General features: G+C 37.9%; 14 protein-coding genes and 2 pseudogenes across 20 annotated transcripts; 14 read left to right on the forward strand and 2 right to left on the reverse strand.

The window, feature by feature from the left end:
• The first annotated feature begins 29,812 nt into the window (after nt 1-29,812).
• On the forward strand, nt 29,813-31,626 carry LOC104436063. The gene is made up of 4 exons (XM_010048789.3): nt 29,813-30,195; nt 30,277-30,400; nt 30,544-30,926; nt 31,067-31,626. Exons 1-4 carry the CDS (start codon nt 30,161-30,163, stop codon nt 31,338-31,340), a joined length of 816 nt encoding a protein of 271 aa, XP_010047091.1. The 5' UTR covers nt 29,813-30,160; the 3' UTR covers nt 31,341-31,626.
• A 4,512-nt stretch (nt 31,627-36,138) lies between these two features.
• On the forward strand, nt 36,139-38,436 carry LOC104436046 (probable protein phosphatase 2C 38). The gene is made up of 4 exons (XM_010048782.3): nt 36,139-36,480; nt 36,838-37,205; nt 37,353-37,589; nt 37,799-38,436. Exons 1-4 carry the CDS (start codon nt 36,180-36,182, stop codon nt 38,030-38,032), a joined length of 1,140 nt encoding a protein of 379 aa, XP_010047084.2. The 5' UTR covers nt 36,139-36,179; the 3' UTR covers nt 38,033-38,436.
• A 636-nt stretch (nt 38,437-39,072) lies between these two features.
• Nucleotides 39,073-42,801, reverse strand: LOC104436040 (protein MODIFIER OF SNC1 11). Its single transcript, XM_010048778.3, has 5 exons — nt 42,284-42,801; nt 41,018-41,098; nt 40,810-40,938; nt 40,525-40,653; nt 39,073-40,390 (listed from the first exon to the last, which is right to left on the reverse strand). The coding sequence occupies exons 1-4, from the start codon at nt 42,661-42,663 to the stop codon at nt 40,572-40,574; spliced, it is 672 nt and encodes a 223-aa protein (XP_010047080.2). The 5' UTR covers nt 42,664-42,801; the 3' UTR covers nt 39,073-40,390; nt 40,525-40,571.
• A 9,055-nt stretch (nt 42,802-51,856) lies between these two features.
• Nucleotides 51,857-54,391, forward strand: LOC104455035 (annotated as a pseudogene).
• An 11,233-nt stretch (nt 54,392-65,624) lies between these two features.
• On the forward strand, nt 65,625-68,559 carry LOC104435983 (glutathione S-transferase L3). The gene is made up of 10 exons (XM_010048714.3): nt 65,625-65,863; nt 65,975-66,049; nt 66,198-66,258; nt 66,371-66,457; nt 66,795-66,893; nt 66,979-67,081; nt 67,155-67,231; nt 67,415-67,522; nt 68,121-68,201; nt 68,324-68,559. The coding sequence occupies exons 1-10, from the start codon at nt 65,853-65,855 to the stop codon at nt 68,333-68,335; spliced, it is 714 nt and encodes a 237-aa protein (XP_010047016.1). The 5' UTR covers nt 65,625-65,852; the 3' UTR covers nt 68,336-68,559.
• An 18,489-nt stretch (nt 68,560-87,048) lies between these two features.
• Nucleotides 87,049-89,986, forward strand: LOC104436032 (glutathione S-transferase L3). The gene is made up of 10 exons (XM_010048768.3): nt 87,049-87,287; nt 87,400-87,474; nt 87,625-87,685; nt 87,798-87,884; nt 88,223-88,321; nt 88,406-88,508; nt 88,582-88,658; nt 88,842-88,949; nt 89,548-89,628; nt 89,751-89,986. The coding sequence occupies exons 1-10, from the start codon at nt 87,277-87,279 to the stop codon at nt 89,760-89,762; spliced, it is 714 nt and encodes a 237-aa protein (XP_010047070.1). The 5' UTR covers nt 87,049-87,276; the 3' UTR covers nt 89,763-89,986.
• Nucleotides 89,987-108,386: 18,400 nt separating this feature from the next.
• On the forward strand, nt 108,387-118,714 carry LOC120290879 (glutathione S-transferase L3-like). Of its 4 annotated transcripts, none has more exons than XM_039307524.1 (10): nt 108,387-108,636; nt 108,748-108,822; nt 108,971-109,031; nt 109,144-109,230; nt 109,565-109,663; nt 109,749-109,854; nt 109,924-110,000; nt 110,185-110,292; nt 110,891-110,971; nt 111,094-111,329. In XM_039307524.1, the coding sequence occupies exons 1-10, from the start codon at nt 108,626-108,628 to the stop codon at nt 111,103-111,105; spliced, it is 717 nt and encodes a 238-aa protein (XP_039163458.1). In that variant the 5' UTR covers nt 108,387-108,625; the 3' UTR covers nt 111,106-111,329. The 4 variants fall into 4 exon arrangements, 3 of the variants coding, with proteins under 3 accessions (XP_039163458.1, XP_039163453.1, XP_039163456.1); XR_005548605.1 differs by having other exon boundaries at nt 108,389-108,636; nt 109,749-109,850; XM_039307519.1 differs by lacking the exons at nt 110,185-110,292; nt 110,891-110,971; nt 111,094-111,329 and adding exons at nt 117,144-117,251; nt 118,646-118,714 and having other exon boundaries at nt 109,749-109,850.
• A 7,217-nt stretch (nt 118,715-125,931) lies between these two features.
• LOC104436010 (glutathione S-transferase L3) lies at nt 125,932-128,959 on the forward strand. The gene is made up of 10 exons (XM_010048749.3): nt 125,932-126,090; nt 126,204-126,278; nt 126,411-126,471; nt 126,586-126,672; nt 127,053-127,151; nt 127,230-127,332; nt 127,406-127,482; nt 127,681-127,788; nt 128,383-128,463; nt 128,582-128,959. Exons 1-10 carry the CDS (start codon nt 126,080-126,082, stop codon nt 128,591-128,593), a joined length of 714 nt encoding a protein of 237 aa, XP_010047051.1. The 5' UTR covers nt 125,932-126,079; the 3' UTR covers nt 128,594-128,959.
• A 3,898-nt stretch (nt 128,960-132,857) lies between these two features.
• On the forward strand, nt 132,858-142,836 carry LOC104436021 (glutathione S-transferase L3-like). The gene is made up of 9 exons (XM_039317991.1): nt 132,858-133,201; nt 140,608-140,668; nt 140,800-140,886; nt 141,224-141,322; nt 141,408-141,510; nt 141,564-141,658; nt 141,865-141,972; nt 142,570-142,667; nt 142,770-142,836. The coding sequence occupies exons 1-9, from the start codon at nt 132,858-132,860 to the stop codon at nt 142,834-142,836; spliced, it is 1,062 nt and encodes a 353-aa protein (XP_039173925.1).
• Nucleotides 142,837-151,773: 8,937 nt separating this feature from the next.
• Nucleotides 151,774-154,523, forward strand: LOC104435964 (glutathione S-transferase L3). The gene is made up of 10 exons (XM_010048692.3): nt 151,774-151,916; nt 151,997-152,071; nt 152,200-152,260; nt 152,394-152,480; nt 152,827-152,925; nt 153,004-153,106; nt 153,179-153,255; nt 153,450-153,557; nt 154,084-154,170; nt 154,291-154,523. The coding sequence occupies exons 1-10, from the start codon at nt 151,906-151,908 to the stop codon at nt 154,300-154,302; spliced, it is 720 nt and encodes a 239-aa protein (XP_010046994.1). The 5' UTR covers nt 151,774-151,905; the 3' UTR covers nt 154,303-154,523.
• Nucleotides 154,524-157,046: 2,523 nt separating this feature from the next.
• On the forward strand, nt 157,047-166,915 carry LOC120296253 (annotated as a pseudogene).
• A 9,705-nt stretch (nt 166,916-176,620) lies between these two features.
• LOC104435974 (glutathione S-transferase L3-like) lies at nt 176,621-182,858 on the forward strand. The gene is made up of 10 exons (XM_010048702.3): nt 176,621-176,856; nt 176,965-177,039; nt 177,166-177,226; nt 177,360-177,446; nt 177,837-177,935; nt 178,014-178,109; nt 181,545-181,622; nt 181,830-181,937; nt 182,464-182,544; nt 182,665-182,858. Exons 1-10 carry the CDS (start codon nt 176,846-176,848, stop codon nt 182,674-182,676), a joined length of 708 nt encoding a protein of 235 aa, XP_010047004.1. The 5' UTR covers nt 176,621-176,845; the 3' UTR covers nt 182,677-182,858.
• Nucleotides 178,666-181,112, forward strand: LOC120291138. The gene is made up of 2 exons (XM_039308111.1): nt 178,666-179,158; nt 179,303-181,112. The coding sequence occupies exons 1-2, from the start codon at nt 179,099-179,101 to the stop codon at nt 180,764-180,766; spliced, it is 1,524 nt and encodes a 507-aa protein (XP_039164045.1). The 5' UTR covers nt 178,666-179,098; the 3' UTR covers nt 180,767-181,112.
• Nucleotides 182,859-201,159: 18,301 nt separating the features above from the next.
• Nucleotides 201,160-216,695, forward strand: LOC104435948 (TBC1 domain family member 10B). Of its 2 annotated transcripts, XM_010048672.3 has the most exons (18): nt 201,160-201,313; nt 202,025-202,094; nt 202,415-202,999; nt 203,112-203,258; nt 203,380-203,493; nt 206,099-206,157; nt 206,681-206,747; nt 206,901-206,952; nt 207,053-207,145; nt 207,282-207,365; nt 207,463-207,884; nt 210,394-210,455; nt 211,170-211,239; nt 213,670-213,750; nt 213,835-213,936; nt 215,199-215,323; nt 215,995-216,079; nt 216,515-216,695. In XM_010048672.3, exons 1-18 carry the CDS (start codon nt 201,267-201,269, stop codon nt 216,587-216,589), a joined length of 2,340 nt encoding a protein of 779 aa, XP_010046974.2. In that variant the 5' UTR covers nt 201,160-201,266; the 3' UTR covers nt 216,590-216,695. The 2 variants fall into 2 exon arrangements, with proteins under 2 accessions (XP_010046974.2, XP_039167385.1); XM_039311451.1 differs by lacking the exons at nt 215,199-215,323; nt 215,995-216,079; nt 216,515-216,695 and having other exon boundaries at nt 213,823-213,937.
• Nucleotides 216,696-218,066: 1,371 nt separating this feature from the next.
• Nucleotides 218,067-223,225, reverse strand: LOC104435925 (WRKY transcription factor 44). 3 transcript variants are annotated; one of them, XM_010048642.3, is made up of 7 exons: nt 222,899-223,222; nt 222,744-222,802; nt 220,479-220,762; nt 220,261-220,392; nt 219,436-220,145; nt 219,126-219,281; nt 218,067-218,652 (listed from the first exon to the last, which is right to left on the reverse strand). In XM_010048642.3, the coding sequence occupies exons 3-7, from the start codon at nt 220,695-220,697 to the stop codon at nt 218,466-218,468; spliced, it is 1,404 nt and encodes a 467-aa protein (XP_010046944.1). In that variant the 5' UTR covers nt 220,698-220,762; nt 222,744-222,802; nt 222,899-223,222; the 3' UTR covers nt 218,067-218,465. The 3 variants fall into 3 exon arrangements, with proteins under 3 accessions (XP_010046944.1, XP_010046937.1, XP_010046954.1); XM_010048635.3 differs by having other exon boundaries at nt 222,744-222,807; XM_010048652.3 differs by having other exon boundaries at nt 218,596-218,730; nt 222,744-222,807; nt 222,899-223,225.
• Nucleotides 223,226-238,246: 15,021 nt separating this feature from the next.
• LOC104435918 (zinc finger CCCH domain-containing protein 11-like) lies at nt 238,247-241,634 on the forward strand. The gene is made up of 8 exons (XM_039304854.1): nt 238,247-238,592; nt 239,064-239,148; nt 239,243-239,383; nt 239,515-239,603; nt 240,055-240,243; nt 240,338-240,468; nt 240,699-240,801; nt 241,079-241,634. Exons 1-8 carry the CDS (start codon nt 238,419-238,421, stop codon nt 241,250-241,252), a joined length of 1,086 nt encoding a protein of 361 aa, XP_039160788.1. The 5' UTR covers nt 238,247-238,418; the 3' UTR covers nt 241,253-241,634.
• Nucleotides 241,635-288,358: the final 46,724 nt, after the last annotated feature.

Here is a 288,358-nt window from a genome sequence, read left to right on the forward strand (position 1 = left end):
TTATAGTAGAGCTACCCCACCAGACATTGCCCAAGAAGAATTATCGCAAAAAATACAAAATAAATACTCTCCTGACGCCATCTATAAATGGAACATTGATGGTGTTGCAGAAACCAATATTATGAACATTCTTAACAACATGGTCATGCTTGCTAATGCTTACAAAACACAGCAAGATGTTTCGACCATGCTGTTGCTAATCTTTTAGTAGCCGGATTTATTGGACAACTAAAAGATTGGTGGGATAACTACCTGACAAATGAACAAAAGACACAAATTTTAACTGCTTATAAGGTAGATGATTTTGGTCAATGCATGGATGATGATCAATACCCTTATCTATTCTATTTCACAACACTTTGTAGGAGATCCTTCACACATTAGGGATAGAAACCAAGATCTCCTTTCCAATATGCGTTGCAAATCCTTAGGAAGATTTAGAGAATACAAAGAGCTTTTCTTTCAAAGGGTTCTTATTAGACCCGACTGCAATCAACCCTTTTGGAAAGAAAATTCTTAGCCGGTTTACCTCAGATTATAGGTGACCAAGTTAGAGATAAAATTAGAGAAGATTATAGCGGTCAAATTCCTTATGATCTCCTTTCTTATGGAGAAATAGTCTCTTATGTTTATAAACAAGGAACCCAAATGTGTAATACAATCAAATTACAAAGACAACTCAAGGAAGAACAATCCCTCACCAATAGAAGTCTAGGAGATTTTTGTGCTCAATACGATCCCTCTTATAATGAAAAACAAAATCAAAATGTAAGGGAACTTGTCCTCCCGAGAAAGAAACAAAGAAACATCACAAAAAACCCCCATTTCGTAGAAACAAACAAAGACAAGAGAATAACCAAAATAGACCTCAATCTGATAGAAAAAATTTTAAAGACATTAAATGCTATTCTTGTGGTAGAAGAGGTCATATTTCAAAATATTGTAGGATTAACAAAAAATTGAATGAACTTTCTTTAGATGACAATACTCTTAATCAGTTAAATAACATCTTCATAGAAAATGATGATACTTCTTCTGATGAACTTCTTGAGGAAGAAGGTCTCAGATTAATGAGATAGAATCCTCTTCTGATTCCGAATACGAAGATGCTTCATCAGGAAAACCCATTCCCGAAGTAAACGTCTTAACAAAAGAAGAAGAATTCATTCTCAGCACTGCTGACAAAATACTTGACCCTGAAGCCAAAAAAGAATACTTAGATAGACTACACTCTTCTATGAATATTACTTCCAAGCCTAATACTTCTTACAATCTTAGAGACATTCTTAATAGAAACAAAAACCCCAATCTAGACCCATAAATATTAATGACCTTCAAAACGAAATAAAACAACAAAAATTGGAAATACAAGCCTTAAAAGAAACCCAATCAGAAATGAAACAAGAAATTTCTGATATAAAATCTCTTGTCATAAAAAGGAAAAACAAATATTGATGACCAAAATGAAATCACTAGTACCCCAAATACTTCTGATCCAGCCTTTCTTATGTTGTTAACAGAAATCACATCTAGGAAATGGATAATAAATATTAAAATAAAAATCAATAATGAGTATATTATTGAAACAACGGCACTCTTTGATACAGGGGCTGACCTCAATTGTATCAAGGAAGGCCTTGTTCCAACAAGATACTTTGATAAAACATCTGAATCCTTAAAATCAGCCTCAGGAGACAAACTGAATATACAATACAAGTTACCCGAAGCTCTAATAATAAAAGACCAAATGTCTTATAAAACCTCTTTTCTTTTAGTTAAAAATATGAGGCAACAAGTAATTCTTGGAACTCATTTCATACAACTAATACAACCTTTTACAGTTACTAACGAAGGTATTGAAACCCATGCTCTAAACAGAAAAATCACCTTCAACTTCATAACAAAACCACAAAAGAGAAGCCTAAATATTTTACAAGAACATTCTATTTCAGAAATAAATTGCCTCATAAAAGACAAAGAAAATCAACTCGAATTCTTAAAAGAAGATTTAGAATTCAAAAGAATAGAAGAAAATCTTATAAAACCAAACATCATAGAAAAAATAGCTTCCCTACAAAAACACATAGAAAAAACTATATGTTCTACTCTACCCAATGCCTTTTGGGAAAGAAAAAAGCATATCGTTGATTTACCTTATGAACATGACTTTTCTGAAAACAAAATACCTACCAAAGCTCGCCCAACACAAATGAACCAAGAAGTTTTGAAATTCTGTCAAGCAGAAATACAAGATCTCTTAGATAAAAAACTCATAAGAAAAAGCCAATCACCTTGGAGCTGTTCTGCTTTTTATGTCAATAAAAATACTGAACTTGAAAGAGGAGTTCCCAGATTAGTCATTAATTATAAACCTCTTAATACAGCCCTTAGGTGGATAAGATATCCTACACCCAATAAAAGATTTGTTAAACAGACTTTGTAGATCAAAAATATTTTCAAAATTTGACATGAAGTCGGGATTCCTCGCAAATACTGGTCGCGATAAGGATAAATACAAGACAGCCTTTACAGTCCCTTTTGGCCAATATGAATGGAATGTTATGCCATTCGGCCTAAAAAATGCCCCTTTAGAATTCCAAAGAATTATGAATGAGATTTTCAACCCGTATTCAGAATACATCATAGTTTATATAGATGATGTTCTAGTATTTTCTTCCAATATAGAACAACATTTCAAACATTTATCTACTTTCATAAAAATAATAATACAAAATGGTCTTATAGTTTCTCCCACTAAAATTGCACTCTTCAAAACCAAGATTAGATTCTTAGGTCATTACATTCATTTAAATACTATAACCCCCATTGAAAGATCAATCTCTTTTACCAATAAATTCCCGATGAAATCAAAGACAAAACTCAATTACAAAGGTTTTGGGTAGTCTCAATTATATTTTAGATTTCTTTCCAAATATAAATATCCTTTGTAAACCTTTACACCAAAGGTTACGAAAGGATCCTTCACCCTGGACCTCTGTCCATACAGACATTGTCAAACAAATTAAAATACATGTAAAAGATATACCATGCTTACACCTTGCTGACCCTTCCACTTTCAAAATAGTTGAAACAGATGCCTCGTAATTAGGATATGGTGGTATTCTCAAACAAGTCAATAACAACAAAGAACAAGTTGTTCAGTTCATTTCAAAACATTGGAATTCCACTCAACAAAATTATTCGACAATCAAAAAAGAAATACTTGCTATAGTTTTATCTATATCAAAATTCCAAGGAGATTTATTAAATCAAAAATTTCTCTTGAGGATTGATTGCAAATCAGCCAAAGACGTTTTACAAAAAGACGTTTTAAACATTGCATCAAAACAGATTTTTGCCAGATGGCAAGCCATACTTTCAGTATTCGATTTTGACATTGAATTTATAAATGGTTCTTCAAATTCATTACCTGATTTTCTCACAAGAGAATTTTTACGGGGGATACAATCATGCCAAGATCCAAAAAGACAAAGATAAAGGCAAAGGCAAAGCCACCGCCGAACCCTCCAATACACCACCAAAGCCAAAAGGCTTAACATCCGTCAAGACATGGCTCCAAATGGTAGAAAACAACCAAACATTCTTACAGCAAACACCTTTGACAACACAACCCATATCATCTGAACCCATGCTAGCCCTTAATCAGTTAGCCAACATACTACCAAAAGAAACAATATTGTTACTTGCCCAGTCTTTTCTGAACGTAAAAAAGAGCCATCCAAAGGCCATAGAGGTAAGTAACAATCCTTCCCGCTTGCTACACAAAAACAAGCGGAATACAAAAGAATTTCGAATGAGGTGGTCATTAAGCCTCGAGGGCAACCCCTCCTTCTCAAAGATCAAAATTTTTCCTCAAAACATCTTTTCAAAAATATTGACTGTGGAAGATGGATTCTTTGACAAAGATCCAATCAAATTTGCAGAAAACATATTTCCAAAAAATTGGCTTTTCAAACCTCACAATACAAACAAAACCCTTGCTTATTATGAGCAAATTTTAGTGGAAACAGAATCAGCAAGGTTCACTCACTTTGCTGACAAAACCAATACAGAAAATATCCTTTATTCCACTATATCCATCAGTAAAGTCATACACCCCTCACATTGGGGAGCCTCACCCCATACACCCAGAAAATTCCAAACCAGACTTACCCAAAGCCTGCCATACTCCTTCTCTTATACATACTGGGACTACCAACAAGCTTGGTGGAACGTCTTTTCAGACATTTAATACAAATTTCCAACACACCTGGTTATTATTCTTCAAAGACAATTTCCCAAGACAAAGCTTACCAAACTGGTTTGACTCGTGTGGGATCTCTTTGGTCCTTTGGACATAATATTACACCCCACAGTCAAACAAGGATACAAGATTTTCAGTGAACAATTCATACCAACACCTCATGATATAAGGTTCCCATGCCTTATGCATTTCTTTATAATATTCAGAATTTCTTGGGTAACACGGGAATTTGAATACAATACATCCAATAAACCAGGTGTAAAGTATTTGTCCGAAAATACAAGACAAAATGGTGGGATGGATTCAGATTTCTTGATCAAAGATCCGAAGCTGCGGTTAAAACATGGCTAAATAGCCAGAAAACACAAATAATCGCATCCCCATCAAATACATCGTTCCTATAGGAAAAATCCATGGCAAGTGCAGCACTCGCTGCAGTCCACGTAGAGGAATACCTGTAACATCCTCAGGACAATGCTATCGGAAGCGGAAGAATCACAATGTGGATCTTCCAAATATCAAGACAGTCAAGACGGATTCTCCCAGTCACATCACAGTGGAAACACTAATGAAGACGACTGCTATGGGATCAATCTGGACAGAGATTAACTCAAGACATCACATGCCAACACTATTATGAACGGCGCAAAGGCTATACACCGTAGCGTAATAGACATACACTATTCACTATTCACTATTCACTTTACACTGTTCACTCAGTACTGTTCACTTTACACTGTTCAGCACTGTAGCACCCACTATAAATACACCCTCTCAACATAGAAGAAGGGGCTCGAAATTTTCCAGATTTCTCTCTTCTTCTTCTTCTCTCTCTCTCTCACTTATAACCCATCACCCCTTCCATCTCCATCCTCATCTCTTCCATCTCCAAGCTTTCTTACCTTGTATCCCTGGTTTCAAAGTAAGTTAGTTTTCACATACATAGTTTTATACGGGGTTACCAACTTACATGATAGTTGGTTAACCATTTCTTGTAATACACATCAATACTCCCCGGAGTGCGGATTACCGCCCTAGTGGATGACTTGATGTTTTAAGTCTCGCATCTTTCAATACATGTAATTTCAGCTTTTCAGCTTTATTTAATACAAGTTCGACCACCTTCATGGTTGGTTTTTGTTTATGCATACTTTTACTTTATATCTTATATATTGCTTTCGGTCTTTACATTATTTTTAATTCTCGCGATTTTATTTAAGTCATTTACTTTCCTGTTCTAATACATCATTCTCCTTTCTTATACATCCCTCTACTTTCATATAGATCTGCTAATCTCTATACTTCCTTGTTCTCTCATATAGTACTCCGATCCTAACCCCTTTATGTATATATATATATATATATATATATATATATATATATATATATATATATATATATTTCTGTCTCGTAATTGAAGAAAGTTGTTTCAAACCAGTGTTTGATTGATCTCGTTAAAAACATGAATATCATACAAATTTTTATTTAGTTAAAATTTGCATGTGGGTAAATATTCATCATTCATTATCCACGAATTAAATGTATGGTCAAAGGATTGGGTGGGGAAAATATGGCTCAAGGAAAATAACAACTATTGATATGTACTCACTTATACTCTATCATTAAACCCAAACCATTCTCAAACCATACACTTGATTGGTCGATTATAAATTATGAATATCATCCATATGCAAACTTTAACTAAATGTAAATGCGTTTGATATCAATATTTGCAACTCACCAGTAAAAAAGTCGTCAAAGAACCGTCCATGAATCACCAATGGAGGAAAACATGATCTTTTTCCATTTTTTCATAGTCAAACTCGTTTGTCTTACCAAAAAAAAAAAAACTCGTTTGTGCGCAACAATAAAATCGGTTGGATCAACGAAATAATGAAAAGTTGTTGTTCCTATTTTTCTGAAGTGCTTATCCCCAAAACACAATGAAACTAGCTTAGTGTAAGTGCTTCTTGCAATTTTTCATTTGACAAAACCAGAAAAGTTAATGCAAGCAAGTACTCATTAAAGGTATAAACTTACTGGACGGAATTATGAAAATATGCCTTGAACAACAATGAACTGATGACTTCGCTTTTGCCAAAGGAAAAAGTAATATGATGAAAAAACTAGATAATCCATATTTTCCATACTTTATGTAAATTATATTGGAAACAAATGCTTCAACTAAAAACAGACGCCCTCTTAAAAATGTACATGTTTCTTTTTCAAATTTAAATCAAGCACCAAATTAGTGAGTGTTTGGTTTCGCTTTCGGCTTTTGACTTTTATCATTCATTTTACAACATTTTTTTCCTCGAAACACCCAAATTCCTTGAAAATATATAATTATTATCATATAGACATGCAAAGAATTTTGAAAATTTATATTAAAGCGAAATATTATTGTATTATTAGGATAAATTGTTTGTGGTCGTTTTGAATGGCTTTTAGCCCAACCAAATGAACCCTTAATCACTTGGTCTTTCCTATTTTGCGTCGAAGAGTGGGCCAAAACAGCACATGAGTCTATCACAAGGAATAGTACACAGGCACTACCCTCGACAAGGCTTTGAGCTTTGGCCCACTGTCCTACATGTACACCTGCCCCCTCTCTCTCTCTCTCTCTCTCTCTCGCGGGATGGTTATTCGACCATAAGGATTGGCCGTGGGATGATCACATACCATCATGGATTGACGAATGATTATGGCTTGATTTCGTTCGATCATTGCACCAATTGCGGGTGATTTTGCCTGATCGTTATGCCGATCATGGACGACCATGCATCAATCTAATGTGATTGTGAATTGGGATGGATTGATCGATTCCATGCAATTACATGACAACCGATAATTAATCATTGATCGAAAAAACTCAACATGGTTCAATTTCGAACTGATCATGATGTGTGGTATAGGACCTTGGACTAGTCACAAGACTGGTTATAGGATTGGTCGACTAGCCTAGGAATTGACCATGGACTGGCCCATGAACTAGTTAGAAGATCCACCAACTAGGCCAAGACCTGTAGAGCCCTTTTCTCAATAAAAGGGAGCTTAAGTTCGGTTTGGTCAATCGAGCCTGATTGCGTCCGGCCCCATTTGAGCATGGCTTAGGCATGAACCTTAGGCCAATTAAGGTGGTCGATCATGTTCGAACTCGATTAGTCCTTATCCAATGATAAGGCCTTGATAAACTTAGATATTTTTCCAAGTTGCATTTAAAATTTGCATCACGTAGTAAATTAAGAGGCATGGACACTTGGCACGTTGGGACTTTACCTTAAAGGATAAGATTAGACTTGGACTTAGAGCCATCAATGAAAGAGACACCTAAGTCTTGGCTAGTCAAAATTTCTTGGAAAAATCAATGTGAACAAATGTTAACAAATGTTAACGTCTTAAAGGAAAGTGTGGAAAAAGAAGTTCCTAAAGTCTATGCCTATTACTACCCTAAAACCTAGGCAAAAGATCGCTTCAAGTGTCAAAAGTTGGCACAAAGGGACACTTAAGTGTCAAAAGTTACGAAAGTAGGACACTTGAGTGCCACCTCTGGCGAAGCCGGCCGGAAATCATACGTAGCAATTAAATATTAATATTGCTCACCTACGTGGCTTGTCGGAGAGCCGACTCAGCTCTAATTCACCCAAAACGACGCCGTTTCTATAATTGACCAAAATAGAGCCCTTAAATCGGCCAAAACGACGTCATTTTGACATTATTTGAATTTTAATATAATATAAAATTAATTAAATTAAATTTAAAACAAAATAATAATAATTTATTTTTATTTTTATTTTTAAAAAATGGAGGAGGATGAAGAGGAGGAAGGCAACCAACGGCGAGGGTTGAGCCCTTGCCGCCGCCTGCCTCCCCACCGTCGCCGGAAGGTGGCGGCCCAAAGAACCGGCGGTGAGGGCCGCATGCCCTCCCCTTAGATCCGGGTGAGGGTCGCCTTTGGTTGGCTGGGGTCGCCGGCCCTCAATCAAGGCTCGGCTGCCCCGGCCAACCCTCCCTCACCTCTTTGGCGATGGTGGCGAGGGCTGAGCCCTCGGCCGTTGACTCGCTTTCCTCCTCCTCCTTCCCCCTGTTTTTTTTTTAATAAATAAATAAATAAATTTTAATTTAATTAATTATTATATTAAATTCGAATTTTATTAAAACGACGTCATTTTGACACTGTTTAGCCACATCAGCATGCAAAATGACATCGTTTTGCACACAGTTTCTTGAAAAATTGCCACGTCAGCGTTTTGACAAGATTTTTTTGCTTGTGACACTTACGTGATTCATTTTGCTCTGATTTTGGCACTTAAATATCACTTTCGTAAATTTTGACACTTAACTGTCCCTTTATGCCAACTTTTGGCACTCTAGGGGTCCAGGTGTCCTAAAACCTAAGTGTGATATGTGGAAATGTGAGCCCACAAGAAAGGGCCACACGCCCAAAGAAAAAGAGAAAAAGAAAAGCCAAGTCAAGTTCAAATTTGAACCTAAAGTATAAGGGCCTATTTGGTTCAGCTTTGCCAAGTAGCTTTGGGCTCCCAAACTCCCTCCAAACTCCCTTGGGGAAACATTTGAGTGTTTGGACAACCATTTTGGGACTTATTTGGCCAAATGTTGGCCTTCCTAATGCTAAACCAACCTTCAGCATTTCAGCATTCTCGAAATGCTCTCCACCCATTAATGAAAAATTGCCAAATGGTTTTTGGTCATCCAAATTTAATTAAAAGTCCATTTTTTCCCTTGTTAAAAAACAATACCCCACCTTTTCTTCTCTTTCTTCCACACTCAGTCACCTCCTCTGTACCCCTTTTTCACCTCCTCTAAACACCCACAACCACTTCCGTAGGCGAAGCTACTCCATCCTTTGAACCCTTGCTCGCTCACCTCCCTTGCTGGCCTCCCTCACCCGCCCTGCTTGCCTCGCCTCCCCTCGCATCACTCACTCACTGGTCTCGAGTCTTGCCCGCCTCGCTCACCTCCCATTGTCTTGCTCTTTTGCTCGCCTCACCTCGCCTTGCTCACTGGTCTTGGGTTTCGCTTGCTCGCTCGCCTCGCGTTGCTTTGTTCTCTTGCTTGCCTTGCTCGTTGGTCTTGGGTCTTGCTTGTTTGCTCACCTTGCGTTGCCTTGCTCTCTCACTCGCCTCGCTTGCTAACTCACCTTGCGTTGCTTCACTTGCTCGCTCGCCTCGCGTCGCCTTTCTCTCTTGCTTGCCTCGCCCACCTCGGCTTTGGTCTTAGGTCTTGCTTCCTCGCTCGCTTGCTCGCCTCGACTGCTCTTTCCTTTTGCAGGTTCCTCGCCTTCTCTCTCTCTCTCTCTCTCTCTCTCTCTCTCTCTCTCTCTCTCATGGATCTGCTTTTGCTTTGCTTTGGTCTTTCATTCTTATTTCTTTGATTTTCTGCTTAGTGTTAAGAAATGTTGCTGATTAACTGAAAATCATTGTAAAGATTAGCAATATTTTAGCAATAGTTGGAGAAATTGTTGTAAGGACTGTTCATCGAGAATGCTCCACGAATGTGCTTGCTTTTTAGCTTTAGAATGACTTGACAAGGCACAGAGTTTTAAGGCATGTTTGGTAACCATTATGTTCCCACGAATAATTTATGGTCAGAAATGATTCATTTTTACTCTATTCCTGGGAACAATTTCTGAGCCAAAAAACGCATTTGGTAACTATACAAAATTTATGATTCTAGAATAAAAAAAGAACATAAATGCGTTTGGTAACTATATAAAATTTCTATTTCAATTCGTTTTCAATTACTTTTTTAGATGAGTGTAAATTTGATATTGAATTCTTGTAAACCACTCACCAATATAATTGTCTTCTTATGAGTGAAGAAATCATATTATATTTTATTATATTTTCAATTTCAAAAGAATTCGAATTTAGAATTCTATTCCATTCTAAAATTATATCAAATCATAGAAATTCTATTGATTAATTATATTTATATTAAGTAATAAAAATATTAACTAATCAAATTTTTATTATATAGTAAATAATAAACCATAGTATAAAGTATATAATATACCTAAAATATGTAATAAATATAAATAATAAATAATAAATTAAAATAGAAAATTAAATATGTATTCTATATATAGCAAATATATATTTTAGAATAGGAAGAAATTAAAATAGAATATATAAATAAAAATAGATAAAAATAAAAAGGAAAATTGTTGTTATTTTAAATTTTGTTTTCTTATTAGAATTTCAATATTATTTATATTAAATAAATTTTTTTATCATGGTGATTTCTCATTTTCAATTAATATTTACTTTTATATGATTAAATATCTAATCTATTTTGAATTTAATATGGATGGATGTTAATTTTAATTTAGCCAAGATTCTTCTCTCTCTCTCTCTCTCTCTCTCTCTATTCCCTTCCCCAAAACCGGACACCCAACATTTAAGAAGATAAGTCTTCAAACCAACATGACTCTTTGAAACAAAGAAAATGCTTTAACGAGAAACTCATCACTGCAATTATCCATAAATGAATAATGAAGTAACTTAGTCCATTGTTCGACTTTGAAATATTGGCTTTGATAAGTCAATAATTAAAAACAATATTACAAAAGTCAGAAACATAAAGTTATGGAGTCCTGGGCATATTGTAATCCCTTACTATTTTATTTGTAATACTTCTCTGAAGCACCTTTTATCTCCATTGTCTGCTCATTTGATGTATCATCTACAACCTTCACTTCTCTAGGTTCAAATGGGTACTTCGGATCTCCATATAGGGAAATTTTTTTGTCCATCCTATTTTGGTCATGAATATAATTATAAAGAGCACAACATGCAATTATAATAATTGCTTGCTTTTTAATTGTAAATGGAGGCATGTGTCTCAAAATGGTGAAGCAGTTCTTTAATGCCCCAAATGACCTCTCAATGACATTTTTTAAAGAAAAATGTCTATAGTTGAATAATTCTCTTGCTGTCCTTAGCCGTCTTCCATTCTCCCTATAATCGTTCAGATAATACCGTTCACCTTTAAACAAAGTTAAATATCCCGGGAGTGTTGCATAACCAAAATTAGTTATGATATGCAACGATGAAACAATCATAAAATGATTTTCTCCTTATAAACAAATCAAATACTTGGTGGCGGTCGAGGAAATTGCAATCGAGGAGTCTTAAGTGATGTCGAAAGCACTCGACAATTGTTGGCAAATCCTTCCCACTCAGAATACACGAAGGTAAATTTCATATCAAACGAACAAACACATAACACATTCTGAGTGGTATTTCCTTTTTTGTCTCTAAATGGGATTTGCTGAGATGTGGGGACAGTAGCATTTATATGGGTGCCATCAATAGCACTTACGCAACCCTATGAATTTATTTAAAAAAAAATCATGTGAATTTATTAAAATTCAAAGATTATCAACTACATGTATTTGATGATGTAAAATTGATATGAAAACTATACCTTGAAATAGCGTTCATGATTAGGATCTATAAGAATTTCCTGTGGAACAACATCAAAGGATGGTGGTTTGATAACTTCTTTTGCAAGTTTGAGAACTGCTTTCAACACTAAATTAAAATACTTGCTGATTGTTTCTCCTAAACGTTCGAATCTCTCACATAAATCTTTAGTTAAGTTATTATGACCAACCAAAGATAAGAAGATCTCAACTTGTTTATCTATCCTAACATATCAACTATCTTTCAACCAATCTCTTATCATCATCAAATCACTAGGTACAGAAAAACATGTCTTTACATCTTGAAGGCTTCATATATTCTATCTGAATGTCCACAAATAATTTATTTTATCCATTCAGGTCCCGATAGTTTGCTGTCCCTAATAACCATGCTATCAATATGTCAAGATCATTGTCTTCTAAGAATTGGTCAACTGTATCTACCTGCTCATTAGACATATTATTTTATCATTCTTTCATAGTACCTATATCATCACACAAATACAATCACATCAATAAAGATATCTGAAAAGAATTCAATAACGATCAACAATATAAGTTGTAAAGTAAAAGCAAATCAAATATAAAAATCTTAAACAATCCATTGTATTCATACAACCACACAAAAGAGTTTCAACAATTAAATCACACAATTAAGTGAAACCACATGCAATCCGCAAAACATATCTCAGCATCTACTAAAGACATTGAAGAAGCCCATGTCTCTTTTCAGCTGGTAATTTGATGAAAGCCTCTCTTCATGGGCACTAATACATGCTCATTCCACTGTTTTTTTTTTTTTTTTTGTAAAGGTCTTGCTCTAACTCATTCTTACTAACAAGGACATCAATTATAACTGATACAGAGAAGGAGTCTACAGGTGGTGGTGTGACTTGTGAGGTAATAGAGCCACTCTCAAATTAACTTAACCTAGCTTTGAGCAGGTCTTATATAGCTTTGCACGTGTTTGCAATGCCAAATGAGCTACTTTTTCTTCTCCTCTTGACATTTGAAGTCATATTCAACTTGCGCTTGTTATGAATAGGAGTTGAAGTATAGCCGGGTGTAAAAACTTCCTCATCAATATGGTGTTCATTTAAGTCCTCTGGATCATCGGTTGCATTGCCACCACCGTTGTCATCTTCTTATGACATTGTCAAATCATCGGCATTTCTTGTGGCATGCTCTCTAGTAGCATATGTATCACCAAATACAATGCACAGTTCAGGATATTGAGGAAATCTATCATTCTTGAATTTTGCCCACCCATTATTGTCCTGCAATTTTCACAATAATGACACATGTCAATAACATAATCAAATCTTCTAAAATTTACATTTACAATAATATCAAAATGATCAAAACTTAAAACATATCTTGATGTGAGAGTCCCAAATACTTGGATTGTCGACAACAACTGTCTTATTCACATTATCCCAGCCAAAGCCGAATTGTGAAATGAGCTTCTTAAAACTACCATACCGTCTTCTCAGTTTGTTCACCTTGTTCTTCTACTACAATAGATTATATTGGTATCCCGACTATTTAATGAATTCAGCTTGTATGTTATTCCACCCTACTTTGTTAAAAGTAGAAGTTGTGCGATTTCCTTTTTTCACCTCCTCTACCAACAAACTTACAAACAAGTTGGTTAAAGGCTTGGTTCATTTTGCATTGAATATCTCTTTCTGGGATGTCATTTAACCTTGATTGAGCATCATATAAGATAATTGAGATGAGACTTAAAACTATCATGGAAGAGAAAGTGTAATCGGGTAAGTAGGGGAAAAGAAAAAGATGCTCCAATGAAACTCACTTGAGGTGGCTTATTGTTCAAACGCAAACCCACAGCTTCCAGCTCCCTTGTCAATATTTGCCGATGGCCCTCACTCTGTCAAAGTTTTGAGAAATATCAAAGAAGTGCAATGAGACCACAATAAACAAAGATCAAGAGGCAAGCTGCAAGTTAAAAATGTGAAGCATGAATTGCAAAGCACAGTCCAACCAACTAAAATTGCTCGCAAGGTAAGACAACAAGCATGAGGTACAACAGAGAACAAATTCTGATAGCCTGAATAGTGGTACACTACAACAGGAGATTCAGAAACACACAACCCAAAAGAAGATAGCACAATGGCCACAAAGAAAGTAAAAAATGTTCTGTGACTAAAATCAGCATCCCGGTGGCTAAAGATTTCGACTCAGTTGAAGCTATCATAATATCACCAAGTGATTGTTGTGGTGCAATATGGGCCACTAAACAAAAAGAATAATTGCAAAGAAACAAACTATCTGGTCACAAGAAGACGAACATGGACATATAACTCCCGAAATCATGCTGTTGTCTCAACAATCCTAGCCTGAAAGACCGACCCAGTAGCACCAATCTAGGACTTAAGATCACTAATCCAAAATGTGTTGCAAGAATTCAGATTATAGTCTACATGCTTTAAGAGACGGAACAAATCAGATTTACCAATTATAATCGGACAAGTGATAATTCATCCTCTTTTTTTTTAAATGAATGAATTGCACAGCAAAAGATCTAGATTGACTTAGAGAAGGCACCAAAAGCATAGCTCCTAAAGTAGTTCACAACACTGATATGCTTTAATTAGAACATATTCATAAACATCTGATCAAGACGTGTACCAACTTACCCTCATACATTACTACGGAGAAATATAAAGAAACAATATCCAACACTACACCCACCACCCTCTCACATAGGAAATTAGAACCTTTGTACACTGCCATCATCGAGAACAAAGGATCACATATCCCTTATTTCACTTATCATTAAGTGACTAATCCACTTCAGTAGCCATTTCAAAAATAATCCAAATAAAGAGATCATATGACATAGTTAAGCAACATATTCTAGTGCTCATTACTTTGCACTAAAATTGCATTGACTTTAGAAAGGATGAGAAGCATCCTCGTTGATCTAGCCGAGGGGTCACTCATCGAGCAAAAACCCAAGAAGTGCCACAATCACAGCCACGATCCATCACCAACCCAATAAACTAAATGAAGAACCGTCACAGACCCAGCATCAACATCGAGAAAATCACGTGAGAGAGAGAGAGAGGATGGCTAGATCAGTGCGAGCGCCCGTCGATTTGGGCCTAAGGCTCGCTCGGTAAGTGGCCCCTCGGCTAGATCGGTGAGGGCGCCTGCTAATTCAGGCCTAGGGCTCACTTGAGCAAGCAAGCCCTTAGCCAAATCGGCGAGGGCACCCATTGACTCAAGCCCGGGTGTGCTCCTGCCAACTGTTGCGGACGACAAATGACGGTGATGGTGAGTGAGCCGTCACCTAGATCAGCCGACGACCACCCATAGTTGCGAGTGAAGGGAACTCACCTTGAACGAGCAGCTTCAACTAATGAAGAAGCAGTAGTCACCGTCGCCATTCTTGAGGAGAGAATGAACGAGAGAATGAGTTTTGTGATGTAAGAAGAAAAGGAATGGGTTTGAGTAGAGGAAGAGAGAACGTAGGGTTGTGAAATTTGTTTCACTTTTTTTTATTCTTTTTTTGTTCCTAGGAACAAGAATCAACTTTTTTTAAATTTTTTTTTTTGATTCTACTCCAAATCTGTTCCTAGGAACAAAAATTTTACCAAACACGATTCTGTTCCAAAACTACTCCCGGGAACAAAATAGAAATTTTTACTATTTGACCGGTTACCAAACAAAGCCTGTGTCATTTCTTCTTTCTCTTTGTAAGTTTCCGTGTCAACTTCCCATTAGAGAAAGCTATTTGCCCGAGATTTTTGTTAATGTACATAGACACACACTTCATTTGAAATAATCCTGAAAAATTCAGTGGAAGAGAAGCTAAAGCTCAAGCTTAATAATGGTAATGGCTAGCATTAATATGTCTTAAAAGAATTTGCTTGAAAAATTCATGGTTGAGAAGATTATTATGGCATAACCCCTATTTGTGGTTAATGTGTGATGCAATTATTCATCCTTCGAGGTGCAAGCAATCATAGTTCATGCCACATGTAACTACTTCACAATAGCATATCTCGATAATACATCGTGCTTTTATGAATTTTCAACTAGTTTATGTCTTACTTAGTTTTCAAAACTCTCTCTCTCTCTCTCTCTCTCTCTCTCTCTCTCTCTAAGAGGGCATGAGTGCATGCAATTTTACATGAACATTAACATCAGACATATGTTTGTTGTATTATTTGTTATGGTTGTTTAGGCAAAAAAAAAAAAAAAATACATATAATGATTGAGTAGAAAAAGTGCCAGGCTCCTGCAAAAACTGCATTTGCTTTGCGCTTATGGTGCTTTTTCAACTCATATATACATATTAACGCATATTATAGTTTTTTTTAAAAAAAAAAGGCTAATGACTTCTGGTTACATCATGATGTTTCTTGCTTAAATGCTTTTCAATTTCAATTCATACGGAAGTAAGAATTGTCCTAAAACAGATTGCTATGCGGGGTTGTTAAATTCTCTAGCTTTTTGTTGCTTGATAAATCTATTATGCCGGGTTGATGGTTTGAAAGAGCATTTGTTGATTGAATAAAAGAACATATTAGTATGTGGGTTTACTTGTTTTATTGTTTTGTTTTATTGTTGTCAATTTCTCTATGATGGATTGAGATGTATAAATAACACCCAATGAATTCACAAACCATTTTAATTTTGGATGGACTTTTCAAGCTTCTAGTATCTTTTCTCTCCACGTTGCCATGATGAAGAAAGTCGATAATCTTTATTAGTTGAATGAATTGAGATATTTCTCCCTCTCAAAATTGTTCATGTCATTTTACTAGTAGATTTGGAACTCGGAAAATGTAGAAACATTTTGTAAATTGTGTGTTGAACAACTTGAACAAGGCAATAATCTACCAAATAACAAAAGGGATGGATGGACAGTCATTATGAGCAAGTTTGAGGAGCTAACAAGTAAAAAGTATGGTAAAAATCAAATGAAGAGTAACTAGGATAATCTTAAGGAAGAACAGAAGAGATGTAGGACATTGGTTTATATTGAAACAAGGCTAGGATGGAATTCAAGGAAGACAACCGTTGATGTGAGTGATGAATGGTGGGAGAAAAAAATTTAGGTTTTAAGAGTGTCGACTTAGAAAGTTGTAAGTGGAATCTCTAACTCTTAGTTAGGGAAATAGTCTACATCATCGAGTTTGGCAGTGTGCTCACTGGTGTATGCCATGTGTATGTTGTAGTATTTTTTTGTATGGTTTTGTTCATGATTGTGTTTGAATGTGTGCTTAAGTCATTCATGCCTGGAATGAAGATGATGTTAGCTTGGGTTGAGTTTGTCACAAGGCAAGGTTGCCCTAAGGCCATGAGGCCTTGGATCAACATTAAAGCATGTTAATTCCAAGTCTCATTCGGTGCGAATATCGCCCAAGGCCATAAGGTCTTGGATCGGCATTGAGGCATGCCGGTTGTAAGTCTTGATTGGTATGGGGATCAACCCACGAGGTTTTGGTAAAGCACTAAAGCATACCAGTTCTATGCGTTGATTGGTATGGGGACTTTCCGCTTGGCATTTGAATTAAGCTACGAACTAAGGGTCATTCACAGCACGAAGTATGTTCACGATGGGTCAAAGTCGAGGTCCATTGAGTTTAGGATCTTCATGAAGCAAGGTGTACCCAAACCTTAAGGTCTTGGATTAGCATTGAGGCATGTCATTTCCGAGCCTTGTCCGATGTGAGAATTGATGTTAGGTAATCAATTCAAATCACGAACCAAGGATTGTTCCTAACATGTTATATAATATAATACTAGGATTCATGGCTCCGGGTCATGTACAAGTTTGCTAAGAAGAAGAGATAAAAACCAGCTTATGTGATGCACTTGTGTGTGTACTTAAAGAGGAAAATGGACCCATCATTACATAGAGTTGGCAGCGATGCCTCGTTCATTAAATGGGGATGCTCTAGTTGAGTCAGGATGCTTGGGTCTTAAACCTAGAAGTCTCAGGAAGCTAACTCTAAGAAGCCTGGGTTGACCAAAGATGCCCTAGTTGAGTCAGGAAGCCTAATAAGAATTTGGAAGGTTTGGTCAACCCGAGAGAGCCTGGTCGAGCTAGGACGACGGTAAAATAATCATTGTATGTGTGCTAGTATATGCATAAGCATAATATGTGAATGTGCTCATTGTTAAGTCAATGGTAATTTTACATGGTCATCATGTATATAATCAAGACATGACAAGTAATTTGCTATTGATCCGTCATCAACATTGTATTGCGACTGTTGTACCTACTAAATTTTAATGATGAGATGTCATCATAGTAAAGAATTAGGAGTTTTACTTACTAAGTTCATGACTCACCCCGTTATTATTATTATTATTATTATTATTTTAAACTATAGGCATAGTAGTTTCACATCAATCCTAAAGTTGGAGTTTCGCTAGAAGAGCTAAGATTTACCCCGGCCTTTTGAGCGTAGAACTTGTAGTGGTTATAAATATAATGGCTCATGATAGAGAGACTTATAAATGTAATTGATGTACTTGTAAATAGTTGTTTTCCTAGCTGTTTATTATTATCGGGTGTTGTATGTACACTTCCGCATGTGGTTAATGAAAAGATAAAAAGAAATGGGATGGCGACGCATCTGGGACGTCGCAAAAATAACCCTTCCCATTCGAGACCCTAGGGATGGAGTCGGGCTTGTTACAGCTATTTTTGGTATCAGAGCGAGGTTATTATCTAAAGTAATAAGGTGCGTTGGGATTTAGGATGGTTAGCTAGGAAAATACCCCTTGTAAGTGATTGTTGCTTGATTGGTTTTCTAGTAAAAAGTTTTGATCATTAACCCCTTATTGTGTTGTAGAAAGCCTTTCTAAAATTCTTGTGGTTACAATATGAGTACTCGGGATCAAGTGTTCACTAAATCTTATCATGTTGGCTATGTACCATTTTGACATCATAGTAAAAAAAATAATAACTAGAGTGCGCAGCGGAAAGGTGAAGGAAAATGAAGCCTAAGGTAAATATGACCTTTTGAAATTCTTGAAAGAATAGGGAATTTAATCAATCGGCTGACTTTATTGCCGAGACTTGTTCAAGTACATGATGTATTCCATATATCAATATTGATAAAATATGAGCCCGATTCGACACACGTGTTGAACTTCAAGGAGATTGAAGTAGATGATCAAGTGTCGTACGTTGAGGGGCTTGTGCGAAGTGTGGATCGAAAAGAGTAATAAAGTTATTCCCTTGGTAAAGGTCTTATGGCGACACCATGGTACTGAAGAAGTAACTTGGGAAAATAAAGAAGTTATGAAGCACCAGTATTCACATCTTTTTGGATGATCAAGTATGCATTTAAAATTTTGGGGATGAAAACTTTTTTGGGGGAAGAGTTGTAACATCCTTGACTTTGATCATTATTTTAGCCGTGACTAGTATGCTAATGATCGGTACGCCAATGGCAAGACTAGGCCATGAGCTTGGTCAAGGGTCGGTCATGAACCAATTGGCCCAATCGGGACTTAGCAACCAAGGGTTTGGATATGGAGTATTCGACCATGGGATAGTTATTCGACCCTAAAGATTGATCGTGGAATGATCATGTACCATCATGAATTGGAGGACGGTTATGGCTCAATTCTACCCGGTCAGGTCATTGCACTGGTCGTGGGTGATTCCGCCCGATCGTTACGCTAGTCATGGATAACCATGAATCAATCTAATATGACCATGAGCTGGGGCGGATTGATCAATCCTACACAATTACATAACAACTAATAATTGACCATAGATCAAATAAACTCAACGTGGTGCAATTTCGAACTGACAATGATTTGTGGGTGCGGGACCTTGAACTAGTCACAAGATCGGCTACAGGACTAGTCGACTAGCCCAAGAATTGACCACAGGAATGGCCAAGAAAAACTAACCTATGGATTGGCCCACAAACTAGCAAGAGGACTGACCAACTTGGCCAAAACCTAACCAACAAACCAAGCTACAACCCCTTTTCTTGGTAAAAGGGAGCTCAAGCTTGATTTAGTCGATCGAGCCCAATTGCGTCTAGCCCCATTTTGGGATGGCTTAGGCATGAACCTCGGACCAAATAAGATGGTCAGTCATGGTCGAACTCAATTAGTCCCTACCCAATGACAAGGCCTTCACAAACTAAGAAGCATGGACACTTGGCGCGTTAGGACTTTACCTTAAAGTGTCATAAATAAAAGAGACATCCAAGTCTTGGTTAGTCAAAATTTCTTGGAAAAATCAATGTCAACAAATGTGACTGTCTTAACGGAAGTGTGAAAAAGGAAGTCCCTAAAACCTAGGCCTAATACTACCCTAAAACCTAAGTGTGAAATGTGTAAATAAGAACCACAAAAAGGGGCCACACGCCCAGAGAGAGAGAGAGAGAGAGAGAGAGAGAGAGAGAGAGAGAGAGAGAGAGAGAGAGAGAGAGAGAGAGAGAGAGAGAGAGAGAGAGAGAGAGAGAGAGAGAGAGAAACCAACTCAAATTCAACTCTTTGAACCTAAAGAATAAGTCTACATTTATCTCTTTTAGACCTTAGCCATTCAATAACCGGGATGAGGTGTCCAAGCTAGCTTAAGGCCTAATTGGAATCTTGGAAGATAAGGTTATCCAATCATTGATGACCCTTGACTTAAGACAACGTGGGGATGCCTCCTTTTTCCAACTAAGATTGCCACATTTGATTTTTGAAATTACTGGATCTCCACCATTTGCCAATTTTACAAAGCTTTTCTTTTGTTTCATGTTTTTCTAAGGCGAAATGGTAAGGACAAAAGCCTAATCATTTACCATTTGAACCTATCCCGTATAGAAAAATGGTGATCAAATTATTTTCTAGAATTTTTATAAAATTTTCCCTTTCAAATTTGAACGTACTTCATTCATAAAAGTTTTAAAGGACATTTATGTCTACAACATTTAAAATTTTTAAAGAGTTTTGAAAAGAATTAAATTTCAAAATGGGTCCTTTGCGGATGTTGGATTTGCTAGACTACCAGATTTGTGGGTTATGTTTGGCGATTTGTTACTCTTTCCACATCATGAATTGGACTTAGGTTCTTTTTATGAAAAGTGTTATTAAAATCTATGTAGCACGAGTACACTCTCCGGAAGCCTTCGTGTCGTGTCCGACACTCCGACACGTGTTCGACACGCTCCGACACGTCTCGACACGCGGTCAACGAGTGTCGAAAAATCCGACACGTGGTCAACTCTCTCCGACACGCTCCGACACGCGAGTCCAGAATTCCAACACGCGATTTCGACACGCACGGGGTCAATTTTAAAAATTTCTAATACTTGAGGGGTCAAAATATAAATATACACAAAAGAAGTAATAAAAGAAGTAATAAAATTGCTATAAATATATATGCATGGGGTCAATTTTTTTTTCAGTTTTTTTTTTTTAAAGTCTTTTACTATGAAAGAAGTAATAAAAAAAAAATGCTATATATGATAAATAAATAAATTTAAAAATATCATTTCAGCATTTTTCTTTAAACAATGTTTTTTCCTCTAAGTTTTGTGTATTATTGTAACAAATTAAAATAATGAATGATATTATTTAATATTTTTCGTGTAAATTAATTCTAGGTTATTTTTATTATTATTATTATTATTTATTTATGTATTTATATATAAAATAATATATAACGTATCGGAACGTGTCGAAATTCTCTATTTTTAAGAAAAGAGGTGTCGGCGTGTCGTGTCGTGTTGCGTCGCGTGTCGCATATCCGTGTCGGTGCTACATAGATTAAGATCTTCTCTACAATATATTAAAATTTCATAATTTTTTTATTATGTTTGATGGGGTAATAACATTGATTTTGAAAATTACTCAAAACTATTTTTATCACCTAGGAGGTGTGAGTCACGCCTAAGAACCAGTCAATTTAACAAGCCAAGTCAAGGTGCAACAATCAAGTATATGAAATAGGCCACTTCAAATTCAAAAGTCAAAGGTCAAGCCAAAGTACAAGACCAACTCAAACAAACATAAATAAAACCTGAGTCAAGAATAACAAATCAAGCATTGACTCATTACAAGCTTGGACCAGCGTAACACAATGTCCTAACCAAACGTTAATAAGTCTACTTACTACTTGCTAAGCTGGCAATCTCGAAACGGGGTGATGAACTAGCAGGAAAAAAAAAGCCACCCTTAACAAGAAAGGTCCATTAGTCTCACAGTATCATTTGTTATGCCCACGCAAAATTTTTACAAATATTTATAAGTAATTCATATTCTATCATCGGTTTTTCTCACACCAGAATTTGTAGAATCCATTGTGGAAATGGAGAAAGCTACATGATTTCCAAGTTAAATGCAATCATGAAATCAATCAGAAAATAAGAGAACTTCATAGGGATGCCTCGGTCCATTGTTCGAGCAAGTTGTACCCAGTTGATGTCATGACTCGAAGCAAACTGGAACGGATTCTGGTTTAATTAAAATACTGAAGGTAGTTTTGTACTACTAGGAAACAGATGTTCAGCTTCAACAGACAAACGAGGAGTAGCTTCAGTGATATTTCTGAAAGAATGATCCTTCAAATTTGGTGGAAACTGATTGCCGAACTTTGTTGATTCGGGGAAGGAGTCTAACACAGCCAATTTCTTGGGCCAATCACTTGGGCCTTTCCATGGCCATCCAGTCAACAATCCTGAGGCCCACTTTAGGTCCATCTTGTATTTGTTCATCCCAATTACAGCCCACGGCCCATTACATGTTGCTTAACCTAACATAGAAAATGTGCCCACAAAAGCACAAGACCGTTCTCTCCCATTTACCATCTACCTACATAGGCTTTGGGCCACACCACTTCAGTGAAGGTACTGCACCATGCTTTGTTCATTTAGAATCTATCATACTTTCGTTTTGGCCGCACTATCCTTTTATTTCATGGGATGATTTTGATTGCTTAGGTTCTATTGATTGAAGTCGTCCATCGTTTTCTAACATAATCATAGAGTTAATTCTTTATAGCTTAAAAGTAGGCCTATCAAATTGGTGGGTTTTAAAGGGTCGAAAATGATCCAATTTAAATTGATCAATTTAATTCATTTTGACTAATTTCCATTCAATAAAAATTTTGCGACCCATACTCAACCCAATTCATGTCCGACCCAACCCTTATTGATAAGACATTACCATATGTAACACAATCTAGAAAATTTTATTTCTTATGAATTTAAAATAATAATAATAATATTGCTTAAACACTTTCATACAATACGAATTTAGTGGACAATTTTTATAATTTATAAAATAATCAATTATTTATTTTTCTTTTTCTTTTTTTATTCTAAGTCCAACAACAGTTGTTGGCCAACCCTCGCCACCGCGGGCAACCATTGGGCCCTTGCCAAATGTTGGCAAGGGTAGGTTGGCCCTCGCCCATGATCAGCAAGGGTTAGTCGGTGACCAAATTTCATAGAAAAGAAAAGAAAACTTAATAAAAATAGAAAATTAAAAATAAAGCTGATTCACTTAAGCTTGTTAGGTAATCCATTTATAACCCATTTAAGTTATTAAGTAACCTATTTATGATCCATTTAATCTTTTTTTTTCAAAATTTAAGGTAACTCATTTATGACTCATATATATGAATTATATTATAGGTTCAAGACCTATTTTACCACCCATACTTAAGGGTGAGAGCTCTGCTTCAATAGCTAATAGGAGTACAAAGTTAAAAGAGTCGAGATTAAGGCAAAAAATGAATTAGCGAGGGATATCTCTTGAACCTTGGCCGTATAGGTTCTAAAATTTCACGCACGACATATGGAAAAAGCTGTCTCGGATTCAATTTGCATTGAGAAAGGCCTCACTTACTGACAATTTTTAAAAGTAATGCCCATGCCTCCACCGTTTATGCGTATTTTTTTTTTTAAAGGAAATTATACATTCAAGTGAAAAAAGGAAATTGAAACAGGTGGTGCCAGAGCATTCAAGAGGAGAAACTAAAGTTCGAGGGAGTCGACTCACCAATATTCCTATGAGTATCTTATATTATTAAAGTTATTGTCTCTTTGTATGCATTTGTTTGATTAAGTCTTGCTCACAAACTAGGAGCTAATTAATCTGTCTTTGACTAGGAGTTAATCAAACTCTCTTTTGATTAAATTGATTCTTTTATTAAGAAAAGAGCTTCTCAAAACCATGCTGAATCACTTAATCGAGAATGTTCAACTCATGATGAGAACCTTTATCGTTCAGAAACTTCAACTCCTCGAGGTGTGTCTTCTTAGATTGAATCTCCTACTACCTACTACCAAAGTAGAAAAAGGCAGACAACGATGCCTGATCCCCGGACTACTTCAGCTTGTATCAGTTTATCCGGTGCATCATCGAGATAAGATATATCAAGTAATCTAAAAGCGCGAAAATCATTTAAAAAGTCATAAATTTATTATATATATTAATTTAGTTCTAAATATTTCAATTTAGTCAATTTAGTCCTAAACACTTTTAACAATTTGTTAATATAATCTATCCAACCAATTTTAACTAAAAATTATTGACATAGAAGCCGACATCTTTCGTGGCAAGCACTACTGTGAACCTTTTGTTTTAAATTTCTTTTTTACCCTTTTCTCTATTGTGAGGGTTGCTGGCAAGGGTCACAACTCTTGCCCAGATTTAGGCAAGGCTATCGAGTTGCCAGCAAGGCCACCTATCCATGGCTTTGCCTAAATATGAGCAAGGCTAGCCTTGCCGATTATGGGTGAGGCCAAGCGAGGGCCATTGCCCTCACTAATGGCTGGTGAGAGCACAAAGAGCGAGGCTACAATGAAAAACAACCGAAAAAAAAAAAAGGAAAAGAGAAGAAAAGGAAAATTAAAAAAAAAAAAATTAAAAAAAATTGATGTCAATAGCCATCATGTCACATAGGACAGTTTAGTATTTACATCAGTAATTTTTAACCAAAATTTACCGGATAAACTACATAGGTAAATTATCAAAAAATTTAGGATTAAATTGATTAAATTAAAATATTTAGAATTGAATTGACATAGTTATAATAGATTTATGATCAATTTGATAATTTTCCCATCTAAAAGCCGGACCGCACCAGCCCATTCCGTTGAACTCTCCGAAATATGCGGACGAGAATGTTTTCTTGCTTCTCGGTACCAGCTGTTTCCTAAAAGGTTATGCTCTCCAACCAATAATGCCTCCTTTTTTCTGCCGTGCTTTCGATATAACAAGCCATTGGAACGTTGCGGAGAAAGAGCTCAATGCTTTTACAGTTGATGGATTTGACTGGGGGAAGAACATGCGTGGGGAATGGAATGGTTTGCAAGCTCTATGTACTTATTTCATCAGTTGTCTAGCTCATCGACTTCAATTGACACTGGCTGCGGCTACAAAAGAGGTTATTCCAATTAATCAATTCTTCTCTTGTTTGACTCTTATTGTTAATTTGGTTGCTTGTTCTGATGAAAGACATGATTGAAAAATGCTCAAACGGCTAAAGTTGCATCATAGGGCCATGGAATTTTAAAAATTGTAAATCACCTAATTAACTCAAGAATATATTCGGGAAAATCGTCTCAAAAGTTTAAAATCTATTATGTAGTGGCCAATTCAATTCTAAATCTTTCGATGATGGTAATTTAATTCTAAAACTTTTTGATAACTTTCCAATTCACTTTTCAACTTCTTAATTGTACCAATATAGTGATAAACCTTTTTGATGATTTGTTAATTTATTCCTAAACATTTTTGCCAATTTTAACCAAAAATCGTTGGCGTAAATGTTGACCATTCTATACGTGATGGCCGAAACCGATGTAGATAATTTTTGAATTTTTTTTTCTTATTTTATACTTTTTTGTCCTTTTCTTTTCCCTTTAGTTTGTGGCAAGTACTCTCTCTTGTAAGATGAGGGCAGCCTTGGAGGTTATATGCAAATGTGGATTGCCTTCTTCCAAGCGATATGAGACTTTCTTTAGAATGGTTCTCAAAGTATGCCTTTTAAACCAAACTTATTGCAAGATAAAATGATACACTTGCTGATTTCTTATCATAACCACAAGAATTTGTAATTACTACATCTAGCGAGGGTCTCCCTCACTGGATCTGGTAAGGGTACACTTTCGTGGCCTAGGTGAGGGCAACCCTTGCTTGTGGGGACAAGGCCACAATGCCCTCATCATGCTTTGCCTATGGTGATAGCTGAGTATTGACCAAAAGCCAAAAAGAAAGAAAAAGGAAAAAAGTTTAAAATGTAAAAAAAGAAAGAAAAAGAAATCTACATTAGCACCGACCACGCCACATAAGATAGTGGGTGGCCGGGCGAAGTCCATGTTAGTGAATATGTGGTCAAAATTGACTAAAAGTATTAACTCGATAAGTCATTAAAAAATTTAATACTACATTGGTATAATTGAAAAATTTATGACTAAATTGATAAAATATCAAAATGTCTATAATTACATTGATACAGTTGAAAAATTTATAATTAAATTGACCGTTGTATAATAAATTTTAAATTTTAAATAATTATTAGAAAACATTTCATTGTCTTATTTCGTTCGCTTTAAAATGGAAAGAACATTTGACTATCATGTGCTAACTCAACCGTCAAGACAAGGTACTGCATGTGATTGTTCTTTTTCTTTTGGGAAGCATTTAGGCCCCGTTTGTTTGTGTTTCTTTTTTGTGTTTTTAAACACTTTTTCTCGTTTTTTTTGTTCCCGGGAACAAAAAAAGAAAAGAAAACAAGAAACACAAATTTTGTGTTTCTTGTTTCAAACACTTTTGAGAAACACTTATTTTGTTTTTTTTTTTATTTTTTCTCTTATTTTCTTGTTCTTTTTCTTTTGGCCGGTCGCCGGCCTCGGCCATGGCCGGCGACCGGCCGACGAGGGGGCCGGCCTCGCTCGCCACCACGGCGAGGCTCGCCGGCCCCGGCGAGGCCGAGGCTCGCCGTCCCCGGCGAGGCCAAGGCTCGCGGCCGGGCGAGGTCGGCCTCGCCGGATCCGGGCGAGCTCGAGCTCGCCCGACCATGGCGAGGCCGACCTCGCGCCGGCCCGGGCGACCTCGATCTTGCCCAGATCCGGCGAGGCCGACCTCGCCCGGCCGGCGAGCCTCGGCCTCGCCCGGGTGGTGGCCGGCGAGGCCGACCTCGCGCCGGCCGGGCGACCTCGATCTTGCCCAGATCCGGCGAGGCCGAGCTCGCCCTGGGGCGGCGGCGAGCCTCGGCCTCGCCGGATCCGGGGCAAGTCGGCGTCGCTTGGCGGTGGCCGGCGAGGCCGTGCCTCGCCCGCCGGCGGGCGAGCTCGGCCTCGCCGGATCAAGGCGAGGCCGACCCTCGCCGGCCGGTCGCCGGCCAAGGCCTTGGCCGCAATCGGCCAAAAGAAGAAAAAAAAATGAAAAAGAAAATAAGAAAAAAGGAAAATAAGAAAAAAATAGAAAAAATAAAAGAAATAAAAAAATTATCCAAATTTACTAAACATGTTTTCGTTTATTTTTTATTCCCTGGAACAAGTTTACCAAACGCGTTGTTTTGTTCAAAAATTGTTCTAATGTAAAACACTTTTTTCTATTTCTGTTCCCCTGGAACAATTTTTAAACAAAAATGCAAACAAACGCACCATTAATGCCTTATCACAATGACTCTATAGATGTCTGACCAAAAGATAAAAAAAAACAATGACTCTATAGATGTCTGTGCGCTGCTCATCTACGCAAAGTTTTATGCACAAGACCCCACAATGTCATATCATGTCCTACTTTATAACTCTATTTTAGTAGACTGTATTTAAGGTACTCTTGCTCCCCAGCTTGATGAAGGAACTTTCTAAGAAAATAGAAAACTTTGAGTTTTCATTTGAAACACAGGAATATCTACTTGTTACGGTTAATATAATTTATCTACAAAATGAAATATTTCTACATCTAATGATGTTTCATAATAGTTTATCAACATAGGATTCTCCAAACAAATCTGTGCAACGGATTATTAAACTAGTTATGATCGAAACCCTAGCTCGAATGACTTGATCTTTATTCTACTATTGTTATATGATTAGCATGAGTGCTTGGTCAAGCGTTACAGGCCGATTTGGTGGTCCCACTCTTGCTAATTACACAAAAAGAGATGAGGTGGTCCATCGAAATAGTGATGGCTTACTGTTGAAACTCCCTGAGTATTCTAAGAGCTCTTGCTTCTCCTTCAATGCCCCGGTATGGCCTTGTGAGAAGCTTTTTGTAGGTGGATGTGTTGATTATGGTTCAAACTTTGAGGGCACAATAAAAAAAACTGGGAGAAAAAAGACAGAAAGTAGTGAAATCTTCAAGTGCAAGTCAAGACAACTCTCAATCATATGTTTTTTATTTAAAAAAAAAAAAAGATGCTACTTAATGTTCTTAATCATTTACACATTGATACGGTGCAATTTAAATCACGCAAAACGATGCAAACTTTCTCTAAAGAAGTTGTTTAAAGGGTTGACATCAAGGACTCTAAGGCTGCGCATGACAACGCTTCGTTCCTAGGAAGAGTTTTTTTTTTTTGAAATGGTTCTTTTCTATTTTCGCTCCAGGGAACAATTTCGAGTAAAAGAACCCATTTAATAACGACACAAAATTTCTACTCTTGAAATAGAAAAAGAATAGAAATGCGTTTGGTAACGCAACAATTTCTTTTTTGTATTTATTCATTTTTTAATCTTGTCGACGGATTCCAGCGGCGCCTGGCGGTGACGGTCGGCAGCCGGCGGTCATGCGGCGACGTCGGTTGGCGGGCCAGCAGCGGCGACTGGCGGCGGGAGGCGGCGGTGGACGGCGGCGGGGATCGGCGGCGGTGGCGGCGGTGGGTGGTGGCTCGAGCGGTTGACGGTGGTCGCGGCAAGAAAATGAAATAAAAGAAAATTAAAAAAGAAAATCAGCTTATTTCTATAAATTGTTCCCGGGAACAAGAAGCAATTTTTTTTTGCTTCTAGTTTCTGTTCCCAAACCATTCTCGGGCTAAGTTTTTGTTTAGAACAAAAAAACAATGCGACGTTATTAAACGGGTTTCGTTTTTTTTGTTAGAACAAAAGAAGAAACCATGAGAAATAGAAACGTTCTCATGCAGAGCCTAAGAATGCGTTCCAATGCACTTATCCATTTTTTGTAATAATTTAAAAGACAATCATCCTTCCAACTAGGATTGCTGCTCACCTATTTTTATACCATGAAACTCGTTACCAAAAAATGTTAGTTGTAATGAGTTCTGATGTTGCAATTAGCAATTAGCAATTATCAAAGATTTTTAACATCTATAATTCTTCTTATAAATTATTTCCTTAGAAGATCCTTATCATTGTTCTTTCAATATGACAGAATGTTGTTGATTACATGTAAAATAATTCTATAGTATAAGAACGACATTAAGAACTTTCTAATTGCAATCGAGTTCTAGTAGAGGACATAATTCTTAGTTTAAATTATGTAGCGCTATAAACTAAGAATTCTGCATTTCTTTTGTCCAAAAGAGGTAAAATCAATATGAAGTTTGGTTGCTTATAGTCGGAATAATTTTCGATTGCCAAAATGAAATAATGGAACTTTATTTTGGGTTGCCGCTGCTGTCTTTGGTCCCCTTATCTAAGCCCTATTCGAAATAGGCAAGAGCAAGCTGAAAGGAAGGAGAGAGAGAGAGAGAGAGAGAGAGAGAGAGAGAGACAGAGACAGCTCACGGCATCACGTGAAAGCAGCAGCCAAAATTGATAATTTATTTTGCTGCCCTCTGGGCCGACCAAAATTTGAAACACAAAAAGAAAAAGAACAAAAATGGAAAATATGTCCTCGTATTTTCAAAATTCAAATCCGCGCAAGAACCGGGATTGTCTCCCAAAGCTCAATCTCATCATTTTTCTTTTACTATGAAGGATCTATTATACGGAATAAATCTTGGAAGAATGATAAATTTGGCAAAATTTTCAAAATGTCGTGGCGAATTATAAATGGATATTCAAACGAGTGAGCTTAAATCAGTATCCAATAAGGGTCCACCACCTTATTTACAAAATTATTATTGAATACCAGTCTAGTTAATTCAGCATTTCCGAAATTCTTTATGGGATTGCTGTCTTGCAAAGTAAAGGAAAGTACACGACTCCCATGGAGCGCATTGCAGCACAGGACAATTCTTATTAATCAACGACAAAACGAATGATCACACTTGCCAACGCGCTGATTAGCTTTCGTAAGATGGTCTTCGCATGATCGCTAACGTGAGATCAGAGGTTGATGACAAGACAGGACGGCTCCGAAGCTGTCGTTTGATGGCGAATTCACGTGGATTGCTGCATAGACATGTGTCCGCAGATGCCCAGGCTCTCCACTGAAGCGACTCTGCTTCAGCATCATTGCTCTTGAGTAAAGGAGAAGCCACTTCTCCTTCTGAAGTTCTCTGACCCAGCTTTTCAGATTTCTTGGAGAAGATGATGCCCGTCGACAAAGAAGAAAGCTCACTGAGGTTGGTTATCTCTCTCTCTCTCTCTCTCTCTCTGCCTCATACACAGACATTCATTTTGGGTTATGAATTGCTGTTCTACAGCATCAAAGAAATTAGAGGAACGGAGGAGGGTTTGAGAACAGTGGAGTGCCTCAGAGGAAGGCTCCTTGCAGAGAGACAGGCTTCCAGATTCGCTAGAGAGCAAGCTCAGCTCATGGCCAACAGGGTCTACTCTTCGTGCTTTCTTTTCCTTTCGCTTTTTCCTTTCTTGTCCCTTTTGCTTAACCGAGTATGAAGTAGACGCTGCTCAAGATTTGTTGGGTTTGATCTTCGTCCCCTCAATTTCCAACGTCTCTTCGGCTGTTGCAGTTGGTGGAACTGGAGAACCAGCTGAGAGAAGAGACCAGATTGAGGACGAAAACAGAGAAAAAGCTCAAGTGCCTGAAGAAGAAGCTCGAGACCCTGCTAATCTCACCTGCATTGCCCGAACCAGAGCAATCCGGCGCCTGCGAAGCCGGCATCGCCTCATCGGATTCGTCTTCCACAGTCACAATCGCCTCAGAAACCAAAATTACTGAAGAAGCAGAAGTAGAATCCAAGTCCCATTTTGAGAACATGGACGCATCGCTCCATCTGGAGCTTTATGCTTCTGAAAAATCTCTCGCCGGAGATAAGCGCGATTCCAACGCCGGAGATTTTTCCTCCGAGAAGGCGGGCCCCAAATACGATGAATTCAAGACCGATGGCCATAGGTAAACCATTCAATTCGAATTGATTCAAGCGGCCAACTCCTTTTTCATCTTAGTTGCGTTCCTTTAATATTTTTTCCATCTGGGTTTTGCTTATCTCGATCAAAGTTGATTCCTTTTTTCCCACTATCTTCTTTCTCCAGCCACACAAGCGCGAGGGATTTGGCGACGGAGAACGAGAACAGTTTCGATGGTGATGACCAGGTGGACGATTCGTTAGCATTAGTTCCGGTCACCTTGCCTGAAGCAGAACCAGAGAGCAAAGAGCCGAACGCGAAGATGACGATAACGAGTGCGAGCGTCAGTGAAGTGCTCGATGCACTGAGGCACGCGAGAGAGAACATCCAGAGATCGATGGAGAAGCGAAGTTGCATGATTAGAGTCGGCCCACCTCATCGAGCTGCCCAGCTCTGTTAAGCGATTTCATGATTGTCTAGGTGGCGAAAGGGCCCTCGCTGACGGTCTCTGTTTTTTCTCTTTTCCTTTTGGAGCTTTCTTGATGTGGGACGAAGAATGTCAGTGCAGTGATTCTTCATTGCTTTTCAGATGATGCATGCCAGAGAATGGGACAATGTAGGGAGAGTGATGATGATGATGATGATGATTCATGGTGTGTTTTGTCAGATGTCTGTCCTCAGTGGGAGCTGAACAGAGGTGAAGAAAAGAAATTTACATTGCAATTTGTCTCTTGGGGTTTGTCTTACCACAGATCGCCTCAGCAGATTACATGAGCAAAATCGAAAACATGAGCTACTTCAATCGATCGCCAAGCACACGAATGTTCTTCGTTGGTTTTTTCCCTTGTGCAATATGAACAATCGTTTATCTCGATAAAATTCACAAAAACATAAGGCAGCATCGGACGTAGAGAGTTTGAACTCATATGATCATGCAGTAGAAGAGACAGGACCACTGGGGATGGTGCCACCCCTCTTTGCCCGTACCTCGTCGGCCCGGCGAGGACAGGCGACCCTCGCCTGTCCTCGATGCAAGAGACGGCTGCGCTCAATGCGACCCCAGCAAGGGTCATGGACCCTTCCCGATGGGTGGCATGCTGCCTCTGCCCCATCCTTTCTTGTTCTTTCTTGCTGGATTCTTGTTTTCGACTGCATCTTCAATTTTGTGATTATTATTTATAATTTTTTTTTGATACGGCATCATATAATGATGTCGATTCATGTTCACGGATTAAAAAAAATTGCATAAAGGGTCACGTAGTATTGGAAAAATCATTGAAAATGCGACGTAGGATTCTTTGTTTACTTAAAACCACCTAGATTAACGAAAAGAATCGAGTACGTCATAGGGCGACATAGCTCATCATCGTAAATTCGTAACAGAAGTCCCATTTTATAAAGGCATAAGACATGACATCATTCACTCACAAAGTGAGACTTCTATTATTATGATCTGAGTACAAGTCGCTCGTATTCTAGGCCAAAATCGAGTATGGCACTTTTTAGTATAATACGACATTTAAACAGAAAGCACAATGTTTCGTCATACTCAAGCCCAATCGTGTTGTACTTTTTCTTTTTTTAGCTGTTTTGCCTTGGAATGTTCGTGATAAAAGATAAATAAGGAGAAAAAGATAACATACCAAATTGGTATGATTTGTTTCGTTAAAAGTACATTCATGGGGAGAACGATGAGGGATTTCTGAAATCATGAATATTAAAAACTATACTCAAATTCTCATGAAATCTCAAAGTGTTTTCCAGCCCCAATTATGTTTTGATGTCCCTCGGCGTGATCTTAACAATCTCTCGCTAAGGACACTAGTGGAGAAAACCTAAATATTGTCTTTGATGGCCAGGAAGTGTATCTTCCAATGAAATTGCAGAAAGATAGGTTAAATAGCAATTGAAGTCGGCTCACGCGATTCCTATGTGTCGTGATCCGGGTGCTTGGCACATGGCCAATAGCCTGGCCATTCCAGGCCAGTGGTCGGTAGCCCGGGCGCCCGCCCAGCCGGGGCCTCCAACTTCTTAACAACAGCACCGCGAGGTTTGAACCGAACCCGCAATCGCCGGAACCTTTCAGGAGCCCATTTTCTGTTTTTCACAATAATCCTCGGCAAAAATTCAAGACACATTTTCGACAGGCACAGTACAATAGTCACGCCTAACGGACAGAGAGGGAGACTGAAATCAATATGCTTTTAAAAGGGGTTTCCATGTTCAACTTATCAAAACTAGAGTCTCATTGCATGGTAAGTTTTCATCTGGCTTGAAATGGTAACACCCAACCAACCATGTGAGCTGACTGTAGAGCAAATGATGACAGAGAGCATGTGAAGTGGGGTTAGGAGTTCCCTTTTTGGTACCATGACCAGGGCCCAAAGGCTTGGACATATGCACTTTTGCTCTCAGCCTACTACCTATGATTGTCCCTGATTCTGATTGAACACTGCATTGTGAGTTTTCTGTTTAGCTGAATAGAACACACCAATCGGATTAGGAGTGCTTTATTTTGTTCTCGTGATTTCCATGAACTGGCTTCTTGTTCTCTCAAACTCATCATCTGAAGCTCTCTTGCATGGATCAAACATGCTGCTGCTTAATCTCATGTTTTAAACTATTTTTTTCTTGGTACGTAGTCTCCAGGTATATCAGTATTGAAATTGAAAGAGAGTTCCACCTCATCCTTTTTGTTGCTGGCAAGTTTAAGTGAAATTGGAAAACCAATGACACATTGGTTTAGATGACAAGGAAGACTGTTCCTCTCCTTATGGTCTCGGTTCAAACTTGAGTAAAATCCTAAATGCACCTTACCAACGTAGGAAGGTGTGTCAGTTGAGGTGTGTGAAAACTAGACCAGGTACCACCAAACTAGTAAACCACACCGCCATCCCCGCCCGTGGGGGAAAGAAAAGCAGAAGATGATACTTTCTCAATGATCACGTGCATGAATTACATGCACGACGCTCTTAATTTCACTTTTAGATAATTCTTTTCTCAGGATGTCTATAAGGACAGTTTCACATATCAAGCTTGTCTGGTAAACTGCTTCTGCAAAAAGTTCTCACAACACTCCTTATCCACCTGCTTCAGCTAAGTCTTGATGCAGACCTCCTCTCACAGACACAGCTTTTCTAGTCTATTCATCAGATTTATTTTATCTTATTTTCATGCCAATAAGATAAATTTTGCAATGACAAAAAATGTGATGAATCACCGGCATATTCCCAGAGACCTTGCGTTGTTCAATCTGTCTGTCTAGCTGGAGTTAAATGCAGCCCATCTCATGTTTCCTTGCAAGATAGGATAAACACAGCAGTACTTTCAGAGCATCAAAAACCGAGAAATCAGTTCATGCTTGCCTTTTTTTTTTTTTTTAAATCTGATGAATTAATTAACAAAAAGAATTTTGACTCTTCTGAGCTCAATAGGTCTAGAAGGATCTGATGTTAAGAGTCCACATTGAGAAACTTGGTAAACCTTCATAAATTATACACTTTGCACCCTTTAGCAGGAAAGCCCATCCTTTTCAGATGGACCTGCATTTTTGTTTTGACAGTCCGAGAACTATATGACAGGATCACAGTCAGACGGGTCCATGATATATAAGTTCACTATCGAGTAGGCAAAGTTATTCGGATAGTCTAATCAATCTCGTGTTTATTGAAGCTTAATTTGTTAAAATTTGTTTAGCAAAAGAGAACGTCTAGATAATGGGAGAATCATAGTCAGCCATTTAGGAATGGGAAATGTGCTGAAGTCTGAGCAGTTTATGGCTGAAATGTTTCTGAAAAATGAAATATTCTCATTTATTTGGAACTTCTTATTTCAATTGTCTCTTGTCATGGCTGCTGTAAATGAATCTGCTTCATTGCTAGAGAGAGCCAACGTTTAAGCAAGAGTTTGTCTAAATTGAAACGATGAGTTTGTCTGTAAAAAGGTGAAATCTGGCCTATATAGAATGTTTATAGACAAATTTTGAATTCAAACGGAACATTGAATTGTCTGTTCTTCACAGACTTGTATAAATGACGTTGATTAATTTAGGCTCAAAATTTATTACATGCTCATCTCATTCAACCTTTTTTATAAAATTAATTACAGATCAAAATATGAGAGTATTATTCAATTTCCTAGGGATCCTCTCCAACACCTAATTGAACTTCCTATCATCTACCTTCATCGAAAGAACACTCTCAGACACAGAGAGAGCATTGAAGAAAATGCAAACTGAAGTAGAGAAAATAGAGTAGTGATTGGCGGGCAAATTATAGGTCATTGATCTCGGATCAAGTGCAGGGGAGATGCTACCACGTTGTCTTGACCACCACACTTTTTAGACTTGATAAATAAGAAAGATTTTAATTTCTAAAACAGGTCTACTCTTTGAAATGGAGATAAACAGAAGAGTCATTTGGCAATGAGGAAGTTCAATTGGAGAAAACTGTCTAGAAAGAAAAGGGCAAGAAGAAGAATTTTGGGTACAAGTCTCGTGTGTGCAAAAAAGATGGTCTCCCATTTCCACTTGATTAATAACTTCTTTGTCTCAGAAAGAAGAAGAAGAAGAAGAAGAAGAAGAGAGAATGTGTACTCAAATGGTCATACTTCAAAAAAGCAAGAATTGCTCATGAATGTTTTGGGTTTTATTTGCTTTTCAAGGACATGAAACTCAAAATCTCAGCCCCTTCTGTTTGGGGTATTCTAAGTGCCTTGGTAACAACATTTACATCAAAAGGACAAACTAAAATGCACAAAACAAGAGAGAACAACAATGTCAGACTTTGTAATATAATCCTTAAAAATATAATTTTCCTATATCAGAATATAGAATTTTATCAGATCTCTCGTCTGACAGTGATCTGAAAGATTTTCTGCCAAGGAGCACCAGACCAAGAAAACGAAAACCCCCTTATCCAGTTACTCTTTTGATCTCTGACCCTGGACCAACAAGCTCTGCCAATTTCTTGATCTTATATGCTCGGACAGCTAAGTGTCTTCTTGAAAGATGGCAAAATACAGAGGCAGAAACAAACCCAACCCAGATTCAAGGTACATTGCAACAGCAACCTACTCCTGCTCTGAACTAAAATAAAAACTATTGCCTTCTTGTCTGAGGGAGACAATTTTTCAGTTTATCTAGCCCATACCCTTTTGGTCTTACTCGAAATCTTGCTTGTATAAACGGGTAGCAGGTTGATGGACTATATAAGTTCAGGAGTCCCCGGGTGTTTCATGGCTTGAAGCATAGGAAAAGATTTGAAACTTGCTTGTGAATATCGAGTCTTTATCCAAGGAAATGGTCAGCTCATGCTGGAGACCGTCTTTTGAAGGACAGGAAAGCCGTAAGCATGGGGAAGTTGGAGGGAGATTCGATGGGTTAATGTGGAGCAAAAGCTTAGGGAATCATGCCCAGGGGGAATACTCCATGGCGGTTATTCAGGCCAACAATTTGTTGGAGGATCAAAGCCAGCTTGAATCGGGACAGCTGAGTTTCACCGATTCTGGGCCCTTCGGAACGTTTGTTGGCATCTATGATGGCCATGGTGGGTCTGAGGCTTCACAGTTTGTCCGCGACAATCTGTTCTGCAACATGAAGAGTATGTCTCACTTTGCTTGAGAACTTTCTGCCCCTTGTAGATTCACTAAGGAATTTCCTGGTCTAAAATTATGCATAATCTCGACTGGACAATAAGACTTTGGTCCTACATCATAAGACGAGACACATATCACCACAGATAGAATAGTTGTTTTCATCTTCAATACACTTGTTTGGACTATAAAATGTTCACTTCTTTTGTGATCACTCAAAATCAGAGCTAAAATTGTAGCTTGCTTGTAGGTGGTAGTCATCATAGCTTTTTAATCATGCTCGGATCAAGTGCTTGTTACGCATATCTAATTTTTTGGTCCTTATCACGGCTACTACTGATAGAAAAAGTTCATTTCTGATGCAGAATTGGTGTCCGAGCATCAAGAGGTCAGCGCAAATGTCATTAAGAAGGCTTTCTCGGCAACCGAAGAGGGTTTTCTCTCTATGGTAAAGAAACATTGGCGTAGCAGACCACACATTGCGGCTGCCGGATCATGTTGTCTGGTTGGCGTCATAAGCAACGGGACTCTAATTGTCGGAAATGCTGGGGACTCCAGGGCGGTACTAGGGAGAGCAGAGAAGAACTCCAAAAGAATAACACCCATCCAGTTATCGGAAGAGCACAATGTGAATATCGATGCCGTGAGAGAGGAAGTCCAATCCCTACATCCCCATGATCAACAGATCGTGACGCTCAAACATAGAGTTTGGCGTGTTAAGGGACTCATACAGGTAATCCTCTTTGCCTTGTATCATTTTTTTACCTGTTCTTTCAAAAGAACAGGTGCACTTCACTTGACCCTTCTCAATGAATTTTAGTTCTAGGGAAGAATTTTTCCACTTACAATGGGCTGGTTATGATCTGGTTTTGCCCTTCAGGTCTCAAGATCGATTGGAGATGCATACCTGAAAAGGACAGAGTTCAATCGAGAGCCTTTGCCTAACAAGTTCAGACTGCCTGAGCCGTTTCTCAAGCCAATCTTGAATTCAGAGCCGTCGGTATCGGTGCACCAACTCCAGCCTGAAGACCACTTCCTCATTTTCGCATCTGATGGTCTTTGGGAGCATTTGAGCAATCAAGATGCCGTCGACATTGTCAAGAACTACCCTCGCAAGGTGCGATCCATACGTTCCTATCCTATTCTCAGAGCTTTATTAAATACAGAAGTATGTTTTCGCAAGGGCATGTACTCGGAGTGCAAATGTATGTTAGTAGTTTTGCTTGCCGATTATAGGACTATTCCTCATTCAGCGAGCACTAGCATAATAGAGCACTAAAGGCAGCACGTCGGAACTTAGTTAACATCCTTTATTATTTGAAGCAGGGAATTGCAAGGAGGCTGATTGAAGAGGCACTGAAAGAAGCAGCAAAGAAGAGGGAAATGAGGTACTCGGACATGAAAAGGATCGAGAGCGGAGTGAGGAGGCACTTCCATGACGATATAAGCGTCGTCGTTCTGTTTCTCGATCCACGGTTAGTTAGTGCTAAGAGCTCATTACAACGATCCGTGTCGATACAGGGAGCAGGATGGGCCTCTGCACCTGCTGCTGACTCCTAGGACTCGGCAAACGGCCAGGGTCTATCCCTTGCCAACGAGTCTCACCTCTCACTTCCTTAATGATGGGTTGGATTTCCTTGAGGACCATTAAGAGGAGCCCTCAAGGACCAAATCCCAAAGCTAAAACCTTGTCATGCAAATTAATATGATTGGAAAAGAGAACAGCATTGCAATCCAACACCGAAAAAGAGACAAAAACAGAGAAAAGTTTGTTTGATTGATATTCATCCGATCAATACATATGGGAGAAATCCCGGGGGAACGATTTGTCGACAAACGCCTCCAATCTCTTAGTTGAAAGTATGTTGGGATCTACCGACAAATGTAGATAAAGATCGTATCCGATTTCCTCAACACGTTTTGATTGCTTGATAAATTAAGCTCGGAGATTGAAATTTGAAGATCAGCTCCATCACTTGATTTGATGCAAAAGTTACTTTCAGTTGATTTCGTACAAAGGAAAGGGCAATGCCAAGGAGACCATAAACCAATGCATATGCTTTTTGGTTCACTGGCGTCTTCAACTCCTATGCGGTGAAACTATGTTATTACCCAGTACCTCGAGACTACTGGGACTCTCTTGCCCAGCATTCCGTTGATGCTGGAAAGTCACTTAAAGAGGAAAAATAAAATTCACCGGTCATAAGTGGTAAAACTTTCTGAACATACTTTCGAGCACGAGGCTAAAAATACCTACTTTCACATCCAGAGCTTTCTAAATGGCTTCTAACTTTCAGCAATCAACTGTTAGAAGTGGACAACAAAAACTGCCCTAGAAAGAACTCCTCGTCCTTTGTTTTTTTTTTTTTTTTTTGGGTCGGAAAACAGTATTCTCAGTCCATAACTCCACAAACAACACCCAAGGCAGTCCTCAGCTGTCGTTTCAATTCCACTGACGATACAGATGACAGTTGTCTAGAGGTGGGAAAAAAGGTATGGAAGAGCTTTCCATGCGTTGAACAGACAACAAGAGACTGTTGTCTCAGGGCACGATGCCTGTCCTAAGAGGACACAGGATAGCAACCATAAGGAGGAGACAATGAAAAACAATATCCAGCAATTTACTCCAATACAAAACGAATATCACAGTAAAATTACAATAACTATCATCTTAATTAACCGCTAAAGAGAAGTTTCATAACTCAAAACATCATTACATGCCAAATTATCCCAAGTCGAATGGACAATCCTACCTCACAGACTGCAATCCACCAAGTGAAGCCCCGCAGAAATCAAGAAACCTCCTCCACATGCTAACTTTTCCCCAAGAGACAGAAGTATATCAGAAATTCCTATTTCACAGCCATGATTGAAAGATTTCATTTCTTTGTATCATATATGCCAAACTGTCCACATTTTAAGATGTCCTACTTGAGTTTTGCACCAAAAATAAAAAATAAAAAAAATCCTACCTTTAACTCATTCCAACAAGATCTACAATGCGCTCACTATCAAGAGAGAGTAATGCTGACTCTCAATAAACAAGAAATGCTTGATACCTTTTTGAGATGCAGCCTAGATTATTCACCACTGGTAAAATCAATCAGATCTCACAAGCATTCATCCCATGAAGTGCATGATATGAAGCAGCAAAAGACCCCCGAGACGTACTAACATGAAATACAGAACCCAAAACCCACCCAAAAAAATGCCCAAACCTTGTTCGGGGAATTTTAGCATGGACTAGACTGAGAGTCTGTTTCAAAATCACGAATTCTAAAATAAAATGCACACATCACATCTTAATAACTACAGCATTTCCATATGCTTAACAGCAAGTCAAGGAGAAACAAACATGTGGCAACAAGCAATGAAGCACACATCTGAATTGACAGCTAAGGGCCATTGCCATCAACCCCTTCACCGGCAGACTAAGATTAAAAAACTGACAGCAATTCTGAGCTCAGGTTTCTTCTCGTCTGTCAAATCTACTTCATCAGCAAATGAATAACAATCTACTACATCAACAAATGCCACAAGATACCCCACTAAGGAATATTCTATCCAAAATATCTAAGATGAAAATCATTCAATTCAGTCAAAAGGGGAAAAAAAAATCATGTCCACACAAAACACACATTCCAACAAAGAATGCTGATTACTGGGGCTGTATAGGAATTTCTGATGATCTTGATAAGATTAAGATTTGTTAACACATGGAGGGAGGTTTCATCATTGAGGCCCCACAAGGTGAATTTAAGACCAATGCAGACCAATATTCTCCTGCTTTAGAATCCTGTTCAATGACCTGGTGCAGCTACTCAACTAAGCATAAACTTGGTTCTGAATATTCATGCATCCGGAACAAGCGTGGCTTTATAGATTGCTGGTAGATAAGAGTAAGTTAGAGAACTCTACCTGCAAAAAAAAAAAAAACAAAGCCCCATGTATAAGTATCATTGCAATTAATGGGCAAGAAACCAATTATTTAGCAAGCGCTAGCAGCAAAAAGTAACAATAACTGCCACAGAAAATTAAAACACAGAACTTACTATGCAAAGGAAAAAAAGAAGAAGGAAAATATATAGAAGTTTGCTCCTCAAGACCCCTCGCTGGCCTTGCCTGCAATTGCTTCCTTGCCATTGACCTGTGACAGAGACCCCAATGGAGGATTTGAAAACCTAGCAAGACAAATTCCAGTCAGATCATAACATCGAAGGTACAGTAAACAACTTTCCACTGACCTCGCTTTAGGACTAAAATGCTCTAATGGGGTACAAATTGAAGAAGATAAAAAATAAGGATGAACATGGGAGAAAACTAGCACAGATAAGAACCTGATCGCCCTTGCTTTTCTCTTTTCTTCCTCCTCCGGATCAACTTTCGAGCCTGATGTGAACCTGGCAAGACGAGCTTTCTTTTTTGCGTCCTCATCAGCATCAGCAGGTGCTGCAATGACACCAAACCTGAATAACAAAAAATAATGAGCACAAGATATAGATTTTTAAGGTGAAGTCACCAGTTAATGAAAACCTAAAAGCATACCTCTCTGCCCTAGCCTTTCTCTTTAACTCCTCCGACTTAGTCAGTTCTTCAGATTTGTTTGGACCAGATTTTGTGCCAAACCTACAATAAAGAGAATCCAGACATTGCAATAATCAAAGAAGGAAAAACGGTAGAAAAGGGAAAGAAATTGCAAGCCCGTGAAAAGTTCCATTGACAGCAAAGATCAGCAGCATCGACGATATAATGTAAATAATTCTACCCATGCTTCTTTTCCCCTCCCATTGGCCTCACAAATCAAGTCCACTATGCCCAGGAACCATAATGTATTTGATGGGCATGGGCATGGGATCCAATAGAGACTAACCTTTCCTATAATATTAGACTCTGAGAGTCGAAATACATTTGGTCACATTACAAATAAATCAAGCACCTATGGGTTCATCTAATGCCCCAATTCTCTCTCCTTGGCACAACAAATGCAAAAACAAACAACATTGATCAGATCAACTACTACTACATCAAACCAGATACACCACCTAATAGCAAACCATAAGTTTACCTCAGAGATGGAGGGGAGCAAGAGGGGAAAAGGGAAGGAGAGGCAGAAGTAAGACAATCTCAAAGGTAACCATGATGTTCAGCAGAAAACAGTTTTCCAGTGTGGGTAAGATGATTATTGGTCCTTCACTAGGATTTCCCAAACAAAATTTGTCGGAGAAGTGCTCAGTCGAGATGTCACGCATGCAATGGTTCCTGCACCTTATTATAGCGACACCTTCCATGAAAGTCCACAGATTGTCCCAAAACTTTCCTAAGGCCATCCGAACCCAAAGAACTCCACAATTATGTTACTCAGTGTGCCAAACATGAGGTTCTGGCAACCAATTAATTATGCATGAGGATGCCAACAAGTCCCACTCCAGCAGTAATTAGCATTAGCTCATCCAGTGGGTTAAAAGGAACATCCACAAAACGTGCAATCAAAGCCCTAGAAACACTCGATAAAAGAGGCAGAGATGCCCACATTTTGAAACCATCGACCATATCCCCCCAGCCAAGCATCATAACCAGAAAGCTCAAGTGGACTACAATGCGAAACGAGAAAGATTTGCTGAAGAGAGTTCTCTGAAACTAACTGCCCAATGCTACGAAATTAAACTCTTCCCACTACTGCTATCCACCAATTTCACAGCAGCAACAACATACACATATATTTAAAGCAAAAAAAAAAAACCCTAACAACCCTAAAAGCTCCGTACCACATTCAACGAAGAAAAGAGAGAACGTCAACACGAACTCGCAAACCTTTCAGCACGGGAGTTGCGCTTCTCTTGCTCGGAGCGCTGCACCGGCACACCGAACCTCTCCGCTCGGCGGATCTTCTTCTGGACGTCGTCGGCCAGCTCGCCGCCCTTCCCCGCCTGCGAGTCCGCGGGAGGATCGGCGGCGGCGGCGTCGACCGCGGCGGCCTCCTCCTTCACTTCGCCGTCCTCCTCCTTGGACGGCTCGTCCGCGGCGGCACCGGGGCCGGACGACGGCGGGGGGAGGCCGGAGCCGTTGGCCGGGCGGCCCGGCTGGGCGTCCGGCGAGGGGTCGGCGGGATCTAGGGTTTCGACGGGGTTGTTGTCCACCTCCTCCTCCTGGGGGATCTTCTCGTTCAGGTTGATGGCGGTCTTGTTCGCCATCGTCGCGAAGTGTAGAGAGAGAAAGAGAGAGAGAGAGAGAGAGAGAGAGAGATGAGAGAGAAGCGAGGGCGAGAAGAGGATGAAGGCGGCGTTGATTTTTCCCTTTCTGCTTTGCTTCCGTTCGGAGCTTCCTCTTGCGATGCGAAGATATTTTACGTGGCGAGGTCGAGAGGACCGAGGGCTTCTTCAGTAAAATTGGGCATGGACGATGGGCCCGTGGGCCCCCGAAATTCCGAAAAGCCACAATCGGAAAGCCCACTGAGATGTGATCCGATTACCTCCTCATTGGTTCCCTCATTTTGCCAACATCTTTTATTAATCGATCCAAAGAATTAGTGCGTTAGAGGTCATAAAATTTATCACGAAAGTATAATTAAATCATAAAATATTCTAAAAGTATAACTAAGTCTTAAAACCTGTCACAAAAGTGCAATTGAGTCTTAAAACTTCCAAAAGTACAATTAAATCCTAAATCTTGTCAAATTGGTCTAAGCTCTTTTAGTGAATGTACTTTTTGAAAGTTTAAAAATTTGATTAAAGTTTTAGAATTTAATTATATTTTTGTGATAAGTTTTAAACTTTCATTGCGCATATTGAAGTGACATTGAGTTATTTTCTCCCTAACCTTTAATAGTAATTTTTTCCTGCTTTTTTCTTTGAATCTTATATTTGCCTACCCTTTCTAGATTTATAATTTGGCTAATATTCTTTTGTATTTTACTCCCTTTTCTTACGTCCGTTCTTCGTTACTTTACACTAGAGACAGATCCGTCTTCTGTTAACTTTGTAAGGTTTATGACACATTTAATTGTAGAAGTCAACATGCTATTTGCGTCAACATATCACATTTAAATTTATTTTAAGTAGGTCTGTACATTTTCTTTTCTTTTTGGTCCGATAGCAGATCTGCACATGTCCAAACACAGTTTTACGCACTTATAAGCTAGAGTTCTTTTGTTAGAAGTGCCAAGCGTGTTAAATTGGGTAACCCGCATAGATATGTTGTGCTTTGGTCTCTGAATTACGACAAGATTAATAAATGCTTCCTATTCAAGTTAGACTTAGTTTTATATGGTTTTATTACGATACATATGCATAAATTGTCGGTCCAAGTATGATTCTATCAATAATATGTCTAAAAGCGTTGAGTGGGATCCCTTGAGAAAAGTATCTTGAGAGCTTTTTAAAAGTGCTCATTGTATCACGTGGAAGAACTTTTAGTAAAAGATTTGCACACCATAGAGATAACACCAAATTTATAAATTCCCTTTCCTTAGTCACTAAGTTACTTACCTGTGTTTAAACTTTAAACTTGAAATGAATTTCAAAGAAATTATAACTAGGGGTGAGCATTGGCGAAGTTGGGCTAGTCCAGCACCTAATATAGGGATCAACCCACGCAATATTGGTCTTCAATTTTTAGGATAAGGGACTAATCCCGTTGAGTCTGGGACCAATGATCGGATTGACCCTATGAGTTTGGTCTAATTTTAATGTCAACTTGAAATCAAATGATGATTGTTGTTGTTATTATTATTATTATTATTATTATTATTATTATTATTATTATTATTATTATTATTATTATTATTATTATTATTATTATTATTATTATTATTATTATTATTATTATTATTATTATTATTATTATTATTATTATTATTATTATTATTATTATTATTATTATTATTATTATTATTATTATTATTATTATTATTATTATTATTATTATTATTATTATTATTATTATTATTATTATTATTATTATTATTATTATTATTATTATTATTATTATTATTATTATTATTATTATTATTATTATTATTATTATTATTATTATTATTATTATTATTATTATTATTATTATTATTATTATTATTATTATTATTATTATTATTATTATTATTATTATTATTATTATTATTATTATTATTATTATTATTATTATTATTATTATTATTATTATTATTATTATTTTGTATTCCTTAAAATAACAAACTTACTCTTTCAAATTATATATACATCAACAATATGACATTGAGTAGCTAAATTATGAACACCGGTATATATCAAATATAATATAAGATAATGCAACAACGGAAATCTGGGCTGGGTTTCTACTTTCCAATTACATGGCCAAACTGCATATAACAGAATAGAAGCAGGGCGCAAGGGTTTAGAGTAGACAAAAATATAACATATATTATACATTATATAATACATATGATATGTAATATATATGATATAATATTATATAATATATGCAGGGTTGATCCAACACGCACCAAAAGTCTTAGGATTAAAAACCAACGCGCATAATGCAAAGTTTAGGGATCCCAAGACCAAAGATCGGCCCAATCCTCTTGGGAATCGAACATGCCTTAATTATAACACAAAATTTGTTATGATAACCTATCATTGTGATCCCTCACTTAAATGTGAATTTCTTAGGGTAGAAATCAAACCCACAATGATGGATACTTAAGCCGAAGGTATTGGAATGCATGGCTATTAGGACAATCCAAACCACACACGACTAATCATATTGTGATTTTTAAAATCTTTATAGAATGGTTTCATCATTTAGCACCTTGACGTTACATTTTCTTTTCAACTTTCCTATGGATGTTGCGACTTTCCTAATAGAGTGAACCACTAAAGGGAAAACTAATAGATTACTAAACTCAAAGACTAGCACCAACTCGTTCTAGTCTATATTAGCCACAACTTTCAAGATTTTAGTTTGATTATCTTAGGCTCCGTTCGTTTCACGGAAAATAACTTTCAGAAAAATATTTTCCAGATTTTCCGGTGTTCGTTTCACGGAAAATCAACTACTCAAGGAAAATGTTTTCCATCAATGGAAAAACTACCTTCAAAGATAAGGAAAATGTTTTCCACTTTTGAAAAGTGGAAAACATTTTCCATAACTTCTTCTACCTTATATATTTTCACCAACACATTTTTGTTTTATTTTTATGCTTGTTTTATTTTTTTATTTTTTTCCTTTTCATCTTTCTTCCTTAGCTTGGCCGGCGGCCGGCCCCGACGGCGGCCGGCGACCAGCCGCGGTCGCGAGCCAGCTCAAGCTCCGCCCCAGGCCGGCGAGGCTTCGCCTAGCCCGATCCGTGGAAGCCGAGCTCGGGCCTTGCCGGCTTGGGGCGGAGCTCGGCCTCGCCGGAGGTCCGGCGAGCCGCGAGCTCGCCGGATCGGCGACGGAGCTCGGGCTTGCCCGGATCAAGAGCTGAGCTCCGCCGCCATTCGGCGAGCTCACGGCTCGCCCAGCTCGACGAACCTCCGCGAGCTCGGGCGAGATCAGCCCGAGCCTTGATCTCGCCGGATCTAGTGACAAGATCTTGGTCGGTCGCCGGGCGTCGCCATCGTCGGGCGTGCAACGGCGAAGGAAGGAGGAAGGAGGAGGAAGAAGGAGGAGGAAGGAGGAAGGAGAAGGAGGAAGGAGAAGGAAAAGAAAAGGAACAAATAAAAAAAATAAAATTTTTGATTTTTTAAAATATAAATAATTAAAATTTTATTTTTTAAAAAATATAAAAAAATAAAACTAATGAACGGTGGAAAATAATAAAAAATTGTATTTTTAAAATACAAATTTTTTTGTCAATTAAAAATATTAAAATTCAATTTTTTGATAATTTTTCCTAAACAATTAAATTAGTTAACGAACAGTGGAAAATATTTTCCACTCAAAATTTAAGTTTCAACCGAACACCGGAAAATATAGTCATTTTCCTAGAAAATGACTTTTGGGAAAATGTTTTCCGGAGATGGCCCATTTTTCGAAATGAACGGAGCCTTAATAGGCAAAACAGTTTATCTAGGAGTCTTCCCTAATTAGTTATTGGTAAGTTAATTAGACACTTTACTTCCACGAACCAAAGAATCATGAATTCTGGGACTTAATTACGCTAGATAAATCTAAAGGCATATTGGTGTTTTTTTCTCTTTAATTTAAAAATATTTTGTAGACGGTTTTAGTTAATTTTAACTAAAGCTACTAGCATGCAAGAGATAATTACACGAGTGTGCAGACAATAATTTAACTACCAATAATCAAAGCAGTAAATAAATTGCAAGAGACAAGGCATAAATTAAGCAAGCAAAGCCCATCGATTGCAATGCATCGAAAGTTCTCTAAGATATTAACTAAAAAGCGCATGCATGCATGTACTAAACATGATTTTATACATATAACGACATCTAATCCTTTTTTTTTGTTATAAATATTAAACTATACGCAATTTCAACCTTCGTTTAACATGCATGAATTATTAACCTAATGACATGTGACATGAATTATCAATATGTATCATAATTCTAATGGTGGGCAAAAGAATTTAGGGAAATTTCCAAATAAGGATCCGGAGTGAATCTATTTTCTCAAATTAGGACCTAAAGTGAACCAATTGTTTCAAATAAAGACTCGAAGTGAATTTTGTGTCAAATAAGGATCCGGAGTGATCAAGTTAATATCTATTAAGGACCTTAGCTCACCAGTAGACATTTTCCAGCGATTAAAATATTGGCAATTTTGTTAGAAATTTGTCATTGGAAAAAAAAGGGAAAATTCTAAATTAATTAAGTTTAGGTTATTCGTTTAGATGTTTATGTTTTCTTATTTCTTCTCCATCAATGCTCCTCAACCAAATCGCTGCCTAGTCATTATTGTGACTCGATTCTCGTCGCTCCTCGCCTTGCTTGATTGGCGGAGAATTTGGGTCTCTGCAAACAAAGAAAGAAGCATCTGGTTTTTTTTTTCTTCTTGTTTTTGAATTCGTGCCTCAACCGGTGGAGAATTTGGATCCTCAACTTTGCGGAGGATGGGTATAAGGAATGGGGAAACTATAGAAAACCTAGGGTTTTTTTTTTTTTTTTTTGTTTTTGTTTTAGGATTTGTTAATTTTCCCTAGATTTTTTTTTGGACAAAATTGCCCAAACTCCGATTGTTAGAATGTCACATGCTTGATAGCTAGTGAATATTTGGCTGACCAACAAGCTCAAGTCCTTATTTGGAATTGATTCAACCACTTCGGATCCTTATTTGAGACAATAGGTCAATTTTTGGTCTTTATCTGACACAAAGTTTATTTCGAGTCCTTATTTGAGAAAATTGGTTCACTTCGAGTCCTTATTTGGAATTTTCCCAAGAATTTATATGAGCCTAAACATAAAATAATTAAATGATATATAAAATATGACATGGCAACGATGATATGGCAATTATGCAACTAACTTATATGATATGCATGCTACTTTTAGAAAAAAATCACAAAAAACTAAACTATGTACACTGTAACACTTTTACCCTTAACCTATTTTTGTGACATCAAAAACCCCGAATCATACCCACTATGACACATTTACCCTTTTTTTTTGGTGATATAAAAAATCCCAAACTTGTACAAACGAGATACATTGACCATCCGTCAAAGTTCCATAAAACATTTTTCAATGAAAACAAGCTCTTTTTTATTTTAACTAAGCCATCTAGCGCTTTTCGATGTTTATGTAGGTGGATTTTGAACGGTGCTTTTTGATGGAATCTTGATGGAGGATAAATGTATTACACAAGTATAAATTTGGAACTTTTTATGTCACAGACTAAAGTTCAGGGTAATTGTGTTACAATGGGCATAATTTGAGTTTTAGGTGGCCTTTTTCCTTTTTTTAAAAATGATTTTCTTTTAGATTAAAAAGAAAACTAATTAAAACATGGGATGACCTAATTTAGACTATGGAATAATTTAGGTTAAATCCTATTCTAAATTAGGTATGATAATTAACTACATGGTTCCTAGATATGTAGTTCTAACTAGGAAACTTATATGAATGCAAGTTATCATCACATGCAATACAACAATACTTTTGTATTTTTCAAAATTTGATAATTTACCAAATTAATGGCAGATATTCAAGCCCACATAATCGAAATCCACCATGACCAAAAATAGGAAACAAAAAGATAGTCGGGGATGCGAACTTAGGCCCTAAAGAACAAAACCTCAATTATTATGCACGACTCACCAAAGGAAATTTCCTAATTGGGATGCACCTAAATCTCAAATCTGTTAGGAACCACAATTTAGGTAATTGAATATTTGAATCAAACATAACTTAGAAAATTATTTGAATTGGATTACCAACTGAAACAAAGACCAAAGCGAGGGGGTTGCAAGGAAAATTTATGGTGGCAGAAATCGGCGAAGAATGGCACGAGGCAAAAACAACGATTGGGACTGTGAACATCACCAAGGGATCTCTAGATCTTTGATGCTCGCTTCCTTTGGTGAAGTTTAAGGACTAGGTGTTGTGGAGGTCTTCTTAAAATTTCATTGTATTTCGACTTAGAATGAACACATACTCATCATTTCTACGAGATCGCACCCGGAGCTCTCTAGTCTTGATCAATAAGTCCTACTTATTCGGTTTGCTCTTTCAAATATGTACTCTAGATATTTTCTCATTGATCCCACCAGAAAAACACAAGAACAATGTCTTAATGTACTCCTCACAAGGGGTGAGCATAGTTCAAGTAGGTAATTCACACCTTGTTCCCACTCACTAAGGACCAGTTCTTAGAAATGGGAAATGAGAAACGTCAATTGGTTTCATGGATCCACTCAAAAATAGGGCTATCGGTCCGGTCCGATTCTCAAATGGGTCAATGGAACTACTCCCCAATTCCTACAAAATTGCATTCATCAATTAATATCATGGTGAACCTAATTTCTATGTAGAGCATTGAAGCCTATTTAGCCTTAGATTTGAATTGAATTAAAAGCCATTGGTTTTGATTAAAGATTAAAAACCATGGTGTGGAACTAATTGACAATACTCATTAGCTGGGAACTTAATTTTCGAAGTCATGATGTGGTCCTCTTAGGGTTTCCTAACACCACAAACATATGGAGAATTAGACTCTACATTAAAAGTTTTAACCTCCATAGAAGTCAAAATCTATATTTTTTCAATGTCAACCTAATTTAATCACGAGAATGGCTGAGGAGAGACTTAATTATGCTCTTAAAACGAGTCATTGGCTCTTAATTTTGTATTATGATGACAAAGCATCGCAACACTCATAAACATCTCCAATTGGTCTCCCCCATCCTTTTTGTTTGTTTATTTTATTTTGATGAGAAAGTAAGTAAATGGATTATTAGAATGAACAAAAAGTAGGGGGTTAATCCTAGTACACATCCAAAAGACAAAATTAGTCAATAATATCCAATACTATAAATATAAATGTACAAATATATATTAGTAGAATAACTTCAAAATAATTGAGTAATTGAGTTGAAATTTCTTTTCTTAGATATATATGTATTGGTCCGGTCCGAGTGGGTGGGTGAGCGGTTCCACAGTCAGAACCAAAAACTAGACTGGTACTCACCAGTTCTAATAAGTTGGAATCGAAAACTGCATCGGTCTCCATGAAAACTGCTCGTTCTAGGCTAGTCTAGTCCAATTCCGAGCAGTTCAAACGGTTTCCAGGCGGTTCGAACGGTTTCCGATTCCTTTGCACACTCCTATTTCCCACGAAAATTTGATCGGGATTTGACGGTTAACGAATGATAACTTATTGATTTCGTGAAACTACGCTCTATGTATCTTTCTGTGTTCTCTTGTATCCTTTTTCTTTGCTATTGTATACTGCCAACCCGTTTTGTGAACCTCCAAAGTACATATTTATAGGCGTAAGGCCATGGTTTTTTAAAAAAAAAAAAACTCAAAATCCCTTACTTTCTTATCTTGGACTCTAGGAGATATACCCTAGCTTTAACCATAAGAAACTCTCTTGTTATCTGATATGATTTAAATTATGATAATATCAAGTTTAAGTTTATTTCTAATTAATCAATTTTCCAACTCGGCATCCCCAAACTATAGATTTCATCCATTCAAGGGACAATTGGCTTGGCCAAATTCTCATCTACGCAGACTTAGTCCAATTAATATAATTAAGTTCAGCATCTCCTTAAACCAACCCGTTAACTCTAATGCAATGTTATATGGGCTTAATTAAAATGCTCATAATATATATTGCAATTTAACTAATATTTTTATTTAGGGTTTGGGATCAAATTTTATATAATTAATTATTAAATGGGTAGTAAAAATTTAGGTGTCAATAATTGAAGGGATTGTCTTAAGTAAAGGGCAAGGCATTAATGACCCATGCAAGAATACGGAAGAAGAAGACTACTGAATGGTTTAGATTAAGTGTACCTGAGAGGAGATGTGATGTGTGGATGTGATATAATGTGAAGAAAAAAGAGGACAAGGAAATATAAACGTTCAGAGACTAATTTATATATTTGACCGATAAAAAATGATAATAATTTTTGCTATTAAGTTCGGGAAAAAAGTGATTAAAAGTAAAAGACGGACCTAAACAATTATCGGAGAAGAAGAGACAAGAGGATTGATTAACAATTATGTTCGGATGATAGCAAGAGCAATTTTTCTTTTAAATGTAATATAATATATATGTCCTAATACTCAAATCCCTAAAAAGCTCGCCATATTTGGAGAGATTAAATGTATATAAAAAATGAATAGACCAATTCCTCAAAATATTTTTCCCAATCACTCGCAATTATTTCTCAAACATGAGTGTGATTTTAGTATTCTTTATCTTTCTTCCAAATCTTTGTCCCTGAGTACTCTAGAATATCCTTAAAAGGCAATTTTAAAAACATTCTAAAATATTCTCTGCCATAAAATGTGAAATATACCTTGATCCAAGGAACTTTTTATCAATTTTCACCGATCTAATTAATGACAGATTGTGTTTTTATGGAGGTCTCTTTCCATCACCATGTAGGAAATCCAAGACTTGTCTCTACAATTTTAGGCATATACGGAAAGAAAACCTGGAGGCACACACGGGTGAGGAAAGCCTAATGATCAGGCCTACAACTTTAGGCTGACATGAAAAGAAATCCTGAAGGCACACGCGGGTGAGGCCAACTCCATCATCCAGACAAATATGAAGAAGAGCATCGCGTAAGCACTCTCTCGTTTTGTCACTGCTTGCAACAGCACTGCCTCAACCTCCAAAGCACTCCTCCTTCTTAGATACCTTCGCACCTGGACGCCATTCTCGTTCGCATTGAGATCGACACTGATACACACAAACACAAACATCTCGCATTTCTCTCCGGAAACTGCGCTAATGGCTCCTCCGTAAGAATCTCTAGCTCATGCGTTTTCGCTCTCTATCCTGCGAAACTAGAGCCGTTGTTCTTTTTTCACGATCCCTTGCTTGATCTTTTGTTTCGGTTCTGTGGCAGTGCCGTGGTTGAGAACTTGCCTCCTCCGTTGAACTCCAGCGCCTAGCAACCTCCTCTTTTCGATGGAACAACAAGGTTCGATTCTTCCTTTTTCCTTTAAGCGTCGTTCGAGTTGATTTGGTGTGTGTGATCACTGTTTAAATTGGAAAACAAGAGTTTGTGTTATGGTCTGCTTATGTTTGTATTCTCCGAATTTCCTGAAGGTTGTACATCTCTTACGTATGCCCATATGCTCAGCGCGTCTGGATCACGAGGAACTATGAGGTGAGTTCATTTTCTGTGATCATGTGCAATTTAACAAAAATCATACACGTTTTGTCCTTTTATATGTCCTTTAGTTCATTTTGATTTGCTTCGTGATTAGTTTCTGAATTGGGTTTATACCTGTGAGTTGCAAGGACTGCAGGACAAGATCAAGTTAGTTCCTCTTAATCTTCCGGACAGGCCTGCTTGGTACAAGGAGAAAGTCTACCCCGTAAATAAGGTGATTCTTCTTTCACTTTAGTGTCTGTCGTATGTTTTCAGATTAGTGCCGCGGATTCTCCACTTGACAGTGACTGTCGAAAGCCAAATTGGTTTAATTTAGGATTCCAAACAATTGCCGCAGGATTCCGGATTTTAGGGATTGGCTCCTTGTGCTACTAGTTTTCACGTATTCTTTAACGAAGCGTGGCTCAATTGTGATGTTTATTCTAGAAAATTTTGACTCCTAAGGGCAGCTGAATTTAGTTTATAGGAACTAAATTGGCTCCCGACTTGGTTTATTTGGCCTTTTTGATCTTTAAATTAAATGAAAAGGATAAGTTTTAGCCATTGATGATTTGATGGGTAGATATTGCTTTTCTCCTGCTGTAACTTATGATTAGGTCCCGGCGTTGGAGCACAACGGGAAAATCACTGGAGAGAGCCTAGATCTCATCAAATACGTGGACAGCAACTTTGAAGGGCCTTCTGTTTTCCCTGAGGTGAGCACTGGATAGCAAATGGGCATTTCTTTTCTTGCACATGACAACAGAACTAAGGGGCCGCTCTTTGTTACGTAGGGTCCAGAAAAGAAGAAGTTTGGTGACGAAATGTGGTCTTATGTTGATGAATTCTTGAAGATGGTCTACACTTCATTCAAGGGAGAAGGACCAAAAGAAAGTGGTAAGTCCTCTAAGCATTTTCTTTGATGATAGGTATCTCCATTACCATTAGTGAACTTCATCTCCTGCATCAGGATCTGCTTTCGATCATTTGGAGAGTGCTCTTGGCAAATTTGAGGATGGACCATTCTTTCTCGGACAATTCAGTGGGTATGTTGGCATTATCGCATTTGATAAGGGGCTCTTCACTTGGTTTTCCTTTTCTAGATGGGTTAAACAAGAGATCCGTTGATCCATGCAATTCATATGATGTGCCAACCAATCTTGGAGAAATAAATTTTTGCCTGATATGGGGCTATCAACATGTAATTCTTTTTGTGGTTGACTATTATTTAAGGTCTAATTTTGTGACTTCAGGTGGACATTGCCTACATCCCTTTTGTTGAAAGATTCCAAATCTTCTTATCTGAAGTGTGGAAGGATGTCATCACTGCCGGCAGACCTAAGCTAGCGGCATGGATTGAGGTATGGGAAGTAATCTAGTCTCTGGCCAGTGCTTGTTTTAAGTTCATTTCTATTCCATTTTGGACAAAATTCTTTCTTCCCACGAACAAAAGAAAGCCAAATTCCAAGAGTGATGCTGAGTAAAATGGTGAATCAGCGATAATAGTTCCAGGAAGTGTCTAGAGCAAACCTTTGGCCATGTTGAACCATTGTAGTGTGGAAGCATGTCTCCGGAGAGATTATTACCTGCGGAGAGGCAATTGTTATCTAAAGTCATCAAACGTGCTGTGTGGGATTTTCATTAATAGTCTCCATAGTTTTCTTGTAGAACCATATATAGAATAAGAGAGTCCTCATTCTCCACCGACCTTCAAATCGTTCACTGGTTGTGGTGACTACATTTTCTATGTAAATTGCATCCTCTCATGAGAGAAAACATGAATAAGTTACCTTTAGAGACCAATTAGTCTTACAGAACCTTGGTATCTAGTGTGCTTATACTACTTGGAAAATGGAAGGTCATATTGTTACTAGTTGCAGATTCAGCAGCTCTTCTCAATTTCATCTTACTCAAAAAATTATGCATTGATATTTCCTCTTACATCATCCCATGCAGGAAATGAACAAGATTGATGCTTACAAGCAGACAAAGACTGATCCTAAAGAACTTGCTGAATTCTACAAGAAGCACTTCACTGTAATGCTTCTAACCCAGATTCAATTTCATGTCACGAATTTTTCTTAACAACTTTCTTTCCTCTCTCAGGGACAGTGAGATTGTTTCTAGTCGCTAATCAGTTTTTTATTCAAATGCAGGCTCAGCAGTAAATGGAGTCATGACCATGCTAGGCTATTTATGAAGTAATAAGGGGAGTAAGAAGAGTTGAATGGCTTGATAATTGTTATACCTTATTTTGATGTTTCTCTAAGGCTAGTTGTGTTGTGTATCCTCTCTAGATGCAGCGGTGCTTCTTTTACAGCTTGGAAATGTAATCGGGATAGTACTTGCAATTTCACAAATAAAACAGATCATTTTTGAATCCTTTGCATTACAGTCTATCTTCTTATTGATGTTTCTTTTTCTATGGATCCTCGTCATCCTCTTCTTATGGAGGGGTTAGAATTCGCTCTGGCATTGTAGATTCCAAAAGCAATGACCTATGTGAGGATCTCTAAAGTACACAAGAGTATGCCCCTCAGAGTTGAAAGAGTCTGTTTCGAGCCTTTTTCCTTCACTTTCATCTTCTGGAATGTGCAATTGTATCAGCAAAATGGTAGGAAAAATAGAGGGAGAACGGTTTTCTTCCTCTTCCTTTGACCGGTCAAATTTAACAACCATATTGTCCTTCTTCTCGGTGAATTTGGACTCTAAAGATTTGATAGGCCAAACATTCTCCTGATCTTCTCATAGGTAGTCACTCAGGTAAAAGAAGTTCAACTAACTCCGACCGAGGAATCTGCCTTGGCACATGGATGCACGAAATTGTAATCCACTAAACAAAAACAGCATCCTTTGGGTGAAGAGTTACTACAATAGAGTCTAGAGTCTGGGAAGCTTCAGTAATTCACAACTAGAACTTTAAAGCAGTGAGCAAATAGGGGTCTACAAGAGCCACGTTCAAGTTGGGGAAAAGTTTTACAAACGCAGTTCTAGCATTGAAAGTGGTCTTGACTATCCTAATACAAGCATGTTGGTAGTCTAGGAACCGAGTATCGAGAAGTGTTGTGCGGGCTATTATTGAGACCTTTTCAACCATGAAAGATTCATTTGTCCTTGTAGTCATTTATAAAGAAATTCAAGAGGAATCCATAAACTGACAAAGTGTCCCCATTGAGTAGTTGGGATGGGGTGTTGGTCAAAGCGGGTTGAACGTATTCCTCGAGGCACTTTGACATATGGTGGATACGTTTTTTAATGGATGGGTGAAAAATAAGTGGGCTTAGCAAAGACAAAATATTGATTTAGGGTGATGAGTATTGGAGATTTTCTCATCTTCATTGTGGGAAGAAACTTTATAAAGAAATCAACCTTGGAGGTATTACATTTAAGGAAAGGAATAGGAGATTCTAGGGTAATAGGGACATTGATACATACAAGAGTGCAAGTTCAGACATGATGGAATGGATCTTCTCTTAAAACTAACGCATTACAAGGGATGCGGGAGTGTCGAGCTTTATCGATTACTTCTCAAGTTCAACCCCGAACTCCTCAATTGGTCTGATTAGCTTGTTTGGCTCTTTCATTTTGCCAACATCTTCTATAATTGATTGAATATTGAATTGACATGAGTTACCTTCTCTCTAACCTTCTCTACTCACTATTCTGTGAATTTTTTATTTGCCTATCATTTCTAAATTCCAAATTTTCTCTTGTATTTTTCTCCCTTTCTTCCATCCATTCTTTGTTACTATAGGGGTGTGCAACTGGATTGGGTATACCCGAGAACCGAACCGGCCTACTTTGAAAACATTATTGGGAATTGGTTCTCATTAAAATTAGTCTGGGACCGATTCCCAAAATTTGGAACCGATTTGAACCGGTTTGAGAACCGATTTTGAGTAATTACCCACCCAGGAACCGGTTCTTAGACCAATTTTGGAACTAGTTTAAGAACCGGTTTGGTACGTAAAAGTCCAAAACCCTATTTAGTCACACGGTGTTTTTCCTTTTAGCCCTCTTAGACACGCACGGCCCTCCTCCTTGATCATTCCTCTTCCTCGCTTGCTTCCCTCCCCCACCAACTCACTGTCGCACTGTCCATCGCCTGTTCATCGTCGCATCGTCCATCGTCAGCTCCCTCTCGCACCGTCCATCACCGCCAAATTCCTGTGATCCGATTCACACTATTGCAAAACCAACGGGGCGAGACCTGCCTCGCCAAGTACTGCTCCCCCTCAAGGATTCCAAGAAGCACAAGGTCGAGTACGAGATAGCCCCCCATTTGCTCAATTTTCCATTTGTTCCCCATTTCTCGGGGCCGAGTTGGCGTTTTACTTGGCTCTAATCTTTGTCTTCTCTTGTGTGCATGGTTTGATGGATTTCTAGGTACATCGGTTGGTGGTCAACATAGATTCCAAGTTCACCAATTTTGTCGAGGTTAGGAATCTTCAATCTTTTTTATCTCAAATTTGTTAGGCTCTTTTGTGCAAATGCGCTCCTTTGATAGGTTCTTCTTTCAGTTTTGTCGGTGGTGTCGACTGTTGCGATTGTTTATTTTTCTTTTTATCTTTAAGAATTATCTTAGCGTACTAAGTGAGCACGATGGAGTGTAGAATTTGGTGTGGGGGGAGGGAGCGGGGCCCTGAAATTTGCTGCTGACAGCCTCGAGCAGCAAGTTCGCAATTCTGCATTGTTGATTGACATCTAACTGTAGTTAAAGGGATTACGTTGTTTGGCATTTTGCCTATGTTGCATTTGCTTGTTTTTCCTCTTGTATTTTCCTTTTACTACAGTTCCATTATGGCGTGTTCTTCGCATATATGAGGCTAAGGGAGCAGGAGATAAGGAATCTGATGTGGATATCTGAATGTGTGGCTCAGAACCAGAAGTCGAGGGTTCATGACAGTGTTGTGTTCATATTTTAATTCATTTGGTAAGCAATTCATAAAGTGTCATTGGGGCTTGAGTGTGATCTTCTGTAAATTTCTTTCTATGTCACTTCCCATCCATGATTTTGAGCTGCAGAGGTTGGAAGAAAGCAATTACTACTACTGCTTACCTAAAAGACAGATGAATTACCATTGTCATTTTAGAGGATAGAACCTTGTGGATAGATGAACCGGTAATAAGTCTCGAATGCGTTGATTAGTTATTTGCTTGTGCCGCTAGTGATTGTTTCCTTTTCTCTGAGTTTACAGATCCCTTGTTCAAGTTTTGCTTGTTATCCTTTCGGAAGGGAAACATTTCAAGATATCCTTAGACTATAGTATCGGCAAAAGGGTATAGAGGAAATGCAACTTTTTAACTAATATTTTTAACAAGCTATAATGCTAGGATTAGCTATGTGTCTTGAAGGAAGATCTAGGCAATGCTTGAGTTGCAGCTGGTTTTGTTCACTATGTTGCGTGTTTCTAGGATCTTTTAGTAGGAGTTGAATTGAACTGAAACGATATGATGTTTGTGGTTAGAGTTGAGTCCAGTCTTATAATTATTAAATTCTCATACAACACATCGAACAGTAAGGAGGAGATTTAATAGAATGAAGATACATTCTTCCTCGGGTAAGAAGTTGGCCGAAAAAAAAGGAAAAAAGAAAACCGGTTTGATTCGCAATTGAGGCGAGTTGTTCATGGTTTCTTCATTGTAACATTAGTAGTTTCAATAAATAAAAAATAAAAATAAAAATGTAAAGAGTCCGTTTGTCTATAGAAAAATTGTTTTTAAAAATTATTTTTAAAAATTTTTGGTATTTGAACACGGAAAATTAGCAATTTTTTAAAAAAAAAAATGTTTTCAAATGGCTAAAAATATTAGACAAGGGGAAACCCTTCTACTAAAGGAAATATATGCGCAATGAGCTTTAAAAGTGTCGAGAATCATTTTCTCCCGTTGTCGGACCATCGGTTGGGATCACCGGGAGATAGGTCGCACCGAGAGTTTTTCGACGAGCCGAAAAATGGACCCGCCTCAATGGTGTTGCTTATTGCTGGCTGAGAAACAGGTCATTGGTTTTATTTCACGATGAAGCTGATACAAGAAATGTTGAACTTCTCTGAATTTTTAAGGCTCATTGGAGTCAAACTAGATGAAAAACTAGTACTCTATGCTGATATTCGCGTTGCTAGATTTGCCGATGAAGGCATGTAATATAGTAACCTTTTACCAATTCTTTCTTTAAGGAATTATTGGACTATGCCAACATCCTCTTACATTTAGTCTTTCTTCCGTATTCTTTTCCTTTTGTTTTGGCTAGTTCTTTTCTCCCTACTCATGTATGATTATATGCTTAATCCGATCTTTAATTCATTTGTGGCCCCTTTTTCTTTTTTTCGTTAGATTTATTGACTATTAGTTTGGTATGTCTGTGACATTATTTTGGGGCTTATTATTTAGTTTTTTTTTTTTGTCGGTTCTACTCTACTTCTATTCTAACTCTCGCTATCAGATTTTTGCCTTGTCTCATTGCAGGGTGTGGTAGTCGAAACCCACACTTAAAATTAATTCGTTCCCACCCCATGTGACAGCTTGAAAGACGGTCCTCGGACGTGCGCAAGGAAAGGGTTCCTCTCTTGTCCCACATCGCCTGGGGAGGGAGTTTTGGGCTAGCTTATAAGGTTTGGGTCCCTCTAACTATATATACGCATTTTCTTGGGGTAGTATGGGCTGCCCTGAGAGGAACAAAACCGTGAGGACTTAGTGTCCAAAGCGGACAATATGTGTACAGTGGAGACCCGGGACATTACAAGTGGTATTAGAGCCAACTCTTGACCGCGTCGACTCCCGACTGTGTGTGGGGCCATAGCAAGAATGTTGTTCCGACTCCCGACCTTGTGTGGGGCCACGACGAGGACGCTCTTCTATTAAGAGGTAGAGAGTGTGACAACCCGAGCGATGGTCCTCGGACGTGCGCAAAGAAAGAGGTCCCTCTCTTGTCCCACATCACATAGGGAGGGAGTCCTAGGCTAGCTTATAAGGTTTGGGTCCCTCTAACTATACATACACGTTTTCTTGGGGAAATATGGGCTGCCTTGAGAGGAACAAAACCGTGAGAACTTAGTGTCTAAAGCGGACAATATGTGTACAGTGGAGACCCGGGACATTACACCTCAACCCCCCCTGAGAAGGTGGGGATTCGAACCCCCCACCTCTCCCTTCCATGTTGGAAGGGTAGCCACTTGGGGTAAATCCCAGTGGTTGGCTTATTTAGCTGCAGTAATTTTTCCTTTTTAAGTTAGAATTATCTACAAATTCTTTGGTATGCTTGTAACGTTATTTCAAGGCTCCACCTCAAAGTTCCTTTTTTCTTTTCATGTATATAGAATTGACTAAACCAATGAAGAAGTAATTAATGATGTGAAAAGTGCTCCATTGTCCTCACTTGTAAATGAGAAAATTTGTTTCATGTGCTTTTATATTGTTTTGTGTTTATTTTCGTTTTGCTTAACTAAAAAAGAAAAAAAAGAAAAAAGAAAAAAGAAAACCTCTTAGACTTCGGAATTAACCTTGAAACCCCTGAGAGTTTCTTTATGGCGTTGTGAAATCAATAGCAAATCTAGATTAATTTATTAGAAGGAATTTTATATTCTTTAAGTGCAACCATTTGTTTCGTGTATAATTTGTTTTTAGTAAAATCTCGACATTGTTGTATAATTTGTTTTCAATTGATGGATCAAATCAAAAACATATTAACAGAAGTGGATGGACATAATGAAATGAGTTTGCTTATGGAATTATCATTCCATGGAGCTAATGAAGTAGAGTTTGTGATTGTGGGTGCGATAAACAAGGTGAGATAACCTAACTCTCATCCTCATTTGAGTAAAAAGCGAGCTAATTAATCAGAGGTTTGGGATAATTTTTCTAGAATCATAGATGAGAAAACACAGAAAACAATTAGGGTGAAGTGCATTCACTGTTGGATTGAGTATGTGTATAATGTTGATCATGAAACGTTCGGAAGCACTTGAGAAAGTGCAAAAAGTATCCTCATACAGATAAAAAAAACAAATGTTGTTTGCACCATGGAACAAAGATGTGGCTGGTGAGGCAGGGGAAAATACTACTAGTGGTGATAGCGTCTTAATGATGTGGAAGTTTTATCAAGAACGTTGTAGGCACATGCTTGCTTAGATGATTATTATTGATGAACAACCATTTTCCATGGTTGAATGTGTTAGGTTTTGCAATTTTGTTATTGAATTACAACATTTTTTCCAATATCTTTCACGATTTACAGTGATTAAAGATTGCATGGAGTTATATCTGAGTGAAATAATTTGTTTGAAAGCTTATTTTGGTAAGCTTAAATCTGGGATTGCACTCATGACAAATATGTGGAGTTTCATTCAAAACTTGAATGATTTATGTCTCACTGCACATTTTATGGATGAAAACTAGTAGTTACATAAAAAAAGAAAAATCAATAATTTTTTGGTGATGCATAGTTACAAGGGTATGGAGATTATGAAAATGGTGGAGGAATGCATTTGTGACTGGTAAATAGAAAAAGAGATGTTTACAATAACTGTGGATAATGCTAGTTAAAATGATATGGTCATTGGTTATTTGAATAAAAAAATTTCAAGAGAAGGTTTTTTGATTTTGAATGGCGATATTTTACATATGAGGTGCACTACATATATACTTAACTTGATAGTAAGAGACGGATTAAATGAGGTGCGTGATTCTATTACACATATTAGAAACATACTTTGGTATGTGGGGAGTTCTCCGGCGAGAGCTAAGACATTCCAATTTTGTATTAAGAGTGATAGATGTTCATTCTATCTTGATGTTGCCATTAGATGGAACTTCACTTACATGATGGAAGAAGATGATTTATCTTTCCTAAGGGAGATTGGTAATGATTCTCCTCAAAATGAAGATTAGGAAAATGCCATCATTCTTTCTAAATCTCTGAAATGGTTTTATGATGCAACCGAAATGATGTCAGGAAGTTCATATATTACTTCAAATGTTTATTTTGATGGATAGTTATATTGTATAAATATTTGAACAATGCGTCGAATTCTTTGGACCCCAAAGCTTCAAGCTATGGGCATAGAAATGAAAGAGAAGTTTGATAAATATTATGGGAGTCTAGATAAAATAAATATGATGGTGTTAATTGTGGTTACGTTGGATCCTACAAAGAAGTTGAATTATATGAAATCCTGTTTTGAACAAATTTATGATGATGAAGCGAAAATTGATGAAATGTATCATAACGTGAAGGTTGCCTTGGAGCGTTTGTATAAATTTTATGAGCAATCCTTGTTGGTACTTCTCGTAAAGAAAATTTTGATGGTTCAAGTGTGAGTAATAGTAGTAGTGCTTCCAATGCCGATATCTATGATAATGAGTGTGAAATCCATGCTTGGCATAAAAGTTTTCTTCACGCGAAGAATAGTGTTGGATGAAAACAAATCTGAGCTTGATTGGTATGTTGAAGCTGAAAGTGAAGATGTCTTTAATCTCGACTTTTTGATGTGATGGAAGAATACTTGGTCAAAGTATAAAATCTTATCTTTGATAGTTCGGGATGCTTTGTATATTCCCATGACTATTGTTACTTTGGAGTCGACTTTTAATACATCGGGACGTGTATTTGATGGCTCTCGAAATTCTTTGACTCCTAGAGTGGTGGAAAGGTTGATTTGTACTCAAGATTTGTTGAAAGTTGCTCGTGTGCCAATTAATGTTGAAAAGTGCATTGAGAATGCAGAAAAGTTTGAGACAGGTAAGTCATATATATTTCTTTCTATCTTGTAATTCATTATAACTATCTATTGAGTGAACCTTTTATTTAATTGCTTTTTCGATTTTTAGATTTGGATTGTCTAACCAAAGATATTATCATTGGAAAATAGACTTCATTTTATGGAAACTCCGATTTTGTGATAAGTAAATAGATTTTACCAAACCATAACTTTTGCATATGTCTCTAGAGCATGATTGTTTGTTGATTTTTCTTTATGTATGAATTTCAGGTCTTTGTTAGAGATTTTGAATCACGTGGATTGACTCACAAAATTTCACTTTTGGAGGAGTAGTTATGCTTGCAGCAAATATTTGTTAACCATTTGTTTGTTGCTGATGTTTATGCAATGTTAGGATTTTTGTTTTGCTCTATGTTTTTGTTTATGATAATTAGCCTTGTGGATTATTAGTTTTTTGTTTAGTCAAAAAGTTATTGTACTTATTGATTACGAGTGCTTAATGTTTCAATACAAATTAGGAGGATTATGTTATTTTCTTGCGTATTAATGTAAAATTCGAAACCGTATAAGATATTGGACGATTGCTCTAGCGAAAATAGGGTTGACTTTGGAATCATATCGGAAAAACATAGTGGTTTGGGTACAGGGTCGAGTACAAGATCTAAGTTCATAACTTACCCACCCTGGATCTGATCACTCCTACTTCACATCAGAGATGGATTCGTTTTCTATTTGTTTTATTTTGTTTATGACATGTTTAAACATGTTAAGTTGTACGGGTCAAACATGCCATTTGTGTCAACACATCACATTTAAAAATATTTAAGTCTATACATGTCTAAACACAATTTTACCTATTTATATGCTAGAATTCTTTTCTTAGACGTAAGCATGTCATATTGGGTGACCTGCAGTAAATATGTTGTGCTTGGGTTTCAAAATTACAACAAGATTAATAAACGCTTCCTATTCAAGCTAGACTTAATTTGGGATGACTTTATCACTATATATATACAAAAATTGTCGGTCCAAGTATGATTCGATCACTAAGGGGCTGTTTGTTTAAATTTGTTTCTGTTCCTCGTAGCACAAATTTTTGTTCTTTTGTTCTGGGGAACAAAAAAAGAACATAAATGCATTTGTTTACACTTTTGTTCCTGGGAACAGATTTGAAACATAAACAAGAAGTAGAAAAAAATTATTTCTTGTTCCTGGGAACAATTATGAGAAACACTTCTTCTTTTTTTTCTCCTTTTTCTTTTTCTTTTTTCTTCTTTTTTGTTCTTTGGCCGGTCGCCGGCCATGGATGATGACCGACGACCGGTTATCGAGGGTTGGCGACCCACCGAGGCGTCGCCTAGACAATGGCGAGGCTTGGCTGTCGGCCCTCGTTAGCCGATCGCTAGCCATGGTCGAGGCTGGCGATCGGCCAAAAGGAAGAAAGCAAAAAAAAAAAAAAAAAAAAAAAAGAAGAAAAAGGAAAAAGGAAAAATAAAAAAATTATTAAAAAATAAAAGAAACAAAAAAAATTATACAAGTTTACCAAACATGTTTCTATTTTTTTTTTTTTTTTCTATTCTAGGAACAGAAATTTTGTGCAATTACCAAACGTGTTCTTTTATTCAAAAATTGTTTTTGGGAACATAAATAGAAAAAACAATTTATGTTCCGGAAAACAATTTTTGAACAGAAATGTTACCAAATGCGCCCTAATATGTCAAAGAGGGTTGAGTGGGGTCCCTTGAGAAAAGTATCTTCCTTCGAAAGCTTTTTAAAAGTGCTCGTTGTATCCTGAGGGCAAGCTTATAGAAAAAGATTTGCACACCTTAGGGCTAACATCAAATCCGCAAGTTCCCTTTCACTAATTACTAATTCGCTTGCCCCCTGTTTAAACTTTGAACTCGAAAATGAATTTCAAGGAAATTATAACATAAAATTCATTTAGCATAACCCATCATCGCTATCTCCAACTTAAATCTGAATTTCTTACGGAAGAAATTGAACCTACAACCGCCGATACTCGGAGTTGAAAGTATGAGAATGCTAGGTTATTAGAACAATCCAATTCTGCATGACTAATCATACTGTGATTTTTTAAAACCTTTTATAGAATGTTTTCATTTCATCATTATCACCTTAACATTGCATTTTTTTTTTCAATTTGAAGGAATTATTTTGTGTAAAGGGGCAAGCCATTATTGACCTAATATATGGATTGACTCAACAACCTTGACTAGGCAAACATTTTGGAAGAAGGTGATGACAAAATGGCCCAGATGAAGTGTCTCTTGAGCTGAGAGAAGATATGTGGATGTGATAGTATGCAAAGAAAAAACGAAGAAAAAAACCGATCAGAAAAGGAGAGGGAAATAATAACGTACAGAGACTGATTTATATAATTGACCGACCAAATATGATAATTATCATTAACACTAGGTTTGGAAAGAGTGATTAAAAAAGAAAAGAACGGGCATAGACAATTATGATAGGAAAAAGGGAAAGGAGAATTGATTTATAATTGATAGGAAAAACGAAAGTTATTGTTATGTTTTTTGTTATTTTGAATTTTATTTTTACATTAGAATTCAAATATTATTTATATTTAATTATTTATAATTTTAAGAAGTTTGTTATTGGAGTAAAATAGTTTTTATATCATGGATATATCGCCTCTATCACACCTTCCCCATGTGATATTATAATCTAGATCATATCCATTTTTATCCAACTTTATTCTTTCTTAGATAAGAACCAAACATAAGATAAATTTTATCTTATAATGATTTTTATCCTAACAAACAAACATAGCCTAAGGGTCTATTTGTTTCACTTAAAAAAATTCAGAAAATTATTTTCCTTATTTCAGGTGTTTGGTTCGCTTAGAAAAATGAGTTAACGAAAAATTATTTTCCTACCAAAGCTTAAATTCAAGAAAAATATTTCCATTTTGAAAAAACTAGAAAAACATTTTTCAAAATGTTTTCCTAGTATTAGCTATTAGGTAGGGTCTCTAATTAATAAAACGTTTATTCTTATAGACATACATATATTTTTCATAACAAAAATATGAATTTTTAATTACTTTTTGTTATTTATGTTGTCTTTTTGTTTTTTCTTTTCTTTTCCTTTCTACTTCTTCCTCCACCAACGGTGTGCCTTGGTGACCGGCCATGATGCGAGCCAACAAGCTTGAGGCTTGAGGCTTGGCTAATTTAGGTGAGCCCGAGCTTGCCCAGGCGGCCGAGCTTGGGGCTTGCCAAATCCTAGCAAGCTCATGACTCGGCCAAGGCCAACGAGCTCATAGCTTGCTAGATCTAGGCAAGCTCGGGGCCTGTCCAATCTTAGTGAGCTCAAGCTTGTCTATGTCTATTACTGGCTAGTCGCAGCAAAGGAAAGGGAAAAAGAAAATGAAAGAAAAGAAAAAAGAAAAAAAATTAAAAATTCGATTTTTTTTAAAGTTATGAGATTGAAGTTTTTCAATGAGATCCAACTATCAGAATATATTTTGGATCATATATTACTAAATAAAGGAAAATTGTCAAGGATGTATCCAGCCTTTAATAATTCCAACTTAGGACTTCATTTTCTCATCCGATGACTTTCTAGAATAAGCCATCGCCACCCATTCAGCAAGGCCATACTTCCGGACATATCCATCTCGGACGCACTGGCCAGCACTTTACGGGAACATACAGAGATTTTGTTCGATTTTGCTTTCTCCCTATCCACCTCCGCTTCGTCGCTGCCCGCGGCACCGCGCCCTCCTCCCGGCCCCACGCTCCTCCCTCTTAAGTAGCTTCGTGATTGGAGGCCATTCTCGTTCACATTAGCATCGACACTGACACCGACACCGACCCGCACGAACATAGACATCTCGCACAGACTTCCTCTGCAGGAACTACGTACTCTGATGGCTTCTCCGTAAGGATCTCTCGCGATCTTGCGCTTTCGTTCTCTTTCCTGCGAAATTCGTGCCATTGTTTCTATTTTTGACGATCCCTTGCTTGGTTTTTCGTTTCGATTCTGTTGCAGCGCCGTGGTAGAGAACTTGCCTCCTTCGTTGAACTCCAGCGCCGAGCAACCTCCTCTTTTCGATGGAACGACGAAGTTCGATTCTTCTCTTATTCTTTTCTTTCTTTTTTTTTTTGGTCGTTGACCGTCGTTCGAGTCGATTCAGTGCGATTAATGATTAAATCGTTGAACAAGAGATTGTCGTATCGTCTGATTATGTTTGTATTCTCCGAATTGTCTGAAGGTTGTACACCTGTTATACATGCCCATTTGCTCAGCGTGTCTGGATCGCGAGGAACTATAAGGTGAGTTCATTCTCTGTGATCTTGTGAAATTTAACAATATTAAGCGTCCTTTAGTTCATTTTGATTGGGTTCGTGATTAGTTTCTGAAATGGGATTGTGTTTCCGAGATCAGGGACTGCAGGACAAGATTAAGTTAGTTCCTCTTATTCTTGAGGACAGGCCTGCTTGGTACAAGGAAAAAGTCTACTCCGTGAATAAGGTGATTCTTCTTTCGCTTGTCTTTAGCCTGTCACCGGCTGTTTTAATTCTTGCTGTGCGTTTCAAGTTAGTAGCCCGGATTTTTTGCTGGAAACTGATTGTCAAAGCCCAAATTGGATTAATTTAGGATTCCAAGCGATTGCTGCTGGATTCCGGATTTTAAAGATTGGCTCAATTGTGATTTTTATTTCAGAAAGTTTAGACTCTTAAGGGTAGCTGATTTTAGTTTATAGGAACTAAATTGGCCTTTTTCACCTTTAAAATTAAAAGAATAATGTTTAGCCAGTATTGATTTGATGGGTACATTTTGTTTTTCTACCGCTGTAACTTACGATTAGGTCCCGGCATTGGAGCACAACGGGAAAATCATTGGAGAGAGCCTAGACCTCATCAAATACGTGGACAGCAACTTTGAAGGGCCTTCTCTTTTCCCTGATGTGAGCACTGGATAGCAAATGTGTATTTCTTTTTTCTGCGGCTTGCACATAACAACATAACTGAGTGGCCTCTTGTTGTTGCTAGGATCCTGAAAAGAAGAAGTTTGTTGAAGAACTGTGGTCTTATGTTGATGAATTCATAAAGATAGTCTACACTTCATTCAAGGGAGAAGGACCAAAAGAATGTGGTAAGTACTCTGAGCACTTTCTTTGATGATAGGTATCTCCATTACCATTATTGAACTTCATCTTCTGTGTCAGGTCCTGCTTTCGATCATTTGGAGAGTGCTCTTGGCAAATTTGAGGATGGACCATTCTTTCTCGGCCAATTCAGTGGGGTATGTTGGCATTCTCGCATTTGATAAGGGGCTCTTCACTTGGTTTTCCTTTTCTAGATGGGTTAAACAAGAGATCCATGCACTTCATATGATGTGCAAACCAATCTTGGAAAAAGAAATTTGGCCTGATATGTGGCTATCAAGATGTAATTCTTTCTGTGCTTGACTATTTTGTGATTTCAGGTGGACATTGCCTACATCACATTTGTTGAAAGATTCCAGATCTTCTTATCTGAAGCATTTAAGTATGACATCACTGCAGGCAGACCTAAGCTAGCAGCATGGATTGAGGTATGGGAAGTAATCTAGTCTCTGGCCAATGCTTGTTTTAAGTTCATTTCCGTTCCATTTTGGACAAAATTCTTTCTTCCCACGAACAAAAGAAAGCCAAATTCCAAGATTGATGCTGAGTAAAATGGTGAATCAGCGATAATAGTTTCAGGATAGTGTCTAGAGCAAACCTTTGGCCATGTTGAACCATTGTAGCGTGGAAGCATGTCTCCGGAGAGATTATTACCTGCGGAGAGGCAATTGTTATCTAAAGTCATCAAACGTGCTGTGTGGGATTTTCATTAATAGTCTCCATAGTTTTCTTGTAGAACCATCTATAGAATAAGAGAGTCCTCATTCTCCACCGACCTCCACATCGTTCACTGTTGTGGTGACTACGTTTTCTATGTAAATCGCATCCTCTCATGAGAGGAAAACATGAATAAGTTACCTTTAGAGACCAATTAGTCTTACAGAACCTTGGAATCTAGTGTGCTTATACTACTTGGACAACGAAGGTCATATTGTTACTAGATGCAGATTAAGCAGCTCTGCTCAATTTCATCTTGCTCAAAAGAATATTATGCATTGACGTTTCCTCTCACATCATCCCATGCAGGAAATGAACAAGATCGATGCTTACAAGCAGACAAAGACTGATCCTAAAGAACTTGTTGAATTCTACAAGAAGCGCTTCACTGTAATGCTTCTTACCCAGATTCAATTTCATGTCATGAATTTTTCTGAACAACTTTCTTTTCTCTCTCAGCTCCAGTGAGATTGTTTCTAGTCGCTAATCAGTTTTTTTTTATTCAAATGCAGGCTCAGCAGTAAATGGAGTCATGACCATGCTAGGCTATATATGAAGTAATAAGGGGAGTAAGAAGAGTTGAATGGCTTGATAATTGTTATACCTTATTTTGATGTTTCTCTAAGGCTAGTTGTGTTGTGTCTCCGCTCTAGATGCAGCGATGCTTCTTTTACAGCTTGGAAATGTAATAGGGATAGTACTTGAAATTTCACAAATAAAACAGATCATTTACGACTCCTTTGCATTACAGTCTATCTTCTTATTGATGTTTCTTTTTTGATGGGAAAACAGTAACAATTCAAATAATATCAAATTAACGCAGTGGAATAAAATAATCTCCCCTCTTGTGTAAACCTAATAGGAATTGATATAGTAGAGTAAAATAAATATCAAGCACACAAACACAAGACGGTTTTTTACATGGAAAACCTCCTCGATGTGAGGAGATCAAAAACCATGGGACCAGAGTCCACCCAAAAATCTTCACTATCAACAAAATTAGGTGAACAATGTTCTTCTCTAGCAAATATTAGAGGTACATAGCAGCAAAGACTTCAAGAACATAATTCTTGGCAATACACATGAACTTCACAAGAGATCAATGATAAATCTGCCAAAAAACGTAGGTTTTGATCAATCCACAAAAAACCTAATGTATGGAGCTTCAAACAAAAATGAAACCGTTCAGATTCAAGAAGATTGCGCCACAAACATGTTGAGATAATTTCAGCTCAATCAGACCACGAATTGACCTCCGATACTAGCTTGATGTAAATCAGACTTTGCCCTTACCCCAGATTTTCTACTTTCTCTTTTTCTCTTGTTACTATGTCTTTTTGTGGCTACCACTCTAAAGATAGTGAGAAACCCTATTTCTCCATATGACTTATCATATGTGCTCAAGCCCTTTTTGGGTTTGCAACTCATTGGGCCTCCTCCACATAGGAGTGAATCCAGCTAACAAATCTTCTCCTCACGACAATGTGGAGGGATTCACCATCCCTGCTATCAATTGGCAATGTTCAAGTTTCTCTCTTGGTAGAGCCTTCGTCATCATATCAGAGCCATTATGATCTGTATGAATTTTCTCAAGTTTCAACAACTTTTCATCTAGAACATTCCTTATCCAATGATATCTAATATCAATATGTTTCTCTCTAAAATGAAAAGATGAATTCTTACCAAGATGAATTGCGCTTTGATTATCACAAAATAGCACATACTTCTTTTGCTTGAATCCAAGTTCTTCTAAGAACTTCTTCATCCATAACATCTCTTTACTAGCTTTAGTCGCTACAATAAATTCAGCTTCGGTTGTAGAAAGTGCAACATACTCTTACAATCTTGACTTCCATGACACAGCTTCACAAGCAAAAGAAATCAAATAACCAGAAGTAGATTTACGCGTATCAATATCCCCTGCCAAGTCGAAATCTATGTATCCAACTAACTCAAGTTTTCCGATCCCGAAATTGAGTTTCAAATTTGAAGTTTCCCGAATGTACCTCATAATCCACTTCACTGCATTCCAGTGCTCTCTGCCTAGATTTGACAAATAGCGACTAACAACGCCAACTGCGTGCGCCAAGTCTGGGCGTGTACATATCATCGCATACATTAAGCTTCCTACAAGTGAGGCATATGGAACACTTTTCATATATTGCTTCTCTTTATCAGTCGTAGGACTTTGCTTGATATTTAACTTAAAATGGGCAGTAAGAGGAGTACTAACCACTTTAGCCTTGTCCATGTAAAATTTCTGAAGGATTTTTTCGATATATCTCTCTTGCGACAAAAACAACTTCTTAGCATCTCTGTCTCGGGTAATTCTAATGCCAAGAATCTGCTTCGCCGAGCCCAGGTCTTTCATGGCAAAAGACTTGCTCAGTTGTTTCTTCAATAACTCAATTCTTGAAGCATTCCTGTTAACAATTAACACATCATCAACATAAAGCAAGAGAATAATAAAGTCATTATCAGAAAATTTTTGGACAAACACACAGTTATCCGAGGAAGTCTTCTTATAGCCATGTTCTGTTATAACTGACGCAAATTTTTTGTACCACTGCCTCGGTGCTTGTTTCAGGCCATAGAGACTTTTTTTCAATTTGCACACATAATTCTCTTTCCCTTTCACTTTAAAACCCTAAGATTGTTCCATGTATATCTCTTCCCCCAAGTCACCATGTAGGAAGGCTGTTTTGACGTCCATTCGCTCAATTTCCAAATCTAGGGTAGCTGCCAAGCCTAGTACCATACGGATAGAAGACATTTTCACTACTGGAGAAAATATATCATCAAAGTCAATACCCTTTCTTTGACCGAATCCCTTAACAACTAATCTAGCTTTGTACCGTGGTTGTGAAGTATGTTCATCTTGCTTCAACCTATATATCCATTTGTTCTTCAAAGCTCTTTTACCTTTAGGTAACTTCACCAACTCAAAAGTATGATTATCATAAAGTGACTGCATCTCATCTCGCATAGCATCAAACCAATTGATTTTGTACTCATCTTCTATTGCTTCTGGATAGCACTCTAGTTCACCTGTATCAGTCAATAATACATACTCATCTTCAAAATACCTAGTGGAAGGTCGTCAGTCTCTAATGGATCTCCAGACTGGAACATCCAGTGGAACATCTAATTGAGCCTCTGGTTCAGGAATAGTATTATCTGTTTCAACATGTTCAAAAACATGTGCGTTATTTGGAACATTGACTTCCTGCTGCTCTTCATCAACCTGTATAGAAATATTTGCAAGAGGAACTGGATCTAAATCAACCAAATTATCACTAACCTGTGGTGCTGAAATCATCTTTGCTTTCTCGATATCCTCTATTATTTGATCTTCCATAAACACAATGTCTTTGCTTCTTACAATTTTCTTTTCAACCGAATCATAAAATTTGTAGCCAAGTATATCCTGTCCATGACCAATAAATATGCACTGTCGTGTTTTCACATCAAGTTTAGATCTCTCATCTTTGGGAATATGCATAAATGCTTTGCAACCAAAGACACGCAAATAATCATAAGAAACATATTTGCCTGTCCAAACTCTATTAGGAACATCAAATTCTAAAGGAACGCATGGAGTAAGATTTAATACATGCACAACTATACTTAAAGCCTCACCCCAGAAGGATCCAAGTAGCTTTGACTGTAAAAGTAAGAATCTTACATTTTCAACCGGTGTTCTGTTCATTTTCTCATCTAAACCATTTAACTGAGGTGTCTTGGGAGGTGTTTTTTGATGTCAAATACCTTATTGTCTGCAATATTCATTAAAAGATCCAATATACTCTCCCCCGTTATCAGTTCTAATGCATTTCAATTTCTTTCCAGTTTGTCTCTCAACTAAAGCCTGAAATTGCTTAAAAGCATCTGATACTTGATCTTTAGTTTTCAAGGTATGAATCCAAATTTTCCTTAAAAAATCATCTATGAAGGTAACAAAATAAAGAGAGCCACCAAGTGATTTTGTTTTCATAGGACTGCAAACATCATAATGCACTAAATCCAGTATACCTGACTTTCTTGAAGTAATGGAGCTTTTAAATGCAACTATGTTATGTTTTTCTGCTAAACATTAAGCACACTTCTTTAACGCCAAACTTTTCAATCCTGAAAGGAGCTTCTTCTTGGCCAATATTGACAAATCCTTTTCACTGATGTGACTGAGCCTCTTATGCTATAACTCAAAGCATCTTCGTTGTCTACTGCATTAATTTTGTTTGTGGACAACTTTGCCTACATAATGTACAACGAATAATATTTTTCACCTCTAGCCACAACAAGAGAACCTTTGGTGAGCTTCCATTAATCATTACGGAAGATGCTACAATACCCCTCATCATCCAACTTGCCTGTAGAAATCAAATTCAAGCAGATATTAGGTATATGTTTAACATTATTCAATACTAACCTTGTGCCATTGCTGGTTTCTAGGCACATATCACCGATGCCTACAGCTTGAGCTAGCCCATTGTTTTCCATCTTCAGAGATTTGAAGTCACCTGACATGTATGATGTAAAGAAATCCCTATGAGACGTAGCATGAACAGATGCACTACTATCAATTACCCAATTGGTCTCAGGAGATACAAAATTCACCACATCACCATAAAAAATGATGAGAAAGTCTTCTTTAAGTGTAGTAACATGATTGTCATCAATGTCATTATCACTTTTATTTTCTTTACCTTTTCTCCTTTTGTTTCTTCCTTTTTAACTGGCAACAAAACCTCCGATTATGTCCCTTCTGATGACAATAATGGCACTCAACATTAGCAAATTTATTATACTTACCTCTGCTTTTATCTCGACTTTTATCTCTATTTCTCGGACCTCGAGACTCACTTCTTCTCATTTTCTCAACAACCAAGGTATCAAAATGTGAAGAGGACGATCCTTGTGTCTTCTTTCTCATCTCTTCATTCAAAATACTACTCTTGACCAAATCTATGGTAATCGTACCATCCGGGGCAGAATTAGATAAAGATGTTCAAAACGTCTCCCATGAGTCTGGCAAAGTACCAAGCAATCATAGTGCTTGTATCTCATCATCAAACTTGATTCCTATCTCAGCCAACTGATTTATAATTCCTTGAAAAGAATTTAAATGATCAGTTAAACGAGTACCATCTTGATATCTCAGAACCATCATCTATTTTATAAAAAATAACTTATTATTCTCAGTCTTTCGAGCATATAATTGTTTGAGCTTATCCCATAAACTGTGTGTATGTGTTTCCTCAATAATATGGTTCAAAACATTATCATCCACCCACTGTCTAATATAACCACACACTGGACGATGAAATATAGACCATTTAGGAGCAGTTTTATTCTCCGGTTTCTCTTTGGTAAATACATGCAAATAAAAATCTTTCACATATAAAAGGTCTTCCATCTTCCCTTTCCAAATATGATAATTCAAACCATTCAATGTAACCATTCTACTCGTATTCGTATGCATTGTTTAACATAAAGTAGAAAAATCAAGTAATAACCGTAAGCTCCGATACCACTCTGATGGGAGAACAGTAACAATTCGAACAATATCGAATTAACGCATCGGAATAAAATAATCTCCCCTCTCATGTAAACCTAATTGGAATCGATATAATAGAGTAAAATAAATATCAAGTACGTAAACACAAGACGGTTTTTTACGTGGAAAACCTCATCGATGTGAGGAGATCAAAAACCACGGGACCGGAGTCCACCCAAAAATCTTCACTATCAACAAAATTGGGTGAACAATATTCTTCTCTAGCAAATATTAGAGGTACATAGCAGCAAAGACCTCAAGAACATAATTCTTGGCAATACACATGAACTTCACAAGAGATCAATGATAAATCTGACAAAAAACGTAGGTTTTGATCAATCCATGAAAAACCTGATGTAGGGAGCTTCAAATGAAAATCAAACCGTTTAGATTCAAGAAGATTGTGCCACAAACACACTGACAAAATTTCAGCTCAATCGGACCATGAATCGACCTCCGATGCCAGCTTAATGTAAATCAGACTTTGCCCAAATCCCAAATTTTCTGCTTTCTTTTTTTCTCTTGTTACCATGTCTTTTTGCGGCTACCACTCTAAAGATAGGAAGAAACCCTATTTCTCCATATGACTTATCATATGGGCTCAAGCCCTTTTTGGGTTTGCAACTCATTGGGTCTCCTCCACATATGAGTAAACCCAGCTAACATCTTTTTCCATGAAGGCTCGTCATCCTCTTCTAATGGAGGGGTTATAATTCGCTCTGGCAATGTAGATTCCAAAAGCAATGACCTATGTGAGGATCTCTAAAGTACACAAGAGTATTCCCCTCAGAGTTGAAAGAGTCCATTTCGAGCCTTTTTCCTTCACTTTCATCTTCCGGAATGTGCAATTGTATCAGCAAAATGGTAGGAAAAATAGAGGGAGAACGGTTTTCTTCCTCTTGCTTTGACTGATCAAATTTAACAACCACATTGTCCTTCTTCTCGGTGAATTTGGACTCTAAAGATTGGATAGGCCAAACATTCTCCTGGATCTCCTCATAGCTAGTCACTCAAGTAAAAGAAGTTCAACTAACTCCGACCGAGGAATCTGCCTTGGCACATGGACGCACAAAATTGTAATCCACTAAACAAAAAGAGCATCCTTTGGGTGAAGAGTTACTACAATAGAGTCTAGAGTTTGGGAAGCTTCAGTGATTCACAACTAGAACTTCAAAGCAATGAGCATGTAGGATCTACAAGAGCCACGTTCAAGTTGGGGAACAGTTTTACAAACGCAGTTGTAGCATTGAAAGTGGTCTTGATTATCCTAATACAAGCATGTTGGTAGTTTAGGAATTGAGTATCGAGAAGTGTCGTGCGGGCTATTATTGAGAGACCTTTTCAACCATGAAAGATACATTTGTCCTTGTAGTCATTTATAAAGAAATTCAAGAGGAATCTGTAAATTGACAAAGTGTCCCCATTGAGTAGTTGGGATGGGTGGGATGGGGTGTTGGTCAAAGCGGGTTGAACGTATTCCTCGAAGCACTTTGGCATATGGTGGATACGTTTTTTAATGGATGGGTGAAAAATAAGTGGGCTTAGCAAAGACAAAATATTGATTTTGGGTGATGAGTATTGGAGATCTTCTCATCTTCATTGTGGGAAGAAACTTTATAACGAAATCAATCTTGGAGGTATTACATTTACGGAAAGGAATTGGAGAGTCTAGGGTAATAGGGACATTGATACATACAAGAGTGCAAGTTCAGACATGATGGAATGGATCTTCTCTTAGAACTAAAGCATTAGAAGGGATGCGGGAGTATCAAGCTTTATCGATCACTTCTCAAGTTCAACCCTGAACTCCTCAATTGATCTGATTAGCTTGTTTGGTTCTTTCATTTTGCCAACATCTTCTATAATTGATTGAATATTGAATTGACATGAGTTACCTTCTCTCTAACCTTCTTTACTCACTTTTCTGTGAATTTTTTATTTGCATATGCTTTCTAAATTCCAAATTTTCTCTTGTATTTTTCTCTCGTTCTTCCATCCATTCTTCATTGCTACAAGGGTGTGCAACCAAATTGGGTATACCCAAGAAATGGAAAGGGACCAGCCTACTTGAAAAGCAGGGTCGGGAACTGGTACTGGTTCCCAAAATTTGGCCCTCTCAGACATGCACGGCCCTCCTCCTTGATCGTTCCTTTTCCTCGATTGCTTCCCTTCCCCACCGGCTCACCGTTGCACTATCCATCACTAGTTCACCATTGCATCGTCCATCGCCGGCTCCCTCTCACACCGTCCATCACCGCCAAATTCCTATGATCTGATTCACACTATTGCAAAACCAACGGAGTGAGACCCGCTTCACCAAGTACTACTCCCCCTAGAGGACTCTAAGAAGCACAAGGTCGAGTACGAGGTAGCCCACTGTTCACTCGATTTTCTATCTGTTCCCCATTTCTCGAGGCTGAGTTGGCATTTTGCTTGGCTCTAATTTTTGTCTTCTCTTGTGTGCATGGTTTGATGGATTTCTAGGTACATCGGTTGGTGGTCAACAAAGATCCCAAGTTCACCAATTTTGTCGAGGTTAGGAATCTTCAATCTTTTTTTTATCTGGAATTCGTTTGGCTCTTTTGTGCGAATGCGCTCCTTTGATGGGCTGTTTTTTCAGATTTGTTGGCGATGTCGACTGTTGCAGTTTTTTTTTTTTTTTTCCCTTTAAGAGTTATCTTAGCGTACTAAGTGAGCACGGTGGAGTGTAGAATTTGGTGTGGGGGGAGGGGGCGGGGCCTTGAAATTTGCTGCTGACAGCCTCGAGCAGCAGGTTCGCAATTCTGCATTGTCGATTGACATCTAATTGTAGTTAAAGGGATTACGTTGTTTGGCATTTTGCCTATGTTGCATTTGCTTGTTTTTCCTCTTGTATTTTCCTTTTACTTTAGTTCCATTATGGCGTGTTCTTCGCATATATGAGGTTAAGGGAGCAGGAGATAAGGAATCTAATGTGGATATTTGAATGTGTGGCTCAGAACCGGAAGTCGAGGGTTCATGACAGTGTCGTGTTCATATTTTAATTCGTTTGGGAAGCAATTCATAAAGTGTCATTGGGGCTTTAGTGTGATCTTCTGTAAATTTCTTTCTATGTCACTTCCTATCCATGATTTTGAGCTGCAGAGCTTGGAAGGGAGCAATTACTACTATCGCTTACCTAAAAGACAGATGAATTATCATTGTCATTTTAGAGGATAGAACCTTGTGGATAGATGAACCGGTAATAAGTCTCGAATGCGTTGATTAGTTATTTGCTTGTGCCGCTAGTGATTGTTTCCTTTTCTCTCGAGTTTACAGATCCCTTGTTCAAGTTTTGCTTGTTATCCTTTCGGAAGGGAAACATTTCAAGATATCCTTAGATTATAGTATCGGCAAAAGGGTATAGAGGAAATGCAACTTTTTAACTAATATTTTTAACAAGCTATGATGCTAGGATTAGCTATGTGTCTTGAAGGAAGATCTAGGCAATGCTTGAGTTGCAGCTGGTTTTGTTCACTATGTTGCGTGTTTCTAGGATCTTTTAGTAGGAGCTGAATTGAACTGAAACGATATGATGTTTGTGGTTAGAGTTGAGTCCAGTCTTATAATTATTAAATTCTCATACAACATATCGAACATTAAGGAGGAGATTTAATAGAATGAAGATACATTCTTCATTGGGTAAGAAGTTGGCCGAAAAAAAAACCGGTTTGATTCGCAATTGAGGCGAGTTGTTCATGGTTTCTTCATTGTAACATTAGTAGTTTCAATAAATAAATAAATAAAATGTAAAGAGTCCGTTTGTCTATAGACAAATTGTTTTAAAAAAAATCATTTTTTAAAATTTTTGGTACTTGAACATGGAAAATTAGCAATTTTTTTAAAATGTTTTGAAATGGCTAAAAATATTAGACGAGGGGAAACCCTTCTACTAAAGGAAAGATATGCGCAACGAGCTTTAAAAGCGTTGAGAATCATTTTCTTCCGTCGTCGGACCGTTGGTCGGGATCACCAGGAGATAGGTCGCACCAAGAGTTTGCTGACGAAGCCGAAAAATGGACCCGCCTCAATGGTGTTGCTTATTGCTGGCTGAGAAACAGGTCATTGGTTTTATTTCATGACGAAGTTGATATAAGAAATGTTGAACTTCTCTGAATTTTTAAGACTCATTGGAGTCAAACTAGATGAAAAACTAGTACTCTATGCTGATATTCGCATTGCTAGATTTGCCAATGAAGGCATGTAATACAGTAACCTTTTACCAATTCTTTCTTTAAGGAATTATTGGACTATGTCAACATCCTCTTACATTTAGTCTTTTCTTCCGTATTCTTTTCCTTTTGTTTTGGCTAGGTCTTTTCTCCCTACTCATTTCTGACTATATGCTTAATCCGATCTATAATTCATCTGTGATCCCTTTTTCTTTTTCTTTTTTTCGTTAGATTTATTGACTATTAATTTTGTATGTCCGTGACATTATTTTGGGGCTGATTCTTTAGTTTTTTATTTTATTTTTATTGATCCTACTCTACTCCTATTCTAACTCTCACTCTCAGACTTTTGCTTTGCCTCATTGCAGGGTGTGGGAGTCAAAATCCACACCTAAAACTAATTTGTTTCCACCCCAACCTCCCTGAGAAGGTGGGGATTTGAACCCTCCACCTCTCATTTCCATGTTAGAAGGGTGGCCACTGGGGTAAACCCCAATGGTTGGCTTATTCAGCTGTAGTAATTTTTCCTTTTTAAGTTAGAATCATCTACAAATTCTTTGGTATGCTTGTGACGTTATTTCAAGGCTCCACCTCAAAGTTCATTTTTCTTTTCATGTATATAGAATTGAGTGAACCAATGAAGAAGTAATTAATGATGTGTAAAGTGCTCCATTGTCCTCACTTGTAAATGAGAAAATCTGTTTCATGTGCTTTTAGATTATTTTGCATTTATTTTCATTTTGCTTAACTAAAAAAAGAAAAAAAAAAGAAAAAAACCTCTTAGACCTCGGAATTGACCTTGAAACCCGTGAGATTTTCTTTATGGCATTGTGAAATCAATAGCAAATCCAGATTGATTTATTAGAAGGAATTTTATATTCTTTAAGTGCGACCATTTGTTTCGTGTATAATTCATTTTAGTAAAATCTTGACATTGTTGTATAATTTGTTTTCAGTTGATGGATCAAGACAAAAATATATTAACGGAAGTGGATGGACATATTGAAATGAATTTGCTCATGGAATTACCATTCCATGGAGCTAATGAAGTAGAGTCTGCGATTGTGGGTGTGACAAACAAGGTGAGAGTACCTAACTCTCATCCTTCTTTGAGTAAAAACGAGCTAATTAATCAGAGGTTTGGGATAATTTTTCTAGAATCATAGATGAGAAAATATAGAAAAAAATTAGGATGAAGTGCATTCATTGTTGGATTGAGTATGTGTATAATGTTGATCATGGAACGTTTGGAAGCACTTGAGAAAGTGTAAAAAGTATCATCATACAGATAAAAAAACAAATGTTGTTTGCACCACGTAACAAAGATATGGCTGGCGAGGTAGGGGAAAATATTATTAGTGGTGATAGCGTCTTAACGACGTGGAAGTTTTATCAAGAACATTGTAGGCACATGCTCTTAGATGATTATTATTGATGAACAACCATTTTCCACGGTTCAATGTGTTAGGTTTCGTGATTTTGTTACTGAATTACAACACCTTTTTCAATATCTTTCATGATTTTATAGTGGCTAGAGATTACATGGAGTTATATTTTAGTGAAATAATTTGTTTGAAAGCTTACTTTGGTAAGCTTAAATCTGGGATTGAACTCATGACAGATATGTGGAGTTTCATTCAAAACTTGAATTATATATATCTCACTGCACATTTAATTGATGGAAACCAGTAGTTACATTAAAAAAAAAAAAATCATCAATTTTATGGTGATGCATAATCACAAGGGTATGGAGACTACGAAAATGGTGGAGAAATGCATTTGTGACTGATGAATAGAAAAAAAAATGTCCATAGTAACTGTGGATAATGCTAGTTTAAATGATGTGGTCATTGGTTATTTGAAGGAAAAATTTCAAGGGAAGGCTTTTTGATTTTGAGCGTCGTGCCTTTTCCTGTAATAACCTTCTACTAAAGGAAAGATATGCGCAATGAGCTTTAAAAGCGTCGAGAATCATTTTCTCCCGTTGTTGGACCATCGGTTGGGATCACCAGGAGATAGGTCGCACCGAGAGTTTTCTGACAGAGCCGAAAAATGGACCCGCCTCAATGGTGTTGCTTATTGCTGGCTGAGAAACAGGTCATTGGTTTTATTTCACGATGAAGCTGATACAAGAAATGTTGAACTTCTCTGAATTTTTAAGGCTCATTGGAGTCAAACTAGATGAAAACTAGTACTCTATGCTGATATTCGCGTTGCTAGATTTGCCGATGAAGGCATGTAATATAGTAACCTTTTACCAATTCTTTCTTTAAGGAATTATTGGACTATGCCAACATCCTCTTACATTTAGTCTTTCTTCCGTATTCTTTTCCTTTTGTTTTGGCTAGGTCTTTTCTCCCTACTCATGTATGATTATATGCTTAATCCGATCTTTAATTTATTTGTGATCCCTTTTTCTTTTTTTCGTTAGATTTATTGACTATTAGTTTGGTATGTATGTGACATTATTTTGGGGCTTATTCTTTAGTTTTTTTTTTTTTTTTTTATCGGTCCTACTCTACTCCTATTCTAACTCTCACTCTCAGACTTTTGCCTTGCCTCATTATAGAGTGTGGTAGTCGAAACTCACACTTGAAATTAATTCATTCCCACCCCATGTGACAGCCCGAAAGACGGTCCTCGGACGTGCGCAAGGAAGGGGTCCCTCTCTTGTCCCATATCGCCTAGGGAGGGAGTCCTGGGCTAGCTTATAAGATTTGGGTTCCTCTAACTGTATATACGCATTTTCTTGGGGTAGTATGGGCTGCCTTGAGAGGAACAAAACCGTGAGGACTTAGTGTCCAAAGCGGACAATATGTGTACAAAGTGGAGACCCGGGACATTACAAGTGGGTATCAGAGCCAACTCCTGACCGCGTCGACTCCCGACTGCGTGTGGCGCCATAGCAAGAATGTTGTTCTAACTCCCGACCTTGTGTGAGGCCACAGCGAGGATGCGCAAAGAAGAAGTTCCTCTCTTGTCCCACATCGCATAGGGAGGGAGTCCTAGGCTAGCTTATAAGACTTGGGTCCCTCTAACTGTACATACACGTTTTCTTGGGGTAATATGGGCTGCCCTGAGAGGAACAAAACCGTGAGGACTTAGTGTCCAAAGCGGACAATATGTGTACAGTGGAGACTCGGGACATTACACCTCAACCCCCCATAAGAAGGTGGGGATTCGAACCTCCCACCTCTCCATTCCATGTTGGAAGGATAGCCACTAAGGTAAACCCCAGTGGTTGGCTTATTTAGCTACAGTAATTTTTCCTTTTCAAGTTAGAATCATCTACAAATTCTTTGGTATGCTTGTAACGTTATTTCAAGGCTCCACCTCAAAGTTCCTTTTTCTTTTCATGTATATAGAATTGATTGAATCAATGAAGAAGTAATTAATGAAGTGTAAAGTGCTCCATTGTCCTCACTTGTAAATGAGAAAATCTATTTCATGTGCTTTTAGATTGTTTTGCGTTTATTTTCGTTTTGCTTAACCAAAAAAGAAAAAAAAAAGAAAAGAAAAAAGAAAAGAAAAAAGAAAACCTCTTAGACTTCGGAATTAACCTTGAAACCCCTGAGAGTTTCTTTATGGCATTGTGAAATCAATAGCAAATCTAGATTGATTTATTAGAAGGAATTTTATATTCTTTAAGTGCAACCATTTGTTTCGTGTATAATTTGTTTTTAGTAAAATCTCGACATTGTTGTATAATTTGTTTTCAATTGATGGATCAAGACAAAAACATATTAACGGAAGTGGATGGACATAATGAAATGAGTCTGCTTATGGAATTACCATTCCATGGAGCTAATGAAGTAGAGTTTGTGACTGTGGGTGCGATAAACAAGGTGAGAGAACCTAACTCTCATCCTCATTCGAGTAAAAAGGGAGCTAATTAATAAGAGGTTTGGGATAATTTTTTTAGAATCATAGATGAGAAAACACAGAAAACAGTTAGGGTGAAGTGCATTCATTGTTGGATTGAGTATGTGTATAATGTTGATCATGGAACGTTTGGAAGCACTTGAGAAAGTGTTGAGAAAGTGCAAAAAGTATCCTCACACAGATAAAAAAAAAACAAATGTTGTTTGCACCATGGAACAAAGATGTGGCTGGCGAGGCAGGGGAAAATACTAGTAGTGGTGATAGCGTCTTAACGATGTGGAAGTTTTATGAAGAACGTTGTAGGCACATGCTTGCTTGGATGATTATTATTGATGAACAACCATTTTCCATGGTTGAACGTGTTAGGTTTTGCGATTTTGTTACTGAATTACAATATTTTTTCCAATATCTTTCACGATTTACAGTGGCTAAAGATTGCATGGAGTTATATCTGAGTGAAATAATTTGTTTGAAAGCTTACTTTGGTAAGCTTAAATCTGGGATTGCACTCACGACAGATATGTGGAGTTTCATTCAAAACTTGAATGATTTATGTCTCACTACACATTTTATGGATGAAAACTAGTAGTTACATAAAAAAAAAAATCATTAATTTTTTGGTGATGCATAGTTATAAGGGTATGGAGATTACGAAAATGGTGGAGGAATGCATTTGTGACTGGTAAATAGAAAAAGAGATGTCCACAATAACTGTGGATAATGCTGATTCAAATGATATGGTCGTTGGTTATTTGAAAGAAAAAATTTCAAGAGAAGGCTTTTTGATTTTGAATGGCGATACTTTACATATGAGGTGCACTACACATATATTTAACTTGATAGTAAGAGACAGATTGAATGAGGTGCGCGATTCTATTACACATTAAAAACATACTTTGGTATGTGGGGAGTTCTCCGGCGAGAGCTAAGACATTCCAATTTTGTACTGAGAGTGATAGGGGTTCATTCTGTCTTGATGTTGCCATTAGATGGAACTCCACTTACATGATGGAAGAAGATGATTTATCTTTCATAAATGCCATCATTCTTTCTAAATCTCTGAAATGGTTTTATGATGCAACCGAAAGGATGTCAGGAAGTTCATATATTACTTCAAATGTTTATTTTGATGGATAGTTATGTTGTATAAATATTTGAACAATGCGACGAATTCTTTGGACCCAAAGCTTCAAGCTATGGGTATAAAAATGAAAGAGAAGTTTGATAAATATTATGGGAGTCTAGATAAAGTAAATATGATGGTGTTAATTATGGTTATGTTGGATCCTACAAAGAAGTTGAATTATATGAAATCATGTTTTGAACAAATTTATGATGATGGAGTGAAAATTGATGAAATGTATCATAACGTGAAGGTTGCTTTGGAGCGTTTGTATAAATTTTATGAGCAATCTCTTGTTGGTCCTTCTCGTAAAGAAAATTTTGATGGTTCAAGTGTGAGTAATAGTAGTAGTGCTTCCAATGCCGATATCTATGATAATGAGTGTGAAATCCATGCTTGGCATAAAAGTTATCTTCACGCGAAGAATAGTGTTGGATGAAAACAAATCTGAGCTTGATTGGTATGTTGAAGTTGAAAGTGAAGATGTCTTTAATCTCGACTTTTTGATGTGATGGAAGAATACTTGGTCAAAGTATAAAATCTTATCTTTGATAGTTCGGGATGCTTTGTATATTCTCATGACTATTGTTACTTCGGAGTCGACTTTTAATACATCGGGACGTGTACTTGATGGCTTTCGAAATTCTTTGACTCCTAGAGTGGTGGAAGGGTTGATTTGTACTCAAGATTTGTTGAAAGCTGCTTGTGTGCCAATTAATGTTGAAGAGTGCATCGAGAATGCAGAAAAGTTTGAGATAGGTAAGTCATATATATTTCTTTCTATCTTGTAATTCATTAATATAACTATCTATTGAGTGAACCTTTTATTTAAATGCTTTTTCGATTTTTAGATTTGGATTGTCTAACCAAGGATATTATCATTGGAAAATAGACTTCATTTTGTGGAAACTCCGATTTTGTGATAAGTAAATAGATTTTACCAAACCATAACTTTTGCATATGTCTCTAGAGCATGACTTCTTGTTGATTTTTCTTTATGTATGAATTTCAGGTCTTTGTCAGAGATTTTGAATCACGTGGATTGACTCACAAAATTTCACTTTTGGAGGAGTAGTTATGCTTGTAGCAAATATTTGTTAACCATTTGTTTGTTGCTGATGTTTATGCAGTGTTAGGATTTTTGTTTTGCTCTATGTTTTTGTTTATGATAATTAGCCTTGTGGATTATTAGTTTTTTGTTTAGTCAAAAAGTTATTGTACTTATTGATTACGAGTGCTTAATGTTTCAATACAAATTAGGAGGATTATGTTATTTTCTTGCGTATTAATGTAAAATGCGAAACCGTATAAGATATTGGACGATTGCTCTAGTGAAAATAGGGTTAACTTTGGAATCATATGGGAAAAACATGGTGGTTTGGGTACAGGGTCTAGTGTAAGCAGGGTCGAGTACAAGATCTAAGTTCATAACTTACCCACCCTGGATCTGATCACTCCTACTTTACATCAGAGATGGATTCGTTTTCTATTTGTTTTATTTTGTTTATGACATGTTTAAACATGTTAAGTTGTACAGGTCAAACATGCCATTTGTGTCAACACATCACATTTAAAAATATTTAAGTCTATACATGTCTAAACACAATTTTACCTATTTATATGCTGGAATTCTTTTCTTAGACGTGCTAAGCATGTCATATTGGGTGACCTGTAGTAAATATGCTGTGCTTGGGTTTCAAAATTACAACAAGATTAATAAACTCCTATTCAAGCTAGACTTAATTTGGGATGACTTTATCACTATATATATACAAAAATTGTTGGTCCAAGTATGATTGGATCACTAAGGGGTTATCTGTTTAAATTTGTTTCTGTTCCTTGTAGCACAAATTTTTGTTCTTTTGTTCTGGGGAACAAAAAAAGAACATAAATGCATTTGTTTATACTTTTGTTCCTGTGAACAGATTTGGAACATAAACAAGAAGTAGAAAAAACTTATTTCTTGTTCCTGGGAATAATTCTGAGAAACACTTCTTCTTCTTTTTTCTCATTTTTCTTTTTCTTTTTCTTCTTTTTTTGTTCTTTGGCCAGTCGCCGGCCATGGCTGATGACCGACGATCGGTTGTCAAGGGTTGGCGACCTCACCAGAGCATTGCCGGCCCCCAGCGAGGCCGAGCTCGCCTAGACAATGGCGAGGCTTGGCCTTGCCAGGGGCCAACGGGCCTCGCCGTGACTGGGCGAGGCCGTTGGCCCTCGTTAGCCGGTCGCTAGCCATGGTTGAGGCTGGCGATCGGCCAAAAGGAAGAAAGCAAAAAAAAAAAAAAGGAAAAATAAAATAAAAATATTAAAAAATTAATAAAACAAAAAAATTATACAAGTTTACCAAACGTGTTTCTATTTTTTTTTTTTTTTTTTCTATTCTAGGAACATAAATTTTGTGCAATTACCAAATGTGTTCTTCTATTCAAAAATTGTTCTTGGGAACATAAAGAGAAAAACTATTTATGTTCCGGAAAACAATTTTGAACAGAAATGTTACCAAACGCGCCCTAATATGTCAAAGAGGGTTGAGTGGGGTCCCTTGAGAAAAGTATCTTCCTTCGAAAGCTTTTTAAAAGTGCTCATTGTATCCCGAGGGCAAGCTTATAGAAAAGATTTGCACACCTTAGGGCTAACATCAAATCCGCAAGTTCCCTTTCACTAATTACTAATTCGCTTGCCCCTGTTTAAACTTTGAACTCGAAAATGAATTTCAAGGAAATTATAACATAAAATTCATTTAGCATAACCCATCATCGCTATCTCCAACTTAAATCTGAATTTCTTACGGAAGAAATTGAACCTACAACCGCTGATACTGGAGTTGAAAGTATGAGAATGCTAGGTTATTAGAACAATCCAATTCTGCATGACTAATCATACTGTGATTTTTTAAAACCTTTTATAGAATGTTTTCATTTCATCATTAGCACCTTAACATTGCATTTTTTTTTTTTTTTTCAATTTGAAGGAATTATTTTGTGTAAAGGGGCAAGCCATTATTGACCTAATATATGGATTGACTCAACAACCTTGACTAGGCAAACATTTTGGAAGAAGGTGATGACAAAATGGCCCAGATGAAGTGTCTCTTGAGCTGAGAGAAGATATGTGGATGTGATAGTATGCAAAGAAAAAACGAAGACAAAAACCGATCAGAAAAAGAGAGGGAAATAATAACGTACAGAGACTGATTTATATAATTGACCGACCAAATATGATAATTATCATTAACACTAGGTTTGGAAAGAGTGATTAAAAAAGAAAAGAACGGGCATAGACAATTATGATAGGAAAAAGGGAAAGGAGAATTGATTTATAATTGATAGGAAAACGAAAGTTATTGTTATGTTTTTTGTTATTTTGAATTTTATTTTTACATTAGAATTCAAATATTATTTATATTTAATTATTTATAATTTTAAGAAGTTTGTTATTGGAGTAAAATAGTTTTTATATCATGGATATATCGCCTCTATCACACCTTCCCCATGTGATATTATAATCTAGATCATATCCATTTTTATCCAACTTTATTCTTTCTTAGATAAGAACCAAACATAAGATAAATTTTATCTTATAATGATTTTTATCCTAACAAACAAACATAGCCTAAGGGTCTATTTGTTTCACTTAAAAAAATTCAGAAAATTATTTTCCTTATTTCAGGTGTTTGGTTCGCTTAGAAAAATGAGTTAACGAAAAATTATTTTCCTACCAAAGCTTAAATTCAAGAAAAATATTTCCATTTTGAAAAAACTAGAAAAACATTTTTCAAAATGTTTTCCTAGTATTAGCTATTAGGTAGGGTCTCTAATTAATAAAACGTTTATTCTTATAGACATACATATATTTTTCATAACAAAAAATATGAATTTTTAATTACTTTTTGTTATTTATGTTGTCTTTTTGTTTTTTCTTTTCTTTTCCTTTCTACTTCTTCCTCCACCAACGGTGTGCCTTGGCGACCGGCCATGATGCGAGCCAACAAGCTCGAGGCTTGAGGCTTGGCTAATTTAGGTGAGCCTGAGCTTGCCCAGGCCGCCGAGCTTGGGGCTTGCCAAATCCTAGCAAGCTCATGACTCGGCCAAGGCCAACGAGCTCATAGCTTGCTAGATCTAGGCAAGCTCGGGGCCTGTCCAATCTTAGTGAGCTCAAGCTTGTCTATGTCTATTACTGGCTAGTCGCAGCAAAGGAAAGGGAAAAAGAAAATGAAAGAAAAGAAAAAGAAAAAAATTAAAAATTCGATTTTTTTTTAAAGTTATGAGATTGAAGTTTTTCAATGAGATCCAACTATCAGAATATATTTTGGATCATATATTACTAAATAAAGGAAAATTGTCAAGGATGTATCCAGCCTTTAATAATTCCAACTTAGGACTTCATTTTCTCATCCGATGACTTTCTAGAATAAGCCATCGCCACCCATTCAGCAAGGCCATACTTCCGGACATATCCATCTCGGACGCACTGGCCAGCACTTTACGGGAACATACAGAGATTTTGTTCGATTTTGCTTTCTCCCTATCCACCTCCGCTTCGTCGCTGCCCGCGGCACCGCGCCCTCCTCCCGGCCCCACGCTCCTCCCTCTTAAGTAGCTTCGTGATTGGAGGCCATTCTCGTTCACATTAGCATCGACACTGACACCGACACCGACCCGCACGAACATAGACATCTCGCACAGACTTCCTCTGCAGGAACTACGTACTCTGATGGCTTCTCCGTAAGGATCTCTCGCGATCTTGCGCTTTCGTTCTCTTTCCTGCGAAATTCGTGCCATTGTTTCTATTTTTTGACGATCCCTTGCTTGGTTTTTCGTTTCGATTCTGTTGCAGCGCCGTGGTAGAGAACTTGCCTCCTTCGTTGAACTCCAGCGCCGAGCAACCTCCTCTTTTCGATGGAACGACGAAGTTCGATTCTTCTCTTATTCTTTTCTTTCTTTTTTTTTTTTTGGTCGTTGACCGTCGTTCGAGTCGATTCAGTGCGATTAATGATTAAATCGTTGAACAAGAGATTGTCGTATCGTCTGATTATGTTTGTATTCTCCGAATTGTCTGAAGGTTGTACACCTGTTATACATGCCCATTTGCTCAGCGTGTCTGGATCGCGAGGAACTATAAGGTGAGTTCATTCTCTGTGATCTTGTGAAATTTAACAATATTAAGCGTCCTTTAGTTCATTTTGATTGGGTTCGTGATTAGTTTCTGAAATGGGATTGTGTTTCCGAGATCAGGGACTGCAGGACAAGATTAAGTTAGTTCCTCTTATTCTTGAGGACAGGCCTGCTTGGTACAAGGAAAAAGTCTACTCCGTGAATAAGGTGATTCTTCTTTCGCTTGTCTTTAGCCTGTCACCGGCTGTTTTAATTCTTGCTGTGCGTTTCAAGTTAGTAGCCCGAATTTTTTTGCTCGACACTAATTGTCAAAGCCCAACTTGGATTAAATTAGGATTCCAAGCGATTGCTGCTGGATTCCGGATTTTAAAGATTGGCTCAATTGTGATTTTTATTTCAGAAAGTTTAGACTCTTAAGGGTAGCTGATTTTAGTTTATAGGAACTAAATTGGCCTTTTTCACCTTTAAAATTAAAAGAATAATGTTTAGCCAGTATTGATTTGATGGGTACATTTTGTTTTTCTACCGCTGTAACTTACGATTAGGTCCCGGCATTGGAGCACAACGGGAAAATCATTGGAGAGAGCCTAGACCTCATCAAATACGTGGACAGCAACTTTGAAGGGCCTTCTCTTTTCCCTGATGTGAGCACTGGATAGCAAATGTGTATTTCTTTTTCTGCGGCTTGCACATAACAACATAACTGAGTGGCCTCTTGTTGTTGCTAGGATCCTGAAAAGAAGAAGTTTGTTGAAGAACTGTGGTCTTATGTTGATGAATTCATAAAGATAGTCTACACTTCATTCAAGGGAGAAGGACCAAAAGAATGTGGTAAGTACTCTGAGCACTTTCTTTGATGATAGGTATCTCCATTACCATTATTGAACTTCATCTTCTGTGTCAGGTCCTGCTTTCGATCATTTGGAGAGTGCTCTTGGCAAATTTGAGGATGGACCATTCTTTCTCGGCCAATTCAGTGGGGTATGTTGGCATTCTCGCATTTGATAAGGGGCTCTTCACTTGGTTTTCCTTTTCTAGATGGGTTAAACAAGAGATCCATGCACTTCATATGATGTGCAAACCAATCTTGGAAAAAGAAATTTGGCCTGATATGTGGCTATCAAGATGTAATTCTTTCTGTGCTTGACTATTTTGTGATTTCAGGTGGACATTGCCTACATCACATTTGTTGAAAGATTCCAGATCTTCTTATCTGAAGCATTTAAGTATGACATCACTGCAGGCAGACCTAAGCTAGCAGCATGGATTGAGGTATGGGAAGTAATCTAGTCTCTGGCCAATGCTTGTTTTAAGTTCATTTCCGTTCCATTTTGGACAAAATTCTTTCTTCCCACGAACAAAAGAAAGCCAAATTCCAAGATTGATGCTGAGTAAAATGGTGAATCAGCGATAATAGTTTCAGGATAGTGTCTAGAGCAAACCTTTGGCCATGTTGAACCATTGTAGCGTGGAAGCATGTCTCCGGAGAGATTATTACCTGCGGAGAGGCAATTGTTATCTAAAGTCATCAAACGTGCTGTGTGGGATTTTCATTAATAGTCTCCATAGTTTTCTTGTAGAACCATCTATAGAATAAGAGAGTCCTCATTCTCCACCGACCTCCACATCGTTCACTGTTGTGGTGACTACGTTTTCTATGTAAATCGCATCCTCTCATGAGAGGAAAACATGAATAAGTTACCTTTAGAGACCAATTAGTCTTACAGAACCTTGGAATCTAGTGTGCTTATACTACTTGGACAACGAAGGTCATATTGTTACTAGATGCAGATTAAGCAGCTCTGCTCAATTTCATCTTGCTCAAAAGAATATTATGCATTGACGTTTCCTCTCACATCATCCCATGCAGGAAATGAACAAGATCGATGCTTACAAGCAGACAAAGACTGATCCTAAAGAACTTGTTGAATTCTACAAGAAGCGCTTCACTGTAATGCTTCTTACCCAGATTCAATTTCATGTCATGAATTTTTCTGAACAACTTTCTTTTCTCTCTCAGCTCCAGTGAGATTGTTTCTAGTCGCTAATCAGTTTTTTTTTATTCAAATGCAGGCTCAGCAGTAAATGGAGTCATGACCATGCTAGGCTATATATGAAGTAATAAGGGGAGTAAGAAGAGTTGAATGGCTTGATAATTGTTATACCTTATTTTGATGTTTCTCTAAGGCTAGTTGTGTTGTGTCTCCGCTCTAGATGCAGCGATGCTTCTTTTACAGCTTGGAAATGTAATAGGGATAGTACTTGAAATTTCACAAATAAAACAGATCATTTACGACTCCTTTGCATTACAGTCTATCTTCTTATTGATGTTTCTTTTTTGATGGGAAAACAGTAACAATTCAAATAATATCAAATTAACGCAGTGGAATAAAATAATCTCCCCTCTTGTGTAAACCTAATAGGAATTGATATAGTAGAGTAAAATAAATATCAAGCACACAAACACAAGACGGTTTTTTACATGGAAAACCTCCTCGATGTGAGGAGATCAAAAACCATGGGACCAGAGTCCACCCAAAAATCTTCACTATCAACAAAATTAGGTGAACAATGTTCTTCTCTAGCAAATATTAGAGGTACATAGCAGCAAAGACTTCAAGAACATAATTCTTGGCAATACACATGAACTTCACAAGAGATCAATGATAAATCTGCCAAAAAACGTAGGTTTTGATCAATCCACAAAAAACCTAATGTATGGAGCTTCAAACAAAAATGAAACCGTTCAGATTCAAGAAGATTGCGCCACAAACATGTTGAGATAATTTCAGCTCAATCAGACCACGAATTGACCTCCGATACTAGCTTGATGTAAATCAGACTTTGCCCTTACCCCAGATTTTCTACTTTCTCTTTTTCTCTTGTTACTATGTCTTTTGTGGCTACCACTCTAAAGATAGTGAGAAACCCTATTTCTCCATATGACTTATCATATGTGCTCAAGCCCTTTTTGGGTTTGCAACTCATTGGGCCTCCTCCACATAGGAGTGAATCCAGCTAACAAATCTTCTCCTCACGACAATGTGGAGGGATTCACCATCCCCTGCTATCAATTGGCAATGTTCAAGTTTCTCTCTTGGTAGAGCCTTCGTCATCATATCAGAGCCATTATGATCTGTATGAATTTTCTCAAGTTTCAACAACTTTTCATCTAGAACATTCCTTATCCAATGATATCTAATATCAATATGTTTCGCTCTAAAATGAAAAGATGAATTCTTACCAAGATGAATTGCGCTTTGATTATCACAAAATAGCACATACTTCTTTTGCTTGAATCCAAGTTCTTCTAAGAACTTCTTCATCCATAACATCTCTTTACTAGCTTTAGTCGCTACAATAAATTCAGCTTCGGTTGTAGAAAGTGCAACATACTCTTACAATCTTGACTTCCATGACACAGCTTCACTCGCAAAAGAAATCAAATAACCAGAAGTAGATTTACGCGTATCAATATCTCCTGCCAAGTCGAAATCTATGTATCCAACTAACTCAAGTTTTCCGATCCCGAAATTGAGTTTCAAATTTGAAGTTTCCCGAATATACCTCATAATCCACTTCACTGCATTCCAGTGCTCTCTGCCTAGATTTGACAAATAGCGACTAACAACGCCAACTGCGTGCGCCAAGTCTGGGCGTGTACATATCATCGCATACATTAAGCTTCCTACAAGTGAGGCATATGGAACACTTTTCATATATTGCTTCTCTTTATCAGTCGTAGGATTTTGCTTGATATTTAACTTAAAATGGGCAGTAAGAGGAGTACTAACCACTTTAGCCTTGTCCATGTAAAATTTCTGAAGGATTTTTTCGATATATCTCTCTTGCGACAAAAACAACTTCTTAGCATCTCTGTCTCGGGTAATTCTAATGCCAAGAATCTGCTTCGCCGAGCCCGGGTCTTTCATGGCAAAAGACTTGCTCAGTTGTTTCTTCAATAACTCAATTCTTGAAGCATTCCTGTTAACAATTAACACATCATCAATATAAAGCAAGAGAATAATAAAGTCATCATCAGAATATTTTTGGATAAACACACAGTTATCCGAGGAAGTCTTCCTATAGCCATGTTTTGTTATAACTAACGCAAATTTTTTGTACCACTGCCAGTGCTTGTTTCAGGCCATAGAGACTTTTTTTCAATTTGCACACATAATTCTCTTTCCCTTTCACTTTAAAACCCTAAGGTTTTTTCATGTATATCTCTTCCTCCAAGTCACCACGTAGGAAGGCTATTTTGATGTCCATTCGCTCAATTTCCAAATCTAGGGTAGCTGCCAAGCCTAGTACCGCACTGATAGAAGATATTTTCACTACTGGAGAAAATATATCATCAAAGTCAATACCCTTTCTTTGACCGAATCCCTTAACAACTAATCTAGCTTTGTACCGTGGTTGTGAAGTATGTTCATCTTGCTTCAACCTATATATCCATTTGTTCTTCAAAGCTCTTTTACCTTTAGGTAACTTCACCAACTCAAAAGTATGATTATCATAAAGTGACTGCATCTCATCTCGCATAGCATCAAACCAATTGATTTTGTACTCATCTTCTATTGCTTCTGGATAGCACTCTAGTTCACCTGTATCAGTCAATAATACATACTCATCTTCAAAATACCTAGTGGAAGGTCGTCAGTCTCTAATGGATCTCAGATTTGGAACATCCAAAGTGGAACATCTAATTGAGCCTCGGTTCGGGAATAGTATTATCTGTTTCAACATGTTCAAAAACATGTGCGTTATTTGGAACATTGACTTCCCGCTGCTCTTCATCAACCCGTATAGAAATATTTGCAAGAGGAACTGGATCTAAATCAACCAAATTATCACTAACCTGTGGTGCTGAAATCATCTTTGCTTTCTCGATATCCTCTATTATTTGATCTTCCATAAACACAATGTCTTTGCTTCTTACAATTTTCTTTTCAACCGAATCATAAAATTTGTAGCCAAGTATATCCTGTCCATGACCAATAAATATGCACTTTGTCGTGTTTTCACATCAAGTTTAGATCTCTCATCTTTGGGAATATGCATAAATGCTTTGCAACCAAAGACACGCAAATAATCATAAGAAACATATTTGCCTGTCCAAACTCTATTAGGAACATCAAATTCTAAAGGAACGCATGGAGTAAGATTTAATACATGCACAACTATACTTAAAGCCTCACCCGAAGGATCCAAGTAGCTTTGACTGTAAAAGTAAGAATCTTACATTTTCAACCGGTGTTCTGTTCATTTTCTCATCTAAACCATTTAACTGAGGTGTCTTGGGAGGTGTTTTTTGATGTCAAATACCTTATTGTCTGCAATATTCATTAAAAGATCCAATATACTCTCCCCGTTATAAGTTCTAATGCATTTCAATTTCTTTCCTGGTTTGTCTCTCAACTAAAGCCTGAAATTGCTTAAAAGCATCTGATACTTGATCTTTAGTTTTCAAGGTATGAATCCAAATTTTCCTTAAAAAATCATCTATGAAGGTAACAAAATAAAGAGAGCCACCAAGTGATTTTGTTTTCATAGGACTGCAAACATCATAATGCACTAAATCCAGTATACCTGACTTTCTTGAAGTAATGGAGCTTTTAAATGCAACTATGTTATGTTTTTCTGCTAAACATTAAGCACACTTCTTTAACGCCAAACTTTTCAATCCCGAAAGGAGCTTCTTCTTGGCCAATATTGACAAATCCTTTTCACTGATGTGACTGAGCCTCTTATGCTATAACTCAAAGCATCTTCGTTGTCTACTGCATTAATTTTGTTTGTGGACAACTTTGCCTACATAATGTACAACGAATAATATTTTTCACCTCTAGCCACAACAAGAGAACCTTTGGTGAGCTTCCATTAATCATTACGGAAGATGCTACAATACCCCTCATCATCCAACTTGCTCGTAGAAATCAAATTCAAGCAGATATTAGGTATATGTTTAACATTATTCAATACTAACCTTGTGCCATTGCTGGTTTCTAGGCACATATCACCGATGCCTACAGCTTGAGCTAGCCCATTGTTTTCCATCTTCAGAGATTTGAAGTCACCTGACATGTATGATGTAAAGAAATCCCTATGAGACGTAGCATGAACAGATGCACTACTATCAATTACCCAATTGGTCTCAGGAGATACAAAATTCACCACATCACCATAAAAAATGATGAGAAAGTCTTCTTTAAGTGTAGTAACATGATTGTCATCAATGTCATTATCACTTTTATTTTCTTTACCTTTTCTCCTTTTGTTTCTTCCTTTTTAACTGGCAACAAAACCTCCGATTATGTCCCTTCTGATGACAATAATGGCACTCAACATTAGCAAATTTATTATACTTACCTCTGCTTTTATCTCGACTTTTATCTCTATTTCTCGGACCTCGAGACTCACTTCTTCTCATTTTCTCAACAACCAAGGTATCAAAATGTGAAGAGGACGATCCTTGTGTCTTCTTTCTCATCTCTTCATTCAAAATACTACTCTTGACCAAATCTATGGTAATCGTACCATCCGGGGCAGAATTAGATAAAGATGTTCAAAACGTCTCCCATGAGTCTGGCAAAGTACCAAGCAATCATAGTGCTTGTATCTCATCATCAAACTTGATTCCTATCTCAGCCAACTGATTTATAATTCCTTGAAAAGAATTTAAATGATAGTTAAACGAGTACCATCTTGATATCTCAGAACCATCATCTATTTTATAAAAAATAACTTATTATTCTCAGTCTTTCGAGCATATAATTGTTTGAGCTTATCCCATAAACTGTGTGTATGTATTTCCTCAATAATATGGTTCAAAACATTATCATCCACCCACCTTTGTCTAATATAACCACACACTGGACGATGAAATATAGACCATTTAGGAGCAGTTTTATTCTCCGGTTTCTCTTTGGTAAATACATGCAAATAAAAATCTTTCACATATAAAAGGTCTTCCATCTTCCCTTTCCAAATATGATAATTCAAACCATTCAATGTAACCATTCTACTCGTATTCGTATGCATTGTTTAACATAAAGTAGAAAAATCAAGTAATAACCAGAAGCTCCGATACCACTCTGATGGGAGAACAGTAACAATTCGAACAATATCGAATTAACGCATCGGAATAAAATAATCTCCCCTCTCATGTAAACCTAATTGGAATCGATATAATAGAGTAAAATAAATATCAAGTACGTAAACACAAGACGGTTTTTTACGTGGAAAACCTCATCGATGTGAGGAGATCAAAAACCACGGGACCGGAGTCCACCCAAAAATCTTCACTATCAACAAAATTGGGTGAACAATATTCTTCTCTAGCAAATATTAGAGGTACATAGCAGCAAAGACCTCAAGAACATAATTCTTGGCAATACACATGAACTTCACAAGAGATCAATGATAAATCTGACAAAAAACGTAGGTTTTGATCAATCCATGAAAAACCTGATGTAGGGAGCTTCAAATGAAAATCAAACCGTTTAGATTCAAGAAGATTGTGCCACAAACACACTGACAAAATTTCAGCTCAATCGGACCATGAATCGACCTCCGATGCCAGCTTAATGTAAATCAGACTTTGCCCAAATCCCAAATTTTCTGCTTTCTTTTTTTCTCTTGTTACCATGTCTTTTTGCGGCTACCACTCTAAAGATAGGAAGAAACCCTATTTCTCCATATGACTTATCATATGGGCTCAAGCCCTTTTTGGGTTTGCAACTCATTGGGTCTCCTCCACATATGAGTAAACCCAGCTAACATCTTTTTCCATGAAGGCTCGTCATCCTCTTCTAATGGAGGGGTTATAATTCGCTCTGGCAATGTAGATTCCAAAAGCAATGACCTATGTGAGGATCTCTAAAGTACACAAGAGTATTCCCCTCAGAGTTGAAAGAGTCCATTTCGAGCCTTTTTCCTTCACTTTCATCTTCTGGAATGTGCAATTGTATCAGCAAAATGGTAGGAAAAATAGAGGGAGAACGGTTTTCTTCCTCTTGCTTTGACTGATCAAATTTAACAACCACATTGTCCTTCTTCTCGGTGAATTTGGACTCTAAAGATTGGATAGGCCAAACATTCTCCTGGATCTCCTCATAGCTAGTCACTCAAGTAAAAGAAGTTCAACTAACTCCGACCGAGGAATCTGCCTTGGCACATGGACGCACAAAATTGTAATCCACTAAACAAAAAGAGCATCCTTTGGGTGAAGAGTTACTACAATAGAGTCTAGAGTTTGGGAAGCTTCAGTGATTCACAACTAGAACTTCAAAGCAATGAGCATGTAGGATCTACAAGAGCCACGTTCAAGTTGGGGAACAGTTTTACAAACGCAGTTGTAGCATTGAAAGTGGTCTTGATTATCCTAATACAAGCATGTTGGTAGTTTAGGAATTGAGTATCGAGAAGTGTCGTGCGGGCTATTATTGAGAGACCTTTTCAACCATGAAAGATACATTTGTCCTTGTAGTCATTTATAAAGAAATTCAAGAGGAATCTGTAAATTGACAAAGTGTCCCCATTGAGTAGTTGGGATGGGTGGGATGGGGTGTTGGTCAAAGCGGGTTGAACGTATTCCTCGAAGCACTTTGGCATATGGTGGATACGTTTTTTAATGGATGGGTGAAAAATAAGTGGGCTTAGCAAAGACAAAATATTGATTTTGGGTGATGAGTATTGGAGATCTTCTCATCTTCATTGTGGGAAGAAACTTTATAACGAAATCAATCTTGGAGGTATTACATTTACGGAAAGGAATTGGAGAGTCTAGGGTAATAGGGACATTGATACATACAAGAGTGCAAGTTCAGACATGATGGAATGGATCTTCTCTTAGAACTAAAGCATTAGAAGGGATGCGGGAGTATCAAGCTTTATCGATCACTTCTCAAGTTCAACCCTGAACTCCTCAATTGATCTCGATTAGCTTGTTTGGTTCTTTCATTTTGCCAACATCTTCTATAATTGATTGAATATTGAATTGACATGAGTTACCTTCTCTCTAACCTTCTTTACTCACTTTTCTGTGAATTTTTTATTTGCATATGCTTTCTAAATTCCAAATTTTCTCTTGTATTTTTCTCTCGTTCTTCCATCCATTCTTCATTGCTACAAGGGTGTGCAACCAAATTGGGTATACCCAAGAAATGGAAAGGGACCAGCCTACTTGAAACGGGGTGGGGGAACTGGTACGGTTCCCAAAATTTGGCCCTCTCAGACATGCACGGCCCTCCTCCTTGATCGTTCCTTTTCCTCGATTGCTTCCCTTCCCCACCGGCTCACCGTTGCACTATCCATCACTAGTTCACCATTGCATCGTCCATCGCCGGCTCCCTCTCACACCGTCCATCACCGCCAAATTCCTATGATCCAATTCATACTGTTGCATAACCAACGGAGTGAGACCCGCTTCACCAAGTACTACTCCCCCTAGAGGACTCTAAGAAGCACAAGGTCGAGTACGAGGTAGCCCACTGTTCACTCGATTTTCTATCTGTTCCCCATTTCTCGAGGCTGAGTTGGCATTTTGCTTGGCTCTAATTTTTGTCTTCTCTTGTGTGCATGGTTTGATGGATTTCTAGGTACATCGGTTGGTGGTCAACAAAGATCCCAAGTTCACCAATTTTGTCGAGGTTAGGAATCTTCAATCTTTTTTTTATCTGGAATTCGTTTGGCTCTTTTGTGCGAATGCGCTCCTTTGATGGGCTCTTTTTTCAGATTTGTTGGTGATGTCGACTGTTGCAGTTGTTTTTTTTTTTTTTTTTTCCCTTTAAGAATTATCTTAGCGTACTAAGTGAGCACGGTGGAGTGTAGAATTTGGTGTGGGGGGAGGGGGCGGGGCCTTGAAATTTGCTGCTGACAGGTTCGCAATTCTGCATTGTTGATTGACATCTAATTGTAGTTAAAGGGATTATGTTGTTTGGCATTTTGCCTATGTTGCATTTGCTTGTTTTTCCTCTTGTATTTTCCTTTTACTGCAATTCCATTATGGCGTGTTCTCCGCATATATGAGGTTAAGGGAGCAGGAGATAAGGAATCTAATGTGGATATTTGAATGTGTGGCTCAGAACCGGAAGTCGAGGGTTCATGACAGTGTCGTGTTCATATTTTAATTCGTTTGGGAAGCAATTCATAAAGTGTCATTGGGGCTTTAGTGTGATCTTCTGTAAATTTCTTTCTATGTCACTTCCTATCCATGATTTTGAGCTGCAGAGCTTGGAAGGGAGCAATTACTACTACTGCTTACCTAAAAGACAGATGAATTATCATTGTCATTTTAGAGGATAGAACCTTGTGGATAGATGAACCGGTAATAAGTCTCGAATGCGTTGATTAGTTATTTGCTTGTGCCGCTAGTGATTGTTTCCTTTTCTCTGAGTTTACAGATCCCTTGTTCAAGTTTTGCTTGTTATCCTTTCGGAAGGGAAACATTTCAAGATATCCTTAGATTATAGTATCGGCAAAAGGGTATAGAGGAAATGCAACTTTTTAACTAATATTTTTAACAAGCTATGATGCTAGGATTAGCTATGTGTCTTGAAGGAAGATCTAGGCAATGCTTGAGTTGCAGCTGGTTTTGTTCACTATGTTGCGTGTTTCTAGGATCTTTTAGTAGGAGCTGAATTGAACTGAAACGATATGATGTTTGTGGTTAGAGTTGAGTCCAGTCTTATAATTATTAAATTCTCATACAACATATCGAACATTAAGGAGGAGATTTAATAGAATGAAGATACATTCTTCATTGGGTAAGAAGTTGGCCGAAAAAAAAAACCGGTTTGATTCGCAATTGAGGCGAGTTGTTCATGGTTTCTTCATTGTAACATTAGTAGTTTCAATAAATAAATAAATAAAATGTAAAGAGTCCGTTTGTCTATAGACAAATTGTTTTAAAAAAAATCATTTTTAAAATTTTTGGTACTTGAACATGGAAAATTAGCAATTTTTTAAAATGTTTTGAAATGGCTAAAAATATTAGACGAGGGGAAACCCTTCTACTAAAGGAAAGATATGCGCAACGAGCTTTAAAAGCGTTGAGAATCATTTTCTTCCGTCGTCGGACCGTTGGTCGGGATCACCGGGAGATAGGTCGCACCAAGAGTTTGCTGACGAAGCCGAAAAATGGACCCGCCTCAATGGTGTTGCTTATTGCTGGCTGAGAAACAGGTCATTGGTTTTATTTCATGACGAAGTTGATATAAGAAATGTTGAACTTCTCTGAATTTTTAAGACTCATTGGAGTCAAACTAGATGAAAAACTAGTACTCTATGCTGATATTCGCATTGCTAGATTTGCCAATGAAGGCATGTAATACAAGTAACCTTTTACCAATTCTTTCTTTAAGGAATTATTGGACTATGTCAACATCCTCTTACATTTAGTCTTTTCTTCCATATTCTTTTCCTTTTGTTTTGGCTAGGTCTTTTCTCCCTACTCATTTCTGATTATATGCTTAATCCGATCTATAGTTCATCTGTGATCCCTTTTTCTTTTTTTCATTAGATTTATTGACTATTAATTTGGTATGTTCGTGACATTATTTTGGGACTGATTCTTTAGTTTTTTTTTTATCGGTCCTACTCTACTCATATTCTAACTCTCACTCTCAGACTTTTGCCTTGTCTCATTGCAGGGTGTGGGAGTCGAAATCCACACCTGAAACTAATTTGTCTCCACCCCAACCTCCCTGAGAAGGTGGGGATTTGAACCCTCCACCTCTCATTTCCATGTTAGAAGGGTGGCCACTGGGGTAAACCCCAATGGTTGGCTTATTCAGCTGTAGTAATTTTTCCTTTTTAAGTTAGAATCATCTACAAATTCTTTGGTATGCTTGTGACGTTAAGGCTCCACCTTAAAGTTCCTTTTTCTTTTCATGTATATAGAATTGAGTGAACCAATGAAGAAGTAATTAATGATGTGTAAAGTGCTCCTTGTCCTCACTTGTAAATGAGAAAATCTGTTTCATGTGCTTTTAGATTGTTTTGCATTTATTTTCATTTTGCTTAACTAAAAAAAGAAAAAAAAAGAAAAAAAAAACTCTTAGACCTCGGAATTGACCTTGAAACCTGTGAGATTTTCTTTATGGCATTGTGAAATCAATAGCAAATCTAGATTGATTTATTAGAAGGAATTTTATATTCTTTAAGTGCGACCATTTGTTTCGTGTATAATTCATTTTAGTAAAATCTTGACATTGTTGTATAATTTGTTTTCAGTTGATGGATCAAGACAAAAATATATTAACGGAAGTGGATGGACATATTGAAATGAATTTTCTCATGGAATTACCATTCCATGGAGCTAATGAAGTAGAGTCTGCGATTGTGGGTGTGACAAACAAGGTGAGAGTACCTAACTCTCATCCTTCTTTGAGTAAAAAACGAGCTAATTAATCAGAGGTTTGGGATAATTTTTCTAGAATCATAGATGAGAAAATATAGAAAAAAATTAGGATGAAGTGCATTCATTGTTGGATTGAGTATGTGTATAATGTTGATCATGGAACGTTTGGAAGCACTTGAGAAAGTGTAAAAAGTATCATCATACAGATAAAAAAACAAATGTTGTTTGCACCACGTAACAAAGATATGGCTGGCGAGGTAGGGGAAAATATTATTAGTGGTGATAGCGTCTTAACGACGTGGAAGTTTTATCAAGAACATTGTAGGCACATGCTCTTAGATGATTATTATTGATGAACAACCATTTTCCACGGTTCAATGTGTTAGGTTTCGCGATTTTGTTACTGAATTACAACATCTTTTTCAATATCTTTCATGATTTTATAGTGGCTAGAGATTACATGGAGTTATATTTTAGTGAAATAATTTGTTTGAAAGCTTACTTTGGTAAGCTTAAATCTGGGATTGAACTCATGACAGATATGTGGAGTTTCATTCAAAACTTGAATTATATATATCTCACTGCACATTTAATTGATGGAAACCAGTAGTTACATTAAAAAAAAAAATCATCAATTTTATGGTGATGCATAATCACAAGGGTATGGAGACTACGAAAATGGTGGAGAAATGCATTTGTGACTGATGAATAGAAAAAAAAATGTCCATAGTAACTGTGGATAATGCTAGTTTAAATGATGTGGTCATTGGTTATTTGAAGGAAAAAATTTCAAGGGAAGGCTTTTTGATTTTGAGCGTCGTGCCTTTTCCTGTAATAACCTTCTACTAAAGGAAAGATATGCGCAATGAGCTTTAAAAGCGTCGAGAATCATTTTCTCCCGTTGTTGGACCATCGGTTGGGATCACCGGGAGATAGGTCGCACCGAGAGTTTTCTGACAGAGCCGAAAAATGGACCCGCCTCAATGGTGTTGCTTATTGCTGGCTGAGAAACAGGTCATTGGTTTTATTTCACGATGAAGCTGATACAAGAAATGTTGAACTTCTCTGAATTTTTAAGGCTCATTGGAGTCAAACTAGATGAAAAACTAGTACTCTATGCTGATATTCGCGTTGCTAGATTTGCCGATGAAGGCATGTAATATAGTAACCTTTTACCAATTCTTTCTTTAAGGAATTATTGGACTATGCCAACATCCTCTTACATTTAGTCTTTCTTCCGTATTCTTTTCCTTTTGTTTTGGCTAGGTCTTTTCTCCCTACTCATGTATGATTATATGCTTAATCCGATCTTTAATTTATTTGTGATCCCTTTTTCTTTTTTTCGTTAGATTTATTGACTATTAGTTTGGTATGTATGTGACATTATTTTGGGGCTTATTCTTTTTTTTTTTTTTTTTATCGGTCCTACTCTACTCCTATTCTAACTCTCACTCTCAGACTTTTGCCTTGCCTCATTACAGAGTGTGGTAGTCGAAACTCACACTTGAAATTAATTCATTCCCACCCCATGTGACAGCCCGAAAGACGGTCCTCGGACGTGCGCAAGGAAGGGGTCCCTCTCTTGTCCCATATCGCCTAGGGAGGGAGTCCTGGGCTAGCTTATAAGATTTGGGTTCCTCTAACTGTATATACGCATTTTCTTGGGGTAGTATGGGCTGCCTTGAGAGGAACAAAACCGTGAGGACTTAGTGTCCAAAGCGGACAATATGTGTACAGTGGAGACCCGGGACATTACAAGTGGGTATCAGAGCCAACTCCTGACCGCGTCGACTCCCGACTGCGTGTGGCGCCATAGCAAGAATGTTGTTCTAACTCCCGACCTTGTGTGAGGCCACAGCGAGGATGCGCAAAGAAGAAGTTCCTCTCTTGTCCCACATCGCATAGGGAGGGAGTCCTAGGCTAGCTTATAAGACTTGGGTCCCTCTAACTGTACATACACGTTTTCTTGGGGTAATATGGGCTGCCCGAGAGGAACAAAACCGTGAGGACTTAGTGTCCAAAGCGGACAATATGTGTACAGTGGAGACTCGGGACATTACACCTCAACCCCCCATAAGAAGGTGGGGATTCGAACCTCCCACCTCTCCATTCCATGTTGGAAGGATAGCCACTAAGGTAAACCCCAAAGTGGTTGGCTTATTTAGCTACAGTAATTTTTCCTTTTCAAGTTAGAATCATCTACAAATTCTTTGGTATGCTTGTAACGTTATTTCAAGGCTCCACCTCAAAGTTCCTTTTTCTTTTCATGTATATAGAATTGATTGAATCAATGAAGAAGTAATTAATGAAGTGTAAAGTGCTCCATTGTCCTCACTTGTAAATGAGAAAATCTATTTCATGTGCTTTTAGATTGTTTTGCGTTTATTTTCGTTTTGCTTAACCAAAAAAGAAAAAAAGAAAAAAGAAAAAAGAAAACCTCTTAGACTTCGGAATTAACCTTGAAACCCCTGAGAGTTTCTTTATGACATTGTGAAATCAATAGCAAATCTAGATTGATTTATTAGAAGGAATTTTATATTCTTTAAGTGCAACCATTTGTTTCGTGTATAATTTGTTTTTAGTAAAATCTCGACATTGTTGTATAATTTGTTTTCAATTGATGGATCAAGACAAAAACATATTAACGGAAGTGGATGGACATAATGAAATGAGTCTGCTTATGGAATTACCATTCCATGGAGCTAATGAAGTAGAGTTTGTGACTGTGGGTGCGATAAACAAGGTGAGAGAACCTAACTCTCATCCTCATTCGAGTAAAAAGGGAGCTAATTAATAAGAGGTTTGGGATAATTTTTTAGAATCATAGATGAGAAAACACATAAAACAGTTAGGGTGAAGTGCATTCATTGTTGGATTGAGTATGTGTATAATGTTGATCATGGAACGTTTGGAAGCACTTGAGAAAGTGTTGAGAAAGTGCAAAAAGTATCCTCACACAGATAAAAAAAAACAAATGTTGTTTGCACCATGGAACAAAGATGTGGCTGGCGAGGCAGGGGAAAATACTAGTAGTGGTGATAGCGTCTTAACGATGTGGAAGTTTTATGAAGAACGTTGTAGGCACATGCTTGCTTGGATGATTATTATTGATGAACAACCATTTTCCATGGTTGAACGTGTTAGGTTTTGCGATTTTGTTACTGAATTACAATATTTTTTCCAATATCTTTCACGATTTACAGTGGCTAAAGATTGCATGGAGTTATATCTGAGTGAAATAATTTGTTTGAAAGCTTACTTTGGTAAGCTTAAATCTGGGATTGCACTCACGACAGATATGTGGAGTTTCATTCAAAACTTGAATGATTTATGTCTCACTACACATTTTATGGATGAAAACTAGTAGTTACATAAAAAAAAAATCATTAATTTTTTGGTGATGCATAGTTATAAGGGTATGGAGATTACGAAAATGGTGGAGGAATGCATTTGTGACTGGTAAATAGAAAAAGAGATGTCCACAATAACTGTGGATAATGCTGATTCAAATGATATGGTCGTTGGTTATTTGAAAGAAAAAATTTCAAGAGAAGGCTTTTGATTTTGAATGGCGATACTTTACATATGAGGTGCACTACACATATATTTAACTTGATAGTAAGAGACAGATTGAATGAGGTGCGCGATTCTATTACACATTAAAAACATACTTTGGTATGTGGGGAGTTCTCGGCGAGAGCTAAGACATTCCAATTTTGTACTGAGAGTGATAGGGGTTCATTCTGTCTTGATGTTGCCATTAGATGGAACTCCACTTACATGATGGAAGAAGATGATTTATCTTTCATAAATGCCATCATTCTTTCTAAATCTCTGAAATGGTTTTATGATGCAACCGAAAGGATGTCAGGAAGTTCATATATTACTTCAAATGTTTATTTTGATGGATAGTTATGTTGTATAAATATTTGAACAATGCGACGAATTCTTTGGACCCAAAGCTTCAAGCTATGGGTATAAAAATGAAAGAGAAGTTTGATAAATATTATGGGAGTCTAGATAAAGTAAATATGATGGTGTTAATTATGGTTATGTTGGATCCTACAAAGAAGTTGAATTATATGAAATCATGTTTTGAACAAATTTATGATGATGGAGTGAAAATTGATGAAATGTATCATAACGTGAAGGTTGCTTTGGAGCGTTTGTATAAATTTTATGAGCAATCTCTTGTTGGTCCTTCTCGTAAAGAAAATTTTGATGGTTCAAGTGTGAGTAATAGTAGTAGTGCTTCCAATGCCGATATCTATGATAATGAGTGTGAAATCCATGCTTGGCATAAAAGTTATCTTCACGCGAAGAATAGTGTTGGATGAAAACAAATCTGAGCTTGATTGGTATGTTGAAGTTGAAAGTGAAGATGTCTTTAATCTCGACTTTTTGATGTGATGGAAGAATACTTGGTCAAAGTATAAAATCTTATCTTTGATAGTTCGGGATGCTTTGTATATTCTCATGACTATTGTTACTTCGGAGTCGACTTTTAATACATCGGGACGTGTACTTGATGGCTTTCGAAATTCTTTGACTCCTAGAGTGGTGGAAGGGTTGATTTGTACTCAAGATTTGTTGAAAGCTGCTTGTGTGCCAATTAATGTTGAAGAGTGCATCGAGAATGCAGAAAAGTTTGAGATAGGTAAGTCATATATATTTCTTTCTATCTTGTAATTCATTAATATAACTATCTATTGAGTGAACCTTTTATTTAAATGCTTTTTCGATTTTTAGATTTGGATTGTCTAACCAAGGATATTATCATTGGAAAATAGACTTCATTTTGTGGAAACTCCGATTTTGTGATAAGTAAATAGATTTTACCAAACCATAACTTTTGCATATGTCTCTAGAGCATGACTTCTTGTTGATTTTTCTTTATGTATGAATTTCAGGTCTTTGTCAGAGATTTTGAATCACGTGGATTGACTCACAAAATTTCACTTTTGGAGGAGTAGTTATGCTTGTAGCAAATATTTGTTAACCATTTGTTTGTTGCTGATGTTTATGCAGTGTTAGGATTTTTGTTTTGCTCTATGTTTTTGTTTATGATAATTAGCCTTGTGGATTATTAGTTTTTGTTTAGTCAAAAAGTTATTGTACTTATTGATTACGAGTGCTTAATGTTTCAATACAAATTAGGAGGATTATGTTATTTTCTTGCGTATTAATGTAAAATGCGAAACCGTATAAGATATTGGACGATTGCTCTAGTGAAAATAGGGTTAACTTTGGAATCATATGGGAAAAACATGGTGGTTTGGGTACGGGGTCTAGTGTAAAGGGGTCGAGTACAAGATCTAAGTTCATAACTTACCCACCCGGATCCGATCACTCCTACTTTACATCAGAGATGGATTCGTTTTCTATTTGTTTTATTTTGTTTATGACATGTTTAAACATGTTAAGTTGTACAGGTCAAACATGCCATTTGTGTCAACACATCACATTTAAAAATATTTAAGTCTATACATGTCTAAACACAATTTTACCTATTTATATGCTGGAATTCTTTTCTTAGACGTGCTAAGCATGTCATATTGGGTGACCTGTAGTAAATATGCTGTGCTTGGGTTTCAAAATTACAACAAGATTAATAAACTCCTATTCAAGCTAGACTTAATTTGGGATGACTTTATCACTATATATATACAAAAATTGTTGGTCCAAGTATGATTGGATCACTAAGGGGTTATCTGTTTAAATTTGTTTCTGTTCCTTGTAGCACAAATTTTTGTTCTTTTGTTTAAGGGGAAAAAAAAAGAACATAAATGCATTTGTTTATACTTTTGTTGTTCGTGAACAGATTTGGAACATAAACAAGAAGTAGAAAAAACTTATTTCTTGTTCCTGGGAATAATTCTGAGAAACACTTCTTCTTCTTTTTTCTCATTTTTCTTTTTCTTTTTTCTTCTTTTTTGTTCTTTGGCCAGTCGCCGGCCATGGCTGATGACCGACGATCGGTTGTCAAGGGTTGGCGACCTCACCAGAGCATTGCCGGCCCCCAGCGAGGCCGAGCTCGCCTAGACAATGGCGAGGCTTGGCCTTGCCAGGGGCCAACGGGCCTCGCCGTGACTGGGCGAGGCCGTTGGCCCTCGTTAGCCGGTCGCTAGCCATGGTTGAGGCTGGCGATCGGCCAAAAGGAAGAAAGCAAAAAAAAAAAAAGGAAAATAAAATAAAAATATTAAAAATTAATAAAACAAAAAAATTATACAAGTTTACCAAACGTGTTTCTATTTTTTTTTTTCTATTCTAGGAACATAAATTTTGTGCAATTACCAAATGTGTTCTTCTATTCAAAAATTGTTCTTGGGAACATAAAGAGAAAAAACTATTTATGTTCCGGAAAACAATTTTTGAACAGAAATGTTACCAAACGCGCCCTAATATGTCAAAGAGGGTTGAGTGGGGTCCCTTGAGAAAAGTATCTTCCTTCGAAAGCTTTTTAAAAGTGCTCATTGTATCCTGAGGGCAAGCTTATAGAAAAAGATTTGCACACCTTAGGGCTAACATCAAATCCGCAAGTTCCCTTTCACTAATTACTAATTCGCTTGCCCCTGTTTAAACTTTGAACTCGAAAATGAATTTCAAGGAAATTATAACATAAAATTCATTTAGCATAACCCATCATCGCTATCTCCAACTTAAATCTGAATTTCTTACGGAAGAAATTGAACCTACAACCGCTGATACTGGAGTTGAAAGTATGAGAATGCTAGGTTATTAGAACAATCCAATTCTGCATGACTAATCATACTGTGATTTTTTAAAACCTTTTATAGAATGTTTTCATTTCATCATTAGCACCTTAACATTGCATTTTTTTTTTTCAATTTGAAGGAATTATTTTGTGTAAAGGGGCAAGCCATTATTGACCTAATATATGGATTGACTCAACAACCTTGACTAGGCAAACATTTTGGAAGAAGGTGATGACAAAATGGCCCAGATGAAGTGTCTCTTGAGCTGAGAGAAGATATGTGGATGTGATAGTATGCAAAGAAAAACGAAGACAAAAACCGATCAGAAAAAGAGAGGGAAATAATAACGTACAGAGACTGATTTATATAATTGACCGACCAAATATGATAATTATCATTAACACTAGGTTTGGAAAGAGTGATTAAAAAGAAAAGAACGGGCATAGACAATTATGATAGGAAAAAGGGAAAGGAGAATTGATTTATAATTGATAGGAAAAACGAAAGTTATTGTTATGTTTTTTGTTATTTTGAATTTTATTTTTACATTAGAATTCAAATATTATTTATATTTAATTATTTATAATTTTAAGAAGTTTGTTATTGGAGTAAAATAGTTTTTATATCATGGATATATCGCCTCTATCACACCTTCCCCATGTGATATTATAATCTAGATCATATCCATTTTTATCCAACTTTATTCTTTCTTAGATAAGAACCAAACATAAGATAAATTTTATCTTATAATGATTTTTATCCTAACAAACAAACATAGCCTAAGGGTCTATTTGTTTCACTTAAAAAAATTCAGAAAATTATTTTCCTTATTTCAGGTGTTTGGTTCGCTTAGAAAAATGAGTTAACGAAAAATTATTTTCCTACCAAAGCTTAAATTCAAGAAAAATATTTCCATTTTGAAAACATTTTTTCAAAATGTTTTCCTAGTATTAGCTATTAGGTAGGGTCTCTAATTAATAAAACGTTTATTCTTATAGACATACATATATTTTCATAACAAAAAATATGAATTTTTAATTACTTTTTGTTATTTATGTTGTCTTTTTGTTTTTTCTTTTCTTTTCCTTTCTACTTCTTCCTCCACCAACGGTGTGCCTTGGCGACCGGCCATGATGCGAGCCAACAAGCTCGAGGCTTGAGGCTTGGCTAATTTAGGTGAGCTGAGCTTGCCCAGGCCGCCGAGCTTGGGGCTTGCCAAATCCTAGCAAGCTCATGACTCGGCCAAGGCCAACGAGCTCGTAGCTTGCTAGATCTAGGCAAGCTCGGGGCCTGTCCAATCTTAGTGAGCTCAAGCTTGTCTATGTCTATTACTGGCTAGTCGCAGCAAAGTAAGGGAAAAAGAAAATGAAAGAAAAGAAAAAAGAAAAAAAATTAAAAATTCGATTTTTTTTAAAGTTATGAGATTGAAGTTTTTCAATGAGATCCAACTATCAGAATATATTTTGGATCATATATTACTAAATAAAGGAAAATTGTCAAGGATGTATCCAGCCTTTAATAATTCCAACTTAGGACTTCATTTTCTCATCCGATGACTTTCTAGAATAAGCCATCGCCACCCATTCAGCAAGGCCATACTTCCGGACATATCCATCTCGGACGCACTGGCCAGCACTTTACGGGAACATACAGAGATTTTGTTCGATTTTGCTTTCTCCCTATCCACCTCCGCTTCGTCGCTGCCCGCGGCACCGCGCCCTCCTCCCGGCCCCACGCTCCTCCCTCTTAAGTAGCTTCGTGATTGGAGGCCATTCTCGTTCACATTAGCATCGACACTGACACCGACACCGACCCGCACGAACATAGACATCTCGCACAGACTTCCTCTGCAGGAACTACGTACTCTGATGGCTTCTCCGTAAGGATCTCTCGCGATCTTGCGCTTTCGTTCTCTTTCCTGCGAAATTCGTGCCATTGTTTCTATTTTTGACGATCCCTTGCTTGGTTTTTCGTTTCGATTCTGTTGCAGCGCCGTGGTAGAGAACTTGCCTCCTTCGTTGAACTCCAGCGCCGAGCAACCTCCTCTTTTCGATGGAACGACGAAGTTCGATTCTTCTCTTATTCTTTTCTTTCTTTTTTTTTTTGGTCGTTGACCGTCGTTCGAGTCGATTCAGTGCGATTAATGATTAAATCGTTGAACAAGAGATTGTCGTATCGTCTGATTATGTTTGTATTCTCCGAATTGTCTGAAGGTTGTACACCTGTTATACATGCCCATTTGCTCAGCGTGTCTGGATCGCGAGGAACTATAAGGTGAGTTCATTCTCTGTGATCTTGTGAAATTTAACAATATTAAGCGTCCTTTAGTTCATTTTGATTGGGTTCGTGATTAGTTTCTGAAATGGGATTGTGTTTCCGAGATCAGGGACTGCAGGACAAGATTAAGTTAGTTCCTCTTATTCTTGAGGACAGGCCTGCTTGGTACAAGGAAAAAGTCTACTCCGTGAATAAGGTGATTCTTCTTTCGCTTGTCTTTAGCCTGTCACCGGCTGTTTTAATTCTTGCTGTGCGTTTCAAGTTAGTAGCCCGGATTTTTGCTGAAACTGATTGTCAAAGCCCAAATTGGATTAATTTAGGATTCCAAGCGATTGCTGCTGGATTCCGGATTTTAAAGATTGGCTCAATTGTGATTTTTATTTCAGAAAGTTTAGACTCTTAAGGGTAGCTGATTTTAGTTTATAGGAACTAAATTGGCCTTTTCACCTTTAAAATTAAAAGAATAATGTTTAGCCAGTATTGATTTGATGGGTACATTTTGTTTTTCTACCGCTGTAACTTACGATTAGGTCCCGGCATTGGAGCACAACGGGAAAATCATTGGAGAGAGCCTAGACCTCATCAAATACGTGGACAGCAACTTTGAAGGGCCTTCTCTTTTCCCTGATGTGAGCACTGGATAGCAAATGTGTATTTCTTTTTTCTGCGGCTTGCACATAACAACATAACTGAGTGGCCTCTTGTTGTTGCTAGGATCCTGAAAAGAAGAAGTTTGTTGAAGAACTGTGGTCTTATGTTGATGAATTCATAAAGATAGTCTACACTTCATTCAAGGGAGAAGGACCAAAGAATGTGGTAAGTACTCTGAGCACTTTCTTTGATGATAGGTATCTCCATTACCATTATTGAACTTCATCTTCTGTGTCAGGTCCTGCTTTCGATCATTTGGAGAGTGCTCTTGGCAAATTTGAGGATGGACCATTCTTTCTCGGCCAATTCAGTGGGGTATGTTGGCATTCTCGCATTTGATAAGGGGCTCTTCACTTGGTTTTCCTTTTCTAGATGGGTTAAACAAAGAGATCCATGCACTTCATATGATGTGCAAACCAATCTTGGAAAAAGAAATTTGGCCTGATATGTGGCTATCAAGATGTAATTCTTTCTGTGCTTGACTATTTTGTGATTTCAGGTGGACATTGCCTACATCACATTTGTTGAAAAGATTCAGATCTTCTTATCTGAAGCATTTAAGTATGACATCACTGCAGGCAGACCTAAGCTAGCAGCATGGATTGAGGTATGGGAAGTAATCTAGTCTCTGGCCAATGCTTGTTTTAAGTTCATTTCCGTTCCATTTTGGACAAAATTCTTTCTTCCCACGAACAAAAGAAAGCCAAATTCCAAGATTGATGCTGAGTAAAATGGTGAATCAGCGATAATAGTTTCAGGATAGTGTCTAGAGCAAACCTTTGGCCATGTTGAACCATTGTAGCGTGGAAGCATGTCTCCGGAGAGATTATTACCTGCGGAGAGGCAATTGTTATCTAAAGTCATCAAACGTGCTGTGTGGGATTTTCATTAATAGTCTCCATAGTTTTCTTGTAGAACCATCTATAGAATAAGAGAGTCCTCATTCTCCACCGACCTCCACATCGTTCACTGTTGTGGTGACTACGTTTTCTATGTAAATCGCATCCTCTCATGAGAGGAAAACATGAATAAGTTACCTTTAGAGACCAATTAGTCTTACAGAACCTTGGAATCTAGTGTGCTTATACTACTTGGACAACGAAGGTCATATTGTTACTAGATGCAGATTAAGCAGCTCTGCTCAATTTCATCTTGCTCAAAAGAATATTATGCATTGACGTTTCCTCTCACATCATCCCATGCAGGAAATGAACAAGATCGATGCTTACAAGCAGACAAAGACTGATCCTAAAGAACTTGTTGAATTCTACAAGAAGCGCTTCACTGTAATGCTTCTTACCCAGATTCAATTTCATGTCATGAATTTTTCTGAACAACTTTCTTTTCTCTCTCAGCTCCAGTGAGATTGTTTCTAGTCGCTAATCAGTTTTTTTTAATTCAAATGCAGGCTCAGCAGTAAATGGAGTCATGACCATGCTAGGCTATATATGAAGTAATAAGGGGAGTAAGAAGAGTTGAATGGCTTGATAATTGTTATACCTTATTTTGATGTTTCTCTAAGGCTAGTTGTGTTGTGTCTCCGCTCTAGATGCAGCGATGCTTCTTTTACAGCTTGGAAATGTAATAGGGATAGTACTTGAAATTTCACAAATAAAACAGATCATTTACGACTCCTTTGCATTACAGTCTATCTTCTTATTGATGTTTCTTTTTGATGGGAAAACAGTAACAATTCAAATAATATCAAATTAACGCAGTGGAATAAAATAATCTCCCCTCTTGTGTAAACCTAATAGGAATTGATATAGTAGAGTAAAATAAATATCAAGCACACAAACACAAGACGGTTTTTACATGGAAAACCTCCTCGATGTGAGGAGATCAAAACCATGGGACCGAGTCCACCCAAAAATCTTAATTCTCAAAGGCTGCCTTCTGGATTCGCATCGGAGGAGTCCCCCCTGGCTGGAGAATAGAGAAAGTATTCAATGACCTGGGGAAAAGGTTGGGAAAGGTTATTGAAGTTCAACTCGACTCAATAAATCATGCTCAGAACAAAGGAGGCAGAGTAAGAGTTGAGATCGACTTAACATTACCGTTGAAAGCGGGAGCTGTTCTAGATATAGGCAATAAATGTCTCTGGGTGGAGTTTAAATATGAGCGGCTCCCCCACTACTGCTTCTCATGCGGAAGGATAGGACACTATGCCACTGACTACCTCGAATTTCCATATGCAACATCACCCTGGGCATTGAACAAAAAAGGGTCATATGGACCATGGTTGAAGGCAGAAACCAGCGACCACAGCCCTTATTGGGATGCTTTCTACGGGAAAATAGAGGAGTTTGTAGTGGAAGATACTGTACCTGATCCACCAACAGAACCGAGGGAGAAGAATTACACCGAGCAAGAGTTGCCAAATGATATGCAACTTGTAGTCTGCAGCAAAAAGAGATCAGAAAGCAGCTCACCACAGACAATAAACCCAGCAAAAGCTCCTAATGCAGTAGAAGTTGGAGACCGTGGAAAACAGGTAATGAGCATTGAACTCAAAATCCATTAGTATTAAAGGTTGGTAAAAGCAGCAAGAAGACAATGAAAGTTCAAAAGGCAAAAAAACAGAAATGCATGCCGAGATATCATCCCTCATCCCGGATGATGTAGACCTTCGAGACCCCGGTGAATTTGATACAAGAAGGACATGATTGGGCTTTGGTGGCTAGCCCTAATAAGCCACCACAAAAGCCATGAAAATTGTGAGTTGAATTGTCGGGGCTGGGTAACCCCGACAATCCAGAGTTAAGAGCTATTAATGCTCGTGAAAGGCCCAACATAGTTTTTCTTATGGAAACGAAAAATAAAACAACCAGGGTGGAAAAGATTTGCAAAAAGCTTCAGTTTCAACAACTTTATCTAGTGGATCCGACAGGAACAACGGGGGGATTGGCAATTATGTGGCATGAGGAACTAAACTTAAAGGTGCAAAACAGCTCACAACACTTCCTTGATGTACAGTGCACAGATCCTGAAAGTAAAAAGATAATGCAGATTACCTTCCTCCACGCATCTACTGACTTTGGAGAGAGGATGGAGTTATGGCAACAGTTGGGAATCCTCAAACCTTCAGGCTCCATTCCCTGGATCTGCATGGGAGATTTCAATGAGATTCTATATATATGGGAGAAAATTGGGAAAAAGGAGGCAGACAATCGAAGAATCGTAGCTTTCAGAAATATGATTAATGACTTATCCCTGATGGATGTAGAAAGCCACGGATGCACTTTTACATGGGCTAATAACAGGGAGGGAGATGAGCTGGTAAAAAAGAGACTCGATCGAGTACTATGTAATCTGGAATGGAGGGTTACCTTTCATGAAGCAGAAGTCCAGGCGCTCCCTGCTATAGGATCAGACCACGGTCCCCTCATCCTTCGCCTGTATCCTCTAGTACACAAAAGGAAAAAACAGTTCAAATTGGAAACCTTCTGGATGGATCATGCAGAATTTCAGGAAGTTATTAGGCAAGTCTGGGAAGATACTTCAACTCCACAGCACATCTTTGCAGAAAAATTAGGGAGAACATCGAAAGAATTAACGAAGTGGAGCAAAGAAAAGTTTTCAAATGCTTATTCTCAGATCAAAGAGCTTAACCAAGCTTTACAAGATATCACTAATCAAAAAGCTCAGCACACAAGTAGACAGAAAGTGCAGAATATTATTAGCCAAATAGCAGCATTGAGAAGACAGGAAGAACAATTCTGGGGGATGAGGTCACGTATCAAATGGCTACATTGGGGAGACCAAAACACCAGTTTTTTCCATGCCACGACAATCCAAAGGCGACACCAAAATCGTATTACAATGTTGCAATTAGAGGAAAATCGATGGTGCAGGGAGCCGGCAACAATAAAACAACATATTATAGCTTTCTATGAAAACCTGTATAGCTCTGAGGGACAAAGACACTACCAACCGATCTTAGAACAATGCCCATCACCAATCACAGAGAGGATGAATGCAGATCTGGTGGCAATACCACTATTGGAAGAAATCAAGGAAGCAGTGTTCCAATTGGGAGCTCTCAAGGCTCCAGGACCAGATGGATTCAATGGAGCCTTCTATCAAAAATCATGGGCAACTATAAAAACTGACCTGCTGCAACTTGTACTGGAGTTCTTTCAAACAGGGGTGCTTGACCACAAGCTAAACCAGACACATATTGTGTTGATCCCGAAAGTAAAAGGCCCGAGACAATTAGTCAATACAGGCCCATCCCGTGTAACTTCAGCTACAAAATTATTTCCAAAATATTAGCAAACGAGACTCAAAAAATGGTTGCCACTTATCATTGAACCGGAGCAGGAGCCTTCGTCTCGAGGCGGCAAATACTGAGACAACATCTTTATTGTCCAGAAATTCTGCATCAGCTGCGAATAACCAAAAGGAAGACAAAACATCAGGCAATTGTAAAGCTTGATATGCAGAAAGCATATGACCGCATAGAATGGGACTTCGTGAGGGATCTAATGCTGCATATGGGATTCGATGCCAAATGGGTCTCCCTAATTATGCAATGCATAACAACAGTTACTTTCAGCTTAAAGATCAATGGTGAACCAACCTCTTTCTTCCATCCATCGAGGGGTCTCAGACAAGGCGATCCCCTCTCACCCTATATCTTCATCCCGATATCCAATGTCTTAACTCGGATGTTGAAGAAAGCATTAGCGAAGGTACACTCAAAGGAATACGGGTAAATAAACATTGCCCTCAGCTTTCACATTTGATGTTTGCCGATGATGTTATATGTTTCTAGATGGGACTCTTACAGAATGCCAGAACCTTGCCCTCATATTAACCCAATACTGCTATGCAACGGGACAATCAGTAAATTTGAATAAATCAGGGGTTTATTTTAGTGGACATTGCCCATAAATTGACACACAACCTGGCCACACAATTGTGAGTCCCTATACTAAAGAAAACAGGTCAATACTTGGGCATACCTACTGAGTGGGGACAATCCAAAAAATCGATGTTTTCGTGGATCCTGGATAGAGTAAACTCCAAGTTAGCGGGATGGAAAGAAAAAATGCTTACAAAGGCTGGTAAGGAAGTGCTAATAAAGAGTGTGGTGCAATCCCTACCTACCTATGCCATGTCCATATTTCAGCTGCCTGTTTCGATTTGCCGAGCTATAGAGCAACGGATTGCGTCTTTTTGGTGGCAGAACGGTGATGCGAAAAGAGGCCTGCATTGGAAAAACTGGGAAATGTTAAAAACTAGAAAAGATGTAGGCGGCATGGGCTTTAAGGATTTGATTACCTTCAATCGAGCCATGCTAGGTAAATAGGCCTGGCGTCTAGTTTCCTCTCCTTCAGATCTATGGTGCAAAATGATTAAAGGGATTTATTTCCCTCATGGAGATCTATGGAACGCGTCCAAGGGCAATCGACCATCATGGGGCTGGCGTAGCTTAATGCTTAGCAGAGATACCATCAAAAGCAATGTTAAATGGTCAGTAGGGGATGGGAAATCAATTCGCATAAGAGAAGACAGGTGGTTATCACAAGGCACAATAGGTGGAACAGCAAACCACACAGAGCCTAAACTTGTGTCCGGGCGATCAATCCGAATCCGAGAGAATGGAAAAAGCAACTAATTGACAATCATTATGAAGAAAAAATTGCAAATGAAATTGTAGCAATTCCCTACATCAAAGCAACCAATGCAAGACACACTAATATGGACGGGCGGTGGTTCGACAATATTCTGTCAAGAGCGGATATAATGAAGCAAGAAAATCACTAGCCACACAGATCGTAACCGGCCATCATGTTCCTTTCAACCGCCACGAACCTTGTGGACACAAATTTGGAGTCTTGATGTGCCTCCAAGGTTCGCTTCTTCATCCGGAGCCTATGCCAAAACGCCCTCCCGACGAAGGAAAACCTATATAGAAGAAAATTGTAAGCGACCCACAATGCCCGGTGTGCGGTTCGAGTATGGAAACTACAGAGCACTTGCTGTTTCTTTGTAAATGGACAAAGCGAGTATGGCAAGACCCGGTTTTTGAGCAGATCAGGCCAAACAACAGCATCAATCGCACGGATCAGTGGCTTCTAACAGCTTTCCGAAGAGATCAGAACTTACCCGCTCGTGAACTCATTAGTCTGATCCTGTGGAACATCTGGAAGGCGAGAAACAACCGGATCTTCCGAGCAAAGGAACCCCAACCAGCAGATCTGCTATTAATAGCAAAGGAACAACAGTACACGCTCAGCACGGGTAGATCGACAAAAGGCGAGCAAGATCTCAATCAAAACTCACCCGCACATTGGAGGCCTCCGGAAGGGCAAAACCTGAAGTTGAATGTAGATGCGTCGTGGAGACCCGGAGATTTCCTCTGCTCTGTCGCCGGTATAGCACGAGATGCAGCTGGTAGGGTGCTCGACGGCTTCGCGGCAACAGCTAGGGTTTCCTCGGCAGCTGAAGCGAAAGCTCAAGCAATTCTTCACGGGATTTCGTTTCTGCACAAACTCAAGCCGAACCACGTGCGAGATCTTGGAAGTCCAACTGGAAGCTACTTCATAGAAAGCGATGCTGCTGCAAAGAGAAATGGTCATGGGCCGGGCCGCACATACATGGGACCTTAAAGAAATTGTTCACAGGTGTAAGCATGGGCTTCAGCGGGACAATGCCTTCACGGTGATTTATAGCCCACGAGAAACCAATGCAGCAGCGGATTGGATTGCTCGACACCATCGACAAAACACCCTCCCACGTAATTGGGTGTCTTCCCCCCCTCTCCCCCTATGGAATATATTATGTGCAGATCTTTCCCCTTCTGTGGTTTGTAAGACTTCTCTTAATTAAGTAATAGTCACTTCTATTTTGACCAAAAAAAAAAAAAACGTGGACAGCAACTTTGAAGGGCCTTCTCTTTTCCCTGATGTGAGCACTGGATAGCAAATGTGCATTTCTTTTTTCTGCGGCTTGCACGTAACAACATAACTAAGTGGCCTCTCGTTGTTGCTAGGATCCTGAAAAGAAGAAGTTTGGTGAAGAACTGTGGTCTTATGTTGATGAATCATGAAGATAGTCTACACTTCATTCAAGGGAGAAGGACCAAAAGAATGTGGTAAGTACTCCGAGCGCTTTCTTTGATGATAGGTGTCTCCATTACCATTATTGAACTTCATCTTCTGTGTCAGGTCCTGCTTTCGATCATTTGGAGAGTGGTCTTGGCAAATTTGAGGATGGACCATTCTTTCTCGGTCAATTCAGTGGGCTATGTTGGCATTCTCGCATTTGATAAGGGGCTCTTCAGCGGTTCTTCTTTCTCTTGATAGGTTAAACAAGAAATCCGTTGATCCACGCAATTCATATGATGTGCAAACCAATCTTGGAAAAAGAAATTTTGCCTGATATGTGGCTATCAAGATGTAATTCTTTTTGGGCTTGTCTATTATTTAGGGTCTAATATTGTGATTTCAGGTGGACATTGCCTACATCACATTTGTTGAAAGATTCCAAATCTTCTTACCTGAAGCATTTAAGTATGACATCACTGCTGGCAGACCTAAGCTAGCAGCATGGATTGAGGTATGGGAAGGAATCTTTTCTCTGGCCAGTGCTTGTTTTAAGTTTAATTTCTTTTCCATTTTGGACACAAATTCTTTCTTCCAATGATCAACAGAAAGCTAAATTTCAAGATTGATTCTGAGTAAAATGGTGAATTAGTTATAGTAGTTTCAGGAGAGTGTCTAAAGCTAAACTTTGGCCTTGTTGAACCATTGTAGTGTGGGAGCATGTCTCTGGGGAGATTATAACCTGCAGTGAGGCAATCGTTATTTGAAGTCATCAAACATGCTTAGTGGGATTTTCATTAATAGTCTTCATCGTTTTCTTGTAGAGCCATATATAGAATTAGAGAGTCCTCATTCTCCACCAACCTTCAAATCATTCACTGGTTGTGGGGATCATATTTTAAATGCATCCTCTCTTGAGAGGAAAACACGAATAAGTTACCTTTAGAGACATTAATTCTACAGACAACATGGCAGGATTGCGGATGCGGTGTGTGCCTTTTGCAAGTCGACGCCAGATTCTATTGATCATTTGTTTTTTGGATGTAGCACTACAGCCAGGTTAGCATTCCTGTGGGCGGCTAGATGTAACCTCCCTTGGCGTAACAGGACTTGGGCTGACAACCTTAGCTAGGCTCTGAAATTCCTTCCCGGTAAGGATTTCTATCACTCCATCACCCGGTTTTCCTTTGGAGCTCTCTGCCACCTTATTTGGAAATACAGGAATGAGATTATGTTTAGAAATTACACCTTCACGGTTCTAGCTCTGAAGAATCACTTGATTAAAGTGGTTAAGGATAAGGCGCTGACTTTCACTAATGTTGAAGACAATCCAAGAAATAGGAGGCTTCAACGCACATGGGGGATTGACCCTTGTATTTTCTATTCCTCCTCTGTACTTCCTTAGCATTTGTGCTATCCGGTTTTTTGTGCTAGGTGCGCCGTTGCTGTGTGTTGTTGCTACCGTGGAATCTCTCATTGCAGCTTGTGGACGGGGTTCTTTAATCCCGGGTTTTGGGCTTCGGTTGCCTCTGTTTGGCTGGCTGGTCGCCTTCTTTTGTATTGGTCCTACTGTTGGTTGTGACCGTCGTTGTGTGACCGTGCCTTCTTGCTCTTCTGCCTTGTAGGCTTCTGTTTTTCTTCTTTCGGTACCCTTCCACTCAGTATGCCTTGTTCATTTTGAGTGTAAGCTTTGGTGCCTTTTGCTTGTACATATTGGCTCAGCTTAATACAATTACCTTTCACCAAAAAAAAATTCTACAAACAACCTTGGGATCTAGTGTGCTTATACTACTTGGACAATGAAAGGTCATATTGTTACTAGTTGCAGACTCAGCAGCTCTTCTCAATTTCATCCTTGCTCAAAACCATATAATGCATTGATATATCCTCTTACATCGTCCCATGCAGGAAATGAACAAGATCGACGCTTACAAGCAGACAAAGACTGATCCTATAGAACTTGTTGAACACTACAAGAAGCGCTTCACAGTAATGCTTCCAACCCAGACTCAAACTCATGTCACGAATTTTTCTGAACAACTTTCTTTCCTCTCTCAGCGCCAGTGAGTTTGTTTCTATTCGGTAATCAGTTTTTTCTTCAAATGCAGGCTTAGCAGTAATTGGAGTCATGACCATGCCAGGCTATGTATGAAAGGAATAAGGGGAGTAATGAAAGAGGTGAACGGCTTGATAGTTGATATACCTTCTTTCAATGTATCCTTGAGACTAGTTGTGTTGTGTATCTGCTTTAGATGCAGCAGTGCCTCTTTTACAGCTTGAAAATACTATCGGGGTATTAATTATGTAATCGATCAAAGACTACTTGAAAACGGCTCTTTTGCTTAGAAATGAAATGTTCCAAATGTTCTTGGAAATTCTTGCTCCCATTGGACCATTTGTATCTATATAAATTAGGATCCCGATTCACGGCTCTCTTGGTTCGAGAAATAAAAATAAGAGGATTGAACCATTTCTTCTGTCATTCTATCAGTCTCTTCCTTTTGTGTATGGCATCGCCACTCCGTTTGGCAGCATCCTCTAATTTGGAACTTAATTTGAAAGCCATATTTTGACCCTGGACGTTTTCAGGATGCTCCTAATAACCAACGAATGGCAAGTGCTTTTCCTTGTGTGGATCCTATTTCAATGGGAACTTGATGAGTTGATCCGCCTACACGTCTTGCTTTTACTGCTATATTGGGAGTTACTCCATGTATTGCTTCTCTTTTTTTGGACAGAATAGGCAAACCCTTTTTTTCTTTTGATATCTTCGGGATGATAAAATTCATTTTGAAAAAATGGATGTATAAGAAACAACAGAATTAAGAATTTCGGATTATACCGAGGAAAAGAAAAAAGAAAATGAGAAAAAAAAAAGAGGAAGAAAAAAAGAGAAGAATACAAAAGACAAGAGAAAGCACGAATAGAAATAGCGCAAACCTAGGATAGAGTTTTATCTGCTCAAGCAATAAGAGGATCTCTATTAATAACCCAATTTTTTCTTAGAAAATATATTCTATTCCCTTAAGTGATAATAGCTAAAAATATAGCCCGTATGTTATTATTTCAATTTCCTGAGTGGTCAAGTAGCAAATATGTCGTGGTTGCAGGAGTCTATCCATCGCATATAGGCTTTAAGGACATCGTAGCATAACCATTGAGGTGATGTTAGGACCTAAAAGATCGAATGGAAGGATACATAGACAAGTAAATCCCTTATGAATTACAACCCTTAAAGGGATTATCGTTCAAAGGGAAGTAGACTACTCAAGACAATTCATTTATGTAGTAATTAAATTTCGCATTTTCGAATACTTTGTGATAAGGTCCTTCTTCATATTGATGTTTCTCTGGTTTTTCCCTGGCTTCCTCTCATCAAAGCTGCTAGACTATGCTGGCTATTCCTCATGTTTGCGCATCTTGAGGCTTATTGACTTAGATAGAAGAAGCTGTGCATTGAAGAAAAAAGAAGACGAAGCTGTTGTTATAATAGAACTGTTAAAAGTACTGAGAGATATGAGTGTTTAATTTGGTTTGTGGCATTTTTCTGAGAGAAGCGGTCCTTAGAACAATTATAAGTATTGCCCGCTAAATGAGAGTATGGTTCATCCGTTTTTGTTCTGGCTTTTCTTTCTTAAAGAATGTTGTCAGACTTCGCTGGGTATATATAAATCTAACCCTTTCATACCCGTGGCATTTACTGTTACTCTGAATATTCAATTCAATAATTCAGAATTGGACAAACGATACAAAACAACATCAATATATCTTACTATAAATACAGAAAAGGTCGAAAGCCAATGCATAAAGACGTCATTTTCCGAGTAGAGGAAAATTTCTTGAGCTGATTAGTAGTGATGATGCCTTGTTAGTTAAGGTGTTATGTTTTCGTCACCTATATATTAGTGGCGACGATGTCTTATTATTCAAGACAAGTTCTAACCAATGATGATAAATTTATGCATATCGGTGAGCTACTATGTGGTAATTGCGTGTCATGAGATTTGTATGTTTGATGCGGGAATATCATGCTCTAAGGATCAGCTCTCAAGTTTGATTTGTTTTTCATTGATCGAACCAGCCCACTCCTTATTTATGCTGGCAAAGACCAATTTCGGCTACAACGTAATAATTGTATTCAAGTTGAAGTTGTCAATTATGTGGAGAGGTAATAAATAGTTATCAATTTCGTGGGCATCAATCAATTACCTCATTGGCAATTTAAAGCATTTTGTCAATTCTAAGGCTACTATTTGATTACCAAACAATCGAACGGTGTTAAGGTCAGTCTTCATCGTTGTTTAATAACCTTTTGTGACGACAGTTCAGCTTGCAAGATTGGTGTACGATTTAGAGAGTCCTACTAGGTTTCAATGCATTTTAGGTCTCTTAATTCACAGCTTTTTGTGAGTCTTTATTGTGGCATTACTTTTAAGAGTCACAATTAGGTGAATTCCCCAAGAGTCTGTTCGGTTTCAAGGAACTTGAAAAGACTCCTCTTTTGTTTAGTTTCTTTAGAGGTGGAGGTGTAATCTTCAATGTAGAAGATGATAATTTGAGTATATGAATATATGAGAATATCCTCTATGAGCGAATATCTTTGAAGAATGGATTACTCCTATCCTAGTTTCTAGTTTCTTTATCCTTAGAAAGTGAATTACTTTTTGGTGGTGGGCCAAATAGACCTTTGTCCTAGGCTAGTGGTTTGTTCTTTAGGCTCTCGTGATGAGTTTCGTCTATTCTTAAGTTCTTTATTCATTCTTTAAGCCTTGGTAGTGAACTTCGTCTATCTTGCTCTTTATCCTTTGTTGGTGGTTCATCTTTAATTTTTTGGTGGGGCTTGTATTCATATCACGCATTTACATAACCCATTGACACTATCCCTTGTACGCTCTGATTTATCCGTGCTTCCCTCGACATCACTCGAAATAACACTTGCCCTTGCAACCGCATCAATGTTTATCCATGTGCATTTGATTATGGAATTATATGTACCTCAAAACATTTATTTTATGGCACATGTGATTATGGTCGTTTTATATGTCGTGTGAATTATGTCTTAAATGGCTTGAAATAAATGAATGATTGGTATCCTCTAAATGATATTTGATATTACTTGTTGATTATTACTATGATGTGTTCTAGGGTCGAGTGGTGAGTAGATCTCCATTTTAGACCTAGAGTTTTCATTTATTGAGTTTAGGCTCATCCCAAAATAACACACAGATTGGTTTGGGACATTTACATTAGTGCTTCCAAAAATCTCTTGAGAACTGTATAAGAGTGCTTAGAAAAAGTAGCAGTTTGCATTTTGTACTGGGGTATGATTGTGCACATGATTTGAGGTTAAATAAATTATTCATTCGATATTCAAATTGTATGGAAATTTTAGGCCATGAAATTGAGACCCCACCTTTGAACTAACCACAAACCTTTCCACGGGGACCTATCTTAAACACTGTAAGTTGTATTTTTGTATTAGGTCAAATAAGGGCCAGTATTTTCTCGGTTCTTCCATGCTCATCTACTTTGGTGGGATTTAGCACCTTCAACATGTACTGATCTCCAGTTGATCTAGTGTAATCCTCTAGAATAGGAAATCTGAAGGCTAGAACAAATAGATATTTTGAAGAGCTAGACGAGGTGAATAATGAGGGCAATTAGACTGCAATAGTTCCTAAAGATGGCGGGTCAGACTTCACAAAATTGTGCTAACTCTGTTTGTAAGGATGGATTTTTCCTTACCCATTTGAAATTTGGTTTGTAAAACGAAGAAATGGGTTCAGAAGGAGGTGGCTTTGCTTTCAAAGAAGTGGGTTTATGTTTTGGGGATGGCAATGCAGAAGGCTGTGGAGGAATATAGTATTTGGGTGTTGAGTAAGATACCAAATATCAGTACTTACCACCTTCTTCTCCAAGGGAGCCGATGGTAGTGTCAACATCTTCCCATTTTTGGAAAAATTATTGCTTAGATGAGCGAGATTTTTTTCTTCTTTTCCTTTGAACGCTTGTAATCCTTTTCTTCTGGAGGGGCTGGCTAGAATTTGCTCTGGTAGTATAGATTCCAAAAGCAATGACCTGCATGAGGATCTTTAAGATAGACAAGAGGATGCCGCTCAAGGTTGAAAGAGTATTTCGAGCCTTTTTGCTTCACTATCTTCTTTCGAAATGTATGAGTGCATCATTAAAATGGTACAAAAGATAGAGGAAGAAGGGTTTTATTCCTTTACTTTGAATGATCGAATTTAATAAAGACACCGCCATCCTTCTTCTTGGTGGATTTGAACTCTAAAGACAAGATAGATGTAACATTTTGGTGGAGCTTCTCATAGTTATCACCTAGTTACCTAAAAGAAGCTTAAATAACTTTGAGCAAGGAATTTGCCTTGGCACATGGTGGCAAAAAGTTGTTATCCTCTAAAACAAAAAGAGCATCCTCTACTCCCTGAAGAGTCAGATCAAGAGCATATCCTTGGGGAAAAGTTACTACAATAAGGTTGAAAGTCCGGGGGAGCTCTAGTAATTTGCAATTGGACTATCAAAGTAGTGAGCGAACAAGGGTCTCAAAGAGCCATTGTTGACACCTAAATTTTATTGCATAGAGAATTATGGATTTATTTTCAAGCCTTACAATATATATATATATATATATATATATATATTAATTGCATAGCATATAATTTTAGGTGCATTTATTCATTATTATTATTGCATTTGCTGGATGGATTTGACTTGATGGTTCGGAGCCCATTATTTTCTGATAACCAAAAATTAACTTATAAGAATTGGCAATTGGATATTTTTTGGTGATATGGCGAGGATTTATAGTATATTCATGCAATCTATTCATATATCCTCGGAAATTGCAAATGTGACAGTGAGATATTATGAGTTCGTTTTTGCAAGATTTGGAATTTGGGAAAATTCTATTACAATCTTGAACTTTTGGTAATATGTGATAAAAATCGGTGGAGAATATTCATTTTTTTTTTTTTTGGGCATAGTCCAACGTGGAAAGATACAAAGGAAATCGAACAAGGCTAGAAGAGATGTTGAAAATAAAAAGAAATATTGCATGAGGTTATAGGCAAGCAAAGGGGATCTTCGTGCATGGAAGTGTGAATCTAAAAAAAGAAATGGTTAATACATTGAAAACCCCCAAACTTGTACACTTGTGAAAAATTTACCCAAAATTATTTTTTTGACCATAAAAAACCCAAAACTGGTACATTTATGATAAATTTACCTCTAAATTGGTACATTTATGACAAAATTACCCCAAACTAATTTATTTAACCGCCAAAAACTCCAAGCTGGTACATTTGTGACAAACAAATCAATACTACAAACAAATCACAAAAATTGTAAACTATGACAAACGGGGAGTAAAATCTCAAACTAATATATACTAGTCAACTGTTATATGCCATTCAACTTAATAATTTGAAAGTAAAATTTAACGGAAACTAACATGGGGTAAATTTGTCACAAGTATACAAGTTTAGGGGTTTTTGGTAATCAAAAAATTAGTTTAGGGTAAATTTATCACAGATGTACCAGTTTAGGGTTTTTTAGGGTATTAACTCAAAAAGAAATAAAATATTCACCACTGGTGCTGCTGGCGGTGAGCTTCTCCCCCTAACGCAAGGGGAGGCGTTCGATTCTCGAGCGTCACATGGTGACTTACCCGGTGACACGTGTGTGGTGACTATACCTCTCGTTACCCTGGGCCTTTTGGGCTATCCGTGTTGCAGACGGTGCGCGGATTCCTCGGGCCAAAAAAAAAAAAAAAAAAAATCTATAAAGGCCTTAGTCCTTCGCATATAAAACTGCTCGCATACGGACGAAGGGAGGGAGGTTTTATTTTTAAAAAGGTCAATAGTCAACAAAAAGGGGGAAGGAGGGGCGGAGACTAGACTGAAAGAGACTTTTCTTTGTCTCTTTTTCAAAAGGTCAACAAAAGCAATTTTTCCATTTATATCACAGATATAAAAAAAAAATCTTATTATCTCTATCACACCTTCATGATGGGATATTTTAATCTAGATTATAACCATTTATATCCAACGTTATTCAATTTTAGATAAGAATCAAACATAAAATAAGATAAATTTGATCTTATCATGATTTTTATCCTAACAAATGAACATAGCCTAAGATTTTGTTAGTTTCACTTAAAAACAAAATTTCAGAAAATTATTTTCCTTATTTGAGGCCTTTGATTCGCTTAGAAAAATAAGTTAATGAAAAATGTTTTTCTAATAGCTAGAAAATGTTTATTTTCCTACAAAGCTTAAATTCAGGAAAAAAATTTCATTTTTAAAAAAACTGGAAAACGTTTTCAAAATGTATTCCTAGTATTAGCTATTAGGTAGGGTCTTAGATTAATCAAAAGTTTATAAAAAAAAAATATGAATGTTTAATTACTTTTTTATATTTAACAATTTTTTGATTTTTTTTCTTTTTTTCCTTTCTCATTCTTCCTTCGCCAATGGCGTGCCTTGGTGATCGGCCATGACGTGAGCCAACAAGCTTGAGGCTCGGCTGATCTAGGCGAGCTCGAGCTCGGCTAAGCCTCAAGCTTGCCTACGTTGCTAAGCTTGGGGCTTGCAAATGCTAGTGAGCTCATGGCTTAGCTAAGGCCAACGAGCTCATAGCTTGCCTAGATCTAGGCGAGCTCGAGGCCCGCTCGATCTTGGTGAGCTCAAGTTTGCCTATGACCATTGTTGGCTAGTCGCAGTGAAGGAAAGGGAAAAAGAAAATGAAAAAAAGAAGAAAAACATTAAAAAATTTGAATTTTTTTAAAGTCATGAGATTGAATTTTTCAATGGGATCCAAATATCATAATATGTTTTCGATCATATATTAGTAAATAAAGGAAAATTAATCATATTACTATAAAATACTTTACTAAAAAACATTTTCCTTATTATTGAGTTTTTTGTTGAAATAAAAGTACCCTAACACTTTCAGATCTTGAATTGTCAAAGATGTATCCAGCCTTTAATAATTCCAACTTATGACTTCATTTTGTCATCCGATGACTTTCTAGGATAAGCCATCGTCACCCATTTGGCAAGGCCATACTTCCGGACATATCCATCTCGGATGCACCGGCTAGCACTTCACGGGAACATACAGATCTGACGGAAACGATGACGTCATCACTCACCGTTTCGTCACTGCTCGCGACATCGCTCCTCATCCTGTCCCCATGCTTCCTCCCTCTTAAATAGCTTCGTGATTGGAGGCCATTCTCCTTCACATCGACACCGACACCGACACCGACCCACACGAACATAGGCATCTCGCAGACTTCCTCTGCAGGAACTCCGTACTCTGATGGCTTCTCCGTAAGGATCTCTCGCGATCTTGCGCTTTCGCTCTCTTTCCTGCGAAATTCGAGTCATTGTTTCTATTTTTTTTACGATCCCTTGCTTGCTCTTTCGTTTCGATTCTGTCGCAGCGCCGCGGTAGAGAACTTGCCTCCTCCGTTGAACTCCAGCGCCGAGCAACCTCCTCTTTTCGATGGAACAACGAAGTTCGATTCTCTCTTCTTTTCTTTTCTTTTCTTTTTTTTTTTTGGGTCCTTGAGCGTCGTTCGAGTGGATTCAGTGTGATTTCTGATTGTCGCATTGTCTGATTTCGTTTGTATTCTCCGAATTGTCTGAAGGTTGTACACCTGTTACACATGCCCATTTGCTCAGCGCGTCTGGATCACGAGGAACTATAAGGTGAGTTCATTATCTGTGATCGTGTGAAATTTGACAAAACTCAACCGTCCTTGAGGTCTTTTTGATTGGGTCCGTGATTAGTTTCTGAAATGGGATTGTATTTCCGAGATGCAGGGACTGCAGGACAAGATTAAATTAGTTCCACTCAATCTTCAGGACAGGCCTGCTTGGTACAAGGAGAAAGTCTACCCCATGAATAAGGTGATTCTTCTTTTGCTTGTCTTTGCCTGCCGCTGGCTGTTTTAATTCTTTCTGTGCGTTTCAAGTTAGCAGCCCAGATTGTCCGCTGGACACTGATTGTCAAAGCCCAAATTGGAGTAATTTAGGATTCCAACCGATTGCCGCTGGATTCTGGATTTTAAAGATCGGCTCCTTGTTTCACTAGTTTTCATGTATTCCAAAACCAAGCGTGGCTCAATTGTGATTTTTATTGTCGGAAGTTTTGACTTTTAAGGGTAGCTGAGTTTAGTTTATAGGAACTAAATTGGCCTTTTTGACCTATAAAATGAAAAGGATAAGTTTTAGCCATTATCGATTTGATGGGTACATTTTGCTTTTCTACTGCTGTAACTTACTCTTAGGTCCCAGCATTGGAGCACAACGGGAAAATCATTGGAGAGAGCCTAGACCTTGTCAAATACGTGGACAGCAACTTTGAAGGGCCTTCTCTTTTCCCTGAGGTGAGCACTGGATAGCAAATTTGCATTTCTTTTCTTGCACATAACAACATGACTAATTGGCTGCCCTTTGTAACTTAGGATCCTGAGAAGAAGAAGTTTGGTAAAGAACTGTGGTCTTATATTGATGAATTCATCAAGATAGTCTTCACTTCATTCAAGGGAGAAGGACCAAAAGAATGTGGTAAGTCCTCTAAGCACTTTCTTTGATGAGAGGTATCTCCGTTGCCATTATTTAACTTCATCTTCTGCATAAGGTCCTGCTTTCGATCATTTGGAGAGTGCTCTTGGCAAATTTGAGGATGGACCATTCTTTCTCGGCCAATTCAGTGGGGTATGTTGGCATTCTCGCATTTGATAAGGGGCTCTTCACTTGGTTTTCCTTTTCTAGATGGGTTAAACAAGAGATCCATGCACTTCATATGATGTGCAAACCAATCTTGGAAAAAGAAATTTGGCCTGATATGTGGCTATCAAGATGTAATTCTTTTTGTGGTTGACTATTATTTAGGGTCTAATTTTGTGATTTCAGGTGGATATTGCCTACATCCCATTTGTTGAAAGATTCCAAATCTTCTTATCTGAAGCATTTAAGTATGACATCACTGCTGGCAGACCTAAGCTAGCAGCATGGATTGAGGTATGGGAAGGAATCTTTTCTCTGGCCAATGCTTGTTTGAGTTTCATTTCTTTTCCATTTTGGACAGAAATTCTTTCTTCCCATTGACAACGGAAAGCTAAATTTCAAGATTGATTCTGAGTAAAATGGTGAATTAGTGATAATAGTTTCAGGATAGTGTCTAGAGCTAAACTTTGGCCTTGTTGAACCATTGTAGCATGGGAGCATGTCTCAGGGGAGATATAACGTACAGTGAGCCAATCGTTATTTGAAGTCATCAAACATGCTTAGTGGGATTTTCATTAATAATCTAGATAGCTTTCTTGTAGAGCCATGTATAGAATGAGAGTCTTCATTCTCCACTGACCTCCAAATCAATCACTGGTTGTGGGGATTATATTTTCTATGTAAATGCATCCTCTTTTGAGAGGGAAACATGAATAAGTTTCCTTTAGAGACCAATTAGTTTTACAGACAACACTGGAATCTAGTGTGCTTATCCTACTTGGACAATGAAGGTCATATTGTTACTAGATGCAGATTAAGCAACTCTGCTCAATTTCATCTTGCTCAAAAGAATATTATGCATTGACAAAGACTGATCATCCCATGCAGGAAATGAACAAGATCGATGCTTACAAGCAGACAAAGACTGATCCTAAAGAACTTGTTGAATTCTACAATAAGCGCTTCACTGTAATGCTTCTTACCCAGATTCAATTTCATGTCATGAATTTTTCTGACAACTTTCTTTTCTCTCTCAGCTCCAGTGAGATTGTTTCTAGTCGCTAATCAGTTTTTTATTCAAATGCAGGCTCAGCAGTAAATGGAGTCACGACCACGCTAGTGTCACGGCCCGAAAGAAGACCGATCCAAGAGGTTCCCAAGGGACGGCCGTGACTCATCCGTGGAGGACCTCCTGCTTTCACTCGGATTCCCATCAAGTCTTCTCCCCGAAGTTTCCAAGGGCGGGTGACACCGTCATTTTGCCTGATTCCAAAAGACTATCTTTATTTATGTCGGTAGCTAGTAGTTAGCATTTATGTCGGTAGTTGAGGCGGTGCGATCTCATCCGTCGGTTAAATTCTAGATTAACGGATGTAATCCGAAGACCTTGAGTATAAGAAGGGCGCCCTCTCCCTCATTTGTAACCATCCAACTATTTGAGCAATACAAAGCTCTTTTCTTTCCAGAGCCCCTCTCTCTAGAAACTTTCTCTCTCTACTACGATCCGACTAAAACTTTGGGTAAGCGAGCGAGTGAGTGTTGGATCAAGCAAGGCTTGGTTTGGGTGATCCAAAATAGCTCGAGTCACCGCGTGATCACGATCCCAATCGATTGGCCGTGACACTAGCCTATGTGTGAAGGAAGCAGAACTTTTTTGCCCTGCTCTTGCGGGCGTCGAAACCCATTCCTGAAACTACGCGTCCCCACCCCTTCCCCGTAACGAGAATGTAATTTCATCTCCCCCTTCCACATTGGAAGGGTGGTCACTGGGGCGAATCCCAGTGGTTATTGGCTTGATAGTTGATATACCTTCTTTTGATGTTTCTCTAAGGCTAGCTCTAGATGCAGCGTGCCCCCTTCACAGCTTGAAAATGCTATTGGGAAATTACTTGAAATTTCGTAAATAAAACAGTTCATTTTCGAATCATTTGTGTTACAGTCTGTCTTCATATCCTGGCTATTCCTGATGTTTGCGCATCTTAAGGCTTATTGACTTAGAAGAAGCTGATCGTTGAAGAAAAAAGAAGACGAAGCTGTTGTTACAATAGAACTGTTAAAAGTACTGAAAGATATAAGTGCCTAATTTGGGTTGCGGCATTTTTCTGAGAGAAGCGGCGGTTAGGGCAACTATAATTATTGCCCTCTAAATGAGATTATATTTCATTCTTTTTGGTTTTAGCTTTTCTTTAGAGTCCACACACGTGGCATTTACCGTTACTCTGAATATTCAATTCAAGAATTTAGAATTGGACAAACGATCCAAGACAACATCAACAATATCTTTTACTACAAATACAGACAAGGACGGATGCCAATGCATAAAGACGTCACTTTCCAGTCGAAGGAAAATCTCTTGAGCAGATTCGTGTGACTGTATCTCGTCAGTTGAGATGTATTTTCGTCCCCCTTATACTAGGGGCTGTGATGCCTCATTAATCGAGACGAGTTCTAGCTAGTGAAAATTAAAGAATATATACTCACCCTTGCATATCGGTGAGCTACTATGTAGAAATTGCACATCATGAGATTTGTATGTTTGAAGCAATAGTGTTAGACTCTATGGATCAGCTCTCAAGTTCGATTTGTTTTTCGTTGATCAAACCAACCCACTCCTTATTTATGCAGGTAAAAGACCAATTTCGGCTACAAGTTAATAATTATATTCCAGGTTGAAGTTGTCGATTATGTGGAGAGGTTATCAATTTCGTGGGCGTCAATCGATGACCTCATTGCCGATTCTTAGAAGTTTTCTGATCCACAAGAGCCACAAAGGAGAAAGTTGAGAGCATACTCACAAAATCAACTCATCCTATTAAAATAACAATGTAACTTTTCTAATGACATCATACTACAAGAAAGAGAGGGAAGTGTATAGAAAGCCATAGAGAGTATACATCATCTTGGGATTTACGAGTGCCGAATACCTCAAATGCCAAAATTTGATATGGATAGATATTTAAATACTAAAAATTTCAAAATGTACACTTAAATACTAGAATTGGAGAAAAAAATGGAAAGTGTCAATGGCGAGAAATTTCTTTCAAATGTGGCTTTTTTCGACGAGATTTTTTATTGACATGACAATTCTTTTAAAAGAAATTATCCATGTAGACACTAAGAATTAGCTAAATGACATCGTTTTTAGCACTTAAATGATCACTTTATGCAAAATTTGGCACTTAAATATTCACTTTTAAGTTTTAACCACAAGTGTCACTTAAATGATCACTTACACCATAACTAGACACTAGAGTAAGTTAAACAAAATTTTTTTTTTTTTGGCACTTAAGTGATTACATTTTGTAAAACTCGTTCATCTTTTAACAATGACTAACACTTAAGTGAACATGGAAGATGATGTCGTTTTATATAAGGATTGTTGAGTGGACATTCCAATGAGCCATGTAAACCTGTTTTATTATTAAGGCTTTGTTCGTTTTGCAGAAAACATGACGTTTCTGGAAAATAATTTCTAGGAAATCATTTTTTAGGAAAATGTAATTATTTTCCGATATTCGGTTGAAACTTGAACTTTGAGTGGAAAATATTTTCTACCGTTTGTTAACTAATTTAATTGTTTGGGAAAAATTATCAAAAAATTGAATTTTCATATTTTTAATTGACCAAAAAATTAGTTTTATTTTTTCATATTTTTTTTAAAATGAATTTTTAATTATTTGTATTTTTAAAAAATTGAAATTTTTATTATTTGTTATCTTTTCTTTCTTTTCCTTTTTCTTTTCCTTCCTCCTTCCTCCTCCTTCTTCCTCTGCTGTCGCAGGCTTGACGATGGTTGGTTGCCTAATGGCCAACCAAGACGCGATCACTAAATCCGACGAGCTTGAGGTTCGGTTGATCTCACCCGAGCTTGCCAGAGGTTCGCCGAGCTCTGGCAAGCCGCGAGCTCATTGGATCTAGTGGTGGAGCTTGAGCTCGCCTGGATTGAAAATGTGTTGGTGAAAAGAAGTAAGGTGGAAGAAGTTATGGAAAATGTTTTTCACTTTTCAAAAGTGGAAAACATTTTCCTTACTTTTAAATGTTGTTTTTTATTTTTCCAATGATGGAAAACATTTTCCTTGACTAATTTATTTTCCGTAAAACGAACACTGGAAAATTTGGAAAATGTTTTCCTAGAAGTTATTTTCTGTAAAATGAACGGGGCCTAAAATAATGTTATGTCGGATTTCCGGCAAGCTCGTCGGAGTTGGCACTTAAGTGTCCTAATTTAAAAAAAAAAAAAAGAAAAAAAGTGACACTTAAGTGTATATTTTGGAACTTTTGACACTTAAATGTTCACATGTATCAAGTTTTGACACTTGTGCATTTTAACTTGAGATTTACCATGCGAAGACAAACTACGCACGAGCAAAAAACTAGAGTGCATGTTGCGACGTAGTGAGAATTAAGTTCGGAATTCCCGGCCATCTTCGAGGTTCCTTTGATCGTTTATATAGGCCTAGTTAAAAGCTGTTTCAGAGTCAAATGAGTCGTTGACTATCTTCTCTAGTATTCATACCCGCAATCCGCACACAATTGTGAGCGAGGGTGTTTTAATTACTTTTTTTTTTTTAATCGGCCTAGTCGGAAGGTAAATCAATCGAAGTCAAATGAGTCGTTTTCAAGAGATAACAGACGAAGCAGAGTGTTTTAATTACTTTTTATCTTTTTAAAAATTTATTATTATTATTATTACAATTTTTCTATTTTCTCCTTCTTCCTCAGCTATCCTCATGCGTCATGCCTTAGCCACCGGCCATGATGCGAGCCATCAAGCTCGAGGCTTGGCTGTCTCAATCGAAACTCGGGCCAGGCTATCCTCATGCGTCATGCCTTAGCCACCGGCCATGATGCGAGCCATCAAGCTCGAGGCTTGGCTGTCTCAATCGAAACTCGGGCCAGGCTATCCTCATGCGTCATGCCTTAGCCACCGGCCATGATGCGAGCCATCAAGCTCGAGGCTTGGCTGTCTCAATCGAAACTCAAGCTGGCCCAAGCTATCAAGCTCGGGGCTTAATATTAAAATTTGTTTCTGATCATATGTCACCAAATAAAGAAGAACTAATCGTATTCCTAGAAAATATTTTTCTCCTTTATCAATGTAGAACAAACACACCCTAAGAATCTTAAATTTTGAATTGTCAAGAGTGGACACAGTCTTTGATGATTCCAATTTAGGACTTAATTTTTTGTGATCCGATGACTTACTAGGACAAGCCATCGCAACCCATTCAGTAAGGCCATATTTCCGGACATTTCCATCTCGGACGAACCGGCTGCCACTTCACGGGAGCATACAGAATTCGCTTTCTCCCTGTCCAGTATCCACCAACGCCGCCAACAGCCAGACAAATCTGACGCAAACAATGACGTCATCACTCTCCGTTTCGTCACTGCTCGCGACATCGCTAACTCCTCCCTCTTATATAGCTTCCCGCTTGGAGGACATTTTCGTTCACGTTGACGTCGGCACCGACACCGACCCCCCACGTACTCAGACATCTTACTCTGATGGCTCCTCCGTAAGGATCTCTCGAGATCTTGCGCTTTCGCTCTCTTTCCCGCGAAATTCGAGTCATTGTTTCTATTTTTTTGACGATCCCTTGCTTGGTCTTTCGTTTCGATTCTGTCGCAGCGCCGCGGTAGAGAACTTGCCTCCTTCATTGAACTCCAGCGCCGAGCAACCTCCTCTTTTCGATGGAACAACGAAGTTCGATTCTTTCTTCTTTTCCTTTTTTTTTTTGGGTCATTGGCCGTCGTTCGAGTCGATTCAGTGTGAATACTTATTAAGTCGTTGAACAAGAGATTGTCGTATTGTCTGATTACGTTTTGATGGTTTTAATTAGTGATGGGCCTAAGTTGGCCCGTCCGCCCATGCTGGGCCCAAAAGGCCCGGCCCACGGGAATATGGCCCGTGGAAGGGGAAGGTATAAAAGGGAGGAGAGAGAGAGAAGATAACGTTTTGGAAAAACGTACGTACGTTCTCTCCCTCGCTCTCTCTCCAACAAAAACGAACAGTAAGCAAACGGCGACACTGTCTTCCCTTCAAGGCTTCATCGGATCGAACGGGGCCAGATTTTCTTCCTCTTATCAGCATCGGTGTCTAATTTGTGGCTAACAAGGTACGCTCGACTCCATGGTGTGCTTTACAATCGGTGATACGTGTTTTCCCGGGTTCGTCTTCCGCATTGATTTAGGGGTTTGATTTAGTGTCGAATCCGGTTTTCGGGGATCCGTTATTCCCAACATTCGTATCGAGTCCTAGTTCACGTTTTTCCCGACCTGTTTGACGTTTTTTCATTGATTTTTTCGCGAAAACCTTCGGCCGTACAGATCGGGGCGAAAATCCCGACACCCGAGCGTTGTTCGGCCATTTTTCTTAGTTTTTGTAAGTCGAAATTGAATTCTGAAACCACTGGGTGAAAGAGGTCGTCGAGACGAGTCCGGTGACATGTTGTGCGTCGCCGGACGACGCCGCACGCGCCCACACGCGCGGCCACAAGCCGCTGCGCGTGGGCGCCACGCGCCCAAAGCGTTGGCTTCGGCCAGCACGTGCGTCACACGCGCCGGCGGCGAACCGGCACATCGGCGCCGGCGGCCGGCAAACCAGCACGCGCCGGTCGACGGACGATGCGTGCGCGTGCCGCGTCGCATGACGTCACCCAACGGTCAGTAACCGTCGGGGTGACGTCATCGATGACGTCAGCAGTGACGTCGGTTGGCCGGGCGGTCACCGGCCGGCGACCCGACCGGCGACCCGGCCCGACCCGACCCGCGGACGCCCGGCACGCGCGTGGCACGTGCTAGATGACGTCTGCGTGACGTCAGCCCCGCGCACGCGCGCGGCACGTGCGGGCGGTTCGAGCGAACCGGCCCGACCGGTCCGTCCGGTTCGATCGGTCCGACGACTTGACCGTTGACCGACCGTTGACCGTTTATCGACGACCGTTGACCGTTGACTTTGATCGTTAACTTTGACCGTTGACCCAAAAAAAAAAGAAAAAAAAAAGAATTTGTTTATTTTTCAATTATGTCTGTGTGGGTTGTAGGTAATCCATTTTTCATTCTGCATTTGTTGCATGAATCATAGAAAATTATGTATTTTCCATTTGTTTATTATGGATTATAAGTGATCCATTTTAGTTCTGCATTTGTTGTAGGAACTATGATGCGTTATGCACGGATACCTGCAATCTCGAGAACGGACGAAGGAAGAGCTAGACTGAAAAGGCTGATGAAAGAGTTAGCTGATTATTGGTGGCTTGATGGTGATTTGTATCACACATGGTCAAGGTCAATCAGATGATACAGAAAATCATCTGGAATGGTTATCTTATGCCGGATTTTGAGAAGGTGCCGGCTTTGATGAACACTCTTCCACCTGAATGGCAAGCAGTGTTAGATCGGCTATGAGAGGTCAACGTGGTCCCGGATTATAGGAATCTAGTGGATGCTTTTGTAAGAGAGTACTATAGGATTGAATTGGCCAAAACTTCAACCCTTAGATTGAGCGCCACATGGCGCAGAGTAAATGCGCCTTGGTGGCGACATGAAAGCTCTCCAAAAGTTTTTCCATGGTTGGCAAATGTGCCTTCAGTTTTCTCAGATGTTTTGACTAATAGATTAGAATGGACATTCCCTAATTATTTCTTAGATTAATTGTGAGATTTTTTATGGATGTAAATATCTCTTTCCATGTTGATATTTTTCTTTGTATATATTGCTTAGTGTAATGTATAGTTGTATTATGTGAAAGCACTATTATTCTATTGGATGTTAGATAATATTTGCTTTCTATTACTGCTGATTGCTGTGGGTAGTTAGCTGTGGGTAGTTATAGAAGTTTTTATAACTTCATAGAATTGATTTTGCATATGACAATCATATTAATGATAGTTTTAAGTTAGGATTTTTGGAGGATGATTGGAAATGTAGTGACCTTTTGATTCTGAAGCCTTACTTAAAATTATTCATTAATATGATGGGTCTATGTAAAAGTGGATACATAAATGATAGGCATTAATTATTCGTGCATATATGTCTGATGTGTTCAGATCGATGTTTTCAGCAACTAAGAACGTAATTGCTGATGTAAACGGCAACAATTGTGAAATATTGAATATGAAGATTCAATATGTGCTGAAAAAGCAAGAAGCGCTAGAAGCTCTTGACCATGTTATGGAAGATCTTATAAATGATGTGCGCCACTTTGAGCTAGCTGAGGACCGACTAACAACATTTGAGCAGAAAATAGATATTTACAATGCTGGTTCTAGCTCAGAAAGGGCTTTGTGCTCTAAGCGCAAACGTATTGATTCGTTCAATATGTGGGAATGCAAAGGATCAAGTCCTTATTGCAAGAAATCAAGAGTTAACCAACACAAGAGAGAAAAACGTCATCAAGTGAAGAAAATGTCAAGGGTGAGGTGTTACAATTGTGACAATAAAGGTCACTATGCTCGCGACTGTCGTGAGCCAAAGAAGGTAAACACCTCTTGTACATTTGAGAACTTTACTTTTGTGTCAAATTCTGCATTATTAGCTAAATCCAATCCTTTGTGGACTGTAGATTCAGGAGCAATAGACAATGTAGCGAAGGATAAAGGATCCTTCGTGAAATTCCGACGATACCAACTGGAACTGAGTGGATCTATGTGGAAAACAACTCCAGAGCTGAAGTTAAAAGGATTGGCACCTGCCAACTGAACATGTGTGGTGGACGCAACTTGTTCCTACATGATGTTCTAAATGCTCGGAGATTCGTCGAAATTTAATTGTCTGTTTTGATGTTGGTTAAGCTTGGTTTTAGTGTGAACTTCCGTAATAACGGTGTAGATTTGTATTTGGATACAAACTACTATGGTTGTGGTCACTTTCTGGATGGTTTTATTGTACTAAATGTTGACTGTGGTGATGTCAATATGTTATTCCCTTGTTTCACGTCTTTTACTTCATGTGACAATAATGTGAATGTGTGGCATGCTAGACTTGGTCATATTAGCCAACAACATATGAATAGACTAGCCAAAGATGGCTTGTTGGGCAATATTGAATAAGTCGATTTGTCCATATGTAAGCATTGCCTATAAGGGAAAACGACAAGGAAACCATTTGGAAAAGGTAAAAAAGCTAACGTTCCTTTGCATTTAATCCATTATGACGTTTGTGGTTCAATGAATGTGAGAGAAAGGCATAGGACTGTTTACTTCATCATTTTTAATAGATGATTATACTCGATTCGGATGTGTCTATTTGATTTCTCATGAATCTGAAGCATAAGTTGTTTCAGAAGGTTTATGAACCTAACAGAAAATCAATTAGACAAGAAAATAAAGGTATTTAGATTCGATCGATGTTGAGAATATTTATCTGATAAGTTCAGAAAATTATGTGATGAAAAAGGAATAGAAAGATAGTTGTTTGTTCCATATACTCCTCAACAAAATGGTATTGCAGAGAGAAGAAACAGAACCCTACTGGAAATGGTTAGGTCCATGATGACGTATGCTAACTTACATATCACTTTTTGGAGTGATGTTGTTAACTGCTGCCTAAATACTTAACCGGGTGCCTTCCAAATCAGTTAGTTCCACTCCATATGAGTTATGGATAGGTAGAAAACCGGACTTAAGTTTACTTAAGCCATGGGGTTATGCTATCTATACTCATGAGTTCTCTCACAAGTTTGGGAAATTGAGTCCTAAAGGAAATAAGAGTATTTTAATGAGATACTCCGAACACTCAAAAGGGTATGTGTTCGTAGGTGAGCAGGAAAGTGGGAGAATAACTGAATTTGAATCACAGGATGTCACATTCTTAGTGGATGAATTTCCTAAGAAGGGCGAAATATGGAAAGATTACTTCCTATTTGAAACCTTGGATCTAGATAATGATATTGGTTGAGTTCGTCCAAGTGGGAATAATATGAGATGTGATGAATTGAATTCAACTCATTCTCAATTGCAACCACCTGATGTGATGACATCATCATTACCTAATCCAAGTGGGAGCATAATGGGGAATGATGTGCTAAGTGTACAATCTCACATACGGTGAACAAGTCGCCAAAGTATTCCCCGTCGATGTTTTGACATTGAAAGGGAAACTTTTATGGTTGCTCCATAAGATGAGTATGAGCCAAGAAATATTAATGAGGCTCTGAATTGCCCTAATAAGGAAAAATGGATTCATGCAATGAAAGAGGAAATAGAGTCAATGAAATCAAACCAAGTCTGGGAACTGGTTGATCTTCTAAAATGACACAAAGCTATTGGGAACAAGTGGGTTCTCAAAATAAAGCGAAAGGCTGATGGCTCGATAGAAAGGCATAAGGTTCGCCTTGTGGCGAAGGGGTATAATCAACAGGAAGAAATTGATTATGAAGATACATTTTCTCCTGTAGTGAGATTTACCTTAATTCGCATTATTCTGGCAATAATGGTTAGTATGGATCTTGAGTTACATCAGATGGATGTAAAGACTGCTTTCCTTAATAGAGAATTAGAGGAGGAAATATGTATGGAACAACCTGCTGGTTTCATAGTGAAAGGCCAAGAAGAAAAGGTATGTCGACTTTTGAGGTCGATATATGACCTTAAGCAGTCGTCAAGACAATGATATATATGCTTTCATAATGCCATAATGGCATATGACTTTACAATGATTGATAAGGATCATTGTGTATATATCAAAAGATCCAAGGATCAATTTGTGATCATATCATTATATGTTGATGATATACTAATTGCCGGAAGTAATATGGAGTTTGTCAATACTGTCAAAAGTTGGTTCTCTTCCAATTTTGAATTGAAGGATATGGGATTGTAAACCCATAGACACTCTTATTGCAAAAGGTGAAGGATTGAGCCATAAATTGTGTCCAAGGACTCCACAAGAGAATGAACAAATGAAACATGTTCCTTATGCTAGTGCTGTTGGAAGCTTTATGTATGCTATGATGTGTACAAGACCTGACATATGTTTTGCAGTTGGAATTGTGAGTAGTTACCAATCCAATCCAGGTCAAGCACATTGATAAGCCGTTAAGAGAATACTGAGGTATCTAAAGGGAACTGCTGATTATATGCTGAGTCATTGAGGAAATGATCTGCGACTCTAAAGCTATTATGATGCTGATTGAGAAGGAGATTTAGATGAAAGGAAATCTACCTCTGGGTTTGTTCTCTTACCGAATAATGGCACCATATGTTGGAGCAGTAAGAAACAAAAGTGTATAGCCTTGTCCACGATGGAAACTGAGTTCGTGGCATTATCAGCAGCAGTATAAGAAGATGTTTGGCTTAAGAGATTATTTGATCATTTAGGTGTTATTGGAAGTGCTGCAGTTTTGTTATTAGTTAACTATGATAATCAAGCAGCAAAAGTGTACACTAAATATCCAAATATCATGGCAAGACCAAACATATAGATACCAAGTATAATTTTGTCAAGGATATGGTTGCACGAAAGGATGTGAACTTAGAGTACATACTACGCATAGAATGGTTGCAGATCCTATAACAAAGCCAATACCTAGAGATGTGCTTTGTGGCCATGTGAAATCTCTAGGACTGCGTAGAGACTGATGTACTAAATATTGTAATTTCCCTAAGTGTTCACAATTTGATGAATTTGTGTTTTCATCATTAATGCTTATGAATCTTTGTTTGATCTTTATGCATCTTAATGCTTAGTGCATTACATTTAGTTGAGAAAGTATGTCGGACAGATATAAGATTAGCCCACTCACGCGGGTAATCGCCTCTATTTACTGTGTGATAAATAGAGATGAGACTGTTTTTAAGCTTATTATCTAGGTGATAATCGAGAGCTCAAGCTTAAAACACGTATGTCGCCTTAACTAAGTGTTAAGATGAGGACATGATACTTACTATGTCCGAAAGTAAAATACCCCACATATTTTACTTTATCTATCTATGATGCCAGATGTGAGTTCTGATGAATTTTGTAAATAAGTAGATACGTGAACTCAAGTTAGACATTGGGTATGTCTGAACTATCATCTGTACGGTATTGAAAGGTGTAGACATACGCTCCATGGGAAATGAGTTAATACCGTAATACGTATTTCATACTACGTATGCATGAGACGACCAATAAGAGTGGCAAAAGTTTGATCTCTACTTTTTATGTCGTGTGAGACTTTTGAGGAATAGAGTTCCTCAATTTTTAGTCCCCTCATGACTCTTACTTATTCTCAAGATTTCTATTTAGTGTTTGCTATCTTAGGATGTTGCCAATGGTCATGAGTTTGATTCGATCTAATGGGGCATTTCTAGAAAAGCAAGCTGAACTGAAATTGAGAGTTTGAAGGAAAGAGGAAGATCGATTTTGGAGAATTACATTGTAGTTTTGTATTCACCGGTTAACCAATTATGACTATCTTTGGGATAATCATAATTGTGAATACAATATATATATATCATTGTTTGAAAGAGATCAAGAGAGATATAAATGTGATCGATCGATCTAAGATACTGCATACTAAATCTACTCGGAGTGTGATGCCCATTATGAGCTGCTATATATTCTTAACAGATGTATGGCAACGAGCTCTCAAAGTATGCTGGTCGCACGGATTATTCACCGGTATGAATGTTGAAGAGAGGTAAAGAGAATTATGTTCTGCCCACCATGTGCGAGTGGGAGATGATGGTTTTAATTAGTGATGGGCCTAAGTTGGCCCGTCCGCCCATGCTGGGCCCAAAAGGCCCGGCCCACGGGAATATGGCCCGTGGAAGGGGAAGGTATAAAAGGGAGGAGAGAGAGAGAGAAGATAACGTTTTGGCAAAACGTACGTACGTTCTCTCCCTCGCTCTCTCTCCAACAAAAACGAACAGTAAGCAAACGGCGACACTGTCTTCCCTTCAAGGCTTCATCGGATCGAACGGGGCCAGATTTTCTTCCTCTTATTAGCGTCGGTGTCTAATCTGTGGTAACAAGGTACGCTCGACTCCATGGTGTGCTTTACGATCGGTGATACGTGTTTTCCCGGGTTCGTCTTCCGCATTGATTTAGGAGTTTGATTTAGTGTCGAATCCGGTTTTCGGGGATCCGTTATTCCCAACACGTTTGTATTCTCCGAATTGTCTGAAGGTTGTACACCTGTTACACATGCCCATTTGCTCAGCGCGTCTGGATCACGAGGAACTATAAAGTGAGTTCATTCTCTGAGATAATGTGAATTCTAACAAAGGTCAAGCGAGATTTGTCTTTTTATGTCCTTTAGTTCATTTTGGTTGGTTCCGTGATTAGTTTCTGAAATGGGATTGTATTTCCGAGATGCAGGGACTGCAGGACGAGATTAAGTTAGTTCCTCTTAATCTTCAGGACAGGCCTGCTTGGTACAAGGAGAAAGTCTACCCCATGAATAAGGTGATTATTCTATCGCTTGTCTTTTGCCTGTCACCGGCTGTTTTAATTCTTGCTGTGTGTTTTTAAGTCAGTAGCCCAGACTTTCTGCTGGACACTGATTGTCAAAGCCCAAATTGGATTAATTTAGGATTCCAAGCGATTGCTGCTGGATTCCGGATTTCAAAGACTGGCTCAATTGTGATTTTTATTTCAGCAAGTTTAGACTCTTAAGGGTAGCTGATTTTAGTTTATAGGAACTAAATTGGCCTTTTTGACCTCTAAAATTAGAAGGATAAGTTTTAGCCATTATTGATTTGATGGGTACATTTTGTTTTCTGCTGCTGTAACTTACTATTAGGTCCCGGCATTGGAGTACAACGGGAAAATCATTGGAGAGAGCCTAGACCTCATCAAATATGTCGACAGCAACTTTGGAGGGCCTTCTCTTTTCCCTGATGTGAGCACTGGATAGCAAATGTGCATTTCTTTTTTCTGCGGCTTGCATATAACAACATAACTAAGTGGCCTCTCTTTGTTGCTAGGATCCTGAAAAGAAGAAGTTTGGTGAAGAACTGTGGACTTATGTTGATGAATTCATGAAGATAGTCTACACTTCATTCAAGGGAGAAGGACCAAAAGAATGTGGTAAGTACTCTGAGAACTTTCTTTAATGATAGGTATCTCCATTACCATTATAGAACTTCATCTTCTGTGTCAGGTCCTGCTTTCCATCATCTGGAGTGCTCTTGGCAAATTTGAGGATGGACCATTCTTTCTCGGCCAATTCAGTGGGGTATGTTGGCATTCTCGCATTTGATAAGGGGCTCTTCAGTGGTTCTTCTCTTTTTTGATAGGTTAAACAAGAGATCCTTTGATCCATGCAATTCATATGATGTGCAAACCAATCTTGGAGAAAAAAAATTTGTCTGATATGTGGCTATCAAGATGTAGTTCTTTTTGTGGTTAAGTATCATTTAAGGTCTAATTTTTTTATTTCAGGTGGACATTGCCTACATCACATTTGTTAAAAGATTCCAATTCTTCTTATCTGAAGCATTTAAGTATGACATCACTGCTGGCAGACCTAAGCTAGCAGCATGGATTGAGGTATAGGAAGGAATCTTGTCTCTGGCCAATGCTTGTTTTAAGTTTCATTTCTTTTCCGTTTTGGACAGAAATTCTTTCTTCCAGTGAATAACAGAAAGCTAAATTTTAAGATTGATTCTGAGTGAATGGTGAATTAATTATAATAGTTTCAGGATAGTGTCTAGAGCTAAACTTTGGCCTTGTTGAACCATTGTAGTGTGGGAGCATGTCTCTGGGGAGATTATAACCTGCAGTGAGTTAATCGTTATTTGAAGTCATCAAACATGCTTAGTGGGATTTTCATTAATAGTTTTCATAGTTTTCTTGTAGAGCCATGTATAGAATGAGAGAGTCCTCATTCTCCTCCAACCTTCAATTCCTTCACCAGTTGCAGGGATCATATTTTCTATGTAAATGCATCCTTTCTTGAGAGGAAAACATGAATGAGTTACCTTTAGAGACCAATTAGTTTTACAGACAACCTTGGGATCTAGTGTGCTGCTTGGACAATGGAAGGTCATATTGTTACTAGTTGCAGGTTCAGCAGCTCTGCTCAATTTCATCCTTGCTCAAAACCATATAATGCATTGATATATCCTTCTACATCGTTCCATGCAGGAAATGAACAAGATCGACGCTTACAAGCAGACAAAGACTGATCCTATAGAACTTGTTGAATACTACAAGAAGCGCTTCACTGTAATGCTTCCAACCCAGTCTCAAACTCATGTCACAAATTTTTCTGAACAACTTTCTTTCCTCTCTCAGCGCCAGTGAGTTTGTTTCTATTCACTAATCACTTTTTTCTTCAAATGCAGGCTCAGCAGTAGTTGGAGTCATGATCATGCCAGGAGTAAGGAAACAGTTGAATGGCTTGATAGTTGATATACCTTACTTTTGATGTTTCCCTGAGGCTAGTTGTGTTGTGTATCTGCTCTAGATGCAGCAGTGCCTCTTTTACAGCTTGAAAATGCTATCGGGGTATTACTTGAAAGTTTGCAAATAAAACAGCTCATTTTCGAATACTTTGTGTTAAGGTCTGTCTTCATATTGATGTTTCTCTGGTTTTCCCTGGCTTCCTCTCATCAAAGCTGCTAGACTATGCTGGCTATTCCTCATGTTTGCGCATCTTGAGGCTTATTGACTTAGATAGAAGAAGCTGTGCATTGAAGAAAAAAGAAGACGAAGCTGTTGTTATACTAGAACTGTTAAAAGTACTGAAAGGTATGAGTGTTTAACTTGGGTTGTGGCATTTTTCTGAGAGAAGCGGTGCTTAGAACAACTATAAGTATTGCCCTCTAAATGAGATTATTATTCATTCTTTTTTGTTCTAGCTTTTCTTTCTTAAAGAATGTCATCAGACTTCGCTGGGTATATATAAATCTGACCTTTTCATACACGTGGCATTTACTGTTACTCTGAATATTCAATTCAAGCATTCAGAATTGGACAAATGATACAAGACGACATCAATATATTTTACTTCAAATACAGAAAGGGTCGAACACCAATGCATGAAGACGTCCTTTTCCGAGTGGAGGAAAATTTCTTGAGCTGATTAGTAGTGACGATGCCTTGTTACTTAAGATGTTATATTTCGTCACCTATATATTAGTGGCCATGATGCCTTATTAGTCAAGACAAGTTCTAACCAATGATGAGAAACTTATGCATATCGGTGAGCTACTATGTGGTAATTGCATGTTATGAGATTTGTATGTCTGGTGCGGGAATGTCATGCTCTATGGATCAGCAATCAAGTTTGATTTGTTTATCATTGATCGAACCAACCCACTCCTTATTTATGCTGGCAAAGGCCAATTTCGGCTACAACTTCATAATTGTATTCCAGTTGAAGTTGTCAATTATGTGGAGAGGTAATAGATAGTTATCAATTTCGTGGGCATCAATCAATGACCTCATTAACAATTTAAAGCATTTTGTCGATTCTGAGGCTACTACTTGATTACCTAACAATGCAACGATGTTAAGGTCAGTCTTCATCGTTGTTTAATAACCTTTTGCGACAACAGTCCAGCTTCCAAGATTGGTGTACGAATTTAGAGAGTCCTACTAGGTTTCAATGCATTCTAGGTCTCTTAATTCACAGCTTTTTATGAGTCTTTATTGTGGCATTACTTTTAAGAGTCACAATTAGGTGAATTCCCCAAGACTGTTCAGTTTCAAGGAACCGGAAAAGACTCCTCTTTTGTTTAGTTTCTTTATAAGTGGAGGTGTAATCTCCAATATAGAAGACAATAATTTGAGTAAATGAATAAATGAGATTATCCTCTATGAGCGAATATCTTTGAAGAATGGATTACTCCTATCCTAATTTCTTTATCTTTGGAGAGTGAATTAGAGTCAAACAGACCTTTATCCTAGGCTAGTGGTTCGTTCTTTAGGCTCTGGTGATGAGTTTCTTCTATCCCAGAGTTCTTTATCTATGGCAAGTGGTTTATCCTTTAAGCCTTGGTGGTGAACTTCATCTATCCCATTCTTTATCCTTGGTTGGTGATTCATCTTGGTGGTCGTATTCATATCATGCATTTACATAATCCATCGACATCAATTCTTGTACACTCGAATTTATCTGTGCTTCCCTCAACATCACTCAAAATAACATTCACCTGCCCTTGCAACCGCATCAATGTTTATCCATGTGCATTTGATTATTGAATTATATGTACCTCATAACATTTATTTTATGGCACATGTGATTATAGTTGTTTTATATGTCGTGTGAATCATGTCTTAAATGACTTGAAATAATATATTTGGAAAAAGTAAGTAAATACTTGCGGTTTAGATTATGTTGATATTATTACTACTAAAGTGGGAAAGTGATGACAAATTTGAATATGTGATTAAAGATGTCGATGCTTGGCATTTTTATGAGTTTATACTATGATGCATACTCATAGTAGCTGAAATGGTTAACATGTAGCAATACGGATTGGCATCCAAATATTTGAATCATGTAGAACAAAATAAATGTTGTATTCTAAGAATGATCGAAATATTCTATTATGAATACATAAATAACAAAGAAATATCTTGAATAAATGAATGATTGGTATCCTCTAAATGATATTGATATTACTTGTTGATTATTACTATGATGTGCTCTAGGGTTGAGTGGTGAGTAGATCTCCACTTTAGACCTAGAGTTTTCATTTACTTGAGTTTAGGCTCACCCCAGAATATCATATCGATTGGTTAAGGACATTTACATTAGTGCTTCTAAAAATCTCTTGAGATCTGGATCAGAGTGCTTAGAAAAAGTAGCGGTTTGCATTTTGTATTGGAATATAATTGTGTACATGATTTGAGGTTAAATTAATTATTCATTCAATATTCAAATTGTATGGAAATTTTAGGCCATGAAATTGAGACCCCCACCCTTGAATTCACAACAAATCTTTCCACAGGGACCTATCTTAAACATTGTAAGTTGTATTTTTGTATTGGGTCAAATAAGGGCTAGTATTTTCTTGGTTCTTCCATGCTCATCTATTTTGGTGGGATTTAGCACCTTTAACATGTACCAATCTCCAGTTGATCCAATATAATCCTCTAGAATAGGAAATCTGAAGGCTGGAACATATAGATATTTTGAAGAGCTAGACGAGGTGAATAATGAGCGCAATTAGACTGCAATAGCTCCTAAAGATGGCAGGTCAAACTTCACAGAATTGTGCTAACTCTGTTTGTAAGGATGGATGTTTCCTTACCCATTTGAAATTTGGTTTGTAAAATGAAGAAATGGGTTTAGAAGGAGGTGGCTTTGCTTTCGAAGGAGTGGGTTTATGTTTTGGGGGTGGCAATGTAGAAGCTGTGGAGGAATATAGTATTTGGGTGTTGAGAAAGATACCCAATAGTAGTACTTCCCACCTTCTTCACCTTCTTCTCCAAGGGAGCCGATGGTAGTGTCAACATCTTCCCATTTTTGGAAAAATTATTGCTTAGATGAGCAAGATTTTTTTCTTCTTTTCCTTTGAATGCTTGTCATCCTTTTCTTATGGACGGGCTAGATAGAATTCACTTTGGTAGTATAGATTCCAAAAGCAATGACCTGGATGAGGATCTTGAAGCTAGACAAGAGGATGCCGCTCAAGGTTGAAAGAGTATTTTGAGTCTTTTGCCTTCACTATCTTCTTTTGGAATGCATGAGTGCATCATTAAAATGGTACAAAAATGAAAAAAAAGAAAAAAAAAAAAAGAGGAGTTTGAATTATCAAATTTAATAAACACGCCGCCATCCTTCTTCCTAGTGAATTTGAACTCTAAAGACTAGATAGATGTAACACTCTGGTGGAGCTTCTCATAGTTATCACCTAAGTACCTAAAAGAAGCTTAAATACCTTTGAGCGAGGAATTTGCCTTGGCACATGGACGCGTGAAGTTGTTATCCTCTAAAACAAAAAGAGCATCCTCTACTCCTGGAAGAGTCAGATCAAGAGCATTCTCCTTGGTGAAAAGTTACTACAATAGAGTTGAAAGTCTGGGGAGCTCTAGTAATTTGCAATTGGATTGTCAAAGTAGTCAGCAAACAAGGATTTGAAAGAGAAATGTTGAAGTTGGGGAACAATTTTACAAACATAATTCGAGCATTGAGGGTGGTCTCGATTGTCATAATATAGGCATGTTGGTAGTCGAGGAATTGAGTAGTGTCATGTAAGCTATTAATGAGAGAACTTTTCATGTGACTATCGCAATACATTTTGTCTTTATTGAGGAACGGAGTGTACTCTTATGGAGGAATTCAAGAGGAATTCAGGAGGAATCTGTAGATTGACAAAGTGTTCCTATTTAGTGGTTGAGATGGGGTGTTGGTCAAACCAAGTTGACTAGATGTATTACTTGAAGTCCTCTAAAGTATGGTGGATACACGCTTTAAATGGATGGGTTAAAAATAAGTGGGCTTAGCAAAGATAGAATATGGATATACAAGAGAGATGAGCATTGAAGATCTCTCGTCTTCATTGATGTTAGAAACCTCATAAAGATAATCAATCTTGGAGGAATTAGATTTACAAAAAGGAATAGGAGTCTAGGATAATGGTGACATCGATACATCTAGGAGTAGTATTTTCTTTAGGTTCAAATATGATGGAATTGATCTTCCTTTTAGTACTAATGCATTATAAGACAGAATTATAATCTTAACCCAATTTAGATCAAGCTAGTTTTGATGCCATGAGGACTTTATACTATAAAGTATAAACTATTTGTTATCAAAGATAGTTATGCTATTCCATAACATATGGCCCTTCCTCGGCCTTTCAAAGAGATTGCTTTTTAGTTTCTAGAAATCACTAATCTATATCATAGGGTTCTTAAGCTGGAGAAGTTTTTTAATCCACAAGAGCCACAAGATGGGTAAATGGAGAGCATACTTACAAAATAAACTTATCCTATTGAACTAACGGTGTAACTCTAAGTTTTTAATGACAACGAACTTCAACAAAGAGAGGAAAGTGTTTACCATGGAGAGTATATATGATCTTGTAATTTTCTCGAACTCTAATCTTTTTCAACTTCTTGGAAAAAATACCCTTATATAGATGAAGCCAAGGGTACTACAAACTTTTACTACAGACAAAAGCATCTAAAAGAAAGCTTTCAGAATAATAATACATAGTATTGTAGTGAAAACATGATCACACAGGCATTTGCAATGTGCTTTTACAAAAGACAATACTAAAAGTGCTGTGGCAAAAAATAATGCCCTTATATGACACGGTACAATAATACAACCAACAATGTTTAAGATGCATCCTTGTTGAAGGGTTCGCAATGAAAACGAAGGTTGGGGTCTCGTTCTCCATCATCTAAGCTGGAATCGTCAGAGGGTTTTGGGGAGACAATTCTAGGTGTGCCATCTATCCTATTACATTTCCAGCTTTGCCCAATCTGGTCCTGTTTTATTTCTATTGCCATTTGTCATGCCGATTGCAAGAGTTAGGTCTCCTACTACTAGCACTAGATTCTCTGTAAGGATTGACTCTTGGTTGTGGCTAGTTATATAAATTCAGAACTCTGAAATTATGACCATAATCCCTAGGGTTTTGGGAAAGTGGTCCTCCCTTGAGATCCTGAGAGGATTGCATGGAATATTTTATTAAGATGGTCAACTCTGTCGCAAAAGCTAAGTTTCATTAAGGTTCACAATATACGAATCTTGTAACACTATAAAATAAAAATATAACCCCACAACGCGAAAATCTATAGATAAGTATGAAATGAAGCAAAAGAAGAAAAAAATACATACATATGTATAAACACGTAATCTCTCAAATACTCTATACTAAAATGTGATTAAAAATGAATATCATTTGTGATATTCCAAAGTTTCTCTTGGATTTGGAATGGATTCTTCAATGTTTGGATGCTGAGATTCTAGACAAGGAGAAAATATTGGGTGCGTCTTGTTTTTTAGCGTAGCAAACAAGATCCTTGAAAACATGACATGTATCATGCATGGGACCCATATTGTCAAGCCAAATTTTGAACTGAGCATCCTCCCATCCTCCCTTTCTCTCTCTCTCTCTCTCTCTCTCTCTTGTCCCCTCTCTCTCCAACCAAGCCCTCATTGGATCAATGAACCACCCGCCGCCCTTTGGCTCCAACATCGCTTGCACTTGTGGCCAAGTCGCCTCCCTCTTCCTCGTTGGCAAGAACCTTTCTGGCTACATCCCTTTCAAGCTCAACCTCCTCGACTCGCTCAGATGGCTCAACCTAATTGGCAATGACTTCTCCAATCCATCTTCTCCCACCTCTTCAAGGCGACCTCACTTGTCTCTCTCAACTTCTCCTGAAACTCACTCTCCAATTCGATCCCGACTCAAATGAAGAATCTTTGCAACCTCGCCCACTTAGACTTGTCCTCCAACTCGCTCTATGATTTGCTCACTGAAGCAATCGCAGAATTCAAGGCTCTCTCTGGGACACTGAACTTGTCATACAACGAGTTCTCCGAAGAGGTCCTCACTATGCCTTCTCTCTCTCTCTCTCTCTCTCTCTCTCTCAGCCGCCCCCTCTCTCTCCCATCGAGCCCTAGATTGACTAACGAACCAATGCACCTGATCGATGAACTTCACAATGGTGGAGGAAACCTTTCAAAGAAGAGGTGGAGGCCATGCGATGGTTTGTCAAACGAGGGCTCGGTTGTGACGAGAGAGAGAGAGAGAGAGAGTCGGGCGAGAGGAGAGAACTCCAAATGATCTAACCACTTGGGCTCCACTTGGACACGCGTCACATTATCACACTCTTCTTGTTCGCTACGTTGGCACACAAGATAAACCCAATATTTTCAGCAAGGAGAAGTCTGCTCACTATCTCTTGCAATGGGCGCTGGTCCTGTAAAATAGAAAACAAGAAAGTCCTCAGGATGGGGCTTTTCAAGAATCCTCCGGTGCTCAAGTTAGATTATGATAATGGAAATTGGTAAATTTAGGCTTTATCCCCAAGTTAGATTATCAAGAATAAACTGAGTTCTATTCATACTTGTCCTTTGAAGTACTGCTCAAGTTATGATCTCTGGTATTTTAGTTGCGTCAAGCTTAGTTAGACCAAATTGCTGCGTTCAATTGTGGATGTTGAAGTAGCTCAACCAAACCCCAGTGGCCACCCTTCCAACATAGAAATAGGAGGTGGGGAGTTCGAATTCCCACATTCTCGGGGGGTTGGGATGATGATAAATTAGTTTCAGGATTTGATTTCGACTCCCACGCCCTACAATGAGGCAAAATAAAAGTCTGGGAGTGAGAGTTAGATTAGGAGTAGAGTAGGACCGATAAAAAAAAAAAAAAAAAAAGTAACTCGGACGTGGTCCGACTTTACTAGGGGCCACATTCGAACTAGCGCGAACTTTGTAATTATTTCTTAGCTTTTGGTTTGGGCAGTCTTCTAGATGGGCTTGGGTCTTGATGGATCATTATATTTAACTTATCGGTCGTGTATTACCATGTGGTCCCGAGCTCGATTCATTTCAATATGCACCAAAAGGTAAAAGTCGAGAATATCTATACGTGAAAATTATTCACTTAAGCGTTCAATTAAATATGTAAATTACTAAGTAGTGGGTATCATAAATCGAGTTGATACGACTTTCAAATTACATATGGTCCCCAAGACAGTTCTGATTGCTCTAGAGTAACAACAAGATATACTCTAGAATAAAGTTACAATCTAGTCAAATCGAGTTAATACAATGTTCAAACAGTAGGGTGTCAATAGTTCCCTTCAATTCGGGTTTTCATGCTATCCGAATTGAATGAAATAGTATGACATGTGTACATGTTTTAACCCAAACCGAAAACACGGTTTCGTTTCAATAATTAATGAATATTTCGACTTTGATAAGCTCAAATAGTTTCCTCTGTATTTATATTATCTGGCTACATTATTAAGTATTTTCACTTATCGATTTCTCCAATTAAAGAACATTTCTACTTTGATAGACATCTTTACGTCATTTTAGGCATAGCTTATCTTTTCGTCAGAACTTTAGCCATACTTCTACCATATTTCCAGACTTTTCCATCTCGAGCGAACCTACTAGAACTTTACGAGGACATGCAAAATTCGCATTCTCTAGGTAGGCCAACCAAAAAATTTCAATGAAGCAGCCGTAACCACTCTCACTTCGCTATTGTTACAACATCATAAGTGTTATAACTTTTGTATGCCTTCCACTTTAATATTATAATTTTTTGGGAAAATTTCAAATAAAGACCCAGAGTGAACTTTGTGTCAAATAAGGATCCAAAGTGAATCAATTGTTTCAAATAAAGACCCAAAGTGAATTTTGTGTCAAATAAGAATCCAAAGTGATCAAGTTAATCTCTATTGAGGACCTAAGCTCGCCGGCAGACATTTTCTTGCAATTAAAATAGGGGCAATTTTGTCAGAAATTTGTGATTGGAAAAAAATGGAAAATTCTAAATTAATTAAGCTTAGGTTATTCATTTAGATGTTTACGTTTTTTCTTTCTTCTCCCCTGTTGCTCCTCAACCAAATCGCTACTCGGTCATCGTCATGACTCGATTCTCGTTGCTCATCACCTTACTCGATTGGCGGAGAATTTGGGTATCCGCAAACAAAGAAAGAAGAATTTGGTTTTGTTCTTGTTTTTGAAATCATGCCTCAACCGGCAGAGAATTTGGGTCTTCGACTTTGCGGAGGATAGATACAAAGAATGGGGAGAACTTCGGTCTTTGACTTTGCAGAGGATGGGTACAAGGAACGAGGAGACCGTAGAAAACCTAGGGTTTTTTGTTTATGTTTTAGGATTTGTTAATTTTTCATAGATATTTTTTGGACAAAATTGCCCAAACTCTAGTCGTCGGAAATGTCACATGCTTGATAGTTAGCGAATATTTGGCTAATCAGCAAGCTTAGGTCTTTATTTGGAATTGCTTCAATCACTTCAGGTCCTTATTTGAAATAATTGGTCAATTTTAGGTTTTTATCTGACACAAAATTCATTTTGGATCCTTATTTGAAAAAATTGATCCATTTCAGATTCTCATTTGGAATTTTTTCTAATTTTTTTTCGACAAATGAAAGTGTCATAACTTAAAAAAAGCTGTTCATTCAAATATCATAACTTTCAAAATCATTTAAGGGTCAATTTTTCTTTTTTAAATGTTAGTGTAATGCCAAAAACTCAACGTGACAAAAGTGATATGACAAATAGTTAGAAAAAATATTATGATATTTAAGTGAGTACGATATATAAGTTATGATTTAAATAGTCCCAAAAAATTTGGGCCATTTAAGCGGATCCCGTACAAAACTTGATGGTACTCCTTTTGCCACATCACTACCTCAACCCTTGGACACCCTCCTCCGCACTAGGACGCCATTCTCGTTCACATTGAAATCGAAGCCGACGCGGTCAAGCACGGACATCCCGCAGACTTTCTCTCCTGGAACTACCGTACGCCAATGGCTACTCCGTAAGAATCTCTCGCGATCTTGCGTTTTTTCTTATTTTGGACGATCCCTTGCTTGATTTTTTGTTTCGATTCTGTCGCAGTGCCGTGGTTGAGAACTTGCCTGCTCGGTTGGACTCCAGCGCCGAGCAACCTCCTCTTTTCGATGGAACAACGAGGTTCGACTCTTCTCTTTTTTTCCTTCAAGCGTCGTTCGAGTTGAGTCAGTGTGATTACTGATAAGATTGGTAAAGAAGAGATTGTCTTATGGGCCTGCTTATGTTTGTATTCTCCAAATTTTCTGAAGGTTGTACACCTCTTACGCATGCCCATTTGCTCATCGTATCTGGATCACGAGGAACTATAAGGTGAGTTCATTCTCTGCGATCATGTGCAATTTAACGAAAATTATGCCCGATTCGTCCTTCTATAGGTCATTTAGTTCATTTTGATTCGGTTCATGATTAGTTTCTGAATTGGGATTACATTCGTGAGTTGCAGGGACTGCAGGACAAGATTAAGTTAGTTCCTCTTAATCTTCAAGACAGGCCTGCTTGGTACAAGGAGAAAGTCTACCCCGTGAATAAGGTGATTCTTCTTTCGCTTGTCTTTTGTGCACGTCGCCGGTTGCTTAATTCTTTGTTTGTGTTTTCAGATCAGTGGACAAGTGCCCACGGGATTCCGGATTTTAAAAGTCAGCTCTTGTGTTATTAGTTATCATGAATTCCAAAACCATGTGTGGCTCATTTTTTTTATGTTTATTATAGAAAAATTCGACTCTTATGGTAGCTAATGTTAACTTGAGAAAATCAATTGGCTCCCTACTTGGTTTATTTGGCCATTCTGACCTTTTTAATTAAATGAAAAGGGTGAGTTTTAGCCATTGTTTATTTGATGGGCACATTTTGCTTTTCTTCTATTAACTTATGATTAGGTTCCGGCCTTGGAGCACAACGGGAAAATCATTGGAGAGAGCCTAGACCTCATTAAATACTTGGACAGCAACTTTGAAGGGCCTCCTCTGTTCCCTGATGTGAGCACTTGGTAGCAAATGTGCATTTCTTGTTTCTGTGGTTTGCTTATAACAAAGTGGCTGCTCTTTGATATGTAGGATCCTGAAAGGAAAAAGTTTGGTGAGGAACTGTGGTCTTATGTTGATGAATTCGTGAGCGTAGTCTTTAATTCATTCAAGGGAGAAGGACCGAAAGAATGTGGTAAGTCCTCTAGGGGCTTTTTCGATGACAGGTATCTCTGTTACCATAAGTGAACTCTGTCTTCTGCATCAGCTTCTGCTTTCGACCACGTGGAGAATTCTCTTGGCAAATTTGAGGATGGACCATTCTTTCTCGGACAATGCAGTGGGGTATGTTGGCATTCTCATATTTGATTAGGGGCTCATCGGTGGTTTTTCTTTTTCTAGATTGGTTAAACAATAGATCCGTTGATCGATGAAATCCGTATAATGAGCAAACCTATCTTGCTGCGAGAAATTTCGCCTGATATGTGATTATTGATATGTTGTCGACCATTATTTAGGGTCTAATTTTGTGATTTCAGGTGGACATTGCCTACATCCCCTTTGTTGAAAGATTCCAGAGTTACTTATCTGAGGTATGGAATTACGACATCACTGCTGGCAGACCAAAATTAGCAGCGTGGATTGAGGTACGGGAAGGAATCTAGTCTCAGGCCAATGCTTAATATAAGCGTCATTTCTCTTCCATTTTGGACAAAACTCTTTCTTCCCAACAACAAAAAAACAACTAAATTCCAAGATTGGTTCTGAGTGAAATGGTGAATCAATGATAGACAGTTTCTAGATAGTGTCCAGGCTAAACTTTGGCCTTGGTGAACTACTGTAGCGTTGGAACATGTCTATGCGGAGATCCTGACATGCCACAAGTAAGTCATATATAGAATGAGAGTCAGTCTCCACCAACCTTCAGATCATTCACCAGTTGTGGTGACCATATTTTCTGTTTAAATGCATCCTCTCTTGAAAGGAAAACATGATTTACGTGTAGAGCCCAATCAGTTTTACAGAAAAATGTTTTGATCGAGTGTGCTTATACTACATGGGCAATGTCAAGTCATATCTTTATGAGTTACAAATTCAGCAGCTCTGCTCAATTTTGTCCTTGCTTGAGACCATATCATGCATTGATCTTTCCTTCTACTTCATCCCGTGCAGGAAATGGACAAGGTTGATGCTTACAAGCAGACAAAGAATTTGTCGAATACTAAAGAATTTGTTGAATACTGGAAGGCACGCCTCAGGGTAATGCTTCTAACCCAGACTCAAACTTGACGTCACGATCTTTTCTGAGCAACGTTCTTTCCCCTCTCAGCCCCGTTGAGTTTGTTTCCGGTCACTAATCAGTCTTTTCCTCGAATGCAGGCTCAGCTGTAGATGGGGTCAGGATAATGGTATTGCTCTATACGAAGAGAATAAAGGGGAGTAAAGAACAGAGTGGAATCGCTTCCTAGTTATTATACCCCTTCTTTAGATGTTTCCCTGAGGCAAGTTGTCTTGTGTATCCGCTCTGGATGCAGCGATGCCTCTTTTACAGTTTGAAATTAGTATGGTGATGTTGCTTGAAATTTCATCAATTAAAAAAGTTCACTTTCGAATCCTTTGCGTTAAGTTTTGTCTTTATGAAAGCTGCTGGACTATCCTGGCTGCGTCAGTTCCAATAGTACACAAAGACATAAAGGGACAAAGGCCAATCCATAAAGATTCCGTGCATAGGAAAATTTCTTTTGAGCGGGATTAATTGCTCGTTGGGTGACGATCATCTAATGGTAATTTTATTACATAATCGCACAGTCAATTACGCAATTCAATTAAATTACCCAACACATATAACTGTCGAAGGCATTTATAAAAAATTAGTGACTAGCTCAAATGGCTTAGGCCTTATTTACGCATTATTCGTTTCTACCATCATATAGTCATTTTTTTTTATTTAACGACCAGTCCAAGCACAAATTTGTGCCAGGTGCCTCATCAAGTACTCTCTTTCTCTCCTATATCTGGATCTAGGGGTCGGCTTAGGTATGTAATATGTTGACTTTTCAAAGGATGGGGACCCACGGAATTAAAAAGAAAGAAAGAACAGTTGGGCAACAAATGAAGGAGGGGACGCTTGGCTTAGAATAAAAGAGAGCCCGAGAGCTCGCGCAAGAAGGGAAAAGGAAAGAGAGGAAAGAAATGAAGAGGGAAGGAAAAAAGAAACAAGGGGTTTTTGTACGCGTACGACACGGGGGCCTCGCTAAGGCGATTCAATTTCGGTTCACAATGGCTAGTAAGTACTTGTACCCCTCATTCGTCCAATCAGGGTAATTTTCAAAATTAAGTTGTATATTCGAAGCTTAGTGAAAATTGATTCGCGAAATCCGATATTTAAGTTGTGGAGTTATGGAATTTCTCAGGAATTGTGGATTGTGACGATGTAGAGTTATGGGGTTTTGTAGTCGTTGATTTGAATCAACGGTTTTGTTGGAGCGAAATTTTATGGTTTGAGGTTGAGTTTCGCATTGAGTTTAAGTTCAAATAATCGTTTCGGGTGAACAATTTGTCAATGTGTAGGAACTATTATATTAGTGTTTAAGCTTAGTTTAGCCAAGCCATATTTGAAACGACATTTTGCTTAGTTTAATTTTATTTCTTCTATGAATTTGTGAGCTCATGCCTTGAAAACGGTAGAGACTCAAGACATTATAAGTAATTAAAGAGCATGTTTATTGCATAAAATTCTAGATTGGGTAATTACTAGCTTTTAATATTTGAGAATGATACGAGAAATGGTTGAGAAATGGCAAATGAGCTATGTTGCAAAATGTTATGTATAATTTGTGAACTTGGTTTATGATATGAGTTCTTTAGTGATTTAAGAAATGTTTTATAAAAGGCACTTTAAAATGTTATTGGGTCATGAAATAAATTCCAAAATGGTGTAGAAAATATATTGTGATGTATATATTTTGCTTGATGAACAAAGTTGGAGAAGAGGATATATTTTGGGTTTGCAAAACCTTTTTGTGAAGGAATTACATTGACTTTGCGTATGGCTTACTGAAAGGTGATTTGATTTGATATGTGAAACCAATCTATGTTACGGATTGGTTTTGTGAAAAGAATTGTTTTGTGGAAGGCCTAGGAAATCAATTGTGATATGAATGAGTAAATGATTAAATACTACGCGATAATGTACGGAGTCATCTCTAGAGCATTGTAGTTTTGGACACGATGAAGGACATTTATTAATGAACAGAGTTCTTCTATCTATACTTGTCCTTTGAAGTGCTGCTCAAGTTACAATCTCTGGTATTTTAGGCAAATCAAGCTTAGTCAGACCGGACCATTGCGTTCGATTGTGGATGTTCAAGTAGTTCGGACGTCGTCCGACGTTTGCAGCGGTGACGTTCGGACGGTGACGTTCGGACGAGGGTGAACGGTCTTCTGGATGGGCTTGGGCCTTGATGGATCATTATATTTAACTTATTGGTCATGTATTAATAAGTAGTTTTAAGCCCGATTCCTATCAATTTGCACTAAAATGCAAAAGTGGATAATATATATACGTGAAAATTATTCACTTGAGCGTTCGATTAAATATGTAATTACTAAGTAGTGGCTACTATAAATCGAGTTGATGCAACGTTCAAATTACGTTCAGTCCCTAGGACGGTTTTGATTGCTCTAGAGTAACAACAATATATATTCTAAAATAAATGTATAATCTAGACAAACTGAGTTGATACAATGTTCAGCTGGTAAGGGTGCCAATATCAAGATAAAAATATTATAAGTGCCACAATCTTTATATAGTGTTCATTTTAGTTCTATAATTTTTTTTCCTCAATCATGGAAAGTGTTACAACTTCTATAAAAACGTTCATTTGAATATTATAACTTTCAAAATTACTTAAGTGCCAAAATTTTTAAGAATGTTCCCCCAACGCGGAAAGCCCACTGTGACAAAAGTTATATGGCAAATTTAAAAAAAGAAGAATATTATGGCGACCCAGTATGCAATACGTAGGCTATGACTTAAGCAGCCGAAAAGAATTTATTACATTCGAACGAATCCCGTACAAAACTTACCGGTGGTACTATTGCCACATCACTACCTCAACTCTTCAAACCCTCCTCCGCACTTGGACGCCATTCTCGTTCACATTGAAATCGACGCCGACGCAGAGAAGCACGAACATCCCGCAGATTTTCTCTCCTGGAACTACCGTACGCCAATGGCTACTCCGTAAGAATCTCTCGCGATCTTGCGTTTTTTCTTTTCTTTTCTTTTTTTTTTTTTTTGGACGATCCCTTGCTTAATTTTTTGTTTCGAATCTGTCGCAGTGCCGTGGTTGAGAACTTGCCTGCTCGGTTGGAATCCAGCGCCGAGCAACCTCCTCTTTTCGATGGAACAACGAGGTTCGACTCTTCTTCTTTTTTTTCCTTCAAGCGTCGTTTGAGTTGAGTCAGTGTGAATCACACTGTGTGATTACTGATAAGAATGGTAAGAGATTGTCTTATGGTTCTGCTTGTGTTTGTATTTTCCAAATTTTCTGAAGGTTGTACACCTCTTACGCATGCCCATTTGCTCATCGTGTCTGGATCACGAGGAACTATAAGGTGAGTTCATTCTCTGTGATCATGTGCAATTTAACGAGAACCATGCGCGATTCGTCTTTCTATAGGTCATTTAGTTCATTTTGATCCGGTTCATGATTAGTTTCAGAATTGGGATTACATTCGTGAGTTTCAGGGACTGCAGGACAAGATTAAGTTAGTTCCTCTTAATCTTCAAGACAGGCCTGCTTGGTACAAGGAGAAAGTCTACCCCGTGAATAAGGTGATTCTTCTTTCGCTTGTCTTTTGTGCGCGTTGCCAGTTGCTTAATTCTTTGTTTGTGTTTTCATATCAGTGGACAAGTGCCCACGGGATTCCGGATTTTAAAAGTCAGCTCTTGTGTTATTAGTTATCATGAATTCCAAAACCATGCGTGGCTCGATTTTTTTATGTTTATTATAGAAAAATTCGACTCTTATGGTTGCTAATGTTAACTGGAGAAAATCAATTGGCTCCCTACTTTCTTTATTTGGCCATTCTGACCTTTTTAATTAAATGAAAAGGGTGAGTTTTAGCCATTGTTTATTTGATGGGCACATTTTGTTTTTCTTCTTTTAACTTATGATTAGGTTCCGGCCTTGGAGCACAACGGGAAAATCATTGGAGAGAGCCTAGACCTCATTAAATACATGGACAGCAACTTTGAAGGGCCTCCTCTGTTCCCTGATGTGAGCACTGAGTAGCAAATGTGCATTTCTTGTTTCTGTGGTTTGCTTATAACAAAGGGCTGCTCTTTGATATGTAGGATCCTGAAAGGAGAAAGTTTGGTGAGGAAATGTGGTCTTATGTTGATGAATTCGTGAGCGTAGTCTTTAATTCATTCAAGGGAGAAGGACCGAAAGAATGTGGTAAGTTCTCTAGGGGCTTTTTCGATGACAGGTATCTCTGTTACCATAAGTGAACTCTGTCTTCTGCATCAGCTTCTGCTTTCGACCACGTGGAGAATGCTCTTGGCAAATTTGAGGATGGACCATTCTTTCTCGGACAATGCAGTGGGGTATGTTGGCATTCTCATATTTGATTAGGGGCTCATCGGTGGTTTTTCTTTTCTAGATTGGTTAAACAATAGATCCGTTGATCGATGAAATCCGTATAATGAGCAAACCTATCTTGCTGCGAGAAATTTCGCCTGATATGTGATTATTGATATGTTGTCGACCATTATTTAGGGTCTAATTTTGTGATTTCAGGTGGACATTGCCTACATCCCCTTTGTTGAAAGATTCCAGAGTTACTTATCTGAGGTATGGAATTACGACATCACTGCTGGCAGACCAAAATTAGTAGCGTGGATTGAGGTACGGGATTGGAATTCGAGTCGGCAGAAGACGACTTACCTGATTTCGATGCGCAAACAGCAAATAGCCCTAGAACGAACATTGAATTGCGAATAAATCATGAACAACACTACCTCACGTTAGTCTGGATGCAATCACAAGGAAAACACCCGATTTCCACGGCGTAAATGCCGATTGTTCTTGCAAAAGTGAAAATGGAATGCCTTCTTCTTCTTTGGAAATGGAGAGAAAATTTTGGTGCGCATGATCTGCCAACCGGTGCGAACGAGTGTCTACAAAAAACTTATATACGACACCCTTCATGCCCTTTCAATTGTCTTTCCAACGTAGCATATCAAGTCCAAATGGTGCGATCCAATCGCACCCCATCATGGATGTACCAGCTAAAGTACTACATCTCCCACTCGGACATGATGGGCTTGATAGCGTTCTATCAAGAATGTAAAGCATTCAACATTCTTCAATTTTACAAAACAATTCATACTGGCAAATAAGCCGTGCGACCAGTAAGTACACCTGCATTTGGGAGCTCAAATTATGCACCTGTTAGGGATGACATAATGGCTACAACCCCGAAAAGAAATAAACAATCGATGTCTCACAGTGCCCCAAACATATTTTGCTACATCAGTCCAAGTATACCTATCCCTTAAAAGGCTATACTTGACTATTCTAAAAAAACACTATGTATTTACAATTACATCCGCAACCACATAGAGCGATATAATTGGTCGACCAGTAAATACATGTGATAGATGTAAAACAACAACAGTTTTCCTTCGCACTCATGTCTCTCTCAATTTCAGAACAACTGCTTTTCTAGACACATCTCATAGGCCATATCTATTCATGACCGCCCGTAACATGCTAAAGTAGCAACATTGATCTTTTACTTCGAGAACATAGTCAGAAGTAACATAGGGCACAAAATTGAGGTAAATTATAAATTACCTCAAGGGCTCACACGATGAGTAAATAGGGATAATTTTACTCACATTTCCTTGTTGGTCGTATAATGCACATGCAGTATGAATTACGTGCTATAGTGAATTACTTTTTCTATAAGAGCGTATGTCATTTATTAAATATATCCATTATACGGATCTTAGCCTGAACATAGTCACGTGCTTCTCACGTACTCATATTTAGCCCGAGTGTTATATTAGCTCGCTTTCTATAGCGCCCAATTAAGTACTCGCATCCAGCATCTTACATGCATACATGATTATGGGACTATCATGTTCGGTCTTATTATAAATAAATCATAGACCTCAAATCAATGCGACATATTTTATGTACCAAACTTACTCTTTAGCATTTATTTGTACATAACGTCTCATCTCAACGTGCTTTCTAAAGCACTTGAGGCGATTGCTCGTGTGAGTGAGCCAATCATTGCCTGCTGACATACTTTTCAATAATATATGTGTGTTTGTGCTAGTCTTATAGTGGATTTGTACTTATTGATTAAAATATCAAATCACTAATAAACAAATAAGTACAATATATCTGTCCACAAATGCATAAACCAATGATCCTCTACAATAACAGATATCACATTCTACGCAATCCTAATGACATCCTATGGGTCAAGAACATGTCTCTAGGAATAGCCTTCGTAAATGGATCAGCAACCATTCTATTGGTTGAAATGTATTGCAAGATCACTTCTTTCTGAGTTAAAATATCTCTGATAAAGTTATTCTTTATGTCAATGTGCTTTGTCCTTCCATGATATTTGGGATCTTTCACATAGGCAATGGCTGCTTGACTATCGCAATAAATTGTCACCGGTCTTGGAACTTTAGTGACAGTAGCTAAATTTTCCAAGAAACGTTTTAGCTATACTGCTTCTTGCACTGCGACAGAACATGCAATAAATTCTGCCTCCATCGTAGACAAGGTCGTGCATGTCTGTTTCTTGCTATTCCAAGAAATCGCACCTCCATTGAGCAAGAACGCATATCCAGAAGTCAATTTACGCTCATCCAGGTCTCCACCCCAATCGGCATCTGAATAATCCAATAGGCGTAAATCATTCCCTTGGTAACAAAGTCGATAGTCCATGGTGCCCTTCAAGTATCTCAGGATCCTCTTCACTGCTTTCCAGTGTGCTTGACCGGGATTTGATTGATATCGGATCACCAATCCCACGGCACAACATATGTCGGGTCAAGTACATATCATAGCATACATCAGACTTCCGATTGCACTAGCGTAAGGAACAGTTTCCATCACTTTAATTTCTTCTGGAGTCTTAGGACACATTTCAGTACTTAGGCCTTCACCTTACATAACAGGGGTATCAATGGGATTACAATGCTGCATATTGAAACGCTCAAGAATCTTTATAATATAAGACTTTTGTGATAAAGTAAGGAGTTTCCTCGATCGATCTCTTTCGATCTTAACTCATAATATATAAGCAGCTTCTCCCATGTCCTTCATCTCAAAATTGGAGGACAACCATTCTTTTATGGTGATAACCAAAACCTTGTCATTTCCAGCCAACAGAATATCGTCCACATAAAGTGATAAAATAACAAATTTATCTTTAGACCACTTGACATATACACAGTGATCTTCTTCGATCATCGTGAAATCAAATGTTATTATTGCTCGATAAAAACGAAGATACCACTGTCTAGATGATTGTTTAAGGCCATATATTGAGCGATGAAATTTGCAAACTTTATGCTCTTGACCTTTAGCTATGAAACATATTGGTTGTTTCATATAGATTTCTTCATCTAATTGTCCATTGAGAAATGCCGTCTTTACATCCATTTGATGTAATTCAAGGTCCAAATATGCAACGATAGCTAGAATAAGGCGTATTGAGGCAAACCTTACAACTGGTGAAAAAGTTTCCTCATAGTCTATACCCTCTTGTTGAGTGAGTCTTATACTTTTCAATGGATCCATCCATCCTACGCTTAATCTTAAAGACCCATTTGTTTCCAATGGCCTTACGATTGGGTGGTAGATCAACCAAGTCCCAAACATGGTTTGCCCTCATTGACTCCATCTCATCTTCCAAAGCTTTTCTCCATTCTTCCTTATCAGAGAACGAAAGAGCCTCTTGAACAGTCTTAGGCTCAGCATCGTCTTTTTGAGCAATCATAAATAATTCCCCTTCAATTTCAAAACGACAACGGGGAATACTTTTACGATTACTTTTACGCAATTGAATTTCTCTTGAATTCAATTCATCAGGTGATGCAACACTCCCACTAGGTCTTGTGTGTTGAGGTAAATCTTCATTTCCCTCTACAACATCAGTGGGTGTGTTATCAGGATCTTCCATCTCATATAATTGGAAGTCCTTATCAATCTCACCTCTACTAGGAAAATCGTTCTCCAAGAACGTGATATCTCGTGACTCCATTTCGGTCACACTTCCATCAGCTTGTTCACCTATGAACACGTACCCTTTGGAGTGTTCGGAATATCTTATAAAGATACATTTCTTCCCTCTAGAACCTAATTTTCCATGTTTATGAGAAAAATCATGAACATAAGCTGCACATCCCCATGGACGTAGACTACTCAAGTCTGGTTTCCTACCAGTCCATAATTCATAAGGGGTGGAAGTGACCGATTTTGAGGGCACACGGTTAAGTATATAGGCAGCAGTCAATAACACATCTCCCCAATAGGAGATAGGTAAATTTGTTTGCGCCATCATAGACCTAACCATTTCCAATAGGGTTCTATTCCTTCTCTCAGCTACCCCATTTTGTTGTGGAGTACCAGGAATAGTCAATTGTCGTACAATTCCCTTTTCATCACAAAGAGCCTTGAATTGCTCCGATAGATACTCACGTCTACGATCGGTTCTCAATGCCTTTATTGTTTTGTTCAACTGATTCTCTACCATCGCTATATATCGTCTAAAGCAGTCTAATGTTTCTGACTTATGGGAGATCAGAAAGACATCACCGAAACGCGTGAAGTCATCTATGAAAGTGATGAAATATGAGGCTCCATGCCTCACCCTCACATTCAAAGAACCACAAATGTCAGAATGTATGAGATGCAATGGAAATTCAGCTCTAGTCCCTTTACCGAATGGTTTTCTAGTTGTTTTTCCTGCCAGACAATGTTCACATACGGATAGACTAACATTAGTGAGTGACCCTAAAAGGCCTTCTCTAGCTAATCTTTGCATTCTTTGCAATCCAATGTGACCTAATTTAGCATGCCAAGTACTTGCATCAATCTCAACGTTATTAGAAGACGCAATTAAAGAAAAACAACCATCAACATTAACATTGTACTGATCATAGTCAATGTCTAACACCATAAAACCATTCGATACATGACCTGAACCATAATAAACTGTTCCATACAAAATGTCAACACAATCACAATGGAAATTCAATACATAACTTAAGCTAAGAAGAACAACTACAAATACCAAGTTTCGTCGAATATCTGGAGCATAAAGGACATTATGCAGGAATAGGTTTCGACTACCACGTAAGATTAATTTACATGTGCCGATACCCTTCACTTCAACTCTTGAGATATTCCCAACATATATCCATCTTCTTCCAGGCGGTATCCGACGATACTTCACAAATGCTTCTCGGTCTCTAGCTACATGGTCTATTGCTCCTGAGTCTACAGTCCACATTGGATGAGATTCAGCAAGCATTACAGTACTAGAAACAAAAGCATTACTCAAAGTAATTGAGTAATATGGTACCTTTTTCGACTCAGTGCATTCATGAGCAAAGTGACCCATCTTGCCACAATTGTGGCACTTCACCTTGGCCTTGTTCTTCTTCCCACCACGCTTCTTGCATCGGAAGGTCTTAGCCCTCTTAGGTCCCTGATCAGTCATCTTCCCTTTGTTGTTGAACTGGAGATTCCTCTTACGCTTGAAGCCTGAAGCTTTGCGCGAACTCGATTCAGAAACATAAGCATGTGTAGAGGATCTCGCAGCCTCTAGGCGCTCATCCTCTAATTCCAAATGACGCGCAATATCATCAAAAGTGACGATGTTCTCATTATGTGTCATATTGATTTTCACATGCCCCCAATTATCAGGAAGAGACCTTATAACAGTCTGAACTTGCTGTTCATCAGTAAAGGAATGACTTGCTGACTTCAGCTCACAGATCATGCTTGACATCTCCCGAAGATGCTGCCTCATCGTTACATTTGGGCGCTTTCGGAATGTGTCAAACTTGATGGTGAGTCTCCTCAGCTTAGTGACAGATGTACCCCCAAACTTATCCTTCAAGGCAACCCACATAACTTGAGCTTTATCATAACTTTCAAACTCACACATGAGATCATCTTGCATACAGCTCAGCAACGTGATGCGAGCAATGCTATTTTTCTTTTTCCAAGCTTGATAAGCTTCCAGATCTCTCATGTGTTGAGCTGAAGTTCCATGCTCAGGTTCATCCATGGTATGGTTGAGGGTTTCCAAAACCTCTTGCTCCTCAAGGATGTACTGAACCTTTCGGTGCCAAATATCATAATTGTCACCGTTCAGCTTCTCACCCTTATTGAGGTCAGCCACAATGGTCTTGGATACTGAAGCCATAATCAATTGCTATAACACATTGACATAATAAACGCAGAATCAATACTAGCACACTATACAGAGTAACACACATATTTAATTTGCAGCAAAGACAAACTAAATTAATGATAATTCAACAAAAGACACAAAAACAAAAGTTCACAATGTTCCCAATCAACTTCTATGTACAATTGTTCTATTATCATTAATTAGTTTAATTTACGCAAATTTTAAGTTCTAGGGGAGAACTCCTTTCAATTCTACCAATCTACGAACTCCCACTAGGAAAAATAATTACATGACCTTATGTAATTTCTACATTTTTCCTTAACACAAAAACATAGCATGATAATAACCAACGTATAAACAACAATCATGCTTCAACTATAATTAAAATTGCAATTCAACATGTAATGGATTTCCTACCATTGTTCTAATTTTCTAGCAACTAGAAAATTGCAAGTATATTAAAATATATACATCATATCATTGAACCAAGCTCTACACAGCATATATAACATCATTTGTACACAAGCTAGTTACTGTATTTCCCTAATCACAAGAAAATACAAGCTACAAATGAATAAGCTGCATTAAACCCCAAAAAATACACGTACATAGGGTTTCCTACGCATTTTCATGCATTTATAAAATTCAAAAATATAAAATAATTATACCACTGTGTAGAGGACACTCATACGAACCAAACGCCACTGACCACGCTCCAATCAGAGCTCGCACGCACCCCCACGCGCTGCCTGAGTGCGCGACGCGTGTGGCGCACACGCCAGCAAGCCAAACGGCTCCTGGCCGGTCCGGTCTGACCGGTCCGACCAGTCCAATCGGACCAACCGGTCCAACCATTGATCGGTCAACGGTCGGGTCGAGTCTCGGGTCGGGTCGCCGACTGGTGACCGGTCGGCCAACTGTCGCTAGCGCTGACATTATCGATGATGTCATCCCAGTGGTTACCGATCGTTTGGGTGACGTCATCACGCGTCGGTTCGCTAGTTGGCACGCATCGTGCACGTGCCGGTTCGCCGACTGGCGCGTGTGGCCCACGCGCTAATTGTGCCAGCGCTTCAGGCGTGTGACGCCCACGCGCAGCGGCTTCTGCCCGCGTGTGTGGGCGCGTCCGGCGTCTCCCGGCGGCGTTCGACCCATCGCTGGACTCGTCTCGACGTGCTCTTTCACCCTGTCTGGTCAAAAATTAATTTTGACCAAAAAATTATTTCGAAAAATGACTAAAACCTCATGGATGCACGCGACCCCGAACCTGTTCTTTGCTCTGGTTCAATTTCGAGTTTTTCATATGGCAATTCCGACTTTTAGAGATCCAAACAGTATAGAATACAATCTCTTGATCCTAATATCAAATGGTAAATGAGAAAACTCGATGAAAAACAAGGCAGAAATCACGACTGGGCTCTGATACCAATGTTGGAATTCAAGTTGGCAGAAGACGACTTACCTGATTCCGATGCGCAAACAGCAAATAACCCCGGAACGAACATTGAATTGCGAATAAATCACGAACAACACTACCTCACGTTAGTCTGGATGCAATCACAAGGAAAACACCCGATTTCCACGGCGTAAATGCCGATTGTTCTTGCAAAAGTGAAAATGGAATGCCTTCTTCTTCTTTGGAAAGGGAGAGAAAATTTTGGTGCGAATGATCTGCCAACCGGTGCCAACGAGTGTCTACAAAAGACTTATATACGACACCCTTTATAACCTTTCAATTGTGTCTTTCCAACGTAGCATATCAAGTCCAAATGGTGCGATCCAATCGCACCCCATCATGAACGTACCAGCTAAAGTACTACAGGAAGGAATCTAGTCTCAGGCCAATGCTTAATATAAGCGTCATTTCTCTTCCATTTTGGACAAAACTCTTTCTTCCCAACAACAAAAAAACAACTAAATTCCAAGATTGGTTCTGAGTGAAATGGTGAATCAATGATAGACAGTTTCTAGATAGTGTCCAGGCTAAACTTTGGCCTTGGTGAACAACTGTAGCGTTGGAGTATGTCTATGCGGAGATCCTGACATGCCACAAGAGAGTCATATATAGAATGAGAGTCAGTCTCCTCCAACCTTCAGATCATTCACCAGTTGTGGTGACCATATTTTCTGTTCAAATGCATCCTCTCTTGAAAGGAAAACATGATTTACGTGTAGAGCCCAATCAGTTTTACAGACAAATGTTTTGATCGAGTGTGCTTATACTACTTGGGCAATGTCAAGTCATATCTATATGAGTTACAAATTCAGCAGCTCTGCTCAATATTGTCCTTGCTTGAGACCATATCATGCATTGATCTTTCCTTCTACTTCATCCCGTGCAGGAAATGGACAAGGTTGATGCTTACAAGCAGACAAAGAATTTATTGAATACTGGAAGGCACGCTTCAGCGTAATGCTTCTAACCCAGACTCAAACTTGACGTCACGATCTTTTCTGAGCAACGTTCTTTCCCCTCTCAGCCCCGTTGAGTTTGTTTCCGGTCCCTAATCAGTCTTTTCCTCGAATGCAGGCTCAGCTGTAGATGGGGTCAGGATAATGGTATTGCTCTATACGAAGAGAATAAAGGGGAGTAGAGAAAAGAGTGGAATAGCTTCTTAGTTATTATACTCCTTCTTTAGATGTTTCCCTGAGGCTAGTTGTCTTGTGTATCCGCTCTAGATGCAGCGATGCCTCTTTTACAGTTCGAAATTAGTATGGTGATGTTGCTTGAAATTTCGTCAATTAAAAAAGTTCATTTTCGAATCCTTTGCGTTAAGTTTTGTCTTCATGAAAGCTACTGGACTATCCTGGTTGCGTCAGTTTTAGTAGTACACAAACACAGAAAGGGACAAAGGCCAATCCATAAAGACATTATTTTCCGTGCATAGGAAACTTTCTTTTGAGCGGGATTAATTGCTCGTTGGGTGACGATCATCTAATAATAATTTTATTACATAATGGGTGGTGGGGTTGATGGTCCGCACAATTTACAATTAAATTACTCAACACATATAATTGTCGAAGGCATTTATAAAAAATTAGTGACTAGCTCAAATGGCTTAGGCCTTATTTACGCATTATTCGTTTCTACCATCATATAGTCTTTTTTTTTTATTGAACGACCAGTCCAAGCACAAATTTGTGCCAGGTGCCCCATCAAGTACTCTATTTCTCTCCTAGATCTGGATCTAGGGCTCGGCTTAGATATGATATATGTTGACTTTTCAAAGGATGGGGCCCACAGAATTGAAAAAAAGAAGAGTCGGTCAAGAAGAGTCGGTCAACAAATGAAGGAGGGGACGCTTGGCTTAGAATAAAAGAGAGCCCAAGAGCTCGCGCAAGAAACAAAAAGGGGAGAGAGGAAAGTAAAGAAGAGAGAAGGAAAAAGAAACAAGGAGTTTATATGTGCGCACGTCATGGGACTCGTCAAGCCAATTCAACTTTGATTCACAATGGCTAATAAATATTTGTCCAATTAGGATAATTTTCAAAATTAGGTTGTATGTTCGAAGTGTTGTGAAAATCGAGCTGTGAAATCCGATATTTGGTTTGTCAAGTTATTGAATTTCTTGGGAATGGTGGAATTGTGACATTGTAGAGTTATGGGGTTTGACAGTAGTTGATTTGAATCAATAGTTTTGGGGGAGCGAAATTTTAGGATTCCGAGGTCGAGTTTCGCATTGAGTTTAAGTTCAAATAATCATTTTGGTAAGCGATTTGTCGATGTGTAGGAGTTAATTTGTTAGCGTTTAAACATAGTTTAGCGAAACCATATTTGAAATAGCATTTTACTTAGTTTTGATGTTATTTCTCACTTAGATGATAGGATTGTGAGTTTGTTGAAATAGCCTGGTTTTTTTATCGTAGATATTCCCAGGTGAATAGTGCTATCTCTTCTATGAATTTGTGAGCTCATGCCTTGAAAACGATAGAAATTCAAGACATTATAAGTAGTTAAAGAGCATGTTTATTGCATAAAATTCTGGATTGGGTAATTACTATCTTTTAATATTTGAGAATGATATGAGAAATGGTTGAGAAATGGCAAATGAGCCATGTTGCAAAATGTTATATATAATTTTTGAACTTGGTTTATGATATGAGTTCTTTGGCGATTTGAGAAACGTTTTATAAAAGGCACTTTAATATGTTACTAGTTCATGAAATAAATTCCAAAATAGTGTAGAAAATGTATTGTGAGGTATATATTTTTCTTGACGAACAAAGTTGGAGAAGAGGATATATTTTGGGTTTGCAAAACCGTCTTGTGAAAGAATTACATTTACTTTGGGTATGGCTTAATGAAAGGTGATTTGATTTGATATGTGAAACCGATCTATGTTGCGGATTGGTTTTGTGGAAAGAATTGATTTGTGAAAGGCCTAGGAAATCAGTTTTGATATGGACGAGTAAAGGATTAAGTACCATGCAATAACATAACTTCATATGAGTCACATCTAGAGCATTGTAGTCAAGGACTAAATGCTATATGATAATGTTATTTCGTAGGGGTTGTCTAAAGCCTTATACTATTGATATATGCTGATCAAGGGTTAAGTACTACATGATAACGTAATTTTGTGGAATGTACCTCTAGGACCTTGTACTATTGATACATACTGATTAAGGGTTAAGTACTATATGATAATGTAATTTTATGAAAGGCACCTCTAGGGCCTTATACTATTGATATGTGTTGGTCAGGGGTAAGTGTTACATGATAACATAATTTTATGGTAGCCACAGCTAGGGCATTATATTTGATATATGTTGGTCAAGGACTTAATGCTACACAATAACGAAATCTTATAAAAGGCATCTTTAGGATTTTGTACTACTTAAGGGCTAAGTGCTATATGATGACATGGTCTCGTTAGAGTCACCTCTAGGATCTTGAGATATGATGTGCTATGAGATTAATCAATGGAATGGATTATAGATGTGTATTTTGATATGAGGTTGATCAATGGATAGACTATTAGTGTGTGATTTTGATGAGATTGATTAATGGACTAGATTATTGACATTTATGGATGATTTTAATGAGTATTTTCTAAATTTTATAAAACTTGCTGAAATGAAACAACTTGTGTATGATTTAATGTGTACTACTCATTGAGGTGTGGTTGCTTACTTCTCTCTTTTCCAATCTTTTCAAGTCCCCTATTTAGTGACCGTTAGAGTGGGAACATCGTGAGACTTTTGGGAGCTAAACTTTTGAGTGGTTAGAGACTGCATTCTTCATATAGAAGGACGGCCGTGTCATCCGATCTCTATAAGATTCAAGGTGTGACAAGATATGCCCTGACCTTCCCTGATCCAAGGTCGAGTGAAGTTGGCGATGGCAGTCACCATCGACGCGTTGTTGCAGAGGGCAGGAAGAAAAGAGGGTTGAGATCGAAGTTGGTCTTTGCTCAGATACAGTTACGCACGCCTTTCACTCTCACTTCCCTCAGTCTTAGTCACGCAGATGTCACGCCTACCTCGTGACTTGATGTCTCCCAAACTTGATTTTTAACGATCATTGTAGTTTTGTTCATGGAGATGGTCACCATGTTTCGCTTTTCACGATCTTCTTCTATTAACATCATTCAAGTAACAGTTTAGACCATATGACGACACTCATAGTCTTACAGGGAATAGCCAAAAAAAAAAAGAAAAAGAAAGAAGAAGCATATACAGTTGATTCCTTGGTTGAATCCCAGTTCTACAAACTAGGAATAAGCCCTTTTGGTGCAAATCTTAGTTCCAGAGTGGGAACTGTACCCCTAGAACCGACTACATCTAGTAGAAAGGCTGACTAACTAATAATGGAGAATACAATTTACATTATTATATAAAGTGAAGAGGCTATTCTACTTGTGAAATATCTCAATCATTTATTTCCCGTAAATATTTTTGATCGCTTATTTTGCAAACACCATGTACACGGAGAAATGTGTAAATGCATAACGTAATTTTATTTGTCATGTTTCCCTACTAAAATTTGGATATTTTCTATCACACAGATTTTTTTCTTAAGAAATTTTTTAATCTTGAACTCGTTTTCGCTTTTCACGTATGTCTATATAACTTCTTTGTACTGTGTATTTTTTATACTATTTTTTTTAAAATTATTCAGCTACTCAAATATTCATGACAAAATGATTTTTTTAGTATTTTAAATGTCAATTTCTTGCGCACATGAAGACATTTACTAATATTGTTTATGCGAACCAATTTAGAAAATTGACAGCTAAAAATATGTTCAGAATTATCTCCATCTTTTACTTTTTCCTTCTCTCTCTCTCTCTCTCTCTCTCTCTCTCTCTCTCTCTCTTTAAATCTTTTGGCTCATGCACTTTTATTTTTATCCTAAATTTTTTGTAAGGGCCACGCGCACTTCTTTGTTTGTTCATGGGGACGTTATAACTATGACGAGCCCTCTCATCATCAAGGGTCTTTTGGTCGACTCGGTGGCACCATTGCTAGCGGGAACTCAAGAGAGCACGGAATAGGAGAAGATCCGTGTGTGTGTGTGTGTGTGTGTTTTTATTATTATTATTATTATTTATGAGTGAAAGCGTATGTTTTTCTTTAATAGCTTTGAGCCACGTCGACAATGTAGTTGGAATAATAATCTGACGCGGCAACGTGGTCTGTCTTGTCAGCATTTGTCCATAAATTCCATGGATGAACCATCTAGCCAAAAATATATGTAGTTTACAGATTCAATCGCTCAAGAAATTTGGAAAGGCCGAATTGAACATTTTTGCAATAATTTATGAACTTTTGGTGCCTTCATCCCTAATATCAAAATGGTATGCATGACTAATTTTCTTTATTGGAATTAAGCGATACCCGTTATCTTTGCTCTAATATTAAAACAAGACGACCGATCCCCTTTATTTGCAACCACACAAAAAAAATTGCATATGGAGGATATTTGACATTGAGGGTGCGTTTGGTAACATTTCTGTTTTGGGAAACAATTTCTTTTCAAAAATAGTTTTTTTTTCTATTTTTATTTCCTACAATAATTTTTAGTAAAAGAACGTGTTTGGTTACACAAAATGTTAATTCTCGAAATATAAAAAGAATAGAAATGTATTTAGTACAATTCATAAAATTTGCTTGTAACTTAGAATTTCTTTTAATTTTTTAATAATTTAAAAAAATTATTTTTTCCCTCTCTTCTTCTTGGTCCTCCTCTAGCCAATGGCGAGCGGCGATTGGGCAACAATTGACGGCCGATGGAGGGCAACCAAAGAGCTTGATAGTGGCAGCTAGCGACTGCTAGCAATTGTTAGCAATGGCGGATAGCGGGGGACAACGAGGAAGAAGAAGAAAAGAAAAAACAAAAAAGAAAGAAAATGACTTATTTTTAGAAATTGTTCTTGGAAATAAGAAACGACTTTTATTTCTGCTCATTGTTTCTATTTCAAATCTATTTCTAGGCCACTTTTCTATTATGGAGAATAGAAAAATTAATAAACGTTACCGAACGGATTTCTGTTCTTGTTCTATGTCAGGGAACAAAAGAACCAAAAAAAATCAAGGAACATAAATGTTATCACGCAGGCTTGATAGGCTTGGTAGGAAATATACCAACTTCTAAAAATAAGTCATTTTCTTTCTTCTTCTTTTTTTTCTTTTTTTTTCTTCTTTTGGCCTGTTGTCGGCCTCGGCCATGGCCGGCGACCGGCTGACAAGGGCCGGCCTCGCCCAACCATGGCGAGGCTTGCCGACCCTCGCCGACCCAGCCAAGGCGAGGCCGAGCCTCGCCCAACCACGGTGAGCCTCACCATGGCTGGGCGAGGCCATGGCCGGCGACCGGCCAAAGGAAAAAAAAAAAAAAAAAGAGATGAGAGAGAAAATATGTTCTTCAAAAGTGTTTACGGAACAAAAAAATAACTTTTTTTGTTTCTTATTTTTGTTCTAATTTTGTTCCCGGAACAAAAAAATAGGTTTTGAACAAAAACACAAACAAACGCGTTTTTGTTCTTTTTTTGTTCCTGGGAACAAAAAAACAGAAAATCTATTCATGAACAAAAAAAGAAATACAAACATGCAGGCCCTTCTAAAAGATACTTGTATATAGACAGAGCCAAGGACAATACGGACTTTGCCACACATACAAGTGTCTAAAAGATACTTTTCATGATAATAATACAAAGACACATGACCACATAGACATCTGCAAGTTGCTTTTACATAACTGAAAGACCATAACAAAGGTGCTTTGGCAAAAAGTAATGGCCCTTCTATGACATGATGCAATAATACAACCAACAATGTTTAAGACAGATCCTTGTTGAAAGGTTTGCTATGAGAACGATGGTTGGGTATCAATCTCCGTCATCTAAGCTGGAATCATCAAAGGGTTTTGGACTAGTGTAGCCCAATTGTAGAGACAATTCTAGGTACGTCATCTATCCCATTACCATTACCAGCTTTGCCCAATCTGGTCCTGTTACATTCCTATTGCTATCTGTCTTGCCGATTGGAGGAGTTGGGTCCACTGCTACTAGCACCTGATTCTCTGTAAGGATTGATTCTTGATTATGGCTAGTTTGTCAAATTCCCTTGAGATCCTGAGAGCATTGCACGGAATATTTTGTTGAGATGGTCAACTTTGTTGCAAAAGCTAAGTTCTATTAAGGTTCACAGTATTACGACTTCCGCACTTTCCTTTAATCAATTGTAGACAAGATTAAAGTGAAGAAAAAAAAGTACATATGTTATAAAGATATATAATCTCTCAAAAACTCTATACTAAAATGTGATTAAAAACAAACATTATTTGTTATTTTGTTAAGTTTCTCTTTGTTTGGAATGGATTTTATAGGGTCTTGATGCGGAAAAAGTACTTTTCAAGTGCCAAAATTTGAAATGGGTGGACACATAAGTAACAAAATTTCCAAAAAGTGCACTTAATTGTCAATTTTTTTTTTTTTGAAAATTGGACACTTAAATGCCAACTATGACAAAGCTTATTGGAAATCGGACATAGCATTAAAGTACACTCAGAAATCTGTGTCCCAAAATAACATCATTTTGCCCCGAAATTTGATTTTTCATATAAATATTAATTAGATTAAATTTAAAAAAACCAAATTTTAAAAAACCAAATTTTAAGAGAGAGAGAGAGAGAGAGAGAGAGGCAACATTCAGTGAAGGCCTCCACAGCACACACTGTCGTCGCCCTACCATCGTTAGAAAGGGCCAACGATGGTGGGGCAAGGGTCGACTGGGGTTGCCGGGTTCCAACTAGTGGCCGACAATCCTGGCTAATCATAGGTGAGGGCTTGCAAGTTAAGTAGCACCGACACTGATATCAACGCGTTATTTCTAAAAAAAAAAAAATAGAGAAATCCAAAATATTGGGACACGTTGAATATTACATATAATTTTTATGTATACATGATAAATTCTCATTTTTATGATTTTTCAATCAAATTAATTTGATTCAAATTCACAAATAAATAAATAATAACAAAGAACCTATAATGAATTTATACTGAAAAATTTAATCTACCATTTGTTGATATCGTTCATTGTTTTGATTTGATAAATTCAACTGCATTTCATTCCAATAATCCATAAAACTTTTTAAAAAAAAAGAAAAAAAAAAAACAAGCAATCCACATTCCACTATTAAATTTAACATTTAACAAGTCAAAAAAATTTCCACATTTCACCATCAAATATAACAAGAAATCTTTCTTTCCCCCTTGATTATTTTTATTATTTGATTTTTTTTTTTACATATTTATATTTTGACTCCTCTTTCATTAAAAAAAATTTAAATTGATGCCGTGCGTATTAGAATTGTGTGTTGAAATTTTGGACTTATGTGTTGGAGTGTATTCGGAGAGTTGACCACATGTCTGATTTTCCAACATCTATTGGTTACGTGTTAGAACTTATTGGAGCGTGTTGGATATGTTTGAAAGTGTTCAACACACTACATGAAGATTCCTGGAAAGTGTCGGGCCAAGGGTCACCGATGAGCCCCACCATAGCTAGCAGCGGCCTTTGGCCCCTTTGGGGAGGGCCGAGACCCATCACTCTAGATTTGGGCAAAGGCCTATAAGCCCTCATGTATAGTTGGCCAAGGTCACTGGCCACTTGCTAGGGCCCAGCAAGCCCAGCCGACCCTCACCCCACCATTACTAACCCTTTCTAGCAATGGTGGGGAGGTGGAAATGAGGGTTGTCGAGATTGTTGTTGAATGCTGCATTCTTTTTTTTTTTTTAATAGGTTTTTTTAAAATTAATTTAATTAATATTTATATTAACAATCATATGTCATGACAAAACATCTTTGTTTTGAGCTTATTTAATCACGTTAGTGCCATGTATATTATTTTTTTTTCAAAGAATTGCCACGTTAGTAAGCAATCTTCATTAAAAAAAAAGTAAAAAATTATCGCTGTTAGCACTTCAAGATTCATTTCTTTTTCAATTTTGACAGTTAAAGCGTACATTTTGGAAGTTTTGACACTTATATGTCTATTCATTTCAAGTTTTGACATTTGAGAGGCACTAACTCTGCCGAGCAACTGAACAAGTCTGCTTGCTACCTTTCGCGATGGGCGCTGGTCCCACGAAGCACACACAAGGGAAGTCCACGGGATGGAATTTTTCGGGAGTCCTCCGATGCTCGAGTTGGATTCTGATAATGGAAACGGGTGAAATTCAGGCTCTATCAACAAAATTGCAGGACACTTATTAAGAATGAACTGAGTTCTATACATACTTGTCCTTTGAAGTGCTACTAAAGTTACAATCTCTGGTGTTTTAGGCACATCGAGCTTGGTCAGATCGGACCATTGTGCTCCATTGTGGATGTTCAAGTAGTTCGGACTTGGTCTGACGTTTCCAGGGGCCACGTTCAGACAAGTGTGAACATTGTAATCGTTTCTCGGCTTTTGGTTGGGGCGGTCTTATGGATGGGCTTGGGCCTTGATGGATCATTTTATTTATCTTATTGGTCACGTATTAACACGTGGTCCCGAGCCCAATTCATATCCGTTTGCACTAAAATGTAAAAGTTGAGAAAATATACACGTGAAAATTATTCAGTTAAGCATTCGATTAAATATGTAAAATTACTTAGTAGTGCGTACTGTAAATCGAGTTGATACAACGTTTAAGTTACATTTAGTTGCTGGGACAGTTTGATTACTCTTGAGTAACAATAGGATATACTCTAAAATAAAGATTTGATCTAGCCAAATTGAGTTGATACAAAGTGTAACTGTTGGAGCTCGACTCAACAATATACTTGATTTCTATAAAACTCAACTCAAGCATCAATGGAGCTTGACCTAGATAGATGATCTCAATATCCCAATCGTGATCAAATTACTTAGTAGTGCATACTGTAAATCGAGTTGACATTCACTTATTGATTTTAATAGTCAATTATCATTTTTACTTTGATGGACATAGAAGCACTGTTTAGAGTTGCGGACCCACTGAGCTGAATATTTGTGAGCTCAAGCTCAGCTCGTCAAAATGCTTAATTAACTCCACCTTAATTCGAAATCACACAAATTAATCAGCAGTGGTCATACCTGATCTTACTACAAATAAATACTTTAGCAGTCGGTTTTCACCTAGAAATTAGAAATTGGACCAATTTCTGAGTGGACCAATCAAATTAGTGGATGTTCAAATTTATTTTTTAATTGTCGTTAATGTTCAAGAAAAAATTGAAGATATTCTTAATAATCAAAACGCTTCTACAATTAGTGAGTTTTATAGAGTCTTTTCTTATTTGTGGTAAATTTGGTTGGAATGAACAATTACTATTGTGTTTTGATTTGTTCTTGTCATGTTACTCACATGTATAAGTGAAATGGGAGTCGTGTGACTCCCCCATGTCTACATCCATGAGTGAAGTCTGAAAAGGGAACTAAATTATGATTTTCATACAGATTTTTAAGAAATATAAAAACTAGATTTTTTTTTTTTTTTTTAAATTGATGCTGTCATGATGGCCGGGTGAGCAATTCCACAACTGGAGCAGGACTAAAATCCACCGATTTTATTTTTTTGGAATCAGGAGCCGAACTAGTACCCTGAAATCATTCAAAATCAGCCGATCTAATCCAATCTGATCCAGAAAAATTCTCAGTTCAAACGGTTCTTTTTCTCACACCTACAATTTAGCCATACTTTATCTTCTTGGTCAAAACCTTAGCCATACTCTGCCGCAAGCACCGGATCTCCAGACGTCTCCATCCGGGGCGAACTCACTGGAACTTTACCGGGACATCGTAGATTCGCTTTTACGAAGCGATCATGCACGTAATTACTCTCACTTCGTCACTGCTCACGACATCTCAGCCTCAACCCTTCCGCGTGCTCCTCCCTCTTAAGTAGCACCGCACCTGGACGGCATTCTCGTTCACATTGAAATCGACGCTCACGCAGACGAACACGAACATCCCGCAGATTTTCTCTCCAGGAACTACCGTACGCCAATGGCTCCTCCGTAAGAATCTCTCGCGGTCTTGCATTTTCGCTCTCATTTTTTCCTGTGGAATTCGAGCCTTCGTTCTTGTTTGACGACCCTTTGCTTGGTTTTTTGTGTTTGTGGCAGTGCCGTGGTTGAGAACTTGCCTGCTCCGTTGAACTCCAGCGCCGAGCAACCTCCTCTTTTCGATGGAACAACGAGGTTCGATCCTTCTTTTTTCCCTTTAATTGTCGTTCGAGTTGGTTCAGTGTGATCACTGATAAGATTGGACAACAAGAGATTGTCTTATGCGTCTGCTTATGTTTGTTTTCTCCGAATTTTCTGAAGGCTGTACACCTCTTACGCGTGCCCATATGCTCATCGCGTCTGGATCACAAGGAACTATAAGGTGAATTCATTCTCTGTGATCGTGTGCAATTCAACAAAAATCATGCACGATTCGTCCTTATATAGGTCATTTAGTTCATTTTGATTGGGTGTATGATTAGTTTCTGAATTGGGATTACATATGTGAGTTGCAGGGACTGCAGGACAAGATTAAGTTGGTTCCTCTTAATCTTCAAGACAGGCCTGCTTGGTACAAGGAGAAAGTCTACCCCGTGAATAAGGTGATTCATCTTTCGCTTGTCTTTAGTCCGTCACCGGTTGTTTAGTTCTTGATGTGTTTTCATATTAGTGGACACAGATTGTCATAGCCCAAAATTGGTTTAGTTTAGAATTCCAAGCGAGTGGCCGCAAGATTCTGGATTTTAAAAATCGGCCCCTTGTGTTGTTAGTTTTTATAAATTCCAAAACCAAGAGTCGTTCAATATTTTTTATGTTTGTTATAGAAAATTTCGACTCTTATTGTAGCTGAGGTGAACTTGAGAAAATCAATTGGCTCCCCACTTGGTTTATTTGGCCATTTTGACCTTTTAATCAAATGAAAAGGGTGAGTTTTAGCCAGTGGTTATTTGATGGGTACATTTTGTTTTTCTTCTGTTGCAACTTATGATTAGGTTCCAGCCTTGGAGCACAACGGGAAAATCATTGGAGAGAGCCTAGACCTCATTAAATACGTGGACAGCAACTTTGAAGGGCCTCCTCTTTTCCCTGATGTGAGTACTGGGTAGCAAATGTGCATTTCTTGTTTCTGTGGTTTGCTTATAACAAAGTGGCTGCTCTTTGATATGTAGGATCCTGAAAAGAGAAAGTTTGGTGAGGAACTGTGGTCTTATGTTGATGAATTCGTGAGCGTAGTCTTTAATTCATTCAAGGGAGAGGGACCGAAAGTGATGCAGCCCCCATTGAAGACCGGCTCTCTCAACCAAGAAGATCGGCCCGCATTAAAGCTTGACGAAACCGAGAAGCCATAACGACATCTTGAGTCCATCCCGGAAGCTTGAAAGACACCTTGGAAGCTCGCGTGACGCTTTTACTAGTTTATAGTTTCCATGCTCTTTACTATTTCTCCTATTTTCAATGCTCCGTTTTTATTTCTCCTAGTTTTCAACGCTTTGTCTTTATTTCTCCTAGTTTCAACATTCTGTTTTTATTTCTTTGATGATATAAGCCAATCCCTTGTAGAAGACAGACAACTTTTGATGACTTTTGATAAATGAAAAAACTTTGCTTGAAGCAAGTATCATGAACCTTGTAGAGTTCATACCTTGAAAACCTAGAAGAGTTTTCACTCCGTCCTTGAAGAGTCAGAGCTTTCGAAATCTGCATCCTTGAAGAGTTGCAGTCATCGATCTAGAAGAATCGGTGCGCCTCAACTTCCTTGGAGGCCTAGAAGAGCAACCAACGGAGTCTCTGTCTTTTCCTGTTCTGTTCGTTACTTCCAACCCAATTTCGACTATCCTACAGTGATTATTTCAGAAAACCCAAAACAGAGAAATTGTAGATCCAGAAGTCTTTGTTCATTTGGCTTTGGAATCAGGTCAATCCGATTTGTATCGACAAAGATACGACCATTCTCCTGAGCTCGTGCAGTGCTGAAATTCCTGTTTGTCCTGTTTCCGTGTGCAAGTCACTCTCCCGATCCTACTGTTTGAGAAAGCCTCCCCTAGGCTTGCATCATTTGGTATCAGAGCTTTGGAGGAGAGGACAATGCCTCCAAGACAAGCTAGGCGCCGTGGCGGCAGAACCCTTCCCCTCAATGAATTGCACACACTCGCTGAGAATATGCAACAACAAATTGATGAATTGACGCAAGAAGTTCAGCGTTTGAGGGCTGAAGCAAATAATTCTCCACCCCGTTCCAGGACTGAAGATTCCCATGGTGACTCTTCCTCTTCAGAGAGTGTTCAATCTATTCATGGTCGGAGGCATTACCCGGGTTAGATTTCCGTATTCCTTATTATTTTTTATATACTTTGTTTGCTTCTCAACATTCTTTATTTCTGATTTCTTTTTTAAATGCCACACTTCTAAATGTAACTTGATGGCAATGTCGGCAACTCTGTCCATATTTTTATTGAAGGGCCAATTTGAACGAAAAAAAAATCAAGTTTTGGACTTAATGACACAAGATCGACATCGTTTACAACATATTCGTGAGCCAGATTGGGAAAAAGAAGTCAAGAAAGATGTTCCAGAATTTACAAGTAATGAGTCTCCTGATGAAATTGTTGATTGGCTAACACTTGTGAATGAGGTGTTTGAGCATCGAAATGTTCCGGAGAATCGTCGCGTTGGGATCATTGCTATGCGATTCCGAGGCAAGGCGATTGCTTGGTGGAGACGTGAAAAACAAACTCGCCAAGCCGTTGGCAAAGCACAAGTCACTTCGTGGAGAAAGATGGAGGGCAAGATTCAAAAATATTTTCTTCCCAAAGGATATAAGAGAGAGCTCTACCAACGGTACCAAAATCTAAAACAAGGTACGCGAACGGTGGACCAATACACCAATGAATTCAATGAGTTGGTGATTCGTAACAATATCCAAGATCCGGAGGAGGTGCTTGTGAACAAATACTTGAACGGTCTTCAATTTTACATTCAAGACGCCTTGGAAGTCCTCGACATTTGGGACTTAGGAGATGCACACCAACGGGCACTCAAAATGGAGCGCTCTCATTCTCGGAGACAGCAATCTGCTAGTAAGCCTTCTACTCAACCTCATGATTCGAAGCAACCTGCTACATCTGAAATACGTTGCTATTCTTGTGGGGAGTTGGGTCATCGTGCTAGCAATTGTCGAATCAATAAGAATCGACCAGCCGGTAAAGCCTTCTTGGTGGATAATAATTCTGATGAGAACACTGAGGATCCACTTGAAGAGGAGTTGAAAAATGATGAAGAAGCTGCGGATGATGAACAAATAGTGCATGCTGACACTGGCGAACTTCTTATGGTGAGGAAAAATTTTCCTACTCCTCGAGATGACACTGGAGATAGGTGGCTGCGTACCAATATTTTCCATTCTGCTTGCACAATCATGGGAAAGGTATGTCAATTAATTATTGACTCTGGTTGTTGTGAGAATATAATTTCTGAAGTAGCGGCAAACAAGCTGAAGTTGGAATTAAAAGCGCACCCTACGCCTTATAAAATGTTGTGGTTGAAGATAGGTGCTGAGGTAACTATTTCAAAACGATGCCTTGTTAATCTATCCATTGGTTCTGTTTATAGTGACAAAATATGGTGTGATGTTCTGCCGATGGATGCTAGTCACATTATTCTTGGTCAACCATGGCAATTCGATAAGAGGACTATGCATGATGGTTATCGAAATACATATTCTTTTGAATTTGGAGGCAAGAAGATTACGTTGGCACCTAGTAGGGTGGGAGATTCTTCTGATGATGCTGGCAAGAATTCGAGGACGAATTCTTTTAAAGATGGGGAGGATGATGCAGCCCACATTGAAGACCGGCTCTCTCGACCAAGAAGATCGGCCCGCATTAAAGCTCGACGAAACCGAGAAGCCATAACGACATCTTGAGTCCATCCCGGAAGCATGAAAGACACCTTGGAAGCTCGCGTGACGCTTTTACTAGTTTATAGTTTCCATGCTCTTTACTATTTCTCCTATTTTCAATGCTCCGTTTTTATTTCTCCTAGTTTTCAACGCTTTGTCTTTATTTCTCCTAGTTTCAACATTCTGTTTTTATTTCTTTGATGATATAAGCCAATCCCTTGTAGAAGATAGACAACTTTTGATGACTTTTGATAAATGAAAAAACTTTGCTTGAAGCAAGTATCATGAACCTTGTAGAATTCATACCTTGAAAACCTAGAAGAGTTTTCACTCCGTCCTTGAAGAGTCGGAGCTTTCGAAATCTGCATCCTTGAAGAGTTGCAGTCATCGATCTAGAAGAATCGGTGCCCCTCAACTTCCTTGGAGGCCTAGAAGAGCAACCAACGGAGTCTCTGTCTTTTCCTGTTCTGTTCGTTACTTCCAACCCAATTTCGACTATCCTACAGTGATTATTTCAGAAAACCCAAAACAGAGAAATTGTAGATCCAGAAGTCTTTGTTCATTTGGCTTTGGAATCAGGTCAATCCGATTTGTATCGACAAAGATACGACCATTCTCCTGAGCTCGTGCAGTGCTGAAATTCCTGTTTGTCCTGTTTCCGTGTGCAAGTCACTCTCCCGATCCTACTGTTTGAGAAAGCCTCCCCTAGGCTTGCATCAGAAAGAATGTGGTAAGTCCTCTAGGGGCTTTTTCGATGACAGGTATCTCTGTTACCATAAGTGAACTCTGTCTTCTGCATCAGCTTCTGCTTTCGAACCACTTGGAGAATGCTCTTGGCAAATTTAAGGATGGACCATTCTTTCTCGGACAATTCAGTGGGGTATGTTGGCATTTTCATATTTGATTAGGGGCTCATTGGTGGTTTTTCTTTTTTCTAGATTGGTTAAACAATAGATCCGTTGATCAATGAAATTCGTATAATGAGCAAACCTATCTTGCTGCAAGAAATTTCACCTGATACGTGATTATCGATGTGTACTTCTTTCTGTGGTTGACTATTATTTAGGGTCTGATTTTGTGATTGCAGGTGGACATTGCTTACATCCCCTTTGTCGAAAGATTGCAGAGTTACTTATCTGAAGTATGGAAATATGACATCACTGCTGGCAGACCTAAACTAGCAGCATGGATTGAGGTACGGGAAGGAAACCTAAATCTCAGGAAAATGCTTAATTTAAGCATCATCTCTCTTCCACTTTGGACAAAACTTTCTTTGCATGAACAAAAGACACCTAAATTCCAAGATTGATTCTGAGTGAAATGGTGAATCGATGATTACAATTTCTTGATAATGTCCAGGCAAAACTTTGGCCTTGGTGAACTGTTATAGCATGGTAGCATGTCTATGGGGAAATCCTAACCTGCCATGAGAGAGTCATGTATAGAATGAGAAAGTCATTCTCCATTAACCTTCAGATCATTCACCGGTTGTGGTTACCATATTTTCTATGCATATGCATCCTCTCTTGAAAGGAAAACATGATTTACCTGTAGAGACCAATCAGTTTTACAGACAAACCTTTTGATCAGGTGTGCTTATACTACTTGGGCAGCGTCAAGTCAATATCTTTTTTATTACAAATTCGGCAGCTCTGCTCGATTTTATCCTTGCTGGAGACCATATCATGCATTAATCTTTCCTTCTACTTCATCCCCTGCAGGAAATGGACAAGGTCGACGGTTACAAGCAGACAAAGACTGATACTAAAGAATTTGTTGAATTCTGCAAGGCACGCTTCGGTGTAATGCTTCTAACCCAGGCTCAAACTTGACATCACAATCTTTTCTGAACAACATTCTTTTCCCTCTCGCCCTCGGTGAGTTTGTTTCCGGTTGCTAATCAGTCTTTTTCTCGAATGCAGGCTCAGCAGTAGAGGGCTCATGACCATAGTATTGCTTTATACGAAGAGAATAAGGGAAGTAAAGAAAAGAGTGGAATGGCTTCATAGTTAATGTACCCCTTCTCTTGATGTTTATCTGGGGCAAGTTATCTTCTGTATCCGCTCTAGATGCAGCGATGCGTCTTTTACAGCTTGAAATTGGTATCTTGATGTTGCTTGAAATTTCATAAATAAAAAATAATCATTTTCGAATCCTTTGCGTGAAGTTCTGTCTTCATGAAAGCTACTGGACTATCCTAGTCGCGTCAGCTCTAATAGTGCACAAACACAGTAATGGACGAAGGCCAATCCATAAAGACATAGGAAAGTTTCTTTTGATAATTATAGTTTTGTTCGCAAAGATGGTCACCATCTTTAGCTTTTCACAAGCTTCTATTAACGTCACTTGTGTAATAGTTTAGACTATGCAACAACACTAATAATCTTACAGGAAATAGGGGCAAAAAAAGCAGGTATAGTTGGTTCCTAGGTGGGTCGGATCCTATCCCAGTTTTACAAAGTGGGAATACAATTTAAAACCGATTACCTCTTGTAAGAGGTTGACTAACTAATATTGAGGATACAATTTAAATTATTATATAAAGTAAATAGGCTATTCTATTTTTCAAATATCTCAATGATTTTTCTTTTTATTTCCTGTAGATATTCTTGATCACTTATTTTTACGAACACCATGTACTGATCACTAATATTGTTTATGTGGACCAATTTAGAAAATTGACAGCTGAAAATATGTTTGGAATTGTCTCCATCTTAGACTTTTTGCTTTTCTTTTTGAAATCTTTGGGCTCATGCAATTTTATTTTTGTCCTAAAATTTTTGTGAGGGCCACAACTCTCTCTCTCTCTCTCTCTCTCTCTCTCTCTCTCTCTGCGTGCGCGCACACCCGTTTATTTGTGCATTGGGACGTGATAGGGATAGCTATGACGAGCCCTATCATCACCAGGGGTCTCCAGTCGACTCGGTGGCACCATTACTAATGGAAACTCAAAAGAGCATGGAAGAGGAGAAGACCCGTGTGTGTGTCTCTTTTTTTTCCTCCCTTTTTATGTGAAGCGTGTGTTTTTCTTTAATAGCTCTGAGCCACGTTAACAATGTAGTTGGAATAATAATCTGACGTGGCAACGTGGTCTGTCATGTCAGCATTTGTCCATAAATGAACCAAATCGCCATATATATATAGTTTAGAGATTCAATCGCTGAAAAAATTTGGAAAGAGCAAATTGGACATTTTGCCCAAACCAAATTGGACATTTGCAATAGTTTATGAACCTTTGGTGCCTTCATCCCCAATACCAAAGCAGAATGCATGATTAACTTTTGTTTATTTGAATTAAATGATATTCGATATCTATCGATTTTACGCTGGTATATCGATTTTATGCTGGTATTAAAACAAGACAATGAATCCCCTCTATTTGCAAACGCACAAAAAAAAATGCATATAGAGGACATTTGACATCGAAAGGCTTGGTAGAAAATATAGCAACTCTTGTAAACATGACATTTCTCTGGACCAAAGTCTTTTAAAAACTGAGTGCAAAGTATCATTTTCTACTCATTAAATTATTATTATTATTTTTAAAAAGAACCAGTCATGAAAAGTCGACGGTGTGAAAAAAGGGGTCATGAAGGGTGCTCAAATCATACTTCGTGCAATCAACTCCTAATCTCGTTGGGGGTGGCATCAAGTAGCCGGAAAATGGATCTTTTTTCACCAATTAAGCATGATTTCGATCGTCATAGGGCAAAAAAGGGTAGAAATAGCATTGTTTTTCCAATTTTTTTTTTTTTTTGGTCAACAAAGGAATGACTATTACTTGATTAAATAGGAGTCTTACAAACCACCGAAGGTGAGAGATCTACACATAAAATATTCCATAAGGAGCCAGGGGGAGTGGAAATGACTCCTATGACTATTCATTAAAAAAAAAAACTAAAATTTACATAAGACTGAGTGGAAATCGCTTCAATGCTAAAGTACCATAATTGACTCCTCAATCTCGAATTCAACCATGAAAGATCAATCCAATGGTTGATCAATCACCAATAAGGTATATCAACAATGACAAAATTTGAAACAATAAATATATATTACCAAAACTCTTAAATGTTGAACTGCCCAGTTCTAATTCGATTGAAATGTTAAGTTAAAACTCAATATTCTTCTGTCCATTTTTCATGATATTTGAGTCTTATTTTTCAACTGATGCTCGTAGTCAGAGCATACAATTAATGGGTAAGAGAAACTTTTTAATTGAGCTATTTAGGCTCCATATATGATTAAATCCACTCAATTTTGACTAAAGAGACATACTTCCCCTTCGGCAAAAGAACACCCCAAGTGCCAAAACTTGGCACAATGGGACACTTAAGTGTCAAAAGTTACAAAAGTGACACTTAAGTGCCACATTTTTTGAAAAGTGGGACACTTAAGTGCCACATTCTCGGGCGAAGCCGGCCGGAAATCATACGTGACAATTAAATATTAATATTGCTCGCCTATGTGACTCACCAGAGAGCTAACTCAGCTCTGATTCACCCAAAACGATATCGTTTCTATAGTTGGCCAAAATAAAGCCCTTAAATCGGCCAAAACGACGTTGTCTCCCCAATTGCCCTAAATCTAAAACCCTAAATCATGCAAAATCCTATTGAAGCGCCGGAGCCCTAATCCGGAACCCTAATTTGATTTGCCCCAAATTCTATAGCCGAATATTGGAAATGGAGAGCAAGATTTTTAGCAGCAGCTCAAATTCCTCTCACCGAAGAGAAGGAGAAGGCAAGCATTTTTGTTTTCGTGGGTTACTAAGTCCAAGAAGAACATTGTGGACTCGAATAAATCCCGAGAGAAGATTCTATGGATGTGCCCGATATAGAAAATGGTCGAAGTGCAAATATTTCAAATAGGTCGATGTGAAATTCTCTCACTGAGCCATAGAGGTGATGTTGGACCTACTTGATGGACGTCATCAACCTCCATCTACGCTTGTGGACGACTTGGACGATGTTGATTCAATGCGAGCTCAATCATCTTCTGCTAACCATTTGAAAAATGAAGTTTCAAGGATGGAAATTAAACAGAAGTGTTATTAAGCGTTTATTGTGTTGTTGTTTTTTTGTCTATCCTACTTTATGATGAAATGTAAAGTATTGGAAGATGAGAAGAAGTTTCTTCGACTGCCATAGTTGTAAATGAGTGAACAAATGTACTTGTTTTGATGAAATGTAACTTATGTTTTTGGAAGATAAGAAGAAGTTGTGTTGTCTACAAGATCGTTGTGGCTTTTTTTTTGTGTGCTGTCATATGTATTATATGTTACTTATTGTGCTTGTGAGGAGGTCAAGGAAAAGGAATGAATGAATGAATGAGATACTTATGTTTTATTCTTGAATATAAATCGGTAAGGATGTAATGTATATTGGGTTAATGTGTTGTGGTGACTTATTTACTTGAACTGAATGTAAACTAGTAGCAAACATTGAATTGAATGTAGTTGCTATAAGTTAAACCGAATATATAAACAACAACTTCTCTGGTTTGCTGCAAACCAGCATATATATAGGATAGACACGAGTGATTACTCGAGTGCTATAAGTTGTATTTAGTGATCACTTAAGTGCCGATCGTGATAAAAAAAAAAAGAATCATTTAAGTGTCAAGTTATTATTAAAAGTGATCACTTAAGTGTCACCTGTGGTTAAAAGTGAACACTTAAGTGCCAAGTTTTTTAGAATGTGATTAGTTAAGTGCCAATTTTTTTTGTACATTTCCTCTATAAATTACACCAGCCATCACCACCAGCCACACCAGGCATCATAAGCATCCACTTGAGCCACCACCAGCCACCATTGTGCTAGCGGTATGCTGCTACAGAAGTTGCTGGTGCAAGGTGTCTTGCACTTAGCTTGCACCAACATTACCTGGTGCAAGTGTGCATGCACACTTGCATCTTGTACCAGATACAGCACAAGCCCTCAATCCAACCCCTATAATAGACCCATCATCACTAGGCATCAACAGCCACCACCACTAGCAACACCAACATCTTAGCTACCACACCAGCATGCAACCACCACCATAGACCCATCACCATTAGTAGCCATTGCTAGTGGTGGGTGGTAGGTCTGTTGCAAAAGGGGCTCGTGCAAGCTATGCACACTTATACACTTGCACCAGTACTAGGTGTAGAAAGAGCCTTCAACCCAACCCCCACAATAGACTCACCACCACTAGGCTTCACCAACCGCCACCACCAGTCACACAAGCACCCTAAACACCACCATAAATCCACCACTAAAAGCAGTAAGTAAAAGTAAAAGCAAAATCAAAAAATGAAAAAGGCAAAAATGACAAGCAACAAGATCGTTTCATTGATATTGAAATTAAGTCTCATAAACTCAATGACAAAAAAAAAAAAAAAAGAACATCCATAACAAATTATAAATAAAACAACTGACTCATCAGTCCTACAAATCATATCTCGTCCCATTTCATTAATCAATATGCACAATACCTCATGTCCGTGCTCCTTTTGATAGACCTTTAACTTGATTCATAATCCTTACACTTTTTCTAACTGGATATGTGACTTCTTCTTCAACTGTCTTGGGATGCATTGATTCTGATGGAGTTGCAATTGTCCTAGGCTGAACTGATTCAAAAGGAGTTGCAACTGTCGTAGGCTGAACTGATTCAGATGGACCTGCAACTGGATTCTTCTTAGTCTTCTTTCTTGTTGGCACAGCCGATGTCTTCTTCTTTGTTGGCGCAGCCGTTGATTCTTGAGTTGGGCCTTGAGAGATAAGAACCTTCGAACTTCTCCCATGCTACAAAAAGAAAACTCAATTATCAACAAAAGTTTGCACCATAAATTAAATTAAATTCAGCCTATAAAACTTACATTAAGAATGACTGTTCCAGTACGCTCATCTGTATAAAGGTCATAACCATATTGTTTTAGCCTCTTCCCAAGAGCCTCAAAGGGAAACATCACTTTCAGGTACTTGTGATTGATTGACTCTTCTTCTCGCTTGTGATTTCTTGGGCTCTTGTTGTGGTTGCTTATCTACAATAGGGGCTTCTTCGGCCATTTCTTCAGCTAGGCATCTTCTAGATGGCCTTCTTGTAATTGGCCCTTGATTTGACTTTCTTCTGGTTGTTTTTTTTATTTAGCCCTTCAACTTCAGTGACACTTTTTGTCGGCTTTTGTGGTGGCCCTTGTAATGACCCTTCTAGTGGCCTTTGTTGTGACATTTGTGATGGATCTTGTGGTGGCCCTTCAGTTGGGCCCTCAATTGGCAGCTGAACTTTAGCTTGCCTTCTTCGAATATGAGAAAGAGGCAAAGGACATCATAAATATAACATCAAGCTATATAACAACGTAAAGGAAAACTAAATACAAATTATTGAACTTACTGGGTATTTTTTTCTCTACTGCTGAAGAATAGTCGACTTAATTGGCCCTTCAGTTGCTTCGGCCAATCCTTCAGCTGGCTGTCTTCTACCTTGCCTTCTTCGAACAGGCCCTTCAGTTTCAGGTACAGCAGGGGCTTCGGCCAATCCTTCACGTGTCATTCTCGTGACCTGACAAAGACAAAAACATTACATACATGTCAATTGTATCTATGTACATATTTGTAATAAACCATAAAGCAACATAAACACAAATGTCACGACTTACTAGGTTTCTTGTTGTTAACTGAAGAACAGTCGACTCAATTCGCCTTTCTGTTTGTCCTTCTTCAATTGTCCCTTCACTAGGCCCTTCGGCAGGCCTCAACTGTTCCTGCTGTTTCCTTAATTGACAACCTTTAGTATTGTTCCCTGCTATGTGGCAATAAGAGCGCGCCATCTTTACATATGTCCTACTCATCCTACGCTGACCAAAGACCTCTCCCTCCGTCATTCTTTGTTTTCGCTTTGGCCTTCCCATTTTCTTCTTTAGTGGCAGAGGTTGAGGTGCTTTGTGAACTGTTGGCTTCCAGAACTTGCTACTTCTGATTGGCTGCATCATGAATTGGTAAGAGGCAAGATATTCCGGTTTCTTGTACCAATCATCAATGTAGTCCTCTATGTTGTGGCTCTTCAATTGGATAACACATATGGCATGTGCACAAGGAATTTCACTTAGTTGCCATACTCTACATGAACACTTCCTCGTACCTAAATGGACAACATATTTATCGGAACTCTTCATTATCTCATATCCTTCATCCCCATTCCAAATGGGATAACAATACCTACTTGCTGTCAAGTTCTCATCCAATTTCTTAGCAATCCTAGGACCACATTGTCTAGTCCATTTTGCAAGGTCGTCTCTTTGTCTGTGCAGCCAAGTCATGACCATAACCCGTATGTCTTCAAGCATCGAGATGATTGGTTTGCATCTGGCATCTATTATCCTCCCATTGAATGCTTTGCAGATGTTGTTATCGATGTTATCGCACTTGAATTCCTCGTTGAAGAATGTCTTACACCAATACTTCGGTTTTGTTTGGAATATTGCATCATAACCTTCATTTGTCAATTGAAGTAGTTCTTCTTTGGCCATCCTAAAGTTAGCCATATTCGTGCTCTTTGCTAGCTGCCAACATTACGACTGCAGCTTGTCCCCTTTATAGGTCTTTGCCCAATTTGCGTATATGTGCCGCGCACACATTTAATGTTTGGCATAAGGCAACAACTCAGTTATCGTTGGAACCAGTCCCTGCAATAATTCAAAATAAGAAATGTAAGTAAATGGCATGTTGATATCAAAAAGCAAATAACTGACCAAATTTTTCAAAAAGCAAACATTACCTTTTGTTGGTCGCTCATGAACACTCTTCCTCATTTGTTATCTCCAAATCAATCATCAGATTTTTTAAGAACCATGACTAATTGTCCTTGTTCTCTACCTTCACAACAGCCCAAACCAGTGGAAATATTTAGTTATTCGCACCTCTTCCAATTGCAGCAAGCAATTCTCCCTTGCACAAGCCCTTCAAAAAACAATCGTCCAATCCTATAATTCGTCTACAACCAGATAAAAATCCTCATTTGCATGCATCGAAGCAAATATCGAACTTATCGAACTTGGTCCCACTATCAGGAAGTGGTCTCTCCATGACCTCTACATACACTCTACTTGAAGGATTTTACAGCCTACACTCCCAAACATAATCCCACAATTATCCATATTCGCTGCTGTACTGACCAATGAGTATCTTCATCATCTTTTGCTTCGATCTTTTGCATTGATTCCTAGATATATTGATGCATACACGCTCCTTCACCAGCATCCTAAACTCAGTACTCTTCATATGGGGCATCGGCTTAATCAGATCAAAGAAGTACTTGGACAACCATGCACTTATTACCATTTTATTTTCAAAACTAATGGAACAAGTATGTTCCTCTTGGTAGGCTCTAATCTGGAAGGATCTACTTCTCCTAACAAATGCACCATAGATCTTCCATGGACAATTTTGCTGCGAACACCTAGCTCTTACAAATGTCTTAGTTTTTCTAATGAAGTTAATATTCCTTTGTGCGTCAATGGAGTTCTTCAATGTAGCTTCCCTAAATTGTTTCGTATCTTGAAATTTCATGACTACCAACAAAGTAGGAGAGGCAACGGATGGATCATAAGAAGGAAACTTACTTTTCCTTCTATGCACAGCTCCTTAATCTTCTTCAAGCTCATCCTGAGAAGTAACATTCTCGACGCTTTCTTCATAATCAGTATCCTCGCTAGCAGCACCAGCATCTGCAGGGCCTTCAGCCCTATTTGGAACTTCATCAGTTACCTACAAAGTTGCAAACTTATCTATCAAAAAATTTCTTTTTTTTTTCTTGACTGTACAAGCTCATTGTCGTCGTCATTAGTTATGAAATTTTCAGTAGGCAACCCTTCATCGTCATCATCACTGGATTCAGCTACTTCTCAATCTAATCCAGTGATTGTGACATCATCTATGTTATCATCACTTTGGTGAATTGCATCTGCACCCCTCTCATCTCCATCATGTCTATCCTGCCCACCTTCATCCCTAACCTCAGTACTACCTTGAATACCATCTCCTTCTTGTCCTACTTGATTGCTCTCTCCATCATCATCTTTGTCCTCACTATTACTATCATACTCAACGTATACTTTTACCTCTTCGCCATGAAGATAATGGTATAGAACATCCCTAAAATCATTATAATCTTCTAAGCTTCTTAAACCATCTCTTAAGCCTTTCTCAAGAACACAATATAGTAACTTCTAAACTTTACAAGGTAAATAAGTCACTATATCCCTAACAAATCCTATATAAGATGCCTTCTTTATATCGACAAAGATGATGCCCTCATTTCCACCCTCATACTCCCACTCATCCTCCCCAATCACATAATCCCCATCGTAGCAAACTATGATAGTGACATAATCCTTGTCATAAGCCATTTCTACACCAATAATAATAATAATAATAATAATAATAATAATAATAATAATAATTACCTTTTGGGACCGCATCCACAAAGAACAACATACATTTGCACATGGAAGTCCCCCCATTCTCATGGATTTTATTAAAGAAAAGGGAATGGGGAAGACATGCACATGTTAGGCCATTTACTAGAAATATACCATCCAAGACAAAAAGAGGTCCCCACACTGACAATATGCCCCTACATGACAGCCAAAAAAGAGGTCATCACTTTGATTATTTGCCTTCCATTCCCTTAAAATATTAACCAAAAAATAGAGGTCTCCACAACAAGCACAGGTCCTCACGACACCCATTTCAACACTTCGATTTAAAAAAGTGACCAGATGTCCCCATAACAACAACTCCAAGCAGTCAAGATCACTGTTGCACATCACATTTCACATCTAAACCCTAAAAATCGCCCTCGCACATCACAATACCACATCTAAGCTCTAAACACACATCACAATAACAACACATCTTCGAGGTCAAGCCCTAGTTTTCCCCTCATCGAACCCTACATTTTGAGGCCGAGCCCTAAATTGCCAATTCGAACCCCCATTAGGTGTCTATTACCGCTTCTAACCCCTAAATTGCACATCAAAGTACCATCCGAGCTAACCTCCACATTTCCCCGATGAGCCCCAAATTTTCCATCGGAGCCTTAATAAAAGAATTCGAGCCCTAATTTCATTACAGGGGAGGGGGAGAAGGGGCCGAACCTAGAAGAGCGACGATGGTGAGCGGCGGCGAAGATGGCGACAGATGACCACCTCTTGGCATGAACGGTGATGGAGAGAAGGGCCTCAAATCTAGTGTGAACGCGAGTGAACGGGGAGGAACGGTGACGGCCAGGTTTGCTTAAGCCAAAATAACATAAACGACGTCGTTTAGCACCAAGGAAAAACAACGTTGTTTAGGTTGGCTAAGCCAGCGTGGATGGACGACGTCGTTTTTGTCGTCCACGTGTGCTTTTTTTTTTAAAAAAATGTTTGCCACCTCAGTAAAAGATGTCGTCGAAAAATGCCACGTATGCAAGTTGGCCGGATTTTTCGCTAGTGGCACTTAAGTGATCCATTTTGCTCCGATTTTGGCACTTAAGTGTCACTTTCGTAACTTTTGGCACTTAAGTGTCCATTCATGCTAACTTTTGGCACTCTAGGGGCCCCGGTGTCCTTCCCCTTCATCGTTCAATTAGAATTTAAAGTGATAAACCTTTTTTTTCTCAAGTTGATTAAGAATTTCCAAATCTTTTTCTTTCTTCTAATTTTAAAAGTGGATATTACAATGAGAAACATCGAAAAGAGAAATTTTCAAGAAATCTAGTTCTTTCTATTTTGTCAAGCAAATTTATGGATTAATTGTCAACTAAAACCTAGAAAATTTTGAACATAAGCAAGATTCTAACACTATTTAATATTATAAACTTTTCTTTTTGTTGCACTTATTTAAAAAAAAAAACTTTTTTATTTTTGTTGTGCATAACAGTCCAAAGTCTATCCGTTGTCTTTTATAGACATAAAGGAATGACCAAATGAAACCAAAAAAGGTCATGTTGAAAGATTTGCAAAAATATAATCAGAATTGTATAATGCATTTAAAAAATTTAAAAGATGAAATTTACTCGACCAAAGATGTGTGCGTAAAATAAGAGAAGATTTTAAACCATAGTTAAATTTCATTTATTTGGGATTGTTAAAGTTTAATATCATTCATGAAGTGTTTACAATAGCAAAAAAATTAAAGGTGCCTCGATGAGCATCACTTCTTACATAATTGTTTGAAGTGTATTCTTTTTATACTCCTATAATTTTTTACATGCTCTATCTAACGGTTTATCATCAATGGTAGAAATAAATCACTACTTCTTTGATATAATAATAATTCCTGATTTTTTATTCTAATCAAAGAACAAATTCACCATAAAATTGAGTTAAGAAAAATAAGTTGCGATGAGAGTAATGATGAAGAAGAGACTAATTTTCACTTTTTTAAATAGAAATAAGTTTAAATTTGAATGAAAGCTAATGTTAAATTACTAAATTGGAAGAAACTCTGCATATATGGAAACCAGCAAACGTGATTTTGTCTCTTTAATGAAAATAAGATGGATTTAGTCATGTAAGGGATAGAAATAGCCCCACCCAACTGTTTTTGCATGACTAGGGTTGAAATCATGCGTAATTTGGTGACATGTTTCCTTTTCCAACGTCTTGAATGCCACCAATGGAGAAATTAAGACTTGATTGTACAAATGTCAAAAGATTTAGACTTGCTTGCACTTTTTACCAAATGTTTGGGACTTTATCACAATTTTCCCATTTTTATAACCATTCAGAATTGTGAAATGCTTTTATCTATCACCTATTTTACGCAATATGCACATCTCATAGTAGTGTAATAGTAAGGAGAAATTTGTGAAACGAAATGGCAAGATGCAAAAATGTAAATGTGAAGAAATGACAGATAATAGGGATAACGGTGGTTCTACAAAGGAACCTGTTGCGTTTACATTTACTATTGAACAGCATTTTCATCCATCAATTGGTTGAGCATCTTTTTAGAATCACTTGGATTTATCGGATCAAAAACCGATACTTCCCTCCTTATACTACATCGGCCCAATTTTTTCATTTATATGTTCATTATTTCGACAACATTTTTATTACACAGTCCAATCTGACATTTATTTAAGACAATATCAACTGCTTAAACAAGGAGTTCTCCATATGGGACTCAGGCAAACTTAATTACTTCTTGGGAATTGGGGTGCTCGAACGTTCATCAAGGCTCCTTTGGTCACAACAAATGATGTTATAGATTTCTTCCACTAAACCAGGATTGATGGTGTTAAACCGTTTCGCACACCCATGATTACAAATACCAGTTTAATCAATTAAGGTAAACCACCAGAAGATGCCAGTTTGTACAAGAGCACCATAGGAGTTATTCAGTATGCCACCTTGACTTGACCAGATATCTCTTATGCAGTAAACAAAGCTTGCCAGCTCTTAAAAGAACCGACAGAAGACCACTGGAGTACGGTGAAACGGATCCTCTGCTACTTAAAGGAAATCGTTTTGTATGGATTACTCAGCTCCCAATCCACCATAAAACTCCACGCATACATGACACGGACAGTGCCAATTGCCCCCATTGATAGACACTCAACAAAAGGCAATGCAATTTATATGCAAAATAAGGCTTCTTGTTCAGTCAAAAAGCAATATACCATTGCATGTTCCTCAACCGAATCTAATTATCGAGGGCAAACACCAAGGCAGAAGTGGTATAGCTACAATCATCATTATAGGAATTGGGCATCCCTGAATTAAAACTCCCCTATCCTTTGGTGCGACAACCTAGGGGTAACATATCTTATGATGAATCCACTTTTTCATGTTAGATTAATGCATATCGAGGTAGACTTTCACTTTGTCCGCCATTTAGTGTCACGATGCAAACTCGAGATTCACTTAATATCTACATATGACCAAATAGTGGATATCTTCACTAGCCTCTTACATGATGTCGCCACGGTATGCTCAAATCCAAGTTGAAAATCATCCAGAAGACCACCTTCAAGCTGTGGGAGCATGAATTTGTCCATTCATATCTCATGTAGTTATTACTATAGTTATTATTGTAATGGACTATTAGTCCCTTCTTATCTCATGTAATTATTGTAATTATTACTGTAACGGACTAGTTCAAAATTAAAAATATTTTGACTTAGTACATTTACATATCATGTAATTACTGTAATAGCTAGTAGATAAACTCTATAAATACAAACCTATCCTAGAGTTAACGGATAAGCCAAGCTCACGCTTAAATTTAGAGTCTAATTTTCACACATATTATGGTTATGTCAATATGCAATGTTCACAGATCTTCTCACCTTAACTATCGAAAAAATTCTAACACCAAGTCTTCTGCTGTATATAATGACTTCTTTCTACGATGGGGTGGGAGGTAAATGATAGCGACGAGTACCAAACCGACGAAAATCATGCACGTTCAAATCAAAGCGGTCTTGAATTAGTCAAAACGCATGTGAGATGTTTTGATCCCTCCAACATCTGTTAATAGATCATGTTGTGGAGAAAAAGGAAGATTAAGTACGCATTACCTCGTGTGACCTTTTATTAAAAAAAAAAAACACATAACGAAAACAAGTAGAAAAGCTCCACATAAAAAAACACACACACAAAAGTTGAAAAGGCATGTTTACAATTTAAGAAATTATAGCGAAATAAAAAAAATCAAACTAATGAAAAGGAGAAGTGTAGGGATAATTACAAAAAAAGAAGGAGAAGTTATGAATCTATTTTATGAATGTTAATTTAGTATTAAACCTTTTAATTTAGTTAATTTAGTCTGCAACCTTTCCATGAGTTTGTCAATGTAGTTATTTCGCCAAATTTGAGTGAGGCCTTTGTGGCCATGGGTGAAGTGGCCCTCGCCCAGATCTAGTAGAAGCCTTCCCGCCATTCCCCACGGAGGATGAGGGTCACCAGTGGCATTTGAGAAAAAAAAAATGTAAATATTCTTCTCATTTTTGAAGCACTAATACTTTTCGAGAGCCTTTGTATCATGCCAAATATTTTAATATGTGTCCGACACTTTCCGACACTCTTTTTTGCTCGGTCAACATGTATCGGAAGATCCAAAACCTAATTAACTTTCTCGATATTCTTCGACACTCGAGTAAGAAATTTTGACATGCAAGTTTGAAATTCCGACATATATTCCAATACATAAGGGGTCCCTTTAAAAAATTTCAATAAATAAGGGGTCAAAATGTAAATATATAAAAAGATAAAAATATAATAAAAATAAAAAGGGGGAAAGAAGAAAAATCTAATATTTTATTTTCTTCTTACTCTCACTTCCTATGACACAATTCATCCTTAAGTTTGTTTTTTCTCCCTTCTCTTCCAACATGTTATGACACGTGAATTCAGAATGTGGATACCTTTTTTGGTCCTCCAAGTTTAATTGATTATTGGAATGGACTTGAATTTGTCCAATTAAAACAATAAATGATACTAACAAATGATGGATTAATGTTTTTAGTGTAAATCCATTCTAGTCTCTTTTATTATTTATTTATTTATTTATTTATTTGTGAATCTGAATCAAATTAATTTGATTGAAATAATTATAAAAATGATAATTTATTGTGCATAACATGTTCCAACGTGTCAACGTGTCGTGTTGTGTTATATGTCAATGTCAATACTACTTAGCTACTCATTAGAAAGCCATCAGAACAATTGGAGGACCAATTTTCACTAAAAGTACATGTTTCTTTTATAAATAATCTACCCTCCAGGGCGAATCGGTCTATGTTTATTCTGTTTTAGCTAATTAGATATGCATGAAGTGGCTGAGTTTGGTGAAGTAGCAATAGTAACCGAGAATATTAGAAAAGTGACACGACAGGACTTTATTTCGGTCATGTTTAAATGTTTATGGTCCTCGATGACCTACCCTCTAGCGTCTACCTTTTTTTTATATATATTTTTCCTGTTGTTTTTCTTTGTATGGTAGTGTTTTGAGTTTAATTATCTCAAACCTGGAACTTCAAATTTGACCAAATCTAAGAAGAAAAATGTCGGATGTTGTAAATAAGCCTTTCTGATGCTGTACACAAATATTTCTTTTCCTAATTTAAGTATAAGTTCCCAATGCATTGAATAAATTGATGGAGTAAGTTGGTAGAACGAGTGTTGATTTATTATACATGATTTTGGACCATGTAATGTCAGTGTGGTAGGGACCAGTGCTTGTGAAGGCTGGGACCTGGCTTTTTGCTTGATTTTTGCCTGTACGTTTAGATTAAGCAAGTGTAAACAAGGAAGGTATGTTTGCACGAGCTATCGATGTGAAGATTTTAACATATTGAAGTAGGTCTTACCGTACCTTCATCCATGGTACCACCTCATACGCTGATATAGCATGTATTTTTAACTAAAATCCAATCATAAACCAACACGTGGCGATGACATGGAAAATGTATATTAATTAAAAATCTGCCATATTTCTCTCTGTCTCTCCCTACTCAGACTTTATATGGTGAAAGATATACATAAATTAAAAATACGTCACATAACATAATTTTTAATGAGAGGATTATTATTATCTCTCTCTCTCGACCCTCTCTGCCTTATGCCCCCAAATTTGCTACCCAGTAGGCCATTCCCGCCTCCCCACACTAGTGCCACCACCTACTTCTGTCATCGATCTTTACTTTGCATCTCTCTCTCTCTCTCTCTCTCTCTCTCTCTCTCTCTCTATGGACACACACCAGGAAGTATTGATATTTTTTGAGAGCCTTCATATCATGTTGGACACTCCGACCGACATGTGTCCCACACTCTCCAACATTCGATCAACAGGTGTCAAAACTCCCCCAATACTCTCTGACATGTGAGTCTAGAGTTCCAATATGCAAGTTCAGAATTCTGACATGTGTCTGTTGACACCTAAATTTTGACGACCCTAAAGAAATAAAATAAAAATTGCATAGCATATAAACATTACATTAGAGCAAATAAAAGAAAAAAAAAAGCAAATAAAAGGAAAATAAGGGGAGGATCAGTCTGATTTGATTATGAATGGAATGTGGAAATTCTGATTAGCCATCTTTGCTCCGGTGAATATTCAAATCATGGTAAATGTGGAAGCAAATTCTCGGTCAAATAAATCAGGTGAATAAAAAAAGCAAGGAGTTTGATAAAAGGGAAGGAATCAAAACATCCAAGGAAAAATCAAGCCGATTGCAAGATTTTGCTCCAATTTACAGACCATAAATTAAGGCAACGGAAAAAGGAAATTCGAAAATTGCCATGGAAGAAGGTGGTCGGAACCACTATAAAAGGAGACCAAAAATTTCCGAGGAGAGGGGGGTGGGATTTTGAAAATTCAGAGCCAAAAAAACAGAATTCGTGCGAAAGAAAATTTGTGCAAAAATCTATTTAATGAAAAAAAGTAATAAAAATGCCATGTAGGATAAATAAATAAATTTAAAAATACCACAGGACTTGTAGTGCACATATCCCTAAATTTAATAATGAAATGTGAATTGCTTATTTTTTCTTCATATTTTATGAATTATTGCAATAGAATTATCAAATTAATGTTGAATTAATATTTTTAGTATAAATTAATTCTAAGCTCTTTTTATTATTATTTATTTATTTGTGCATTTATATATAAAAATATATTTAATATTTAATCTGTCGGAATTCTCTATTTTTTAAGAAATGACGTGTTGTCGTGTCGTATCGTGTGTTGTATGTCCGTATTGATGCTACATAGGTGAGTGGTGCTTGGGATTATTTAGTGAAGAGTCAGGATGAAGAGGGATGAATGCAATTGGCCTGTGAGAGTGGCGTCAGGATAGTTGGCACTAGGAGTTTTAGGATCGAACAATTATATCACTTACGATTTGTGAATGTAGGGTTGGCCTCCCATATACAAATTAGTCGGGAGCTGATACCACTCTCCTAATGAGGCCATGACGGGCTAAAACTAGTTGTTGAGCTTAAATAGATCTGTTGTCTCGTTCTATGAACTAGACGGCCGAACTAAACTATGCATGGTAAGATCTTGTATAAGGAAGCCATTCGCCGTTTGTTCTCTAGAACAACTATGGAATGAAGGCTAGCTTGGTGAATTCCGCTCGCCAAGTGCAACACAGGTTGTTTTGCAGCTAAGGAACTGACAATTTGTTATAAGGGCAGGATCCTCCCAATAAGTAGGTGAGTCGGAGAAAGATCCCATTCCTTGCTCTAGTGTGGGTTAAACTGGAGAGTACTAGTAATCTACCCGGTCCTACGAGGGTGGAAAGTGAATCGTCAAGGCAAAAGGTGCTCAAACAAAGCGCGACCCTCGACTAGCTTCTAGGATGACAATGGGGGCACGGGGAAGAACCAGTTCCTCACCAAGTGGGTGGAGTTGGAGAAGAACTGATTCCTCGCTGAATGGGGATAGCGTTCCTCAATCAATCAATGAATCTAAAGAAGAGGTCTACTACCACATTTTCAACAAGGAAAGAACCTCTATTGGTTTGCTGGGGTCAAGATGCTCAATAGGTAAAAATGATGCTGCCAAAAGATGCAGTTGGCAAAAAATGCCATAGTTGCCAAGGAAAGATTGAAAAGGGGCCCAAACAGCTGAGATCAAAAGAGGCCACCAATGGAGCAAAATCTGTTTTGTTGGGTGAGCGTGATCATCCAATGTATGATCCAAAAAGTGGCGCATCAATGATTAAGGGATGCAAGGAAATGACAGAGTAAATCGCAACGAGAGTGTTGCAGAATTGAGTGGTGGAGAATGTCATGATCCATGAATCCTCCCATACTCGTCATACTTGTGAGCGGTACTTGGGGTTATCAAGTGAAGAGTGAGGATGCTAGAGGAATGAAACAACTAGTCCATGGGAGTAATGTTATGACAGTTGATGCTAAGAGTTCTAGGATTGAACAACTATATCACTTAGGAGCTTTGAAGGCGGGATTGGCCTCCCGTGCACAAACTAGTTATGAGTTGATGCCACTCTTCTGATGAGGTCATGATAGGCCGAAACCAGCTATTGAGCCTAAAGAAATATATTGTCTTACTCGATGAAATAGACTCTTAAGCTAAGCTGGGTGTGGTACGATCTCGTATGAGGAAGCTATTCACCGTTTGTCCTTTAGAACAACTATGCAATGAAGGCTAGCCTAGTGGATTCCGCTCACCAGGCATTGCACGGGTTGTTTTGCCGTCAAGGAACTACCAGCCCGTGACATTTTCCTACATCAATGGGCAGAGGCAATGGAGGAAATTCGCCATGTCAAATAGCAATAACGCTATAGCACATGCAACGATGGGAGAGGAGAAAGAAATCTTGATTAGAAATGATAATTGACATTAGTTTCGGATTGTTCAAAGTGAAATTCAGGTTGAATGACAGTGTTTTCAGATATTCATTAATCTCTATCCCCCTTTCTATATTCATCCGTTTGGTGTAGGTTTTGCTTAATCATAAAGAGAAAAAAAAAAGATTGTAGGTAAAGTTATCTTCTTTAAATTGTTGCACGTCCCTGCACGAGTGAAAGAAGTGAGTGGTAAATTGTCTTGACGATACAAATTGACAGACGATGGGATAAAAAAGGAAGAAGAAGAAAAGAGTGGTGGACAATTGAAGATGGTGAAGAACAAGACAATGCAAAGGAGAGAGAGAGAGAGAGAGAGAGAGAGAGAGAGAGAGAGAGAGAGAGAGAGAGAGAGAGAGAGAGAGAGAGAGAGAGAGAGAGGGAGAGAGAGAGAGAGAGAGAGAGAGAGAGAGAGAGGGGGGGATTGTACAATTTATTATTTAAATCTATATTAAAATTTGGACTTGGACCAAAATGACAAATGTTTTAGCCCTACATTTGATTATTTAGCTACATCATTGTCACATTGGGTAGAGAAAATATTTTAAAAAATCAGGTAAACAATTCTATTGGCAAAATTGGATGGAGCTAACAAAATTGGATGGACGGATCCGCCCATAGAACTAAGAATCGGATCGACTTATCAGTTCCCATAAATTGGAATCGGAAACCTGGATCGATTCTCTTAAGAACTATTGGTTAGGGCGGTTTCGGTTCGGTCGGACGGGTCCCGATTCTTTTGCACATCCCTAAACAAAAGTATTGATTGCACTAATATGACAAATTTCATGACTTAACTATACTTTTTGTAAGTTTTAAAATTTAATGACATCTACATAATAAATTTCAAGACTTATAGTGCACTCATTTTATTTTTAAACCATCCTAAACTTCCTCATCTAAAGTAATAACTATCTAATTCCTTTTTCTTTTTTTCTTTTTTTGTTTTAGGGGGTGGGCGGCGTTATGTTGGTTGAAGATTTGAACAAGTTTTGCTTTGCGCCTTGAATCATGACAACCGCTGGCGTCTAATCAACGACCGCGACTCGGTAGTTGGGAACTCCGGGATATAACTCACTCAATTCGCGAGGCAAAATCGAAGCAAAAGAACCGAAACTCTCTCTCTCTCTCTACCTCTGTCGATCGATCCAGCTTCCGTTGCTCGGGCCTGCGATAATGGCGGAGAAGATCTCTCACCTCTCCCACACGCTCGAGCCGAGGAGGTGAGCCATTCCCTACATGCATCTCGCGAGTTCCTCGCTGTCACGTGTCGTCGCGTCGCGTCTCCACGCGTCTTCCCGAGCTTCGGTTTCGCCCGCCCCCGGCGCTTGACGAGTTCATCATTCGGCTCCGATGCGTCTCCAAAACGATTTGCCTTTTGCTTTTTTTTTTTTTTTTTTTTTTTTTCCGTGTGTGTCGATCGTGCGTCGCTGATTTATCGGTCGCGCTGGATCGATCGGGTTGGGATTCGGACCTTCATCGTAGACGCACGTTGCGGGCGTGCTCGGAGTAGTTCGATTTTGATGATCTTGTCCGATAGGATGCGTTGCGGGAGTTGTTGTTGTCTGTAAATTCTGGCCGGCTCTTTCGAGACGACTTTTTGATGCTCGGTTGGCTCTGGTGTCGATAGTTCGGTCTAAAGAGCGAATGAGAGCTATGGGCTTTGCGGAATCGAAACTCCTGGTGAAATATGTTGCTGTCTTTGTTGAGTAGGCGCTCATTAGAGGTTGATTCTAGGTGAGTGAGAATGGGTAGCGTGTTGTTCTGTGGCGTGACGTCGTCTTTTCCGTATCAATGTCGTGTCGAGTATGCGGTGTTGATCTCTAGATTCAGTTTCCTGAATACCCTTTGAAGCCAATCGATTGCATCTCCGTTTATGGTTAGGATCTGTTCTTGGGGGGATTTTGAATCGAGTTGTGTATTTGTGTCGACAGGGATGCATATGGGTTTGCTCTAAGACCTCAACACTTGCAGAGATATAGAGAGTATGCTAAAATTTACAAGGTAACTGCTTGTTCAGGTTACTTCCTTTTTTGGAGTAAAGCAGATGGTATCCTCTGTTTTTAATTTGACTTAATTATCATTTGATGCCCTCTCCTGTCTAAGCTGGTTAAGACGGCGCACCTCTATTTTGTCACCGAGAAAAATCTTGTAAGGAAGATAAGTTATAAATCTTAGGAGGTTTTTGAAACATAAAAGCTTAACAAAGTAAAGTATGCCTGAGCTTTAGTTGAAACTCTCAATGAGACAGTTCCAGATAATTATCCTCTAATTTAAGAGTAAGGATGAGGCTCTGCATGCTTAGTTGTAATGTTCCATGTCAGGAAGAGGAAGACGAAAGATCAGAGAAATGGAAAAACTTCCTTGAACAACAAGCGGACACATCTCAAAATTGCTGGTCTGAGAGGTTGCATAAGGAGAGATTGCCAAGTGGAGTAAGTGAGCACAGAGACGGGACTGTTTCAGACAGGCCTGCAGAGGGGGATGATCCAAGTGAAAACAAGCCTTCTGATGGTTCAACTGGAAGTAGCCCTGAAAGGGAAGTTCATTCTACAGAAAACTTAAAGTCTGATAAGGTGCCAAGATGGGCAAATGTTAGACCAGTCCTTGGTGCAATTGAGAATATGATGAGTTTCCGTATTAAGAAAGCAAAAAATGTGGAGGATGACTTGAAAGGTGTAAATGGTGCTCATCTTCCAACAGTTGATGAAGTTAGTCATTCGGGACAGACTTCTGAAGAGGATAGTGAGGGAGATGTTGAACTTGATGAGGCATCAAATGGCAGCGCCAATTCATCCAATGGAGAAAGAGCTGTTAGTGAAGGGATGCCCTTGGAATCTTCTTTCCCATGGAGAGAAGAACTAGAATGTCTTGTTCGAGGAGGAGTGCCCAAGGATCTAAGGGGTGAGGTAAACTTGACAACTTTTACTTTGTACCATACTATTTTCGCGCTGTTGTTACCAGGGAGCATTTTATATCCCTCTGAGAAAATGCTGTCTTCACCTCAATCATGTGTTTTAGGTATGGCAAGCCTTTGTAGGTGTAAGAACACGTCGGATAGAGAGATATTACCAGGACTTGCTAGCACAAGAAGCTAGTGATGATGAGGGGAAAGCGCTTGACAATTCACCTGCTGTACCCCAGAAGTTGAAAAAGCAGATTGAGAAGGTCATTAGATGCATGCGTTGGACTTTATCCTTCAGTCTTTTCCATTTGTAGGTGCACATTTCTTTTTCTTTGCATTGCCATGAAGGATTTTCCTGAACTAATTAATGCGCTCTTTTTGCAGGATATACCTCGGACATTCCCAGGTCATCCTGCTTTAGATGAGAATGGTAGAAACTCATTGAGGCGATTACTTATAGCATATGCACGGCATAATCCCTCTGTTGGATACTGTCAGGTAGTTATGAGGTGAAGCAGAATTTTGTTGTAAAATCCTGCTTCTTTAAGAGGGTTTATCCCCATATGCCATGTTACAACTGTCGCCCCATGAACTTTGTCATTAATAGTTGTCTCTTAGTTGTAATGAAGCCTTTTTAATTTTGGATTGGTATGTTGCTGATCTTTGCTTTCTCTTCATAGGTATGGGACATTTATAATCTTTCCCCTCTGATATCAATTTTTTTTTTTGGAATTCTGTCTGGGATTTAAATTGTGTATACTGGACCTTTAATTGCTAAGTAGTAGAATTATGGACAATGACATACCACAACCGTTAAAGTCTTACACTTTCAGTTGTCCTCACTGTCAGTCTTAATTGTTTTTTATGATGATCTTAAGTTTCCAAAATATTGACTTGCTGTTTTTCAATTGGATTGTATCTTCATAGTTAATTGAATAACTGTAATATTTCTATCTGTCATTTGCCTGTCTTCTTGATTATTGTCAGGACATTAAAGAATTATGTAATGACATCAGATAGAAGTGAAACAATTTGATACAGTGACAGCATCAAAGCCTTATCTGGTTAAGTAGGTTTTGGCTATGTGAATCCTGTTATGCCACTGGACTTGATTTTGAATAAAGTCTTTTCTAAACTCTACATGGTTTAAATTTTTTCTTATCATCTTCTTCCACATCTTTTTAGGTTTTCTTGCTCTTTCTAACTCAAGTTTCCATCCCCTGATCACGTCTCCTCATTGAAGTATTTGAAGGTGATGGAGCTTACAATATAAATTGTTTGTGGCCCAAACAACAATGATATTGCTGAGTCGTGATGATTGGCTATTCTGATGATCTATAACTCAAACAGGACCAGTAAAGGAACAAGATCCTTCACCAAATTCAATTAGTAGCCTTATCTATTGGGATCTGAAGTCTCTTAGGATTGTAATAGGTTTCTGAATTTACATTTGAAGTAGATTATTAGGTTGCCTATTTCCATTATGTTGGTTGATCAGATATTTTTTTACTACAGCTAGGATTAAGATTTTCAGAATATTTGATAAATATAGATGCAATTATTTCAATCCAATAGAATTTCATTGAGATTATTGAAATTTAGCAAGATTTGTTTGTGAGTAGTGTCATGTGATGCAATTCTTGTGGAACCGTAGGTTTGATGTTTAGGAAGCCTTAGGTGGGATGCCTGAAGGAATTCACTTGTTCAATGTTATCTTTCATTGGGATTTCTCTTCAAGTTTTCTATTAAATCAGGCTCATAACTTTAGGAAATTATTTGCCAACATTAGAAGTCCTTCAACTGATCAAACCATAAAAACAAGCTTCCCTGATCTTATTTTCAATTGGAGCCACACTTTCTTTTTATTGAATAGATCCATTTTTAATCCGTCTTTCTTGTGTGTCTGCACATCCATCGAAACATTCTAATCTCTGCTACACTCATTTTGTGCACCTGTGACTGTTTAACCCCCCAGCATTCCATGCCACGGAGTGTTGTTGGCTTTATTGTTGTCTAACTGATTTATCCTTAAGCATATGCAGCATTCAACCATTGCATAAAACACCAGATGCACTTCTTTGCTTCACTTTTTGGATATGTCTTGTCAATCTTGTCAACTCATCCATCATCAGAGCAAAAAGATAAGGACTTAGAGCTTACCCTTGATTTGATTCTATTGTTATAGGAAAGTCTTCCATTCCTCCAGTATTCCTTTCTTTTCAAGAATCCTCCAAGGAAGCTCTCTTGATTCTTGTCACATGCTTTCTCTAAATTTATAAAGGCCATTTGCAAATCCTTCTTGAATTCATCTACTTTTCGGCCAATCTTTGTAACGGGTAAATAGTCTCTATGTTAGATTTTCTGTTGTAAAACTGATTTGATTGTTTGAGATACATCTCTTTTTTCTTAACTAAAATTTGGTTAGTCCTTCCCAAAGAGCCATCATATGGGCCATTAGTTCAATCCCTTTGTAGTTGTGGATGGGAACCAAAGTGCCTTTTCTCCAGTCATTAGGCATCTTCTTCGATCTCAATATTTTATTAAAGAGGTTTGCAAACCAAAATATACTGGTCTCCCCATTGTTTTCCATACTAAAAGATTTCAGCTGTTGGTCCATGGGATATACCTGTTTTCATTCTAAGAGATCTATAACTGAGGAGCATGACTCCGTTCTCGATGATTTTAAGTGTTTATGGACTACAAAATTTTTGTCTTTTCTGAAGTAGTTTTTGTTGTTAGGGTCTTTCTTTTAGTACTGGATATTCACGATGTCCTTATAAATTTTCTCCATTAATAAAACTTTTATCTTTTAAAAGTTTTGGTAGTTTATTGGAGGGCCACTATTGTAAATCAATGTCCTTGATTGTTTAAGGGATTTAGGTGATGCAAATTACCCTTAATATAAGCACTCATAGAAGTTAGAAAATTGGTAATCTGTGGTCTTCATTGCTTTATGGGGTTGGACTTTAAGGCTGGGTTGATTCTTACTGCATCATACTTAGATCTTGACAAGATTTTGCACCTTTAATGTGCTTTTAGTCTTCTCAATTTAATGCTATCTTTTTTGTCCCTTCTGCTCACATGTTTATATGATGTTTGTCAGGCAATGAACTTCTTTGCTGGTTTGTTATTGCTTCTGATGCCTGAGGAAAATGCCTTTTGGTATGTTGTGGAAGTTAATCTCTTGTATTCTCATATTTTTCCCTTTTGGGGAATAGTCTTATTGATCATGAAAGTTTAAAAGTTTTGCACTTAGTTCCCAGAGCGCAATTCTTTAAATTCCCTTAACTGCACTTTGATAGACATCATATGCAATTCCCTTAACTGCATTTCGATAGACATCATATGCAGGAATTATCCATAGATTGTTATAACTGAAATTAAGCTTGAGCAACCATCTTAATGAAAATGGATTCTTTAATGACTAGAATATAACCTCTTAAACATCAGGGACTAAGCAAAAGGATTTGGCAAATGACAAGTTTTGTCATTATCCATAGTCTTTCCTCTTCTATCAACTTGCCTAATAAAAAGTAAGAGGAGACTAGAACTGTTAAATCTTCTCTGTTAATTGAAGTCATCGTTACTACCACTAACATTATTTATTGTTGTCAAGTGGGAAAGAACTAATAACTAATGCTACTGGAAACAGCTGCCTCATTTTTATGAGATCTGTAAATTTCAGGGCTTTAGTGGGCATCATTGATGACTATTTTGGTGGGTGTTACACAGAGGAAATGATAGAATCTCAGGTGGGTTTCACATATCTGAGTACTTCCACAAATTGACAATGTTCACCACCAATACTGAGAAATCTTGTGGACATTCTCAAGTAATCATTCAGGAAATATTCCCTCAAAGATTGGTTTCCTTGCTGATTTTCTTTTGTGTATACATTTTTCAAGGTGGACCAGCTAGTTTTTGAGGAGCTGATGCGGGAGAGGTTTCCCAAACTGGGTTGGTCTTCTTTTGACATTTGAAACACATGAATTATGTTTGAGATTTTCACATGACATGGAGCAAATTTTTTTTCACTCCATTTGTGCTTCTTGTGCAGTTAATCATCTGGATTTCTTGGGAGTGCAGGTGGCATGGATCTCCGGGCCATGGTTTCTTTCAATTTTTGTGAATATGCTTCCATGGGAGAGTGGTGAGAAATCCAGGATGTGAAGATTATGCTGTAACAAATGAGATAGATGGCAACTGAATTGTTATATAGTGCTTACAAAAAGCTTGAACAGCTTAATTTGTTTAACAGATATTTAGGAAAATCTTCTTTTTTGCAGTTCTCCGAATATGGGACGTGCTTCTATTTGAAGGGAATCGTGTAATGCTTTTCCGAACAGCTCTTGCTTTGATGGAGTTGTATGGTAAAGCAATTAATTCTGGAATTTGGTGGTATACTAATGCTCAAAATGTCATGTTCAGTTCCTTCCTGCAGACATCTTATATTCTCTAGTTTATCAGGTCCTGCTATTGTCACAACCAAGGATGCTGGTGATGCAATAACTTTGCTACAATCACTTGCTGGCTCCACATTTGATAGTAGCCAACTTGTTTTGACTGCTTGCATGGGTTTTGTGGCCATAACTGAAGCTCGACTTCTTAAATTGAGAGAAAAACATCGTCCCTCTATCCTAGAGGTGATTGAGGAAAGATCAAAGAAGGGACGAGTGTGGAAGGACTCTAAAGGGCTTGCCACAAAACTGTACAGTTTTAAGCATGATACTTCATCACTTGTCCAAGAAACAAAAAGCACTGAAAGGCCAGAAGATGTAGCTGCAGATGCAGACACATCCCATTTGGAGAATTCTTCCCACCTGGAAGATCTTCTTGGTGGCTTGGCTGTTGATTCGGAAGTTGATTCTCTGCCAGATCTCCAAGAACAGGTACTTTCTATGGAGAGGAAACCATGTTTTGCAGTTGCCCAATTGCATCAGATCCATTCACAAATATTTCCCCACTTATAAATTAGAGCCATAAGGTCTGTAAATAACAGATTGATTTTAGTACTGTAACATGAAGACCCGCAACTCTAAATGTAAAGCTACTTGCGGATTGTTCTTTGTATGTCATTATCACATTAGCGCTAAAGTGGAAATAAAATATCTACTTCATCTCAGAAAGGACACTGATAAAACTAGTGCTAGGGATACCAGGACTCATCTAGTGTTTGTTAAAACTGCTAGTTTTTCTTAAGGCGCTTGGACCCCCTAATGCTTGAGACCTTGGGTGCCAGGTGAGGCACTCATATGAGAAAATCGAGCGCTAGATAGAAGTTTGATCCTTCAATAAATTAGGACCAAATTTCCAATGATCCTATTGAAGGCAAAAAAGTTCTACAGAAGCCTTCAGCATGCTTCTACATATGTAATTGTTTTGGCTTTTTTCTCTTTGATTTGTAATGGTCCTAAGTACATTTACAAGAGTGTCAATATAAAGAAACGGAGCCTCTTCTGTTGTCTGATCATCTCGAGTGAAACTGATGGGCACCAGCTCAAGTATTTTTTTATTCTTTTGGAAAAGAAATACCTAGCTGTGTTCCTCTCTCTCTCTGTCTCTCTCTCTCTCACAAACTGTTCCTACACTTCTTATAACCAATTCACAAATCAGAGTAGCTTAGGAGATAAGAAAGTAAAATTTAAACCCTGGACACATTGTTGTTGAAGCATCACCATTGGAGTGGTTGATCTCAGGTGCTCAACTAAGTGGCACTTAGATGGAGATGCCTTTCCTTAGGTGAGGGTGGAGGCCTTGAGTAGCCTCACCTGGGCACTTGGGCAAGCACTTGGATCTCCTTGACAACACTGGACTCATCTACTTAATTAATTTACTAAGTGCTGTGGCACTCTGTCAGTGATTAGTAAAATTAGTGTGCCCATTTGAGAACTCAATATGAACTTAATAAATCAGCTATTGGACCAATTTAGTATACTGGCCTTACTATTTTTAGCATTATTCTAGCAATAAAATGTCTGTTTATGGTTCAGACTTCACTTGATCGATGGACTTTTATGCAAATTATGTTTTTTGGAAAAGAAATACCTAGCTGTGCTCCTCTCTCTCTCTCTCTCTCTCTCTCTCTCAAACTGTTCCTATAGTTATTCTGTCTGATGCAGAATCCAGAGTAGCTTAGGAGACAAAAAAGTAAAAACTTAAACCGTATACACATTGTTGTTGAAGTGTCAACTTAGCGATAGGAATGGTTTGCCTCAGGCGCTCAACTAGGTGGCACTTAGATGGAGATGCCTTTCCTTAGTCAAGGGGTAGAGGCTTCGACTAGCCTCACCTGGGCACTTAGGCGAGCAGCACATGGAGCACATTGACAGTACCGGACTCATCTACTTAATTAATTTGCTGAGCGCTGTGGCACTCCATCAGTGATTAGTAAAATTAGTGTGCCCATTTGAGAACTCAACATGAACTTAATACATCAGCTTGTAGACCAATTTAGTATACTGGCCTTACTATTTTTAGCATTATTCTACTGATAAAATGTCTGGTTATGGTTCAGACTTCACTTTGTCGGTGGACTCACGCAAATTGTGTTTTTGTACCAAATGGAATGATGCGGTGACTACATTTGTGCAGTAGAAAGTTAGAATGGAATACTTTGTGCCTTTGAATATGAGATCCGTAGCATCACGAAACCTTATCTTTAGTTTTCTACTGTTCACTAGAGTTAAAACACTGACATTGATTGTCATCATTTTTATTTTAGGCCTCTATCATCAGTATTTCCAAATATTGTAATCCACTCTTTTGGCTCACATCCCAGAAGACTCCTTTTACTAGACTATAGGTACTCTGATTTAGAGAAGAAACAGAAATGGTAAATTACTTATTGGTTCCCTTCTTTGGATATCTTATACTTCGAATATCTGCCTCAATAAGGCCACAAAACTCCCATAAAATGAAAAATAAAGGTCGCAAAACTAATTTACTAATTTGATGCCTTGTCCTAACTGTAGGTATTCTGCTTGACAGATACATATTAAACAACTGAGCAAACGGAGTGTTGAGTATTGCTAATTACAAATCTGTTAGCCGAAGTTATTCTCCTTTATGTTGACAGGAAACCATAAGTGGTACTTAAGCATATTTGATGTTCTCAACCACCAAGTCAAGTAGGACAAGAGCTTTAACATGCCACAAAAGGTTGATAATTGTTCTGCTTCCAGTCATTATATAAATGATCATGTCTGTCACAGTGCATACCTAATCTAAAAGCTTAGAAGGATCACTCTATTAATAATTGTTGGTGATGCAGTAAGTTTTTCAGATACTCAATTTGATTCTGCTTTAATTTAGTAGTATTTTTTTAATTGTAAAAGGACAAGGTGTTCTGTGCAAGCACTTTTGAGTTCCAGTAATCAACAGGTTCTTTCCACTATGCAGGTTGTGTGGTTAAAAGTTGAGTTATGCAGGTTGCTGGAGGAGAAGAGATCTGCCATACTCAGGTTGGTAGCTCTCAATGCATCTATAGATCTCGCACCATCGTGTGTGGTACAACTGTAGCTGCAGTTGGAGATGACATTGGTATAGATAGCTGACCTGGAACTTAGAAGTTTCTTCTTGCAAAAAGCTTTATCTTCTCATGCATCTGTCTTCTTTCTTCTTTGCTTCTGGCTGAAATGCGTGTGTCCTCTTTGACTCTGTATGATTTGTGATCTTGCTTATAGAAGATAAAATACTGATGGGAACTTGTATATCAGAATGGTTTTGAGATGTCAACCATTTCTAGAGTCCTAGGTTTTTCTATGGTCTTGATCATTATCATATCTGCTTGGAGAGTTACATCTTTAATAACTACTAGCACTAAGTAACTATAAATTGAGAAAACTACCATTGCCTTTGGACACTTACTGTCAATGGATACTATGTTGAGGCTTTTGGCATGTGATTATAGACATACCTCGGAGGCCCTATGTTTTTGTCTGCCTTTCCATTGCATCAGCTGATTTACCCTTTTGTAAGTAGATGTAAAACCTTATTTATCTCCTGGCGATCATGACTCTAAATATTGCAGAGCTTAAATCTGGCATTTAACTATAGAGATTGAGAAGAATAAAGTTATATTTGCAAGTTGTTTCTTTTCCATTAGTATTTGCTTCACTTTGGCACAAGTTATTATTGATATACTAAATCATTCTACATTTCTTGTGTTATCATAGAGCGGAGGAACTGGAGACAGCACTTATGGAGATGGTGAAGCAGGACAATCGGCTTCAATTGAGTGCAAGGGTACATTCAATCAACATAGATAATCTTTTACTCTGTTGTATTTTGAGTCTAGCTCTACACTAAACAAATTTAAGGAGCTCTATTTGATCCAATGTTTAATTAGAGAAAAATGGGTAGAATGAAGCTTTGTGTTTGAGTGCATCAGCCCAAAGATCTAATCCTATAATTGTATCAAGAAAACAAAAACCATCCCCACTTTTCATGTTTGTATCAATTTGCATCCTAAGTTTTGAAAACTTCAATTTGCATCTCTGAACAATTGCTAATCCAAAAATACCAATTTCCCTTTAATCTTATCCAAACCTAAACCATTCCTCACTTCCCTCTCTCTCACCTTGCTCTCTCCCCCCTGCTCTCTCTCTCTCTCTCTCTCTCTCTCTCTCTCTCTCTCTCTGACCCTTGCTCTTTCTCTCTGCCAGTAAAGACCCTGACATATTTCATGCTGCCCCCCATTTCCAATCGACGCCTCACTGCCACTGACCCTGGCCAAGTCCTCTTTGCATCTCTCTCTCTCTCTCTGTTCTCTCAAGTGTGACCAATGGTCGACCTAGAGTATCTGGGTCAAACTCAATAGATTGGAATCAAGCTCGACATCAGTGGAGCTCAACTGATTTGTCCAGTATTTGGGTTGAACTCAACAGATCTGAGTTGAGCTCGATGCTAGCAGAGCTACTGGTCAATGGGTTGTGGTTCAGCTGGGGAGGCGGTTGGATAGTGAGTGGCAATCGCACAGTGGTAGGAGGACAGGGGCTGAGCAATGGGTGGGTCAACGTTTTGGGCATGAGTGGGTTTGCAATGGTGAAGGGTAAAATTGGGTAGGAAAATGGCAAATTCGTAATTAGCACCAGATGTTAAATACAACTTGAAATGTTAATCTTAGGTTTTTCAAAAGTCAAAATGCAAATTGATATGAGGTTGAAATGTGAAGATGCTTTTTGGTGAAAAGGGAGAGACAAAGGTTCAATTACTCCTCTTAATAGCATCATTAATGTAATTCGACCTTAATTTGTGTAGCTTATTAATTTTCAATATTCTTTACTGAAGAATAACTAATAAAATGAAATTGACCCATGTGAAAATTTTACTTTTACATAATCCATCATATCATAATCTAGTAAAGCATGATAGAAATGACCATGTTATGCATTTGTTCTAATTGATTTTATATTACAGATAACTCCAAAACAAAGTTTGAAACAGACTAATTTAAAATTTTTCATGCACTGGAGTTACTATAATATAATGCTGTACTTTGGCATTCTTAGAGTTTAAGATGTACACTGACCGTCTGTCTAGGCTACTTTTGGTTGCTTCTGACTTGCGGTTGTTCTTGCCGTCTGGTGCTCTCTTCTTTTTTTGTGTTCTTGTTGTAGCTGTTTGGCTTTTTTCTCTCGGCTTCCTTCCACTCATAATGAGTCTTTTCATCTTGAGTGCAAGTTTTTGAAGCCATCATCTGTACAGTTTGGCCTTTCCCCAATATATTGCTTACTTTTTATCCAAAACAAAAAAAAAGATGTACACTGACTGCTATTAGTCTGAGAGTCATAATCTTGCTCACGCAGAGCTTAAATCCAAAGGAATATTGGTCTTTCAAGCATCTATATGAAATTGTGACTGTTGTTGGTAAGGTCTCTTTTGCTGGCCATTGGATCCCTTGTTCATATGAGGTCAATAAATAGGGATCTCTAGTGCTTTCTTACCAGAAATAAAGGAGCATAAATATAATTTACTCAAGATTCTATTTATTGAAAAAGGTAAAAAGTAATAGATGTTCATTTAACTATCACATCACCTCATTTCCTTGGTAAGATATGCAAAATGGTAATCAGCCAACTATACCTACTTGGCATAATCTTTTGCTTGGATTGTTAGTGGAAACTAAAAATGCATAGGACAAAAAGAGGAAATTAGATAAGATGGTAACACGTCACATCTTTGACCAAATAGGATTTGTTTTTAGAAGATCCAGTTTCATATTGAGAAAGAGAAACTGATATAGGTTATCCTTATTGCCATTTGTCTATCTCTCTTATGTCCATCTAGGCTTCTGTTCAATTGCCACCCAGTCTAAGTGCATCGAATTTTATCTTTCTTGGAGGTTCCTTGGATAATCAGCGCACAAATTTGATCATAAAATGCAGAGCTTTTCCGCTATCTGGAGTTTCTTATATCTCTAATGAGTGCATCCGTATCAGCAAAGTTCAGATAGCTTTGGATAGCAACTTTTCCATCTTTCATGAAATTCCTCTAACAACACCTTCTGACCACATTGTCAATGCATGTCACCTTATTTCCATCTCTTGATAAACCACTATTTTCTGGGTGTATCACATTTTTTCATATGTCTGCTTTTCCATCTTTTGGCTCAATAGAAGTCTTAAGGATCACTTGTTGAATGAGTTTTGTCCCTCCTCTCTTCTCTGGTTTTAGGTGGAGCAGCTGGAACAAGAGGTTACTGAACTAAGGCAAGCCCTTGCTGACAAGAAAGAACAAGAAACTGCAATGCTTCAGGTTCTCATCAAATGTCTCTTTTGCGTAAAGAGTAAAAGTTAATGTGTAAGACTTCTCATCACAATAAATTAGTCATACTTTTAGGTCCTCATGCGGGTAGAGCAAGAGCAAAGGGTAACTGAAGATGCTCGACTTAGTGCAGAACAAGATGTTGCTGCTCAGAAATATGCAGTTCATGTACTCCAGGTTAATCTCCGCATGTTGTTAATGTTCATCAATTAGATAATATTCGATCTGGTGCATGTGGAAGTCCATGAGCTCCTGGTGATTATACAGTTCTTGTAGAAGTTAACTGATCTTTCACTGGGTATCAATTTGGCAGCTGTGGATTTATGGCCAAACAATATTTAGAAAATTATCATAGCCTAAAACAAGGTTTTTAAATATTAGGGAAGGCCCTAGTGTGTATGGTCTCCACAAAAGAGATGCTACTGATGATCAGATGTCTTATATTAATAATTCATATTGCTAACCCATAATATGATCAATGAATGTGACAGCCAAGAAAAGGCAGAGATAGGTGAATGATGGCATATAGGAGGACTAGAAGATAAAATTGGTTTGTAATATTAAAAAGATATATTGGAAGGAGAAAAAGTTGAGAGCGTGAAAAGATTAATGCATTTGAACCACGTCATAATGGTAGGTTTTTTCTTATTATGAAGATATTTCCTTTGTAAATTTGGCTGTGCAGTCGTCTTATATTAATCAGGGACGCCTTTGAGACTATTATAAATTGAATAAATGAGATATTTGCTCTTAGAAAGAGTCATTTTAGACATGTATTTTTTCGGGGGAGGACAATAATTTAGTTAGGAAGCTAATTGGACCCAATGAAAATTGAAGACTTCTCAGAATATTTTAATAGGCATGAGTTGATCATGGATTTACAAATAATTACTTGATGTCAAGAAGCAAAAAACATGAGTCTAGTGCATTTTGGATGTCATTCTCCTGTACATTGTTAAAGTAAATTGCTGTTTTTTCATGCGTAGTTAAAGCATGATTAGATCGATTTTAATTTTTTAAAAAATGGTGGATTATGTGATTACAGGAGTAAAATTTGCCTCACTCATAAGTGTCAATGAGTTCTTGGAAAACAGAGCTAAAAGGATCTTAGAAAATCTGTTCTATTTAAAAATTTTCATAGAAGTTCATGGGATGCTATTGCTCCATATTTGGTTCTTTTCAGAAGTTCAAAATTGTTGAAGCCCCCACTTAGCTTGATAAGGATTCTTCTTGTTGTCATTGCTGTTATTGTCATCATCATGTCATTGTTGTCGCTGTTGCGACTGTCTGTTTAAAATTGAAAAGTTCTACATGTTAGGCTGTTGTTCTTTTACCATGGTGACAAACTTTAGATAGCTGGAGCTGACAAGGATAATCCAAAAATAGTAGGTAATTTCCTTTGTGTGTGCATGTGTTATAACCGCTAGGACATCATGCAGGAAAAATATGAGAAGGCTATGATTTCCCTGGCTCAGATGGAAAAGAGGGCGATCATGGCAGAATCAATGCTGGAGGCTACCTTGCAATATGAAACTGGCCAGAATAAAGCACACCAGGCTCCAGGGTACATGAGTGACTAACATAACATCACCTTATGTTTGCATGTGCACTCTTTTCTCCCTCCTTGCCCCCTCTTTGCCATCCATCATCTTTTCTGGATAGTTGTGCACAAAATGGACTCTTGTTTATTCCAAGATATGTGGTGATCCACAAGTGAACCTTTGGATACACATAATGCTTGCACAGAGTGTAGACAGAAATGTCTCATCTCTCATTTTTTTTTTTTTAAATCCAAGAGTGATTAGTTTATTTTGTTTATCACGTTGTAAGTGGCTTCGCCCTTAGAGGAGACAGATGATTAAGTTCAGTTGGAAAGTAGAAGCACATAAAGAGATTATGCACCTGCGGGTCTTCCTCTACTCCTTTTCTTTTCTTTTGCTCCATGTGTGGTTGAGGGTGGTTTGCAAAGACCATAAATTTACAAAGGAAGGTGACATACGCACAGCTCTAATGTTCTAAAATTTTGACTGATGATGTCTTCAAAAGTCTTCGGTTTGGCCTCCCGAAATGTTTATCATATGTTAATACTGCACACTCCTGAAATGAAGTGGCAAATCTCTCAACACATGAAGTGCTTACTAAGATACTTTGCACAAGTAAAGGAGCAGATAAAAAAAATTTCATAAAGTATTTTGCTTTCAAGTGATTTGATGCCTAACAAAGGTAGGCTTGCAGGTCTGCCCATAATCAGAGCTCCGTGCAGGAAACTCCCACAAGAAGGATAGGTCTTTTTGGACTTGGCTGGCGTGACAGAAACAAGGTGCTCATTTTATTGTGTACCTTAAGTTTTACTTGCCCGATGAGCTAGAATTGGTTTATCCAGAAGGGGAGCGAGATGACCAACTATTTTTTGAGCCTACTTTACATCCGAGTCTTCTTTAACAATCAAACCCACTTCCCTTGAGTAGTCACCCAATTTTGCAGATTTGGTCATGAAGTTCTCCACAGAACCATGGCAATTCGTTGAACTTTTTATCCTCATCCAGTTTTTGTTTTGCGCAACATTGAACATTTCTAGTAAAAAACACTTACCTCAGTTGTGGCAGTACTGGGATAGTTCTGTTGCTTTTGCTTGCTTTCTTCTTCCACTCACTTTTCTTTTATTTCTCTCTCTCTCTCTCTCTCTCTCTCTCTCTCTCTCTCTCTCTGTGCACGCTTGCAATTTCCTTGTGAATTTAAGGTTTCGTTTTGACAGGGAAAACCCGAGGAGTCCAATGAGAGTCCGCAGAAAGAAATTGGCAACAGAGAGCTAGAACAACAGCCTAAATAGAGGTGACCTGCGGGTTTTTGTATTCCATTGATTTGTATTTAATCTCCCAAACAATTTTTTGTCACAACATTCCTCAAATAATAAAAATCATAGTTTCACTGAGCGATTCCTCCACTGTTCCAAAACAATGGATGCATTTCTGTACATCTCCTCTTTTTTCTCCCGTACTCCTCGACTTCTAATCTTTCTGATGTGCTCCGTGCATGAAGCTCATTAGAAAGAATAAATGGTTCCTTACCATCTTGTCGTGCATCATACTGATTATGTCAACTCCACCGGCAAATAGCAATCAGGACATCGTCTATCATCGCCTGTGCATATGTCAATTATATGACGATATGATCCGTGTGCTACGAGTGTAATTCTTCAAGAAAAGTTTTCAAGAAGTGACCATTCCGGGTGCGCCCTATGTTGTTTCAACCTGCCCCGATAATTGCACTAACATCCTTGTTGGCGTGCGCACGTGTATGCCATACTTATTTCCCAGATTTTTGGCTCATGCACGGCATTGAAATGATTTGTTAAGAACCAGCCTGGATCCACGTAACACATCCCTAAAAAGAGTACTGAGTGATGACTGTTTGGTGGTAGTTCTTTACTTAAAAATGCGCAGTCAGCAAGCTCTCTCCCCCACCAGAGACGGGGTTTGAGCGTTGGCCTGTAAATCCATGAAATTCAGGAATCAGGTCTAGAAGATGTTCGGAAAGAGAAATTAGATCTATCGCAGTTATATTTCTTTTTCTTTCTAGTTTTCTTTTCCATGATAAATCATAAAAAAGAAAAAAAAATCATCACTAGCTACCTAATTAAGAGATCACTGCAGGATAGCAAGATGAAATGTTCATGATCTACAGCAGATGTAATATAGCCGCGCAATCCTACGCGTCCGAGACTATTCTCAGGCCAATGCGGGGAGCTCGGAAAGCGTCATTTGCAGTAAATAGTAAAGCACGTTGGTCATCAGCTAAACATGCACATTGTAGTGATGGCTTTGCCTCTCAATCCCTTTTTCCATTATAAAACAAAATTAGCAGGATGATATCCCTAAAGGATTTATTGAAATATTAACTTCAGATACCGAACATTCACAGAGAAGTCTGCAGAAAATCTTTGAGAAGGTACCAAACATACAATATGGTGATCATTTAGATGACTATCGAGAGTTCATCATATCATATGGTAATTATTTTTTCTTTCAAATAACGTGAAGCATCTCAATTAATCAACGGTCCCATCTGCGTGGAGTGTGCTAAGCATGGGCTCGAGTTCCTCCCTTCAGATAGCTCGATATTCCTTCTTATAAGCAGAGTCTTCATTCATTGCTGGATTTATTTAGGTCTCTCGATACTAGTCACATTCAATGTTCTGATGCTCGCTAAAGCCTGCAGACATTCATGGGTACCCACGTTTCTCCTAAATACAATGATTTGCTTAGCAGCAGAAAAATCTATGGAATGCTGAAACTCTAGGAACCATCTTGATCAGGAGCATAAAAGACAAGATGAATAAATAGAAAATTTCTACAGTTACTTTGCTTCTCAAGCTGCATATAAAGAGAACCTACGTCTGATCCAAGAAACTAACAGAACAATTCATGGCAGACAACATCTTTTGACAAAACTTTTAGTAAGTTGGGAAGAGCTATATACTGAAATGATGACAGGACAAGTGAGCTGAATATGTGAAAGTGAAAAACTCAAAGGGAAGAAATCTTATCAAGTCAAAGCTATCATCAGTAAAAGAATACTTCCAGCAGGTTACTGGAGTGACTCAGCTTCCGATGTCTGAGTCAACCCTTCTTTTCTTGCTCTTGTTTGACTTGTTCTTCCTGTCCTCTGCCCTTCATAACGCTATCAGATGTTACTTAAGGTAACAGTTAAGGCTTATCTTTACTGGAGGCTGCTTGCAGATCGGACTCTGAGCCTGCTGTGTTGGTACTTCTTAGTGGCATCTCATGGTTATGTTTTCCCTCATATGTTGTTATAAAGGCTCTCGGATCTTCTGAAGCTCTTTCGACGTGCTTCCGCACATTGCACTTGACACTGGTGCATCTATAGTAGCTTCTGTTGAAAATGAAACACCGTTTTATGAGATTCTGTGAAAGAGACCTCTCTCATTCCTCTTTCAGCTATTCTCCACACCTGGTGTTCATTGCAAGATATAAACTAGGGTTGGAAAATCTACTTATTCAACTTTCATCCTTGATTAACAAACTACAAAGATGGAGTAAAGGTTTTTCTTTTTGTGAACTTTTAAACTTTCAATGAACAGCATAAGTTTATTTGGTCAGTAGCTAAGTTCTAGCATAGAAACTAGTTCTTAAAATGACAGCATGACCATCTTTCCAGAATGCTATGATATTGATCATCCAGCAAAATTTGAGCCCATGTAATTAGCTGTTTTTCCTTATAATAAACCGATTATGTCAAGTGTTCATGACCTAGCAAAATGTAGATTCCAGAAATCTCTAAAACACATACCATTCGGGTTGGGAACATATTCAAGTACAGGTTATACACCCTGTTCAAAGTCTCACCTGGGATACGGGTTTCCTTTCACAACCTTTTGCCCATACTTCCTCCACCGAAATCCATCACCTACAATCTCCGAATCTGTTGAATTTTGCACGGCGCGGGCTTCTTGTATTCCTTCACCCGAAATGCCCGGTTCATTCAATTGATTGTCACTTTTCCTATGAGAAGAATTCAATAGTCAGAACAAATAATGCGATACTGATAAAGAGGGCTGCCCATCTAGGAAAACAAGACCAAAAGAAATCACTAATTTTATTCTAAGAAGCTATCTGGCTTCTTCTATGCTAAAGGCCGATGCTCGCTTATGCTAACCTTCTCTTGTTCTTGGGCTCATCATCCTCCACTTCCAACTCCTTGCTTCCATCGTCATATTCGCAGCTAATACCGCAAGAATTGTCAGGTGTCGCACCACCAGCATTAGAAGCCACATTTGCAATAGGATCATAAGCCAGGGGACCTTTCCCATGGTAAGTCGTGAGTGCAAGATTCTTGTTCTCTACTCTATCTTCAGAGCATTCATCCCTTTCATTCAGGCGATTGTTTGTGCTGTCTAAGCCAGACCCTTCCAGTACGTTGCCTAACCCTTGTGTTCCTGACAAACTGCGTTTTGGAGGCTGAGGCTTTGGATGGCTGTGCTCGCCTTTATAGACTATTTCTGCTATCCGGCCATCGAAAGACCTCTCGACCTTTTTCTTCACCGGGCAGTTTGGGTGTGTGCATTTATAGTAACTTCTAGGATATTCGCTTCCCTTGACTTGCTTTTGCCCATATTTTCTCCAATTATATCCATCGTAAGAAGGGCGATCCATGTTCAAGGCCGGTGAAGTTCTCGTGTCTTCTTCCATGTTCTGGGAGGCCAATCTCAAGGGTTCACTTGTCCCATCCATATCTGCTTGTGAAGAGACACTCCGATGGAGATTTCCAATAGGCTGGGATCTCGAATTGTTTTTGTCCTGCAGTTGAGATTTAACACGTGCTTCGGCAACTGACAATGTTTGATGGTGAGCCATATTGAAGCTTCCCTAATGGCAAAAAAAAATGATATCTTTCTAGATTAGATAAGAACTAGGTATTACACAGTTTTTCTGGAACTTGAAATGGCCTCTGTCATAGGATAAATGCAATTTAGGTACTGACCATATTAGCCAAGAGCGAGACGGTTGACCTTGAGACAAGCTTTGCCAACGGTTTGTATATTACGGTAGGCTTTTCATCTGACTTTAAAGCCTTATCATTGGAATTGCCGGTTGCTGTTCCAGAGACTTCTGCCTGACTTTGTCTGATTCTGTCAATCTTAAATCTCTAAAGGCTGAAATTAAGAAGAATTATATCCACAGAGCAAATTTAAGGGTCACCTGGGATGAATTCACTGCAGTTGGAGCTCGATTTGGCACTGGCTTAAACCTCACCGTTTTGGGTCTAATGGTGGCAACTGCAGATTCAGTGCATGCATTAGGTGGCGATGAATTAATGGCACCAGCAAGGAGCTCCGAGAAGGATTGAAAATTTGAGCTAGTCGGTCGTGAAGCAACTGGCTTCGCGATCACTACTCTGTCTGTCTCTTTCGTCTCCATCTCCAACTGATGGATGATGTAAATCACATTTTTTTTTCAGTTATGTGGGAAGTACTATTTCCTTCCTGAAAAAAAGAAAAATAGATCACCAAAGTTGAAATCATCTCTCTTAGCAAAGCTTGATATTTTTCCAATGATGTCATAAATTTCATGAGAACAGACAGATGAAATGGAAGAAAAAGATGATCCAGAGTCAATACTGCGGCGCGGCAAACAGGATCACAACTCACATCCTTCACAGTGCAGCATAGAATCAGTTTGGTAAGGACTATACAGTTGACCATCCAGACAGATTCTCAAGGTTTATCAAGGTTTTGTGCCTCCATCAGTGAGGGAAAATGAAGAATTATCAAAATAAATAAGCCATGTGAACATACTTTGCTCCACTTTCACTTCACAACAATACACTACAGATTTCAAGCTCAATGGAAGCATCACCCTTTTGATCATGTTTAGCCACTCATACAGGCATTGACCTTTCAAGTTTGTTCTACATCCTTTCGTCTCTGCCATTTCATCAACCCTACTGTATGCACTCCTCACTGTAGAGAGCTCAACCATTCTGCTTGGTTACTTCAAAAAGCATGGTTTTCATCAATGTTGGTAAACATGGTTTTCATCTTCCCAGCCTTTTAAAGAGAAGTAATATGATTCCTTTGGACCATCTTTCTCTGATAGAACTTTCAGCCAAATAATCCCCGTAACCTTTTCTGAAATAATGTGCAATGGCTTAAAGAGTAAACAGTACTTGCACATATAGGTTTTTTTTTTTTTTTCCCAACCAAATTTTGCTCAGACAAACAAACACCAGCAGACTAGACATATTGTGATATAAAATAAAAAAAACCAAAAAAAAAAAAAATGCCACATCAATGTGGTTATAATAAAAGCCAAAAATAAGGGCAAAAATGGATCAATTTCCCATTTCAGAACCTAGTTCGGAGTTGTCTTAACTAAATCAATCAGTCACTAATTGACAAGTGCAAATTTTAGCCTAAGCACTCAGCTGATGAAAACTGCAGCTGCGAAAAAACGTCTTTCCTAGGCCAGCAAATCGTGAATTCATCCCAGAAATGAAAATTGAAATTTTCCCTTCCTTTCTCAACTTCTTGGCTAGTCATCAGTAGCCTAGCTAATGACAAATTTGAGACGTTTGAGAATATAAGGGTACAATCAATTGTTACAGCTGTCTGTTACTTTTCTCTGTTCATGACCCTAAATCATAAGGGTGGAGAGACTGATTTACAAAATTAGTACAAAGTGATGGGACAAAAATGGAAGTGCGCATTTGAACAGATGCCCAATATTCAAGCACAAAAAGAAGTATGTCGTTTCAATTTGTAAACCAGTCCTACATCTTTATGTGTCTCCATACTAAAATTCTGGCCTGTGTGGATATATTTTGATTGAGATTTGGTCTCAAGGGCCTCAAGCAAAGCTGCCACCAACTCATGTCTGGAAATCAAGCCACAGTCGGTCGTACAAACTTTTATGAAATTAACTGCAAAAAGAGCCCCTTTGAAAGGAAACACTTTATTCATCTCTTAGCAAGCAAATTAAAATTAAAACCAAGTAAAAACTATGATACTTTTGTGTCCTACAACCATCAAAACTAAAAATAAAATAAGAAAAAAAGCTGAAAATAGAATTAGCAAGTAACTTTAATCCTTTTAGAGTTCCAATTATGATCTCAAGTGTCGGCTTGTGTTCCCATCTTTTAACAAAGTGAATGCGAATTTGCACCAAATAACTGAAAATGGAGAAGAGGAAAGAGAAATCCAAAAAAGATGACAAGTTACATCAACATCCCACTACAAGAGAGGACAAATTTCTCATATGCAGAAATGGGGTTGTTTCTAAATTTCATAAAACCAAAGAATGTATCATACGCAAACCTCTTCACAAGATGATAATAAACACAAACCTCGACACCCTTGAGAGACACAGCAACGACAAAAACAGGAAAACCAGTATGTACAGTATAAGCAGAAGAAGACCCAGATTCAATCTCAAAGGAACCTACTGAAATGAAGTGATGGAACTAACCTGGAAAATGACACCATGCTCTACAATAACTCAAAGGTCGTTCACGCCTTCACTTTCATCTGCACTGCAGAGCCACGGACTGGATGAGAAAACATGAGAAACTCGAAAATCCAAATTAAATCTAGAAAAGAAAAAACCATGCACAGTAAGTTGACCTTGGAGGTTCAGAAACCTAAAAACGGTGCAGCATGCGCGCAGAAAGCTTATGTATAGCGCGCAAAAGAGGTAAAAATATATAAAATAAAAAAAAAAAAGAAGCTTGGTGAGTCCTTCTGAACAAGGAACAAGATGTTCTTGAACAACCCAAAGAACTACGGAGAGAGTTTTTGTCTGGCTTCTCTTTCAAATTTACGTCAGATTTTTAACAGTCACGGTATCCTTTCTGCTGAAACCAGAGAGAGAGAGAGAGAGAGAGAATGGGAGACAGTTCACGCTTTGAGGCGGAAGGAAAGTTTTCGGCAGAAAAAAGGAGAATAAAAAGATAAATGAACTAAATGCAAAGTCACTGTTAATCTTTTCTTAATATATAATCTCGTGCAGCGTTTCGATGACACGGTGGGATTTGCATCTGCATAGTTTTCTCGACAAGTAGAGGAGGTCGAATTACATCGTTTCTCGTGGGTCCCGACGTTATCAAGGAATGAGGTTGGTTGTCGGGACCACGAATGACGAAACTGTGTAGGGTATCCGTGCGTATACGATGAAGCTTTTTCGCGTTAACAGGACGGCTCAACCATCTCTTTCTCCCTCTCTGTTGATTCTCTGCCATCGAAGAGACGGCATTGAATAGCGCCACAGGCCTTCCGTTGCATCAAGATGGAAACTCCCCCAACGCCGGCGCGTCCAGTGCACGCTCCGCCGGAAAGGGCAGAGCTTTTGTCGGTGCAACTCGTTTGCTTTCGCCCTCGTTTTCTGTCAAGGAAAGGAGTTCCTCTTTAATTTGCGCCGCCTATTTTGATTTCATGTAGTCTCGTGTTCATATGAACTAAATGAAGGCAAGGTAAACCCCTTGAAAATGAACTTTGAAATTAGCTAAGATTGACATGGTAAATTCAGAATTTTTAGATTTCTCTATTAGTCTTGTGGTCAGGTTAGGATACGAGTCAAAATTAGAACAAATGACCTAAATATGGAATTGCTTACATTTGACTATGTGAAGAACAGAGCATGCGTTTTTTGTGTAATCCACATGTAAAAGTTCGGCCCCTAATTGCTAAGTACTCTGTGTGGATTAGAGTTTACATTGATTATATCAACTTAAAATCTAACAAGAACATTGTGAGGTATCAGATTTGTTTGTGCTGTCACATCTAATAACTTACAAAAAGCTGATAAATAAGTTTTGTGTAATCTAAAATTAATATAACGCGTTTTAAAGGCGCGTTGACTGGAATGATTTACGATCTAAATTTATAATATCGTGCTATGATAAAGCGGGTAGGATCACACATTCACAATTGCAGTGCCCTAAGATTAGTAGGATGTATCGATACATAGCATAGGTAGTGGAGGGATGCGTGGAGAAAGACGTCTCAGCTACTCCTAAATTATTAGATTGAGATGCTGAACTGAGAAGGGTATTATCGTCAATCTGTGCACATTTGCAGATCGTGTGTTATTTTTGGGGAATAAAATCCAGGAATCTACAGTACCCACTCAGAATGCTTGCCTTTTAGAAGGGTACAAGCCAAATTAGCTTTACACATGCATTATGCATGCAAAAGCAGTACTGAGGTGCGTGCACTGCCATATATTCTTGTGAAATAAAACCATCTTCTTTGCCCATCTTGAAAATTGATGTTTGCCTTTTCATGGTTTATTCACTTTCAGAACTCCTTTTTCAGATCAACCAGTGATATGCATTTTTCATGTTTTATTCACTTTCAGAACTCCTTTTTCAGATCAACCATTGATATGCATTTCTCTTTCATAATTAAAGTAACATAACTTGAAATACTAACTCACAAAGCAAATGAATTACATTTACACCTAGCTATGACCCTTAAAGCTGAAATTCTGCACTATTAAGTATAAAAAATTCAGCCACTCTAGACTCTGGCTAGGCTAAGTGGTTGCACCTTCATTTCTTTATTTTTGCTTATGAGAGTTGATGATTGTGGTGGGCATGAACTCCATTACTTTTTATAAGTCATTTCACTTTACATGTGTGATTTGGGCATGATCAAATATCTCCTTGTTCATATTATTAGTTTGCTTAATCTCATTGGATGCTGCCTTTGGCCATGTATCTTTCCTGCCTGCTGATATGATCCTCAAAAGCACTTTATATTCATTGATGACAATGCAAAGGCGCTTTGTATGATTAAAAGGTTCATTCATCCCTAATTTCGATCATACCATGCATAAATTGAATAAAAAGAATGACTCTGGATTTAGCAATCATGCCTTCATTAGTACTGTAAAAGTGGTGAACCCCACTGAACAGCTTTGAAAATTCTTCCAGCTCACCCACGGTACAATGGATTGATTAGAAAAGAGAACGCAATGAAAAAGCATCTGCCATTTTTCTTACTTTGAACTTGTTTTGAATATTTAAATAAATAAAAAGGACTTAAATAACTGCAAGTTCGAAGTTTTGAAACATTTTTTTTTTTGTGTGTGGATATATTCCTTCAATTCTTATAATCTCACCCTAACTCTGTTGAATCAAAAACATCCATGGCTAATATATCAATTGCCTCGACTTTTAATAAAGTCATTATAGATCTAAAGAAATACTGAATCCCAACGTTGTCTTAAAGTTTCTCACACCGTGGGTTTTATATTCCTTTTATATGCACGTGATTTCTTTCAACTTATGAATTTAAGTTACTCGGTTAGATACGTTAACATCAGAGTCAAGTTATATCTCATTTCTCAAATTCCATGTATCAGTTCTAATTTAAAATGCATGTTTGTTACGGGTTTTATATAGTCTTTATGGTATATCTTCATTTATAAATTTAAGTTTGTGGGGGTTGTTTAAGTGAAGATGAGAGAGAGAATCTTAAATTGGAATGAGCAAAAGTCGAAACGCAATCATGCAAATAGTCTTAAGGGTATTTAGTTGGGTGGGAGAGTTTTGTCACGTAGTGGGAAAGAAGAAAGAGAGGGATTAGGTCGAGAGATTTGACTTTTGGAACGTTAGTTGTAGGCCGGGGGAGGGAGAACGAAGCCGGTCACGTGGGGGAGGTGGTGTCGTCAGGTTCTTCCGAACCGAAATTCCACGGCCGTGACTGGTAGTTGCGCAACTCCCACGCACGTGCCTACAACCCCCCCTTGCTTCCCCATTCACCACCATCCTCTGCCCACTAACTCGCCACTCGCCAGTGATTATTAGCCTTTTGGACGAGGAATAATTGGATTAAGATTCCTAGGATGTCCAGGTAAGTGAGATGATGAGGATACAAGATCATCGGTTTGTTCGCACCTTCCAATTACAGCTTGCCAAGTGTTGAAGATACGTTTGGGTTAATATAATGAAATACCCTAAATTGGTATATCTATAACAAATTTACTCTGAATTAAAACTCAAAACTGGTATATTTATAATAAAATTATCCTCCATTAGTTTTCGCCAAATTTTATTGTCGAGTTGTTGAGTTGAATGACACGTGATAGTTGACGGATATTATCAGTTTAGGGTTTTATCATCCATTTGTCATAATTATTTATCAATTTTAACGGAAACTAATGAAGAGTAAATTTGTCATAAATATACAAGTTTTGGATTTTTAGTAATAAAAAAATTAATCTGAGGTAAACTTATCACATATGTATTATTTAGGGTTTTTTGTTATAAAAAAATTAATCTGAGGTAAACTTATCACATATGTATTATTTAGGGTTTTTTGTTATAAAAAAAATAATTTTAGGTAAATTTGTTGTAAGTATATAAGTTTGGGGATTTTTGTGATATTAATCCTATATATTTTGAAATTATAGCATTGACAAAACTTGGTGAGGCCCTTCTTCTTCTTCTTTCTTATTTTTTTTTTTCAGAAAATTGTTGTAAAGTTTTACGGCGATGAGGATCTTGCGAAGCGTTGTAGAAAAGTGGCAACCTCTGATTTTCATTCATATAGTTGTTGTATAGAAGTTATACCAAAATTCATCTAGACAAAATTTAATACAAAAATTAGTACATTTGGCCTTTTCTATTTTTCAATTTTCCTAGCCAATCAAAAGATCACTATATTCAACTTCGTATGAAACAGAAAAAAGGTCACGCTACCATCAAAAAAAAAAAAAAAAAAAACATTCATTGTTTTCTTATGAAGATCTCATGAGAATTATTTTGATTTTCCAAACATGAATTATACGCATAACAAAATCAAGTGCGGTTAGAAATCGAAATTTCTCCTCTTCTGGTGAGTTTCTGGGTATTTTAAGAGCATTTGTCCACAAAATTATTATTATAAGTGGTAAAAAGTGTTCTCATTTGTCATCATCCAATTACTCTCCGGAGCCACAATTCTTGCATAGAGTGCGCAAGAGAAATTGGAGTTGCTCATGTTCCTATTTTGCGACTATGAAAATTACTTCATCTTTATAAAGCATTCTCATAGATTACGTAACTATTGGAAAAAATACACAAAAATTCCAAATTATTCAGCTCGAGGTGCAATTAAATCTTACCAGATTGAAAAAAGCGCAATTAATCCTAAACGTTTTAAATTTGGTGTAGATTTTTTGCTTTTGGTGACAGCTCACTTAATTTTGCAGACATGGCACGTTAGAATCCCATGTGGCGTTTTTTTTTTTAATGATATCTCTCAGCATATGTGGTGCTGACATAGAAAAGCTAATTTTTTTTTAAAAAAGGTAAAACAAGAAAAGCCAAAAAATTATAAAAAAATAAATCAACCTAAAGTTAATTTGTTTTAGGAAAAATGAATAGTTTTAATTTTTTTTTCTAAAGGTAATAGCTTATATCGTTTATAAAAAAGAGTAAAACGAAAAGTATCTTCATCATTTACGAAAATTTTTAAGCATAAATTATTGTTAATAATAAAAATATTTTTCATTACTTAATTATTTACAATAATACAAACGATTATTTTTAGAAAAATATTTCTTTAATCATTCAATTTCTACAAAATAAATGGAGCAGAAGAGAAAGAAAATGAGCGGGTGTTGGAAGGTTGGTTGTGACAGTTAGGGGTGAGGGGTTTGATTCCATACAGGTTTCATATGAAATCTGGAATATATCTGTTGGAACAGGTTCCTCAATTTTTGGAACGTAGACCTTGTTTTACATATTCTGAAACCTATAACCTATCCTATTACAGGTTCCAGGTTAACTCAAGTTCCACTTATATTATTAATTAAAGGATTGTAGTGAATTAAAATTTTAATGACTATCACTTGTTGCTACAAATTATCGGCTCTAAAGACATACAAAATATAGGAACATCACTAAAATAAAAGTCTTAGTCATAAAATGAAAATTCAAATTAGTATTTCCAGATTATACACTCATCATTGAATAATATGAAATATTGCACGATCGTGCGAAACATGAACCAAGAAAAACATTAAAACTTATTATAGGTTCCATGTTTCAAATTCCTTCATATTCTAGGTTCATCCAACTAAGAACCTAGAACCTACCTATATAAATAGGTTCCTCATTTTTTTGAGTCTTGAACTTACTCTATATACTTTAGAATTAGGAATCTCTATATTCCCATCGATCCGCTTCTCAAGTTTTAGGTTTTACCTTGAACTAATGCTCACCTCTAGTGGTGGTGATGCACTTGCTTCAATAGCTTCTCCCCCATGATCTTCTTTCTCTTAACTAGTTTTTTTTTTTTTTTTAAAAAAATTTGCCCCTTTTGTTTGCCCATCTTTTTTTTTTTTAAATCTTTTTTATGTTGGCCGTTTGTTTCTATACATATATTTTAACTTGACCTATTTCTCGTTTTTAGCCTTTTCTGAGCGACATCAGCAAAATTAGCTTACACACCGCCTGCAAAAACAAAATGCACCATTTTTTAAATTTTGGATATTTAATTGCACTTTTGAAAACTTTTAAGATTTGATTTTACTTACACCTTTAGGGATGCCTTTTCTTGTAAATGTCCCACTTTCTCACGCAGGACTTGTTTTTGATTTGTAACTGAACTTCACTTTAGAAGGGGAGAAAACAACTAAGTATGATAATTATATATGGCAAATTCTCTTAACTCGAACGTAGATCATGGAGAAATGTACAAATAGAAACGACATCGGATTTACAAGATTTCTCCCCTGAGGTTCGCAGTGTCAGATGTTGCCACACTGACAAGGGTCATGCACCTGTCTAAAACGGACCTCTCTTCATCTCCATTGAGCAAACGGATTTTGAAAATGTTACAGAACTGAAACAGCACACTATGCGAAAGTCTGGTTGGAGTTGTTCTTTCGTCATGAAGGAGTAACCTCATTTTTGGCTTGGACCCATCTTCAACGTCATTGGCTGACATGACACTTTTGACTTGGAAGCAAAACGGTCTTCTTTTCTAAGAAAACAAACTTCAATGGATCGAATTCAATGGCTTTACGAAGTTTTGTAACTTAGGATTCCACCAAACTCCTTCGGTTGTTGGGGGTGAGGTAGAAGATGCAACCGTCCCCACCAACTCCCTAAGTTCATTAGTGTTTGGTCGAAACCGTCACTAAATTGAATGTGTGAAACATTATACAACCACCACCGATTGTGCACTCGACTGTGGCAAAAGTTATTTTGGGCATACAAAACTTTAGGTCGGCCCTTGCGATAAAATTTTTGCTATGTGAAAACTTACTTAGTAATGAAATAGAAAAAAAAAAAGGACACTGTTGCCCCTTTGTCTCTTGCACTCCACTCCTCTGCCCAAGGCCTTCTGTCGCACCCACGAATAGGTTGCCTTCCCAGCCACCATCGTCTGTAGGACATTGTCTTCGCCACTATCTCACCTCGGCCTTGTCATTCTCTTGTCCATATTGACGTTCAAATAGTCGTCTCTATCAGCACCATACCATTGCCCCTCCTCCCTCGTCTATGAAGGAGATGATCAGTTCCGTCTCATCCATCAACGGGGGAAACCAATCTCTTTTCGTCCAACACTGGAGGAGATGAAACGTAATTGACTCCTTTGTCGACGAAAGGAGGGTTATAGATTATATCTCACCCTCTGGAAAAAAAAAAAAAAAAGATTCACCGAAAAAAGATAGTCCAATATTTCTTAACGACGAATTTTATATAGCATTTATATATTCAAGTAGTCTCTATTCATTTATCAACATAAGTTTTTGGGTTGGATTGCTTAATATGGTATTGGTCAAATTTCACGTGCCATTCTTAACTCAAGCATGACCATGCGTGATGATACAGATAGAGGGAGACGCTAAGTTAGGTTGTGGTACAAGAGAATGAGATATTTGGAATGTGGAGAGAGGGGGATCCTAAGTTAGATTGTGGTACAAAGGATTGACATATGGTGGGGTCATGGTCGGTACCACCGTGCATTTATAATCATCCAACGTTGGGAACTATTAGGTCAGTACGAGGTTGATATGATACTTTGGCCCCCAGTCGACAATTGACCTGTTAGAAGCAATTAAGGTATCAAATGGAACCAGACAAACTAGATGTTGAACTTTGCCGCCCCTAGCCTATAGTGATGGTTTTGGCTCGACCCTCCTAATGAAGAACTCTGACAAAGTCGTGGCTTTCGCAAAAATTCAACATTTCCATACTGGAGGCTAGGACTTACTATTAGCACACCGACTCTACCTAGATCATACTAAACCTTGGCCTAAACTGGGTATCTGTGACCCTCCCCCCATTTCTTGAACTTACTAAAAGCGCTTTAACAACTTGTTTCAGATCATTATAGGAACCTACAATGGTAGGTTTAAATAGTTCAGCTACGTGTTTAAGGATAACACCCAATATGCTCGCCTAAACAGTCATATGTGCATTAGTCATTGCAACATTACCATTTCAACTCTATGGACTAGCCAACACACATTCAAACAATTTGCCAAACACTTCCTCTTGCATTACTCTTAGTCAAGTTCCTACACACAAGATTCATATTGAAAAGAAAAAAAAAATATTACCTTTACTAGCTTCCACTCCAAGTCCCACCAATTGCACCAAAATATGTTTCTTTCAAACTTCGTCAAATTAATGCCAGCCCAACTGAACGACGCCTCAATGAAGACTGAGCTCGAAATTGGCAAATAAAGAAAAAAAAACAATAGTCCTTGTATAATTGATCAGACAATTATGGTCAAGAAAGGACATGAAGCAAACTGAAGGACATCTTAGAGCCAAAAATTCGACAATGCAATCTCGAATCAAATTCACAAGAACGAGAGTTTGGCAAAATGAATGGAAAGAAACAAGAACTTGACCAAAATAAACAAACCTTGTGATTTGGTTGAGTGCGTGTGCCCTTCTTCTTTCCTAAGATATCCATTTATAGTTTTGAGTATCTAGGATCTCACTTTTCAAGTTCTAAGACTTGCTCTCCACATTTTGGACATGTTTCCCCATGTCTTGAACGTATCCCCTGCATTTTTCGCTGCGGTTGGTATCAAGTTTTACCAACAGTTTTGGTGCTAATGCTAGCTGCTTCTCCGCGTATCTTCTGCCATGTGTCTAATCACATATCTACGTTACTCCTGTATATTAGGAATGACGTTTTGACAAGAAAATAAGTGCTCCCTCACTTTTCTTAGACGTTTGACTGGCTTAAAATCATGCCAACCACTTCTGTCATACATGTGATAGATACTTCTATAACGTGTATGCTGGCTAGGGCTGAGTGTGGTTCCCGGGTTACCCGGGAACCGGAACCGAACCGGAGGAGGGTCCGGTTCGGTTCCCGGTTCCAAGAGGGACCGGTTACTTAGGGCAGAGAAAGCTCGACCTTGGATGTTCTAGTGACTTGTATGTGATGTTCTAGTTGAATTTTGGCTTCGGCCTCTAAATGAAAGTTGTAAAGGACTTCTTGGAGTATAACATACTAAAATTTGGGACAAAACAAACAAGTATAAGTGGGTGAAATCGTTATTCTTTGGAAAGACTGGATCTGGAGATTTTGGGATCGACCCTTGATGAATGCATGGACTGTAAGGCAACCTTTTGTCGAAATTTCACTTCGATTTCTTAACAAAAGTTGTAAAGGACATCCTGAGGTACAACATATCAAAAATTTAGAGAAAAAAAACAAGAATAGGTAGGTTAAATCGTGGTCCTTTGGAGATGGTTAGATCTGGAATTATGGTACTATGAACAGGGATTTTAACCGTTCATATTTAATTATCTAGAACGAATTTAACTTCGATGTTTTCATGAAGTATCTACCTTATGGTCTTGGCTATCACATAGTCTAATTTCATAATTTTTGAAGGTCATTTGGGTATTTAATCGGAAATGTTTCTAAAACTGTGCAATCTGATGTGTTCGGATCTTGTAAGTTGCAATGCGTGGACTATATCATTTTTTATGAGGTTCTTTTGGAAATGTGTTCTGCATGAAATATCTCTCTTCATGTCTTCCTACAACATATTTAAATTTCGTAATTTTTGTAGTTCATTTGCGTATTTAACCAAAAATGTTTCAAAAACTGTGCAAGTAGAGAATAGGAAAAGTAAATCGATTTTATCTTTTAATCCATAACGAATTGGACTACGATTTCTTCATGAAACTTGTACCTCTAGGTCTTAAATACAACGTGTCCAAATTTCAGAATTTTCTGAGTTCATTTAAGGGTTTAATCGAAATTGTTTTCAAAACTTGTACCTCTAGACATTCTTGTTCTAGTGGTTTTTTATTTCTACTTTCTAGTTTGCTATTTGTTTTGAAATTTCTAATTATATTCTATTATTGTTGTGTAGTGCGAAATTAATATATCAAGATAATATGTCAATGGGAAGTTACCATGTAGTATACACGTACATTATAGTTTTTTTTGGTAACGTGCGTATACGTTATATTTTTTTAGTAACGTGCGTGCACGTTATAATTTTTGGTAACGTGCGTATACGTTATATTTTTTTTTTTGGTAATGTGCGCATATGTTATAGTTTTTTTTTTTTTTTTGGTAACGTGCGCTTACGTTATAGTTTTTGGGTAACGTGCGCATATGTTATAGTTCAAATATGAAAATAACAAAAAAAAAAAAAAAAAAAAGAAAAGGAACCTGTTGGAACCTGGAACCGACCCCTGGAACTGTGACGGGGAGGTTCAGGGTTCCATTCCCACGGGTAAGTTATGAGGAACTTGTGGGGGTAGGTTCCAGGAGTTAAGGCGGAACCGAACCGGAACCTGGAACCGCTCACCCTTAATGCTGGCCGCTTAAGCCACATGTCTAGCTATGATTCCCACATCCCTAGATTCTAGCGTCGTGGCCTCACTCCTCCACTTCTCCTTTTCCATGTCGGCATTGACAAAAGGCCAATGCCAACCTCACACATGCCAAACCTCCTGTTGGCCAAATCCTTGTCAATTACATCCCAATCGACATAATTTCCATAACACCATATAGTCATAAAGTCGATAGCTTGTTTGACATGGTAGATGCCTCACATATCAATCATCTCTCTCAATATGACCAATATCAATTTTTACTATTTTTAGGCGTCGGTAGATAGAAATTTAAATTTATCAAAGATACCAATAGCTTGTTCATGCTAATTATAAATGAATAATAACCATAACTAACTTAGCTAAGAATTGATCACTAGAAAAAGTAATTCAAAAGATTGGGTTAACTCGAATCAAAAGAAAGAAGCAATTGTTTGTAAAAATAGTAAAAATAATAGCTTAAGTGTAGGAGTTTGGGTAATGTATGGGTCATCTAGAATCTTTTAAAACATGTCGATATTAGTTTTAAAAAGTTAAATCCGACAAGATGTGGGCATGATTGATCAATTTACAGCCCCGATTCAAACCATTTCAATCAAAGACCACAATTCTCTGACCTTCACGGTCCAAATTCAACAACAAATAGAAGACTAAGTCAATTGCCTCTTGTCTTGCCTCTTGATCAAACGCGGCCCTCCGCCACTCTTATTGTTGTCCACCTCCCGACCGCAATTGGTGCGCACTCGCTATAGAAAGTAGATGAAAATTCTTCAATTTCCTTGCTTTTCTAGTTTCTTAAATTGCTTTAGATTTGATATTTTTTAATTTCCTAATTAGTTAATTTGCTAAATCTTCCGTTTCTTTTTTAAAGAGACTTGCTAAAAAGCTTTCGCCTGATCAATGTGGGGACGGTGGTAGAGGAGGAGATAATAATGGCGGTGATTTAATCAATATACTCAAAAAGCAAGAAATGGATTTATATTGACACAGGGTTGGGCGTGGCCCTCCAAATTGTACCATATGAAAATTGCCCGATATGAATCAATTGCTGAAAATTCATATATGGCCATTGAAACCCGACCCGACACACCATTTGACACTTCTAGAACACTTGCAAGAACACTTTTGGGCTCATGGCCCAATAACTAATCGTGTGTAGTTTTCCTTAAGGGAGGAGGCTCCATCTGCTCACTTCTCAGAGCCCAACTACGGTCCAATTTCACGGTATTCTTTTTAAGCGCTTCTAAAATTGAATATACCGAGTGATTGCCTTCTTAATTGTTTATTGAATTAAGGCACAGTATATATACTTATGTACAAATGAACATGTGATCATAATATAAGCAAAACAAAGGAAAGTTTCTGGTAGAAGTCATAGTAGTCACTTTCATCGTACTCAACCAATTTTCATGACTCGAAACCATCAATTTGAGAGTGAATATTTATAATCCTCAAATCAAGAATGATAACATTGTTTGCGTAAATTTTTTTTTTTTTTAATTGTGGTGATGTATGATTCATTTCCCTTTGCATGCAATAGCAATAGGCAAAAACCAATACTAACTTCACCAGTGATCTACTAGGGATAATTTACAAAAAATTGATAAACCTATTATACAATGGCCAATTGAGTTTTAAATTTTTAAATTTGGCAAATTAGTCTTAAAACCTTTTGAAAAAAATTGCCAATGTAATCTTTCAGACCAAAATTAGTTGGACATCGTGGATGTGGCTACTGAATGTTTGATGTAGCATGACTTTTACTATCTTTATAGAATTTTTGAACTTTTAATGAAATTATTTTATTTTTTTACTGTTCACTTCCTGGAAAAAGAGCCGATGAGGGCCATCATGGGTGGCTAGCTCAGGAAATTTAAAAACAAATTATAGAAAATTGTCCACTTCAACATTGATCGTATCATTTAGGATGGCTAATAGTCACATCAATAATTTCTAGCCAATTTTAACAAATTATCAATATATTTAGCATTAAATTTGCTAAATTGAAAAATTTATAACTGAATTAGCATTTATACAATAGGTTTATAATTTTTTTGGTTATTTTCCCAAATCTACTATGGTCTGTTAATCAATTAACATATGAGCGAAATTGTTGATCACTTGACAATAGAAAACGCCCTGTTTGAGGCTCACGCTACTGAACCAATCCTACAATAATTCAAAGTAAGAAATACTAGAGCAAATTACATGTTCATATTACAAAGCAAAGCAAACTATTGACTAAATTTTTATTGGTATTTCGTGAATGCCCACCCTTACGTTTGTTATCTCCAAGTCAGCCATCAGATAGGTTTATAAGCCACTTCAGAAACAGCCGTCCAATCCTATAATCCGTCTACAACTTGATGCATACATCAGCACACATAGAACTTATCGAACTTGGTCCCATGATTGTAGGGTTTTTTTCTTGACCAATAAGGTTATAGCAAGTTTCAAGTTTTCGAAAAGTGCTTGGACCATTACCCTTTTGTTTGAAATTAATGGAATAAGTGTGTTCCTCTTGGTTGAAGCTCTGTCTAAGAAAGACCCACTCTTCTTAATAAACGCACCGTAAATCTTCCATGGCTCTTTACAAATTTCTTGGTATTTCTAATGAAATCAATATTTCTTTGTGCAGCAATGGAAGAACTCGGTATGTCTATCGACAAAATTAGCATTTAACAAATACAACCCCTTCATCGTCAGGTTTCATAACTTTTTTTGGTTATTTTCCCAACCCCTCTCCTCCCTACTCGATAAATAAAAGTACCAAGTTAACGATTAAGTGTCATAACCTCCACGGATGAAATGTTTCTTAAATACATAATATATCAAGCTATAAAACCTTTTCCGCGTGAACATATTAAGACGAATCTTAGGTATTTAAGCACAAAAGAAAAAGAGATAAGTAGGCAACTCACAACTAGCAATTCTCTTTAAAATTTAATAGATTAAAGTTGATGAAACTCTCAATGTGCTTGTGAATAAATTCTTGCATTCTAAGAGTTTGAATGAATTATTTTATATATTTGAACTCAAATACGAAATAAACTTTCTAAATTTTTGGAGGGTAATTTGCATTATATGTTTCGGAATGAAAAGTCGACAGAAAAATAACGACGAAAGTTTGCGCAAAGTGTGGGTTCACCACTGGCACGTATCAACACGATTTTAGTATTTCGTTTGTATATGTTGGAGAATCTGGAAACTCATAGTGAAATCCCTAAAGTAATTTGATCATAATTCTTGGAATGAATGCAGAATCATACTTGTAGAAAATGTATGTTCTAGAAAATTTGTCCCATCGTGTGACTTGGACTTAATATTGATGCAGATTGAGATATTCGCGATTTAATTGTCAAAATTATATGATGTAAATTGTATAGGAATGAAAAGCTCGGGATGACCATGCAAAGTAGGGAACAGTTTTTCGGACACGATCAATGGCCCAACGTAGATGTGGAAGCTGATCTGCGAGTGCATGTATTGAAAGGAAAGAGTGCAGGCTTCTATAACCCACCGCGGTTGGGGCCTCAATGGTCCCTTCTGATGTCTCCATTGGCCTTATTTTTTATCGTGCGACTCATGAGCGTGTTTGGTTCTCCGCAGCCAATCACTCCAATCTTTCCCTAATCCAACTCAGGATTCTGCATGAGAATGCACGGGAAAAGCATAAAAAGAGTGATAAACATATTGCGTTGATACTAATTTAGTCATAACTTTTTGATGATGTTAATTAGTAATGAACATTTTGATTTGGAGCCAATTCGGTCATTTCAACTAATTTTGATCAAATTTTACTGATATGAATGCCAGTTGGCTTACAGGGTATGTTAACACTGAGGCGGATAGCTTTTAATAATTTATTAATTTCTTCAATTTTATTATTTTTGATTTCATATATTCATTTTTTCCTCTTTTTTTCCCCTTTCCTTCTTCCTTCAATTAGTTGTCGGTTGACGACTAGCTAGACTCGGCCTCGTCAACCCTTGGCAAGCATCACTAGCCACTGGGGAGGCTTGACCTTGCTAAATCCGGTGAGGTCATATCTCGCCTAGCCTTCGATGAGCTAGCTAGAGGCTTTAAGGGTGACCTTATGTAGGGCTAGTGAGGATCAAGCCTCGATGGCCATGGGCGGCTCCCAACCTCTCTAGAGGCTTAGTCCTCGACAAATCCGACAAGGGTAGGTCTTGTTAGCCCTTCGTGAGGTCGCCCTTGCGGCCTCTGGTGAGCTCGCCAAAGGTTGGGTGAGGCACAACCTTGCTGGATCTAGCGAGGTGGACCCTCGCCCTCGCCTTTGGCTGGTTGCCAGTCGATGACTAACTAGAGGAAAAAGGAAACGAAAAAAAAAACAAAGGAAAGAGGAAAAAAAAGAAATACATAAATAGATAAAAAAATATTAAAATATTATTAAACGCATTGTCTACATGTCGCGTAAGTTGACCAACATCCATGTTTATAAAATTTGGCCAAAATTAGTTGGAATGACTAAATTGACATTATGTTAAAAGATTTAAGACTAAATTGACACAAATATAGTATATTCTTATGATTTTTTTGACACTTTTCCAGAGATGCACATTAAGATCAAGTTCCTATGAATCCAAGATACATGAGACCCAACTCATAGATATCATTGATTTTTGAATGTATTGTGACAGACCCATATGACTTAACGATAAAGTGATTATCCTTAATTGCTTGCAATCAAAGCTTATCCTTTTCTTGTCTAATTCGATGAACATGATCGTGGCAATATGCACATATTCATAGAAATTAATCAAGTCATATGCGAATTCAACATTGTATTTGCGCAATATGCACACTTCATTCACGTGCACCAACCATCATTGATCAGTTGAGACATCAATGAAGGTACGATGCCGGGCAGAAAATCACCGTCCGCTCGAACTACCCGTATGATTTTCTCGCCCCACTCGTGCACGAATCTGATGAATCATAAATCAATCCGTCCCTCCGAATACCGCAAGGCCACCAGATACGTGCCACCTTGCAGCGGCGGGCAGCAGAAACCAAACTGCTTTTGAAAACCTTCGACAAGGAAAACGCTCGTGGGACCCTCCTAGTCCCCCAGAGAAGCTGCCACGTGGAAAGTTCCGATGGCTCGTCCGCTAATTTCCAAACTGCGAACGCAACACTCACGCGTGGCTTCTGGATGCCGTTTGACGTTCGTAAACGATCGCTCGTTCACGGCTTCTCCTCCCGCTTTTGGTAGGCACTCCCGTCGGCGGAAGTCTGAGTAAACTCAACCTCGGAAGCGGAAGCTGATCCTCAAGAAAGCTCGGGTCGATTGATGCGGACAAGATCGCGGGATGCCGCCGAAGCAGGCCGCCAAGAAAGCCGACCTGGCGAAGAAGCAGAAGATGGTCAAGGACAAGACCTTCGGGCTCAAGAACAAGAACAAGAGCAAGAACGTCCAGAAGTACGTGCAGACCCTCCAGCAGTCCGTGCGGCCCAAGGCCGATCCTTCCGGGACTGCCGCGAAGGTCCGATCCTGAACCTTCTTCTAAGTGTTTGTGTGCTGTTGCAACTCCGATTTTCTCAGGAAAGTCAGGTTGATGCAAAATAGACCAAGAGCTGAAAATAGGGTTCGATGTGACGAAGGCCTTAATTTGTTCATGATCACTTATCGATATGACAAAAGGCCTTAGTCGGGCAATGCTTAATTGGATATGAGTGAAAGGAATTGTCAATATCCCTATGCATATGAGGAAACCCATCATTGGCTGAAGCGGTGGGATGATTCAAACCCTCAAACCAATTGTGAATTACCGATTATGTTTCATTGGCGTGTTAATAAAGAAAATGGGTTGGTCTGATGGAACAGAGGTATAGACTTGATAGGTTTTAGTGTATTTTTTCATTGATTGCCATGAAAAGCGAAGTCAGAAAAGCAGAGGACAGAGTTTTTAGGTTGATCTGATTATAACCATGTCTCTCTTTTTCGAGCCTTTCAGAAGAAGAAGGAAGAAAGTAAGGCGAAAGATAAGGAGCTCAATGACTTGTTTAAGATTGCCGTGAGCCAGCCCAAAGTGCCTGTTGGTAATATCTCCTGGCTTTTCGCCCCTTCAAATCTTCTTATGATAAAGTGTGAATGAGTTCAAACAGATTCAGTAATAAATGGAGGATTGATCAGGTGTTGATCCCAAGTCCATCGTGTGTGAGTTCTACAAGGCGGGGCAGTGTGCTAAAGGTTTCAAGTGCAAATTCTCACATGATTTGAATGTTCAGCGCAAAGGAGAAAAGATCGATCTTTACAGTGACAAACGGGACAATGGTACTGACTGACTTCCCATTTCTCTGTGATTAATACTGTCATCCTAAGCTTAGATTGATTTAACCGTGGCTAGTATTAGCTTATCGTGTATAATTTGTAGCAGTGTTTGAAATTTAATTTTCCAACTTCAGGTACAATGGAGGAGTGGGATCAAGAGACTTTGGAGAAGGTTGTCGAGTCGAAGAACAAGGAGTATATCCAGAATAAGCCCACTGACATTGTAAGTATTTCATGATTTCTGTGTTAAGTAACATGATTCTAGGCGCAATCATTTCTGCTGAGTACAAACATACTAAGTGTCTGTTCTGTATCAATATGTCTTAAAATTAAGCTCTTTCCTCTTGGGCCCATGAACAAAAATGAGCTTCTCATTGATCTTTTCTTAGGATGTTAAGTTTCAGGAAAATGTTGCAGGCATGTAGTGATTTACCTAAAAGAGCTGGAATACCTTCCTTCACCATTTCTTGAGCGCACAATGAGCTACCACCTCAGAAAGCACATAGAGTCATTAATGAGTAACGATGTTACATGGCAAAATTGTGGTGTTTTTTAGTGATGGTGTAACTGAAGGAAGCTTTCACTTTGATGAAACAGAGTCGAGTGCAAACGAGCTCGACTCTGTTGTTAATCTCGTTATAATATGACTGTTGTTCTTCTTTTGTGACGTCAAGGTGTGCAAGTACTTTTTGGAAGCTGTGGAGAAGAAACAGTATGGTTGGTTCTGGGTTTGTCCAAATGGTGGGAAAGACTGCCACTACAGGCATGCACTTCCTCCTGGATATGTCCTGAAATCCCAAATGAAGGCTTTGCTCGAAGAGGAGAGCGAAAAGACGCCCCTTGAGGAAGAAATTGAGAAACAGGTAAGTCATCTAGCTCATCTTATGGCGATCGGTAACTTTTGTTCATCTCTGCCGAAATGTTCTGTTCAATGATTTATCTGTTTTTGGGCTGCAGCGTGCCAAATTGACTACGGTGACTCCTCTGACTCCCGAATTGTTCGCGATATGGAAGAAGAAAAAGATTGCAGAGAGAGACGCTCGCTTAGCAGCACTAATGGAGGAGAGGGCTAAGAATGACCGAATGAGGTACTCTACTTTCACCTGCTGTATCCATGTAAGTGTTATGCCGGATGCAAATCATCTGTCCTGCTGCTGCCTCTGTTTTGCTTTTCACTTGTCAATTTCTTGGTTTTTAGTCATTCTTTCTCCGGGACTGTGTGTTCGTGTGCGTGGGCATAGGTATCCTTTTTGTGTTGGTTTGAAGAATGAAACATTCTGAATGCTAATTTTGCCAAATTTCTTTGTACGCTTGTCAGCGGCCGGGAGCTATTCCTGTCAGATTCGAGCTTGTTTGTTGATGATGTTGAGGCATGCGAAAAGCACTTGAGAGAGGAACAATCTCGTGTTGTGAAAAAGCAGGTGGGAATTTTTATTTGAACTCTTTTGCTTCAAACTTTATGTCCATCTTGGTTGTGAATGCCTGACATCTCTTGTTCTAGACAAGAGCTCTGCGTATGAGACCCGAAGAATATGTCATCTGTTCATTTCTCTCTCTCTCTTTCTTTCTTTCTTTCTTTATTTTTATTGCATTATAGGTTGAACATGGTGACGTCTACTTACTGGGTTAATTTTGTCAAATCTGGTGCTTGACCTCCACTGAGCAGTCCATGCCATATGATGTCTTGTAAAATTTCAGGTGGATGGCAATTCGGTTGGAGAGGGACCTAGTGCCTCATCGACCGAAGTAGGCGATGGTGAAGCACTTCCCAGCGAGGATGATGACGAGCTGGATACTAATGAACTCGACGAGCTCGAGGCTAGCCTGTCCAGAACAGCTATAGAGATTCAGGAGCCGGGTGTCGGGGCATAAAAATTATGAACCGCGAAACATTCTTCACATCTCCAGACTGCAGATTCATAATTAACTGCGACCTGCAAGCGTAATTGCTGGCGTTTATCAGAAGACCAGCTCGTTAGTTCCTACGAATCCTGACGCTAAACCTCACAAGGGTAGAGGATCCGAGAGAGAGGAGAAGAGGCACATCTGGTGGTAAGTATGTAGGTACTATGGATGTAACAGATCGAAGTTAAGCTATAGGCTGAATGGATAAGGCGAATTGTCCACACTTCACTGGTACGATTCGTTTTAGTAGTGATCATATGTGCGCAAATACACTAAGATAGCATTTTATCTGTACATTTACTTTTAAAAGATCTTATCGTTTATTTATGGGATTTATATATTATCTATATATGTGTGGCTCTACTCCATCTATGAACTTAAGTGTTAGGGTTGCCTCACTTTATTTGACACGTATGACTTATGGTCTATCATATTTCATGTGTTGTTCGTAATCTAGCTAACACTGAGGGGAAGTGTTAAAATATCTCATATTGCTTGTCCTAGTTGGATATGGGATCTATGCATACATATATACGACTTCTCTTCACTTATGAGAATTGGACATCCTAACACTTATCACATGAAATTATTCATCAAGTTTTTTCGTCTTTCTTGCAATGTTTTCCTGTACAATGATGTTATAGTGAAGCTTAGATTATTGACTCTTCAATACAAGGAAAGGCTGACGGTGAAGCATACTGAAGCGTACACAGTTTTTTATGGTTGAAAGTGCCATCCATTAGTTAATGACCGACTAGTCTCCCTTAAGTAGTGTAAAGCTTTTTCATCACATATACTACTAATTGTTAGAGCATGCAAGGCCATGCTTCGGAGGATGGCCCAAAAAAAAGGCAAACTATAGTGATCCAAAAATTTGGTATATTCATCATTGTAAGTATGTCTCAAGCTTGAGTGTATTTCTTAGTTGGAGTGGTTTCCTAAAAAGAATTTCTTATTTTGGATAGGAATATAAAAATTCTACAATGATATTGCACATTAGAGCAAATAAGAAGAGTATAAGATTCTCTCTACGAGAATGAGAGGAGTATCGGATTTTCTCTTTGTGAGTTCTTTGATTGAGTTCTCTATCAGTGAACTATTGTTTGTGGGTTTGCTTTTGATGTAATTGGGTATTGGGGAACACTTTGAGAGATTGAGTAGTTGCAAACTCCATCCTCTCTAGCTTTATATGGATTTCTTGGTGACTAGAACACCTCATGGAGTAAATGCTGATATATGGATCAAACCACGTGAATTTTTAGTTTCTCTAGTATTCCTCGTTGATTTATCTAGTAATTTTGTTCTCTCGCGTTGGACTATAATTGCAAGATCCGCCAACTTCACATTATTTGCACAACATTTGGTATCGGAGCCAAACTTAGGGATTCTCAAATTAATTTGGACCTTTTACTTGTTTGATCATTGTCTTGAAATTGAACTATTGTAATTATGGCGGGATCGAAAGTAGAAATTGACAAGTTCAAAGGGCAGAGTAACTTTGAATTGTGGAGCATTGAGATGTATGCCGTGTTAACAACCTTAGGTTTGGCAAAGGTGTTGGATGACAAAGATGACTTGCCAGAAACATGAAAGAGGCCACATCGTTATGGAGAAAGCAAAAAGAATATTCCTGTTGAATCTGTCGCATGAGGTATGGATTGAAGTGGCCAAAGAGAATGATGTCACATTGTTATGAGCTAAACTTGAGGCACTTTATCTTTTGAAAGGTTTGGACAATCATTTTTATATGCTAAAAAGTACGTTTCAATTTTGGATGGTTGAAGACACATACATAATATCCCATTTAAATGAGTTTAACAAACTAATGATGGGCTTGAAAAATGTCAATAAGGCTTTGCCTAAAGAGAAACAAAGCATGAAATTGTTGGTATCTCTATCATATTCTTTTAAGCACTCTATTGCATTGTCATAAGGGTGCACTACAATCTTGGAAGAGTTGTTCTCTAAGGAGTGGCAAAAGAAATGATTGTGGTGGCTAATAATATCACCTAGCGGAAGGTGAGTAGATGATTTGAAGGAACTTGACACAATATTGTGGAACAATGAGCGTTAAGTTTGATACAAGTGTATTAACATATAAGAGAAGCTAGTTGATATGCGGAGGAACATGTAATATCAATTAGGGTAGTTCTCCTCTATAAGATAATAGTAGATATAAATAGAGAGATAGAGAATGATGGACTTAAATCTTTATAGTGGTTCAACTTGGTGTAAGCCTACTTCGACTCTACAAGCTATATTTCACTAGCAATTTTTGAATAGTTACAACAATATGTGCCACTTATACTCAAGCACTTGCTCCTAAAGCTAGTACTGCTTATATGTAAATCAATAGATTTCACTATCTCATACCGAAGCACAAACAATATCATGTTACACTTCTCAAGGGATTATAATTTTTGTGCACACCAAAGTTGGTATAAGAATGTAAAGCTTTCTTTGTTATCGGATTGGTTGTCTCTTTTCGTCTCTCTTCTTTGACTTTTGTTACTCCTTTTAATACTCATGGAAAGCATCCAATCTTTCCATTAGATAATCTTCACGAGGATCAATCACCAATCTATTCGTTGGACATTTATTTAGTGGATTAATTTAGCTATTGGAAGTCAATCAATCTAAGATTTTAGAAACTTTGTCATTTATACAATTAACTCTTCTAGTTTCTAAAAATGGAGTAAGGATGAATAAGTAATCTATCTGCAGGATGATTGTCAATTAATAAAGATATCACACATAATTGATATTTTTTGCATAGATATTTCTAGACATTGATTCAATCAACTTCTTCTATTTGAACTCCAATTCAGATCACTAACTATCATGGGATATTTTTATCGAGATTTCCGAAGCTTGTGATAAAGTTGTTGCACAAGTAAAATTGTAACAACCCCAATTCCAGGTCACGAGTTATCATTGTGACATCTCAGGCGTGTCGTCGTTTTGTTTCTTCTACCTTTTGTTACGAGCATGCATAAGAGTATATATGTCAAACACCAATTAATAACAAAAATTAGCTAGGAAAAACACTTTACAAACACACTTCTTCTTATATTATATCAATATATTTTACAAGCCTTTTTTTACAAGCCTCTCCTTTTTACATCATCCTTATATATTTGTGTAGGACAATAGAATTCCTATCTCCTCTAATGTGACTGCAGTTTCCAAAACTAGTGGAGGTTTTCATGCCTACAAGTTTGAAAAACAAGGAGTGAGTCCAAGACTCAATAAGTAAAAATCCATAATCCTCTACTAGAATGACATCTCGTCATCAAATCTAGCACGCATAGTACTTGTATTACAATATCGATAGTAGATCGATAGTAATATTACTACTTCACCTCGACTACATATATGTGTCTATTCGACATAACTTCCATACATGCTTAACTTCGATTTATCCATAGACATACCAAGTCACATAGTAATAAACACGCTAGCATGCATAAAAAGTTCATTAACATACATCATAGCTTAATTAGGGCATCCCAGCTCAACTAAGACATCTAGTTTCAATCTAGGGTTCCTAGCTTAACCAGATCATCTTGGCTCAACCAAGGAATCCTGGTGCTAATTTACCCAAGGTATCTAGGCTCAACCCAAGTATTTTGGCTCAACTAAGGTATCCCATTCTCACGAATGAGGCATTGCTACCAATACTAGTGATGACAGTCTTCTTCTTGCATTTAGTGATCATGTATCATATGTCGCATAAGCTACTTTATTATCTTCCATCTTAACCCACACATACAAGACTCGAGGGCATGCTTATACAGGTGCGTGTCATGTATTACAAAACTACAGCTAATAATATGCTAAGCACAACTCAGGACGCAAGGCTTGAATTGACTTGTCTAGATGTGGACCTTACACCGAGCGAGGCTCGGATTGATACGCCTCAATATCGATCCATGGCAAGAATGTTCGGTCCGTCACTTCTTAATGCTAGTTTGAGATCAAGTGAGACTCGTTTGTGTCTCGGGCATGAATTAACCAATACATGAGCAAACTATACAAAATGGACCCGCAACATGTAAACGACTACTCATGGGTAAGCACATAACTAAACTCGACAACATAGCATATCACCCTAGTCAAGAGTTATGAATTTTACTTACTACTAAACCAAACGAAACTTAGCGACGGCCCAACATTGGTTGAATGGCAATGGTGAGCAACGACGTGAGAGAGAGAGAGAGAGAGAGATGATTTTGAGGGAGATAGAGAAAGAGAGACAAGAACTAAGGTAGAGAAGATGGGTGAGCAAATGAGAAGAGGATGCCTCTATTTATGGGAAAACCTTTCATAATTACCAAACTTGCCCTCCAAGTTTCTTTTCTTTACTATATTTTCTAGAATTCTCTCTTTTGTCTTGATTCAAGAAGCACTTTTAAGGGCTAAACTTGTCTTGCAAGTCTCAAAAATAGGGCAATCAAGGCCTAGAGCCCTTTAATGGACACATAAGTCCATAACTTATCTCTTGAATATAAGAACTAGCTTCCAAGAACTAAGGAAAATAAGGTTGTCTTGCAAGACAACTTATTCTTCAAGTTTTTCTCCCCCTTAGGCATGTTCTTCTTCTCGTACTAAGGCTTATCCACTTTCAAGACTCAACTAGTCTAATGATGATCCTAAATGGCTAGACTCCAAAAGAATTTTAAGATGACTTGTCTTCCAAGAAGTCTCCTAGGCATGAGTCACCTTCTTGCATTAATAGTCTTTACTCATCTTCTAGAAGGCTTAGGCATGTAGCCTTATCTTGACTTGGTGGACTTGTTCTTTTCTAGAATGCTTATCCTTTAAGAGGCCTAGACCTAGGGTAGACTTGATTCTTCTAGAAGCCTCATCTTGAGAAGACTTGTGGTTGACTTGCTTATCCTAAGAAGACTTGAAGTTGACTTACTCTTTAATTAGCTAACTTCCAAAATTCAAGGCCTTCATGAGAAATAACTAAACTAGAGTGCCGCCTCATCGGATGGAAGTTTCTCATATTTGTCCACAACTAACGATCCTATCCAGACCGAGGTTCGTGACTAATTCATGAGTGGACGAAGTCCAATACAACTCTTCCCAACGAGCAAGACTAAGTCTTAGTCAACCTTGTCTTGCTTTCCAAGACAACATATGAATCACATGTTCTTTGGAGGCTTCTATCTTTCTAAAATATCATTAATATCTCATGACACCTAAGCCATATAGCTCACCTCTCTTCATTAATTACTAGGTTCTAAGAGTCATGACTATCTTGAATTGATTGACTTGGGTTTGGTTTTAAATGACATATGAAACATATTTTTTTTTTTTTATGGGTGAGAGTTTTTTTTGCGTCCATCCATGATCAACTACCCTATCTCATGGCCCTAAACTAAGGATGTTAAAAAATAATCGCTATGCTCATATCAATAGTTCTCAGTTATCCACTTTCTTAATGATATTAGCTTCTGATTGTCGCAACCTGACCTCGGTCAAATAGGAGGAAATGTCAAGTTTAAGGGTACTTGACCATAGAAGCTCCCTCACGGTAGATGTACTAAAAGATGTCATCACTTTATCTTTCGAGATCGACCATATGAGTTTGCTCGATCACGGTTGTGAGCTCTCCCAAGCTCTTACCTCTTGTGATAGCGAGAGTTTTCGTGACTCTACTTTAACGTAACAACACATCTTGATTGACGGTTTTAAAGTTTAAAGGAAATCGGATGTTAAGGTAAGCTTAAGAGTACTCTTACCATAGTAACCCTTTCAATAGTTCATAATGATGTCATCACTTCATCCTTTAGGAGATTTCCACATTGAGTATGCTAAGCCATGATGGATCTTGTTGAGACCCATATCCCTCACGACATATTTACTCATTATCTATGAGTTGTTTAAGATAACCTAGATGAAAGTTAGGAGTCGCCACTAGTCTTGTTTTTGGAGGTTGGCTAGAAAACCTAATCGAGGGTTGGAAGTGATCTTTCAATGTCTATGCAACTAGAGATTTAGGTTTGGGGACTTAGGTTACACTAACATTTCTATGAGCGCCATTTCGGTACCTAATAGTTTGTCGTATTTCCTAAGGTGTCCATGCATACTTAGTTGATCATACTTGAATGGTCAATTTCATGCTATTCTTTTTCTATCAAAAGAGAAAAATAAAGAGAATAATCAATTGAAATTTAAGGACGGTGCAGTAAATAAACACCCAAAAACAGTTCAAGCAAAGCGGTAAATCTAACATACAGTTATAACCAAAAAGTAAATCGAAAGAAAGAAACCTCTGCAACTCGTCGGGCATTTATACAATAAGAGGCAACTCGAAACATATATCGGGGAACAAATGGTATAGAAACAAGGTCAGATTGGACATCGACCTTTCATCGTCTTCATGTCTTGGGGATCACCATCTCCATGGGCATATTCTAAAGCTAATCTAATACTAAGACTAGGTACTTACAAAATAAAAGAAACAATCACCATTACAAACATACAAAAACAATCACAATCATAAAAAAATACAAGAACAATAAAAAACTTAAGACAATATATCTAATTGCTCAAACTTAGTCTCAGAATCGACCTTTGTGATTCATGCAATGATCTACCTAGGACATCTACCCCAAATCATTTTTTTTTTTTTTATGACTTATAGCTATTAGCCATCATCAATGTTCTCGCATGACAACTAATGCTAACAAATCTCTAAGACAGGTTCTTAGTGTGACCCAAGATATCCCACGAGATCATGCATTGCACTTATACATACATCTAAAAATTTCAATGGATAATCGAAAGTAAACATGCGTGCAGGCCCCCAAACCTTGATTATCAATTTATCAAAAAATTTTAGTGAGCCAACATTGGATCGCTTATTCAGTCATCAAGTGTCAAACACGATCACATGCATTTAACAAAAGAGAATACATCAAAAGTTAGGAGATTCAAGTGATGCCCAAAAATGATCTAAAGAGCAATCAAACAATGGATCGTAAGGAACAATGTTGATGGCATTATATTGTGGCTAGGAAACATATTTAATCATCAAAACTTACTCGAGTGCATTAATGGGCACACTGCTCAAGCTTCGAAGATGCCCTAAATACGATCCGAACCTAGACAACATCAATGCAGACACAATTTCTAAATTCAAATATAGAGAAAAATATGAGAGCTTGGATGAAAGGGCGACACGATTTCATCATAGCTATGAGGCACATTTACTAACCAAGGCTAACTCGAGTGCATCAATAGGCATATTGATCGAGCTTTGCAGGCATTTTATATATGACTCAAATTTAGACACAAATTAATATCAAGCCACTTTTTAAACCATGCAAAAGCATTTTTCAAGAATGAAAATTTCATCCATGGGCATCGCATGAAAGAAAATCAAGTTCGAATCAACTAGAATATGAGATTCCATATTTGTTTCACAACATTCAAAACGTTTGAAAAGCATGGTAAAACACTTTTTATTTTGCAAGATTTTTTGTGTACGAAGTTGAAAAAGCAAGGATCAAAATTCATGAAGACAAGTAATTTCAATTTAGCACATAAAATATTCTAAAAAAATTCTAGAATAGAAATTACAGTAGAGAATCACAATAGAAACCGTCAAATAAGGAAATCAAAACCAAAGCAATTAGAATGGGAACCATAGATAATTGACCCTAAGAAAATTATAGGATATCGAACACACAATAAGGAACAATTTTTGTGAAGGAAGTTTTCTAAGATGAGTTATGTATGGATTTATAAAAATTCAAGAACACATAGCATTACATCAGAAACAGAACAGGGCAGCAGGTTATCATGACAAATCAACAACAATTTGTCCTAGTAAATGATGTCTAAAAATTATGAAATTTCACCACAACATAGTCATGAGAAAGATTAACAAATTTCGCACCTCAAAATCCTTACCAAAAAATTCATACAAAAATAATAAGAGGTCTGAAACAAGCATTCCAAAATTTTCTCATAGCAGATTTCAAGGCAAACTTTGCAAATGGGAAATGAGCCAAATGACATGCAAATGATGCAAAATCGGTATCATGAGAAAGATAAAGACATGCCTTAAGACTTTCCAAGAGATGTCAAGTTCAATTAGGATTAAATTCTTGCTTAAATGGTGACAATTGGAAAAGTATGCAAATCAATCACAAGCACAATAGAATATGATGCATGATGATTGGCTTGTTAAGCTACCTAAACAATGGATGGAAATTGTTAGACTCGAACACAATGTGGGGTTGAATGCGATGAACAATTTGGTTAAGACATTTAATCCTAAATTGATGTACAAAAAGTCACACAAATTCATTAATATTGATAGGTGACTTATCATTGAGGAGCACTTGTGACAAAATGCATGATAATTTCAGTTATAACATGTCAATTTGGTGCATGATTTTCACATGGTAAACGATCTTCGAACAAGGCATGCCTGCCATACATCATTACGAAGCTTGTGATATACTCTAGACAAATCTAGAAGACATCATGCGCTAATTTTGCTCTTAAGGAGCTCAAATGAAGACGCTTTTATAGGTAAATGATCAATCATAATTACAGCAAGAATAGCATTGAACATAAGTTGTTTTCAATGATCTAATGACATGTTAAAATTTTATGAAAAGTCTTACATATAGAAAATAATGTCATGATCAATTTCATGAAGATACCTAAGTCTTGTTTTATTCACATAAACCTACATTAAAATGAGAAAACAAGACAATGCAATCAACATTACAAATTGCAAAAGTTTGAACATGTCTTTGCACAAATGATTGACCTAGTAAATGATGATCATTTGAGACAGATCATACCTAGTTAGAAAGCTTATGATGCATTCTTTGACTTATGTAAAGGATGAAAATCCAATTGAACAAGTTTATCATTTCATTTTAGAGCAAACATGAGTCGGACTCAATTAGTATAGAACAATTTAGTGACAAAGATTTGCTTAATCAAATATGCTCCAAAAATTATAGAAAAAAGATAAGTTATGACCAACACAATTTCAAATAGCTTTCATGAAGAAACCATCTCCAAAATTTCAACACAAAAATCAATAGAAAATCAGAAAACATATAGTATGTTTAAAAACCAAAAAGCCAAAATATCATGTAAATCTAGTAGACTCATCCAAATTCCGAGATGAAAAAAGCCAACAAAGGCACAACAACACGGCAAGGCCAAAACAACTAAGGCCACAACCAGAACAAGGACCAACTAACAAAAGAAGGCCACCAGCCAGTCAAACAATGGCAAACCACCCCCAAAAAGACCCCAAGAAAGTGCGCATTTGCCCTCTACGACTAGCAACTAGCAAAGTTTTCCGCAATCGAAGTGAAGCGAACCGAGGTAGTAGACCACCCAAAAGCAAGTTGACCACTCACGCCATAACCCCAGTAGCGAAAAACTCAGTAACGTCGAGCCATTCAGCAGCAAACCGCGCCCACGAGCAGGAACACTAAGGAACAACAGGAATAGAAGAGAAAATGCAAGGATCAATCCCTCATCTATGTTGAAGTCTCCTGTTCCTCAAGTTATCCTCCACATTTCTGAACATTAAAGCCTTGTCCTTAACGACTTTAATGAGATGGTTTTTCACAGTCGGAATTGCCAAAGAGAATCTTGTTCCTATACTTCCAAATGAGGTTGCAAAGAGCACCAAAAGAGAAGTGGGCAATGGAATGATAGAAATCCTTACTAGAAAGAAACTTCATAGCCCAGTGAAGATTCTCTGACTAAGCCCTGTTGCACCAAGGGATGTTGCATCTAGCAGCCCAAAAGAAGGCAAGTCTGGCTGTGATGCAATAATAATAAAATAGATGATTGACGGAATCCAACATCGGATTGCAAAAGGTACATAGCGCCTCCCTAATCCTGCCATAAGATAAGACCAAGGCTTGGGTGGGAAGACGGTTCTTGGTAATAAGTTAGAGATTGAACGGATATCTCGGAGCCATGGCTTTGCTCTAAATGAAGGAGGCCCAATCAACCCGAGCCTTCTTCCTTCTAATGGAATGCCATGTTGAGGCAACTGAGAATAAACCTGAAGAGCTTTCTAGCAAAGTAAAACGATTTGGTACTTGAGAGAGAATAGGAATAGGTTGCTCCCAAGACTCTAGCACTATCCTCATGGACTGTCTAGATGGTGAAAAGAGATTAGCCACCGTAGTGTGCCTAGATAAGCCAGAGATATAAAATAAAGAGTCCGAGAATAACAGATTGAGGGGGTCTCTTGGATGCCAGTGGTCAAACTAGAAGGAAACAAAGAGGCCATCCCTTATTCTCCAAAGGAAGGAGAGTTAGAACTCGGTCCTAAGATGGAGGATTCTCTTCGGCACTGTTTGGTAACCATCCAAATAGTGCATGATTCTGATTTTTTGTTCCCAGAATTAGTTTGGGACGAGAATCGTGTTTGATAAAAATTTTGTTCCTAGGAACAGTTTTAGGCAAGATTTGAGAATCAGAAAAAAAAAAAAAATATGATTCTCTGTTCAAGAATTAGAAAAAGAATCAAAACAGTAATCTTCATCCTCTCATCTCCTCTGCTCAGTCTCACTCTCTTGTCCTCTCATCTCCTCCACTCAGTCTCACTCTCTCCCTCAAGAATAGCGACGGCGAGCTCCTTAAGAACGACGGCGGCGATGGCAAGCTCCTCAAGAACGGCGATGGCGACTGCTGCTTCTTCATCGTTGAAGCTGCTCGTTCAAGGTGAGTTCCCTTCACTCGCAGCTATGGGTGGTTCCTCATTTGCAATGGCTGGCGGGAGCGCCATCGAGCTCAAGAGCGACCCCTAGGCCCAAATTGGCGGGCGCCCTCGCCGAGGGCAAGCGACGCCAAGCGGACCCAAGCATTGCTCACCTTGGGCCCAGCTCGACGAGCGACTCCTCGACCAGCAAGGCGAGGGCACCCGCCGAGTCGAGCTATTGCCAATTCTTTGCGCGGAGAGCTTATTGTTGTTTCGATGTTGTGTAAGGGTTACGTCGGGATTTACAGCTCCGGTTTTAGAGACTTTCTTTTAAAGCTAGAGTTGCTTCGTGCTATTGTGGACTCTAGTTTCAAGCACCCATCTAAAGGAAAACTTCATACTCATTGAACTTCTTTTGATGTTTATGTATTGGTCGTTGTCGACTGGATCGTTTACGTGTTGTGTGTGTGTGTGTGTCTTTCTTTGTTCTATCAGTTCTATATATTTGGATAAAATATTGTGGAAGCAAAGAGCAGATGACGGCATATGGAGGGAAGGAAAAAGAAATAGAGCGGAACGGGTGTAGTTGGGAGTGACAGTTCTGACGTCCTTGAATGCCGCATGTGGGGCGAGAGGTCAATTGCAATTCATGTTCATGTATCGATTTCTGCTGTGATCCTCCTATTCAATTCGGATTAGGAGTTATGATCGTGATGAGGCGTGAATAGACAAAGGCTCTAGTGTTGAGTACATTGGTTTTGAGCTTGGGGAAGTGAGATTTGTATTGTGAATTTGGTTGATTAGGCATTTCAGGGTTGAAGGAAGTGGTATACTGTGTTGTGCGGCTGTAGTGCCTGGTTCAATGGGGAAAACTATACCTGAATGATCCCTCAGGTGTACATTTGGATGTTTTCAAAGCATATATGACTGACGGTGTTGTGTTATATTCTGGTTAGTTTTGTTAAGCTCTTGGATTACCGAGTTTGGATCAATGCTACCACTGGAATATAGTCAGATTGATCAAATTCCCTTATATTTGTTCGATACAAATATTTCACCTTGTTGTTTCTACTTTGGGAATAGAATTTGTTTAGTGTCTCATGGTGATTGACTATCGATTATTTGGCTTTTCTCCAGTCGATTAATGGACTGTAGCTTGTAGGTTTCCATGGAGTAGCTTTATGCAAAAGAGGAGGCTCATGTTGTTTACTTATTCCCTTTTCATTACATTGCATTGAATATATAGCTCTTTAAGTTCATAAAGGACGTTAGAAATATACTAAAATATTGTTTTGAGTTGTTGTTTCCTCAAAGTGTTCCTCTCATCTGATTTTTTTCAGGCTATTGATTCATCTTGAGTACAAAGGTTGTGATTCATTCTAAGTGATCCTATTTCAGGTCAGCTGGAAGTTGTTAGTTTGAAGTTGTGGGTTTGCATTTGAACAAGAAGCCACCTCAAGTGAGTTTCATTGGAGCATCTTTTTCTTTTTTCCCTACTTACCCGGTTACACTTTATCTTTAATGATAGTTTTAAGTGTCATCTCAATTAATTTATATGATACTTAATCAAGGTTAAATGGCATCCTAGAAAGATATGTTCAATGCAAAATGGACCGAGCCTTTAACCAACTTGTTTGTAAGATTGTTGGTAGAGAAAGTTCAAAAGGGAAATCGCACAACTTCTACTTTTAACAAAGCAGGGTCAAACAACATACGAGCTAAATTGAATAAATAGTCTGGATATCAATATAACCTATTGTAGTTGAAGAATAAGGTGAACAAACTGAGAAGGCAATATGGTAGTTTTAAGAAGCTTCTTTCGCAATCTGGCTTTGGCTGGGATAATTTGAATAGCATAGTTGTTGTCAACGATCCAAGTATTTGGGACTTTCACATCATGGTATGTTTTAAGTTTCGATTTTGATATTATGATAGATGTAAGTTTTAGAAGATTTGATTATGTTATTGACATATGTCATTATTATAAAAATTGTAGGACAATAATGATTTGGCAAAATTCAAGAAGTATGGATTTCCTCAATATCTTGAACTGTGCAATGTATTTAGTGATACATATGCTACAAGAGAGCATGCCGTAGGAAATGCTGAAGATGTGACATTGTTAGAGGATGGTGACAATGGTGGTGGCAATGCAATTGGTGATCCAGAAGACTTAGGTGAACACCAGATTGATGAGAACATTTTTACATCCCAATATACTTCCACTCCCATTCATAACAAGCACAGGTTGGATAGGACTCCAAATGTCAAGAGGAGAAGAAATAGTTCCTCATTTGATATTGCAGACACGTGCAAAGCTATCCAAGACATGCTCAAAGCTAGGTCAAGTCAACAAGTCAATCCGGGAGTGGATCTGTTAGCTCACAAGTCACACCACCACTTGAAGACCCCTTCTCTATATCAGTTGTGATTGATATTCTGGTTAACATGAATGACTTGGACCAAGATCTTTACAACAAAGCAGTGGAACGAGCATGTGTTAGTGCCGTATGGAGAGAGGCTTTCATCAAATCACTAGCTGAAAGGAGATATGGATTTCTTCAATATCTTTTGTAAATGTTGAGATATGTTTTATGGATTGCATGTGCTTTCACTTAACTATGTGATTTAATTGGTCAAACTCTTTTGTGTTGTTATATGGATAATACGGATTGTGTGAGATTTTTATATTTGATTTGCTTCTACTTTAGAACTTAAATTGTTAAGGGCACGTTTGGATTTTTTTTTTTTTCAAATTTCTTTATTAATGTTATTGTATTTGTGTGATGATATATGTACTATGGAAGATGGATCAAATAGTATGTCTAATGAGCAAGTAGAATCAGTTGACCAATTCTTGGATGATGAAGATCTTGACATATTGATAGCATAGTTATGCATGGTTGCGATGGACATGTCTGTGCATATGAAAGAACCTATTAAGGACAGCAAACTATCGGGAACGGAATGGATGAGGGAGATTATTTATGGACATTCAGATAGGATATATGAAGCCTTCAAGATGGAGAGGCATGTTTTGCTGAACCTATGTGATTTGATGAGGATAAGAGGTTGGTTGAAAGATAGTCGGTATGTTAGGATTGATGAACAAGTTGGGATCTTTTTATCTTTGGTTAGTCATAATAATTCAACTAGAGATTTATGTGAGAGATTTCAACGTTTAGGACAAACAATCAGCACGTATTTTAATTTAGTGTTGAAAGCAGTTCTCAAACTTGCAAAAGAGATTATCAAATTACCATCATTTGATGTTGTTCTATCGAAAATTCTTATGAATCCTAACCATGAATGCTATTTCAAGGTATAATTTTCATATCAATTGTGCATCATCAAATACATATAGTTGATAATTTTTGAATTTTCATAAATTCACATGATTTTTTTTTTCGAAATAAATTCACAAGATTGCGTAGGTGCTATTGATGGCACCCATATAAATGTTACTGTCCCCAGGTCTTAGCAAATCCCATATAGAGGTAGAAAAGGAAGTACCACTCGGAATGTGTTATGTGTTTGTTCATTTGATATGAAATTTACTTTTGTATATTATGAATGGGAATGATCTGCCTATGATTATTGAGTGCTTTCGGCAGCACTTGTGATTCCTCAATTGTAATTTCCTCAACCACCACTAGGTATTTTATTTGTTTATAAGGAGAAATTCATTTTATGATTGTTTCATTGTTGCATATCATAACTAATTTATATATATTATAGGCAAATACTACGTGGTAGATTTTGGTTATGCAGCACGGCCGGGATTTTTAACTCCGTTTAAAAGTGAATGGTATCATCTGAATGATTATAGGGGGAGTGGAAGATGTCCAAGGACAGCAAAAGAATTATTCAACCATAGACATTATTCTTTAAGAAATGTTATTGAGAGGTCATTTGGGGCATTAAAGAATCGCTTCACCATTTTGAGACACATGCCTCCATTTACAATGAAAAAACAAGCACTTAATGTAATTGTATGTTGTGCTCTTCATAATTATATTCGTGACCAAGACAGGATGGACAAAAAATTTTCCCGATATGGAGATTCGAAGTACCCATTTGGAACTAGAGAAGTAGAGGTTGTAGATGATACATCAATGAGGAAGCAATGGAGATAAAGATGCTTCGGAGAAGTATTGCAAATCAAATGGCAATGAATTACAATATGCCGGAGATTCAATAACTTTATGTTTTTGACCTTTGTAATATTGTTTTTAATTATTGACTTATCAAAGCCAATATTCAAAGTTGAACAATGAACTACGTTACTTCATTATTCATTTATGGATAAGTTGTAGTGATGAGTTTCTCGTTAAAGCATTTTCTTTGTTTCAAAGAGTCCTATTGGTTTGAAGAGTTTTATCTTCTTAAACATTGGGTGTTCGGTTTTGGGGAAGGGAATATATATATATATATATAGAGAGAGAGAGAGAGAGAGAGAGAGAGAGAGAGAGAGAGAGAGAGAGAGAGAAGTATCTTGGCTAAATTAAAATTAACATTTATCCATATTAAATTCAAAATGGATTAATTGAAAATGAGAAATCACCATGATAAAAAAACTCATATCTAAATATAAATAATAATGAAATTCTAATAAGAAAACCAAATTTAAAAAAAAAACAACAATTTTTTTTTATTTTTATCTATTTTTTATTTCTATATTTTATTTTAATTTCTTCCTATTCTGAAATATATATTTGCTATATATAGAATATATATTTAATTTTATATTATAATTTAGTATTTATATTTATTACATATTTTAGGGATATTAGTATAGTTTATACTATGGTTTATTATTTACAATTTAATAAAAATTGATTAGTTAATATTTTTATTACTTAGTATAAAAATATAATTGATCGATGAATCGTTTATGAAAATTCAATGTCAAATTTATATTCATCTAAAAAGTAATTAAAAAAGAATTAGAATAGAAATTTTATTCAAGAATTAGAAATTTTATTCGTTACCAAACGTGTTCTTTTACTCGAGAATCTGTTCCCGGGACAAAATAAAAAAAAAATCATTTTTGATCGAATCTATTCCGGGAACAGAATCGTTATCAAATGTGTCATTCCAAGCCCAAGAGCAGAAGGTAGGCTTCCTAACCACCCAGAAACTCTTCCTTTTTAGAAAAGTAAAATGGATCCACTTACACCACAAGAACTCAATGTCCATAAATAGAATCCAAATGTGCTTCAGCATCGCTACCTTATTATAATCCCTCAACCTGCGAATGCCGAGAACTTCTTCCTCCTTCGGAAGGCAGACGTCTTCCCAGGAAACTTTGGCCCCACCTCTACCTAGGCTCGGACCCTTCTAGAGAAACTGTCTCAAAATCTACTCAATATGGTCCAACACTACAACAGGAATAGTAAATACACTCACCAATTAAGCCTGGATTGCTTGAAGAACCGACCTTATTAGTTGAAGACGGCCAGTAAAGGAGAGAAAACGCTAGGTCCACGATTGGACCCTGGTTGTAATCCGATCAACTAGGGAAACACAGTCCGCCTTGCTGAGTTGTGAGGAAATAATAGGAACTCCCAAATAATGGACCGGCAGTTTCCTTTCAAGGAAACCAATGGCAAGGAGAACCTCAGACCACAACTTTGCTGGAGGTTCGTTGTAATCCGATCAACTAGGGAAACACAGTCCACCTTGCTGAGCCGTGAGAAAATAATAGGAACTCCCAAATAATGGATTGGTAGTTTCCCTTCAAGGAAACCAATGGCACGGAGAATCTCATAACGCAACTTAGCCGACCCTCCAGCAAGAAAGATCTTGCTTTTATTGGAGTTTGGCTTCAGACCACTCCAAGCGGAGAAGGTATCCAAACCTTTCTTCAAGAGAGAGACCGAGACCAAATCAGCTCTACAAAACAGGAAAACATCGTTCGCAAAGAAGAGGTGAGATAAACTCAAAGCCTTGCATCTCCAGAAAAACTTGAATCTCGGTTGCCTAGCACGAGCACTAAGGATCCTAGAGAAAACCTCCATAACCAAAGTGAAAAGATAGGGAAACATGGGATCCCCCTGACGGAGGCCATGGCCACTAGGGAAAAACCCATGAAGTTCCCCATTTAAGGAAATATAAAACTTTGGAGTGCAAACACATACTATGATAAGCCAAACTAGGTGGTCCCGGAAACCAAGCGCACAAAGAACCAACTCAAGAAAGTCCTAGTCCACCGTATCATAAGCTTTCTGAATATTCATCTTGACAGCACACTTGGGAATGTATGGATCAAGATGGAATCCCACAAATAGCTCCTGTGAAAGAAGAATATTGTCTCTAATTTGTTAGCCTTTGACGAAAGTATTCTAAGAAGGGCTGATGATATCGCAAAGAACTATAGCCACATGGTTAGCTAAAACCTTGGTAATACTTTTATAAATAGTGTTATAATAGGCAATATACCTATAATCATTTATCGACGTCGCATTGGGAACTTTTGGGATTAACACAAGGATGTTGTTATTGATCTCCCTAAGAAGCCTTCTTGTGGCAAGGAAATCCTTCACCGCTTTAGTGACCAACGGCCCTACCATCTCTCAGTTATGCTTAGAAAACTCGACACCAAACCCATCCAGCCTAGGAGCCTTCCCCTGAGCAAGGGAGAATACGAGAGAGAAAGCTGACCTGATCATCCTTGAGAGAGCACCGAATGACCTCCTGGATGTCTCATAAAGAGGGTCTGGCGGGTAGCAAACATGGTGCCAAGAGCTCCTGAAAATGAGAGACGAAGGTTTGCTACACTAAGCTCGGGTCCGAAACAATATTACCAGAGGTTTCCATAACAGAAAGAGTCTAGTTCCTTAGCTGTCTCCTATTGATGGAATGGTGAAAAAATTTGGTATTCTGGTCACCTTCCTTAAGCCACCTGATCCTGGACTTCTGTTTGAAGAATGACTTTTCTTGATTCCTCAACTCCACGAAAGTCCTATGATGAGTCTTCTCCAACTCTCCAAGAAGTTCGCTAGTCAGGTCCTATTGAAGGCCAAGTTGGGCGAGCCTTAAAGCATTCCTCGCCTCAGCAACCCTCTCGAAGATATTAGAAAAAGACTCTTTGTTGAGATGCTTCAGATGGCCTTTAAGGGCTTTCAGCTTACCCACCGGTCCATACATAAGAACCCCTTCACCCGGGCTCTCCCATACTTGCAAAACAATGTCATGGAAGGACAGGGGATCAGTTTAGAAATAAAAGAACTTGAAAGGTTTTATTCGAAGAATTGGTTGCAACACTTTAACCACCACAGGTGTATGGTAAGAAATACCAGGCGCTAGAAAAGATGCTTCTAAGTAAGAGAAATCAAGGCTCCATTTAGCATTCATAAGCACACGATCTATCTCCCTAGCCTTTCGATTAACCCCTGAAGAAGTAGACCAAGTATAGCGAAAGCTAACAACCTCAGGTCCTCTAATTTTGACTGAATTAAACACTGATTGAATTCATCAAAGTAAGGAATCCAGGTGTCAATGTCCCTAAACCGATTAGAAGGGTCCCGATGGCATTGAAATCATCGGCCACTAGCCAAGCCAAATCCTGTAAAAGAGCATTCATTTGTACAAGGTCCACCCATAGAGGCATTCAAACTGTAAATGTATGTTCAACATATACCACCAAAATGGAGCAGCACATACCAGACATAATGAACTTCAAGCTACCATGGATCGTCTAACTATTGGACGAAATCACTTCAAAACTCACCGAAGAAAGGTTCCAGCCAACCCAAATTCTACCCCTATAAGAGGAGTCATAGTTGGCAACCCAACTCCATCCCGACAAAAGCCTAGCAGAAATGGAACCAAACAAAAACTCTGGCACTTTGATCTCCAACAAACCAAATAGACAAAGCCCGTAAAAAGACACGAGTTTCCTAACTTTGACTTGCCTCAAAGGGTTAATAAGACCCCTCACATTTCAAAAACCTATATACATAGATATATAATAAAACAAAAAGTAGAATCAAAGGTGGAAGGAAGGTCTACCTCCGCTTACTAGGCTGCCTCGGCAGCAGGGGTTGTAGAAGGAGGTAGGGCTTGATCGAGGGCTAGCAGCTTCTCTTGAATGGTCTCAACTTTTCTAGTAGAAGGAGGAGCTTTCAAGGAAGGGCCAGGAGAGAGCAAATCATCATCAGAGCTAGAAAAAATGCTCGAGAATTTCGAGCCTTCACCAAAACCAAGCTAACCGAAAGTTGAGGCATCGAGTGGGTCTTTGTCTTCCGCGTGAGAAGGAGAGTAGACCTCCAATAGAGAGCTAGATCTCACCTCCATAGGGCTAGAAGGAGAGGGCACTAGCTTTGACACCCTAAGACCCCTCAAAGACTTGCGGGATGAGAGAGGAGGTAGACCCTTTTCAGAGGTGGATTCCTTGAGCTTGAGGATACTACAACCTTCGCTGGAGGAAGGCGGGCAGGAAGAAGGTCCCTCTCTTGACTATGGAGGCTTTTTCTTTTTCCCTTGACCATACTCCAACCTTGTTGGGACACCTCTGGATTTTCACCCACGACCAGAGCTGGATCAAGGACCTGGGCAGGGACGGAAGAATCGGCATTGCGTTGATCTTGCTGCAAGACACTGCCCTGGTTGACGTTGGTTGCGACATCCTCGCACCTATGTCTGAAAGTGCCATAAATGGGCATTCAACGGGTTTCCGTTCGTCCTCAATAGCAATTGAGCACGAAACCTCGTTCAAGACCACGTCAACTGAAGTGCATCTCGGTTGCTCAGCATAAATCTCTATGCCCACCCTAGTGAATGAAAGCATCTTCATTTGCTCCATGCGTTGATCGATATAGAGGGGTTTTCCAATCGCACTTGCAATGCTACTAATTGCCGGGGTCAACCATAGATTAAAAGGAAGGTTCAACAACCTAATCCAGATTGGAATGGAGGTTTGCTTATCCCTCTTTAATTCCAAGAGTGGCTACCATTGCTGTAAGATTAAGGGCACCCTAGCCATTGTGAGGGGCTTATCTTCAAGGATCCTTCACTGGAAAGCCAGGTCCGGGATATGGAAGTAAAAGAAAACTTGGTTATTTGCCAACACCTCCACAAGCTTCAAGCCCCAAGTCTGCTGCAAAGCTTATTCTGTGAGTTTGAAAGGAAGCTTTTTCCCAACATAATACCCAATGAGGCACTCATGCCACTTGGGATCGATTGCCTCCAACACTTCCTTCGAGAGGTGGACAATTGGCTTGTTATATACAAATGAAGGGGGTGCATAAGATAGGTTGTATCCTTTCGCAACAAGCTGCGCAACATTTTCCCAAGAGCGGGCATCGGTAGTCTTCGAGTTACCTGGTTTATGGGTAGGGACTTGCAGTCGCTTGGAGGAAGACCTTGCACAACTTCGGCTACGCAAACGACCCTAATGGGCTGAAGTCTTCTATGGCGTATGTCACTTGGACCTGTAGGACTCGACTTGAAGGAGATGGATTGACCTAGAGGCATCAAGGAAGGGATGACATGGGCAGGGAAGGAGGGGCTTCGCCCCCTTGAGGTGCCAACAGCTTGTTGAGTCTCATGCAGAAGTCCACCCATAGTGGTGGAAGAGGCCATATCACAAACACCTAGTGTGCAGCCCACACACTACTAGAGACAAACCATTGGAAGGAATGAGATGTACCAAGCCAAGCTTCAGTGGCCCAAAGCAGGAAAGAAGGTAGGTCCAGCTAGCTCAGAATAGTCCACCAAGCGACAATGAACGTAGCAGAAACCCAAAATCGCAGGAATAGTGCGAGGAGCACTTGGCCGACTCGATCTAAACTTGTAGACCAACTTAGGAAAAATGACTTGGTGGAGAGGAAGAGGAAGGTTAGGTGACCTTGTCCTCCAAAGCAAGACCCAAACGACTAGCTGGAACCACCACACCGAGCAAAACACCAGTCCAGCAGGTCTGGATCGTGAGCACACCTTGGGCAACAGAGATCTTGACTTGTAGACCAAATTAAGGGAAACCGTTTGGTGAAGATGAAGAGGAAGGTCAGAGGAACCTATCCTCCAAGTTTCAGCCCAAACGACGGCTGGAACTCCAAGAATGAACAAAACATCAGACAGTGAACAGTGCTAAAATCACCTAGAAGAGAGAGCACCTGTGAACAGTTTTCACGTGAGAAACAAATGGCAAAGCTTTTACCATGTGTTTCTATTACTATTTAATATATTACATATTTACACTATTTTTCATTAACAATTCAATTGAGTTTGTAAGCTAATTCTCCTTGCCTTAACACCAATTAAGTTTGTTTCTTTTTCCTTGAGACTACGGTGAGTTTAAAGAAGAGGATGGGAAGAGTTTTTGGAGTGAATGAGGAGCTTAGTGAGAGAGAAAGGAAGAGAGAGGGCTTGACGAAGGGAGAGAGGAGGGGAAACAGAGAGAGAGAGAGAGAGAGAGAGAGAGAGAGAGCTGCTAAGTAAGTAAGCGCAATGAAGGGGAAATGAAAGCTTTCTTCTCCCATAAACTTCCTTACATGAAATCCCAATGGGCAAGCGGGCGGCAACATCATTAGGGCTAAATTAGCCTATTTTTGCATGCAATTCTATTGTTTAGGAGGGGCAGCAACTTATAATATAGGACTAAATTGAATGCAAAAGATAAAATAAGGGGGTTTGTCATATATACATATTAAGGGTCTAATTTTGTTTTATGGTATGACTTTAGGTATGTATAGTTCCTTACAAGGCATAGGTTAAATGCCTTCATCCCTAAATTTCCTTTAAGGATCATTAAGGACGCGATAATGTTGATCGTCACTACTCTAATAATCCTTTACAACTGACTAATTAGTTAGGCGAAATTTGAGATGTCACATAGTTCCATTCGTGTGTTGCTTGTGTTAGTGGTCCTCTATGATCTAGAACTTGAGTAACTTGATATTAAGGCCGCTTTTCTGTATGGTGAGCTTGAAGAGACAATCTATATGTCTCAACCTAAGTGATTCATTGTTGAGCATGAAGATCACGTTTGCAAGTTAAAATGCTCTTTGTCTAGTCTTAAGCAATCTTTGTAGCAATGATACAAGAGGTTTGATTTTTTTTATGTTGAGTCATGGCCACTTGTGAAGTGCACATGACAATTGTGTGTACTATAAAACATTATTTGATAGTTTTTATTTATTTATTTACTATTATATGTGGACGACATGTTTATTGCAGCAAAGAAGATGTTAGAGATATAACGGTTGAGAGGCAACTTAGCAAGGAACTTGAGATGAAGGATTTTGGAGCTACCAAGAAAATTCTAGGTATGGAGATTCGTAGAGACATAAAAGTTGAGTAGTTATACCTCTTGCAAAAGAAGCATATTGAGAAAGTGCTTAAGTGCTTTGACATGAAGATTATTGAACCAGTAAGTACTCCTCTATCGTCCCATTTTAAGCTTTCAGCCTCTTTGTCTCCTAAAATTAAAGAAAAGAAAGATGACATGTCTTAAGTTCCATATTCTAGTACTGTGGATAGTTTTAAGTATGTTATGGTTTACACTTGTCCAGATATTTTCTAGGTTGATAGTGTTGTAGTAGATATATGGCATATCCGGGTAAAACTCATTAGTGAACTATGAAATGAATTCTTATGTACATCAAATATACTCTAGATGTGGGTTTAGTCTTTGATAAAGGTTGTGATATAGGACATTTGTTTATTGGATTTGTTGATTCTCACTATGTAGGCGATCTCGAGAAAAGGAGATTTTTGACAGGTTATGCTTTTACACTTGGTGATTTCACAATTAGCTGGAGAGCAATTTTGCAGAACACGGTTGCTTTATCTACCATGGAAGTAGAGTACATGGTAGCAGTGGAAGTGGTATAAGCTCTTTGGTTGAAGCATTTAGTTACAAAACTTGGGGTGAAGTAACAGGGAGCTTCTATTATCTTTTGTGATAACCAAAGCATGATTTGGTTGATTAATAACGCGATGTATCACGGGGAGACAAAGCATATCGATGTTTAATATCACTTTGTGCGTAATGAGGTTGCTAAGAGTACCGTTATGGTGAAGAAATTATCTATGATGGATAATTAAATAGATATGTCAACCAAACCAATTCCTTTGATCAAGTCTATTTAGACTTAATTGGCATTTCCACCATTTGAGTTGCCTAGGTGGATTGGTAATGGCAATTCATCCCTTGTTTCCCACACTAAGTATGCTCATGTAGGTTTAAGGGTATGCGTCCTTGATGCTACCATTTTGGAGGTGGCCTTGGTGCGGGAGAGAAGTCTTGTGGTGTTTGGCATAACACTCTTCTAGAGATTGGAAGTCAAAGCAGAGATTTGTTAAGCTTTGATTTTCAAATTAGTGATAAGTGTATATGGACTTTGTACATTTGTTTTAGGGTTTTTTGTAGGAAGATTATAAAGAAATGTGTTAATAACGCATCTCTAACCCTAGCTTCCACCATTTCTTTTGCTTTTCCTATCTTCTTGTTAGATCTTTATATCTTGTGGTTCACAAAGTGGTTTTTTAAGAGCTTTTGGATTGTACTCTTGTATTCGTTATCGAAAATAGTGACACTCCTTTCTCTCCCTGTGATTTTTTGTGTTTTGGGTTTACACGTATATTTTTGCGTCTTGTGTGATTTCAATTTTGCTTTTATCCTTTACTACTTGCGCTTTGATTGGTGCATCTTTTGGTGTTGCTCCGCAACACAATTCATCTAACCACTACTTTTATACATTTTTAATGCAAGTCCTAGCCTCTAACTCCTATTATCAATCTTAGAATCAACATAGACAGATCTCACTTCATTAGACTAATGTAAAAAAGGTTAGAAAAACCTACTTTGGTTATGAACACTTTCGAGCTCAATAGAGCTATTCAACCATCGATAATCTTCGTGATGGGACCAAGAGTAGGTTTCCCAAGTTTTGAACCGAATCACAAGGATTAATGTGAGAAAATGGCCTAATCAAGCTCAAAATGATCAACAAAAGGAAGATCAATGAATAAAGGGGTGATCGATGAAGATCGGGAGAACTCCGGCCACTATGAGCTTGAGGACTTATTGGGGATGGGTGTTGCGATGACTGGAATGGCCAAGGGGATTATTGGACCATAGGATTGGTGATTGTTATCGTCGGATTGAATTTCGCTATAGAATATGTGATTCCGCCCAAGAGGGAGATCACCGGGATTGGGGACTTTTGGTAGTGCCTTGGCACGACAAGGCTTGCGATTGATTTGGGGGATGTCTAGTGGTGATCAAAGTAGCAACAGTTCACCAAAGTAGGGCAGCAACTAGTCGATGAGCAGCAAACAAGGCTTTACATTTGTGCCCATGTGTGAGGGAAGGAGGAGGAGAGAGAGAAGTGAAAGAGAGGTGTTGGCTGCCGACCATGGCATGACTAATTGAGATACACTGCTAGCTATCTAAATTTGGTCGAAAAATGGCCACCGTTCAACACTGATCAAAATCGAGTTGAATTGATTGGACCAGTTTGACTTGGGTCTGACCGGGTTGAATCTATTCACTTCTTGTCCTAATTTTCTGATTTTTGTTCGATTAAAATGAAATTAAAGATTTTTATGTGATTGGATCAAATTGGATGTAATTGGATTATTCCAAACTGATTAATTGTGTACAAAATGCCTTGATTTGCTCTATCTCTATTAAAATAGAGCCATAAGCTAGAACAATAATTATAATTGAAGTTAAATTGACCAAATTGAAGTTCAATAATTTAAATTGGATGGTTGATTAGAATGGGCCAACTCGAATTAAGCCAATTGGACCATATTAGCTCGATTTAGCAATCTATAGGCAAGTCAAAATTGTCAAATCTAGATGATCTCAAGTGAGTTTGCCAAAATTGATGTTAGTTTGTATCACCATAAAAAAGCAAGCTCATTGGAGGCGTAATTAAACCATGAAGAATCAATTGGAATCTTGGTCAAAGCCGAAATTGAAGATTTTTATTCCATGTGCAAGATTCCAAATTTGGTTCAAAAATTGAATGTAGATTGACCTCGTCATCAAATGTCATGAACGGAGTGATCCTAAAGAATAATTAGAAATGAACTAATTCTATTTTTCATCAATTTCAAACCAAAATCCATAGTTGGAAAAAATTGGTTCTTGATCAATTATTGTGAAGTTTTTTTTATGCCAAAGTGAAATTAAGGTGAAAAGAAGATGATTTGGGGATTTTTGAATTTTTTGAAGTTTAATTTTTTCATTAAAGTATTGACCAAAAAAGTTAACATTTTAGTGAATACTCACTAAAATGTCAATTAATGGGTCAAACTTTAGTTTTTGTGAAATTTTTATGCCAAAGTGAAATTAAGGTGAAAAGAAGATGATTTGTGGATTTTTGAATATTTTGAACTTCAATTTTTTTTTTTATTAAAGTATTGACCAAAAGTTAACAATTTAGTGAATACTCACTAAAATGTCAATTAATGAGTCAAACTTTAATTTTGACCAAAAGTAAAATTGAGACTACTAATTTATGACTTTTATGCAAAAAAATCAAATTTTGATTCGAGCTTGATTGAAAAGTCAACTCAAAAGTTAACTCTTTGACTTTTTGAGATTATGATGAAAATGAAAAGGAAATGAGGTCAAGATGAAGGAATAATGCAAGAAAATGTGACAAAACTCCTTTGGTTTGAGAAATGGGTTTCGTTGCGATCATAAACCATAATCTCAAGTTTTTACTTTTAATAATGCGTTGGTTACAAATCAAGTGTCAACACACTCAACAACTAGTCACCTAATTAGATACTATAATCTTATATATATGTACTGTTACTGATTTGGTAGGACTTAATTTTCTAAGATTATAGAATTTTAATTTTTTGTTTCTCGGCTAAGCTTGCTACACTTGATACTAAATAGTAGATACCAAGCACTTGATCATGGTGCATTAAGAGCAACATTATACTAGATGGAAACAACTCGATTGAATTTAATAGATTTAGGACTCTAGTGGATAAAAGCTCAAGTTCATTTTGCTCAAACTATCGACTTTAATGTTCACATCACCAATGGTAGCACTGAAGACAGTGATCTAAATATTGTGAAGAGCATGCTTGAAGATAGTGATCAACATGATCCTATGATAATGATAGATGAAAGTAATCAACATCCATCAAGAAGCAAGTGGAGTCTCCAATCTCCGTTTTCTTCAAGGATGCAAGTTAAGGTTACTTTGGCTGCATGTTTAAACAATGAAGACTAAGGCTAGCTATATGATCTCAATTCTATAGAGCCAAAAGTAAAAACTAGGAATTTGAAATACTGAATAATGCTTAGCTTGTAATTTAAATTAGCATGAGCATGGTATAATCGTTCATAATACCAACAATCTTGGATGCTTGCTCATATAATGCATGTCTGGCACATACTTGGCACATATTTGGCACACTTTAAATAAAGTCTAGGTGGAAACAAACTAGCTTGCCAACCAGCTCACTGTTATGTTGTCAATCATTTTGCTCTTTAGTAATGTTGGTCATTGGTGCTTAATGTTCAAGTCATGTCATGACGTGGATAAGTCGGAGGAAATATACCTCAACTATCTTCTCTAATGCTCAACAATGGAATCTAAATGGATTGTAGGCATGCATACAAAATGAATAAACTTGGGTCTTAAGGATCACTTTTCCTGCTATCTTGACTTCAGCTATTGACCTCGTCACTCCCTTAATTAATACTGCCTTCATTGGTCATTTAGGTATGATGATCAAGTCTATGCTTTTGACATTAAGTCTAGTCAAAGTGCTATTAGGAGTTATCAAACGTCAAAATGAACTCTATAGCATATCATGGTTTTATATTATCATACTCATAGTTGTCATGTAAGGGCCTAAAACGTGAAAAGCTCAAGCTCTTAGGAGCTCCAAGTCTCTATTGTTTAAGAACTTGATTTTGACTCTAACTTCCTCTGTCTATATAGGCATCATTTGATTGACCAATTGAGTTGTTAGCTTGATTTTGTAGTAGGAGTATTTCTAACATCTTTGACTGCCAAAGTCCATGCAAATGTTTTTGGTACTATGACAATTTTAGGGTTTTGTGTCTTTAAATTCCCTTAGAGTATTGTCTTGCCTTTCCAGTGGAAAACATTTGATGAATAGATTGCTAGTTTTGCAAATTTATTAGCTTTTGTATTTACTTCAAAGTAACAATGAATTTAAGGACTTAGCTTATCCCATGAAGGTGAGTTCATGGATACAACCTTTTTATCCGCACCTTACAATGACTCGTCATACTTGCATTTAGATTTTAAGAGGTATGATAATTGGATGGAGACTACAATGAATAGCACCTCTATCATGGGCAAGTCTAGTAGAGCTTGCAGTTTTAGTACCAAAAACATTTGCATGGACTTTAGCAGTCAAATATGTTATAAGAAATACTCGGATTGCAAAATCAAACTAACAACTCAACTAGTCAATCAAATGATGCTATATAGATATAGGAAATTAGACTCGAAATTAAGTTCTTAAACAGTAGAGACTTGGAGCTCCTAAGAGCTTGAGCTTAGACCCTGACATGACAATTGTGAGTATGATTATATAAAACGTGCTTTAAAATTCATTTTATCGATTGACAACTCCCAATAGCACTTTGCCTAGACTTAATGTCAAAAGCATAGACTTGGTCATCATACCTAAACGACCAATGAAGGCAGTATTAATTAAGGGAGTGACAAGTTCAGTAGCTAAAGCCAAGACAGTAGGAAAAGTGATCCTCAATAAGTTTATTCATTTTGTACGTATGCCTACAATCCATTTAGATTCCATTGTTGAGCATTAGAGAAGACGACTGAGGTATATTTCCTCCAACTTATCCATGTCATGACATGACTTGAACATTAAGCACTAATGACCAACATTACTAAAGAACAAAATGATTAACAAGGCAAGCCAATTTGTTTCCACCTAGACTTTATTTAAAGTGTGCCAAATGTGTGCCAAGTGTGTGTCATATATGCATTATATGAGCAAGCATCCAAGATTGTTGGTATTATGAATGATTATACCATGCTCATGCTAATTTAAATTACCGGCTAAGCATTATTCAAGATTTCAAATTCCTATAGTTTACTTTTGGCTCTATAGAGTGTTATTGAGATCATATAGCTAGACTTAATCTTCATTGTTCAAACATGCAGTCAAAGTAACCTTAACTTGCATCCTTGAAGAAGACGGAGATTGGAGATTCAACTTGCTTCTTGATGGATGTTGATCACTTTCCTCTATCATTATCATAGGATCATGCCGATCATTATCTTCAGGCATGCCCTTCACAATATTTAGATCACTGTCCTCAGTGCTACCATTGGTGATGTGAACATTAAAGTCCTTAGCCATATGACAATCTAAGCAATATGAACTTGAGCTTTTATCCACTAAAGTCCTAAATCTATTAAATTCAATCGAGTTGTTTCCATCTAGTATAATGTTGCTCTTAATGCACCATGATCAAGTGCTTGGTATTCTACTATTTAGTATCAAGTGTAGCAAGCTCAGCTGAGAAACAAAAAATTAAAATACTATAATCTTAGAAAATTAAGTCCAACCAAATCAGTAATAGTACATATATAAGATTATAGTATCTAATTAGGTGACTAGTTGTTGAGTGTGTTGACACTTGATTTATAACCAATGATTATTAAAAGTAAAAACTTGAGATTCGGGTTTCTGATCGCAACGAAACCCATTTCTAAAACCAAAAGGAGTTTTGTCACAAGTTGATCTCTTACCTCCAAGCCTTAAAGATTTACATTTTCGTCAGTTCTTAGAGAATGATCAGTGAACATTCCTACACGAGCAAAATGCCCATTGATACATGTATCAACGAAATATTTAAAAAATCAAATCCAAAGGCTTAAATTGATATGTTAAGGGAGACCACATAAATATAAAGAGCATTTATGACCTATTGTTAAGTGATGCGGGACAACACTTCAATACCTTCTCTCATGTGCAAGCCATGTGCAATTTACGTGCATACAAATAGAAGAAGACCACATGAATATAAATAGCACTTATGATCCATTGTCTAGTGATGTGGGACAATAATTTAATACCTCCTCTCATGTGCAAGTCACGTGCAAACCAAATTACAAAAGTTTAGACCACTAAACTTGGAATTTTTACCATGTTAGAAAGTTCGATCCCAAAGCTTAAGCAAAATGCTGGAGGAAGTTCATAAAATATATAAAAAAAAAAAACATTTATGATCCATTATCAAGTAATGTGAGACAATACTTCAACACTAAGCAAATGTTATCCCCTTGTCTTCTTACTTCCTTGTGCAAAGGGGCTAGAGCTGCCCTCCCTTAGACAAAGGGGCTAAAGCTACCCTCTAGGTTCTACCTTTGTATAGTATGAATTATGATAATCTATTTGCTCATAATTATATAGCCATGTGCTCCCCCATTGTTACATTACAAAAAAAGCTACTATAAAGACAAAATTGATTGTTTTTCGTGTTTGTAATGTTATTTACTCGTTTTCTTAAATTTGAGAATACTTTTAGTTCTAAATGAATGCTTGTGTTCATTTACAAGACTTCCTATGTTGGTAAGGGTGATAGCTCTCACATCATGTTCTACCTTTGTTGCCTCACTAGCTGCAAGGTTGGGTTCAATGCTTATGGCTGTAAATATGCTTACAAGTTTGGATGACATCATCTACCTTTGTTGCCTCACTAGCTGCAAGGCTAGGTTCAATGCTTATGGCTGTAAATATGCTTACAAGTTTGGATGACATCATCACATAATGCTGATGGTTTGGTTATTGTTAGATAAGTAAAACCACTTCCTTAAATCTTTTCTAGAAACAAGGAGCACTTCCTTTGTGTGTAACACTTTCACTAGATCTTTAGGTGAAGCAAAGCAATGTACGATAAGCTCTTGAACAACAAGAGCAAGATTTCTCAAAAGTTTTGTTCACTGTCTTGAAAAAATGTAGTTCCATCTTCTCCCTCTTTTACTTTTTAGTTTGATATTATGTTCCAAAGGGACTTGCTTTAAAATGATCATTCTCCACTTGAGCCTATTAGCAAGATCTCAAATAGAGGACATAGTGCAAAATGGTATCTAAGACTAGAAGGAGATGTTGAAGATTTAAGAGGTACCAATCCTACGTTGAATTTGTGAACTAAAGTTATTTTTTGGTGTTGTTATAGCTTATTTGAAGATTCATAACTAGCTTCTTTAGTATAATCTATTTTGTTAGCAGGTAGTTGTCATTTAAAATTTTGATATCTTTTTGATTTTCAGAGGACTCTATTCAAGAACATTAGAAGACTCAAAGCAGATTCTTCGCCATGATCATCATAATGTTTGATTCTAGCCAATTAAAGAAGTATGTTTCCTTGAAAAATATCTTGGTCTCTTCAAAGATTGTATTATAGCCTCCTCAAATAGACTTTTGTCTATACCATGATCCTTTGTCTCATAACATCTTTTAGTAGTGATCATTGGTTAAGATGTCCCTTCTCTACAAACAAGCAATCCTAGCATGTGCATTTGTGGAGAAGTATTATGAGAAGGCAAGCTATGGCTACATCTAGAATATTATAGGTGTTTATTTTGATGAATGATGATAAATGATTTATTGAACCAACCGATATTTTGAATTGGAGATTCCCAAGAGCATAGAGAAAAAAGAAAGAAATTGACAATGCTACGATTAAATGAATAAGCTATTTTTTAGCATAAAGACCAAACATATGCCCACATATATGACAAAGTCAAAATAGAAGTATCATACTCTTTTAATCTTCTTTTGTTACATTGTCTCCAAATACATCACACGGGACAAAGTTGTGCTCTCCAAGATTTTTTTTTTTTAGTGATAAAACCAATGTCATGTTTCAAGAGAAGACATTGTTTTGCCAAGATAGTCATTAGGCAAGGCTCATAGAAAAGGCATCACTTTTGATTACATCCATTGAGATCACGTGCAGAGACACATACTCACACACAAGAATTCTCAATTATACATTTTCTCATCCAAGTGTGTGAAGGTACCTCATCCTCATTTTCTTTTAAAATTTTGCTCCTCTTTAGGCTTAGTAAATAGTGGGAGGCAAATGTCTTGATCACTTAGCTAGGTGTTGTAACATCCACTGTGCAGTGCTACTTACTACTTAGCATTCTGAGTTCTCAATAATTAAATCATATAGATAGTGGGATTTGTTCTTGACCTAGACGTTGTTGTGATTGTTGGCGTTGGCCTAAGTTAGATCTAGTGTATTCTCAAAAGATGTCAATGTCCAGCATTTGATATTTCTAAGCATTTCAATATGTCTTCTCAATTAGCTCAATGTCTTCCTGTAAAAGTATTCTAGCATGAAGTTTTATTTTATGTGCATGACAGTTCGTTGTAGCTACACAACCCATCAATTCTTTGGCTTTCATGTTTGACAACGTTGACTTTGAAGCATTTGATTTTTCCAATACTATATATACCATGGCAAGCAACTAGATCTCTACTTCCAAGACTACTTTTATTTAGTTCTTTTGACTTCCAAATACATTGACTCTACTTTGTAAGTTTCTGTATGCAAGTTTTGGCCTCCATTATTACTGCTGTTCATTATTCCTTCTATATAAGAGTGATGATTTTGTAGGAATGTAAGTTGCTCTAAACATATTTATGGGTTTTCAGACTGTACATGGTATGTGGAGGTATGATATCATGCTTTTTTGAAAAAAATTTGATGAAATCTTTCATATTTATGTTATTACAAGAATTTTCACCTCATTGGACCATTCTAAGATATATTTGTTGTGGAGAATTTTGATAAAGAACTAAAGTTAATGTCACGACCTTAACTCGGGGGAACTAAGGTTTGGCTAATAGATTACTAAGCCTAGATTTATCTCAGGCTCTCTCAAACTCATACCAATTCACAACTTTGGTTTGAGCTTTTTAACATACAAATGATTTTTATTTATAAGTCAACACTAGTCAGTTTTGGTAGATTAATTAGATACCCAATTAAAGTGTGGGAGTGAGTTCAAGGACTTGATCACACTAGCTTACTCTAATGCCCTTTCGGTACCTTATCTCTTTTATTTAAAAAAAAAGATTTGTCAGGTAGTTTATATTGATTTTAATCTAATTACTTAACATGCAAGGTGTTCATGCATGTGCGCAAACATTATTGAAACACAAATGAACAATGCAATAAATAATTTTCAAGAATGGGGAAAGCATTCACATACATTAACGCAAGCATATTAACTACAACATTAATTAAAATATATGCAATGCCTATCATTACATGATCCTTTTAGGGTTTTTCGCCTTATGAAAGAATTAAATTAAATGCAATGTATGATATGCAATTATAACTACATGACCTAATTTTTAATATAACATGCACTTTGCATTAACTATATAATGATGTCACATATAACATAGCATGACATGGTGATGCAATCAAACTGTATGAGATGATATGATGACATGGCTATTCTACATGACATGACATATGATGATGCAACTTATGCATATGACATTTTTTGGGGTTTTTTTTAATTCAAAACTCTAAATAAATTAAAACGGAAAAGCACCTAAAGTGAGATTTAATCTAATTTAAGTCAAGAAATGGACTATCTAGATCCTATCTTATCTTGGATACAAATCTCAACATGTAATTCTACTTAAAAAATGCTAGCCTAAGTATAATCTAAACATGCTTTCAAGTTACAATAGGAAAACCTAATCTAATCCTATTATGCAATTCTATGCATTGAATCAAATCCAAATTATGTGACATGCAATGCAATTTCTTTTAGATTTTTAATATTTTGAAAATATTGCATATTATCTATATTAACGATAGACTTGTCTATTCCGCAAGGCAATCCACAATCAAATTCCAAAATTAAAAAATGAGATAATCTAAAAAAATATCTGAGACAAATGCCGTTGTTTCACTAACATGGCTGGATGATTAATATAAATATTAATTAAATTAAATTTAAAACTAGAATAAATAAATAAATAAATAAATAAAAGAGGAAGAAGATGAAGATTGCATAAAGCAAGGGCCATTGTGTCTGGTTTTTTCAATTTAAATTTAATTTAATTAACATTAAAATGTAAATCTGAGAAAAAGTGACATCTTTTTTTTTGACATTTCTTTGTTAAGTCAGCTCACCACATAGATGAGTAATATTAATAAATAAATAAAAATTAGAACATAGGATCTCTTGTGCCACGTTTTGACTTCTTTTGCCACACAATCAATTATCCAAATTTAAGTTCAAATAATTTAAAAAATGATCCAATATCTTTATGGATCAAATTAATAATTAAATCAACTAATTTATCTTGGATTATGCCTAAAGCTCAATCAAATCAAACTAGATAATGAAATCTATCGGTACATATAAATCAAATATCTAAAATCCAATCGGATAGGAAGTTACCTAATTCGAATTCGTGCGTAATCTTGATTCAAAATCAGCTTGTGCTCGCGGATGAGGCCTGGCTCACAACCGGTTCGCGGTAATGCACGGGAACTCAGCTGGCGCAAGGAGTCTATTCCCGCGGTGTGGACGATGGCAGGGGTGCTCAACAAGCTTGGGGCTCATACTGCTTTGCAGTGGTCCATGCGGATGGGGTTCCCAGCATGAGGCTTTCACGGTGATTGGCGACCGGGTGCTTTTCGGCCACCGGGGAAGTGATTCCGGCTCGGACTAGCATTGATGACTTGATAGTGAATGCTTTTGTTTTGTGGGACCATGCATTGAGTCAAACTTCCCATAATTCTATGCACGCCCGCCGCTGCTGTGTTGACCGAATGGGGTCTTGCATACAGCCCAGGATTTCCAATATATTCATGCGTGAATCTGGAGTGCGCTGCCTCTATTGGTGCGTTCTTTCTTTACTTGAAATTTCTTTATAAACTCTTTCCCTTCGACTTAATAAGGGCGGTGGGGTATCTTGAGCGTAGCCGGACTGCTGCGTGCGATCAACAACTGGTGCGGAGGACGGCAATCAACGGCAAACTCAAAACAGCAACCTTGAACCTGCAAAAGAGTTTGCTCAAAAAAAAAAAAAAAAAAAGAAAGAAACTGCAAAAGAGAAAAGCAAACACCACAAGAACGTTGGAGGAGGCTCAGGTTGCTGTGCGCAACGTCGGTATTGCTGGTCACGTACTCCAGGAAGTGCAATGGCAAATATTCTGGCCAGAGAAACCAGAATCGCTTTTGGTCGTGGGGAGCACAGGACCAAAACTGAAGCTAACAGCGCCATTGTGATTATGTTGGACAACAGCAACCAGACTAAGAAGCGCCGAGGGACTGTAAGTGCCAGACCAATTCTCCGCCTGACTCGTTGATTTTCGCCTGAAGACCTGCAAGGGGAAAATTCAAGCACGGTAGGCTTCGGACCTTGCTAGACACCACTGCTGTAGGCTGGTTGACGTTGCCGTGGTCACCAGACAAGCCGCTCCGTCGTCAGAGCTGGCAAAGAATTTACGGTGGTGCACAGCAGCAATGTGAGCCTACGGGTGGTCTCCGTGAGAGAGAGATATTAGTTCATGTATATCGTGAATCGCGTAGACGAATTCTCTCTGAAGCCCCCCCTTCAATTCGTATCAAGCCTATTTGCAGCCACTCAATACCTAGAGATAGGGGATGGTTGTTGAGGAGAAGATATCAAAATCTCTTGGATAACGGACGTAATCTCTGCTTAAAATTCTAATTTTCCCCTTTATAAGATCACGTCCTTCCTTTTAAATATGACGTTCAAATGGACCAAGGGATGATGACAATCTTTTCCTTAATTGATAATGATTATCCATTGAAAATGGATTCCAGAATGAGATTGGCATCGTCCATTAGACGTGAGCGCCAATGGGAAGTCGTGCTTGTGTGGGGCGTGTCCTCTGGAGATGAGATTTTCTGCTCTACATCTTTTCTCTTTTCAAACTTGGACTCTTTCAATAACCCACCGAATTGATTTATCATCTTCACAGTATCTTCATTCAATTTTCTTATCTTTTCCTCAGCAAACCACTCCCTCTTAAAATTTTCGAAATCGCCGTATCCTCCTGCACACTGCTGTTGCAATCTCAATCCCATCAATCTCGAAAGTTGAAGATCCAGATTTTCCAAACGTCCATGGATGGCTATGCCCGCGTCTCAAGCTTGATACAAATGCATTAATGAAAAATACTATTAGTACGTAAGTGCAGAAAATACTGAAAGGATGCCAATTGAGATCAATGCTATATCAATATTTTTGTTTAAGGGTCGGACCAACCTCTAATTTTTTTATGCAATTATTGACTAAATATGATAGCCAAAATTTAGATTGCCATATATCTTGTACTTTAGATTGCTTCCTGCCCACCTCTGATTGGTAAGGTGATTAACTTTAGTTCTTCATCAAACTTACTATTTATCATTACCTAGAAATGAAAGAAGTTTGAAGTGTGGAATCTCTTGTTTTTCACCATTTAGACTTATCAAAGATGAAACTAGGGGTTGCCTCAATGGTCACCATTTTCATATGGGAATGGGGAAATTAGAAGTTCAATTCCCTACCTTCTCATGAGGGATGAAGGCAGGGATGTTTAGTTTCAAGTGTAGAGTTCAATTCCCATGTTTTGCAAAGAGACATAGTAAAAGTATGAAAGTGAATTGAGAGTTAGAATATGAAAGATAAAAGAAAAATAAAAAGACTCATAAAAGATGTTAGATATCCCCACGCATGAGCACAACCTGGGGTCGCTTTCCCTCCTTCCCACTTCACGTATTGTGGGCATGCAAGTGCTTTACGTTGCTAATCGGAAGTAGATTTATCGTGTTTGCCTCGTTCTTTGACCAAGCTCTTCACCATATGCTTCAATCCCCTCCTATAACGAGGCTTCTTCTCACACTTGCCTTAAACTTGTTTTTCAGTACGTTGACAAATGGGAGGGTCCATACATCAGAAGAGGTATGGTGATGGTAGACCTATCAAATGCGTAAGTCAAATCAGGTTTGTGTCAAGTTATAAATAGTTTCATTCAAATTGACCAATTAACTCGTTTATAATTCATTTATTCATAATACAAAAATTTTGACCAATTCTTGACCCGGTCCATACCAGGTACATACCCAACCCCTCTCAAGATTCATTTTTAGTATTTTTTTTTTCTCTTTATATTATTGCTTTTGAAGAATAGCTGGCTTTATGGACCAATTTGTCTGATGAATGAGGTTGGGGGTTGGGTTATCAATGGGGGCATGGAGGTCGTGGTGAAATTTTTGCCCGGGTCATCCACCAATCATGAATGTGGGTTTGAGCTTTGGTTTTGGTTTAAATATAAATGAGATCTTAATATATTAGTTAATGTCTGTTTAATAATACATTATTTGATGTGATGTTTCTTGGTTTTAATTACCGATGCAGTTCTAATGTCCATACAGAAGTGTAGAAATATAAAGTAATGGAAATTTGGCTTAGAATTATCGCTCTAAGTAAATTTTAGCCCAAAATTCCAGAAAAGGACGACCAATTAATGCAATCAGAGTCCTCCCCTCGGATCACTACACTCCACTGGTCTCTCTATCTCTCAAACCCTCGACTCCATCTTCTCTTGCTCGACACCGATCCGTCCGATCTCCTCCGAGATCTCTCTACTTCACACCGGGCTCTCACTTTCTCAATCTCTCATTCATGGTAGTTCTTGTTGCTGATTTAGTTCCAGCTGTCTCTGTCAAGAGACATTTGGTTCTGACACATTAGATGTCTCAAAGATCGACTCACATCGCTTTCTTGTGCACCTCTGCGTCAGAAACCGAATGGTCGGCTAGATCTGATACGAACGCTCAAATCTGCAGAAGATTTTAACTGGGAAGCACGTGCACTCCTAGCTGAATGTCGAGATCTGATATTGAATCTCCCTTACGTGGGCCTTGCCTTCTGTCCAAGAGCTGCAAACTCAGTAGCGGATTGGGCCACGCGCGAGCACAGGAAAAAACGCCTACAGCCCAATTGGTTTTTATCTCCATTCCACGCCCTTTGGGCCCTGCTATGTACAGACGCCCCAATCTTGGGCTCTTCTGGGATATACCAGTTATGATATAAATAAAGTATCTTTTTCGACCAAAAAAACAGAGGTATGCGAACATGGTCACAAGGGCCAAAGCGATCGGAGCTTGAAGTTGAATGGGGAGGCTCCAATCAGTCTCCCGGTGAAGGGAAGGTTCAAATCCTCTAGGGATCCAACGAAGGGCAACAGTCAAGGAGCACGAGGGAAGATCAAGAGAGGAGAGAGATGAGCGACGAGAGAATCAAAATCAAGAACACAGTTTAAGGAAGAGAAGACCAAGTGGGTTTTAAATTGATTCCAAAAATAACTCATTTAAGATCCGGGGGTAGGGAATGGAAGGAGCATCAGACTCGGGGAGCACAGGAAGTTAAAAAGGGGATTGATTGGGGTGCGACAAATATAAACGAACCGAGAATAGTGGCTGAATTGGTCGATACAAATGCAGTAAAATGGAAGGAACAATTAATATATGATTTATTTGACCCGAATGTTGCGGTTGAAATTTTTGTAATTTCATTGAGCTCGCAAGACACAAAAGATAGAATGGTGGGGACAAATTCCAGAACTGGGGAGTACACTGTGAAGAGTGCTTACAACAAAATTAGAGAGGAAACTACACAACCTAATTTAGCTATAGCCTCATCTTCGTATCAAGCTTCTCGATCTCTATGAGCAAAGATCTGGCAGTCCCTAACTATGCCAAAAATCAAATTTTTTCTATAGAGTGCGTGTCAAAATGCCATAGCTACCAGAGAAAATTTATATAGGAGGCAAATCATACCGGATCCACTTTGTAGCATATGCAAGCAAAGTACGGAGACTGTTGAACACACCCTCCTTCTATGCCCCTGGACAAATGAGGTATGGGATCATCCCTCTCTGAAATTAACCATAACCTCAATTGGTCTATCTAGATTTGATGAACAGTTGGCGAATGTCAAACATACCTGTGTTCCCCTTGAGTTATTGGCTAACGTCCTTTGGCAAATCTGGAAGGAGAGAAACAGCAATATTTTTCGATCCTTGAAGCTGAATCTCGAGCGCATGGTGGAGAATGCTCACTCTTTGTTTCAAAAATGCAAAAGATGGCTCCCAGGAAAGAAAAAAAACGCAACTTCATCAGCAATGCCTCCTCAATTGTGGCGACCAGTGGAAAGAGGAAAGCTAAAAATCAACATAGATGGTGCTTGCCTGGAAGGAACAAGTGAAGGAGCCATTGTAGCTGTATGTAGAGACAACCACGGGTGTCTTGTTGATGGTTTTGTGCGGTCAATTAGAACTTCATCAGTGGCAATGGCCAAGGCGACGGCCCTAGTTGAAACCGTAAAATACTTTCATGCTTGTGCAAGAAAATACTTAAAGTGCGTTTGATCGTCTGGATTTCTAACTAGTATAGCATTTGAACTCTAGAGAATTTTGCTATATCATATCCACATTTTGGTTATTATAATAATAAATTCAAATATATTCACATCATATTATATATATTATTTGGTATAAACACCTATATGAATCACAAATTTTACAAGCGGAAATGGTAAAAATCTCTTATGACACCATTGTCTACTTTATTGATATTTTCTTTTTATTTTATTTTCCTCTCTATTTTAGTTAATTTCTTTTTATTTCTTTCTTCCCCTTCCATCATTCTCTAATAAATTTTTATTAAATAGAAAATTGTACTAATATACCTAAAATACTAAAACACCTAAAATATGTAATAAATATATATTTTTATATATTGAATTTATATTATAAGATATAATTAAATTCGAATATATAAAATTAAATAAAAAATAATTTTTTTATTTTTTTGTTATTTTGAATTTCTTATATTAAAATTCAAATATTATTTATATTGAAATATAATTTTAGTTTGTTAATTTAAGAGATTTGCTATTTGGAAAAGAGAATTTTTCCCATTATAGATATTAGAAATCCCACTTGTTTTTATCCTACCTCCCTATAAGATAATTTCATCTGGTCTTTATCTCATTTATATCTGACTTTATTCTATTTTGAGTAGACACCAAATACAGAATATGATAAATTTTATTTTATCTTGAATTTTATCTTGATTACTAAACGTAACCACTTAGATATGATATGCGGACTTGAAGACCAAGCTCAGATTAGTTGGGAACTCCACTTGCTTATCAGCAAAGCTCATCAACTTCGCAGGTCCTATTCAAAGCTAAACATGGGCCATATTAGTAGAGAAGCAAGTAAGTATAAAGTAACTGATTGGGTTGTTGAAGCCCAAAAAAAAAAAAAAAAAAAAATAGCCTATCGAGTAACTAAGTCATTTATCTCCCCTTGGGTCTTTGCGATTAACTATGTTCCGAAGCCCATGGAGTTGTGATTAAATGAAAGTGCTTTTTATGACCCCAAAATAAATAAATAAATAAAATCCTACCACCGTTTCTATTTCAAATCAAACAATGCTGACTATATAGAATTTGAACAGAACCTAGAGCTCATTAAAGTTCCCGGTTCCACCGATCGGAAAAGATTAACAGGAGCAGACCCTTTAAATGTGAGATGCTTTAGCATGCAGTAGATTGACCGCCAACTACGGGCAAGCATCTTGAATCTTGTGAAAATAACTTCCGTGACAGACCCACAAATCTATCCAATCTGCGAAGCAAAAGATAGATCGTGTCCAAACTATCAAACAATTCGCTGGAGGAAAAAGTAAGGATATTGACAGAGAGACTAGAATTCAAGTAAAATTCTATTTAACAAAGTGACCCATCAAGTTGAAAAATTACTTGTTTATAGAGGCAGGGTAAACCACAAACGAGAGAAATAAGGAAATGAGTATCTTCACGCTTTTCTTCTGCCGAGTACACATACAAACAAATTGCATCACACATCTCCCCCAGCAATCCAACTCTTCACTTTCCAGTAGCCATCTATCCTTTTCTCATATAACGACAAACACGGGTGAAATAAATATTAGAATAAGCTCACATTTCTCAAATCTCCACTCTGTTTTATATTCATAACCGCAAAAGGCCTCCTCAAGATTGGGGAGCACCACCATTTTCCATAAGCCTAGAGGCCAAGACGCCTAGAGGCCAAGACAGCAGACTGACCAAACCTCTTCCCTAGGCTCATTTGCGACTTTAGCGATGACATTTTATCATCAAATCCCATCATAACTCCATGCATGCGTTCCAATGCATTAGAACATTTACTTTGTGGTACAGCGTATGTTGATATGACGCTTGCATCTCCAACAATTTATTCAACGGTCAGCCTATATGAGTTGAACAAGAGAATGTCTTTTTGTATATTTATAGACCATTCAGAAGATAGACAATTTATTGATCCCCCTTGTAAGACACTACATTAATGGTACGTTTCAATTGTATTAGCCAACTACGTCCATTGATTTGGAGCAACCTATGACATCAAAATAAACTTTAAATGAACCCTCGATGCAGGTATATAATTCATCGTACATTAATGTGCAACTACATACGATAATTTGTTGGTCTATTGGCCTTATATGCATGTCGCGAAGTAATAAAAGTATTTTCTCATCCATGATAATCAAAAAAGATTTTCTAAACTAACATTTTCTAAAGTGATATTTATGCAAATTAATTGCATCATACACAAAGTTCTAAGGAAAAGTACGAAAACAATTCTAAACATATTGCATTTGTGCCGATTCAATTATAAACATCTCAATTATGCTAATTAAGTCTTAAACATTTTTGATGATTTGACAATTTAGTCTATTTGGCTAATTTTGACTTGAAATCATTGACATGAACACCAACCATCCTAAATGACAAAGCCAACACTCACATGGACAATTTTTAAAATTTCTAATTTTTTGAAATTTTTCTAATTTTTTGTTACATTTTTTTTTTTGCCTTCTATTTTCTTCTTTTTCTTTTTTCTTTTTTCTTTTTCATTCTTTTTTTTATCCCAAGTGAGCAGGGTAGTTGCTAGTTAGCCCTTGTTGGCGATGGGCAAGGGTATTGGTCCCTTGCCTAAATCCAAGCAAGGCCAACACCCTCGCCTATTAGCGATGGTTGGCTCGCTGTTACCTCTTGATAATGATTGGATTCTTCCTTAAATAATCTTTTGGATTTCCAAACCTGTGACTAGTTGCTAAAAATATTATGATAAGATTGCCATTAGTTGCGAAGCATGTGCTAACGTGTTATGCATAGGTAATATGAGTGCTCCGCTTGTATCAATAATTTCTGGTTATATCCAGTTTCTCGATGATATAGACTTCCGCTCATACCAAGATTTTGCTTATATTGAACTCCAGTTATATTTGACTTCACGGTGAAATCAATTTTCGGTTATATCTGACTTCTCGGTTATATTAGGCTTCTAGCTATATTAAGCTTCCTAGTGATTTTGGATTCTGATTATATGAAGCTTCCTGGTGATATCAAATTCTGGTCATATAAGGTTTTTCTAGTGATATTAAGGGCTTCGCTAATATCAGTAATTCTTGAGTATATCCAAGTTGTATGCTTTTATTCAACTTATGAACTGCTATCCATTGGTCCTCCTCAGTATTTCAGTGATCCAAGACTATATAAACTCTTCGCCTTGTTTGGTACCTCAAAGTCTCCACAAACTTCCCGTTCTTCATACTTTGGATGCCTTTGATATAGGCAAAGTGCATCAACTTCACTCTAGCTTCTATTTTCTAGTCCTTCCAAGCAAACCAGCAATCGTGGCTCTACCTCATTATTCCCATGGTACCTCCGAGCTTTACTAAACCCCCCATTTTAGGCTTGTTCACCTTTTACTAAGGTACCTTCATCTTGTAGACACCTCTACACCCAATGCTTTATTCACCATTGCAAGAGAACTTATAACCTTTAATCGTCCTATTAGGATGGTTTGTGCATATTTCACCTGGTTTACTCAACCATTAAACACATTAGTAATTCTTGATTAATTTGTTGTCTTCAAAATATCATAAGGGATTTTCCCAACATGGCTTGGTTCTTCAAAAACATATTTGTGTGCACTAATGGAAATGGAGATTTGAGATTTAGTATATCTGAATCCATCCTTCATAAAGAACTTCATAGTCCTAGGATCCTAGGAAGCTTGCTTTGTATTTGTGGGGCAATCAAACTAAAGAGGAAGTTACCGACAAAAAAACAACTAAGAGGAAGTTTCTCGATGATTTTGGTCATGAAACATGAGAACCCTTGCTCCTCATCAATTCCAGCGACTGTGACTGGGAAAATTATCTAATAATTCCTAAACCTATTACACTTTTACTAATTCAATTATAAGCATTCTAACTTCGTTAATTAAGTCCTAAACATTTTCATATTCTACCAATTGAATTTATTCGGCCAATTTTGATCGGAATTTGCTGTCGCATAAGTCGGTTATATAGCACGGTCAACACCGATGCAAACAATTTTTAATTATTTTTTAATATTTTACTTAATTTTATTTTATTTTTCCTTTTTTCTATTTTATTTCTTTATTTTGTTTATAGTATCGCTAGTAAGGGCCGCGACTTCCTCACCGGCCATAGACATGGGTGAATGGCCCTCGCCTGCGACTGCTATCGCCTCCTGGGTGAGGGCCATGGCTAGCCTCGTCCAAATCTGGGCATGTGGCTTTTCAGCTTCGACTTATTTTTTGCGACAAGGATAATCCACTACTCCACGGGGAGAGCAATGATGGACGGAGCTGAAAGGTTCAATCATCCATCCAACACCCTCACTTATGGCTCTCCTTACCAGAAGGCGGCCGCTCTGGTTGATATGGTGAGCCTCGCATTTTCGCACGAACTATTTCAACAAGCTCTTTCTCTTCATGGTTTTTTTTCTTCAGTTGATTGAAATATTTTTTAAAAAGGATGAGCATGATCATGGTTAGATATGATGTCATGAGAGATCATTGACGGGCGTTTTCTTTTAATCCTTTCTTTCGAACCCACCTATTCATTCCCTGTGGTCATTGCTTTCCTTTTAGAAAATGTTGCCCATCTCCCACGAGCTTCAGCCCTTGTTTCCCTTCCCCCTTTTTACTGAAACTTCCCTTGTAGCAGACTCCAAAAATCTCTTTTTGTTTTGACAACCCACTAATCACGGTTTCCCCTCAAATATCCATTGAATAGATTTCTTCAGCCGGGTTGAACCACTTGATTCTCTATTTTCCTATTTGTTCCTTGGCTGAGAATCTCCCTAATGTGTCCCTTTACTTCCCAATTTGCAAAAATTAGTGCCTCAAATCTCACCTTCCTTTGCTCGAAAATCACACTTTCCTTGACGGGAATCGGTTGAAATTTCTTGCCCTACTTTATTTACCTTCCAAATTCAGAACAGCGAGCAGAAGATAGTCCATGTCGCAAAGAGGAAGCCGAAGCCAAAAGGCCACACGCCCAGATTTCGGCGAGGCTGGCGGCAACCCTCACCCAAAAGGCCATCGCAGTGCTTGCTAGTGGCCAGCAAGGCTTGATGACCCTCACCTAGTGGCTAACGAGGGCCCAGCGTTGGCTATAGTAAAAAAAAAAAAAAAAAAAAAAAGTAATGAGGGAAAAAAGAAAAAACGGAAAAAAGAAATTAAAAACACAAAAGTTACTAAAAATTATTGAAAATTTTTTCCACATTAATGCCAGCTGTATCATGTAAGATGTTTATCTTTCACATAAGCGAATTCTAGTTAAAATTGATTGAATGAATTCAATTGGCAAAATATAAAAAAGTTAGGTCCAAATTGATAAAATCAAAAAATCTATGACTGAATTAACAAAAGTGCAATAAGTTTTGAACTTTTTGAAAAAATTTCCCACCTACGTGCATGAGCTTAGAGAACTTGTTCGTTGGAAAACCGTGAAATTTGCTTCATTTTATTGATGATCTTCGTGTTGGGCCACGCCAGCAATCGAAGGTTGACTAACATTGGCAGATCCAAATGCATTCGCAGACTGAGAAATGCTAGAGAAACGCAGAGAAACGCAGAGAAACTCCGAGAATTGATTGCGCGGAATAATTTTATCCCGAGTACATCAATTGGTTGATAACCAGTTTCTCATTCCCTTTGTCCGTGTATACGTAGATGTGCTTGTATCCGGTGCGGTTCTTACCTGGTTCAGGTGTTACTTACGACGACATTTAGCCCACATCCCGGGAGGCACGATAGAAAGCGGGAAGGCTGTGAATTCCCAGGCACTGATGTTATTTGATGTCGGACTTGGACTTTCTTGACGTAGTTATATCACCGACCTCCGCCGACCCAGTCGGTCCGTATGATCGCCGATCTACACACACGTGCCATCTCTGATTAGAAAAGTAAGTACATGCTTGGACAGAAGGTCTTTTTTATCATTTCTCCAAGAATGAGCTCGAGTTGGGGACTTGGACACTCTGCCGTGTAGCATGACTAGGGGAATACGCGAACTCTTAAAACTTTCTGTCTTTTCCTATTAATCAGAGACGGAAAAAGGTTTTTCTCGTCGTACCTTTTAGATTTCTCTGGAATGATACTTCCAAATGGGTTAATAATTTCTAAGGAGAATATTGCCATCATGTCGAAAGAAAACTTTGTGCGAATTAATCGCATCCAGCGTAAGTTATATGGATCAATATACCAGAGTACGCAGTATTACCAACTTCAACTTGTTTTCGAGTAGTCCTTCCCTTCCACTTCATCTTGAATAATGCTATTGTCGCAGACATATAAAACAATATGGCCATGGCATCTCTGTTAGTGATATATTTCAGGGCATGAAAATTAAACGAAACAAGATTTATTTCTTTAAAACTACATGAAGATTTAGTATTAATATGATAGAATCAAGAAAATTATGCTACCGAGTTATATTGACTATTTTATAAATAAGAAAAACTCGATATCCAACAAAGACCATGTATTTAGTTACATTATCTACCTAATAATTGAAACTTTGTTATTATTTTATGCTGTCCAGTAAGAAATAAAAAAATAAAAAAATCATGATATACATTCATATTGTTTGTACATGGATGATTCATTGCCGTAAAATATTTAGAAATTTAAAGTATTTTCACCAAGTATAATAAAGCATACATTTTTTTTTTATATGTTTACAATCCATTTTACTTTAAAGGAGAAAATAAATTACTGAAGATCGAGTATGTACACATATATAATAAGTAAAAATACAAAAGAAACTAACTCATAAATACTGTCATAGAGAAACTGAAAATTAACCTTGAATTACTAGATAAATTCCACGAGGGTCACTAAACAGTCATGTTTTAATAATGAAGAAATGAACTTTGATTTAAATTACTAAATGCTTCATATTTCAGTACATCTGTATAGAAAGAACTCGGTTAAATTTCAGGGGCAAATGCTGGTCTCGATTGGTGCCTTATGTGAACTTTCAATTGGTAATCGATTAGTGGGCCCTAATTGAAATGAAAATGCGAGGTTCCGTGCATCCAAACCTTGCCATAGTTTGTTATAACACAAGTTTGAGTTGTGTTAAAGAAGTCTTATATTAGAGAATTTGTGTGGTGTTGAGTAAGTTAATAAATCTGACTTGACCCGTAACTCATTTACTTAAGTTTTTGGTAAAAATGGCTCCAACTGGGTATATTAATGGCTCAGACTTGGACTCTCCCTTAGCGATCTTCCTGAATGGAAGTATTAGGCTTTTATTGCGTACTCCCAAACAAATAATATTAGAGCCAATGAAAGATTGATGGGCCTCCCAAGCAATCTCTTTCGGTGTTTAGTAAATATTTTAAGGAATGAATCTAGTGCCCGATGCGGTTTAGGCATTGACGGAGATTCAAGTTGAGATAAGTTGATACAGATGAGTAACTAAATTAAGGGGAAGAAGACTCAACATTGAGCTCACACATGAGGAGGAAACTATTAGGATACACATATGAGTTATGTTAGAAAAGTCCGGCATCGGAGAATCGGTGTGGTGTTGAGCGAGTTAATATATCATAATAGATTCATAATTCATTGATTTAAGTTTTTGAGTGAATGTAAATTTAATTATATATGTTGACGGCTCAAACTCGGGCTGAGCTCTCCCTTGGTGATTTCCCTATGTGAAGATATCGGATTTTTGTTGTGTGCTCCCAAACATATCCAATCCAAAAAAGCAGGAAATTTTTCAAAGATTTTGATTGTGAAGCACAAGAACCCTTTGCTTTTCATTGATCCCAGCTACGTGCATGAGTTCAGAGAACGTGTTCATTTGGAAAATCACGGATCTATTTTCATTTTATGACGCAGCGAAACTTCAAGGAGTTGATTGCCCGGGATAATTTTCGTCCTGCGTATACATCAATTGATTGATGACCTATTCCCCTTTTTCCCTATATACCCATACATCCCTTTGTATTTGGTGCAGTTCTTACCTGGCCCAGGTTTACACGCGTCGCGACGTTATTCAGCCCGTAAATCTAGGGACGCACGAGAAAGTGGGAGCCTGTGAATTCGTAGGCTCTGATGTTAATTGATGTTGGACTTGGGAATTTTTTTATTAGTTATATCTCGGGCCTCCGCTGACCAGTAGTCCTATGATCGCAGATCTCCAGGCGTCGTTCTCATCGTTGCGGTATGTTAGAACTTGTCCTGTTTCTCTGTATTCCTTCCTTTGTTTTCGCCCTGTCTGATTCACTATATACTATTTGGCTTTGTTTATGGAAACCGCGGCACCATTTGAGCATTTATCTTTGATGGAGAGGAGGGAAGCTAGGGGATTCTTCTCGGATAAGGAAAGTTTGTTCATGCATGGACCCCAAGGTCTTTTTCAACTTTTCTCGAAGCGTGAGTAGGACTTGGACGTGGACACCCTGCATTGTTGTGTAACTCGGGGAGCATGGTACTGAGGGAGGTTGCATTGACCTTGTACGGATCTCGTCCCCCTGGTGTCGAGGAGTCTCTTTCTTCCCTGTATCAAATGTTCCCGACATTGTCGCTCACCTGAAGAGCAAGTTCTCTCGTGGTTAATGTTATTAAAATATTTAAATAATAAACCGTGCATTCATCTAACAGCTTAAGCTTTTAGAATAATTGGTAGTGATTCTACAAAATCTCTCATGGTATCAGAGTTAGGAGGTCTTGAGTTTGAATCTTCCAGGCCCTTATTTGCCTCCCCAATTAAATTTCCACACTTAGTACTAGGCAAAATACCAGACTAAGCGTGAGGGGGCGTGTTAGAATAGTTAAATAATAAATCATGCATTCATTTAACAACTTAAGCTTTTAGAACAGTTGGCAGTGGTCCCACAAAATCTCTCAAATGTCTGCCCATGCATCGCTTGTTATCTCCTCCTGACGAAACTCAGTCTGACACCCGAGCGCTATGTAT

This window comes from Eucalyptus grandis, chromosome 1 (assembly GCF_016545825.1).
Source record: "Eucalyptus grandis isolate ANBG69807.140 chromosome 1, ASM1654582v1, whole genome shotgun sequence".
Lineage (NCBI taxonomy): Eukaryota > Viridiplantae > Streptophyta > Magnoliopsida > Myrtales > Myrtaceae > Eucalyptus > Eucalyptus grandis.

Coding starts and splice junctions, on each gene's coding strand:
- LOC104436063 (XM_010048789.3), top strand. CDS start 30,161: ATGATGCCCGTCGACAAAGAAGAAAGCTCACTGAG. Junction 30,196..30,276: donor AAAGAAGAAAGCTCACTGAG/GTTGGTTATCTC, acceptor GCTGTTCTACAG/CATCAAAGAAATTAGAGGAA. Junction 30,401..30,543: donor CTCAGCTCATGGCCAACAGG/GTCTACTCTTCG, acceptor CGGCTGTTGCAG/TTGGTGGAACTGGAGAACCA.
- LOC104436046 (XM_010048782.3), top strand. CDS start 36,180: ATGGTCAGCTCATGCTGGAGACCGTCTTTTGAAGGACAGGAAAGCCGT. Junction 36,481..36,837: donor TCTGTTCTGCAACATGAAGA/GTATGTCTCACT, acceptor TTTCTGATGCAG/AATTGGTGTCCGAGCATCAA. Junction 37,590..37,798: donor TCAAGAACTACCCTCGCAAG/GTGCGATCCATA, acceptor TATTTGAAGCAG/GGAATTGCAAGGAGGCTGAT.
- LOC104436040 (XM_010048778.3), bottom strand. CDS start 42,663: ATGGCGAACAAGACCGCCATCAACCTGAACGAGAAGATCCCCCAGGAG. Junction 41,099..42,283: donor CGCAACTCCCGTGCTGAAAG/GTTTGCGAGTTC, acceptor TCTTTATTGTAG/GTTTGGCACAAAATCTGGTC. Junction 40,654..40,809: donor AGAAAAGCAAGGGCGATCAG/GTTCTTATCTGT, acceptor TTGTCTTGCTAG/GTTTTCAAATCCTCCATTGG.
- LOC104435983 (XM_010048714.3), top strand. Junction 66,050..66,197: donor CTTTTCGATGGAACGACGAA/GTTCGATTCTTC, acceptor AATTGTCTGAAG/GTTGTACACCTGTTATACAT. Junction 66,259..66,370: donor GGATCGCGAGGAACTATAAG/GTGAGTTCATTC, acceptor TTCCGAGATCAG/GGACTGCAGGACAAGATTAA.
- LOC104436032 (XM_010048768.3), top strand. Junction 87,475..87,624: donor CTTTTCGATGGAACGACGAA/GTTCGATTCTTC, acceptor AATTGTCTGAAG/GTTGTACACCTGTTATACAT. Junction 87,885..88,222: donor AAGTCTACTCCGTGAATAAG/GTGATTCTTCTT, acceptor ACTTACGATTAG/GTCCCGGCATTGGAGCACAA.
- LOC120290879 (XM_039307524.1), top strand. Junction 108,823..108,970: donor CTTTTCGATGGAACGACGAA/GTTCGATTCTTC, acceptor AATTGTCTGAAG/GTTGTACACCTGTTATACAT. Junction 109,664..109,748: donor GGCCTTCTCTTTTCCCTGAT/GTGAGCACTGGA, acceptor TGTTGTTGCTAG/GATCCTGAAAAGAAGAAGTT.
- LOC104436010 (XM_010048749.3), top strand. Junction 127,483..127,680: donor TTCTCGGCCAATTCAGTGGG/GTATGTTGGCAT, acceptor TTGTGATTTCAG/GTGGATATTGCCTACATCCC. Junction 127,789..128,382: donor AGCTAGCAGCATGGATTGAG/GTATGGGAAGGA, acceptor CATCCCATGCAG/GAAATGAACAAGATCGATGC.
- LOC104436021 (XM_039317991.1), top strand. CDS start 132,858: ATGACGTCATCACTCTCCGTTTCGTCACTGCTCGCGACATCGCTAACT. Junction 141,659..141,864: donor TTCTCGGCCAATTCAGTGGG/GTATGTTGGCAT, acceptor TTTTTATTTCAG/GTGGACATTGCCTACATCAC. Junction 141,973..142,569: donor AGCTAGCAGCATGGATTGAG/GTATAGGAAGGA, acceptor CGTTCCATGCAG/GAAATGAACAAGATCGACGC.
- LOC104435964 (XM_010048692.3), top strand. Junction 152,481..152,826: donor AAGTCTACCCCGTGAATAAG/GTGATTCTTCTT, acceptor ACTTATGATTAG/GTTCCGGCCTTGGAGCACAA. Junction 153,107..153,178: donor AGAAGGACCGAAAGAATGTG/GTAAGTCCTCTA, acceptor CTTCTGCATCAG/CTTCTGCTTTCGACCACGTG.
- LOC104435974 (XM_010048702.3), top strand. Junction 177,040..177,165: donor CTTTTCGATGGAACAACGAG/GTTCGATCCTTC, acceptor AATTTTCTGAAG/GCTGTACACCTCTTACGCGT. Junction 181,938..182,463: donor AACTAGCAGCATGGATTGAG/GTACGGGAAGGA, acceptor CATCCCCTGCAG/GAAATGGACAAGGTCGACGG.
- LOC120291138 (XM_039308111.1), top strand. CDS start 179,099: ATGGTGACTCTTCCTCTTCAGAGAGTGTTCAATCTATTCATGGTCGGA. Junction 179,159..179,302: donor TGGTCGGAGGCATTACCCGG/GTTAGATTTCCG, acceptor TTTTTATTGAAG/GGCCAATTTGAACGAAAAAA.
- LOC104435948 (XM_010048672.3), top strand. CDS start 201,267: ATGGCGGAGAAGATCTCTCACCTCTCCCACACGCTCGAGCCGAGGAG. Junction 203,259..203,379: donor TGAAAAAGCAGATTGAGAAG/GTCATTAGATGC, acceptor CTCTTTTTGCAG/GATATACCTCGGACATTCCC. Junction 215,324..215,994: donor AAAGCACACCAGGCTCCAGG/GTACATGAGTGA, acceptor GTAGGCTTGCAG/GTCTGCCCATAATCAGAGCT.
- LOC104435925 (XM_010048642.3), bottom strand. CDS start 220,697: ATGGAGACGAAAGAGACAGACAGAGTAGTGATCGCGAAGCCAGTTGCT. Junction 220,393..220,478: donor CTGCAGTGAATTCATCCCAG/GTGACCCTTAAA, acceptor AGACAAAGTCAG/GCAGAAGTCTCTGGAACAGC. Junction 220,146..220,260: donor TCTCGCTCTTGGCTAATATG/GTCAGTACCTAA, acceptor TTTTGCCATTAG/GGAAGCTTCAATATGGCTCA.
- LOC104435918 (XM_039304854.1), top strand. CDS start 238,419: ATGCCGCCGAAGCAGGCCGCCAAGAAAGCCGACCTGGCGAAGAAGCAG. Junction 239,604..240,054: donor AGAATAAGCCCACTGACATT/GTAAGTATTTCA, acceptor TGTGACGTCAAG/GTGTGCAAGTACTTTTTGGA. Junction 240,469..240,698: donor GCTAAGAATGACCGAATGAG/GTACTCTACTTT, acceptor TACGCTTGTCAG/CGGCCGGGAGCTATTCCTGT.